The sequence below is a fragment of the Aythya ferina genome (assembly GCF_964211825.1).
Source record: "Aythya ferina genome assembly, chromosome: 14".
NCBI lineage: Eukaryota > Metazoa > Chordata > Aves > Anseriformes > Anatidae > Aythya > Aythya ferina.
In genome coordinates this window covers 18,730,820-18,986,135 of record NC_140312.1, presented here as the reverse complement: position 1 = coordinate 18,986,135, position 255,316 = coordinate 18,730,820, and the positions used below count along the sequence as shown (strand labels likewise).

Genomic DNA, 255,316 nt, shown 5'->3' with positions numbered 1-255,316 from the left:
GTGGATCTCGTGTGTCAGTGCAGCATGTCAGAACACAGGAAGATATGTGACTATGCAATCACCTCAATATAATTCAGGGTGTTTCTGTGCATTTCCCACTCACAAGCAATCATTCTAATAATGTTATATTTTCTTAGCATGCTTGCTACTTTTCTCCTATTGATAAGATGAAATATAAATACCTGTTGCTGTGACATAATCACTAAAGAAATATTAAACTGGAACTCATAATCTCATAGAATCATAGAATCATAGAATCATAGAATATCCTGAGTTGGAAGGGACCCTTAAGGATCATCAAGTCCAACTCTTGACACCGCACAGGTCTACCCAAAAGTTCAGACCATGTGCCTAAGTGCACAGTCCAATCTCTTCTTAAATTCAGACAGGCTCAGTGCAGTGACCACTTCCCTGGGGAGCCTGTTCCAGTGTGCAACCACCCTCTCTGTGAAGAACCCCCTCCTGACGTCCAGCCTAAATTTCCCCTGCCTCAGCTTAACCCCGTTCCCGCGGGTCCTGTCACTAGTGTTAATGGAGAAAAGGTCTCCTGCCTCTCGACACCCCCTTACGAGGAAGTTGTAGAGTGTGATGAGGTCTCCCCTCAGCCTCCTCTTCTCCAGGCTGAACAGGCCCAGTGACCTCAGCCGTTCCTCGTACGTCCTCCCCTCAAGGCCTTTCACCATCTTCGTAGCCCTCCTCTGGACACTTTCCAACAGTTTCATGTCCTTTTTATACTGTGGTGCCCAGAACTGCACACAGTACTCGAGGTGAGGCCGCACCAGCGCAGAGTAGAGCGGGACAATCACCTCCCTTGACCTACTAGCGATGCCGTGCTTGATGCACCCCAGGACATGATTGGCCCTCCTGGCTGCCAGGGCACACTGCTGGCTCATATTCAACTTGCTGTCTACCACGACCCCCAGATCCCTCTCTTCTAGGCTGCTCTCCAGCGTCTCATCGTCCAGTCTGTACATGCAGCCAGGGTTTCCCTGTCCCAGGTGCAGGACCCGGCACTTGCTCTTATTGAACTTCATGCGGTTGGTGATCGCCCAGCTCTCCAACCTGTCCAGATCCCTCTGTAAGGCCTTTCCACCCTCATTTGAGTCCACAACTCCTCCAAGTTTGGTGTCATCAGCAAACTTGCTCAAAATACCTTCTATTCCTACATCCAGATCGTTTATAAAAATATTGAAAAGTACTGGCCCTAAAATGGAGCCTTGAGGGACCTCACTGGTGACCGCCCGTCAGCCTGACGCAGCCCCATTTACCATAACCCTTTGGGCCCTGCCCGTTAGCCAATTGCTCACCCATCGTATGATGTTTTTATTTAGCTGTATGGTGGACATTTTGTCCAGTAGGATCCTATGGGAAACCGTGTCAAAAGCCTTGCTGAAGTCCAAAAAAATCACATCAGCTGGTTTCCCTTGGTCCACCATACAGGTGATCTTATCATAAAAGGAAATCAAGTTAGTTAGGCAGGACCTACCCTTCACAAACCCATGCTGGCTGGGACCAATGACTGCTTTGTCCCCCAGGTGTGCCTCAATAAGTTTGAGAACCAACTTCTCCATGATTTTACCAGGCACTGACGTGAGACTGACAGGCCTGTAATTGCTAGGGTCTTCTTTCTGACCCTTCTTGAAAATCGGCACAACATTTGCCAGCTTCCAGTCTACTGGGACCTCTCCAAATTCCCAGGATCGTTGAAAAATAATTGAGAGAGGTTCCGCGATGACGTCCGCCAGCTCTTTCAGCACCTGGGGATGAATCCCATCCGGACCCATGGACTTGTAGGGATCCAGGTGGAGTAGCAAATCCCGCACATGCTCAGGGTCAGTTGGGAGCTTGTCATCCCCACCGTCCCGGTCCTCCAGCTCAGGGCACCCTGGGTCCCAAAGCCCATCATCGGCATTGAAGACAGAGGCAAAGAAGGCGTTAAGCGTCTCTGCTTTGCCTATGTCATCGTCTGTGAGGAGACCTTCCCTATCAAGGAGCGGCCCTATGTATTCTTTAGTTCTCCTTTTTCCATTTACATATCTAAAAAAACCCTTTTTATTTTCTCTCACAGACACAGCCAGCTTCAACTCTAGCTGTGCTTTGGCCACTCGAACTTTCTCCCTACAAACACGAACAGCATCCCTGTATTCTTTCCATGACGCCTGGCCCTCCTTCCAGTAGCGAAACACTCTCTGTTTCCGCCTAATCTCCATTAGAATGTTCCTGGTCAGCCACGCCGGCCTCCTGCCCCGCCTGCCTGACTTGCGATATTTAGGAATTGCCTGATCTTGTGCTTCTAGGAGGCATCGCTTAAAGAGTGACCAGCACTGGTGGACATCGAGGCCTTCAAGAGCAGTTTCCCAGGGGACCTTGCTGACTAGTTCCCTGAGCAGCCTGAAGTCCGCTTTCCCCATATCTAGGGATGAGGTTTTGGTGGCACTTTTCCTCCTGTCACCATAAATTTTGAACTCAACCACTTCATGGTTGCTATGACCGAGGCAGCCACCAATCACCACATCTCCCACCAGACCCTCTCTGTTTTCTAGCAACAGGTCTAGGAGGGCACCTTTCCTAGTTGGCTCCGTTAGCACCTGCACCAAGAAGTTATCATCTAGGTGCTTCATGAACCTCCTGGACTTGCTCGTGTCAGCCGTGTGGCACTCCCAGTTAACGTCCGGCAAGTTGAAGTCCCCCATAAGGACAAGGGGAGTTAATCTCGAGGCCTCTCTTAGTTCTGTAAAGAATAATTTATCGGTGCTATCGTCCTGGTCAGGCGGTCTGTAATAGACTCCCACAACGACATCCCCTTTATTCGTTCGTCCCTTGATCCTTACCCAGAGGCTCTCAACTTTGCCATCGCCGACCTGAAGTTCCACACAGTCCAGCCCCTGCTTCACATACATCGCCACCCCACCACCTCGCCTACCCTGCCTGTCCCTCCTGAAGAGCCTGTAACCTATGTAATCTCATCAACCTATGGACTGTAAAGTAGTAATACAACAAATTGAAGTATTTTCCTCCAAAGTGAAGCCTTTTGGCTCCCAAGTGGAACCCTCCCAGCTTTGCTTCAGCATCACTTTTATCCACAGTTAGTGGATAAAAAAGTAGGAAATTGTACTTAATTGTGTCAGTGAAAGAGGGCTGAATTAAGAAAGGGATTTTTTTTTTTTTTTTGATGATAGGGATATTTTCTATTACAGATGGAAGGTGGAACTGAAAACTCTGGAAAGCCAGATCAAATGCCATACAGATAGATTCCCTCAGCGATTAATTAGGTTTTCAGGAAAAAAAATGAATCAAACTGTGTTTTTCACTGTTTCTTTTGCTAGATCCCATATTATGCTCTTGGCAATCCCAAGGGGAAGTCTCTGCTGCTGTCTGTCTCAATCTACTTTGTTCTCTTGCCCTCTGTTCAGTCTCAGGCTGCTTCTGCCTAACAAGAGTGCAAAGAGATGATAACAAAAAAACCTCACTGCCTATGGGGAACAGCTATCGTTATGGGACATGATCACTTTACCTTTTATTACACTCTGTACTGAGGCAACAAGACTATTGCTGTTCAGTTCTTTGCACTGCAATCTGCATTGTTCGGTGATGTTAGGACAAAATGAGTTACTCCTTCTCGCTCATTAAAAATATCTTGTGTCTGGAAGGGAGCTAGGAAAGAAGGGAGAGAGAGAAAGCGCCATTATGAGCATGAATAGCCTCTCTGATCTGGCTTGGTTTCACCCTAGCCTGTGGAGTAGAAAATGTTCTGACTGGCTGCAGCAGAGCCAGAATTCAATAGCTTTTAATTACCATCAGTCATTATACATGTTTGTTATATAGCCAGCATAAGAAAAACTCAATAAAATTCTTGTTTCATGAAGCTATGGGAACTCTGGAGCATAAATAAATGGTGTCGGACCTCATGGCACATGACATGTCTTCTTAAGGGGGAAACAATTCATATTTAACTACTGTAGCAGTAACAGTGCTTTTATTTTAGACACCTACTGCACACTGACACTAACCCACTGTGCAGACCTGACACGCAGAGCTGGCACATACCCGTGTGCCATCAAACCTGCCACACTGTGCTGGATGTGGTGTCTCAACTCTGCTCATCACTTGGTTGCAATGAGAAAGAGTGATCAAGACAGAAATGCAAATGATATAACACTCAGAGAATATACAATGTCTTCACTTATGTTTGTTTGAATGAATTTGGGAGTAAAATCTGCAAGAAGTGTAGTGCTGCTGGCCCTCCTGTAGAAGAAGGAATGGCGAGGCAGCCTGCTGGGTTTATGAAGGATGCACAAAGCCCTGTTTCCCCTGCACAGCAGGCTCAGGTGTGAAGCGTCACTGGCTTTTTTATGGCTCCACAAGCGGCTGTCGGGGGCAGCTTGCTCTGAGAAAGTCCTGCTGTGAGCTTGGGCTTGTGCTCCTGGCTGCATTCATGCTGCAGCTTTGCAACGCAGCATGCAACCAAGACATGGCATGTAAGTCTCTCACAGGAATCAGCTCCTCGGTCTGTTCTTTCTTTTTTCTGCCCTTCTTCCTGGTCCTGTCAGATGCACTCACCCCTGTGGGAGCTGGAGGAGCCCAGCACAATGAGTGCCTGAATGCTAGAGAAGAAACCATGAAATCTGACATTTATTTCAGGCTGCTGAGAGAGGGCTAGCTGTGCTGCCTGTTGTGATGTTTAACAAAATGTCTGTCTGTCTTGTGACAGCAAACACCAAAGGTAACCACCTGTCCCTCTGTCCTGGCTGAGCAGCCCAAGCCAGATATCCAGCCAGGTCTTAGGTCACCTAGCACCTCTGTTTTTCTTGGAGGCTGAAGAAACTACAGCCCTCCCAGAAGCAGAAGAAAGTCTCACTGCCTGACCTACATCATAGTCAGGCTTTCTGGCTGTTCCTGCTGGCAGTTCTGCCCAGGTAACTGGAAGCTTCTTCCTCTTACACTCAAAGGGAAAGGAAGGGAAAAAACTGACTGGGACATGTGCTTTATCAACATATAGAAAAGAAGTTGGTTGGTGCCAGGCTAGCCAGCAGACACTCATCCTGCCCCACAGATACACAATTGAGGTATCCATGAAGATCAAGAAACAAAATTTAAGAAAAAGTTAAGCTCTGCACTTGCCTGGTTTGTGACCCGTATATATGCACCGACCTGCCTGCCCTTTCCCTCTCTCCATGGCATCACCACCATACTGGGAAGGGAGCAGGGGGAGTTGTTTGCCCTGGTATCAACCAGAGATATGCCTCTGAAAAACAAGGCAGCAAGGACGTCACTTGTGTCTCCATTGGGTGCAAACAAGGGGTGCTGCTGGCCCCAGGGTGTGTGTGTGTGCGTATGTGTGTGTCTGTGTGTGTGTCTGTGTGTGTGTGTCTGTGTGTGTGTCTGTGTGTGTCTGTGTGTGTGTCTGTGTGTGTGTGTCTGTGTGTGTGTCTGTGTGTGTCTGTGTGTGTGTGCGTGCACGCGCTGCTCTCCAACAGCAACGCATCCAGCCTGCTGAAGCTCAGTTTTAAAACAGGTTAAGCCTAAGAATCATAGGAGATGAGGAAAAGAGAAATTAAAGGTTTGTGGGGTAGAACCATTACCAAATTTCTGTAAAATATTTTTTACCACTCTCACTGCTATTAAAGTCATTTTTTTCTTTAACACTCAAAGCAATTCCTCTTTTCCAGGCTTAGATTTGATTTAAAGTGCTGTTAGATCAGTTTTGGATTAGCTGGTTCAGACAAGCCTCCAGGCAGATCCCATTAGCACCCACTCTTCCCCCACCTTGTGAAGCCTTCATGTGACCTGCAGGGCTGGAGCTGAGACAGGCAGAGCCTGCAGCTGTGAGTACCCACGTGGGGCCCAATGGGCTCACCCACAGAGGCCATGTAGGTAAAGACAAAATACAAATGACTAGGCAGTGCACTGCATATGTGCCCCCTCATCACTTTTTCTAGGATGTTTACAACATCTATTTCCCTTACTTTTAGCAAATGTGACGATACATTACATGCCTGATAATCCTTTGAAAAGTTCCTCATCTACTTACTAACATTTTTCTTTCTTTGAAAGCTTGTAATGAGGGCAGCTGTGTCCTGGGGTGCATGAAGAATGGCATTGCTAGCCTGTTCAGGGAAGGGATTGTCCCATGCTGGTGCAGCCTCACCTCGAGTACTGTGTGCAGTTTTGGGCACCACAGCATAGAACTATAAAACTATTAGAGAGCATTCAAAGCTGGTGGGTCTGGAGGGGAAAGCATATGAGGAGCGGCTGAGGTCTCTTGATTTGTTTGGCCCAGAGCAGAGCAGGCTGAGGGGAGGCCTCATGGCGGCCTGCAGCTCCCTCACGAGGGGAGCAGAGGGGCAGGCGCTGAGCTCTGCTCTCTGGGGACAGCGACAGGACCCGAGGGAACAGCATGGAGCTGGGACAGGGGAGCGTCAGGCTGGATGTTAGAAAAAGCACTGAGAGGGTTGTCGGGCACTGGAACAGACTCCCTGTGGCTGTTGTCACAGCACCAAGCCTGCTGGACTTCAAGAACTGTTTGGACAGTGCTATCAGAAATCAGAAATATGGTTGATTTTTAGGTAGTGCTCTGTGGAGCCAAGAGTAGGACTCCATGATCCTTGTGGGTCCCTTCCAGCTTGGGATATTCTATTCTATGAAGTCAAATACAACCTAGAAACCCACTGCAAGGGACACTATTTTCAGCTGTGCCATGGAGGGCCTAGGCCTCCTTCTATGAGGTTAGACTGCTCAAGACTCTTCCTTATAAATTATTAGGTCTAATTTAGCTTTTATTATTTTGGTTTTTCCTAATTTTAATGTATACACCAAAGGCACTGGCTGATTGACATGATGCTGCCCACAGCCAATGTATTAGCTGAAATTAGACTAAGTTTTGCTGACCATCCTTCCTAATAATTCTGGTTAAGCTCTTCCATGTACAGAGAAAGATATGCTCCATCCAGGCACTTTGGCAGCAGTATTTCAATATGAAGTTACTGCATTTCAACACTAGAGAAATGGAGCTGTTTGTAGGAAGATGCATACTGCTGCTAGTGGCTACAGCTGGAATTAGGGACTGTGGTCAGCATTCACAGAAGTATAATGGAGTTTTGGTGTAGAATGATGGCAGAAAAAGAATGAAAGAGAAGTAGAATCCAGCTCCTCTAGCTGAATTGAGAGTTTATGGCAAAGCAGCTCAAATAGAAGGATATACTTTAATGTTTTTGTGACTGTCTTAACTCACAATACATCACACAGCTCTTGGGCGCAGGCAGTAGAGTCAGAATTAAGGCAGGCTATGGTGCACCATGCAGCTTCATGCCTCAGGCTACAGGTGGTCTGGCAGAGCAGGGCAGGTGAACTTACTGAAGAATAAGGAGTTGTACATACTAAGAAACATTAAATAGTATTGGTGAAACATAATATAGGAATCTTTCCTCTCTGTTAACGTAAAAAACTAGAAAAACATGGAACTTACCAAAAAGTATAATAATAGTATAATAGTATTAAAGTATAACATATACATAGATAAATATGTATAAATTCATACATATATGTATATTAATCTTACATGTATGTATGTATATATTCCAAAGCAAAGATAGTGGAAATGCAAACCATTGCTTCCACGGGTTACAGCATTTCGTGACAGCTTAAATCCTCGCAACATATAACAGACAGGATGAGAATTATTTTCCTCCTATATAGTGTTAATTTCTTAATGTCAAATATGATGCTTTTGACACTTATAAACAGTACTAATTTATAAATTAATTTATTTATAGACTTCTCTGTAGAGGTCAGCACCATCAAATCTAAATGCCTTTGAAAAGTTGCTAGGTGACAGTGTCATACCTCAGTCTGATGAAAAAATAAGAGCTTGTAATGTTGATGCAGCGACATTAACCAAACATTCTGCTTTCATTTTGATAGTTTTTTTTTTTTTTTTTTTTTTTTTAATCTTTGTAGGTTTGTTGTGAACTGCAAACAAGCTCAAATTACCCTTTTCACCAGTTATGACTTAGTTCATAACTAAATGGGTCCATAAAGTTAATGAAAATCTTTCCATGTTGTTTTTATAGAAATCAAAGCAAAGTCAAATATTTGCATAAGCACAATATTCATAGCCCATTCCAGAAAAAGCAAACAAACAAACAAGAATTCCACCAAAACAACAACAACAACAACAACAAAGTTTTCATACTACCTAACTTGAATTGCATTTATTGACAATGTTGCTAATTCCTTGTTTTCCTGTCTGCACGGGAAAAGTGGTACAAATGACCTGAAGAACATATCATCTTTGTAATGCTCATTCATGTTACAGAACCACAGAATCACAGATTGTCTAGATTGGAAGAGACCTCCAAGATCACCTAGTCCAACCTCTGACCTAACATTAACCAGTCCTCCACTAAACCATATCATTAAGCTGTACATCTAAACGTCTTTTAAAGACCTCCAGGGATGGTGACTCAACCACTTCCCTGGGCAGCCTATTCCAGCGCCTAACAACCCTTTCAGTAAATCCTAATATCCAACCTAAACCTCCCCTGGTGCAACTTTAGCCCCTTCCCTCTCATCCTGTCACCAGGCATGTGGGAGAATAAACCAACCCCCACCTTGCTACAGCCTCCTTTAAGGTACCTGTAGAGAGCAATAAGGTAGCCCCTGAGCCTCCTCTTCTCCAGGCTGAACAAGCCCAGCTCCCTCAGCTGCTCCTCTTAAGACTTGTTCTCCAGGCCCCTCACCAGCTTCGTTGCCCTTCTCTGGACTTGCTCGAGCACCTCGATGTCCTCGTTGTAACGAGGGGCCCAAAACTGAACACAGTACTCGAGGTGCGGCCTCACCAGAGCTGAGTACAGGAGGACGATCACCTCCCTAGCCCTGCTGGTCACACTGTTTCTTATACAAGCCAGGATGCCGTTGGCCTTCTTGGCCACCTGAGCACACTGCTGGCTCATATTCAGCCGACTATCAACCAATGCTCCCAGGTCCTTCTCTGCCAGGCAGCTTTCCAACCACTCATCTCCCAGCCTGTAGCTCTGCTTGGGGTTGTTGTGCCCCAGGTGCAGGACCCAGCACTTGGCCTTGTTGAACTTCATGCAGTTGACCTCAGCCCATCGGTCCAGCCTATCCAGATCCTCCTGCAGAGCCTTCCTACCCTCGAGCAGATCGACACACGCACCTAACTTGGTGTTGTCTGCAAACTTACTGAGGGTGCACTTGATCCCCTCATCCAGATCATTGATAAAGATATTAAAGAGGACCGGTCCTAGTACCGAGCCCTGGGGGATGCTAGTAGTGACCAGCCTCCAGCTGGATTTAACTCCATTCACCACAACTCTTTGGGCCTGGCATTTCTAACCCAGTGAAGCGTACGCCAGTCCAAGCCATGAGTTGCCAGTTTCTTGAGGAGAATGCTGTGGGAAACAGTGTCAAAAGCCTTGCTGAAATCAAGGTAGACCACATCCACAGCCTTTCCCTCATCCACCAAGGGCGTCACTTTGTCATAGGAGATCAGGTTCATCAAGCAGGACCTGCCTTTCATAAACCCAGACTGGGGTTGATTGCCTGGTTGCCCTGTAAGTGCTGTGTAAGCATGATGACACTCAGGATAATCTGCTCCATGAGCTTCCCTGGCACTGAGGTCAAACTGACAGGCCTATAGTTCCCTGGGACTACCCTCTGGCCCTTCTTGTAGATGGGCATCGTGTTTGCTAGCTGCCAGTCTACTGGGACCTCTCCTGATAGCCATGAGTGCTGATAAATGATGGAAAGCAGCTTGGCCAGCTCTTCTGCCAGTTCTCTCAGTATCCTTGGGTGTATCCCATCCAGCCTCATTGAGTTGCATACATCTAAGTTCTGTAGCAGGTCACCAACCATTTCCTCGTGGATTGTGAGGACCACATTCTGCCCCCCGATTCCCTTCCACCAGCTCAGGGTACTGGGTATCCAGAGAACAACTGGTGTTGCCACTAAAGACTGAGGCAAAGAAGGCATTAAGCACCTCAGTCTTTTCCTCATCCCTTGTAACTAAGTTTCCCCCACATCCAGTAAAGTATGGAGATTCTCCTTAGTCCTCCTTTTTGTGTTAATATATTTATAAAAACATTTTTTTTTATCTTCAATGGCAGTAGCCAGTTTGAGCTCCAGATGAGCTTTGGCCTTTCTAATTTTGTCCCTACACATCCTTACAACATCCTTATAATCCTTCTGAGTGGCCTGCCCTCTTTTCCAAAGATCATAAACCCTTTTTTCTTTCCTAAGCCATAGCTACAACTCTCTGTTCCGCCAGGCTGGTCTTCCACACCGGCTCGTCTTTGGGCACATGGGGACAGACCACTCCTGAGCTGTTAAGATTTCCTTCTTGAGGAGTGCCCAGCCTTCTTGGACTCCTCTGCCCTTCAGAACCACCTCCCAAAGGACTCTTCCAACCAGTGTCCTGAACAGCTCAGTCTGCCCTCAGTGTTGAGGAAGACTAGTTAAAGCAACAAGTACAGTCGACCCAAGGTCCTGCATGCAAAGCAGAGGCATATGTGTGCACTTATGTGCTTGTGAACACAGGCCTGGGGAGTCAACTCTGACATCACAGTTCCTTGATCAGACCAAGCATAATTTCTCCCAGCTCCTGGCAAGGAGCTGGGACCATAATAATAAATGGTACAGCTTTATGGTAGGCAAGAGGATGAAAACAGCCAACACCCTCTTATTTTTTCATATAATTTTCCTTCTTTTCGTTTGTTTTTTTTTTTCCTAAAACAAGCAAGCAAGCAAACAAAAAAACAATTTCCAGTTTCTTTCCTCCCTGTTTTGAAGTGATGCCACAGTGACTCGAAGTGTTCACAAGGTGTTTCCATTTACGTGGGATTGGTGAGAATTGTTTGTAACAATTTCACTGCAGGTAGAAACCTACCGAGCTGGGAAATGTCTCTCAGTGGGGCTTGTCTGCAGTGAAATTGTGAGTTTGAAAAGGGACTGTTGATGGGCATTCAAGGTTTTGGCTTGGCTCTCTCTAGCAATATTTTTGTGATCCAAATTGGCATTGATTCAAGATGTGTTCCTATGCAGGGTAAACAATAGCTTAAAGCAGCTGCTAATTAGCTCAGCTCTGTTCTGTTCTTGCCTTTCATGTCTAGATACCTCCTTCAGAAATAAGGAGCAGAAGGAAAACATCTAAGCAGAAGAATCAGAAAGCAAAGAAAAGGAAATGGATGGGGATTGCAACTGAAAAATTAATGAGGAGAGACCTCATTTCCCAAAGCTTATATAAAGTTGGACTGCATCTGTGTGAGGAACAGTGACCCAGAAAGAGACATCTGTAAAAATTCAGGGCAAGGTGCAAAAGTTGGTACTGTCTTTCCCTCTGAGGCACACCTACATTCCATTCACACAGGGATCCCTTGCTCACGGCCACTGCAAGCTCATCTGTGAAGTTCCTACCTCATCTTCCCCTATGACAGGTCCTGGCTTAGGAAGTAGCAGAGCTCGCTCTCAATACTCATTGGGGTTGTTGCTGAGTCTAGACTGACTTTTCTGTGGGCTCAGAAGGGCTAGGATTACTTTTATTTGGGGATATTAACCCCACATTATGTGGCTTTTTTTTTTTTTCTTTTTTTTTTTCTTTTTTTTTTTTTTTTCCCGTCCAAGCAGAATACATACATATTTGCCATTAGCTTCTGAACAAGATGAAACACTGCTTTTGCCTGGCTGGCTGCCTGACAAGAATTCCCTTTCTGGATTTATTTATTTATTTATTTTTCCCAAGTGAGCAGGTAAAAATCTCTGTTTGTGCATGTTAAGAGCTGCAGAAGTCTGCAGAAAGTCACTTGCTCTGAAAAAAATAAAATAAAAAAATGGCACGTAGATAGAACTAAAAAGAATGGGGAATAGCTCTCATTACTTTACAAACTAAACTCTCGATTAATGAGCATCTCCTTTCACAGCCAAACCCATCAGAAAACAACCTTTTCCACCCTGCATGCCAGGGCTGCGATTCTCACCCCAAACACTCGCTCCTTAATGCCTGAAAAATAGGACTCTTCAATGTTTCCCTGTAGGAGAGAGGGATGTCTCCAACTGTGCCAAATCAGCACGCTCATTTGAATTACACCTGTTGTTTGCTTGCCTATTGCCTTGAGTGGAAGCTCAGGAGAATTATTTAAAATGAAGACCGGTTTCTATATTAAGAACATCTCAGGTCATACCAAGTAGTTCACTCTCTGCTATTAATGGGTCTCCAGGTATTAACACAGCACTTCTCCCTCCTGCTAATTTCTCCTGTCAATCTTTGCCTTACAGTTCGAAAAAGCGATCAAGGCATCATCTGCTATCATATAGCATAAACTTTTTCTCTGAGCAGCATCATCTCTTCGCAGCCAGTCTAATTTGATTGTTTCCAAACCAGAAAGGACAGCTGTCACCCGCCTCCCCAGAACATACTCAAAGGCTATAATCAAGAAATCTTCTCCAAGAAGTTGTTCAAAGCTATGCTTATCACTCTTCAAAAGACTGTTAAGACAATAAATTAGTCAACTTATTCTAATGGACAGGTGCAATCTGAGCATTTAGTGTCTCATTAATATTGACTGGCAATACTTAAAAGAGTCTGAATGTCAGGGATGTCAGCTGCTAGACTGGCAGGACATGAAGCACTGATGATAAATATTTGTATTTCTATGGGAAGCTAATTCCAGTTGATTTTTTTGAGGTGTTAACTACCGAAATTGGTAGTTTAAAACCTACAATTTGTGAATATGCTCAGATTTCCCTTTCAAATGACCATTAGTTCTCACAAGGAGCCACCATACCATAGCAGGGACTTCTACTGAAAAAGCTCAGTTGTGTCCTCCCTACATCTGGCACCAAAATGTCCTGCTCCCTCCTGACTCCCCCACTTTTGCCAGCATCACAATGTAAAGCATTCTTACTCTCATGTCACTTGTGTGAGGTAGGGCAAAGGATTATGGTTTCCACTTACAGACTGGGTGTGCAGCCACAGAGGCTGCCCCACACATCCTTCAAGATGTTTGTCAGCAAGATGTTTGTCAGCATCCCCAAGCAGCACCCAAGCATCCCCAAGCAGCTGACAAACCCCAAAGCAATACATTTATTTTCTGGATTAAGAGCTTCCCAGGGGCAGAATCAGTTGGGAGGCAGCCTTACTCAGGCTGTTTATTTGTGTGTTTTGGTTTTGTTTAAGAATGCTGTTTCATACCGACAGCACGACAGGGTTATTGGTACCCTCCTTGGGCAGTAAGAATAAGGAAGGCTTTGGTTGCGTGCTTCAAGCAGTCTCACAAGGCCAAGGAACAGGTTGTCTGTCACCTCTTAAAGCAGAGGGGAGGGGCTGTTATACCCTCTGTTTCACAGCTAGGTCTGTAAAAATACACATTACCACATAGTCTATTTTCTTCCTGTTTTAGCAGCACATTGTCCATTTTGCTATTGGCTCCTGCATCATTCTGACCCAGGGAACTCTGCTTTAAGGGAAGACCATCCCTAGGGACTGGCTCAGGAAAGCCTGGGCAGCCAGAAAGTGCCTTCTTAACCTCAGGACAGTGATTAAAATATGCCCTTGAGTCAGCTCCAAGTCAGGTAACAAAACAAAAGGCCTCAAAAGGTCTGGGGAGGGATGCTCAGTAAATAAGAAAACCTCTATTAAGACCTTACTGTTGGTGGCAGGCAGGCAGTTTCCATATATAAAACTTAAGTCTTACTGAAACTTATTTAAAACCACTTAAGTACAATTTCTTTTTTTCAGAAATGCAGGGGAATTGTTTGGTTTCTTCTTCCCAAATATCTGATTATTTAGCAGAGTCGAACTATCACTAGCTTAACAAAGAACAAGTTGCAAGCTTATAACAGTATTTTTATAATAAATTTTATGTTTTGCCTATTGTGAGCTGAAAGAATCCTTTTGATGCTGACAGGCAATTGATTAGAGCTGGGTAAATACTATTAAGAAGACAAAATGTTTCTTATATCTGAGCATTTAGGGGATTCTGAATAATTTCCTATCCCTTCTCAACCTTTAAAAGGATTTTTATTCACTGAACAGCAGAGATGAAAAAAATAAATTGCGAAACAGTGGTTTGCCAGTAAGCCTTTGACTATCTGCTTTTTATCAAATACAACTAACCTGCACTTTTCCTGCTTTTCTTGGGTGACTATAGCTTTCCAGTATGAGAATAAAACATTATTATACGTAACAAGCAAAGCATAGCTAAAGACATACTTTCAACATAGTAGTTGAAATTAATAGTAGTGAAATTAATTAGAAAAATTGTGAAAAATCTCAGATGTTCCCAGTTCTTAGTACATGTTAAGACCTATCTCTTCGCCACTGAAGGCAGTAGGAGCTTTGCGATTGATCCCAGAGGAGCAAAGATCCCAGAGGATCAACCTCTCTGTTGTCTCTTCCAACCTGCAGTGTGAGCCTAGTATGTGCTAATAATATTGTTCTAATAAATTAGTGATTACCAATCCAAATATAAAAACATGACCCACATCAGCAAAAAGCAAAAATGAAGGGCCATATGAGGAAAAAATCCTGTATTTTCGGATGCTGTGGTTAAAGATCTCAGAAACACCTAATAAGTGTAAACCTGAGATGTCTCTTAAAGATGGCCTATAGCTGATTTCCCTGTACAGCTCGTCTTCTAGTTTCTTCTGTTGCTAAGATACTAGCAGCACTGCTTTTCACTACATCTTTGGGATTTGAAGATTTACATTCCCTTACCCCCTGTAAAAGTCTCCTCCATGTATTGCACCCATACCTTTAGCTGCACCTTTCTTTTCAAAAATATCAGGTGGCGAGTGTAGGTGAGCTTCTCCACTGATAGAAAGACACAGACACCCGGTTACTCCGTTGGAGTACTCCTACCTTACAACCACTTACAATCTGGCCTGGTGAATATAACAGCTTTATTTAGCACTTATGGCTTTGAGCTTGTGTCATACTAGGTAATGTAAACTCTTCTGTAAATGCAAATAACTTCACCTAAAGATGACAGAATTATTTTGTCTGAGAGTTCTGCTTTTCAAAGTTAACCTTAAAATTATATGCTCAAATACCTATTGGCCTCAGTCAAAATAATTTTGATGTCTAAGTGGTTTTGTATTTTAGTGCACTGCCATCAGCCTTGAGCCACCATGAAACCTCAAGGCTGGGGAAATTATCTTTAACATTTTATAAATGATGATGTCCATTTCCAGGAGAACTGAAGATGGAGTGATTTGAAAGAAATTTGTTCTTTAAAGTTCATCACTCTCACTAAGCATGATTAAACACTATATAATTTAACATTATTTGCTGATAGAAAATCAAAGCATTTGCCCCCAGCATGCTGACATTTACAACAGTGGAGAACATTTGCACATTTTATGCTTATAATAACAGATGAGGTATGAAATGGATTGTGATATTGCTTTGAACACCATGGAAGTCTTGTCATTTATCATAATGTGAGGTTGCTCTGGATCCCTATCCATTACTCTGTGATACATTTCTATACAGTAGAAATAACTAAAAGCTTTACTTTGATGACTGATGGTAGATGAATCTTCAAAAGTCCAGTGAGCAGGTTCTCTTCAAGGAAGCCCCATTGTAGTTTTAATCTAATTTCTTGCACTTAAAAAAAAATATTATTTAAATGAAGGCTTGGGTAGACAAATATGTGATGTAGATTGTCTACGCCTCCTTAGTGCAAAGAGATCAGGTTCTCTCTTGAGGTGCTCTCCTGTCCAACATTTCTGTGAAACTATGAAATATTACAACTAACCGGTTATGTGGAATAATCTCAAGAAGCTGCAAACCAGTCTGTTTTAAAAGTCAAATGTGCACCTGGTGCACAAGTTGCCTTCCAAATCAGTATTAGGATTCTAAACATTTATGTGGTGTGTGCTTTGAGCTGTACTTTTTTTTTTTTTTCCTTATTTAATCTAAGAGTTAAGATCTGCAAGCACAGTTGTGGCTCTGTGATGTTTTTTTGGGCTATATTCCCTGCTTACTGTAAAACTGTAAAAAATTCCCGTAATATATATGCTCAAAATTTTTGAGAGGTCATATTTCAACCTTTACATTATCTCTTCTCAAGACAAGATTAAAAGCAGAAACATTTTAGCCTACTACAAATTTGGGGTGATTCTTCACAGTCTTCCACACATCCCAAACATACACAGATGCATACTTTACACATTTTACTCGCAAGGTATGCTAGACAGACACTCAAGACATGAGAAACCTCTGAAAAATGCCTAAAAGTCGTTTAAGGACTTTGGAAGTCTCCTGAAGACCCTAGACATGTTCATGTTCCTCCTTTGTCACTAGGATGCATTCCTAATTTGGTACTTAGGAGCCCATCTCCTGCTCTGTCGAATGTGCTCTCCTCTTCAGATGTTCCTTTAGACCATGACATTGCTGGGCATAGGCTGCCTAAACATTGTGAAAGAGGAACCATTCAGATGAAGCACATATAGATGTTTATTTTTCCTGGTAAAAGTCCTTACAATTAAAGTATTAACAAAACAAGATGGTCTTTAATAAAACTGCAGTTGAATCCAGCTGATTTTAAGTGAGCTCTATTGACCTGTTTGCAGCCTACTGATTTGCATCTGTGCTTCCTTGAATAAAACTAATAAATATACAGGAGTTTCCAAGCTGGTCTGTCTGAGGTTAAACAGAATGATAATATAATATGGAGCAATATCAGCATACAAAAGGAAGGCACCAGCTGTGTCTGTATTCATCTTCCAATGTATCAGCTACTTTTTATTTTATTTTATTTTATTTTATTTTATTTTATTTTATTTTATTTTATTTTGTTTTGTTTTGTTTTGTTTTGTTTTGTTTTGTTTTATTTTATATTTCAGTGTTCTGAAACAGAAGAAAAGAACTTGTTTCCATTTGAGTTTCTGTTTCTGTGGATGTTGACAGGTGCTGCACCGGCAAGGGTAGAACTCAAGTAGGTATAGCCCATCAAGAAGGAGCTGCCTCTAGGGTGCTCTCACAGGGCAGAATTCACGGCTACATCACGACGAATTACTACACTGTGTAGGTTGACACATGTCCTACCATGACAGACTATGGCCTGGTGGTTTCACCCTTCACCCGATAAATTTTTTTGAAATATGAATGACAATGCAGACTCGGCACACAGAGATAAAGGGAGTGCATGAATGCAAGTGTTGTACAAACTCACGGATGGTGATATATGCTAGCAACTAATGGGAATGTGAGCTGAGCATGAGCTTATCACCAGCACCAAAGCTATGTTTAATTTGTTTGACAGGACTGACAACAGGGCATAAGGAAAGGCACAAAAGAAGCAGCCATGTATTCTTGGTGTGGACTCAGACTCACCATCAGCTGGCCAGCAGACCAACAACCCAGCCATCAGCAGTGATGCCCCTGGTACTAACTGCCAGGAAGATTACATTCAGCTCGAGGGTGGGGAAAACTTACCAGAGGGCTGGCTCGCTCACAGGAAATAGGAGCAAGTGATAATCCATGCACCGGTGTTATTAAGGTCTCAGAGACACTGAGGCCTTTAAGAATCAATTGTAAGGTCTTAAACAGTCAATCAATTGCAACTACTGATCCAAGCGCAGTAGAGAAGAATAGAACAATCCTTTTATCTTTGCTTTCCAAGTATACATTTTTTCCCCTTTCTTCCCTGTTTTTACTCAATTTACGTTTAAGAGTGATTACTTAATTAATCCTGGAATCTAAAAGAAATCTTGGATGCCCCCCCCAAACCACTGGTGTGTCACAGATGTCCACCATCACACACAAAGAATGATGCCCTTGAAGACTAAAATATCTGGTACAGACCATATGTATAGCAGCTATTAAACCAATACGTTCAACATCAGAGTCCAGCTTTGCTTTCTGGTTAGCTTCAAACTCTTGTAACTCCCCTTTAGGGACTGTATGCACAGAGAACAAGATCTGAACAGCTGAAAGCATAACTGAGGTCTCTGATTTAAGTTTCTTGTCAGGGTTATCTGAAGCAGTTGAAGAGATTGTTTGTGTTTGCTGTGCTGCCCTCATGATGAAAGCAATAAACTGCAGCAGTGAAATAGCACCCAGGGCTGAGAGCAATGGGGTGTTAAATTGCTGCTCCCAAATCCCGTAGAGATCTCAGATTTAGCTTTGTGGAGTTGAACCGATGGCAACAACAAAAAAGCAGCAAATAACTTGGTTTCTGTGAAGTCAACTGCACAACTCAGCTTCAGGGGAGCCCAAACTTGATCTTTTAGTTACAGTGATGACCATTTACAGAGCTCTGTTCACCTGTTTAAGTACAGAATAACCACACAAGATCTTTGGGCACTAATGTGGAAAGAAACCTACAAAGTATGCCTGCAGGTGGGAGTTTATTTCAGTAGCTGCACTGGGGAAGGTGGATAACCATCATCTTCAATGCCTTCAGACAGCAGACAGCTGCCCCTCCAGTGTTTTTGGAAAAATAACTATTCAGAATCTGTATTCAGTCTCAGTCTTGTTTATGTAGCTGAGAATTATCAGGTGTTACATTATAAGAGCCAGGCAGCAAGTTCTGTTCACAGTTGTCTCATGTCCTGATAATTGCAGCAAGTTCCAGTCACTGGCAATGTCAAAAGTACTTTACAGATCTTCAGTGTTATTTGGTCAGCTCTCTAAATCCCACCCTCTGTGATCATTATCTTCAAGTGTCTCTTGTTTCTGCGCTCAGCCTCATTCATCAGTGCTACTCACAAGTACCTAATCATGCCACGTCCTGCCTGCAGTCACCTTATGCCTAAAGTGAATAGCTCAGTACTTGCACACAACCTCAAACTGCAATCAAATGAATTTAAACAGTGTAGCATCAGCCAACAAAGTGGCAAAATATACATAATTCATCCTTGGGAAAAGATTTTTCTTTTTTTTTGTGCTGCAGCATTATGCACATCTGCCTCAGTGTTACAGAGTGTTAAAGGCTTTTTATTATTATTATTATTTTTTTTTTTGAGACATATAAGAGAACAAAATAGATCCACCCCCCTACTTCACCTGATTAATTCTTGATTTTAGACTGAAGATATTGTTGATGTCAAATGGATACCGGTTGTAACTGTCAAGGACCAAATATCCACCTTGCTGTGCTAAAACAGAAATGAACAAAGTGTAGAGACAGGTGTTCATTTCTTACTCCTTGTATTAAAACAAACAACTCACCTCTGTTGAGAACATGATGGATGACTCTACACTGAATCCCAGGCAAGCAGCCTGGGATTGCATGTTACTCCTGTTCACCTCTATAAGAGATGTCACCTTCAGTTTGTCATATAGGTATAGCTCTGTATAGCTCAAAGCACTGTTCAGCATCTTTATTATGATAATGTGATAGATCAAAATAAAAAAGTATGCACTGATTTCACAAAATACATTGATTTTAGTATTTTGAAGTCCAAGCATATGGAACATTGAATATCACCAGAACATGTATTAAAATGCAAGACACTTGTTCTATTGTGAAGCATTCACATTAAAACTAATGAAACATGTATCTTGACAGTAATACTAAATGCATCTGAAATAAAAAGCTATCTTGAAATAGATATTTAAACCAGTTAGGTCTAAATAACCCATTTAGTAAACACACTTCCTCTCTTGCAAACAAATACATTGGAGGACTTGGTTTCTCATAGTAGGCTTGCATTAATTGAAAAAAAAAATATAGTGTTTTATATCTAGATGCCACTCCCCAAAGGGAATGATAATCTCAGCTAATTTACCTCATGATCAAAGGGATGTGCCTGTTCACTCTCTTCCTAACACATGACAGTTCACCATCACTGCTTACCCAAAAGCGTAGGAGAGATCACACTATTTAGCAGTGAATACAGGTCTTGAACTACGGCAGTACCTGCTTCAGAGGAGGACTGGTAGCATTGTCACCCAGCAGATGTATTAGGTGAGAGCTTTACAAAGCTGCAGAACCAGATGGGATGCAGAGGCCAGGTCTTCCCTGATGCTGTCTTTGCTTCTGGTTGTTTCAGATTTCTCCCTCCTTGGGGATCAGGGATGTGTTTCCTCTGTGTTGCAAACTCTGCAGGTGAATGAATCTATTGGACCATTTTGTTATCATCAACCACACAACAGAAGTAAGAAGCTGTCCATCCATCTGTAAAACTACTTGAGGCATCTATTCAAATTTTGCTCCTTTCCATCTTTTGCCTGAAGTAAATATTTTTGCTTGTAGCCTAGAAGCTACTTAGAGGTGGACTATCTTCCACTTTGTTCATCACTTGAAAGAGCACAGACTCCATTGCTTAGGGCTTTCAGGGACTGTTCTGATGGAGACCACAAGCAATCCTTCCTTCCTTCCCCTTATTTCTAAAGAGGAAACACCCTCAGTTATACACTATTTCTGAATGTAAGACCAGCTGTTTAGGCAAAATGCATAGCAGAATAATTTTGCAGAAGCAGTGTTAAGAAAACATGAAATTAATTCTCAGCTTTGATTTCAGGAACCTCTACAGGTCTTCCAGATGTGATTAAACATAACCTGTCTGTCCATGGCCCCTTTCCATATATGTTCAGTCCTCTTGCTTTTTGATAAGCACCCCTACAGCATGGCCTAGTAGATAGAGGAGTCCTGATTGAAACATTGTCTTGCCACTTCTGGGTGACAAGAGGAAGACTACTTCTCTGCTTCTGTTTTAGTGTAAGTCTCACTCCCAACAACACACCAAGTCAAACCATGTTACATTTTATTATGATAAAAAACCTTCACATTTTGTAATAAAATATATAATAAGAAACAGGCATCTTCTTTAATTTCAGATGAAATGGACCATTTTATGTAAAAACATGGCTGCGAATCATAAAGACTTGATCTTAAGTCATGTCACCCAACGTTCATTACCAGCTAGTGAGCAAACATTTGAGCAATCTCACACCCCATTAACAATAATCTCAGCTATGCCTAATTCCCTTCATTTGTACATAATGCAAAAATCTTTTTCTAAATTGCTTTACAGCTGACAATTAATACTTTATCAATTATAGTTTTATGTGTAGCTCTGGCTACCAGAAATCCCAGTGGTGGATACGCTACACAGTCTTGCCTGAGTTGCTTTAAAGTAACATCTTGAGGACTCTAGTCACGGTATTGAAGCATACAGAAGGTAAATTAGTATTTGCTAAATAGGATATTAAACAAACTTCACACATTGTGATAGGTGGCAAATAGCTAAAATAACATACATATAAAAAGCTAAACACATACTTAAATCAGAACCAGTGGTAGACTCACAAAAGTACAGATGGCTTGAGTTTAAAACATGGCTAAGATTTTACCCCACATTGTGGAGAAAAACCTGGGATATGATCATAGCAGTCAACATTTCTATAAGAAATACTAAAGTCACCTTTAATAATTGCATTGCAATAGGTAGTGGTAAGGGTGACGTTTAATTTTTTTTTTTTATTTTTTTTGGAACCTTGTTGTCCTGTGATAATGAAAAGGATGAACATGTTATGCATATTTTGGTCATTCTACACCATGTACTTACTGCAATGCGATTAGTGAACCTTCATTAACTGCTTGTTAAAATAACTGTCATTGGGATCTCCATCAACTACTGATTGTAACTCATTGTGGGGAAGAGCATATTTATACTTGATTGAATGCAGCAGCACGTTCTAGATAATGTAGGAAATGAAACGAAGAAGCTGATTTCCAGATGAAAAATCAAGGAGAATTTTAGAAATCTGGAACATAAATACTCAAATCAGACTTGTTATATCTGTCTGCTTTTGAAGGTGAAGAATTAGACTCCACTTATCCTTAAGTTATCCTGCCAGTTCTTGTAGTCCTGTATTCGCATTCTATTTCATAAACTGCTTTCTCGTTTTCTTAAAAGTATTAGGTCAGAACACTGCCTGCATAAAAACACAGAGTTTAGTGTGCAGGGAAAGCAAACTATAGACATGATGTTGTTTGATATTGTTATGTGAATAAAGCCTATGTATTAAAAAATGGAACATTCTGTAGTCTCTTTCAGATGCTGTGATTCTGCAACTACCTGTAGCACCAGAAGACTTTTATTTTTTTTCTTGGCAGGATTGTAATTTTTAAATTAGCAGTATCATATTAAGACTTTGATATTAAAAGTTAGAGTAGGATGTGTTGCTCTAAGACTTGGCTTAATGTTGAATGGATTCTCTTTCTATTACCTCAATACCATAACAACATTGAAACATCACTAGTGCAATTATTCACTATTACTGTGAAAGAAAAATACTCCCGGATGAAAGAAAGTAATTGTGGATCTCTCAGCAATTCTATGAAGCTTAGGTATCTTTTCTCTAATGACACAAAACCAGGAAGATCAAAAAGTCATTGAATGACAAACCCCAACGATAGAAGTTGTATATTAGACATCTTATTGCACTACTCCAGCAGGTTTGTAAATCCAAATGCCTCTCTCCTTTTGTAGTGAGCATCATGATTAAGTATAAATGGATTTTTTGTTTTCCCTATGCTATCTTTCTCCATATGGGCTGCACAGCAGAGATACCATATCCAGAAAATGAACCACTTCTGAATGCTTTTTCAGAGTGTCACTGCACTCACAGAGCGTCGATGGCTTCCATGGTTATTTTTTTTACCTTTATCTTTAGTTGGTTTGCCACTGTCCTGTCCAGGAGATGTTACCCTACTGGGTACTAGGGGGCAATGACCAGAGAAAGGTCCTGCTGAAGATTCTGTAGCAGTGTCTTCTTCCTCTGCCCACCTATTAAAGAAATAGTAGCCTTCTTCAGGTGTCCATTTCTTGAGAGGATTCACTTCAGAGGTGGAAAGTCCCTGACTTTTTGTGTCCCTGGCAGATACAGTTGCTTCTGCTGGATGTAAAAATGGTGACAAACATAAGTGGCTGATGTTTTGGTCAAGATCATCGTTAGATGCTGGTGATGCTATAGGTGCATCAGAAGTTGTTTGTTTTCTTGACCTCAGTTTCTGGATTTCAAGATCCTGTTGCTCTTTCGGAAGCTTATCTATCTGCTGAGCTTTCAGTATCAGAGATGTTCCAAAGGTTCCTTGCAGAGCGAAAATAAAGAACCTAATGAAAGAGGGAGAGAATGGATTGTCTTAGCAGTGGGTTCCTCCTATAATCTGCATCATATGACACAAATCGTGTTGCTAATTTTCCAGTACTCTAAAGGCATCTGATAGATATGATATAGATACTTATTATAGATACTTATGGCTTGTAGGTGGAAGTTGGCTCTTGGATGTTAATGCAACATGTAACAACACACTTACCTTGACCTCATCGAGTCAACTACAAGCAAATAAATGCTAAATGAATGTTAATAGAACTATTTGATTGCTGATCAGTGCAGGAAAGATACATAGAAGCTCACTGAGAGGTTCTGTATTTGTGGAGATTGAGATTATACTGCTGGAACAGACTAAAGAAGGGACCTTAATTTGATAGAAAACACATACACAAAAAAATTAAAAACATTGTCTTTGCTCAAGAAGCATTAAAAAAATATGTCCAACTTGCCAATGCAGGACAGAGAACTTATATAACTACATATATTGTGCAGTGAGTGACTACAAACCTTCGCTCCATGTCATGTCTGTCTTATCTGAAAAGGAAAGCCTTTTTCAGGCACCATTTCTAATAGGGTTTGACCTTTACCTACATAGCCTTTATAAATATTTAAAACAAACATGAAATTTGTTTTAATTTCTCTCTGAAATTGCACTAATAAAGGTGTCATCTTCACATCTAGCTGCTAAATATATGCATAAATAAGCATGACAACATCAAAAACACTAATAAGCTATACTGAACACAGAATGGGCTTTTAAAGGAACGGACTTCTCAGGTCTACCTGTGTAAAGAGGAATGGAAAAACATATATTTACTGTGTCCATGCTCAGGCTGGTTGGACCCAGGACTGGGAGCTGTACTGTTGCTAGTTACAGCTGGGCAGCAGAGCACAACTACTGAGAACTCAAGGCCATCCACAGAGAAAGGAAGGAGAACTTCCCATAAACTTCCATCTTCCATCTCATAAACTGCTCTTGCTTGCTCCCACCCTTCCCTCAGCCTTGCAACCTGCTGGGACTCTGGGCATTCCTTGCAATGTTCAGATGCAGATGCACACTGCAAAGTGCTGCCAGACAGTGCCTCGGGACAAGCATGCATGTAGGCAGGGTGTAAACAAGCCACACGGGCACCTGCAGTGTCTCAGAAATGTCAGCTAGTGCAGGAGGCAGTTGTAAAAGGAAGAACTGAGGACAGCAAGGATTTTAACAAAACCTCTTAGAAAAAAAAAAAAAACAAACAGAATCTCAAGGCTCCAACTGCTTTCTAAGGGAAATGAGGAACAGGGAGTGTGGTGAGATGAACTAGCTGAAACCCAGTTTTAAGTGCAGGACTATATTTAACAAAGGGTGGTTTCACCATTGCTATCATATGCTGACACAGCCAGAAACTGTCAGCCAGACACAGTAGCAGAAACTGGAGGCTGGGTATTCTTTGAACGAAGGACTCAGCAGAAAATAATCTGAGTTACCTACATGGTGGAACAGCATTTCTCCAACTTTGAACATATCAAGATACAAATCTGTAAGCTCACTATCTTGTTGTGGCACCAACAATCTTCACCTTGATGAATTCCCAAGATGGAATTCTGAATTCTTAACCACATATTTGATGCAGCCCTGAGTAGAAAACTCAGGGTCAAAAATGACACTGGGAATGTGGGCTGAAAGGAAGAAAAAAATCTGGAAAAACAATGTTCTGCCTAGAAGACATGAGACCTCACTGAACCATGTGTTGTTTATTCTGACCTGAAGTTATATAATCTAACGTGAAATCACAAAGAAATCTCAACTGGGGCAATAAAAATAATTTGAAGAGAAATATTAGTTGGTCTTGAAAAATTACTTTTTAGACAAAGCTAAGGCTCAAATTACAATACTTAAAAGCATTTACAAAATCAGATGATGAAAATATTTTCCTGATTCTTTCAATGTCAGCATGCTGTACTACTTCATGACAATTAAGATGAGAATGAGACTAGCAAGTTAGTCAAACAGAATCATTTCTTTAATTGTTGAAGCAGAAATAAAATTTTAAATTTTTAAATTTAAATTTTAAAATTAGTGCAAGTCAGACAAAGCATACCTGCTGAAAGAATGAATGAGGTGTTAAGCACTGAAGTAGTGAGGTTACTACATACATATATGCGAACAGGATCATGTTTTTCAAACCAAATTTTCTCAGGAAGCTACCAGAACAATTATCTCTCCCCCAAATATCATTTAGTCTCAGTTAAAGTTATTATTAACATACCTGATTGATCACAAAGAGTAAAACCAAGACTCTAGATGTAGAAAAGTATTTGATATAGAGGTGTTCTTAAATTTGGCTTAATAATACACTATAATGTACTGAAGAAACAGAATATGTTTTGTAACTTTTAAATCATACAGGCGTATTTCAAAGACTAGCTTTCTGGTTTTGATCTGCTCTACTACATTGTGTTTTTCATAGCGAACATTTACATAAAGGATTTAAACTTTGAAACACCCCACAAAGAAAGTTTTTTTCTGATTGGAAAACAAAGGCAATATATGTATAGAGACTTAACTAGGGTTATACGACCAAATAAACTAATGATTCGTGAACAGGAAAATTGAACCCAGACTTCCAGCCTGATCTCTGCACAACATACATGTATGTGCCTGACATATCTGTGTGCAGTTCTGGGCACCACAGTACAAGAAGGACATTGAACTGTTGGAGAGTGTCCAGAGGAGGGCGACAAAGATGGTGAAGGGCCTAGAGGGGAAGACGTATGAGGAGTGGCTGAGGGCACTGGGCCTGTTCAGCCCAGGGAAGAGGAGGCTGAGGGGGGACCTCATCACAGTCTAAAACTTCCTCCTGAGGGGGAGTGGAGAGGCAGGTGACCTATTCTCTGTAATCACCAGTGATAGGACCTGCGGGAACGGTATTAAGCTGAGGCAGGGGAAGTTCAGGCTGGACACCAGGAAGAGGTCCTTCACCGAGCGGGTGGTTGCACATTGGAACAGGCTCCCCAGGGATGTAGTCACTGCACCAAGCCTGTCTGAATTTAAGAAGCGATTGGTCTGTGCACTTAGTCACATGGTCTAAACTTCTGGGTAGACCTGTGCGGTGTCAGGAGTTGGACTTGATGATCCTTATGGGTCCCTTCCAACTCGGGATATTCTATGATTCTATGATTCTATGATTGTTACTGTTATTTCCCTCAAACACCTACAAATTCCCCAAACAAAAACTGAGGAAAACAGTGCTTTGCACAAACCTTGGCAAGAGTGCGATGACTGGAGTAATAAGACAGAGTAAGTAGAAGGTGGGTTCTGAAAGCTGTTTCTCCATGATCCAGTAGGGGTTGGTGGGAGGGTTGCAGACCACGCAGGCAGCATTGTAGATCAGAGAGAAGACGAAATAAATCACCACACTCCCAATTATCGTGATCCAGTGGAACAATGTCTGTAAGCACCAAGAGTACAAAATGACTGAGGCCCTGACTCTGGGTGCAGGATAGAAAGAATAACTAGAAAGGAGGTATCCAATGGATCCATATTACTGAAGAGTGCAGCTGGAGAAATACCTGGAAATTAACTTACAAACCAACAGTGACAGTGAATACAGTTCTTGAGGTAATATGTTCTGCTCATATACTGAAGTATGTAAAAGTTGTGTACTGCCCAGTCCAAAGGCACAATAGGAGCAAATTTTGTTTCTGTGCTCATGAAGCTATTACCCTGAGGCTAATAATAAATTCTAACATATTGTGAAATCTCATTGCATGTACTACCCACAATTAAGGTAAATGATTCTGAAAGAAAACTCTATGGCTATATGGTATGTTATGTGCAGAAAAGAAAAAAGTTATGTGAATGGGACAGGCAAAACACATACCCATGTTTTCATTTCTAGAGCCTGGTGCAAGAGGATGGTCAGGAGGGAAACGGTATTGATGGGGTTTCCAAAGGAAAACACATCTATGTCGGAGTCCTTGTACATCTAGAAAACAGGCAGATAGACTGTGATGAACCTTGACTACTCAGAAGTGATTTTTTTTCTATTTTTTTAAAGAGGATTGGAGAATGAGAATATGAATGACCACCTTACTTACCAAATAGGGGACAAAGAAGCAAATAAGGCTCTGATAGAAGGCATCGAACATTGTAATAATGAACGTTGACAGCTTGTATATCTGTAGGAGTTTACAGATCACAGTCATTATGATGGCACACACATCTCTGATCTGTCCTACAGACATATTTGTTGTTTGTTTTTCTTCTGCTCAGACTACTCATTATAGCTAACTAGCCTCTCTTCATGAACAAAAGCCCCTTGAACAGCTGATTTAGAACACTTAACCCAGAATAGGCATGAGTTACCTAAAGACAGTAAGATTTCTGGGAAGATTAGCCCACTAGCTAGGGATTGTAAAGCTCAATGTCACAAATGCCTCTGTCCATACCCAAAGGACCTCATTCCTCAACTTCTTTTTCAAACACAGATCTTCCTGGGGCTAACAGGGTTGGGAAAAATTTATTTCTTTTAAGGTTCTTTTTTTTTTTTTTCAGTAAAAACAAACAAACAAATAAACAAAAAAACTTATCCAGAGACCTGTGATGCCACAGCTCTGGTGGAGGAGAAACATTACAGGAGTGACAGAAGGGTGGGCTCCTGTGGTTTCACTGTAGACATAATGCCAAAGCAGCAAAAATGACTTCGTCAAAATGATAAAGAACATATATGTGAGGTTCAAGAGCTCCTTGAACCTGTGAGGTTCAAGAAAAGGGATGGAAAGTCCTGCAGAGAATCCTCAAATTTTGCACTGCTTTGAATAGATTTTTCAAAACGTGACTAAACATGATGTGAACAAAAACAATTAAACCTTCTTTTTGTGGACATCAGCAAACTAGAAACCATAAATAGATCATTTGGTTTCAGGTGAGTCTGAAACTCTTCTCTTTCCTTCCTCCTCACAAACCCAAATACCGTGTGGTCTTACCAAGTGGTTACTTCAGCAGTCAAGACATACCTCTGAATTTTGCCCATTCTTGTACAACTCAGGCAAACCCAGAAGTGTTTCTGCAGAAACATCTCTATCCAGGATTCCAAAGACCAGAGGTGGCATTGAGGTGAAGAAAAGATTGAAAAAAATCATCTGCCAATAATCTATCATTGTGTTGCCTGAGAACCCACAGAAGAACTGGTACCAGAAGAGCAGGTTGACATAGCTCTGTGGGAGAAGCAAATACAAACATATTGCATGTTGTGTTACAGGCTGAACTGTTGTTCCCCATATGTGCAAAAGCACATCCCTCATGCTGATGTGATCTCTGTTTGGGTTGTGCAGGCTGTGGAGCCACACGTTTCCTGTGGCTTCTCCTTTATGTCCTCTTCCCTCCTTCACCACATCGTTCCCTATTATGAAAGCTGATGTGGACCCTTCAGTTTGGAATGCATAGATAGTTTGTGATTCCCTTAGTTTCATCTAATAAATTTCTGCAGTACATTGGTTATTAACACAGTTTCACAAGAATCCATTATTTTGGTTAAAGGTACTTTCAGTAGACATGTTGTTCCATAAAGCAGTATATCTTAAGGGACTGCTTCCCACTGATCTACTGTGATACAGCTGCATAAAAATTGTTAGGCTACTTTAAGAAAATATAACAGAATAAGTAAACAAATTGTTCACAGCTCTGAGCAGCAGATTTTTAAAATCCTTTTACAGGTTTGCTGTCAGTGTGGAATCAAAGGCCTCCTGCTCCCTAATGGTACCAGGGAGATAATAGAACAGCAGCATCCCAGTCTGGAGAGCTATTTCATACTGCAAATAAATATTCTTTGAACTCTGAAAGGATGCCGGTTAGTAAAAAGAAAAAGAAAAGTTTCAATTTCTATTACAAATGTTAACACGGATAAGATATAATCCTTATTCAAAATTATATAAAAATATAGAATACAGACACTTTGAATTCTAAGTAAATAGTCTTCCGTGCTCTGAGTATATTTCACGTCAAATTGACTTGTTTGCACAGTCTTGCAGACACTAGTGCTATCAGTTTTATCCACTTTATGCTATTCTTCAATGCATATGCTCATTTGCATATACATCACATTTTTAATACAAATGCCAGATATGACTGCATCGTTGATTGCAAGTGGCTCCTATCAAATTAAATGCAAAAAAGCAGGTTTCACTGACAACCATTTCTTTGTGTGGAGTCGTATTCTGTATTCTAGCACTAATATTCTGATGCTCCTAATGCAAATTTTATTTTGAGACTCATGGGTATTATTAACAAAGTTTCTAGAACTACCATATAAAAAGTTACTAAACCTTCAGTCCCTTTTCCCTCCAGGATAATGCTATTTCAAAAGATGTTTAGATCCCATATTTTCCTCAATGCTTTATGCAGTGCATTACTAAGGAGGTAGCAAACTTGCAAAGTGCAGAAACAGGAACTGCAGTTTCATAAAAAAGTAAGGAACAAAACTCAGGAAAAAAAAAAACAACTGTCCTGATTTTAGCTCTTGCTAGGATGAAAGCTTCCATAATTTTAATCATCTTACCACATTTTTGTAGAAAAAGTATATCACCATCTTTGCCAGGCGAGTGTAACACCAATGTCCATGGACGAGAAGTAGTTTTTTGAGATGCTTAAATCGGGATACTGCAAAGTCACTAGCCATCACAGCCTTCAGTAAAAAGAACACAAGTTACTTTACAATTTCTTTTTCCCCACTTAGTATGATGGAATTTGAACATGGACATTGAAGCAATTTTCTACTATTGCATATTGTAGGGAAAAAAAAAGAAACTTTCTACAGTGGACAGACATCTTTTTCCATACTTATGAGCAAACACTCATTTGTCCACGCATGCTAATTGATGGGTCAAACACTCCCTTTTGGCTGGTCCCCTAATTATGGACTGCATATTCTTTTATGACAGTAATGATGCCAACCGGCCTCTTTAAGTTGATACTCAGGCTATACAGCTGCTGTGAAACTTATAAAGCAGAAAGAAATCATGTGACAAAAGAGGAGTGGAACTAAACTGAAATGATACCTGCATGCCTTCTTGGCCAGATATTCCAATCCCAACATCAGCTGCTTGAATCATACTTACATCATTTGCACCATCACCTAGAAAGCATAAGACAGAAACGAACAATAAAGACGCAAGAAAGGGTGGTTAACATGCTTATACTAGAACTTAAAAAAATAAAAAGTATGCAGCTGTGCTGTTAAGCATGGGCTATTCTGCTGTACCATGCATCTCAGTTAGGGTAACTGATAGTCAGCATTGAACAACCATGACCTCTAGGCTCTGATTTTGATTGGAACATCCTCCTTCTCAGAAGACCTGGATCCACCACTAAGCCTGGCATTGGATCCAGTTGGCTGGTGGCATAGACACCCCGACACTATCCACATCTGCACTATTTTGTACATTTCTGCTTGGTCAACCTCGTATGCTCAACAACATGCTTTGCAGAATCCTACTTCACTGAACTCTCCGAATTATGTGATAAATTTTATTGCAATTGACAATGTAGCAATCCAATTTTAGGACTTATTCTGCTCCTTTCAACTTTTAGCAATATGTTGAATAAATAAAAAAATTTCCATGGAAAGAACCATCATGGTTGCCTGCAACATGGAGATTCTGAACTAGGTTAACTGGTAAAGCAAAACAAATGAAGCACAAGGCTGTGAGTTTATGTTTTCAACTCTGAGGCAAAGGAAGAAATTTAATGCATCAGACTCTTCCTTTTCTGATATGCCTTGTTTGGTCCACATAAACGTATTTTTTAGTTTTAAGTAACAAAAATCAATTCTGCAAGGATTTTACTGGGATCGCTTAACAACAGTGAGCTGGAAACTCAAAGCATTTCACAGTATTTGGAGGGAAAAAGCAAAGGAGCTGGTGCTTAATGCTACTCTGGGGATAACTCTGGTTCTACCCATTGGGAAAATCTGACAGGAAAAGGGCTTATGAAAACACAGAACAGTAACTACTATCGACTGCTTTCCTTCCCTAAGTGAGGGGATTCTAGAGGGAACATGTACATGTGTTTGTACTTGTGTGCTTGAAAGGGACTACTGGGAGATACTGAATGTGGAGCATCTTCATCTTATTTAAATGGGGGGGGCAGATTTGCTCACTGAAAGCTGAAGGAGGACTTTAATATGGTTGTTGGTTAGGAAAGACTATTCAATACTAGTTTTTCACTGTATGTATTTAAGAGGAGGTGTAATAAATAGCTCATACAATGTATATATTCCATACATTTTTAAAACTCACATTGAAAGAGCCTGCTGCCTATTTCTCCTGTAAAATTCAAAAGAGAGGTACCTATCGACAGGGTCATCACTTTTAGCTGCCTCCGAACGAGCTTGACCACCATGCTCTTCTGGAGGGGGGTGGAACGGCAGCACAGCACCGAGCGGCAGTGCCTCGTCAGCTCCAGGAATTTCTCCTCCAGGCCCCCCTGGAAGATGACACTCAGCGTCCTGCCATCAATCACCAGTCCAAACTCAGGACTGGGCACCTCAGAGGCTGGTAAAGATGTTGGGATAAAGTCAAAAAATTTCCTCCGTGGTTTTTCAACCTCGTAATTCTTTCTCACTTCTTCCAAGGTTAAATTCAAGAGTGATTCACAAGTTTCCTGTGAGAAAACAGAAGTGGTTCTAGAAATAGTTTTCTCCATCTCCCTTTACAGCACAGCACCTTTCAAAGCGTATGTTTGTATAATCATGCCAGTGGGTTGAAGCCTATCAGATGAACATTGGGGAAAACTGACTGAGAAAGGCACTAATTCGTCAGACTGGAGATTATTTCAATGACAACATCAAATCCTTCAGTGAAAACAACGCACATTTTATCAGCTAGTTAGCTGCATTAAGAAATTGTTTCAAAGGAAAAAAAAAAGCCTCACTTCAGGAGGATATACTTGTATTTGCAGTGCTAAAAGTTCAGAAGAAAAAAAAAAAACACAAAACTTTTTTTGCTAAAGTACATTAAAAAAACTACCTCTGGTATGAATGATGTGAGATATTACAGCCTTTGCTTCCCTTGGAAATAAATTACAGTAGAGAAACAAGAGGTTCAGATTTCCAAAATTAGTAACTTTGAGGGTTTGGCCTTTTCTAGGTCACAGATCAGGTGTGTGTCACAGGGACATAACTAAAGCTTCATATTGCCCAGCGCAGTGCTTCAAGCACACACTAAACCTTTCCTTATTAGCAAATTTGCCTCATTTTGGATGAAAGTAACCTTAATATCACACAGAGATTTGAGAGGGGCACTTTTACCTGTCCCATACAGATCTCCTAAATTGGCACACCACTATCAAACAAAACCCAGAATGATCTAAAAGCTATTTTGCTGCCTGTTCGTACTAAAAGTCCTCTTTCTGTAGCATGGCACTGAATACCTGAGGAGCTAATCATTCCTTTTTCTACCTTTTCTGTCAGCCTTATTGAGTGATGATTCAGTTCTGAAATGTTATTTTCACTTTATGTTGCATAAGGTACATGTGTAGGATGTTTGGAAGATTTAAATTACACTTCAGTGGGAGGTTCTGGAATCAAATGTACCTCTAACACCTAATAGAAAGCTGCATCAAGCCTGCACACTGAAAACCTCCAAAAAATATTGAAGCAGCAATATCTTTCTGTGAACAAAACAAAAATTGTATTGGAAATTCCAGGCTTGCATTTTTAAATAAATCCCTCCAGACTACCTACTTGTGTTGTCTCTTTCTGGAAGGTTCATGATTTCCAGCATTTCAATAAGCTGCTCTGCTCAGGAGTGGAAAGAGTCCTTTCCCACTGAAGCCAGCCACCATAGTTCCCTAACTGCTGCCCTTACAATTGTTTCCTCCTGTTTTTGAGCTTCATCTCCTCCTCAGCGCTGGAAGAGGTTGGGTAAAAATATTGGGGATGGAAGAAAAGATTGCGATTTCTTAATACGGTGCTGAAAATTGAGTTGGACAGCAAAACGAAAAACAGGTAAAGACACTAAAATATTTCAGTGACTTGAATTAAGAACTGTACCATGCTCAATACGTGGCCATGAGTGAAGATGAATAACTAACAGAAAGCAAACTTAACCATAGGTGCAAAGAAACACTGTGGTGTTTCCCACCTGGATCCACTTTGTTAGCTATTACCCTTTATTAACCCTCTGTCAAAGGCTTTATCCTTCAATGGATATTTAGTTTAAGAGTTAACTTTGTCAAAATTAATGGGCTTTTATGAAAGGAGAAACCCTTTGTATTATTTGTTTTCCCTCACTTCAGCCACTTGGGGACTCTTCACAACCAGCGTCCTTGGCTTCACCTTGAAAGGGAGGGAGCTAAACGGCATTGAAATATAAATCTAATGCCCACCAAATGACATGCATTCACAGAAGCACCTATATACATGCTGTGTGCACCTGAGTCCAGACTGACGGCCACATAGGGTGCTGTAGGTGAGCATGTATGCCTGTGTTTCCTGGAGTCAGGGTGGTCCTGCCTGTAGCATCACTTCTCTAACAGGAACCATCTTCTAATTTCCATCCTAAATATACTCATTCTGCCTCCCATTAAAGCAGATATGCGTATCAAATGAAATTACACATCGGAGCAAGGAACGTATTCCGTGCTGAATTCCATATCATCTTTGCATGTTTCCCTATTTCCCTATTAAAAGACAGAGACATTTGCATAGCATATTATTCCTGTTTGGAGAGCTACTAGCTGCAGACAAAAGAAGCTAGAAAGTAGGCCATCTGACTGCTCTATACCACTGCCTATTGAAAGAAAAACAGTCAGTATTTTAGCATTACTTAATTAATCCTCACAATAGTTTTATAGAGAAAGACAAGCTTGTAATGGGGAGAAAAATGGAGGCAACTGAGACAGGTGACTTGCCTAGTCCCAGAAAGAGGCCCAGCCTTCCCCCCTCAACCTCCCATCTACCTACAGAAAGGGCCTTCTCATGACAGCTCCCCCATTACTGCTGAGTACAGGTCACAAGTGTGCACTGCAAAAAGAGAACAGAGCAGCACCCTGGTGACCTCAGGGCCACTTGGGGCTGTACAGTAAGATGGCACTGACAACAAAACAAAAAAGAGGACAGCTCAGCTGACGTTTTGGACGTCAGGTATGTTGACTTCTTTCAAATGCATTGAGCTGTGATGCCCAAACTTGCACTGCCCTAAAACTGTCTCATAAAGTCATCTGTGCTACCAGGATGTCTGGAGCAATGCTACGTGAAGCAGTTTGCTACAGCGGACATTCCACTTTCTGAGAGCAAGGCATGGTTTCTCTGGCACCATGTTGCTTCACAATCTGCAAAAGCCGATGTTGCTTTTTTAAAGCTTTTTTGTCTTCGCCATCCTTAATGGCATTTACCTTCTTTGAAAGTTTGTTTCTCCCGTCTGTTCAGATGGTTTCAAGAATAGCCATGGATTACACCACAGATTGTTCACTGAATTTTGTGAGTCATAGGAGCTGACAAAGATGCCCCTCAAGTGATTATTTTCATTTTGGAGTATGTTTGCTTTATTTACCACCTGACCTTCTTGTTGCCTACAGAAATTCAGGGAATATCTGTGCACATCTACCACTATGTAGGCCACCATGGAGTGTCAAGAATGTGACTGCATTTTTAACGAGCCCACAGGAGCTATATTTAGGTTTCTGAGAAGGTGAAATGCTGCTTACACAAAACGACACCAGGTTAAATTGTTCACACTAATAAATTTCTGATTGAGCCTAATCCTATTTGGGAATGTGCAACTAGAAAGTTCTGAATTTAATTAAATCTACACCTGCATTTTATTCCAGACTGACTCATATAATACTTTCCAAATGTCTTCCTACAGATATCACCTGGATTTACAATACCATATCATACCAACTGAAATTTCCATTGCAAGTGAAAAAGCCAAATACCAATATTAATAAGGAATCAGGCATATAAATTGCATATTATCTTTTTGCTAAAGCTCACTAGTAAGGTCATTAAAAAAAAAAGTTTATTTTAACGTGGAAACTTGTATTCTAATTGAATAAAATTCTACATAACTGTCTTGTGTTCAAATTCATCCCGTTACATGTGGTCTAAAGAATTTACGGCCTGATGTTGCTATGTGGAAGTTTGGTTAGCTGTGTCTTGTGGTGAATACAGCCTAAAGCAAATCAGTGTCAAGCTAAAAGCTGTGAAGAAAGGGAAAGATGGAAGATTCTGTGCATCCCCCTGTACTCACCTTATTTTCTGTGTTTATGGTGAAGACAGTGTCCCTTTGGTTCAGGAGCTTACAGGAATATGCAATGTTAACTGCTGTTTCCTGTTTGTCTCCTGTCAACACCCAGATCTGTATCCCAGATTCTCGAAGAGCTGCAATAGTGTCAGGCACTCCATCTTGCAGCCGATCTTCAATCCCTGTTGCCCCTGGGTAAACAGGAAAAGACAATGTGAACTAGTTTTCTTTCATTTGGAAATATTTGGAAATAATCTTGCCAGCTTTATTTATTTATTTATTTTTTAAGAAAAGGTCTTTGACTTCCAGTCATGAGCTTATCAAGAATTGTGCCAAGGTATTGTCCAGCAGATAAACACACGGGCACAAAATCTGCATTTGGATTAAGACCGAAATCTGTTGTCAATCAAATTCTGACTCTTCGTTTTCCTTGATGCTAGAACAATGCATTTCATTTCTTCCTAATAATCTAAAATGACAATGTACTGGCAGAGGAATTATACCATATGCATTTTTAAAGTACTGCATCAAGTCCCATCAAAGCAACCAGAAAAGATGAACTTTGACTATTTAAATGAATGCTATCGTATTGCCAAGTTAGATGGTTGGCAAAACTCATCAAAAGGAGAAGAAAACATACAGGAAGCATTCTTTTTTAAAATGTGCCAACTTAAAAACAGATGGACGTAAGTCACCACCCGAATATTATAATACTCCTTATCTCTTCCACTAGAGGTCAGTTTGAAGATGCTGTAAATGTGGTACATTAGAGATAGATATTAATTTTAGCTAAAATAACAGTTTTTGTGAAATGAAGTGTGAATGCATGCAGTGCCTTAAGAGTTGGCAAAGATAACATTCTAACAAGATCTATGTTATTTCTTATATGCTTGTGCTTATGGTATTTACTGTTATTACTCTAATTTTTTAAATCATTCCATAGATTATGAGAAACCATAACGCTAATAGCTTGCAATCATAGAAATTCAGGATAACAAAATATGGTCACAGATTGTATTCACAGAAAGATGAGAACGGGATGAATCTGAGAAACAAAGTCTTAAATAGCAAAACATTTCCAAACAAAATAGAAAAGAAAGCACTGAAGCCCTCTGTAATTTAACAGAATAGTATTGTTAGATACTATGGTGATGGATGATGTGCAAATACCAAAGAGGTAAGTTTTAATATGAAATATCAACCTTTTACAAAATACAGAAAGCAAACATGACAGTGTAACAGGAGCAGGAATTCACTAGCAAGAAAGAGGACAACAATTGTAGTTACTGCTTTTTATAATACAGTTCTATAACAGAAATTCCCTTGGAATTTGTGCTCAAAATTGAAGTGAAAATATATTGTTTTATGGGTTTGTCTAAGGACACAGATATGTGACTGAATTATGGGAACTTCATTATCTACCATGTCAGCTGAGCTGCAGTTAACAGCTGATGCACATGTTCTTTGCTCATGGCACATGAAAGTTTTGATACACTTTTTCAAAGTTACTGCTGCTCAAAATGCACTATAAATTGTTTAAGCACCATCATTGGACTGTGTACACTTGCCCTGAGATTTTCAAACCTCAGAGGAAGCCTTTTTGATATAATTTAATATAAGGTGTTTATCTGATTGCCAAGAATATCACAGGAGAGCAAGTGATACTTCATGCAATGACAATTCTTATTTTAGCTACCCAGCAAGGTGAGTTTGGTCTCCAGATGCTGTGCCGTCTCCATTAACAGATCCTCTCTGTTGTCAATTGCAGCTTCTGCCTCTCGACGAAAATTGGCCCATTTTTGAAAGTCATCCTCATTCAAGACCTGCATAAAATAATTTTAAAAGAGCTCTTTTTAAATTTAAATAAGAGGAGAAGAATGCCAACATTCTGGATCACAGAGGCTTAACTCCTATCTGGATTGATAAAGTACTGTGATGCCTTTAAAACAACAGATCTTTTTCCATGAGAAGACTGTAGGAGCTGGTAGCAATGAGAAAAAAAAGATGTGCCTTCCTGTTTGTGGAGGCTGAGAATTAAAAACATGCCCTAGAGAAACTCAGTCCCACAGCCTTTAGCTGGGAGTGTGTACTGGAGCACAGTTTCTGAAAGTTGCTCTGCAGGGTGTCTCACCACTTCGGCACTAATGTATCAGGCTAAAATGCACTATCCCAGGCTGAAGGTAGGATTTTGAAAGCTGAATGCAAAGCAAAACAGAAAGTTGGCTTTCTATGTCTTTCCTGAAATCACTATAAAGAGAGTAAGCCAGAGCTGTCATTGGAAAAACAGAAATCAATATTTTGAGCTTGATGAAGAACCCATCATTTGTTCAAACTGAAAAACTGCAGAAAGAGAGGAGAAAAAGACTACAAAACAATCAAATAGAGGGACAGAAAGATGGTCTGTATCTGTCTTGTCCTCTGAAGTACAGGGTTTTATAACCATTGCATTGTTTCCAATAAATATATTGATATATATAGAGCAAAGCTGTAAACAACATTAGGATAGTGTCCTCCTACCTTCTTAGCTATGCACAGAGTTCGGAGGCCATCTCGGGCATAGTAGTCCAGATGTTTCTGTGTTCTGTCTTTTATTCTTTTCCTTCTCCTCTCTGCGTAAGTGTCAGCTATGAAATATAAGAGAAAGATTCCACATTTTATTCACAGATCATTTCAGACCTAATGACCTAAGATTAAAAAAGAATGGGCAACTGAGTGAAAATTGGATTCCATTGTAATAGCAATCCCTTTCAAAGTGTTCACTGTGTGTTGCATAAACTGAAGATTGGTAAAGGTTCTTGTTTCCTTTATGATGATATTACTTTTTCTTGTTGTTATTGTTGCTGTTGTATTTAAGGCTACAGCACTCTTGCTGACAAGCTGAAATACCATGGTCGGGCCCGTATGAAAGTATTACTGCAGAGTACACAACCCACGTGGGTTAGTGCTGTCAGTGAATTTTAATTAGCCCATTCCATATTCTCAGCACTACCCAAGTTAAACAAATACCTCAGTTCTGATCTGCAAGGATAACACTACAGAGAGCTTGTTCCTTATCTTTATACTCCTGATGCCTAGATATTATATTTCATGCAGAAGAGAGTACTGCAAACTTCTTGTGCCTCATTGTAGGAGACACAACAGGAATAGCTCATTGGCTTATTACCTTTGCCAGAGTCTTCCAGCAAGTCCATTATAACAGAGTCAGCTCCTTTTGTGTAGACAATGACCTCCTTGGTTAGAGGGTGTCTTACCACTACAGACATCCTTTTTCTTACTGAGTCAAATCCCAAAGTGTAGAGGATATCAAAAGTCAAGAGTGTGCCTTGTGGCAACTGTACAGTCACCTGCTCAGGAGTCCGGGACACTAAAGTAAAACTGTATGCCTGGGCAGCATAGACAAGTGCTGCCTCATCTGGGCTCTCAGCCTCGTAACAGAAGTCTGTTGGCAAAGAACCATGAGTAACAGACTTAAAAACTTCATCCAAGGAAGCACTGCCTATATCTGTGCTGCCCTTGTCCTGGAGCCCAGCGCCCCTATTGCTGTCACAGCAGTCATTGTCCTCGTCACAGCAATCCAACGCAGCAAGGTGCTCCCCGGTGTTCTTTGCACTGAAGCTAGCTCCTAGCTCTGAACTAGACTGAGATGATGAAAAAGACTGGCTGAGGCTTGCTAACTTCAGCCGATGAAATATCTGATGAATCTTCTCCAAAGTGATTCCTGAAGGTTTTATTGGTGGTGGGACTATAACCTAGAAATATGAGAAAACCTTGGGTTATGGTTAAAAATAAATGAATGTGAGCTACAAGATACTTTCCAAAGCCTCATTATTTTTCTTTTCTAAATGACAATAATAAAAAATGCAGCAATATTTTTTTTCTCTTTAACCATGTTAAGGGAATTCAGTAGAGGAGTCACTGGAAAATTGGCATCTGAATTTGATGGTGATTTGTGTCTCTGCTTCTGAAACACAGATGAAATCAAGGCCCTTGTAATTCTGAAAATGGCCTGAGAGATCAGAGAAAACCCCGTATATTCAACATATTTCTTACAGTAAATATATTATTAAATCTAAAAGGAAAAGCACAGATACTGCGGTAGCCCTATCTATTCATCAAACATAAAGAGCCTTGTTAGGTAGGGATATACACAGGCAGTGGAACAGTAGACATTACATAAAAGATAAAAGAACTAGAGGAGAGCTCTAGTACAAAACCATTTCTCACCACTTCAGGTTTCCCTGAACAGTGCTCTGTGTTGTTATTGTAAGCACAATCAATTTCCTTGAATACTTAGTTTAAACAAAATTAGATTACCCTCTGTCTTGGCTCAGTAGCTGTGGAGACCACGACTGTATTGCAGATGGCAAGGGCAAGAAAAAAGTCAGTAAGGGATGTGGCAGTCTGCATATGTATAAAAGGAGAGAGATTTTCAGTCTGGAGTGCAGCTTCTCTCACTCTTCTCAGCAGCCTGCTGTCTGGAGTCACATCCTTTTCCTATAAGAAAAATTAAGGAGAATTATTCCCATTTATAACTGTGCTCAAGGAAGAGCTCTCAACTCAATAGTCTTCTGTTGCGTCTTATTGAGTTCACACCTAGGATTATGTAAGATAAATGCCTTTTGTACTTTCAATCTGGGGAAAACAGATATATTTCTAAAGGCTGCATAACTAGATTATTAGGAAGAAACTTACCTTAAAATAGGAGGAGTTTTCAGAGTTTTATTTATTTTGAGATCTATCTCAAGAATAATCTATACTGTGTCCCCAAACTTTGAAACTGCTGACTAATGAATTAAAGGTCATTCCAGGTGGAAGTGGATTTGGGATCACCCATTTCAGTGATGGAGCAGCAATGCTATTTCAACAGAGAAGACAGCTTGTGTTTATAGTTTGGTTACAACAAAAAAGTGTTTTCAGAATCATTTTGCTTTGTACCTGAAAGAGAAGCTGTCTCAAATTGCTCTTCCTCAGCTTTACAATAAACAGGTAAATGCATACATTCTGCATTTGTTCCTGAAACAGTACTGTAATCTACTACCACAATTTCTCTAATCAAATCTAAATTCACAAGCCAAACTACTTAACAATGTTACTTATCTACAATTTAATCTAATGTAGGGCTACGGAAATATGACTTTTAATGGAAATTTCATGTTAGCAGAATTAGGTTTGGATTTAATTCAGGGCCATATTCAACTAGAGCTTCCCAATTTAAAAGACATCTTCTGCAAGCCAGCACTTTTGGATGCCTTCTTTAAGGAATTGCCAGTGAATTAGCTGCTTCTAGTTTATCTCAACCACTACACTCTCCTCCTTCAATTTGGCACAGTTTTCTTAAGTTCCCTAAATATGCAACAGCTATCAATTAACCACCTTCATGATTGTGCAGTGCTAAGCTGAATATGTTATGTTGTAACTCCTGCTTGCTAACATGAAAACTGGTCCTTAAATTATCCCAATAATTGAAAATAAATCTCTTGCTCATTCTGCAGCACAGAATTCAGCTGAGATTCAAAGACAGAACCAGATAATGCACTCTCTGCAAGAGGAGGTTCTGGTTCCTCTGGCTCAGTGTTTTCATTCTTTTTTTCTTTTGCATGTGGGCAAAAATTTTAAGTGCAGATGCAGTCCCTCCTCTAGCAAATCGACATATACTGAGGAAAAGCCTGATTTTCAGGTATCTTCTCAAGCCTCTTAAAAGGAATCAGACATTGAAAAATTAAAGTGCTCATTCTTTAGAAATCGTTTCACAATGTCTTGCTGCAGCAGCTGATAGGTACCTGTGTGCCTGTTGCCTACTGTGCTCACTACTTAGAGCAATCACAAATAGCTGAACTGGACAATTCCCATGTAGAACATATTATGTACAGACATAACTCTCAAAACAGTGATGTTGGGAATTATATTCAATTCAAAACATTAACAATTAGAAATTCTGTTTGCCCAGCTATTCATATAATTTCCTCATGCATTGCCACCATTAGAATGAACCTCACCAACCACAGATCATTACACATGGATCTCAACCTCTCCTATTCATCACCATCCCACTCAGTTTTGTTTGCACATATATATCCACAATATCTGCCTCTAACTTGTGCCAAAAATAACAACACACACGTAGGCATTCCATTTCAACTGAAACTTTCTGAACTAAAAAATTTCCTTTGGAAAAATGGAAAATTTTCAGGTCAACTGTGGCCTCAGAAACAAGTTTTAAATATAAAATTTATACAGAGATCAATATTTTTATCTCTTTTTCTTTTCACATTCAGTGAAAGCAGGGCTGACCTGAATTTCCCTATTTCTCTAGTTTCAGCCTTATGGAATACCAGCAGATAAAAGAATTCACACAAACAAGTCTGTTCATTGACCGGCCTGAATAAAACTGAATGAATAAAACAGAAAATGAAACAAAACAGCATTGATGATAATCAATTAAATTTACCATACTTTAAATGCTATGTTAGTAAAATGTTGATGTTGTAAAATGGCCACTGCAATTCAGTTGTTAAGATCTCTGTATTAGTTTGATAGCATTTCTTCTACTTGATGGCTCTAAAACCTGATGATAATAGGACAATTGAAATCTTCATGAAATATTTCTAATAGCAGGGCACTGTTTATTGCAATTATTAAATCTAGAAGAAAACGTGCTGTCAAGATCTTACTTCATAAGAACATCTACAGGTAGACAGAATAAATGCTAATGCCCTATCTTGTTCCAAATTTGATTATCATTTTATATTTTTCCTACTCTTTTAAATTTCCCTGAAGTCTTGCTGTCAACCATATCTCCATTGTTTATAGTACATTGTTTTAATTTTTCCTCTGAGAAGTTGCAGCAGCCACAACAAATCAAATTAATAAAGTCAACTGGCATTGTCTCATTTGAGGTACCCAAAGAAACCGGTAAGGTGGCCAATGCCACCTTCAAGGCTCTGAAGTGACCTGGTATCCTCTTTTTTGGCTGAAGGCTGTCCTCTAGAGGGCCAGACAGACAGGATAAAAATTGGTTTCCATTTTCATAAGAGGTGTGAAAGAACAGGTGAGTCTGTTCTTTTCCCAGTTGCATTAGCTGTATAGACATATCCTTCTCCCTCCAGATTTCTAATAAATGTTTATGAAAGGAATAAATCAGTCACTATATTTCTTTCTCAGACTTCTTCAGAGATTTCTGAAGTAAAGACTACACTGTTCTTCTGTCCTTTCCATTCCACAAAAAACCTAAAACATACACCTACATTACCCTTTTTTATGATACCAGCATAATACTGATATTATACCACATATGTGATACCACACATAATTGTCAACAGTTCTCAACTACAGACTTTGGTTATAGCGTGAATATGAGTTGAGATGGATTCGTCCAGCTCAGTCTTATTTTCTGAGTGTAACTGTTAATAGGTTGACTTCTATCTTTTTGTATTTGCATCTCAAGATAGCAAGATGAGTGCTAACAAAAGTTAGGAATTTGCTTTTCCATTGTCCAGGACCTTGTCATGCTCTTTCCCACTGAACAGACTTTAATACTGAATTTTAGGGGGCTGTAGCTGGACACAGGATTCATCTTATCTTATGAACTGCATAAATCACATACAAGGAGGCTCCCCAAACTCTCAGGGATCACAAGGACTAAGACAAAAATATTGGAGGGGATAAAAACAGAAAGTAAGTCCTAGGATTTAGGTTCTGCATAAAAGCTACACTATTTTTATTCCAGAAAAGAAAAGCAGAAAAGCAGTGCTATTTAGCTATTCTTGTAGGATCTGCAGTCTCCAGTTTAATTAACTTTATCAAATGCCATGAATTACACATCATCCTCATCTCAAGCTCAGAGATGCAGTAAGATGAACATGTTAATTAATAAAAGCTTTTTAAATTTCAGGAAAACACCAAAACTAGTTGAGCAGAGAATGCTCTCACAAGCAGGCAGGTTGAAATACATTTTGTAGCTGAGGAGCTTTCTAATTGCAGAACTGCTCAGAATACTGAAACCAAGTCTGAAACATGCTGATTTGCAGGCACAATCAATTACCACAGTACAAATGCACTTAAAATACCATATGCAACCTGGTTACCACTGATTTGCATAAGGTTGATTGACGAGAGAATTTTGTGATCATTGCACAGATAATGCTCTTTTAAAAACTGTTCATATATAAATTTGACATTAGTGAATGATTATTGTTTGTTTGGCATAGTTATTTTCCAATTAAATTCTACATTTTGTAGGATATTATTAAGGTAACAGCCCTCCTTCTTTAAAATGCTTTTCTTGGCAACAGTTCTGATATGCAGGTGCTCACAGAAGATGCTGTACTAACCCTTACCCAAAAATCACTGTCTTCTCAGCAGTGCAAAGTTCTTCTTTTTTTTTTTTTTAATTACCTGAGGCTACCAGTTTCCATGAGTAGCTTTCATCTAGCTAGTACATCAACCTTTGGAATCTCAGCATTTATTAAGAAAAAAGCCAACAACAACAAACTGTGTAATCCCAGATGCTGGCCTTTGAACTTTGTGTTGTTTATTGTAGAAAGCAGGGCATTATTTTCTCTTGTGTTTTGATGATGAGAAGAAGCTGAGTCTCACAATTTCATAGTGAGCATCACATTTGACAAGTGTTGACTGCCACTGAATACTTCAGTGCTTTTATTTAAACAGAGACATTCATCCAGAAGGGCTCTGCAAGCCTTAAATTAAGGAATATTAAATGTGTGAGCGAAGACACAAAAGATGGATTTTTAATGAGAAACTTTGACTACTGATATCCATTCAAGCCCACAATACTATCTGTATACCCATTGTTATACAGATGTTCCAGCTGTTCTTAGCAATGTACAAATGCATCAGACAAGGTGATATAAATTCCAAAGGACAGGAAACACAGAGAGACAGAAAATTTTACTATCCCTATTTCATAAAAAGGAAATTGGTTTGGTAAATAAAGATACCACTGTGCATCATTTGAAAAATATCAATATATGGGGCAACATACTGGGCAATAAATACCTAAGTGTCTTCATTTTTTCATTTGTCACAGAGGTTAAGCAATTTATTGGGATAGAGTGACAGCAGCTAAGGCGGTTTATTTTCAGGACAGCAGCTTAACCTCCTTCTAAAAAGCAGATGTTTCATACTAGTTCCTCAGATTATGCTTTTACAGAGGGGAAACAAGCAAACAAGCAAAAGAAAACATGGCATTTTATTTCTGAAAGAAACTGAAGAGGCTTGGCAGAAAAACTATCTGGAAACATATCTGGCAAGGAAGTCCTATATCACACTTCAAAAGTCAAGATCCATAGAACAGATATAAAGAAGTTCTCAATATTCCATGAGGACTGGGCTGGAAAATGTGAGGACAACTGACAATCCCCCATATTCCAAGAACAGGAGGAACACTGACCAATATCTACTACAAAACAGAGAAACTGAATGAGACAAGTAGAATCTTAGAATTAATCTAGGCTTACATCAACCAAAAACAGTCAGCAAGTCAAAAACTTTGCCAAGAAGAACAACTGCAGAAAATAAAGTTCTGAGAATCCTCTATTTATTAGAATTTGTTACAATGAAGATTTGGAAGGGCTTTTTAATTAATTTTAATTGTAATTCTGATTTTGAAAGTGTTTGACCTTCTCCTGGAGTGCATAAAAGCTTTTTCTGAAATGTCTCTTAACAAACTTTCAAGGATTAAAAAACAGACTGACCTTGATTAGGTTGTGTTAGATTTTGAGAAGTTTCAGATCTAAAATTGAGATGAGTTTAAGGCTTTTCTAGAAGTGCAATGAGGATGACTCGAACTTCCATGTTAGTACTTGAGGTGAGGCAGAGGCCACCGAGCTAATGAATTGGGACAAGGCTGTTCAGTATCTGTTCAACATCTCACAGGGTTTGAGAATGTAATCTGATAAACCTTTCTTGCTTCATTTACATGTATATTTTCTATGTAAAAAATGTTGGCATTTTTGTTTTTTATTTTTATCTCAAAGAAGTGCACCACTTAGCTTTTGCTAAGTCACAAATCACACAGAACTGGTCTGGAGAGCACAGCTTTTGCATTCGGCATGCACAGCTCATGGGTGGCTAAACTGTTTATCGGAGACAATATGTTGCAGTGCTGATAGCAAAAGTAGTTTATGGCATTCTGAACTGTGTTCAGACTCAGACTTCAATCCCATAACCTTTTCCAACCATCATCTTCCAGAAGGACCTATACTGCCCTTTTCTGCAAAGCCAGGCTCCAGGCTCCTATCTCTGCTCACAGCCCCAACTCCTCTCGGCACAACCCCAGCCAGAATCCCCATTGCAGTCTACCTCACTTTCCTGCCATGCCAGGGTACCAAAACAGTACAAAAAGCTCATTCTGTGCCAACTACATATCTTGTAGTTAAATGTGCCAGCTCGATCTGTTTGTACTCACAATGGTGCTGCTGAATGCCACTTGAGATCGGTTGCTGTCACGACGACCAAGTGACCTATTCCGTGTATGCCCCTGAAAATGAGCTCTAGCACTCTGGCACCTCCTTAAGGGTCTCATGGTCCTTTGATTATAAGTGCCTGGTCTTGCAGTGTTCATGGAAGGAAGTGTGAAGTGTTGAAGTTTTACAAAATCTGCGTAATCTAAATCCAACTCCTTATGGGTTTCCAGGCGCTTGGCTGTAAATAGAGAAAATTAACATTATCTTTTAAAAGATAATTAACATTGTATTTTATACTGTTCTTTGCATGGCTTAGGAGTTATTACTTGGTTAGTTACAAAATAGTTAGTTAGCTTCCCAACCTGGTACGCCCCTCTGACTATTATCCTCTTTTGATAGTCCAGGCGGGCAGTGATGACATTGAAGAGAGAAGCCTGAAGGCTATCAAAAGAGACTTTAGAGGGCTGGGTCGGTTAGTGGATGGAGCGGGAGTGCAGGTGGTGTTTTCATCCATCCCTACGGTGGCAGGGAGGGGTACAGAGAGGACACGGAAAGCCCACCTGTTAAACACGTGGCTCCGGGGCTGGTGCCAACGCAGAAATCTTGGGTTTTTCGATCATGGGGCACTTTACTCAGCACCTGGCCTGATGGCCGCAGACGGGTCCCTATCTTTTAGGGGAAAAAGGATCCTGGGCCAGGAGCTGGCAGGGCTCATTGAGAGGGCTTTAAACTAGGTAGGAAGGGGGATGGGGCTGAAGCTAGGATTGTTGGGGCTGTGCCAGGGGGAAAAATGGCAAGGCCGGAGGATAAGGCAATGGCCCAGCTGAAGTGCATCTACACCAATGCATGCAGCACGGGTAACAAACAGGAGGAGCTGGAAGGCATCGTGCAGCAGGCAGGCTACGACTTGGTTGCCATCACGGAGACGTGGTGGGACCAGTCTCATGACTGGAGTACTGCAATGCCTGGCTATAAGCTCTTTAGAAGGGACAGGCAGCACAGAAGGGGTGGTGGTGTGGCTCTCTATATTAGAGAGTCTTTCGAGGTTGTAGAACTCGAGGCTGGAAATGACAAGATTGAGTCCCTTTGGGTTAGGATCGGCAGGGACAACAAGTCTAGTGTCCTGGTCGGGGTCTGTTATAGACTGCCGAACCAGGATGAGGAGACAGATGAGGAATTCTACAGGCAGCTGACAGAAGTTGCGAAATCGTCAGCTCTTGTACTCGTGGGGGACTTCAACTTCCCTGACATATCCTGGAAGCACAACACAGCCCTGAGAAAGCAGTCTAGGAGGTTTCTGGAGAGCGTGGAAGATAGCTTCCTGACGCAGCTGGTTAGTGAGCCTACCAGGGGTGGTGCCCCGCTAGACCTTCTCTTCACAAACAGAGAAGGACTGGTGGAGGATGTGATTGTCGGGAGCTGTCTTGGGCAGAGTGACCACGAAATGGTGGAGTTCACTATACTTGGCGAGGCCAGGAAGGGGACCAGTAAAACCGCTGTATTGGACTTTCGGAGGGCTGACTTTGAGCTGCTCAGGACACTGGTTGGTGGAGTCCCTTGGGAGGCGGTTCTGAAGGGCAGAGGGGTCCAGGAAGGCTGGGCGCTCTTCAAGAGGGAAATCTTAATGGCGCAGGAACGGTCTGTCCCCACGTGCCCAAAGACGAGCTGGCAGGGAAGAAGACCAGCCTGGCTCAACAGAGAATTGTGGCTTGATCTTAGGAGAAAAAACAGGGTTTATAATCTTTGGAAAAGTGGGCAGGCCACTAGGGAGGACTTTAAGGATGTAGCGAGGCTGTGCAGGGACAAAATTAGGAAGGCCAAAGCTCATCTGGAGCTCAATCTGGCTACTGCCGTTAAAGATAACAAAAAACATTTCTATAAATACATCAACACAAAAAGGAGGACTAAGGAGAATCTCCATCCTTTACTGGATGCAGGGGGAAACTTAGTTACAAGAGATGAGGAAAAGGCGGAGGTGCTCAATGCCTTCTTTGCCTCAGTCTTTAGCGGCAATACCAGTTGTTCTCTGGATACTCAGTACCCTGAGCTGGTGGAAGGGGATGGGGAGCAGGATGTGGCGCTCACTATCCACGAAGAAATGGTTGGTGACCTGGTACAGCACTTGGATGTGCACAAGTCGATGGGGCCGGATGGGATCCACCCAAGGGTACTGAGAGAACTGGCAGAGGAGCTGGCCAAGCCACTGTCCATCATTTATCAGCAGTCCTGGCTATCAGGGGAGGTCCCAGTTGACTGGCAGCTAGCAAATGTGACGCCCATCTAAAAAAAGGGCCGGAGGGCAGACCCGGGAAACTACAGGCCTGTCAGTTTGACCTCAGTACCAGGGAAGCTCATGGAGCAGATCCTCCTGAGAGTCATGCAGCACTTGCAGGGCAAGCAGGCGATCAGGCCCAGTCAGCATGGGTTTATGAAAGGCAGGTCCTGCTTGACGAACCTGATCTCCTTCTATGACAAAGTGACGCGCTGGGTGGACGAGGGAAAGGCTGTGGATGTGGTCTACCTTGACTTCAGCAAGGCTTTTGACACCGTCTCCCACAGCATTCTCCTCAAGAAACTGGCTGCTCTTGGCTTGGACTGGCGCTCGTTTCGTTGGGTTAGAAACTGGCTGGATAGCCGGGCCCAAAGAGTCGTGGTAAATGGAGTCAAGTCCAGTTGGAGGCCAGTCACTAGTGGCGTCCCCCAGGGCTCGGTGCTGGGGCCGGTCCTCTTTAATTATCTTCATCGATGATCTGGACGAGGGCATCGAGTGCACCCTCAGTAAGTTCGCAGATGACACCAAGTTAGGTGCGTGTGTCAATCTGCTTGAGGGTAGGAAAGCTCTGCAGAAGGATCTGGATAGGCTGCACTGATGGGCTGAGGTCAACTGCATGAAGTTCAACAAGGCCAAGTTCTGGGTCCTGCACCTGGGGCGCAATAACCCCAAGCAGAGCTACAGGCTGGGAGAGGAATGGTTGGAGAGCTGCCTGGCAGAGAAGGACCTGGGAGCATTGGTTGATAGTCGGCTGAATATGAGCCAGCAGTGTGCTCAGGTGGCCAAGAAGGCCAACAGCATCCTGGCTTGTATCAGAAACAGTGTGACCAGCAGGGCTAGGGAGGTGATCGTCCCCCTGTACTCAGCTCTGGTGAGGCCGCACCTCGAGTACTGTGTTCAGTTTTGTGCCCCTCGCTACAAGAAGGACATCGAGGTGCTTGAGCGGGTGCAGAGGAGGGCGACGAAGCTGGTGAGGGGCCTGGAGAACAAGTCTACGAGGAGCGGCTGAGGGAGCTGGGCTTGTTCAGCCTGGAGAAGAGGAGGCTCAGGGGCGACCTTATCGCTCTCTATAGGTACCTCAAGGGAGGCTGTAGCGAGGTGGGGGTCGGTCTGTTCTCTCACGTGCCTGGTGACAGGACGAGGGGGAATGGGCTTAAGTTGAGCCAGGGGAGTTTTAGGTTAGATGTTAGGAAGAACTTCTTTACTGAAAGGGTTGTGAGGCATTGGAACAGGCTGCCCAGGGAAGTGGTGGAGTCACCATCCCTGGAAGTCTTCAAAAGACGTTTAGATGTAGAGCTTAGGGATATGGTTTAGTGAGGACTGCTAGCGTTAGGTCAGAGGTTGGACTCGATGATCTTGAGGTCTCTTCCAACCTAGAAATTCTGTGTGATTCTGTGTGAAAAAAACTGAAATAAACTAACCCAAAGCTAAAACAACTCAAAAGCCATCATCAGAAAAACCTTCACGATCCACTTTATTTTCTGGCAACTCACTCTCTGCAATGCTTACTATCATATGAAATCAAAAATGCATTTCAAAGTGATCAGTTGTTTTTAAAGATTTCTCCTAAATGCTAAGGGTTGCATTTTGTAGTTGTCTGGAATACGAGAAAGAAAGAAGGTAATTCACAAATTTGTTAATGCGCTCTGTCACAAAGCACAAACATCTTTACAGCAGCTTCTTGCTTGCTAAATTAAATCCTTTGTGCTATGTAGACAGAGAAAGTAGCAACCAAGAAGGGGTCTGAGTAAAAATGTCCAGATTTGGCGCTGAATGCTAAAAGACTTCAGATACAGACTGCAGCTAAGGTTGACTCTAGAAGATGTAGATGCACCTTCTTTCATATCACACAGAAGTCTATGGCAATTACTTTTGGACCCACTGAGTTTGATTAATAACTATTTTCAGTTTGTGAGCCTATAGAAGATTGCCTGGCATTTATTTAGAAATGAAAATGCTCTTTTTGCACAAGAGGGTATTCAAGAGGGTATTCAATGCAAGGCAATGCCTGAGATGTATTCAGAAGGAAACAGAAAACCTTTCCTATCTGCCCTCCAAATCAGTTAAAACTTCACTTTAGGAATCTCCATAACAGGAGTCCCTCACAAAATGGAGACAAAACCATAAATTCAGTCAGAAGGCTCAGTAGGTTTAAATGTTATTATTTAAATTAATAAGATTTACTAGCTCAGAGAAAAAAAAAAACGAAAGTTTAAAAAAGTATCTCCTACCATTTTCCTGATGTGAAAACTCATGTCCATCAACTGTACAGCGTCGGAATACCATTTTGTTTTCTGTTAGTGTCCCAGTTTTGTCTGAGAAAATATACTGAATTTGTCCAAGATCTTCAGTAATATTTAGGGCTCTGCACTGAATGGGCAAATCTGCTTCTTCATCATAGAGGTCAATGTCATTGTGAATTAAGAAGACTTGGCCCAACTTGACCAACTCAATAGACACATAAAGAGAAATGGGGATTAAAACCTGAAAGAGAGATGAAAATCTCAGTGAGGTGTTAGACAAGTCTTATTGCTTTCTGTCAGAAGTTTCCTGGCACAAGTATACTAACATTTTCAGAAAAAAAGTTCTTCCTAGAGATGTATTGTAGGACCAAATAATAACATTTAAAAACAAACAAACAAACAAAAAATCTGCACACAATAGCAACGGATAGCTAGGGACAATAAGTCATGAATTTAAGACAAAATTATTTGAACCAAATCCAAAGATGAGCTGATGAGTCTGAAATTGGATTCTTGACTCTCTTACAAAGCACATGTTTTTGTCCAAGTTTCATCAAGGTTCATCAAAGTCAAGGTATGCAGTTCTTCCTTCCTGAAACTCTGAGATGATGCACTAGCAAAGGCTAACTCTTAATGTAAAAAAGTTTCCAAAGCAATGACTTTGCATGCAACACTTCCCATCCACTAACTTCCCTGTCATGAAATAATCCTGAATTCTTAAGGTGCACAAATGTTCTGTTTAAGTAATAAAGGATAAATCTGTAACAAATCTCTAAGCAACTCAGAAAGTTATTTTCATATTTCATTCATATTAAAGAAATTCTGTTCACTTAAATCTCAGCAGATAAATCAAGAAATCAGAAAAGCGTGATTTTTTCCCCTACACCATAAACTGTTCTTCATGATTAGGTTTAATCAGACTCATATACGAGTATCCTACTTTTAATTTATCTTATTTACTAAACCAGCAGAGCCATACCTAGCTATTATTCCCCACCGGCGAAACATTTTTTTTTTTTTTCACTGTCTTTCTGAGATATTAAGTGGCATTCCTATTCAGGAATGATGGGCATAGGCAGAAGAAAAACCCAACAACTGATATTTCGATGTAAGCATCTTCTTTAGTGCATATCCTAGAGATTCTGGAGCTATTTAAAGATATAATACATGTCCTTCTTATCTATATTCCTGTGACGTTTCAACACCACCAAAAAAAAAAGTGTTTTGAAAGAAAAAAAAGTAATATATGTCACACTTCAATGTTTTGAAATGCTCCTTACAATATTTTCAAATAGGATTAAGAAGGTACTGCACAGCTATTATTTGATACTAATTTTTCATTGTTGACTGTAGTCAGTTATGAATAGCTTCTTCCTTGAAGGTAACAGAGAAGTGTTTGTCTTTTACCTGCAGTAGGATTATCATGGTCAAGAACAGGTAGAAACCAGCAAGAACTGGAGACAGAAAATTGCCATTCTCATCTGGGACATCATAAGGTGGATGTTCTGAGAAGCTTCCAGCCCAGATGCCATGACCTGTTGGAATACGTATTATGTTGAAATACACTGAGCAGGAAGGTGATTATTTTCATCCACCTGTCCCACAAGACTCTTAGCTCTGTATACATCTCTTCTCACTCTACCTCTTGCTGCTGCAGGATTCCATCTCTGCCACCTAGCTTTAAAAGTCCTTAGTGTTGAAGACTCCCATTCCACTTTCTAACAGAAAGTATGATAACTTTCATAGAGAGAAGCTGAAATCTTTTTCATCCTTCCCGACCATTCTCAATTTCCACCTCTCTTTGTTAGCACATGCTTCCTATAACTCAAGCTAAGCAGCTTATTTTTACATTTCCTCCATTTCCCATCAGTTAGGTCACACCCCCAAACTGCTTCTTCCCCTGTATATTAAATATCAGTAGATTTCATTGCACTACTACAGCAAAGTTTCCAGTTTAGGACTTACCAACATCCCACCTGGGCTACTTTACCAGCTTTCATATTGCTCTTACTGACATAAACTTTGCTTAGGAATGTTACTAAATGTACATATTCAGAAACGACACCTAGCTAGCACAAACAACCCACAGTGCATCATTGCTCCCAATGCCTTTTTCCTGCCAAAAACCTCCACTTTGCATACCCAGTTCTGATAAAACTTCAGTTAGCACCAATTAAACTAGTGGTTGTTCTGCGACATCTGCCTACTAATATGCTGCCAAAGGAATTAAGATTATTTCAGCAATATCTTATGGCTAGAGACCTTAATCACAACGGAGGAAGGACAACTGTAGTTGACAAGTCACTTCTTACACCCATTTTTCACTCTACACAAGAAAAATACTGATTGATCCACGAGAAACATTTCTTCTTGTATAAGAGCCTTATGTTCAGACAATATTGCAAAGCAAGAACTCATGACAGAGCTATGGGACCATTTCATTTTTTTAACCTGAGCATATAAACTGTTTTCTTTAAATGCCGGCTTTTTCATCTGAGACTCCCTTAGATTTTAAGTTAAAGGACTTTATTACTCAAGGGCCCCTACAAAGAAGAAAAAGACAAGTTTCTAAATCGACATGACAGCAGCCAGGGAACAATGAAAATAAAGTCTCTCTCTCTCCCTCGCATAGAGCTTAGTTGTCAAACTGAAATCCCATTTCTGTGCCAAGAAAGCCCACTGCAACATGAAGCAGCAAAATTAAAAAAGTGATTAAGTCAGTTCTATCATTCATCTTTTTGAATGGCCCTTATTTCTAACGGTGTTACAGTGATGACTGGCTAGTGGGTCACATCACAGGCCTTTGGGGAAGGTTCACGAGAACTTGACAGGGGCACCAGATTTGACTTTGTCTCTACAAAACTAAATGAAAGCAGTAACACTAAGTAAGTTATCACTGAGATTAAATCGATTAAAAAAAAAGGGGGGCTTTGAACACAAATTGCTCATGGGAGCCTCTGTTATGTCTTTAAAGCAGTGACCCATTCAAAACTCAGCGGGTTTAAGTTCTGGCCCTTTTCCTCAGGGTTAAGAAATCCCATTAATTCTGACCTGCCTGGGACAGACTGCAGAGTTGGAGGGCAAGAGGGTGCTTACCTGCAATGAAAACAATGTTTTTCAGATCTACAATGTAGTAAACTACTGTCAGATAACCCCAGCCCACCCAGTTACCATATTCAAGTGTGCTCACATGAAAAGAGGCACTGTAAAGCCCCCAGAAAAATGCAGACAGTTCCTAACTAAACACTTAATTCATCTCAGCCTTCTAAAGGGACCTTTGGGTAAGAAGGTAGCTGTGGAGATTGTAAACTGAATGAATTACCCATGTGCAGCTCACAGATTGAAAATTGGATACCTCTGGCTAATATCACCCTGAATGTATTAGAGGAGAATGTTACTAAAATGAAAGTAAAGCTACATCATTTTACTTCTGTAGTTACACATGGAGAACAAACATCCATTCAGGAAGCATATCTCAATTTGTTAGCACCGATTCCTATAATGCATTAACCCAACGGCTTTCACTTCCTTGCTTTACACAAATTCTACCACAGTGGAGACAAGTCTTATGTGAAATATTTATAGCCATGGCCAACTTTCCTTCCATCTGAATTGTTCAGATTTGACATTTTAACTTGTATATTGGAAGACAAAAGAGCCTAAAGACTCCAAAAGCGTTGGGCCTTCAGCTCTAGATCTGATCTCGCTCATATAAGATCAGTTTTAATCACCATATAGAAAAAAACAATCAAATAGAAAGAAGATTTTTATCAGTGCTTCATACCTATGGCTCCAACAAGGCACATTGTGAACAGGAGTCCCACACATAAGAAAATATCCATATTCATCCGTCGCTCTATCTTGCTGCGCTTATAACGAGGACCATTGTTATTTAGCATGGCCTTAGTTTCGTGACCTTCAAAACACAAATAGATATATTTATGTAATATATATATTTTAAAGCATTTCACAATGTGGGAGCAGGATGCTCACAACTAATGCTAATTTAACTCTGGTTTCATTCAGTAATTTTATTGACCATCTTCTCATTTGACTGTACATCAGAACATATGATAGACTAAATCAAGGGGGTTACAGAAGACCTCCATTATATTACAGCTTTCAGCTGTAACATACATTTTACTTCCCAAAAGACAGCAGATTCAACAAGAACAAAAGGTTTGTATCAATATTCAAATCTTCTGAGACTCAAAAGCACAGATGTGCTTCTACATAATAGCCAAGTCTCCCTGAGAATAGAAGGAAAAACAGCAATAATATTGAATTTTGGTATTTTACAATCAACATGATTAAGTGCTATACTGATTCCCAACACCTATAATTGAAAAACATTTAAAATATTTTTCATCAGCTATTTAGAAGCCACTAGACATATTTCCTACATTAACTTAAACAGTATCTGACATTAGATCCAGCAGTGAAAGATACTAACATTGCTTAGTTTTAAATCGTGTGGATGTTAAGTGCTAACAAAACAGTAGGACAAGAAATAATAATAAAAAAGCACACCCAAATCATAAAACTTACTGAATTAAAATTGAGTTGGTATATTTTGTAATGGAAAAAGAGGAGTTCTTTAAGAAGCTAACAAGCAAAAATTTTCTACATTTCTACATTTTCTACATGTATTTTATTAATATTATCTAAACCGTGGCTCCACAATTAGCATATTTAGATACCATCTGTTGCTATATTAAATAGTATATTTTATGTTAAATAGTATATTTTATGTTTATTCCTATAGCCCTTTCCCTGGAAAATACAGGCTATACAGACTTGTATTTTACTATTATTTTTTGTGTGTGTGTGTTTTATATGTGTGTTTAGCATGTGAGAGGTACTGTTTGCCATCTAACTTTTGGCTTTTCCTAGAGAATTTTAACTGAAAGCTGAGAGTAAGGTATGATTTAATCACTCCTATTGGATTAATTCCAGCTTTACATCAAAAGTTATTAACTGAGAGAGACCACAAGACAGAAAATTACCCTCCAGCCTTATGTTCAGGACATTCACCCAAGAGCTGGGACTCTTGGCTTCCTATTTCAATGAACATTCAATTATTTACACAACCCGGAGCTATGTCAGTGGGACCAGTTTATACCATCAGTGCTCCTCTCTTTCTAACTCATGTATAACCTGCTTATTCCACAGATATTCAGAATACAACTTGCGAAGCAGGAGGTGTGTGTTCAGTCCCATGTAGGCAGAACTGAGAATGAAAGCCAAGTCTTCCCTTCAGTGAACAAATGCTCTAGCCACCAAGTTACACAGAAGTGGAGAGTACTACTGCCTGCACTTCTGTTCCTCCAGCAGCTGTGCGAACCTTGTTCCTCACTTTTCTTTTACAGCATGTTTAATAGAGTTTTTTGTGTTGAAAAAAGCGAACAAAAAACATGACAAAGCCAGCTAGTCCATGCAGAAGCCCTCAAACAAATATTGATGGATTTGTTTCAGCAAGAAAATGTGAGGAGCTTTATTTCCAAATTTCACTTCTGTTATTCCCTTCCACTTCAGCTGACCAACAGGAAACGGAGTGTTCTGCACACCTCTAATAAGTATATCACTTTGCAAGAAATGTAATATCTGAAATACGAGAATTTTTTTTTTTTTTTCTCCTAGAGTCCTCATGGTTTTGTATGCCGTGTAAGGCAGCACCTCACCTATCACCCCACCGGTACATGATCTCTCAATTTCTGGATGCTAATAGGCTCATCTAAAACCTTTTTTTCATTCTGGTACTTTAGTACTTGAAAAGCATATAATTCTTGCTGCTGTCCTTATTGCAATGAGAAAACTATGTTGGCTGTTGGTCTGTAATTAGGTTTTGGTGCATTAGCACTATTGCTTTGTGTAGAACCATTTGGGTAACCATGAAAAGCAAAATCATACTTGGATCAGATGAGAACTACACAGGCTAAACAATCACATCAAGTGATGGCTTGGCTCTTCACAAAGACTTCCATTAGATAGTAAGTTTGAGGAATAATAGGGTTATAAAAATAGAGAACATGCCATGTTGTAATGTGACTGATCTTGGATACTCAGAAAAGGTCAGAGACCATGATTAAAAGCCAGAATATAATAAATGTCAAAGAAACCAAGAAATGAAGCAGGTACTGGCTCAAATGAGTCTAATTTTAGAAGAAAAGAGATAAACTTTTATACTGACATTAACAATAAGATGACAACTGGAAATTGAGTTGAAGACTTACTCAGACCAATGAAACCACATCTTGAGAATCACTTTAAAACTCCCAGCTTTTGCTGCTGGCAGCTTAAGCAACATTAACAGAGACCCACATTGGAATCTGTGCTGATGTTGAAAGGAGCATACTGAAAAATGACTTGACCAAAGAGAAGAAAAATAGAAATCCTTACAGAAGAAAGGACCTGTTGATATGGGTCAAGAAGATGGCCATGGAAATGAACAGAGGGTTTGAACACCTCTCCCAGCAAGAAAAGTTGTGAGAGCTGGTGTTAAGCTTGGAGAAGAGAAGACTCCAGGGAGATGTTATAGTATATAACAATATAAATATGTAAAAAAATTAAAATATATGTATTGCTATATATATAATACATATTAAATAGATATATGCATATATATATATTTTATATATTGCATGTATAACATGTATATTGCATGTTATACATGCAATATATAAAGAGAGCTTATTAGAAGATAGAGGAAGACTTTTTACCTGGGCCTGAAGTGACAGGACAAGGGGCAATAGTTTTAAACTGAAAGAGGTTGGATTTTGATTGGATGCAAGGAAGAACATTTTTTATTGTGAGGGTGGTGAGACAGAGAAGTTATGTCCCAGAAGTATTCAAAGTTGGGTCAGATAGGACTTTGAGTATCTTGATCTAGTGAAAGATTTCCCTGCCCATGGCAGGGGGGCTGGACTAGATGATATTTAAAGGTCCCTTCTAACTCAGACCATTCTTTGAATCTGTGAAGTTACTCCCATTCTACAGGGTATGTTTCCTATAGAGAATTTATATAGTAGCTCCAAAAAAATGAGTGATAGGTTTGGAATCCTCCTCTGTCTGGCACTCCTCCTTTAGTCTGGTAGGTACCATCCTCACTTGTGATGTTCAGAAAGACAGGCGTTGAAAGACCTACAAGGTGAAGGCTATTTTGGAAATATCTGGGAGCTATAGCCATTTAAAGTCCACTTCTATAGCAATGACATAAAATGGCTGATTGTTAGGTAAAATATTATGAATTGTGGAGGTCAACGTAAGGTAAATGACTCTTGCAAAAATGGTGACTTATTTCTCTTAGGTAGCTCAGCCTTGAGGCCTCCCAGGCTGCTGGTTAGACATACAACAGGTGACATGACTTCCAGAAAGGTAAAAATAACCAATGGTGATGTTAATCATTGTTTTTAACCTGATTTTATTTCATCAACAAATAAAGAGGGTATAAAGAGTTGATACACTGGTAGTTGATAGGCTGCTTCTGAAGCAGAAGAGGGCACAGACATCAAAGTCAATGATAAATCATGCTCACTGAATAGAAGTGGTGGTAACATTCCAAAGGCAAAAGAAGCTGAGAAAAAAATGAGCTGACCCACTGCTGAACCTGGCACTGCTGCGCTTGATCTGAGCACTGACACCATCTTGCGCGGTTCATGTAGATTACTGCATGAAATACTGCAAGGACACACACCGTCTGTGTCAGCACAAACCTGTGGGGCTGCCACCTCTTCTGTAACCTCCAGCTGCTTTTCTACTGCTTTCCATGTGCTGGCACTGGCACTAGTTGGCTTTATGATGAAAACTAACCTTTTTTTTTTTTTTTTTTTTTTTGCTGGGTGGTTCTTAAACTGCATCAGTTTCTGCCCTGAGGAGCCAATGAGACACCTCTAAGGACAGCAGTATAGATTTTATAACCAATGAAATTATCATTATAATCAGAGCTACAGAGCTGAGAGTTAAACTCACCTTATCAAATTTGACTTGACCAGACATTTTGGCATAAATGTAGCAAGATACTTGATATACACAAGGATACTGTCACTTGCCAGAGACCCAGTGCAGGACTTGTTGCCTTTGGAGATGGATGAGTAACACCTTTACTTCAAAAGGTTATGTATTCTTCCCTCTGTACTATCAGTTCTTAAAATGTTAAATTGTGGTGTGATGCTAGACTACGCATATTTACTTAAGGATATTTACAAGGAAATTCTACGAATACTATAGGAAGAACTTTTTACAACTTTTTACCTGCATATATAACAATTCCTACTGCAACCTCAGTGTTTCTGATTGTACATCCACGAAGCAAAAGGCTTTCAATGTTAAAACCAATCCGTTCGTTATTTGGCTTTTCCCTAGGAAAAAAAAAAAAAAAAAAAAAAGTAAAATAAAGCTATGTCATTTTCTGTTCTGAAACAGTATTAAACAAAATTTCTGCATGCATGTCTAATTCAAGTTGAAAACAAGGAACTGCGAAAGCCCTGTATTGCTTGTATTTCACGCAGCTTCAATAATGACTCCAGTAAGATGTTATAGAGAAGTTTAAGTATCTCTAAAAGCCCATTGACATTTTGTATGTATTACGATATCAATAGGAAGAAATTTGGCTTTCACCTAGTACCTTATGTGATGAATTCAGTATCTCATAAATGAAGCCAAGATATATTGTACAACCTAATTCAGTTTGAATTCTTTCAGAAAGTGGAGCAGTTTTTGCCTGCTGGTAAAAGTTCAGATGAATGTATCAGCAGCCTGCAAGAGCCTCTGTCTCTCTATCTACTACTGCAGGGCTTCTCATCTTTGAACCTCAGTTCACTTCAAGAGTATCTAGGCTGAGACTTTCTTCCTCATTCTCGTGCTGTTTCATCCTGGCTGAAGATGTCCCATTACACACCAGATCCTTCTGCTAGTAGAAGAGACAAATGAAAACTTGATGGAAATTGTAAGGCCAGCACCCCATCAGGCAGGCAACTTGTTACTTGCCTCTGAAAATGAAAGATACTTATCACAGTTTTTTGTTTATGCATTCTGGTAGGCTTCTCCTGAGATCTCTACCAAAACAGATTTTTCAGTTCGGTCACTCCAACTGGTTTTGTTATTTAAGTACCAGCATAAGAAAATATTTATTTCAGAATATGTATCTTTTCCTACTTTCTATTGGATATTTAGCATTGCATTTACTAGTAAACTGCAGTGTTACTTAAATGGGGGTAAGGTGCTTTCTCAGGGCTATGTACAGTCCTATGTCTACCTGCAGCTGCACGTGACTACTAGACATAAAATAAGAGGAGTAAAAAGGTTGAGGTGCCAAATAACTACAAGCTGGTAGAATAATAGGTTTGCTTAAAAAGTCTGCAGAGGAAGATTGTAAGGCAGCTCTGGCTTGTAGTGGTAAAGCAGGAGAAGGTCACTGCTGTAAACTGGAGTGGAAGTGTATGATTTCCAAAGCACCTTCAAATTACAGATGCTTGGTTGTCTTCACTGGCATTTGAACACAATGGGAGTGATTATAGAGTATTTTGTGTATATGAAACCCAGGCTTTGGTGCAATGAGATTTAAGTACCCTATATGTGTATATGTGTACCCTAGTAGTTAATATATTAGTTAATAAATATTAATTCAATTGTCTTTGTTAACACATTTTAAGAAATAATGCCAGAAACATCTTTCTCTGGAAATCTAGATTTAGCTTTCGTGAAATCACTTAACAGAAGTCTTTCTGAATCCCCTTGAGCAGAATTTGCTGTGGCCAGGACATGTCAGATGGACATCATTAAGTTCTTACCATTTTTAGCAGAGAGAGTTCTGTACTGCTACAGGCTTATAGCAGGGAGGCAGATGATCAATAATTTATTAAAACAGACCAAAGAAAAAAAATACATTTTCCATGGAAAATTCTTTCATCTATCCCCGAATCAGGGAGAGAAAGGTCCTCTATTGCACCAAGCAGGTGAGATAATACACATTTCCAAAAGAGTTTTCTGTTACAGGCTTTCAACAGAGATTTGAAGAGTTTGAAGCTAGTCCTTGGTCCTAAGGGTGTGTTTTTGTGTGTTTTCTTGTGACATATTGCCTACATTTATATAATCTCAGTGCTCTTGTGCTGTATTACAGCAGGCTAATTGGAAGGATTGCTTCAATTTAGATTATGCCCAGCGGTTCTCAAAGCCAGCAACTACAGCTAGCAATCAATACAAACTTGACCTGTTTTTACATTTTAAGATATCATAGCAGAGGGGAATGACATTGCTATTAGACACATCATTCTGACAGGGCATAAATTCTCAAGACCAGGTTAGGAACAGTCAGGGCTAATGTGTGAGGATCTGCTGGTTTACTGATGTCAGAGGATCTGGCCATTTGCAGCTATGCCAGGTGCAACACTCTCTACATTGTCCTGGCAGACATTAACTATTAGTTTAGCTACTAGTAAACCTAAAAAAGTCAGAGTGTGGACAGGCATGCTGATACATTCATACAAGTTAAATTCTTTAAATTTGTTGCATGATGTGGAACATGCATTTGGTCTGGGGCAGCAACTTATTTCAGACAATTCCCTGGTGTGGGAATCAGCATGGATCAAGGACTATTCTGGAGAGGCCCTTGGGAAACAGCTGCCCTGTAATCGAAAGTAAGAGAACTTTAGGACATGAGCCAAATTGACCTTGTAGCCTAGGAAACATCTGCTGAATTTGATTGTGTAGATTTCCCCATTATGCCTATCCCAAATTATTTAACGAAAGAAAGAACATGAGGAACAGAGGATGCAGCTTTTTCCTCACACAATTATGTTTACATTCAAAAAAAAGCACTTTTTTTTTTTAGATTAATGCATTGGCTCATTAGGATTTTTTGGTGATGTCTTTTGTGTTCCATCCAGAAGAAAATCTGGTTTGTTTGTTAGATCCTGGATAGCTTTTCCCTGTGGCCACAAATATGAAGACATCAGAACCATGCAGCCGGATATCTTTAAACATAAAGAAGGATTTAGATTTAACATCTAGCTTAGCCTAATCCTCAGGTCATATAAATGCACTTATATCTGAATTCTGAAAAGAGATGAAGCCTTGTGAGAACAATTTTTATAAAACAACTGCAAATTCAATGTCAAGCCTCTGTCCTGCCTTGCCTTAAAACCTGGATTCCAGTCTACATTTTATATTGACTTCTGAGTTAAGGAATAGATAACAGTGTTGTCAATCAATTTCTGCAAAATATGTTGCTTCCTTCCATATCTCCCCCAAGTAAAATATTAAAGCTGAGGCACAAAATGAACTTGTGGGTTACAGATACTTACATGTACCCTTTGAATTTATTGAGATCATTGTTAGGCATTTCACAGATGATGGTGTTTTGGAAAAATTCTGGTTCAAATAAAGTATTCTGCAAAAGAAAACACACTGGGAGTGAGCATTAAATACAAAAAGTATTTGAAATGCTAAACACTAACACAGATGGGCTTGTAAATGCACTTCACAAAAAAAAATTTAAAAAATAAAAAAATAAATAAAAAAGGGTAAAACCCTGCCCTTGGATTCATACACAGCCAGATGGTGCAGCCAAGAGCAATAGCTGCCTATATTTTTAATTTTTAAATTCTCAAATAGCACACAAATAAATTCTTTTTTTTTTTTTTTTTTCAACAAAAATCTATTTTAGCATAAGCAAACTTAATTTTGAAAAATAATGTAATTATTATTATTATTATTATTTCAGAATGGCATTATCACACTATAGCAGATCTCCTTTGCTGGATTAACAAATCATTAAATTAAATTTAAAACTACTGTGTATTGGACAAGAAAACACAGATGCTGGTTAGTGAATACACCTGTCTTCATTTAAGGTAAATGTAACAAAGTTCAAATTCTTTATGAAACAAAACAGTCTTCAACCAAAAGCAAGATCAGCTGAAAATAATTTCAATGTTAATACGGATTTTGAAATATATTAGAAAAGTTGCTTTACTGGTAAGGAATACATGATCACAAATAAGAGCTCGCATACTTGAATAATTTGAATATAGTCAAATAAATAAAACTAAAACAGACTAACAGCAAAACAAACAAACAAACAAACAAACAAAAAAAAAAAAAAAAAAAAAAAAGAAGGAAGAGGGTAGAAAGAGTCCTATGTACCAGGAGAGCTGGGAGCTGAAGTAAGACACACACTTTTGCTTGATTTCCCCCTTATTCAAGGAAACAGGCTTGCTTTTTGGCTGCGTGAAGCAGTCCAGAAAGCTGACAACAGGAAAGGTACATGATTGCCATAACTTTTTCTTTCTCAGCTGAAAAGATACAGAAGACTTTGATTTTAGATCAAGAACATGTAATAAAAATGGGATGCAAAAAACATGAAAGAGGATCATTATTGCTGTGTAATAAAAAAGTTAAGATAATTAAAAACAACTTGAATCTAAACTCCTCCCATTAGGATATTCAGAAATGGAAATCAGGTCTGCTGCTGGGCTTCCCTATCTTTTTCTAAAGTAAGAGGGAATTCCAGAAGTTAGACTCCTTCAGAAAATCAAATCTTAAGAACCCTTCACTGAAATTCATAAAAGCTTTGCTGGACTGCAAGAGCAATTCCTCACAGTGCTAGTCCACAAGTCTCTCTCTCTCTCTCTCTTTCTCTCTATTTTTTTTTTTAATGTGCTCTAATTCTTAAATTATTTTCTCTCTCCTGCTCTTCTTTTTCTGAGCAATACATAGATTTTATACATATACATACAAAATAAAACGTAAGTATAAACAAATAGAGAATCTGATCCAAAAAATAATTTTTGGAGGAAAAGTAAAAACTTGATGAATATCAGGGCATTTTGTATGCCTTCTGCCCCACATAGTTGAATATTTTTACCACCTCTTTTAAGATCATTGCTGAATCTTATTCAACTCAGTAAAGTCAAGAGAAAAATCAATGCTTATTTGGTTATCCTATAAATATTTCTACAACAGGAGAATGGCAAGATGCAAAAAGAATATGGAGAGCTCATTACTCATTGAACAACCTAATAGGTTTCTAGCTAGAAAGGGGTAGAGAAAGATGATTCTTCTCAACACATTTTCTTCTGATGACAAGAATTTTACTATTGAAAATTCAAGTTAGAAAATCGCTTAAAAGAAATGAAAAAAACAACAAAACAGCTTCCTTCCTCTCAATCTTTCAAAGGCATGTGAATTCAGTATTCCTAAGCATATCCTAAACCAAAGAACTAACCTCAGTTCATACATGTTTCATTACTCCTTAAAGAGTCACACTCTATAGATGTAATTAAATCTGATAAGTTTTATGGAGCACTTAAATGACAAGATTAAACAAAGCTCAAAGAACAAGGAAGTAGTAGTAGACAGGAACACTAAAACCAGTTCATATGCTATTTAGCACACTGTTTTTTTTTTGTTTTGTTTTGTTTTTTTAAACATTCTGTTTAAACATACTGTTTACATTAATAATTTAAAATAACAGGGTAATAGAAATGATTATTTGAGCTCTGACCTTCCTGAGCACTGGATATCACCATGGTCAGAAATGCATTCCACATTGCCTATGTAACAAGACTTCATACGTATAAACACTTCTGGGCACACAGTTTATCTAAATAATGACTCCAAAACTTAAAAACAAACAAACAAAAAACAATATAAAAACCAAACATGAACAGTTGGTCTGAATACAGCACATGGGTGTTTTCTGATTTGAAAGACTTCTTTATATTATAAATGACAGGCAAAAGTTTGTATTTTGTGTAACAGCACAGCCTCTAAAAGAAAAAAATGGAAAACCTCATATGTAAAGAATGCCCAGGTGAGATTGGTGCAGTAGCCAGCTGAACAATCAGCCTGTTGAACAGCCAGAACAATTCCTAGCTGTAAGTGTACCTGCCTGGTGAAAGAGCAATAATACATCAGCTGCAACAGAGAAGCAAAATCCATAAAGAAGCACACAGCCAGTCTGGAAGGGGTGTGCAAGCTGTCTTCCAATTTCTATGCAGAAATAATTCACTCAATAGTAGCAGCTTTTCTATGGGATGTGCTCTGACTACTTGCAGGGTGTGGATGGCTTATGCATAGGAAAGACTTGCTTCAGTAGCAAACCTGAGTACTGTGTATTGTCTCTTAAAAATCCATTGATGCAGTTTCCTGCAGGCAACTACTGTCTGAGATAATTTTCCTTTTTATACAGCTATCCCTGTCTAAGAATAACAGAGAGCTTTTGGGACAAACTGCTGCCTTCTGCCCAGGGTATTAGCAGTAACAGCAAAAAATTTTTGCAGGTGTATTGAAGAAACCACCCCATCGAAACTGCTGCACTTTGTGGCTGCAGCTGTGGTGCAGATGGGCTCAGACCAACCCTTGTCTGCATGGGCTGCATTTTCAGTAGACTTACCTGGCCAGAGAACCCCATCACGACTCGTCGTTGTTTAAGGTTTGTCTCCCCATCAAGGTTCACTGTTTCCAAATGGCAGATCCCATTTTGATCAGAGGAGTACAGCAAGAGAATATCAGCTGGGATGGTCTCATTACACTGCAGCTGCACAAAATCCCCCACTTGTACATCTTTCCAACACTTCTCAACATAGGCACGGTCCTTCCTGTTGGATTAAAGAAACATCATGGGTAAATGCTTATGTTAGGAAGGCAGGCCCCTTGGTTAACAGGGCTTCAATAAAAGAAAATAGGCCAGTGGTGGCACACTGTTGTAATTTTTTAAAAGAGACAGCAAAACACCTAGAAATTACTGCTTTAGACAGTTTCATAGTACTACTTTACCATATCTCTCATTCAAAATAAAATATCTACTTGAAATAATAATAATAATAACAACAACAAAAAACTACAACAAAATTTCTTGTTCTAGTTTTAGGCCTACATTCTCCACAGTAAAACTTGAAAGGTGCTCAGACTAAGAGGTATTTTAAAGTATCTTAATACAAGAAATTCAGACATTTCACCAACAGTATTCATTGGTTTTGACTGTGACTATGTCTAGGATATTTTCCAACATCAACATATAGACCCTGAAAGAAATAATCCAGTATCACAGCTATATTTGCTTCAGGTCTCTTCAATTTGTAATTCTCAAAAGCTAATTTCGAGTCTTGAGCTTAGGACATAGAATAATCTTCAAAAGGTAGAACAGCATGCAAATGCTCCTTAATATTAAGAGGAAAAAAAAAAAACAACGAACAAAAGAACTGGAATTCAAGTTTAATGGCAAATGTAAGGGCAAGAAACAAACAACATCAACAAACCACTGTTCAATGGTTTGGGATATAGCATTTTTTGACATTACCTTTTCAATAATTAATCTTTCAACTGCTCTTCATCAACTAAGCAAACTGAGAACTGCACAATAAGCTTTACAATTAGTTAATGAGTAAACTGCACAGGCAACCACAGCTCAGTTACTCTAAACTTTTGAGAGTAAATTATTTTTTAATACAAATAATTGAATCATCTTAGGTCTTCCCTCTGTAAGACCGAAAATGCTTATAACACAAATGCCCAAGATGCACAGTAAGAGGCTTTTTGTAATGACTCAGTCTCATTTTTACTTGTTTTGAATCATCCTCATTTATTGCCTGAAGAATACTGTCTTTCAATTAAGTGTTTGTTTCATGAGCATTGATACAGAAGATAAAATGTTTTGCTCCAATTCAAAGGCACACATCCAAGCATTGCTTCAGAGTCAGGCCAATACTTCCTGCTAACCTACTTTCCAGGTCTTCTGTAAAGGGGAGCCAGACCTAATGCTGTCAGGCAATCCCTTGCAATTGGCTGACATCCTTATCTGTAAAGCAACATGAAATAACAACTTCCTGCAAAGGTTATGTGTACAGTTAAATTCTGTGCATTTCCCAGTGGTGGAAAAAACAAACATTAAAAAAAAAAAAAAAAACAAAACTAATTGTATAAATTGATTTAGTGGTAGATGTGAGAGGCACTTAAATATTGCTAAGCAATATTGTAACAAATACTTTTTCTTTTTTACATTAATTTTTCATTAGTGAATTGTTCATTCTTCTGCCTTTATTTATATGCATGTCATTGTTTCTTTTGCTCAACAACAGACATAAAAAGATCACACTGAGAAACAGAAGTCTGCTGTAAGCTAATTTAATGTTGCTGCTCTTTCAAAAAAAATAAAAATAAAAATTCCAGACCAGTTTCTATTTCAAAGATATTTAAGCAGGTACATGTTGAATATTTATTGCTCTACAAAGTGGACAATAATGTTAATATAGTAAACCCACTGAGCAACTAGGAATCCTTTCCATATCAAATGATTTTCCAGGAGAACTTAATTTGCTTGTTTAAAACATAAAACACTCTGAGATTACAGGAGCAGTTTAGTACAAGCAGATGGGTTGCCTTGCTACCCTAGACATATGGATGTCACGTACAGTTTACATGTACTGTTTGCTAGAACTTCTGCAGGGCAATCCTACTTCTCTCTACGTCAACTCTTGCACAATTCTGATATTTATGGAACACGCTTTTAATTTTTTCTGCTCACTGCTTTTTGCTATAGAAAGGTCTTGCCTAGCTGACTATCTTATACATCAACCTAAAAAAAAACAAACAACACCAAAAAACAGGTTAATAAAAATAATCCACAGAAACCATATATTTGTAATATTTTTTCAATAATCCCCTATGAACCTAACATTATGCACACAGCTTCAGGTTCTGTCCATTCACTAATTACAGAGGAGACAATGAGTCAGAAAAGCCAAGTGACTTCTTTCAGATTAGAGAAGAAGTTTTATTTAGCACAGGGAATAAAGTTCAGGAATTGCTAGTATTACATTCTTGTATTCAGGTGAACAGCACCCCTCTCTCCTAAGGAACATCAAATTCAGTAAAGAAGCACAGTTTCTTTGCAGAGAGCTATATTTCCTGAAAGAACTATTTAGCTGGAACTGTGAGAGTAAATTTCCTACATTATAAAGGTATTCTTAAACTTTGCCAAGAATTACCAATGAATAAAAGAACAAAAAGTACTTCACAAGGAATCTCTCACACCCCACAGCAACATTGGCCCAGTTGCCTAGAAAGATTTTTCAAATGAAGCAGTTTCCTTGCAGCAACTCCTGTAACTGGGAACTCTGCCCATTTCTCTGTTCTTTGATTAAAGTTCATAGCACATGCTTCAGTTGCTAAATAAACAGAAGAGCTTCATAAATCTAAGATGGTCTGACGAGAATCATATAAAAGACAAACACATTTATGCAATAAACCAAACAAAACGTGGTGATTTTCTATAGGTGGAGAGCTGAAAGCCTGAATCTTATTGCACGTGGCATCAGGGCTGTGGGACGTCAGATTTATGATCTAGGATGAAAGTTTCTCATTACCTTCTTTCCTTTACCAGGCAATTTATCAACCACACACTTAAAAATGGTTCCCTTGCTTCCTGGTATAATGGGTAGCATGACAATATCCCTCACAGGCTAATGCAGACAAAAAGAGAAAGCCTTGAATAGTCACTGCAGTCTGCCAGAATTTGGTGTCGGACTCATCACGTATGACCAGTAGGACTGAACTGAGTGGACTTTATGAAAGCATTTTTGGGAAGAAAGGATCATATAAGAAAGTCTGATGTAGTTAGATACTGCGGGGGAACATGAATAAATTATTGACTTTGTGTCAAAAATATCATTTCACCTTCTTGAATTCAATAAAAATGAACTTCAAACAAAAACTGGGTCAAGCAGGATGGTGAATAGGAGGAAATAAAGAAATATGGTTCTGCTCTGCAGAGGAGATTAAATAAAGGTATTTTTTGATGTGCATCCCACAGGATGTCTATGAGTCCTAGATTGTCTGAGAGAAAGATCTTCAGAAAGCTTTATTATGCATAACTATCATATCATCGAATTAGTTCAGTAAGTTTTATTTCCTTGAACTCCTAAAAGTTGCATGTGAGTTTCTTTTGCAGTTTGAAGCAAAGACATTGTTTGCTCTACCTTTCACCCTGTAAATTGCCACTAGATTATAACATCAGCCACTCCGAAAAAAAAATTACTGTCACATATAGACAAAGCCAATTGTATGTTTGCAATTGCATGTAAATTCTCAAGAATTGTATTTATTGCATGTAAATTCTCTAGAATGTTATATTCTCAAGTATCATTTTATCAAAAAATGCTAATGCTCTCATGTTCTCAATGTTACACAGTAAACAGAATTACACAGAAATTTATACTTTACAGATTATTTTTACAAATAGAAATTGAACACACTATCAAAGATTTCAACAGCTTTTATATGGGAATCCCCACAACATGCTTTCTAGCACCACTTTATGGCCATGATCTCAAGGCTAGGAGCTACTGCCATAAAACTTTGAAAAAAGGACAACAAAGGAGCAGATTTGGGACTTGAGCAAGGCACTAGACTGGAGGGAAACTGATTCTGAAACCTGCCCTTAGGCCAGAGTACAGCACAGCTTGAATTAATAACTCCAGCTGAGGAATACTATATCTGAGCAGAAGTATTGTTTTGTCCATGCAGATTCATCACTGTCTTCTGCCATGTTACTATCATTTATGGTAGATAGAAAGGCTGATTTTGTGATGTGGACATCAGCCTAGCAGCATCAATGAATCATCATTTAGCAGCAGTCAGTCCTGTAACAAGACCTAGCAATCTGTAATAACCTTTCCTCTCCATAGCTGTGCAACACTCCCTCAGGATTCCGGTAATGCAGTAAGATAGCAATGAGCATCTTTTAGAGATAATGGGAATTAAATTTTTCTAAAGTCTAAAAAAATACATTTTTTAATTACACCAGCTTGGTGTTACGAATTCCTATATGCTAGCAACAGATACTAACTTTTTCATGTTAAAGCTGTTGATAGCATCCTACTATGGATGTTATTATCTCAATGATAAAAGAAGTCAATATTCAACTTCTGTAATCATTCCAAGTTATATGGAATGCTAAAGTAAAGCAAACTGAACTAAGTGCCAGAAACTTAGAAATGTATTACATGCTCATACGCAATGCTCTGGCTTTCTTTTAACTTACTTTTTTTCCATCTCTATCTCGATTTTATAATGACATACACCGAATGAAGAAATACAATAAAGTAGAAGTCAAAAGTATTTTGAGAACACATTTGCTTAGACTACTACATTATTTTACTAATCTATTGATTAATGTATTTAGGAAAATCTATTTTTTTTTTCTTTTTGAATATTTCCTACAGCAAAATGCTGTTACTACAATTCTGTAGGCACTAGCTGGATTGAATAGGTAAAACCAAGATCTGTTACTTAAAATCCAGTAATCACTGGCATTGGTTTCTGAGGACTCCTTTTACCTTACCAAGTTTCTGGAAACCATAGCCTAAATCAGCTTTTCCAATAGACATCTCCTTACATAACCATGGAGCATCTTTAAATCACATGGTGGGAGCCAGCTTCTCTCCAGGATTTAATTGTGTTTTAAAAATTAAGATAGGTAGGATAAGACTTAATGCTACAATCTCATGGTTCTGCAGGTATCTGAGCCAAAACAACAGATTCTTGTTTATTTCTGCTTTGTCTTTAGTAATTACCTTCAGCTGCTTTTGGTTAAACCATTGAGCATCTTTTCTGTGAAGCACCTTTAAATGCCTTGACCTCAAAAAAAGCTCTGATAAAGCAATATACAAACCTGTGGTAACATTAGTTACATATTTATGGATTTTCTTCCATAAAGCCCATGGATCCTCACTGTAGCAATATGCAGTGACTGATAAGAACCACTAGCTCACTGCTCTTTGACCAGTTACTTAAAGACTGCTAATCACTAGCATTAGTTTCTGAGGAAACTTTTATCTTAGTCTTGGAAACTAGATATTTTTATTTTGCATTTTGTCAGCTTGTTACATCGCACATCTCTTCACTACACAATCACCATGCTCAACATAAGACAAACTCATGTTTTAAGTATTTCTTACAATTTTGGTACCACTGTTTTCAAGCAGTTGCATGGTGGCATATAACAAACTGGAGCATCCTCTTAGTTGAGATCAGTTTCTCAGGTCACTGGAAGCTGAGAAATGCCTCAGCCTGCACAAACAAAAGGCACTGTTTTTACCTTCAGTAACACCCGCTGTTAATTCAGGTATCCACTGTTAAACTAGATACAAAAATCCCATACTACTTGGAGTACACATAGAAGCTACATGGATGACAGAACACAGAATGAACGCCTGCTGCCAGTGATGGTCCTCCTCCCCCCAGAATGATATGCTCATTTTTGGCATTAAGCAAATGAATGGCATTGGATCTTTGCTGAAGGAAAGTTAGTTGCAGTAATATAGCAGATAGTCATCCTGCAGTTATTGTAACTTATTTATATTTCTACTTTTATATGAAAAAAAAAAAGTTTAAATTGATCAAGTTCTTGCTGTGTTGCTGTCTTAGGAATGCATCTTCAGCCATGCGGAAGATGGGATATGAAGTCAAATCTTCAGCTTCCAGTTGATTATATTCATCCAACATTCAGAGGAGGCACCACTGAGGTATAGAAGCCTTGATGTTGCTGTGCCCAAGAAAATCAATTGAAATTTTGCCTGAGGGAAGGTGATAGGACTTCAAGCAGACCACAGGCTTGAGACTCTCTTTTTTTGGTGTATAAAATGAACCGACTAAAGCCTCCAGCAGGCTCCTAGTCTTTAAAGTTATGCTTTGTTAGAAAACAAAAATAATAAAACATAAAGAAAAGGTTCTTTAACAAGTGAAAAGTCAGTGCTGCTGAACAAGACTTTAAATGAAAGTGTTGGCAACAAACCTCTTTTTGCTTACTGTACCCTTGGCAGGATGGTGTTTTCCTTTCATCATGCTTTCTTCTCAAAAAACTTTTGGGTTCACCCTGGGTTGAATGAGCTGCATATGATGTTTCCTGGGTCCAGAGAAAAGTTGCCATTTTTTATTTCACTTCTGGGACTTGACAGCAGGTCTATTGCTGTTTGCAAGCACATTCCCTACCATTCTCCGCTATCTCCCAGACCATACTTACGCTTGCAGACCTCTGTGTTGTTGCTTCCCTGGCCAACCTCAGCTTCTTTCCCGACATGGGTAGCATTCAGGAAAGGTGCTATCTCTGCTCCTTTCAGGTCAGGTTGATCTGACCATATGAAGGAGGTTGAAGGCAGCCTTCCTCTTTACTACTCAGTTACCCCAAATTTAAGAAAATATAAAGTATACTATATGTATTGTAACTGGTAGACAAGCAGGTCTTCAGTGCTGTCAGAGGCTTCCTATACAATGAATCAAACATTTGCCTTATAAATTACCATACTGAGTTATAAAACTTAAATCAATTGCAGTATTTTAACTCTCTTTAAAACTGATGAATCTAGCTCAAGTCATTTTCAGCTTTCCAGTTGTTGGCCTTTCTGACTTTGTTTAGTTTTCCATAAGCGTGAAATCAGTTTACAATCCTGTCTGGATGCTATGAATAATTTGGAAATTATTACGGCTTAATCCTAGAGGTATATCACCCCCAGATTATAGGTTAATTATATATCAAGTAGATTCTTGAACATTATAGAACTTTGAAAGGATAAAATAATAGCTTTTAGTAACTGTTGGCTTTTAGTCACTTACAGGCTTGTATACTACATTAAGTGCTGGTCCCTACTGTTAGTTAATAACAAACTGGAGAGAATTCAGAGAAAAGTAACCAAAGTAGGTTTGGAGGGACTGACTGACAAAATGAAAAGAGTGATCTATATACATATCTTACCTAAAAAGTGTCTGGGTGTAACAAAGCGAACATGTTAAAAATTACACATATATTAAGACTATAATTGTTATGGATGAAGAATAATTAGGGTTGCATGAAGACAGGTCACTCGAGGAATTTTAAAGCAATTAAAGAGGAATAACAAAGCAGAATATCATAGAAGATGCTTTGACAATCACATTTCATAATAGTGGAAACCTCATTGCTAGGAAAATTTAAAAGTAGACCAACTATATTTTAAAGGATACCAGAAGAAAGGAAACAATTAAATGTAAGTCTGTACCATCCACAATTGTATTTTTAGTTCTCTTCTTTTGGTATTGTGTGATTTATTTTGGCAGCACAACAGTTTATACACAATTATTATGCTTCCAAAAACCTTTGATTCAGAAAGTCCACAATCAAACACTAGATCTAAGTTACTGTATCTCCCTAAGACACTTTAATATCACTGTCTCCACTTTTTTTAATTAAACGTTCTTTAAATATGCTACTTGAAATGTCTTTTCCTTCATTTAACTAGCAGGCTAGATTACCCATTCCAGCTGATCTCCGTGAAAAGAAAATGAGAAGTAATGTGTTTACAGGGCAGTCTACTTGAATTCAATTTTCTTTTCTCTGTGCTGAAGAAAGCCAAGTTACTGCATTTCCTCCAGTCTTCAAGAAATTTTTGGAGAACATGCAGTCTTCAGAAAAGAGAGCTCTCCCTTTGTATTTCTTTTGAAATAGGAACCAGAGCTTGTTACTGAAATATACTCTGCAAGACTTCAAATCTAATTAATTTTCCATCTTAGGATGGAAGATTAGTTGTTTTATTAAAAAGAATTTTTAGCTGCCACAAGATTAACAAGATTCACAGTGCTTTGAAACAGACTTTCACCTGTGTTAAAAAATTACCTACAGCAGATGATTCACATGGAAGAAAATTAGAAGACGTCATACTTTTCCATGACTTTGCAGCTAGCAAGAAGAACAAGAAATATCAGCTTCCCAAAGCACTATAGAAGCCTGATTAAAATTATTCATGATATAATAAGCTGTAACTACAGATGTGATGGCAACTGCAATTATCCACAATTTTTCCAGACAGCATAAATGGTACAGTCTGAAGCCCTCCTTATTTTCCTTTCCCTTACAGCACTGGTTTTGACTGTAAAACTGGTTAAAATGCAAGATACTAAACAATATTTCTTCACAGATCAAAGTCCTTTTTATGGAATCAGATGATCAGTTTTAAGATGGGCCATGTCAAGTTTCTGCATATGAAAGTATGCATGGCTACAACTTGAATCTGGATCTGTATGTACATTGTAAATTCATAATAGGCATTTTTCTCTTATATTAATATATTTTTTATCATATTCCCCACTTCTCACATTCCTATGGTAAAAATCTTTTAGATATAAATGAACATGGCTGCTTTATGTCAAGAGGGCCTAATTCTATCAATATAACACAGAACAATATCTGCACAATCAATAAGAATCCCATGCAGATCCATTCATTAGTACCTACTGTACCACCTACTATTCTCTGTCATACTGGTCTTAATAAGAAAATGTTAACAAATAATCCATTGCCTCATGAATTAATGAAACACTGGAAAGATTAAAAATTGCAGATAATAGCAAACTGAAATATAGGACAAAGAGGTAATTTTAGCACCCAAAGAGCAAGAATTATTGGTAGTTTTCATGGTAGAACAGAAAAGAAATCGTAGATGAACAATATTTAGAAACTTGGAGAATGTCTGCTTTTCCAGACTAGTTTGCAAAAAGAGGAGAGACTTTGTTTCTGACAAATTCTGTGAAATCATTATCGATATGTGGGGATAAGTTTAGCCACTGAACAAACAAATCCATTATTTCCCTGTTTAACCAGAAGGGTATTAGGTTGGATATTAGGAAGAACTTCTTTACTGAGAGGGTTGTGAGGCATTGGAATGGGCTGTCCAGGGAAGTGGTGGAGTCACCATCCCTGGAGGTCTTTAAAAGAAGTTTAGATGTTGAACTTAGCGATATGGTTTAGTGGAGGACTTGTTAGTGTTAGGCCAGAGGTTGGACTGGATGATCTTGAGTTCTCTTCCAACCTAGACAATTCTGTGATTCTGTGATTCTGTATAAAACCAAAAAAACCCTAGCAAACACATGCAAGAGAAACAAACAGTAATGACAGAAGTAGGTGACATAAAGCCAGAGTTCTGCAAGATACTGCTTGTAAGAATGTACATTATATAAAATGCTGATGATTAATGTGAGGGATGACAAGCAACATTCAGGGAAATGGAAAGTTTTGCTCTTCTGAAAAACTGTTGTGATATTTTAACAGGAAGAAGTAATTTTCTACTTTGCAGAGAGAACAGTTGATACATTAAAACATATTTTTCAAACTCCTTCATGTCCTAAAAGAAAGAGGTCACGAAACATTTTGAAGACGGAGGCACAGATGCTTAAAGATAATTATTTTAGAGATGACCAGAGTCATATATTACTATCTCCTGTTTTTAAACTGTGTTTATATGCAATTTTTATTTTCATACAACCTAATAAATGAAATACACCTGAAAGCAAGCCTACAATTTGAAGTATAAAATCCAAAGTAGCTCAAAGGGCTACAGTTTTCAAAAGTTTCTTGGCATATAAGGATGCAAATAAGGACACACTGGCATGGCAGATCTTGTTCTTTGCTACTGTTGTGTGCTACATTGATTTTGCTTTGTGCTATATTGATTGTGCAGATCTTGTTCTGTGTTATATTGATAGAATTAAGCCCTCTTGAAAATTTCTTAGAAATCCAGGGCTTGGTAGTTATTTAAGCACTGTTTTCATTGCACACTATGTCTAAGAGGCCAATAGCCACTCCAATACCATGCAACTCAAGTTTTCCTTCCCAGTCTGGACACCCAGTTTAAAGAAAACAGAAATATCTTTCCCTGTATGAAATATCAGGTGTTATCTAGTTACTAAGACTTTTCTCCATTTTCTTAATCACTGTGATTTTATAGCAGGCATTTATTAATCGTCTGAAACAACAAAAAAATCACTATTGATAAAAGATCTTAAGCCAACGTTTTTCACAATAAAAGCTGTATAAAACTCACCTGCTGTAAATGTAACAGCCCATATGATTGATTTCTTTGTCTAGTTTATACCGCCGAAAGTCCTCCCAAGCATCTTTAATGGCTGTCATGGCCATTATAACACAAATCGGGATCATAGAAACTTCTGGTTGGAAAGCATTCACCACCGGCACAAAATTCAGCAGCGCAATGACCACAAAATAAATATTGGCAAAGCGGTGAAACTGCTCATAGATGTTTTTAGGGAAGAAAGTCAAGATGGTATACTTTGTTGTCTTGATTTTATTGGAGTCATAATACCTGTTTGGATTTTCCTTCCACTTTGTACTTCCAAAGGACAAATTAGAGATGATCACACGTTTGTTTTCATTTTTCTTCTTTCTTTTCTTTAATTTTCCTCTCTTCTCCAGCCCTTCATTTTGGATTTCTGTGTCTGAAGCAGCACATTGGCAGCATGTTTCCTTGAAAAAGTGTTTTTTCCATATTATCCTAGAGAAGCAGCCTGGAAAACTTTTCCTCGACATCTTGTTTTCCTCTCAAAAAGCAGCCTCAAGTTAAATACCAAAAAAGTTAGAAGAGTTCAATAGCGCAGATAAAGTCCAAAATGGCAGAGAGAAGAGTCAAGCTGTCTGGAGCCCAGGGCTGCCTCTCACTCAGCTCCAACCTCCACCTGCCCAGGGACAGGTATCATCCTGACCCAGCTACACTGGGTCCTAGAGCCTGCCGGGAAGCATGCACGTCATACACGACAAAAGCATCCTGAATGTTTTGTTATTCCTGTTACAATATGCCTGGAGGCTCCATTCAGAGCATTTCCCTGGCATCATGTGTCTGCTCACATGAAGTGTCTCTGTTTTAACACAGAACAGGGATGAGCCTAATTGTACATACAATTTTCACGGTTCACTCCAAGCGTTTCTGAATCACTTTGTAAGCCTGTGAGCTGCCAGGAAGTTCAAAGGTAATGAGCAGAGCTCTGCCTTCAGAAGTCAACAGAAGCCAACTATAAGCCTCTGTACAGACAGTATTCCTCTCTTCCACCTACTCTATCTACTATTTGTTTTGACACCCATAATATGGATTATTAAAACAAACACATTCCCCCCCTCGACCAATCAAACCTACTTGTGAGAATTATAAGTATACATAAGCGATGTAAGGGCAGTTTACCTAGATTGCCCCACAGCCTTATCCTTCTCCTACAGACCCACCTCTGGACTTCCAAGAGTCCCTTTCTCACCCAGTAAACCCTTCCAGCCTCTCATTTCTTTTTCCCCATTGGACTCATTGGACTCTATGCCACTGCCACATTAAGTGGTCAGCCTAGATGAGATTTAATTTCCAAGAGAGCTAATAAATGTGTACTAGCCATAGTAATTTTTCTCCTATGGTTTGAGCTTAAGTGAAAAAAGGAAGACACACAAATATCTAAACTTCTTTTAAAGCAAAGTACTATTGCATATGTAGTGGCAAGCTAGGCAGTCTCATGTGAAGTTATTACTTGGACAAGAAACTCTGATGAAATCAAAATGTTGCAATAAGAATTGCGCATGAAAATATTTCTTCCTTCTGAGTCAGTACTGGGCAAACCTCATAGTTTATTGCAAGTGGGTGTTGTACCATCTCCAGAGCGAAAATGTGTTGTATTGATCGCCTGTGTTTACTGGAAATGCTATAAATTTTTTTCAGTTCCTGGTTATGCTTCACCTTGAATGCAGTTGATTATTAATTTTTGTATTAATGATTTTAGCAGGAAACTTCTGAAAGACATTTTTTCAATGTGTTAAACAGCCCCAGAGATCCTTTCCAGACTTGGATATGTATCATATTTCCTCCAGATCCTTCTGCAACCTGGAGAGGATGTTGTGTGTGTTGGCAGACTGGTTTGGAAACTTGGAATGAAAACCTGTGTATTGCACACAGTACTGTGATATGAAACAAAACTTCAGTGATATCAGGATGACTCTGATTGAGTTAAACGAGGCACTTTCAAAAGCAGAAACACTTCTGTAACACCTTTTCCAAAATTACTGTACTCCGAAGAGTCAGTAAGGGAACTGCTGCAAAATCAAGACGAGCATTTTCCACCACATCAAAAACAAGGAAAATAGTTGGTGTAGTATACTTACTTGTCATAGACCTTGGTTTTAGAGGAGTTTATCAGTTTATCAAATTGGTATTTTCCATAGTTTTCAATAGCATCCTTAATCACACTGGCAAGCAGCACCACAATCAGAGGCAGCATAGTAATCTCCCTGTGGAAGACTTCTGTTTGTGGGAACCAGTTTACAACCAATAGGAAGAGGAAATAAAGATTAGCTAGCCTGAAAAGATACCAAAGAAATTAAAGTGGTCAGAAATGAGAAGTTGTATTTTTCTTAATGCAATTCCCCCATTTTTTGTCAGAGGAACATTAATCATTTCACATCTCTAACCTCCTCATCCTTTATCAGAATGGATTAATCAGTTATTTAACTTAGATGCTTATTTTTTCTTTAGAAAAGGCTGTTATATATTTTCATAATATTATACATATATCCAAATTTCTATGCATTATAAACACTTTTATTTTAAATATTTTGAAACACGTTTCAAAAATGTGTTTCAAAATATTTAAATATTTAAACATTTTGAAATGTTTATTTTGAAAATAAACACATATTCAAAAGCTAGTTAAAAAGAGATAATTAAAAAACTCCCCCCCCCCCACAAAAACACAACAATACAAAACAACAACAACAACAACAACAACAACAACAACAACAACAAAAAACACACACAAAAAACCCACCACCAACAATGTAAAAGGATGGGTATAGAAAACACATTCAAAATTGTGGAACATCCTGCATCAGGAATCCATGAAGGATTCCACATGTGGAAAATGGAAAGATCAAATTATGAAGGTATAAATCTAATACAAAGATTTTAAAAATTAGAGATGGATATGACACTACCATTTATCTTGAAATGAAACTTGAAATGTTTACAGAAAAAATGTTTACAGATTTACTGTATTTAAGCAGTAAATCTGTCCACAGCACAGGTTAGGGCACCTAGCATTTGTTTGCTTTAAATCTTCATTTCAGTATAAATCAGGTGACATTTGTTTCCAAAGAATCACCACCTAAATTTTAAAAATAAGGCACCTACAAAAGCAGCCCTTCTCTGTCATGCTCAAATATCACTGTTTCAGAGACAACTCTTATATGCCATGCATCCTTGAATGATTATTATTTTTATTTTTTTTACCTGTGAAATTGCTCAAAAAGATTTTTAGGCAAAAAAGTAAACCAGGTGTATTTTGTTGTCTGTATCTTGTTTCGAGAATAAAACCTGGAAGCTTGGTCCCAGTCTCTCTGCTGTCTCCCGTTGTTGGGAAACACAACCCTCCACTTGTTAAAGCTGACTTTTGATCTATCTCTAGCAGAAAATAGCAGTGGGGTTGATTCTGGTACAGTCTGGGAGAGACTTCTGGCTCCTAGTCGCTGCCAACGGTACAAAGCCGAGTCCACAGACAAAGCCATTTGCAGCAGGGATGTCAGTCTGAAAGACAAATACATGACAATGACTGAAAACCAATTCAATTCTAGTGGAAAATTCACTTTGTGTCTTACTAGCAGAGGTTTAAAGCAGCAAATGGTACTACTGTTCAGTCCATTACAAGTTCAGTCTTTGAACTCCTCACTTTCTACAGAGAATGCATAGAATAAGACACAATAAACTCTTCAGTAAGGAAAAATCTATTTCTATCTCTGGGAAGAAAAAAAAAAGCGCCCACCTCTATTTTTTTATTATTTTTTTTTTTATAACTACAAACTAATATAGATAAAGCCAATTTAACGGATGTGAACAATGGCTTTTCTACCACAAAGTCTGTATCATTTTCTTCAGTCATAAACTGCCACCAAATCTATTTGGGCATTTTTCTTCTAAAGTCTCAGACTTTCTTATATTGCTTTTTCTGTTCACACTTACTTACAAAGGGACTGGCTCAGGTGTTGAATCAGATAATAAAGAACTCAGATAATAAAGAACTGCAACATCAGTTTAATCTCATTTACATTCCCATAACAGTTTCCTAGAGTCTCCATAGAATTCTGATTTAAATGAAAAAAATGCCAAATACCACCAAAAAAATGGGTGTTTTATTGGGTCATAAGATAAAGGAGCTCAGCCTCCTAATATTAATTCTATTGTTGAACACATCTTCTGACTTGTTCACACATTCACAACTGCAATTGCAATCCAGTGTCCAGGACACTCAGGCTCCAGCAGCACAGGTGTGTAAGTTATTATGTTCAATTTTAAACACCATAAAATCCCAATTCAAAAGCAGGAACTTGTGAACCAGAAGATGCCATATAAAGGTGAGGCAGCAAATATGACAGAGCAAATACACTGACCTTGTGCAACTTCAAAGTTCCCCTAAACAAAACTCATGAACTGAACCTACTTCACCCAGGCTGTGCAGCTAACATTTTTTTTTTTTAATTTAAGCTTGGACAATGGACATTTAGATTAATTCACTAAAGAATTGGTTTAAACTTCATTTGATAGCAACCATGTTTGAAGCAGATTGAGAAGATCTGTAGACATTTGTGCAAGGCTAAATGAAGCCATCTCAAACATGTACTTTGAAATGGTTTACACCTTTATTATAGGTGGGTCCTTTTCTTTTTGCTGTCAGCTTCCTCTTCCTCTTCCTCTTTTTACTGTATGCAGTATGTGATTTCTTTTGAAAAACAAACCATATTTAAAAAGATGTATGCAGTTTAGTCACAGAAGGGGAAAAAGTAGACTAATGAATTTCACTAACACACTTGAAGTGCACTGTTTTAGCAGCAAGAAACAAGCAAGGTTTATGCACTATCACTAGCTGCTCAGAAAACCAATGCAGAGTACAGCTTGCTCAGCAGTGCCTTAGGATCCAGATAAGAGGAGAAAGGTTAATTGCCATCTATCAAAACTTGGATGCACTGGCTTAATTACTTCAAATACTCAATGAATCCAGACTTAATACCATGTTAGGTATTATATAGGGAATAATACCTATAGGGAATGATGAAAACACCTAATAGGGAATGATGGATATTAGGAATAGAAAATACCTAATAGGGAACGATGAAACTACGAATTACTGGAAAGATGCAAGGGAGGGTAAATTTCAGAACAAGCAAGGGAAAGGAGTTTTTAACAGAACTCGCTGTGTATCACATACTGGAAGGACCTTCAGCCCTTCCTTGATTTTAGATGACTTCACTGTATTTGCAGTAACTGTAGTCATCTGTGAAAAGATTAGCTGCTGAACAGGAAAGCAGCTGCCACTGTGATAATGAGATCGGAACAGTGGATGGTAAAGTGGTGGCTCAGATACACACAGTACTACATGTTTTTAACCACATAATATATATACACTAAGACTTATATAACAGTGGCATATATGAGCTACACATAACCTGCCAGAGCACCAAATTATTTCTGTACCTGTGATACATCAAAGTGGGTTAAAACGCATTTCAAATTACAAATTAAAAATGCAATAGTTTCAGGCATATTACTAAAAGTAAAAGGAGATTAATTGAGGTAGCTTTACGCATAAAAAGTAGCATGTCTTCCACAACTTCCCCTGGAAAACTTTTTCTACAGCTTCACAAATCACATTCATAACGCGATCCACACAAAATTAAGGAACCGTTATATGAGGGTATATTCTGTAGCTGGATTCCTGAGCAAAACAGCAAGTCGATGGCTTTCTTGACATGAGTTTCAGTGCTGGCAATGAAAAAGTAGGAGAATCAAACATAATACTTAGAATTTTGGATCAGTAAGAACATAAAGGAGCCTGAAATTGCCATCAATGTTAGGCTGTGACCCAGCAGGAAAGAAGTAAAAAGACGCATTCTGTAAAACAACAGCTTTCTTACCTCAGCCAGGTGCTTACAAGAATCTTGCAACTTAATGGCACTTTGATGTTTTATACCAGGTACTTTCTGTATGGTAGGAAATCCATTAAAAATATTGCATTCTCCTGGCAATATATCTAATGTATCTGTCCCAACACTTTCTAAATGAGCTTCATAAAATCCCTTCTCTAGAACAGAATCTTTTCTAGAATTATTAAGTATTTTAGAAGTGCACACCCATTTGATATATGTTTTTCAGCTGTCACTGAAAGAATCTGTGAAGTGCGGATTTTTTCAACATATATTTACTGAAACAACTTGTTTTCTTCCATCTAGGTAGTGAAGCCTGAGTACTGCAACACACATCCCAAAAGATCAAGGTGATGTAGACATTTCCATCACCATTACGTTTGGGATTTGGCATCTACTCCACTCCAGCATAGCAATTACAAGAAATGATAACTCCAGTGCTGGCATCTGACAGCTATTACTGTTTTGCTGAAACTTTTTTTTTTTTTTTTTTTTTTTTTTTTTTTTTTGTCAGCCACTTCAGAAATAGTTGCCTTTAAAAAGGAATTAGCAAATTCCAGTGGCCAGCTTCATTTCCAAATGGCATTTTTCAACAGATAGAGATCAGAAATGCCAGGGAAGCACAGGCCACAGCTGCAGAATTTTGCATTATGCTCAGTTATGCTGCAGTTGCTCAAGGTGTAACATGATGACAAATACAAGGAAAAAGGAAAGTACATGGCTTTGCTTCAGCTCAGTTCTTATCAGACTTTGAAATGAGGGGACTTAAAGAATCCCACCATGCCCTTAAATTCCCAAAGCTAGAGCCTGGAGAAATGGTTCAGGAATACAGAGGAATGTCCATGACAGATTGCCTTTATTGCTATATAATCACAGCAGCATAAGGTTTTAGTGTCTCATCATCCAGACTTTTCTGAACTTGCCGTCTGCTAATACTGTTACCACCATTCCTGTGGAGGCCTAAGAAGCTGTTTTCCCTCTTCCTTTTCATTCCATTATTCATAGTGTCAGTGGGCAGCTCTCAATGGGGCAAACACATTTTCACCCTGATAACTCCCAAACAGTTTTCCAGGGGAAACATTGGGCAATCTAGCCAGGGACAAATCCGCTCCCTCCTTGTGTACATACCATTCAAGGTTCCCACAGCTACAGGCATACATTCATTATATGAAATTATAATGAATTGTTACCTATCTTATTCTTCCTTTTAGGAATGGCACTCCTTCCCACAGTCCGAACTATTGCCACTCTGACCTTCACATGGAGAAATTATGGTCTCAAAAGACATGCAAAAAGTTAATGCATATTTAGATATCTCTGTTTCTGAGTTCCTGCATTTGGAAAAAAAAAAACAAAAACAAAAACAAGGCAGAAAGCAATACATAAGTGATTACACTAAAATCTTTTTACAGCAAAGGTAACAACCGTACAGAAATGTGTCAATCAGACAACAAGTTACATTCAGGTGTGAGATGAGAAATGCGTAGCTGGTGCTAACATAGGAGGTTAGACACAGTGGTCACAGTATTTCACAGCCCTGCTTCAAAGTTTCTGAAACATGTAAAGCACTAAGCAAAGCATGAAAGCCTTTGCACATCTCCTATAAAAAAATGATAGAATGTAAGTTTGAGAAAGTTTCTTATGTTCGATGAAAGACTGAAGTGAACAATACCCCGTAAATTGAAATGGTATCATTCACACTGTCATCAGGACTTCTTTTTTCTTTGAAAAAAATCAGAACTTCTTTGCTACAAAAGGAAAACTGAAATAATAATCTTTCTGCAGTATGTGGTGTAATTTGATAACATTATCAGGTGATTCAAAGGGACAATGTCATTAAATATTTTTTCCTTGCCATTTGGAACATAGATTAAAATATCCAACTTCTAGTAATTAAAAAGAGTGCTCCACAGTATTCATGGAAAAGAAACGTATTTTGCCTAACAGCTTTGTAATGGTACTCTGAAGAAGATACTATTTGTGAAATGCTATTGACTGCTACTGCTATTTACTATTTCTGCCTCAGAAGGAGCATTTTACATATGCTGTAAACACTACAGCGATGTATTTATTACAATAAGCAGCCATTAATTATATCTCATACATCCTAAGGCTACTCTTCATGTTTTGAAAGGCTCATTTATTTTATTGCTGCATTTCATCAGTGAATGAACCTGTCCCCATTGCTAAGACTAGTGCTATGTTTCTGTCCTAAACAAATTCTGGGAAGTCAAAGAGTGCTCACAATTTAGCCTATATTGTGGTAAGCATTGAGAGACAGCCCTTGCTTGTATCTAGCTTGTCTTATATTTAACATCTTGTATCTAGAATGTAAGGTATCCAGGGATCTGAAAGTATTTCAAAATATAATTATGTTTTCAAAATATAATTATGTTTTTTTTTTTTTTGTTATGTTTTATTGGGTGGAATGAAGACCTGAAATTTGTCCTGGGAAGGCAGATACCGAAGGATTGCTGCTGAGTCCTTTCAAAGTGCATAGTTCAACATGTTCAAATGATTCAGTGTACCTGAGATGAACTACCATTTACTTATCTATATCAAGCCCTCTCAGGCAGACCTATGCTTATTTTTTTAAATATAGTATACTACGGTGGGAATATGTAGGCATTCTTATATCAGAGGTGAATTTTCCCACGAAAAGACGTATCTAAAACAAGAAAGAAACAAGATGGAAGATGGCACTCCAACATCCAGCACACAGTTGGTAGAATTTGGCATTTTTCCTCCATGTTTCAAGTCTATCTTCTATTTGAGAGGGCTGCAATTGCAGCCAGCAAAAACATTCGGGAAATATTTCCCTTTACCAGAAAAGAGATGCTACAGCCCACAGATGGCAGGTGTTCTCCTCTTGTATCCTTTTGCTGACAATGGGAAAATTGCCCTTGGTTTTTCATAGACAGCCTATATTACTAGCAACCTCTCTGTTATTGCTTAAACTCATTCTATCTTTATAGGATAGAAACAGACTGCATTAGAGAGCCATGCCAATGCACTTAATGGATTATCTGTGACATGGTTTAGTAGTATTCTTTTAAATGTTATTTCACCTGAAGATTTGTGTAGATAGAAAAAAAAAAAAAAAAAAAGTGTTGTTGACTAGAAGAGAAAGCTCATCAGAAAGTCAGCAATAAAAAACCAACTTTTTCTCTTTTGAAGTTACCTCATTCCTGCCAAGTGACAGGTTTAGCTACAGACTTCTGAAGCTGGAGACAGGAATCCTGTCTTTCCGGCCTATGCACAGAAAACTTTTACACAATCTCACCTTGCATAATTTATATTAAAGGAGATGATAGATCCATAAAAAAAAAAATTATATATATATCTTACTTGTAGGCATATGTGAAAAAATACCTTCAGAAGTTATCAATACAAAGCAGCAACTTGCAGAACTATCAAAGCAAGATGAGGTCTATACCTTGTTTTCAAAAGTTGGTTGTGTATTTCTGAAAATTTGACTTCAGCACAAAATTTAAGACAGGGTAGAGCTTATTTCTGAAAAACAGCATTGTGAGAAAATGTAGTGGTAGCACTTACATGCAGATATGTGCCCTATCAAGAACTACAACTAAGAAAATGTCCTTCCAAATTTTCACCTGAAATTTTCATTTTGACATTGCCTGCCAGGCAAAGAGGCATCAAATAACACAAATCCCCTCTAATATTTAATTATTTAATTCTGTTATTATAAAACTTTTTTTTTTTTTTTTTTTTTTTTTTTTTTTTTTTTTTTTCCCCTAATTGAAAGCAGCAAGCAGGAATTTTTCTCCTTGATGTCCTATATGGACAATGTGGAATTCACTGATTCACTGAAAAGAGCCATTCCAGGGAAGGTTTGACTGGGGAGATTAACATTACAAAGTAAACTGAGTATTATGGAAATCTCAGTCACAAAGTTCGTTATCTGCTTTGTAATTATCTGCCAGGAAGTTTTTTTGTTTGTTTGTTTGTTTGTTTTTTAATGGTGATACTGTACAGAAATTCCAGCTCAGTCACATCAGTTCAGAGAAAATATTTTGTGGTTAACATGGATGGAAAAAGGAAAGGAGACGGGGAGGAACAAGGAAGGCAATTACATTGATTAGCAGGATATAGGCCACAGCCTAAAATTATGCTGTAACATTTTATATCAGAGAAATAATGCTTGCAGTATGAAAGAAAGTTGCCAGAAATGGAAAAAAGAACCATAAAGACCTGTTTCATCCAAAAAATGCTATTTACTGCAGACCACTCTTTCAACTGACAAGATAAACGTATTATGGATTAACAGTTATATAATGTTTTTGAGAGCAAGTTTGTGTTTGTATTGGATAAACAGAAAAGAGCTTTTCATAAATCTAATGCATCACTGGACCACAGAGCTTCACTATTCTATTATTATATTAGATTGACACGTTTTTCATGTCTCAACTAGATTCTCTTTCCTTAGGGAAGAAATCCAAAAATCTTGCAATAATAGGTTAATTATGACTCTTTCCCCAGGTCAGACTAGATTTTACTGCTTGCTGGAGAACTTCCCTTTAGCTTGAGCAGTGCAGAGGCATGTTCAGGCAGCACAATCTTCTCCAGGGCTGCAGCTGTGTTATTTAGACTGGTTTCAAAATAGATGTGCTCTCTGCATATGCTGACATACAGGTCACATAGGCAAGGATGATTATCAGATGTTATTCAAGAAGGAATTTGCCAACTTGCAAATAGTGATGCTGGATGCTGTGTTTAGTTTCACTCCATGAGTAAGCAGTTTGCTTTGGTCCCCCATATTACATGCTCATTTAAATGAAGAATTAGACTGAAATTATCTGTCTAACTGGAACAACGAGCATTGCTGCCAGCATGCCGAAACACTACAGTGATCTACTTTTATTACTTTTGGGCCCACTGCACTTTCCATGAGTGTACGCAGAGGTAGATTCTGCATCTTTACCACCTTCTAATTAAGTTTGCCCTGTTCACTCACACTTTCAGATTAGGACGTACTGGAAAGAGACACCTGCACATATTTTTTTTTATATATCAAGTTCCTAATGTCTAACTTGGACACAACAGATTGAAAGGGCAGGTCTGTGGTTTTCATGACTTCAGAGATGTTCTGGAGGTTTCCCTTACAAGTTGGTGCCCAGATATGGGCAGTGAATACCATTATATCTCCCAGAAATGTTTTAGGTGCATGTATTTACTTGCTTGAAAAGCATGAGACACAAATCTGCAAGCTTCAGCCCAGTGCTGAAGTGAAAGTGGTTAGAAGTACACATCTTAGCATGTATGTAGTTTTTAAGGATACACATGAAGGTACCATATCAAATACAGATGCTCTCTGAAATCAGAAAATATCTTTTCTTTATTCTTCTTATCCAGAAATTACGAAAAACAGAGTCTACAAAGTCTTACTCGAGACTACAGTTCACTTTAAATAATAGAAAAAAAAAAGATTCTATACCATATGACCATACATTGGCATAAACAGAACTATATGCAAAACAAAGTAAACAAAGATATGTGCCCATACCACTGTCCTTTGGACGCAGCCTCTATGTAAGTTCTTACATACTTACTTGCATACTGCTTTATTTATCTATAAAAACACTCAACTATGTCCTAATATGATACCAGTAATCAGATAAATCAGCAGCAACCTGTTATCACCTACAATTCTGACTGCCCATGGTGGGGAAAAGTTTGTCTTCAAGGATTTAAAAAGTACTGAAGAATCCTGTGCCCTGTTACTCATTTTCTTGTTGGGCCCACAGCAGTTAGTAATAAAAAAGTATTGGAGTAATGGACCTGACCTCTCCATGTGACAGCAATAAGACCTCTAAAACATAAAATTAAGCATGACTACAGAAACTCTGCTAGCAAAGTAACTTCCATGGCACACACGACCCAGGTGGCACTTGGCATAGCCAGAGCAGCTTTCCTGGAGAAAAATAAAGTGTTGGGCAAAAATGCACTTAAAATATGAATGGGCAACAAGAGATGTGTATGCTAGGTCTAGGATGCAAGTCAAGGTTAGGGTAAGGTAAGGTGAGGCAAATTTTACACCCACTAGAAGCTCACTTGATCAGAAAAGGCTTATTTGGTAAACTTCAAATATTCACATCTACACTTGTCAGGGGGGCTTTTTGCATAGCTGTCTCTTCTTTTTCTGAATATATCACATGAGAAACATTCTAATTGTCCCAAACTGGGGAAATTCTCTCTTATAGTCTCACTCACCTAATTCAGAAATCTTTTGCAGTTGCAAAAGAGTCTGCTATGTGTTTCAATCCTCTGTATGCCTCTACGGCTAGCTCTTCGAGTGGTTCTGCATACTACTTAATTAGAAGACTATGCATTTCAAACCCTGGCAATGGCAGAATTCACTTGCATTTTAGCCCAGAAATGAGGACATTGAAATTAGAGCAATTGTCTGAATAACATATATTTTTTTGTTTGTTCCACTTAATATTCAAAATCAAAGTGAATTGGCCTTTAAAAAACAATCTAATATTTATAGCATATATGATTATACAGCACTTATGATCAAAATTATGTTGCAGATGTTCATGTGGGAACTCAGCAATGCTGAAAAAGTCCAAAAAAAAAGCAGAAAAAAATAAAGATAAACTGGAAACTGACCAGAAGATCCTTTATATGTAAAAACCTTTTATGCAACTATGTTTTTGTCAGAATGTGCTGACTCTAATTTCAGTTTTCCAAATCCGAATATTAAACTAAAGTGTCCCAAAGAGAATAGTTACTTATTTATACAAAATGGAAAGAAAAAACAGAAAGCCTAAACCAACTGCCAATGCAGTAGGGCACAGCTCCACGTCAATCAAAGAACAAGGGAAAGCTTAACCAGGATCTAATCACACAGGATTGTTCAAGGAATGTCCAGTGGCACCTGGCTAGTGAATCAGGTGTGTACGCAGGATAAAGTTGTTCATTTTCAGTTATGAATAATGCTTTTCAGGACTTTTTTTTTGGACAGAAAATTGTGAAAATGCACTCAGTCTAAAAAAGTAATCCTGGCAGTAGTGCACCATGTCAAGAGCATCAGGAGAACTGAGGGAACCATGCCAGCTAGTGGAGGATGGCACTGTGTTATGATGCAGGAAATCGATCTCCCTTTCCTGCTCAGGCACAGCTTTCCTTGGCCTCAAACAAGAATGAATTTCCATACAAGAATCTGAGCATAATAGGCATTACTCATTCTGAAATGCTCCTTGGAAACATTAATTCCTTTTCTTAAAACAGCACTAAAATTCCTTTCAGTCTTCTCTCTCTCTCTGTTTTTTTTTTTTTTTTTTTTTTTTTTTTTTCCCTATTCTCTTTCATCTTCCCCCAGACTAAGGTAGCTGATACGTACAACTTACGTTTAATTAAACTAGGTAGAATAGGATAATACAATGACTTTTATAAGACCACAACAAAGTATTGTACAAAAGTTAACTTTATGGGGTATTTCCCTTCAACCTTGTGTTAATAAAATCTAAAAGACCAAAATTTACAATATGTCAAGTCAAGGCTATTTTTACTAAATAACAGTATCTTTTTAGCAAACCACGATGTTTTATCTACAGTTCGTTTCCTCTGTGATTTTTCTTTTCCTCTTCCTGCCAGGTTACAGTGATATAACATCAACCTTGGGAAATGCCCCCTTGTCCCAAAGAAAATGAGTCACTTCTGATAGGCAACAGTGATGAGGGAAAATGGTGGAGAACAGGGTAAGGAATAACCACTGTTGCACTGCCAATGCTATTTATTCCAGGTGCCTAAAATGAGTTAAATTATTCTGGTTCTTTCCAAAGCAAGAAATCAGGAAGCAATGGCCTACAGGCAATGTTCCATGGAGACGAAAGAAGATTACATTTGTACTGTGACTCAAGCAAGACCTTTTGCAAGGGAACAATCATTAAGCAATCTTGGGAAAGTTTACATTGTACTCCTGCAGAAAAATACATACCCATAGCAAGAGAAAAGAACCCAGTCACTTCAGAAACATTTACAGCATATCAGATGTACTGTAGTGAGATAGCACAAATAGAGATTCAAATGTACATAAAAGTGAAGTCTTGAAAAATTAAAGAAAATGAATTTTATTCCATTTACTTAGGAGACATATAAAGAAAATGATGATTATATTTAAATATTAACACTATTAAGCAGAACTGTGATGAGCCCCATGAAGCAACTGTTTGCTTTTCTGCAGTGCAGTTTTTGAAAATTAGGCAAGGCAAAGACTTGTCAAGAAAAATGGGCTGACAGGAAATGTAAAGCCATAATAGTCCATGCAGTGACTACTTTGGGCCTAACTGAGGCAAGCATCCTGACTGAGCATCTGTTCTTGCTGGGGTACAGGTACTTCCTAGCCAAAACCTCTCAGGAGCACAGACATAGAATACAAACGTTCTTTCCCAATATACATTCAAGTGCTATGCTTCTAGGAAGGTTGAACACAAAATCTGGTATAAAGAAATAAACAGTAGACTGTGGAAAACTCTGAAACCTCATGTGAAACCTCAATGAAAAAAACATTCATCCTGAAGATTTCTGGGGTTTGCTTTTTTGTCGCTTTGCATCTTCTGCAAAATCATTATGATAATGAGCAATCAGTTGACTGATTCCAAAAAAATAAGAGGCAGAGCAGGATACAAATGATGTCAGAACAGCAAGTGTGAAGACTGAAACCACAAGAAATTTAAGAAAACTAATTCCAAAGGTGAACTTCACTCCTTGTAAAACCTTTCTGCTACCAATTGCAACATCAGACACTAAGTTATATTCACCTGTGCTCCTAATTACTACTTAACTGAGGAAATTTTATTTCTGCTGAAGATTGCCTAAGTCTGAAATGTACCTGTAAAGCAGAATGTTATGTATCAGACTGTGACATCCTGGAGAAATGCCTTAAATGACTTATTTTTCCCATTATTACTGATTTATTTTCTCCAAGAAACTGTTATCCAAGAAACTGTTAAAATCTAAATTGTAACACATGAAAGGCTGTTTTGTTCACCTGTCCTGAGGGCTATTTGATTGTTGTATGTAAGAACTTTATACAATCATAAATACTGGCATAAAATTCAGGTTGATGAAACTATGTAATTAAAAAACAGAACATGAAGTATACAGTCATTGCGATGATTTATAGCCAAAGTAAAAAAAGTTTTTTCCTTGCCTTTAAAGTATGACTGTGGCTGATTTCTGATGTAAATTGAAAGACTGGTTATTCAAAGCACTCCATTTATTTCATTATAACCCAAAGTAGATGACATTTAAAGTCAAACACAACAAAAAGTGTTAGTAAGCATAAAGGCTGTTTGAATCTGATGTATAAATGACTTCACTTCTTGACTTTTTACATACAATAATTTCCACTGAAATTGCGTTAGATCATGAGTCTGTTTTTGAGTCAGAGGTCAAAAAGTTTTTACCTTCCTCCTCTTGCTACACTGTTGGCTCAACAGAGACTTGCAAACAACTCTTAACAAAAATTGAAATGTTACAACTGTCAGCAGAGTGTGTGAAAGAGCTTCTCCACTGCATCCAGAGACTGTTTTTGTCAAAGCAGTCAGCTTGCTCATTAGTGATTTCAAGCTGACTTTTTCTGCTTTTAAAAGCATCTGAATGAAATTTATATCTTCACTCTGAAGTTGATTACAACCTGTTGTTACACATGGTACTTGACTCAGACATCTTTCTCCAGTTATTAACTGAGCTACTTTTAGTTCTAATGTGGATGATAGAAACTGGAATTGTTTATCAGCTTAGCTTTGAACACACAATACTACCAGCCCATGAAGTAGTCAGTCTATCTTCCTGGAATCTTGCTCATTTATTAATTATCTTCCATAAGCCCAGCTGGTCTACTGCTGAAATCAATGGAAAATATTTTCTTCCAAATTCAGAGAGACAGATTCAAAGTTGTGTTTCTTCTTATTTTCTATTTCTTAAGTATTTTCTATATCTTGAGTGTCACGCATGTAGATCCTGTCTTTTATTACATCAGCATATGGTGAAGTTTTAAATATCATAGGATGCTGGAAGTTGCATTTCCTAGAATAAAGGTGTGACATTCACAGGCTGCACGTAGTTACTTTAATTGACACCATTGCTTGAATGGATGAAGGTTATAACATAACCACTGCAATCTGTGGATACATTGTCCTAAACCAGAAGCTACTGCAGAGCAAGTTTACCATTTTCCTTAGCAGTTACAAGACAAATTCTTTTGGCAAAACCATATATTTCTGAAGTTAGCATATAATCTCACTCATCAATGTACTTCAGTGCTTCAAGACATAGCGTGTTAGGTATTGTTTGCATTTGATAAAAGATTTTCAGGAATAAACTGCCCTTGGCCAAAACGCACAGGTCAAATTGATCAATCTTGCCATTATACAACAGACTAACCTGTAACATTTCAGCACATTTTTAAGGGAATACTAATATGAAAGACAATTTATATACATCAGGAAGCTTTATGAGGAGCTGTATCTCCCTTGGTAAGAGAAAAGTGAGTTGTTTTTAAAATAAAGTGTCAAAGTTTCCAGTTTTGAAACTATCTGAGCCATAAGATTACATAGCCTGATTTTCTATTAATATTGGCCAATACTTTTATTGAGTTGTTCCTGTATTGAGTAAAATTCAGTGTTTAATGCAATTCTGGATTTGATAACACCAATAAATAATGTTTTTCCCAAAAAACATATTTTTTATGTTTTTAATTTCATAAAATATGGGTATATAACACAAATAATGGGATACATTCTGGAAGATTTCCTACAGTAATTTGAAAAAAACAAACACAATTTTAAGACCACTATGTAGGAAGCTCCACCTTTTGCAGACAACAAATGAAGAGCATTGCCAGCTGGTGGCGGTGGCTCTTGGGAGTAGTCATGCAACATGAGGCAGTTCTCCTCAAGATATCTGTCACAAGAGAAGCAGTGATTTTGGGTACCTGATCAAATGAAGCCTCTGAGAGCCTGTTACTGGATTAGAATTATGAGTCCACAATTAAACTGGTAACTAGTGACAGTTCCAACAAACAGGCAGAGTAGTCAAATCTTCAACAGTGCCATAGACAATGCATTCTGGCTCTGATCAACAGAAGAACAGAATAAGAAATAGTTTACTACTTATTTTAAAGCCCTCCGTCTATTTTGCAATCATTAACTAGGTAGCCGTTGTAAAGATTTGATGATGTAAATGAGATACCCATTTTGTAAATAGGAAAATGGCTGTTAGTGTCACGGCAAGAACAAAACTTCAGGAACAACATCCCAACAGGACTTAACTGTAAACAGACAGATGCAAAGCAATTGCCTGTATAAATGTAGAATTACGTAGAATACATTGGGTTAACTCACATCAGCTAGATTACAGAGAACTGCAAATTCAGGGCTGCGTTCCTAAAAGGCACTATGTTTTAAAGGCAAATAGAACACAGAGAATGTGAATTCAAGGTTCTATTCCCTATAATATATTTTTTCAGTGTGCATAGATTTTAGCTGTTCAGGCCATTCCCTTTTTAAAAGAGAGATTAATATATTATTTTGTCCCAGTCACAAAGATAACAGCATTAAATAAGGTCGGTGCCATTTATTAGAAACAAATAAGTGATTTAGTTCAAACATCTTCCCCCCCCGGTAAAAAAAAAAAAAAAAAAAAAAAAAAAGCCATAGGTTTTGAACATAAATTTATTAACATCTTTCCTTTTTTCCTAATTGAACTGTCAGGAGCCCTTCCTGAACTATAGAAGAACAAAACAAAACAAATTTCCTGACCTGTAATGTGTTGAGACAAATGAAAAATAGTAAGAATTTTTCCTTTTATACAGCATGTCAGAGAATTAGAATTAGATACATCTTTGATGAATTTATTAGTTGCTCAAAGCCCAGATTCATTTTTTTATTATGCAGCACTGTAGAAGTTAACGGAACAGGCAAAAAAGGAGTAGATGGCTGACATGGCACATAAAAGAAAAGCAGAAGAAATGTCTAAGTAAAAGCTCCCAGATACCTGCACTGAAAATATTTCCACTCAGTCTGTATCAGGCAGCAAGTGAGGTATAAACTGAACAAAGACAACTTTCTAAGTAGTGATGTATTTATTTTACAACCTGACCACCCTGCCTGCCTGCTCCCTCTATTAGAGCACTTTGCTGTACACATGAAGAGCTCTCCTGGAGGCAGTTACATTTATGAACTGTTTGCTCTCTGCTCACCTTGCAGCCAGAAGCAGCACAACCATCATTCACTCAGAGGAAAAGAAAACCAGGTGAAGAAAAACAACTCTTCCTGAGTGTGTCCTCATAAATTTACACTGAAAAATAACCACACAGTACTACCCCAAACCTTTAGTTTTATTAATGACAGGATGGAAGTATTTCCATGCAGTAAAGCTCCTTGGCTTCACCTATGGGTCAAAATGGAAGATGCACAATTTTGGCCCCTTCTGCTAACTTTGTTATTACAGTTCCTGCAAAATATTAAATCATACAATCCGGTTCACCAAACAGCCTGCCAGCAGAAATACACTCTCAGAGAACAGATAAGTAACGTGGAAGATTGAACACCACTACTTCTCCCCATGTTCAAGTACAACTCCAATGGCCCTAAGGAGGGCAATAGGATAAACAAGTGAAAAAATAAAAGAAATCTGAATGTAACCTAAATGAAACCTAAAGTAGAGTCGGTTATAATTAAATGACAGCAGTGTTGAAGCACTGGACCAGAATTCATATCTCGATAATACATATGGACTGAATGGGCAGTGTACTGTACACTGTTCCTTTTTGATGTATAATTTTCCCCATCATATTTAATAACATATTACTATTAATAATATTTATAATTCCATAACTGTGCTTTGAGGCTAGCAATATAAGAAGAGTCAGATGATCTAAGTATTATATGAACAAGAACAATAACAAACTGGCAGTTATTCGCTTGTAGCCCAGATGGCTTCACAGCAACTGATTCATCACTAGGGGAAATTAGCTGAACTGTCCAGATTTAAAAATAAATAAGTCACTTGGCAGCTGGACCACAGCACTAACTGTAGAGCTGAAAGAGATATCTCAGCCTTATGAGAGAATGTGTGTTGTTCCTAGCATGCTTGTTTTGCAGATATGAAATGACTGACGTGAACTGCTCCCTGTGCCAGGAATCAGGGAGAGCACTGCCACTCACTGCCTTTTTCAGTTTGTCTGAAGAAAAAAGAACATACCATATTTAAACCAAAGTTCAACAAATTAATGAGTCAAGAACAAAATATTTTAGATTATATAAAATATAACAGAGTAGCTTATCAAAGATGAGTGTAGATATTGTAGTGATTTTTCATCTCTTTCAACACTGCATCTTCCTGGACTTCCAGTCTAAAGCAAAGGCAGTTGCACCTTTGGACTAAATCACACTCTAAAGGGGACAGGGACAAACAGTAGAAATGGGACTCCTCATAACAAACATAGGAATGCACAAGAATGGCAATGCAGTTCAACTTTGAAAGATTATGGTATAGGCACCATGTTTCTTTCAGTCTGAATGCAAAGGGAAGCATATGCAATTATGATGTCTATCATTTCTTTTTTCCTTACCTGGCAAGAACATTTGGATCAGCTAAGTTCAAATTCAAAGACATCAATGCCCCACAGCTTTTGCAAAAACAACCAGCCAGACTACAGAGAGACCCAAGATAGCCTCCCCTGAATGAAAGGCTGCCATGCACATGTGGTCATGTTACTCACGGGAGCACAGAATGGTTGGGGTTGGAAGAGACCTCTGGAGATCATTTAGTCCAACCCGCCTGCTCAATCATCCCATCTGCCCCCCACCTACAGCACATTGCACAGTATCATTTCCAGATGCACAGGAAGATTTTGAATCTCTCCAGAGAAGGAGACTCTGCAACCTCCCTGGGCAACCTGTTCCAGTTCTCTGTCACCCTCACAGTTTTTCCCCACACTGAGATGGAACTTCCTGTGTTTCAGTTTGTCCCTGTTGCTTCTTGTACCATCACTGGTACCACCAAAAAGAGCCTGGCCTCATCATCTTGACACCCTCATTTCAGGTACTTATACACATAGATCGGAACCCCGCTGAGACTTCTCTCCTCCAGGCTGAACAGGCCCAGCTCACTCAGCCTCTCCTCATGTGAGAGAACCTCCCATGCCAACATGAGGCTGCCCTCTGCTGGACTCTCCCCAGGAGCTCCACGTCCCCTCACACTGGAGGCACTAAAGCTTGGTACCACACTCCAAGCGAGGCCTCAGCAGGGCTGCCTGGTGGGGTAGGATCGCCTCCATGACCCGATGGCCATGCTTTTCCTAACACAGCCTTGGATACCAGCAGCCTTCTTGACCACAAGGGCCCAGTGCTGGCTCGTGGTCAGCTTGGTGTCCACCAGGAGCCCAGGTCCTTCTCCACAGTGGCTGATAAAACCAGCAGACTTATTCTTTTGCAAACTAGGCTTTAAAAGTTACACTGCTCAAGCAAAGACTTGTTTGTTTTTACAAAGCCTTCAGAGTGTAAACACTATGTAGGTATTATCCAGGTTACTGAAATGTGGTGTTATTAGCAGGAACATTACATTTTTATTTTATTTTTTTTTTCTCTCCCAGCTACAGATCCATAAGTGGGAGGCTCATTATGGTGTTTTCAAAAGGTGAGAACAAGTCTGCAACTCTTCAGTGTGCTCCACAGGCTTTGTTCCACTTTCTTTTCTTTGCCAGTGAGCAACACATTCTCCTAAATGGAGTTTTTTGTTGTTGTTGTTGTTGTTTGTTTGTTTTCTTTTCATTTTAGAGGAGGCTTCAGGAAAAATGATGGAAATGGCATCTAAACACATAGAGTTTAAAAATCTATGCAACAATAATATAATATCTACCTTGCACAGCTTAACATTTTTAGTTCCCTGTGCATACCTTAAGTGAAAAATAAAGTTAGCATAGTGAGTGATGGCAAGTGTAAAAAAGCACAAACTCGAGGAGTGGATGCTCAAGTAGTCTGTTTAATTACAGTTAAATATAGGAGAACATGTATAATTCAGCCTTCACTACCTGCACCTGGCACTAGCCACTTCAGAGATTCCTCTGATAAGCACTCTGAGCATCAGCTTTCAAATGGCCCTGGAAATGTCATTCACACATAATGCAGAAGGCACAGCCACTGAGTTAATAACATCCCCTACAATATGAGAGATCCTGATACCGTCTACCTACTTCTGTACCTCTTCCTCATGTCTGATTAGATGGTACAATTCAGTACTATGTTCAAATTCTGGATGCGTGGTAACTTCTCCAGGGGGTCTGCAGCTCTTGAATCACCTCTTCTCATTGCTGAGTTTCAGGTCACTTTAACCACAAGGGACATAGGTCAGTGATGCCTTGTGCACAGTGAAATAATAATAATAACAACAATAATAACAACAATAATAATAATAATAATAATAATAATAAAGTAACAGAATTATTTCCCAAAGTAACTGTATGGTAGTAAATCTCTGATAAGGGGATATTTCTAGGTAAACTGGAGGTGAGTACAAGTACTCTTTGCAGAAACGTATCATTGGAGAGAGAGCAGCTGGGATGAGGGGTGCGTGAAAAAATACATTTTTTCCACATAGATTTATGATGGGGAAACTGCAGTACATAGCAGGTCACCTCACTTGTCAGTGAAATACTGTCTCCTGTAGAGTAGAAAGTAGTCACCAATTAAGAGCCAATAGCAACATTGTAATAACAGCTTTGAGCAAGGGATTTTGAGAAGTCATAAGGGGGGTTTTAGGTAGGCAGAATGTAATTATCCATTTGGAATTCAGCCAGATACACACAAGTCTCTAAACTCTGCATTTGCTGCCAATCTCAGTAACACTGCATCACCACAATTTACAACAGCAGTAATTGCTAGGCCGATCACAGATAAACCACTAGGTACCTCATGAGCTATTTGTAGGATGGTTATAGCAAACCCTGCTGTCTGGGAAGAAGAAAGACAGAGAAGCATCAGGCATCGTGACAAACTCTCTGCTACTTTGAAGTCAAGGGCAAAACCTTTTTCACACATTAGATATGTAAAAAGTTATTTGGCATATCAACCTTCTTGCAAGCAACTGTAGCCATCTGGCTTCCTTTCAAGCCTCCCGCCCAGACAGCTCCTTTATTTATATAGCCCCTGGGGAACCTCACACAGCTCCAGCAGACCGACAGGGTACCTTCCCCTCTCTATTCTGAGCCTATATCTGTGCTTTGGCTCACAGTAGCTTTCTGTTTCCAGACATGCTGCTGAAGCTGGAAACAAGTGCCAACTGAATTGGATCTTTTCAACAAGACACACTTGAAGCTACATTCTCTGCACTTAACGGGCCATCTACAGTCCTCTGGGCACATGCTCACATTCTGTTTTCCTGCTACTACCGGATTTTCCATGCTGCTATTCACTTCAGAAGACAAGCATATTATCCATACTAGCATGATGAGTTGGAAAGAAGCCCTTAGAGTCCATCCAGATCACTTCATCTAGTTAGTGTTGTACTCAGTGATGTTCTTTTCACCCAGTCTGTTCAAGCACTATTTTGAAGAGAACAACATAGTAGAAAGTGCAGCAAGTAAAACCCTCCCCAGGTCCTGAACTATTTTCCCTACTGACTTACTAGACACAGTATAAGTGATTTCTGCTGCTTTCTCAATATCTTATCTTTCAAGGAATGGTTAGAGTTTGAAGACTGCTCTGTGAAAAACAGAGATTCATAAGAGAAAAGGTACAATACACTTGGAACACTTTTCTTATGACTAAATGAGATTCCTAATCACTTCCTTTATAAAAATATAAGATCTGTATGATTCGTTCTGTATGTCCTTGATTTTCATGGGATGAGCTGGGTCTGAATTGAGAGAGTAAAATTTTGGAATCTCTTGCAAGGTTTTGCTGTCACTTTTAGACTCATGGAATAATTTAGATTGGACAGGACCCCTGAAGGTCCAAACCCCACACTGAAGAGCAGGGCCAACTTCAGAGTTAAATCAGGTTACTCAGGGCCTCGTCCACACAAGCTCTGCATATTTCCAAGGACAGAGGCTGTACTTACATTTAAGACATTCAAAGACTTGCAAACCTGAGATCTGACAAGGATAGTGATTCTTGTCTGTGACTGTAATAGCTCTAGGGAGATACAGCCAAAATACCTAAACTCAGATTCTAATCTTCCTTTAGCTAAAAGGAAAGGTGAGAGTTCTGCAAAGGCTGATTTGAGAGAATCTATACAAGAAGCCTTTCTCTTCTAATTATGTAAGCTGTCTAGGGAAATAAGCCTACCAGCAAAATGTTTTAAATTAAGTGTATGTTTAGGAAGTGCAAATGTACAAAAGACAAAAAACAATTTCTTAAATATTAAGAAAACCTTGGAAAAGTAGCACCCTTGACTATCACTGTAGCACTATAAATGTCCGGAGATGACACTGATGAACATATTTAGAAATGTCCCCAACAACACATTGCCCTCTCTGCCTCAAACAACAAAGCTAGTCACACACAACATAAACTGCAAAATATGGCTGATCTGGGAGAGGTGGGCATGAACTGAAAGTTATCCTCTTATAGGCACTTTTACTAGAGTGAAAGAAAATTGGACAAAGTAGAAGAAAAAGTAGATGAGGAAAAATAAGGTACTTTTCTCTCTGCATTGAGAATCCATTCCATGCTTCAGAGAAGCACAGATTACAGGGCAAACATTTCTGTAGCCAGATTGCAACATGACTCTAGTTTATTATGGGTAGGGTGCTCTGCTTTTTAATTATCAGTGCAACACACATTTTAGGCCTGTCAACCTTGACAGAATGTCTTTAATTAGCTACCGCATCAGAAATGGAACACCTAGGTTATTTCCAACACAAAGTAGTTAAGCTATAGCATAATGATTCAGCACAGTTTAGTTGGATTCAAGGATTTATGCAGTAAAAAATTAACAACCAGGAAAGTATATTTCTTTTCATTCAGAAATTAGCTGCAGAAATGTCTTTAGTGCAACTCATTTGACACCATTTTCATTTTAATTAACTAAAAAGATTCTGCTTTTTGCAGGAGACTGCTAAATTTTTAATTCTGAGTTTAATCTAAAGCTCAGGTAATGGATACAACAGATCTCAAACTATATACTCAGATCAGGATACAATCAGAATCAGATTGACGTAGAGTGCAGGTCTGACAAAACTGGAAAAAAATCAGTCAGAAAAGTCAAGACTACATTTTGAGGCTGAACCTTCTTCTGTTGTACCACATTTTTGTGGTCCTGTAATGATGACTGATGAGTCCAGGCCTGATGAGAGAAGATTAGAGGAGTTCCAGTCACACCAACGGCATCCACCTTTAGCAGAGAGCTTTGGGTAAGTGTTGCAAGAGAGATGCCAAAGCTCTAAGGGGAGCTTGAGGGGAGCCTTACAGCATAAGTGCTCTAAGCTGTATTACAGTTGTGAGCTGTTCCTATGAGATCATAGTAAGGATAAGGATTAAAAATGAAGTACCCTCCCCATCCCTCTCCCCCATAAGTGCACAGTAAATAGTTTTAAGTTTTTTAAGCTGTTATTTGACTGTCAGCAAACAAGAACCACAGATTCATTCATGAATATTAGATAAATTATTTGAACTACAGCAGCAGTACATTTGTCATTTTCTGGCAGAAATCTTTTCCCTTGCTCCTTGGACAATTCCAGCTAGTTGAGCAGAAACCAGGCACCACCATCTCCTCACTGCCCACCATCTCTCTGATTGAAATGATTTATTTTATTCTTTGAAGGAAGCCCACATTTGAAAACTATGAGGGCAGACCAAGTTTAAAGACAGCAAAACATCATAAAGCAGTTATGTTACGTTGTTTGCCTGGAAGGACTGCTATCAAGTCCACTAATACCAGCAGTGTCCATGCCACTGAAAGAAAAAAATAAAAATACATGTAGAAAACTTTCTTATGTGGTTTTCTGTATCAATCATCCCATCTGTCATTTATTATTAGATTTTATTTAAAGGACAGGCTAAGTGGAAGGAAGCAAAACATTATATGATATTTTCATTTTTCAGACTTCTGATTGCAAAGTAATATATTCATTTAGCAGCCAAGACTGTCACAGAAGTCAGGCTAAACATTTTAGATTTTTTCTATGGGCTTTCAAATGGAAAGAAGGGCTTGCAGCCAAGCAATGTGTTTGAAACACAACAAAGGATTGCTGGTAGCAATACAAGATAAACTTTCCAGTTATTTCTGGTTTTGGTTTGCAGCTTTTTCTTTTTTTTTTTTTTTTTTTTTCTTCCTCTCCCTTCCCCCCCCCCCGCCCATCAATGCCCCTGGACAAAACGCTATATTAGCACTTGCTATCTAGAGCCCTAGGGGTCAAATATTGCTTAGGTCACTCAGTAAGCATGACTGCACAGAAGCTCTTGTTTACAAACCTAGGGAACTGGGTCACCAAATGGCAGCATCATTTGGCACGGACGGAAGTCTGTGCTGGGGATGAGCTCCAGATGTCATAGGTCAGCCTCACAGCTGCTTGAGAAGCTCACAGGGCATCTCAAGGCCTATCTTTGGCTGCTGTACTGGTTGTAGTGAATCAGGTTTCAGCAGAGCCAGGCATTTGAGGAGACCAGCAACCTATAGCTGAGGCTGTGTTTTCAAGTGTTCTTGGCAACATGTCACTCTTGCTGAGAAACCAGGCAGATTTTCAAAAGAGCCCAGAATGGAGTCTAAAACAAGTTCCTGACAGTCTGTTAGCTTCCCAAGGAAGAGAGTTTTTCTGAAAAGATTTGTAATCCCTTAGTCAGTCACCACCATCCACCAGAGATCAGCACAAATATGCTTAGAAAAAAGTTAAAGGAAAGAGGTTGGGTTCCAGAAGTTTTTCCAGGTTACACTCAGCAGAGAACTGATGACCTGTTAGGGATTATTCATAATTTACTCCTTTCTGTTTTCTCCAATGATTTCAGAAACCAGCAGATATGAGAAACTAACATACAGAATGGCAACAGCTTTCCTGACCTTTTCCTATTTTCTCTGTGAAATCTGTGCTCCCTAGTAGTTCCTTTAGTACTCAAGCTCTCCAGATGCAGATCAGAGGAAAAAGGTACTTCAGATCAATAAAAGCAAACTTGCAAACAGGATAGCCTTCCAAGCGGTTGCCACTTCATTTTTGTGGTCATCTGTTGATGTATTCATCTGTGCTCCTGTGTTGCACATACACACATATATATATTCATCTGAAATGTGTTAATACAAGGCTCACTAACAGCCTTTTTTTTTTTTAAGCAAAAACCCCATTGCATGTTCTTAGGTAGGAAGGAAGATGACAGCAGTGATGCTCCTTTGTTTTTCTGACATGAAGATTTGTGTCTCAGTAGATTTATGTCATATGGACACTGTTCATCCTCCTGCAAAAAATACATTTTTTTTCTTGTTATCTGGCACGACTGTCCTCAAGCTCCCTCACTAAAATAATCTGAAAAACACAATCACAGTTTTACAGATGCAGCTAGAAAAAGGCACTTAACAAAAAAATAACAGGTTAAAAGACAGACTGATCAGTTTAGAGAGGCTGCAAATAAGGATGTTTCAGAGTTACAGTTTGTTGTATTTGTTTAGAGAAAAGGGATCTTATTCTTAAGCAGCAGATTTAAAACTCGTGGCTTAAATCAGAAGAAAAGTCTCAGGCTCTGTGTTCATCCCTTGCACCATTTAAAAGATTAAGTATTTTAAAATCCATTTTATATTCTTAATCTTTAGACCACTTCAAAACATCCCACAGCAGAAAGAGGCAGCAATAACTTCAGGATTTCTGTGTCTATTTGGCAGCAAGGGAGATTTACTCTTCAAGCTGTAGCAGCATACCTATTCCACCATTAATTACATAATTTTCCTGTGAATGCTATCCCACAGGAAAAACAGCATGTTTATAATTATTAATACTCTACCCTTAATTTTAGACAAAATTATCAAAAAAGGAACAAGCTAAAGTTTACCTTACTGTTTCTTACAATTGTTAGCCATATTTTCTGCCTCCTGCTAAAAGGTGGATTTTTTGATAATCCATCCTCTGCACGTTCTAACTCCAGTTACAAGTACCTCTCTTTTGTATTTATACAAGCCTTAAGCAATATATCTCAGCATCAGGGATTGAATTTGCCTTCCTATTTACCACACCTAGGAGGTACTGCTGTACCACCTTCCCATTTTCACCTTCAAACCTTCTCCCTTTTTCAAACCTCCAGATAAATCAACCTTGCAGCATGCTCCAAAGGCCGCTAAACTTTGGTTCCAACAATTTTGCTGTAGCAGTAGGAGGAATGTAGTCTCCAAGGTTACAGGGACACAAGTAATTTAGGAATTTCAGGCAGCTCATTGAATTGCACAGAGATGATATGTTCCCTGCAGGAAGCAGCACTGTGAAAGCAGACAGACATTGTCTGCATTAACTGAAATCTTTGAGTGCTCTGCAGAGTCAGCCCCATTCAGCAACGCAGGCTGATGGCCATGAAAGCCTGGGTTCCCACTGTGGGGTCTATGGACCTTTTGACTTGTGTAGATGGGAGAAAAAACATGTTGCCATCCCCGTCTTTGGGGTTCACAACTGCTTCTGAAAATCCAGACTCTGTTCAGACACCCACAATGCTGTAACTTGTTTCTGTCCTTGCAGGGCAGAATTTGCAATTAGATACAGAAGCAAAGGGAACTAGCTGCTTGCTATTCCAGTCACACACAGGTCTCCTGTGTAAGGGATCAATAGCTTGATCATTTTCTCTGATGCATGCACTAGGGGCATGTTTAAAGATATATTTTTGACCTTATCTCCATAAAATAGGGTGGAAACCAAATATCAGAATTAGTGTATATTCCTCCACAGAATGATCCAGGTAAAGGTCTGGTCGTGGTTACCCAGGCAACTGCCAACAGCACAGCGTGCCTCAAGCTCATTAGAAATACTTTCTTTCTTTCTTTCTTTTTTTTTATTTTTTATTTTTAAATAAAAAAATAAAAAAGCATTCTGTCCTAGAGTCTGCAGTGCTTCCAAGCAATTATATTCATATGGTGTATATATGCTGCAAAAATAGCTTCTTCATTTTCTGCCAGCCAAACTAACCATGAGAACAGACCAGTTTAAGAATGTAATTATTACAGACTAATTTGGCAAACTATGCAGTATTACCTCAACCTGAGCAGTCCAATCTCCTGGGATTTCACTAGCCTGAGGCTTATTACAAAGAGCAGGACAGATGAGAGCATGTACAAGGCAGGGAGGCAGGAAGAGTTCCTATGGAAGGAGCTTTTCTTTGATTTTCATTTTTTGCAGACACTATTGTAACCCTTCATCAAAAGCTCAGCAAATTTTCTGTATTGGGAAGGGGAAAGGATAATCACCCTCACAACTGGGAATAGGGAGTAAATATCAACAGGGCTTAAACAACTAGTTGATCCAGATCCCCACCTGAGTGACATTTTTGAGGAGAAGGACTCTATTAACATAAAATAGTACAGTCAGTGAATGCAAGGTATGACACACAGGTAACCATGTGAGGAAAAAAAACAATTATATTTGCTGTTCTGGACCCTCAAATATTTAAGATGGAGCAACTTCCATAGTCTATTGTTTAGACAGATCATATGAGGGTACATCACTCGCATTTTGGTCATGCTGGGCAGGGAGCAGTTCTGGTAGATGCCATCAGCACAAACCAGAGCTACATTCCTCTCCTGCAGCACAATTATTTCAGGACCACTGCTGAGAGGCCTCCCAAAGGATCATGGAGAACAGGCTACCTTGTTGCCTCATTCCTCATCAGGGTATCTGACAACTTCTTGAGACTGAGCAGCAAAGGCAAAACTAGAATGACATTGGCAATGACAAAGGCAAAGAATGACATTGGCCAAAGGTCGCAGACCATGGTTAGGCTACCCCAGGTGCAGGAGGGGATAAAACAGAAGCAAGGGAGGTGCAACAGAAGCCTTTGGAGAGAGTGAGATTTAGTGCTTCTGCCCTGGAGCATCAGCAGAAGAATAATAAATTTCAGCTAATTTCAGTTCCTCTACCATAAAAAGAAGTAATAAACTTTAAGGCGGAGAGAGACCTAAGAACATGAAGCTATTCTTCAGATGAGGCTTGGAAGACAACAACATCGAAAACTATCAAAACTATTGTTGGGTGGCCCAAAGATAAAGACAAGTATGGATTTCAGCTAGTAGGAGTGAAAAAAGGACACCTCAAGAAAAATATAACATCCCAGAAAAAAAGAATAGGCACAGCAGACAGGAAAGGTGAACAATAGCTGTAAGGACTGTTAACTAGGGCACTGCCAGCTATTTCTCCACTTTTTGTGTGTGTCACCTGGAGTGACTGTCACAGAAGTTGGTCACTGTTATCTTGACTAAAGACTCTTTCTCTATAGGAGATTTATCAAGGTGGACATTTTTATGAAATACCTTGAGAAAGAAACAAAAAAGATCTGTTTTATTATTTTTCACAAAGTGATGATAACTTGACAAGAACCTTTCAAAGTGTCTGACAGCGTATTCTGATATAACACACATATTACCTCTAAAACCTTTAATACAAGACAGATCTGTTAAAAGACATTAGTATAAATCCATACGAAAAACTTCATATTCTTTTTGGGAAAGAAGCTGTTGTTTCCTGTTGAATGTTCTCAGTTGGTAATTATTGTTATATTTTTTGCCTTTCATGTATTATGAGCTAGGTGGAAAAAAAGTCTCTTACATCAAAGAACAAATATAAAAACAGGTTTTAAAAGCCTTGTAAAGAGAATGCTTTGCAAAGCACATAAGATACCATTCTGATATCTGAGTGAAGTAGAATTTATTAAACCACATCTACAGTTACAAAAGAATGGTTCACTCTACAGGAAAAAGGTGAAAGCCCACTAGCTGTTAACAAAGACAGTAAATAGCTGTTGTCACCTGTATGTATATGAACAGCTACAAATGAATGGCTGTTGTAACTCCTATGCTCTGGCTAAATGTGCACACCTTGTTATTTTTTGTTCTCTTTTTCCCGTCAGCTTCTCAATGTTTTTTTTTTTTTTTTCAGTTATGTTCTTCCCACAGACTATTTTGCACAGAACATACCTGGGTAATGCTTGGTTCTGAGGTAGAACTTAAATGGCTCAGAGAAGATCACAGAATTGTCTAGGTTGGAAGAGACCTCCAAGATCACCAAGTCCAACCTCTGACCTAACACTAACCAGTCCTCCACTAAACCATATCACTAAGCTCTACATGTAAACATCTTTTAAAGTCCTCCAGGGATGGTGACTCCACCACTTCCCTGGGCAGCCCATTCTAATGCCTAACAACCCTTTCGGTAAAGAAATTTTTCCTAATATCCAACCTAAACCTCCCCTGGTGCAACTTTAGCCCATTCCCCCTTGTCCTGTCGCCAGGCACATGGGAGAACAGACCAATCCTCACCTTGCTACAGCCTCCTTTAATGCACCTATAGAGAATAATAAGGTTGCCCCTGAGCCTCCTTTTCTCCTGGCTGAACAATCCCAGCTCCCTCAGCCGCTCCTCATTCCTTGTAAGACTTCTGCCTCTACGGAAAGCTGTTGCACATTTCTTTTCATGTCATGGCTGCACCCTCCCTCAGGCCAATTCCACTCACTTTGGAGGTGGTTTAGGTCTGCAACTTAACATCCTTGTGAACACGGAGGGTGAAGTTCAACTGCCTTTCTGCAAAGCAGAAGGCTTTTATCATCTGGTGCACTGTTGTTTTTTTTTTTTGTCTTTAGATCAGACACATGAATCAGGCCATTTGTTTATGCATTTACTTCTGCTTGCACTTCAGCCATTACTGCCTGATCAAAATATGAAGAAATAATTGATTGGTGGGGTCAGCTGAGAAATTATTTCATCAGCAGAAGTGTTTTATAGTATAAAGACATTTGGGCCAATTCAAGAACAAGTACAAGAAGAGTGAGAACACAGGGAGGATGTGACTCTCTCTACCTTTATAACTGTATACAACATTACCCATTTTACCATAACCTAATGACATTTTTAATCAGTCCAGAAACATGCATTGAACTATATTGATATCTAGAATTTTCAGCCTTTTAAAGGCAAGTTGCACAGCACACAGAACCATTAAAATTATGTCTTTATCTATGTCTCTTCAAGGCCTGAAGTCAGGTTCTTTAGTCAAAAAAGCTACACTACAATTTTCATGAGATCTTTATTTATTAATTAAATCCTTCAAGTCAATTTAAGGCTCCACAAAATAAAAGCCCACTGAACATTCCATTTATTATTACAGCCTAGCTCTGACCCATCCCTTCATTTGACAGAAGTGATTCACCTTGTCAAAGCCCCCATTTAGAGGTTATGACAGTTTGCACAGGACATGATAGGACTTGTAATGTCATCACTGACAAGGCTACAACCTTCACTTGTAGACATCTTATCAAATAGTCTCATTCTTGTTCAAATCGTGGCCTGAGTTACTTAAAATGACATTTCTCCATTGACAGTGACTGAGTCAACCAGTAATTGCTGCCTAAAATAATACAAAATCATAAAATTAAATGATAGGAAATAGTTATTTTTAATGTTTGACTTGGTTCCTGAAATATCACTCAGTGACACAGAAGGATAACTCATACAAAGGGTGAACTACCTAGAAAGCAGGAGTGGATTGACTCACGGGATCAACAGTACAGCAAGAAAAAACACGGGAGGCTTTGCCGCCTTTTCCCTCGTTCCCACTGCTGTGCTCAGCTTTAAAAAGGACCTGTACAAACACACGTTATGCAGGCCATTTGCCTGCCAAAGTATGCCAAACTGATGGAGGCCTTGAACTACTTGGTGAGGGAGACAGGAGACGAGATGGCACATTTCTGGGGTAAATCATGTCAGTTTCCATTTGCCCACCTGACCAGGATTTTAAAGGGAGGAGAAGGAGTTAAACATTTTAACTGTTAAGCATCTTTTCTCCAAAGCACAAATTTGCAGCTACTGACACAGGTATACACTTAACAGTACTCTGACGTAGCACACAATAAAGTTAGACAAGGTGGATTTCTATCTCACAAGGACCATAAATCCCAAGTCAAACCCAGGTTTACAGCTACACAAAGTACATTATGTTAGCCAATTACATAAATGAACTTTTCATTACTGGTAGCCAGAGGCTTCGCATGTTCTCACAGTAGCATACACCATAGGTCAATGCTTCTGTGGAGAAATCACTGACCTGCAGGCACTCAGCTGACCAGCCAGTTATTTTATAGCAACCATGACCCTTCAGAGCTACTGCTAACCCAGAAGGTGAAAAAAGTGCAGTATTACAGAAGCTGAAGGAAACCAGAGACTATCAAAGCTGCTAGTGATGCTGAAGCTGACATTAGCTACAAGCCTGCATTTAGGCTCGGAAAGGCAGACTCCCTCAGGGGAGGCAGAGCGACACAGGAGGTACAAGTCTAGTCTTTGAAATGAAATGCTAAACACATTAATAAAGTTGCTGTGCAGAACTGATCATTGGGAATAGGAAGATTGACAAAAAGAAAAGAAAAAAAGAGATCTGAAAAATAAAGACACAAAAGAGCAGCAAGAATTTACTTGGTTTCTTCTCACAGCCATTGACTATAACATCATTTTTAAACTCTGGGTTCCCATTGCCAGCCTATTTATTTTCCTGATATAGTTCCAGTTCAATGGGAGGGAGAAGCAATGCATTTGTAATTAGGTTTTTATTAATACACTTGAAAAATATAATTAAGTTTATAAGATTTATAGATAAGTATAGGTTTCCTTTGTCTTTTCTGTTCCCAAGGGGGTAATCTAATCATGAAAACATGCATCTTTTTTGTTACTGGCATCTTGTTCTCATGCATACCTCCTGGCAGCAGTGGGAAAGTCAGTGTAAAATGGACGTCTTCACTGGGTTCAGTCTAGGAGACCTTTTCTAGGTTTCGTTCTGCCACAGGCTTGTGACATGACCTGCATCCTTTTGTCATGTTTTTAAAGATATCCATCTAGATTGTAAGATCTAGGCATGACTTACTATTCCAAGTATGCCAACAGGGACTAATAACAAATACACTTACTGCAACCCTTCCCTTAAAATTCTAGAATTAAAAAAATAAAAAACAATTTAGCTAGTCATTAACTGCTGAACATCTGTTCTAAGTTTATCATGAATTATAACAAGATTCCTCCTTTTTTGCTCTTCTTCCATGTACCAATGAGCATTGCATTTTTTGTTTGACAACTCTCCTATTAAAATGAGAGGTTTTCTGGATTATAGCTCTTGTTCTCTACTGCTTTGAACATTTATCTAGCATGTTGCAGGGCAGCTCTGCTCTGATTACATCTCCCTTCTGAAGTTACACGGATGTTTATGAAACTGGTTTAACCATGCTTTACATTTGGTCCGCTCTCTATATTGGAAGACTTCACCTATGCTAACATACTCTACTGAATCAATATTTTTGGTGGAAAGATTTTTGTCATGAACCAGATCAGCCCCTTAGCTGAAACTTTTATATTTGTTTAACCCTTTCTTATGTCACTATACTGTTAAATTATGAATTTGAGATCCCTAGAAGTTCCAAGATAAGGCAAAAGGAGACACTACTATACCTTTTATTACCAAGGAATATATAGAAATAGCATTTCACTTCAGCCACATAGAGTTATTTTCTCTTAGCTTCATACAGTACTCACCTACTTCAATGCTGGTTCTGTGTTCTCTGATCTCTCATTACTAAGATCAACGTCTTCTATGTATCCATAGTCATATTCTATTCTGATATTCTATTCTATTCTGAACATATTCTGTATTCAGCTCAGACAGGAGAACTTGACAAAAGAAACTAAGTGGTGTTCAAGCACTTTTGGCTATTCAAAAAGCATTTTTTCAGGTTCTCATGAGCCATGATGAACAGGTGTTAAGGTGCCCATTCGTTTTTGTATCCTGTACTTACAAATGAGCAAAACTAATAACATTAAATGATGAGACAAGACTATCCTTGTGGCCATACCATATGGTAGTCTATCTGACAAAAGATATGCCTTGCTTTGTACAAGAAGGAGACTGTATACAAGATGAATAAAACTGTTTCTGCCCTTTTTGGATGTCTGAGATGCAAATTTGTCGTCTCATTCATGGCACAGCAAATCATTCTGAATCCCTTCAGTGCCAACTGGAAATGAAAAGACAATTTTTTCTGATAAGCAGTTGCTGTCCATGATTCCACCATCATTTAATTAATATTGTGTTATCACAGACAGCAATATCCAGAGATCACAGAGGGCTTCCTTTTTTATCAGTAGCTCGTTACTTGCTTTTGCAACAGGATACTGCATTTCTCTTAGTTATTCAAATGGGTATGTTTCTTCATTAATCAGTTATTTAACCCATAAGTGTGTGATATGCCAGGAAGGAGTTACAACTGAAAGACAGATGAATTTTGTACAATTGGTTCTGAAATGCTGCTTTGCTTGTACATGTGTGGCTCTAGCTTACAGCACTTGGTTTGACAGAAACTGAAACCCAATTATACAATAACAAACAATAAATCAAGGGCTAAACTCAACAAAATCAGATATATACCAGCTTGCACTCCTACATCTACCTCTACTCTTCCCAGGCAGATCTACAGAACAAGTTGACTGACCTTGTTAAAACTGCTCAATTAGCTGACCAAATTTCAGGGTATTGAAGAAAGTGAAAAAGAGCAATGTTCTTGGAAGGAAGCTGTCAGGGCCTCTGCTGGGGGTAGGGAGGATCATCCTACCTATGATGAGACAAGGCCTAAGTTCCCAATCTTGTTACACTTCCTTCCTGCAGATATAGGTTATATAACAAGGAGGTCAAAAGACTAATAGTGATAGGTGTGTTATTTTCCTATGGATGAGGCGATTTGTATCAATACTCAAAGGAGAAAGCCCAACACTTCTTTCTGATGCTATTATAAAATACAGTAGCTGGGAAACAAAAATAAAACCAGAGTTTATATTAATTCTTTTTTCCACATTTTTCATTGACAAAAATACTAATTTTCTCAGCAGTATACTTAAAAGCATTGTTTGCCAAATGACAATCTGTTAGGAAACAGGAAACAGTTTCCTTCTGTGTTAGGAAAACAAGCACTTTTACATTTCATTTCCCATTATTATACTCAAGGACATATAGTTGTCACAAAGATAGCAGAGGGCAATCATATGAAAATGAAGAAATGATAGTCATATAATTTGAATAAGGAGAATGGACTGAATTCTGTTATGCTGATTTCCTTTGACAGCAGTTCTACAAAGGCAGCAGAACACAGTGGACTTGCAGAATACAAAGCAAAGCCTCTCTCAGCACATCAGCCAAGTAAAGCCTTCTTACTTGATTACTGCAACCGTTTCAGTAGTCTTCAAAATTTCCAGGGGAAAAAATATTCTGAAAATCTTGATCATGACACATTAATTAATTAATTCAATGTAACTGGAGAATCTAACACTATTGAAGAAAGGGTAAGAAACTGAAAGGAAGTATTTACCATTCATAAACATGTAGGCAAAGAAAATGAAACAGAAAGAATTCACCAATGATATAGCATTTGCATGTATGATTAACTGTAGATCATATCTGCTGGGATGGTAATTCTTCATCTCGGAACATGCTGCCATGACTAGGGTCCCTCCAAATCTTTCTTTTTTTTTTTTTTTTTTTTTTTTTTTTTTTTTTTTTTTTACTATTGCAGTCCCACTCTTGTCTCTCCTACCTGTATCAACTTCTCTAATGCTGATGCTAATTTTATTTCAAGATTCCAATCATTTATTCAGCCATATTACTTCACGGTAACAAACTCATGACACTATTGCAATGTGTGCTATATTTTTTTTTCTTCAATCAAATGAGTCTGTAAGTAAAATGGATTTTTCTTGATAAAGAAGCTAAAAGCAAGTGAACTAGAGACCGGGTATAAGTCCTTCCAGATGATACAAAGCTAGAAAACAGGTTATACATTTGAACTGCAGATATATAGGTTGTTGCTCTGCAAATCCAAAAAATCAGATGCCCATGGGTGAGTAAATAAACATGCAAAGTCCATACCAGATACAGAGGACTAAGACTCCAAGGTAAAAGTGCTTCAGGCTCCCTCCGAGCAGCAAAGTATCAGATTTTGCACAGGGTATGTACACACCAGGAGGGAAAGGGTCTTGCAGTGTGACACAGCTCCAGTAGTCACTGCTGCTTACACAGAGCTCCCTCTTCATGCACGGCTGCAGTAGCTGAAGGAGAAGCACCAGTGACTACATGCTTGAGATTAGTGGGTGCAACAAGGAAGTTTTAAAAAAAACTTATAACAAAGTCCTTTATGAGGACAATGAATACCCCTTGCCACTTAAGTTGTAGCATTTCTGGGAGAAAGTAACTTTTTATTCTTCTTCCTAGTACATAATTGTCTCACATTTCAAGTTTCAGATTTTTCCTCTACCTAAAAGCAATACAACAATGAGAAAAATGAGAACACGTGTGACTTAAGACAGAAGAAGCCACTAACAAAAGGCAGAAGTCTTGTTCCTGGTCCTCATTTCTCAGGAGAGAAATTTTCTGATACGGGAGTGTGGTACAGAATGACACTGAATCACACATTCTGGAATATTGCTAGAGCAAACTGGTAATGCAATCCTTAACTTCATGATTCTGTAATCCTTTCATTCAGTATTTAAAAGTAGGCTAAAACAGTATTTTGCCAAGGCATGGGAATTCTTTTTAATTTAAAGTCTGCACATTAAACTGAACTCCAGAACAAACAAGGTCATTATAATAATTATGAATGTTAAGTGAACTTCTCTATCCTTAGGCCGTTTGATGTGAGATTCCTCACGTATACCTTAGGCATGCTGTACAATATATTTGCTTCATAGGTAACCATTTCAGTCCTCTCTAAGTCTAAAATGTTATTATAAATCAAGGTGGGTTTCAATAAAACTTTTTCCACTCTCCAAGATTTTAATATTGCCAGGCTTACCCCTTTACTTTTCAGTCAATTATGAAAATCAGCAGGAGGAGGAAAGCGTTGTTTATGTAATGAACTGCTTTTAGGAACACAGAACCTATGTGGCATACAAATATTACAATACTTACAAATTCAATACATTCTGCACACAATTGCTATATTAAATTAAATCACTAAACTCCATCTAGAGTCAAATTCTCTGGATACTTTGGGTCTCATCATATCAAATAGCCTGCATGTGTACAAATAAGTGTTCATAGTCCATACCAGGTGTCAATGTCTAATTACAATACATAATTTTAAAGGGTATGCTCTTGATGCTATTTGCATTTTGACAAATGGACTGCCACTGTCTGTACAGCACATTGCTGCTTTTCATTATCAGTACGCAACAAAAAGATTTATTGACAGAAACTAATGAAAAAATATTAAACTACTAAAATAACTTCTACACATAAATATAATGTAAGGACTAAATTAGATCCAAAGATTGCCACTACTTTTTCAAATATCAAAAGGAGCTATGAGTTGTTGCTGTCTCCATCCTCCTTGGATATGAAAAATGCAAGACCAAATAGTACTTAAGTCATGCACATGATTATCATGAACAGTGGGAAAAGGAAACACATCAGTCATGCTCTATGTCTGATATGATAGTCCTGTATGAAAATTCCAGTATTTAAAAGACTGAAAGCACTAAATTTTTTTTATTTTTTTTTTAAAGAGAGTTGGTTTAACACAACATCAGTTAACTCAGAACAGGACAAGCACTGTTAACTGTTTTTAGACAATGATGAGCAAACAGTGTAGCATACCCAAGAAATATACTATGATAGAAGAGTTCTCCATTCTTGATACAGGGAACCTAGCTACTGCCCCCGGCAACATTTTAGATTTCACTCATAATTTATTCTTGCAAACAAAACAAAACAACCTTAGAAATATAAAGGCCTTTGAGAAAGCATTGAACACTGAAACGTATAACAACTCTGGAAATACCCCTCTTTTTTCATCTTGCAGAAAGACACCCTTGTTCCTACAATCTACATGCTAATGAAAACTGCATTTGGAAATCAGGAGGACTATAGCCTCAAGTGTCAATGTCGATATCAAAGACAAAACTAAATCTAAGATCCTGTCTCTGCAGCACAAGTAACTGACAAAAACATGTGCATGACTAACTGAATGTAGGTTGAACACTGAGGGTGCTGAAGAGGAGCTATTCCATAAAGCAACAAGGCCTTGTGGGACAGGGTATTCTATTTTCTCCCCTTCTATTTTGCAAGTTTCAATCAGGATTTTCTATGTTTTTATTCAATCATTTTAGCCAGTTATAGGGATCAGTGGAAACAAATACATAAAGCAACACAAACCTGATTTTTTTTTCAATTATTTTAGAGTTCAGACAATTTAACTACCTTTATTTTCAGAGCTTAATTCTGTCACGGTGCTGAGACTCATGCATTCACATTCAATGGAGGAGGACTTGGATTGACATAAATACATCTTTTCTGCCTGTATCAACACCTTTGTTTTAATCCACAATATGTTTCTCCTGGCGAGAAGAAACTCTTGTAACCTGTCTTAGATGTTTATCACGGGGGACAGCACAGGAATTGAGTGGTTTGAAAACATCCCCCAAATCTGCGTAGTTCCAGGAAAAAAAAAAAAAAAGCCCCACAACTAATGAAAAATCATTACAAAACTGTGAAATGTCATTAGGAAAAAAAAAAAAGACAAGCACCAATCCTTATCCATTTATTTATTTATTTTGACATGGAGGCTGTTTAAAAGTTGGCTCCAGTTGAAAAAAACACAATCAACAACATATTGATGAGGCAGATTCAATACAAAATGCAGTTATGGTGTTAAGTTCTGTATAGCAGCTGCTCCTTTGTGCAGTAAAAACAATTACAATATCAAGACGAATGAATAATGTTTACACTAGTAAGACTAAAAGCAATTAATCAAAAGGCAATATGGTGGCATAGAATGGATTCTGGCTTCTTGCCACCATGAGCAATAATGGAGTTCATCCAAATGCTAATAATAATTGTACAGAATTTTTTTCACTGGAGTGGAACTTTCCATCCCCTATTAACACATCAAGAATTGGGTCAATGAGCATTTGAAAAAAGTCATCTTTTTTTCCTTTTTGAAAACATGCATGCACGTACACAACTAAAGGATGCGTTTTGCATGAGCCAGAAATGAATACAAGCATTTCTGCACTCCTGTTTATGGGGCTAATAATTCTTGGCATTGTATTTCTACTGCATAAATGAATAAATAGTGACAAGTGGTATCAGAACATGCCATCACGATGTGACTGGTAGAAGGTCTATGAAGGCAAATCTAAAGACTGCTCTGCAGATTGCCTTTTTCAAAAACTAATGCCTTGCTTATAAATTAGAACCATGGGTCATTAAGCTTTCTGCACTAAACATAATGCTACACAACTAGTCAACCAAGGCAATGAGCCATGAAGGACAAACTGCATTATATATTTCGCCAATTTCAGTCTGGAAAACAAGAGAAACCTTCCTGACTAGCAGTGATTTTGTTTTGCACTGATCTGCAGTCATGTAATCCAGCTATGACATTGAAGGGAATGCACGCTTCGTTGGGTTAGAAACTGGCTGGATAGCCGGGCCCAAAGAGTTGTGGTAAATGGAGTCAAGTCCAGTTGGAGGCCAGTCACTAGTGGCATCCCCCAGGGCTCGGTGCCGGGGCCGGTCCTCTTTAATATCTTCATCGATGATCTGGACGAGGGCATTGAGTGCACCCTCAGTAAGTTCGCAGATGACACCAAGCTAGGTGCGTGTGTCGATCTGCTCAAGGGTAGGAAGGCTCTGCAGGAGGATCTGGATATGCTGCACCGATGGGCTGAGGTCAACTGCATGAAGCTTAACAAGGCCAAGTGCCGGGTCCTGCACCTGGGACGCAATAACCCCAAGCAGAGCTACAGGCTGGGAGAGGAATGGTTGGAGAGCTGCCTGGCAGAGAAGGACCTGGGAGTGATGGTGGATAGTTGGCTGAATATGAGCCAGCAGTGTGCTCAGGTGGCCAAGAAGGCCAACAGCATCCTGGCTTGTATCAGAAACAGTGTGACCAGCAGGGCTAGGGAGGTGATCGTCCCCCTGTACTCAGCTCTGGTGAGGCCGCACCTCGAGTACTGTGTTCAGTTTTGGGCCCCTCGCTACAAGAAGGACATCGAGGTGCTTGAGCGGGTGCAGAGAAGGGTGATGAAGCTGGTGAGGGGCCTGGAGAACAAGTCTACGAGGAGCGGCTGAGGGAGCTGGGCTTGTTCAGCCTGGAGAAGAGGAGGCTCAGGGGCGACCTTATTGCTCTCTACAGGTACCTCAAAGGAGGCTGTAGCGAGGTGGGGGTTGGCCTGTTCTCCCACGTGCCTGGTGACAGAACGAGGGGGAATGGGCTTAAGTTGTGCCAGGGGAGTTTTAGGCTGGATGTTAGGAAGAACTTCTTTACCAAAAGGGTTGTTAGACATTGGAACAGGCTGCCCAGGGAAGTGGTGGAGTCACCATCCCTGGAAGTCTTCGAAAGATGTTTAGATGTAGAGCTTAGGGATATGGTTTAGTGGGGATTGTTAGTGTTAGGTCAGAGGTTGGACTCGATGATCTTGAGGTCTCTTCCAACCTAGAAATTCTGTGATTTTGTGATTCCTTGTTACTTGAAAAAGGAAAATCTTCACATTTTCTGTGCAGATAACCTTACATCCATTTTACCCTGTCCTCATTTCATCATGGACTTATGTGCATTATTGAATGTACTCGTTTCAGCTGAGATAGAGTTAATTTTCTTCCCAGTAGCTAGATATGGTGCTGTGTTTTGGATTTAGGATGAGAGTAATCCTGATAACACACCAATGTTTAAGCTGTTGCAAAAAGCTGAGAATATTTCAGCTCCTCTGCTGCCCTGTCAGCAAGGAGGCTGGGAGTACACCAGGAGCTGGGAGGGGACAGGACCAGGACAGCTGGCCCAGGCTGCCCACAGGGACATCCCATACCATGCAGGACAGTAAAACTGGGGGGAGCTGGGGTGAGGCAGTGGCTGCTGCTCAGGGTCTGACTGGGCATCAGTCAGTGAGAAGTGAGCAATTGCTTTGTGCATTGCCTGGTTTGTATTTTCATTTGTCATAATTATTATTTTCCCTTATTTTTCTGTCCTATTGAACTGTCTTTATCTCAACTTATGAGTTTTACCTTTTTTTTGGGTCTTGATTCTCTCTTCCACCCTACTGTGTGGGGAAGGGAGTGACTGAAGGGTTGCATGGTGCTTAGCTGCCTGCTAGGTTAAATCACAGCACTGAAGTACCATGTGCCCATCTGAAGGACTGCAAACAGTCCAGGAAACTGAATGTGTAATGATAAGAAAGATTTTGTAGCCTTTTTTGAACCTCTTTGCAACCCTGCGTCTCTTCCTTTTCAGAATATATTCTAACTCTTACACTGCCTACAACAGTCCTGAACTTCCTTTCTATGTAACCTTTTGCTAAGTCAAGCTTTGCTTGCAGCTTTTCAATAGTTACTCAGGCATTTTCATTTTCTTTTAACTGCTTTCCTCACCATGACATGACAACCTCACTCCTACCTCTTTACCCAAGGGACATGCCCAAGGTGTCTATTATGGAGACTTGAGTTCTGTTCCATACTGTGCTAAACATCTCTTTACTGTCAGGTGATGGATAAAACACACTTTGTATTTTTCAAAAATCCTGTATCCATCATCACTTTCTGTAAACTGAATTATTTATTAAAGTAGAACAACATGAACGCTATGACAAGTTTTTTGAGGAACTAGGTTAACTATAAATTTTTAGTATGCCTGAGGACTTCCCAACTTTTTTTTTTTTTTAGGGGTCAGCATAATTATTTTCCTTTTTTTTTCCTCCCAACAGCAATATATTCATCTACATTTAAACTTTCTACATTTATATTAATATATTTAATATATTTAATATATTTTAATATATTTTAATATTTTACAGTACTCATTTTTAGAGGCCATTCTGAGCACATTCAATTATAACATTTCAAGTCCTACTTTGTTAGATTTTTATTTTTTTTTAAATGAAGACATCTTGACATAGTATACAAATTACAGGCTTGTCTAGTCTCCATCCTTCATCAAGTTATGTTGAAAAAGACAATAAATCCTTAAAAAAGTTCCCACACAAACTGTGATAAAGGGCAGAAGAAGAAATTGCTTGCTGTGCTAATTTACTTGAACAGGAGAGTGAATAAAGTTTTGTTTCAGACAGCGTTTCTGTGTACTAGGTGTTCCAAAGTGAATTATGAATTACTGGGTTATAAAGCAGCCTGACAGAGGAGATACTGTGAACTGAAAGATGCATTACAAAGGCTCCAGAATGTTTCGAAAACTAGACGTGGGAAGCTAGCTGCAAAATTGGAAATGCTCAGCTTGAAAGGGAAAATGAGGAAAAATTGTGGAAAGGATTAGTGAAGAACTACAACAGGGCTTGTTGGATGAAGGGTCATCTAAATGTCACTGTAGGAATGGAAGAGGAACTTCTAGTTTTAATATTTGCCTAATTACCCCATTATGTTGACTGATATACCGTATTCAATTGAACCACCAGACCTTGAATAAATATCATCAGGTTTATAACATTTGCCTTGAAGTAATGCCAAGGGATTCATCAGTCTTGGGCTGTCATGGGAGACCATAGGGCAACTGCTTACTCCAACCTGACTGCAGAGAAATGGATTAAGTAACACTTACTGAAGTCTGTGGCTAACCTCAGGTAGCTTACTTTTGCCAGAAAATAATCAATATATATATTGATAATAATAGTAGCATATTGTCAATCAAAACTGAGGTCCCTTAGAATTCAGAAGGCTACAGAAACTTGTTTTGTTTTTTGTTTTTCCTTCTGGAAAGAAAAAGCAGTACATTAATGTATGTCAGTATACACATGCAATCTCTCACACTATTTTAACCTGTATTCACACATTTGAGATGTGACTATGTACTGCAGCTCCAAACTGAAAGTATCTCTGTCTTTTTTTGAATAACCAGTCCCAGTGATCTCACCACATCAAAATCAGCTCTCATCTCCCTGATCATGCAGTAATAGGCATGAAGAAGAAACAAGAACTGCCTCCTACTCAGCAACAAGAATCCCCCACCACAAACACAAATCTTTCCCCACTGCCTTTCCCAAGCTCCCATGGTAGGGCCAAAGCAGCAGCCAAGCACACCTTTCAGTTTGTGGTCTGGAGTATTGGACTTGAAGTGTAAGGTCTGCCTGCCTAGCCAGCTCCACAATGCGTGAAGACTATGTCATGAAAACAGAGGCTGAAAAATCATTAACAAAAGAGATATCACATGGCAACAGATTTAAGTAGTTCTGAAAGTTAATTTAGTCCATTTTTAGAGGCACAAACGCATGTTAAGCTAGAAAGAAAAAATGCACTAAAATAAAAAAGAATCTTATTTAATAAGAAAATGTGATGAAACAGATAAAAAAATATTCATCAGAGTTTGTTTTTATAAAGGAAGAAGAATTTCCATCTCAGCTTCCATGAACTGGACTTTGAGTATTTAAAAACCTTTCTTTGCTTATAACAAAGACATACAATAAGACTGTAAATGGAAAACTTCTTGCAGGAGGGGAACTTTTCTTTCTGTCTGATCCAAGCGGTTGAAACAGTGATTAAAAACTGCAAGGTTTTATAGCTGTAACTGAAACAAGCTGTCAAATGTGAAGGCTATTTTATAGAGATTAATTAATAACCTAAATGGTGCATGGGGTCTTTCACTACCCTATCTTTGTCATAAGAAATCAGAAATGCAAAGAGTATCCCTCATATCTTTTGTTGCAAAGTACTGTGCCCTTTGAAAAAAGCATTTTATAAAATAAGTACAGATATTTTATCAAGCACCCAAAGAAGAATGAGTAAGTCGACCCGAAAAAAAAAGTCTCTGCAATACAAGGAGGAGCTAGCTGAGAACACTGCATTGCAACAAATTTTTCCTTAAAAAAAAAAAATTGATCTAGAAATGCTTCTGTCAAAATACCACAGTTTTGTTTTCAAGAGTAAAGTTTTGGTAAGTGAAGTGAAGTGAAGTTTGGTAAGAAACATTTAAAACATCATCTGACTGGCTTTTATTTACAGAAATTAAATGTCAATTGCAAAGTGCATTCTTTGTTTTTAAAAATCACAATAGTCACCATTCCAGAGACAATAAAAGCTGATGTTCCCCTGCTGAATCCCACTGCCAAACACTGAATGAAAATATTTCAATTTCCTTAAAAAAAAAAAGTGTATTGTTCATAGTTAAGTCCACAGAAACAAACAGGACAATGAACTCAGAGTGGAAATATAAGAGAAGAAATTTTACTGTTAAGCACAATTTCCCGCCTTCAACTTCCAAACGTTACTGGAGAAGGGATTTAAAAACTTGCAAAGTCTAAGAGCTTGCTAGTGTCTTTTAAGTTTTTCTAGCTGGGATCTTACTATTATGGTTTCAGACAATCAATATTTTGGGAACAGTTTTCTGGTTAAAAAGCTGAGAATCACCCGCATGTTCTTTAAAGTTGTCTAGGGTGATTTAAGTAGTCTTTAGTCCTAGGACATACAAAAAAAAAGCTCCAAAAATAATTGTCTCACTTTAAGAATCAATATTTGCTTAAATAGATAACAGCAGTGAACTATCAGACTTGGTAACTTTTTCTTACTGAAGTCATCAGAGCATCATAGTCTCAAAGATGAATGTTGTCAGACATGCCAATGTGGCTCTGTGGTTTGCCTACTTACTATTTTATCTGCAGACAGAAGTTCACTCAACCCATATTTTGAGCTGACTAGATGTGAATCAACTCCAAAGCAGAAAGCTGTGCATCTGTGGTTAGAAGTACCAAGCCTGAGCTAATGAGCCCCTTTGAGACACAAGATTTAATGGCCTGGACTCAGTGCCTGCTAACATGGCTGTGATGCAGCCTCCGTCTCAGACAGGACTCATGTTGAGTTGTATGCCAGCCAAGGCATACCAGCAACCTCTTATGAACCTGTGCCATTGATTTCACAGAGAAAAAGTCCCAAATTACAATAGGTACTTTAATAATTTTACTCACATATCTTAGCTGAAGACTGATTGAAAACTGGCATATCTTGCAGTCGTGATTCAGCAGGTCACATCCCTGAGCTCTCTGCCTAGCTCTTCTGCCAGAGGCCACCTCTCCTCATCACCAAACACAAGCCTGTGCCCACACCTCCAGTGCCTTGGGGCACCAGCTTAGGGCTTGGCTCCAACCAGAAAACTGCTCTGGGGCAGCATCAGTGAGCCTCCCTTCTGACTCCTTTACCCTCCAGTGACCCAGAGCTGAGGTTAGCAGCTTTTAAAACTTATGTAACAAGAATCACTAGCACTCATCTATCAAGAATGACTGCACGATCGTGTACAGTAGCAGGATAAATAGGTTGGGTGTTTAAATTATGTATGGCTTACTTGTTTGCTGTGGATAGCACTGAGATTTCAACTGTGTTCAGGAACTGGACCTTCAGAAACCACCCCACTCCTTGAAGAGATTCACAGGTAGCAAAGGCAGAAACTAGGGACAAACAGACTGTACTTTAAAACAAATAAGTAAATAAATATCTTTTCACATCAAGCGTGAATGCCCTCAGCTACCAAAAGCTTCATTTACAGAGAGGCAGAAAGCTTGGCTGAGAGGATGTTCAGGTAGCTCCAAGTTAAAACTGGTGGTAGCTTGCGTTATAGTCTTAATTGGCTTGTGAGAGACCAGTGTTACTGCAGGGGTCTGGGACAGCTTTTCCTGCTCCCTTCTTCTGCTTCTCTTGTCTTTGTCTGGTTGGTTTTGCTTCTGCAGTGCGGGATGAAAGAGGGTATCTCCAGTATTAAAGAAAGGGTTTTAATAATATTTAGATAGTCTGAAGAAGATATTGGCTCTATTACCAGAGAAGGCAAACTCTTTTCTCCTTTATACTGCAAAATGATTATTTAGCAACTGTCACGGAATTTAAGGTGAAAAGTCACAGATCAGTTCTAGGGCGGTAGGAATCGATAAACCTTTGCTTGGGAGTTGTATTCTCTCTCTCTCAGCGCTACCATATAAACCAGAAACAAAAACCTTCTGATCTCATTGAATTGATTTTATTGCGCTTTTAACTGTGAATCAGAATGTAAGGAAAAAATCCAACTGTAAGGAGACAGTTCGAAAGTGCTTTTGCAGGAAACTATTTCATGACTTTTACTAAGCATATGAAATGCAGAATTTTCTCAGAAGACCCTCTTACCTCACTTATTAAGACCAAAAAAGCTAGGAAGAGTAATTCTTGAATATTATTTTCTCTGACAAGCTTTTTTATAAGAAATTATCTTCTCTTTCTTCCTGTTGACTACTTCACAGTGTTGGAAACAGTTAACCAACAGCAAGTGCAACACAGGCACTATTTCAACCTATCATGCTTGGAGCCCCTGGGCACAAACCACGGCAGTTTCAATAGTAATGTTGCCCTAAGACAGTACTGAGCCAAAAATATTTTTTTCTCCCATTAACAGGAAATGATATTCACAAGTTGCTGCTAACCAAAATAGCAAAGCAAATAAAACACACCGTACAAGAACTTTAGGTATTTGTCATTTTATTTAGTCTTTGGGGTACAAAAAACATTAAACAACTCAAAATAGTATAGCCTATGAGTACAGAACATGAAGGATGCTCTTCTAGAAAACTCAGTCCTCAGGGTCAGATTGCACTACCAAAGACTTCTTAAATATTTTATTAAACTCATCGTTAACCTGACTGTTTTGTCTCCTATTGTTTTGATCACTCTTAACAACATGCTCACAATAAGCAGTAACAAAATACTCAGACTAGACTTCTGCTACAACACTGCTATTCTTCATAAATATAGTCAAAACATTAAGTTTTTTTTTTTTTTTTTTTTTTTTTTTTCTTACAGATCCTGTGTCTCATGAGATTATATTACAAAGTGAGGGAAAATACTCCTCTTTTTTTTTTTTTTTTTTTTTTTTTTCCTGGCACCATCATACCACTTGTGGGAGTAACATAGCTGTCGCATCACCTACGTTTTCTCTCAGGTCAGGGAAAAATGGTGTCCAAATTGCCAGCTGCTAGCCAACCACAGCAGATGCAAGAGAAGGAGAATGAAGAAAAAGGGACCACTGCAGAGAAGACCTACATGTTCCCATTTCTCTCCCAGACAGGCCTGACACAGGAATATGGAAAAGATACAACCCCAAAAAATGTCAAAGAGGAGCAGTTTTAAGGCACATACAGTAACCTGATCTTCCAACAAGAATAAGCTTATGTTTGATAGGAAATCGTGTTAATTTCTTTCCTGCTTACTTTCATTTTTCAACAAAACAAATTTAATTCCACATACCTTGAAAAAGGTGAATAGTTTAATTAATGTTTGCGAATGATTGAGAGCTTCTGACAAGACACCATGCAAGTACATAGAGCAAATGCACAACTGTAAGTCAAATAATAAAGGCTGTGATCCTGCAAAACTACAATAAGAACACCTTCAGCTTCTGTACCTATTTGATTTATGTACTTTAACAACTATTTAAGGTCAGATTTCCAGCTGTGAGTAATACGTCTTTTCCCCAAAGGTGGCTAAAAGTAGTGATTCATGTCCTTCAAGTGCTTTGATACAAGCTTATTCAATGTGCCAAAAGGCTAAATTAAGAAAGAAGAGGTGCATGTACTTAATAGGATATTTGGCCTTCATATTTGCAACTCTTGCCAACTCACATCTTTAAAATCAGAAAAAAAAAATTCTGACTAGAAATCAGAGAGGAGTTTGGCCTGAAACCATGTACGCTAACACACACAGATGCCCAGATTCTACTGGCCACGCTGCTCAGAAAGCTGCAGAACTCCCCAAACCTCTGTCTGGCTAATTAAATTCCAGACAAGGTAGAAAATTACTGTATTATCTCTCTACTCTCTGCACTGGCTGCTTTTATAAGCAATTCCTAGTAGAATTACCTAGCAGCCTTTTGGCAAAGTAACATATTAAGTTGGTAAAAAGGAATAATGAGGATCACACACCTAGGCACATTTTACTTTACAAACAACAACCTGTACATGTCACATGGAAAGAGCACTTCTTAAGATAGCAATAAATCATCTTCCTAATCATGCTAATGAAGAAATGATTCACTGCACATGGAGGGAGGACAAGATGCAGAACGACAAAACACAGGAACTATGGCTTGGGAAAAAGACTCCATCCTTACCTGTTCCTTAATATCTCTTCAGTAAGTGTTAGCAGTTTGCTGTCTAATCTGGAATAGCCTATTTACAAGTTTCCTGCAGGACTCAAACCCACAAATTAATTTTAAATAAGAGGCTGTAAAATTGTTTCAGTGTGACAGCAACATTAACACTACCCAGTCTATGCAAGTATTATCTACATGAATTTCTGCTTTTTAAATGTATTTTTAACTATTCCAGGCTAAAATATGTATGCTGCATGCTCAGGCAAACCTCCAGCTGCATAGAAATGAAATATTACTGAAAGAGGTTGTTTACAGGAGCTGTCTGGAGCAGCTAATACATATTATAATACACTAAGCTCTGATAGTCCCACATCAGTTGCAATTACTTAAAAATGCAGTAGCTTTGAGATTGAGGCAAATTAAATTCTCTTTATCCATGAAGTAACTAAAACAATGGGCAGGGAAATAAAAGAATACCTGTGGTAAAAGGTAACAACTGGTAACAGGCAGATTGCAGGCAGCAAAATATACTTGTTGACAGTGCCCCAGAGAATGCTTAAGAAAACACCCAGTTTTGTTTAATTGTTTCTTAATTACATTGTTTCATCGAGGCACATAAACTCTATTAAACCAATAAAAACAGTCTCCTTTGGTTTACTCGTTACATAAAGTTTATTTCTAAATGAGACTCTGGGTACCTAGCAAAGGCTCTAAACTTGCCTAAAGAATGTCTCTGAGAACTGAATAGACAAGCACAAACCCAACATGCACGAGTGGAGAGAGAGGTGCAGCTCTGCACCTCTGAACAACTGGGACTACTCAATCTGGCTGTCTACACAAATAACTAAAATGCTTACCAAAAGCAAGAATTGAGAAGAAAAATGGTGTTGATTGGTTTGTTCGCAGTGATGCTGCACAGAACTCAAGGCAGGAATAAATGCATCACCTCCCAAGAACAAACAGCATTTGTCGTTCTGCAAATTTAAGGCTTGTAATCTCTGCTTATGTATGTAGAGTACCAGCAAATGTATGTAGAGTATCACCTTTGTTAGCCCTTGCAAGTGGCTAACAAAAACAAGTAGAAAAAAAAAAAAAAAAAAAAAAAAAAGCTGGATTACTTTCAATTTTGTAATTGGAGGAAAAACTACTCAAAGCATGCTCCCAGAGTTATTGAGACCACTCAGAATTAGATAACCTCAAATTAGGGCAGTTGTACGGAGAGACTTGTCTGCAAAGTTTCAGAGAAAAACCTGCCAAAGTACAGAATAACTCAAAGGTCTTTGCAGTCAGAGGTGTGGGAGGGCAGGAGATTGAGCACTTGCTGCAGAACCTGAGGTTGGCACAAGCCGAAGAAATGAGAAGAGGCAATTCCCAAAATAACATTATCTCAATGTTGGCACATCTCTGAAATAGGAAGAAAAAGCTTTTCAGCAGAAAACGTGTATGCTTATTAACGAACAAACCAAACCTCACTCAACAGAGCCCAGAGGTCTCCATTATAAAATATAATAGCAGCAATCTGACAAGATTAGCTTTGATTCAGAACAGTGATGGGTGCAGAGACCATGGGGTATAAGGTCTTGGTCTGTGAAATACAGGGGACATAGAGACTTAGAAAAAAGACAGAAAAAGGATATGGCTATTAGTAACATTAAATAATTTAGAAAATGGTTCTTGGGGTCAGGAAGCTTTGTAGCCCCTACCCTACTGCTTCACTATCTGCATTAACCAGTGCTCAATGGCTCAGAAAACCCATACAAGATTTGCAAGGAACAAAATGTGGGAAGAACAATCAGCTGTGCTAGTGGTCAATTTTAGTTCTCAGAAATGCAACAATATTCAAATATGGGTACAGGTTCCTAGTCCACACCACACAAATCCTCCTGAAACTACCATATAAATAAAGTGTCACTGTGGATTTAGCCAGTGATCACCTGCAGGTAAACCTCATTACCGGTTACATTAATAGGAAGATTGTAAAGAGATAAGAGAAACAAATAGCAAATAGAGTCTCTCATGATACTATAAAACAGTATTTAAAATGAACCTTTCAGAAATCTTAATAATATTATTGCAGAGATGGACAAAATATAGCATTAACGTACTTATCTTTCTGAAGCAAATTACCATTAGCCATCACAACCACTCCTCCACCCCACAACCTATACCCACAGACAAGCCTGACAGAGATTGATTTTTCAACATGTCTAATTGGCCCGAGGGTATAGGAAATTAACTAGATCCTTCTCTGCCTGAGCTAGCAGCTTTTTGTTTTGCGAGAAACAGAAAGCAAGTAAGATTGCATATTACTTATTGTTATATCAATTTTCTTGCTAGAAGAGATTAGAGATAGCTTTCTTTGCTGGGTAATTATTTCCTCTGCAGAGACACTTAACAGTTTTTGTTTTGTTTGATTGATACAGTTTGCTTTATTTATTTAATTTCTAAAAGCAATTTATTTAAATTTTTTAAAATTTAAATAATTTTTTTAAATTATTTAAATTTTTTTATTTATTTAGATTTTAAATTATTTTTTTAATTTAATTTCTAAAAGAAATTTCTAAAAGAAATTAAATTAAAAAAATAATTTAAAAAAAAAAAGACTAGTGTTAAGGATATTATTCCTCTGGAATGGGGAATGGCAAAGAATGATTAGAATGATTCAACATGCTCACAGAGGTAAATGCAAACACATCACTGCTCTTCTCAAAGTTGACACAATAGCCCTGCAATGAAATAGCTGAGAGCAAAAGAATATGCAGAGTGCTGACGCACCAGCATTACTAACATACCGTGCATTCTTTTGAACTCTTTTTTTTAGACTTGGCAAAAAGTCCATCTCTGCATTATTTTTTTCTCTAAAAATTAATCTTTCAGTTCTTAAACCAGAATAAGGAGACAACCTCTGTGAAACACTGCTCTGAGCGACCCCACCATAAGGCTCTTTCCTGTGGCTGCCTCCCAGTTACACTTGGTGCCTAACACAGGGACTGAATGTACCCTGCAGCCTTTGCATCAGTGGGGTCTCTTACTCTCCACCTTCCAACCACATCCCCCTCCATCAGGAAAAAAAAAAAAAAAAAAAAAAAGAGAAACTATATTTATGTGAAGCTATTTTAGATGATACTGGAATATGAACAGGACAACAGCCAATGCACACAAATGCATGAGCTCCCCTCCTTAACTACTTCCCAAACCAGATTTTCTTTAAAATATGAACCAGATATAAAGTTCACAAAAATTCCCAGTGCAGTATTCTCTTTTTTTTTTTTTTTTTTTTTTAACAAAAAGATTAAATTTCTTTTCATGCCTCTATGAGAATTCTATCATTTTCATATTTAAACTTCTATATTGCCTTTCTGAATCTCCCTGGAAAGAGCTCTTCTACCATCTTTCATGAAGTACTACCAATATTAGTATTCTGCTAATTCAGTTCCTCTGCTTCAGAGTCACACAGCAGAGTACCTTAACATAACCGTATTGCCTGCTATCTACAGCAATAAAGATGATCTTTTCTGAACCCCGTCGCATATTGGCAGTCTGTGGTTTAACGGATTACTCTTCAGAGAAGTCTAAGTATGCATCTTAAATGTAAAACAGAAACATTAGCCTCAAAAGTCATCAAGGCAAGTTTTCTGTATTAAAACTGAAAGTTTATACTTCTTTATATTTCTTTCCAATGTGTCACTCAAAAAGACTCTATTCTGTCTCTTCAATAACCTGGGTGATTTTGAAGACCCTAGAAATATTAAGAAGTCAAAGCAGCAATGCTTATTAATGTTGCTTTTTGTATTTCTGAATTCTGCAGTAATGTTTACTGTTTCAAAGGGAGTTTATAATTATGCAAATTGCTAAGCAGTCTGCATAATGTACAACATGTTTGGGTTCACTGACTAGAAGCTGAAATACATTACTTTAATGCTGCCTGTATGCTATGCAATTCAGTTTGCATTTCTTACGCTCCACTGCTCTGTACCTGTCTCCAGCAGTATCCCTTGTGTTTCAGAATTTATATGCAACCTCAGTACCTTTGCAGACATTTGGCTCAGAAATTATCTAAATAATTTAGGTATGCCAACTTAACATTTTGCAAAGCAAAGCTACATTTTGATAGCCCTGTGGTTGCTGAATCCTAGTGAAGACTTCCACCTTTTCATTATAATCTTAGTTGTTATCATAGTTATAACTTAAACATTGTGAAAGCTGTTCTAAGCTGTGCATGACATTTAATAAAAACAAAAACAAAAAACCCCCACAATGTTGTTAAATGTACTCTACTACTTTAAATACAGCATACCTCTTTCATATCATAAACATCATGTCTGCAGTCAGTAATAGGCTGTTTACTGATCCTGTTTTCAAAGGTGTCCATCATTCTGACCTTGCTTGTGCAGGACACTTCTGAACGGATGTGTGCATGCTGCTCCTAGTGTCTGATCATAGTAACTGCTGCCAGAACAGTCACAGAATATTTAAAACTGAGGTGTGCTGAAAGGCCCCCAGACCTCCATCATCCTGTTGAAATATTCTACTCTATGTGAAAGGTTGATCCACTTGATCACCTTCTTAAAATACCATCTAGGGCCCATGAAAGCCAAACTAAAGTGACTAAGTACCCCTACAGACAAGTGCAGGCAGTTATCAAGCTCTTGTGGTATTCCCAGCTATGACTGGCTGTCACAACCTTATGAATCCTCCATCCCACATGTATAGTGTTGCTCATGAGTCAGGTTCCCTTGGCTTTGAGACAAAGATCAGGTTTCAGCTGTAGACCAAGACCCAGCTAAATACTCCAGATTCACATTGTCATCCCTGCTCCAGCATTAAACTTCTCACCATACCCCAGGGTCACCTCAAAGGAAGGGGCCAGGGAATAAAAAGACAGAAGTAGCATCAAGTTAAGCATGGAAACAGTTGGAAAATTTTACTCCATTCAACATCTGCTGCTTGTTGCAGAGGCCAAACAGTGCTTGCTCTCTCTCAGGGTTTGCCAGTGCTGGCCAGCAAAGCAGGGTTTCCTATTATAATTTTAATAGCAGCCTCTCAGGATCGGAGTCAAACACTGGTTTGTGCCCTGTCTGCTTATATTCCCCCCTGCCCCATGCCATAACTGGACAGTTTTAGTAGGTGATTAATTAGACCAATTATTAACTGTGGCCCAGCCTCAGGGTATGAACTATGCTATGCAAACTGATAGGCTCAAAACCACAGAAGGTCTTTGACTCAACTCTGGTTATGCTTTTATATGGTCTCTGTGGGACAGCAATGCTCAATTAACTTATATTACTGTCTATAAACTTAATAGAGTTTTTATAGCTGGAAGAAATCTGTGTTTTTTTTTTTTTGTTTGTTTGTTTGTTTTTTTTTTTTTTTTTTTTTTTAAAGCTCTCATGTTTCAGATTAGCTGAAAAGGGTTTTTGTCCTGCTGGTACAAGTCTACAGCAGGTTACACCAAGTAAGTGTAGTTCTAGGCATGGGAGAGGCCATGCAATGCCTGTCTTATTTTCCAAATTGTTCTCAGCAGTCAGTATGAAACCCAGTCTTATGAACTGTTTCTGAAAGAGAGTATTCAGTCCACACCCACACTTTCAAATAAAAGCAGCAAATAAAAAAAAAAAAGCAGATTTTTTTTTTCCACCTTGTATCTGCTTTCCACATTAGTTATTTTTCATCTACTGTTCAACAGAAAAAGGATTTTATAATTTTCTTATATCCACTTATTTAAAAAAAGGTATTTCTTTCAGCAATTTCTAAGCTCCCTTGTGTAATTACATGAGGAATACAAACCATTCTTCCTTCAGGGAATAAGCCAGCTCATGCAGTTAAGAAGAAATTTTCCTTAGAGACTGGTAATTTCATAATTAGTCACTACAGGATTTCTTGAAGCTTCCAGCTATTATGGGAGAAAAGATACTCAAGCATCCTGAGTCACTGGCCTCAAAGAACATCACTGTCACTGTGTTCTGATAGAAGTGGAGTCAACAAACTCTGGTTAAAACAAAACCCAAACTAACAAAAAAGACCTCCAACAACAAAACTAGACTGCTGATGCCAGCAATGCCTTCATTTTATATATATATATATGTATATAATATGCACACACACATTCACAACTAGTGTATACATACACGTGCACACACACTACTGCTACTACTACTACAACTACCTCAAAGGAGGTTGTAGTGAGGTGGTGAGTCAGTCTCTTCTCCCAGGCAACAAACAATAGGACAATAGGAAATATCCTTAAGTCAGGTCAAGGGAGATTTAGGTTGGATATTAGGAAAATTTCTTCACAGAAAAGTTTGTGAAGTATTGGCAGAGGCTGCCCAGGGAAGTCGTCATCCCTGGAGGTCTTTGAAAGACATGCAGATGTGGAGCTTAGGAACATGGTTTAGTGGTTATCGGTTGGACTTGATGCTCTTAGAGGTCTTTTCCAACCTAAAAGATTCTATGATTCTCTCTATATATCTTTTTCTTTTGATTTTTAATTGCAGTAAATTTTAGTTTGCCTACCAAGTTTATGTTTAATAAACAGAACATAATTTGTATTGGTTTGGTCAGAACATGAACCTTTTACATTTACTTATTTTCTGAAAGACCATTCATCTGCCATATTAGATGACACTTTTGCCATGCATTTTGAAAGTCCAATGCTGAACATGCATGTGCAAGATTCAATGACATAATGGTGTGTGGTTAAGCCAGTTGTTTCTTTGCAAGGAACTACATCAATCAGATCTTTCTTGTGTCAAGACGTGTAACTTATGAAAATAAGAAAAAGTTAGTGTTTGAGTGTCTAAACAATTTCACTGAACAAAATAATAGCAATAATGGAGTAAGAAAAAAGGATATAGAAGGATAGTGAGGAAATTACTTCTCCAGTGCTATAAGAGGCTTATCCCCAAGCCAAGTTTGTCAACAGCAGATCACTTTTATTCCTCTTTCTGAAGGTGCTCATTTTCATTGAAGAACAAGAACCATTTCCCAGCTATATGACAGGTATTGCAATGAAATAGGTGGTTTAAAGCTTATTAACATCATGGCTTGGACTTCACTGATCACTGTCGCTAAACCAGATATTTAATCTCCATTACATTACAACTGTACAGTACATTAAATATCTTTCAGCCACTGCTTCCCTTTTAAGAAAGTTCAGATCAGTCATATCCTTTAAAATGCCATTCAGATGATTGGTGCCCAGTCAACTGATAAGCAAACAGTGCTTAACTAGTCACATCAGTGAATCTGGACAGCAAGAAAGCTTGAAAGAACACTTTGGATAAGAATAAATGACAACGTTACATCTGCATTCCAGACTGAGGAGTAACAATCAAAGAATAGCTCAAAGGCTGAGAAGATGAAACACAATGATGGATGGATGTAAGGAGAAGGAAAAGCTATGACCTGAAACAGATGGAAGAGAACCATAATTTAAATATATTATTTTTAATTCAAGTTATTTCCCTGATGCCTTCTTTTTTCTTTGTTTTGTACATACATGGTCTGTTCTGAAAGTAGTAGGACTCATCTAAAAAAAAAAAAAAAAAAATCATTCATGAGAATAGAACAAACAATTTTTTCAAAGTAGCACCCTTCCGTGTCTACACACTGCTGCCATCGAATTTTCCAGTTTTCGAATGCCTGGACCGGAATGCTGTTTAGCTCCCTCATCACGGCCTCTTGAAGCGTCTCTACCGATGTGTGATGCTTCCCCTTGAGTGTTGATTTTATTCTCGGGAATAGAAAAAAGTCTGGCGGGGCCAAGTCGGGGCTGTAGGGGGGCTGAGGCAGCGTTGCCACCTTGTGCTGGGCAAGATACTCCACTATGTGGTACGCTGTGTGGCTTGGTGCGTTGTCATGGTGCAGCTGCCAATTGTTGACGATGGCTGGGCGGACACGAGCAATGTGTTTTCACAGTCTTGTGAGGACTTCCATGTAAAAAACTGCATTAACTGTTTGTCCGGGTGGTACAAACTCATTGTGGATGACTCCATGTCGATCAAAAAAGCAAATGAGCATGGACTTTTGCTTGGATTTGCTCATTCGTGCTTTCTGGGGGCGTGGGGAAGCAGGGGTGTGCCATTCTGTGCTCTGCCACTTACTCTCCGTGTCGTATTCAAACACCCACGTCTTGTCACCGGTCACTACATTGTCCAAAAAGTCGGGCTCCTCATTCACATGATGAAGAAGATACTGGCAGATTGTTTTCCGGTTGGCCTTTTGCTCCTCTGACAACACTCGCGGCACAAACTTCACGCACACTTTCCTCATGGCTAAGTTTTCTTTCACCATCTCAAAAACTTGGGTTTGAGGAATGCTCAAGTCATCAGCAATCATTCTGATACTCATCCTGCGAACATGGTTCAGTACATTTTTCACTCGTGACACATTTTCGTTGGTCTTGCTGGTCAAAGGGCGTCCGGAGCGGTCGTCGTCTTCCACTCTTTCCCTACCTTCTTGGAAAAGCTTGTGCCACTCAAAAACACATGATCTACCCATGGCAGCATCACCGTAGGCCTCCTGAATCACGTCGTGTGTCTCTTTGCCCGTTTTACCAAGCTTTACACAAAATTTGATCGTGTATCGCTGCTCCAGTAAACGCTCCATGATTCTCCATGACGAGGCGTCATGGAGACTAGGCGTTTCGACAGGTGTTCACAGTACAAGCAACCTGCTCTCTTCAACGGCCAACAGCCGACTGCCGATTTTTCCCAGAGTTCCCAATATCCCCCTCCACCGATCCTGTGCACACAGACCGCCTCTCGTCTGCCCATTCGCCCAGAAAAAAGCCAGTCCTACTACTTTCAGAACAGACCTTTCTCTCCTCATACAAGCAGGGATCTGCTTTGCTTCTTCATCTGCTTGGTATCATCTCCCTAATGAGGCTCAGTTGCTGTGAGAGGGGAGCATAAGCTCCTCATTTGGCAGGAGCTTGTATCTTGGCCAGAATTGACTCTTGAGCTCCTTGGTCACGGCCTTTACCTCCCTGCAGAACCTGGACTGTTCACCCTCTATGGCCTTGATATCTAACAGCACCATAAACACACAAATTAATGTAAACCAATACCCTTATAATCTTCAACACAACTTTAACACACATTTCCCTGCTGTGGAAGTGAATCAGACTACCTATTGTCTACCAGTTCAGGAAAAGTTTTAAGTTTAAGTGATCAAATAGCTTTAAATATAAATCTCTCATTGGGACTACACTCATATTGTCTATTAGTTATTATCATAGAATCATAGAATATCCCGAGTTGGTAGGGACTCATAAGGATCATCAAGTCCAATTCCTGGCACCACAAAGGTCTGCCCAAAAGTTTAGACCATGTGCCTAAGTGCACAGTCCAATTGCTTCTTAAATTCAGACAGGCCTGGTGCAGTGACTACGTCCCTGGGGAGCCTGTTCCAATGTGCAACCACCCGCTCGGTGAAGGACCTCTTCCTGGTATCCAGCCTGAACTTCCCCTGCCTCAGCTTAATACCGTTCCCGCGGGTCCTATCACTGGTGTTTACAGAGAATAGGTCACCTGCCTCTCCACTCCCCCTCAGGAGGAAGTTTTAGACTGTGATGAGGTCCCCCCTCAGCCTCCTCTTCCCTAGGCTGCACAGGCCCAGTACCCTCAGCCACTCCTCATACGTCTTCCCCTCTAGGCCCTTCAACATCTTTTGTTGCCCTCCTCTGGACACTCTCCAACAGTTCAATGTCCTTTTTGTACTGTGGTGCCCAGAACTGCACACAATGCTCAAGGTGAGGCCACACCAGTGCGGAGCAGAGCGGGACAATCACCTCTCTCGACCGACTAGCAATGCCGTGCTTGATGCATCCCAGGAAACGGTTGGCCCTCCTGGCAACCAGGGCACACAGCTGGCTCATATTCAACTTGCTGTCAACCACAACCCCCAGATCCCTCCCTGCCCGGCTGCTCTCCAGCATCTTGTCACCTAGTCTGTACGTAAAGCCAGGGCTGCCCCATTCCAGGTGCAGGACCTGGTACTTGCTTTTGTTAAACTTCATATGGTTGATGATCGCCCAGCTCTCCAATCTGTCCAGATCTCTCTGCAAGGCCTTTCCACCCTCATCCAAGTCCACAACTCCTCCCATTTGGTGTCATCAGCAAATTTGCTCAGAACACCTTCTAGTCCTACATCCAAATCATTTATGAAAACATTGAAGAGGACTGGCCCTATAATGGAGCCTTGAGGAACCCCACTACTGACCATATTAGTGACCACCATAATAGTGGCCTAGAGCCATAGTACATTTATATTTGAAAAGACTCCTCAAGAAATGAACACAAACCAGTTTGATTAAGCAACACAAGTGTTTTAGGTCTGTACTCCAAAAAGGAAGCTTCCCAAGCTTCCCAAGGAAAACAAAGACTTAGAAGGCAGCCACACAGAAATCCTATCAAGGACCTTATCTCAGATAAGGTTGTCAAATTGGCAAGCAGATGAAAATGAAAGATTGGGTTTTAATTTATATAAGAGAAATACTACAACCTCAGTATTTCCAAGCAGAAAATGATTCCCTAAATGACTGATTACTATGGCTTAGAATTTGTAGACTCTCACAGTACAGTGGTACCTATACTAACACAGTTGCACCTTATGGCACCTTATTTATTTGTATAGAAGTCTGTAACTGTTATTTCTGATGGAAGTCTACAAATTAAAAAGAATAAAGTTTGCGAGAGGCCTACTGGGAATTCTGCTTTTTACTAAACTAAGAAACAGAAATATTCAAAAAATGGGGCAAGACCACTTTAGGACTAGAAACACAGTGGTTTATGGGTAAGAAAAGCAATTCCCTTGGTAAAAGGAGCACCAGCCTGACAATGTATGGTAATGTGCTAGCTTGAAATGGGATGAGGACATATGCAACGGTAACAAACAACTTAAGTGAGTAGTTATCATTTAATAATACCATGATTTTCACTAATGTAAGTGCAACTGTCTGAAAAACTAAACTTATTCAGAAGTTATTGTGAAGGACCTGGTCAAGAAAAATAGCTTACAAAGACATATGTAAACTGGACATATTAACTGATGAAAATAACATGACTGAAAGTTCAGTTAAAACATTGAGATCTCATGCATTTGCAGTCCTTTTTCCTCAACTTCAGAAACAGGTAACTGATAATATTTTACTTTTCTAGAATGTTATTCAGAGTTAACAACATACAGTGTCAACTTATATTTATTTTTTTTTCTGTTGTGAAAGAGTAAAAGAGTGGTAGTAATTTTTACATGACTATAAAATAATGAGGCTCAATAAATAACAAATATTTAACTTACTTATTTTTAATAGCATAGCCAGATGCTCATTCCTCATATGGCACTAACATTTGCTTCCTAGAGGCTTATTATTTTTGAACACCTGTACTTATGTTAAAATAGCTTTAGAATGTTTTTGTTTTGTTTCCATTTCAGAAATAATGAAAAAAAAAATCTCTACTGTCATGTAGGAAGCTTTTTTTTTTTTTTTGAGACATGAAATATGACAAGCAAAAAGAAAATAAAACAGTATGAGTTGTTTAATAAGTAATTCTAAATTAGGACAAATTATATAAAAGGAAGTTTGGCATACAATATTTTTTTTTTGGGGGGGGGGGAACAGATTCTAAACAGAGATACTTCTGTGACCAACTTGTAACAGATATTTACAAAACATCTAATCTTTTTTTTTTTTTTTTTTTAGTATAAACTATAGTGTTCAGATTTTTCATCATAAAGAACCCTGAGAAATAGATCAAGTCTAACCACAAAAGTAACAGATGTTTTTCACTAAACGTAGACAATGCAGTATCTGCTTTATCTCTGTATATCTTTCTATATTAGGTTTTGATTGCTTGATGATATTCAAAATGATTTGCAATTCTAATATCACTTTGTTTGGGATGAGAAACTGTAGCAATTTCAAGAGGTGAAGGGCTAATTCACATGCTATTTATTGTGTCTTTGAGTGCACCAAAATAGGAAGGACTAAGCTCCATTACATATGGATTATCAAACAATGCTGCTGAGATGATTGCTTTTGGTTTACTGACACATCTTGTGACAGTACCTGGTTATGCATGTTAGAGTGCTACTTACTACCCAAGTTGTCTCAGTGTCTTTAGAGGACTATTTTCATATCTTGGTATTCCTGAGAGCCTGGCAGAACACAGACATGGCTGACCAGCTGTTTCCTTGCTCTCTATGAGTATTACTTGAAGTGGACAGCACTTGCCTGAAATAAAGCTTCCTTCCAGTTATGGTAGCATGAAGTAAAGTCCATTTAGATTAGTCACAAGAAACAATGGAAACTCCAGTTTCGACAGCTGAACTCCATTGCCGTAATATTTCTCTGAACTCTGATACAAAGGATCTGCTGGCTGATTTCACCCATCTGATACACGTGTCTTCTTCCACATGAAATTTGAGCCACTGAGCCCAGGGAACCTTTCTGTCCTTTTAAAACCTATGACAGATATATGTATGTATGGATGACAAGCTTTATCTGAGTTCACAGCACAAGCCTGTTTAAACAACTTTAAGCCTGACATTAAGGACCTTGGAAAACTTTTACTTCCGGAGGGATAGATTCACCCCTCTAGTGTTAAAATGAGAAAAATAGAATTTTTGAGAAAATTAGAAAAATAGAATTTTAACACCTGCTGTTAAAACGAGAAAAATAGAATAGTTCTCCATAGCATGAGGCATAGGTATTTGAAGCAACTTACAGTACAGAGGAATGTAAAGACTTAATACAAGATATTAGTATGTTAAAGGAAGCCAACAATAAAATATTGCTTATCAACAGAAGTTGCTTCCAATTCAGTTAAACCCAATATGTACTTTCTATGCCAAATAAACATATTTTCCTTGCAAATCAGATTTTCAAGATTAATTTTTTCCAATTAATAGCAATTAAATATCGTAGCAATGAGATATTTGAGCAATTTTTAGCTAAAATATTTAATTTAAAATATTTTAGCAATTAAATATTGTAGCAATGAGAACCTACAAAATGATACATACTTAGAAAAAGTTTCATTATCTTTCACTGAACATAAAACAAACAAATGGGGAAAAAAGGAAAACAAACAAACAAAAAACACACAAACAAACAAACAAAAAGAACCCACAAACCAAACCAGAATTGCATTTGTAATGCAAGTAAATCTTTCAACGTGATTTAGCAATTCTGAGTATCTTTAGGAATTGTATCATTTCATTAAGCAGGAATATAAACTAGAAACAAAACCCAGAGGTGCACTGTATAAACAAGACAGTAAACATAAAATATTAATTGGAGCAATTTATAAGTGTTCAAAAATCTGTAGAGAAATCTGTAGAGAAGTGAAGTTTCTCTTAATTGAAGAAATGCACAGGCCTAAAGGCACATTAACCAAACCTGCCCAATTTATTTCCTCATCTCACAGCCACACAGTTTAAAATTCTTACAGAAATTTTCAAAGACTAAGAATGTATAAAACACTGACAGCCACCTGCCAACTTTTTTATTTATTTTGTTAAGGGGAATCCCAGAAGGCTTTTTGGACATCTCTTGACCTATGCTTGTGTCAAGATTCAGAAAGTCTCCCAAACATTAAGAAATATTAAGAAGTATTAAGGTGTCTCCTAAAAATATAGGCAAAATACATTTCGCTATAGCTCAGCTTCAGAAAAAATAAAGTTACACCAACCACCTATGATCACATTGCAGATCATGACTGTGAGGTCTTCTACAGTTTTCTGAAACACTGTAGTAATTGGGGTCTGACCTCCACACTTACTACCACACCAAGCTCTGCTGAAGCCCTGCAATGGGTGGACATGGGAGCAAGAGGGAGGGAGGCTGAGCTAAAAGTTCCTGTCTGGCTGGCACAGGCTGCACAGACAGACCATAAAGAAATGCTCTTCAAAAGTGAAGGTGGTTAAGGTTCCTTGGCTCAGAAGGAAATTCATTGCATTTGTGTTTGAAGAGAGGATAAAAGAGATCGATAGCGGGAAAGCGTGCAAGGGAGTAAATCATGGGGGTGCAATGGAGCAGTAGATAAACATGCACTCTGACAGTCTGCTTGGAGCTATCAAGCTGCAATTTTGAAAGAAGCTTTCTGCGTGACAGTTCATTTTACTTAAGAAGTGGATAGACCTAAAATCAATGTATCTTTCAAAAAGGTACATCATTATATACTCTTAAGTGATGTTACAAGCACCTAGACTAGGAATGGTAGTACACTTAGCCTGCTTATTCTGCCACCCCACATGCAAGACACAAACACAGAGCCGTGGACAACCAGCTTTCTGCAAGCTCTCAGGGTTTACTATTAAGAAATGGACTTCCCCAAGAAGATACAACTCTTCTTTTTATTCAGGAGAGAGTTCATAACACAGCCTGTGGGTAGCTGGAGCTGCTAGACAGTTTTCATATTTTCCCATTTCCCCCTGCAATGACATGACTTGCATTTCAATGTATCTACATCATATTGAAACTGTTATCTTCTAACAGCACTTTTGCATAAAGATAGAAATTTATTCTTCTCAGTGTCCTGGACATGTTTCTTAAAATTCAAACAAACAAACAAACAAACAAAAAAACACCAAACCAACCAGCTAAATAGAACCCCACAACCAACACAAAAAACAGAGCAGTAACAACATGTTTTCTTGAACTGCTGGGATATCTTGTCCAGTTTTTACAAGCTGAGCTAGACCTATGGTAAGACCTTCATTTGGATCAACCCAAGCTGTCTTCAGCAGCTCCTAGCAGAACAGAGAGAGGGACTGCATGAATAGAGTTTTGAGCTTCCTATCACTTTTCATAGTACTGATCACAATCCTTCTGAAATTGCACAAAAGCTCACATTCTTAACATCAACACAAAACACTTGATATTGGTATGATGTTAGGCAAAAAAAGTTATTCTTCTGAGAAAAAAAAAAAAAAAGACTAAAATGGAAATACTGGAAACGAACAATGTTTTTATCAATTAAGCATCTCCAGAGTTATAAATGATATTTTCCCCCACTATTATCAGAAAGGCTATTATCTGGTACCACTGGATTTTAAAAGTTCATATAGTCCAGTATTCGGACACTAGATGGCAATGTTCGATTTTATTTAGTCATGTGATTGAAACAATGATTATATGGGATCTTCTAAAAAAAGAAAACCATTTTTGGGGGGTTAAAAAGGAGGAAAGGAGCGTTTAATCTAGCTAAATAAGAATAAGGATCTAAATCTTAATAAATAATCTGTCTAAAATCGTGGAAAAATCAACAAAATAGAAATAACCTGGATACAGCCATCAAGTAGATTAAGAAAAAAAGCACATATTTTGGTAAAAGCACAACATTCAGTAAAACCATAAGGTTTTATTATGTCTCAAAAAAACATTTTATGATATATTTTCAGTACTTCAAAGTAAATTATGATCAAAATAAATGTAGATTTAACAGTCCTTTGGCAAATTCTTCTCTTATCTGTATCGAGAGGCAATAGAGAGAGACAACTGAGTGTTGAGACAGAGGACGACAAGTTTCCTACAGTTGCCATAAATGTCTGCTTGAATTCCTTTACAACTCTGGACAGCCAGGTCTGCTTTAGTAAGGAATGGTAGTATTCATATTTGGAATATAAAACTTCAAGGAAGAAATTATTTTCCTGAGACAAATGATGACAGAAGATGAAGAGGAGCTGACAATACATTTTCAGGATATGCAGAAAACCCAGACTTTCTGGAGAACAAGTCCTGCGAGGAGCAGCTGAGGGAGCTGGGCTTGTTCAGCCTGGAGAAGAGGAGGCTCAGGGGCGACCTTATTGCTCTCTATAGGTACCTCAAGGGAGGCTGTAGCGAGGTGGGGGTTGGTTTGTTCTCTCACGTGCCTGGTGACAGGACGAGGGGGAATGGGCTTAAGTTGAGCCAGGGGAGTTTTAGGTTAGATGTTAGGAAGAACTTCTTTACTGAAAGGGTTGTGAGGCATTGGAACAGGCTGCCCAGGGAAGTGGTGGAGTCACCATCCCTGGAAGTCTTCAAAAGACGTTTAGATGTAGAGCTTAGGGATATGGTTTAGTGGGGACTGCTAGCGTTAGGTCAGAGGTTGGACTCGATGATCTTGAGGTCTCTTCCAACCTAGAAATTCTATGTGATTCTGTGTGTGATTTTCCCAGACTATCTTTTAAAATACGATCTGTTTCACAGACATAAAGCTTGAGTCTTTCTTGCTACAGAAAATAAAATAAATAAAATAGAGGTAATCTCTTATTTCATCAGATTAACTACAGTACCATTTCCTGTTTGCCTTTATTTCAGAGAAGACCAAGAGTCAGGCAAAAATCCTGAGATCATACCCATTTCTGTTTCACCAGCTGTTTCATCTGCTCCTGCTGCAAAGCACCCTGTTAATCAAACCTATTTCCTGCTGAATGATCAAAAGGCTTAGTCTTGAGACTAATCAACATTAACAATCATTATAATAATTCTGACATGAGAGATGATTTTTTTTTCAGAGAAAACCAAGCCTAAGGTTACATCATTTCAAAAGGAGGTCAGGAGTAGTGATTTAAATTTTACAAGTTTTCCATTCTTCTTGTCTTAGGGTCTGCTGCTCTCTAACCTAAGAATCATAAGCAAATCCAATCTGTTCGGTATGATGCTATGCTACTGCCTTTCCAAAGCCACAGGGACAAAAATGCTTGGATGTTAATCTAATTGTCTTGTTGAAACACTTTAGATGGTGTGGTTAAAAAAGAAAAACACAGCAGGAGATACAATTGCTCTACTGAAACCCATCACAGATGTTTTTCTACCTGTCTTGGCCAAATTCATCTGTCATGTCTCATTCCAGCAGCTCTGTGATGGTTCAGATTTTGACTCATTCCCCTAAGTACAACCACACAGTAAACACAACAAAGAGAAGGAGGAAATAGAAAAGCTTAAATTTTATTTTTATATTATGTTTTAGATTCCATGAATTACAGATGAACATTCAGAGGCCAAGTTCAGAGCAACTTGGCCTTGGAAATGCAAATAAGTCACAGAACCTGCAGACTAAAATATTCCCTATATATTGGTTAAAGGAAATGAATAAAGCTGAAAAGAACTTTTCTATTAGTGGTTATGAGGCATAATTCTCTCTCCTCTGTTTGTTTGTTATTTATTCCTGGTGCAGCAATGCCTTGAGGTCTCAATAAAGTTGAGGCTTCCTAATACAAGACGACATAATTCTTGTCCTAATAGAGACAAACCAAGTGATGAAGAAAGTGTAGAAACAAAGGGCTGACAAAGCTAAAGGACTCTCCTAAATGATAAAGAAAGAAAAATAGATTGAGGTTTCTGGTGCCCTAGTCTAGTGCACTGACCTCAGGGCCTAGTCTCAAAGCTTGTCACCATCATTTTGTTCACTTCGGAAGTAACACATTCTGCCTACCCCAGGCTTCTGTCTCTCCATTAAAATCTCTATGTTTAGTGAACTAGTGCTTTACAGTTGAGTTAGCTGGGCTGGCAATGGACATAGATCCAAAAATCAACCATGGGCAAAACTACAACTAGAGAAGTGGGTGATAGTGCAGTTCATCGTTTACATCAGTTCAAATGAAAGTTCTTCGTGAATGACTAATACAATTGTTCTGTGAAACCAGTGTAAAGCTCTGAAGCATGGCTCACTTGAGATAAATGAGCTTGAAAATAATTCAGGTATATTAAATTAAACAAGCTTGCGTAGCAAGGACAATTGCTTAGTTTCACTAAGAGGAGGACAACTCCTGATGCTGGTTGCCATTCTCTTTTTCCAATGTGTTTGTTCCGTATAGAGAATGAGTGAAGGGATCAGGCAAAGTATTCCTGGAGGAGCTACTTTTAGCCATTGCAAAGGGGCCTCAGACTTAGCATGGATTTCCTCAGGACTTGATGCTGCCGTTTTTGGCTAGACAGAGCTCTGTGGTGGGTGCAACCTTTAGGTCTAAAAAGGCAGCAAGCTCAAACTCTTAAATCTGCACAAATAGAAAGATGTTGCTTTGTTGCAATACTGAATGATAATAGCAAGAAGTATGAAAAAATCTACAGCCTGCATTAAAGAAAGTTACTTTTTTCTACATGTAAAGACTCTAGATGTCACAATACTAGAAGCATGTACCTAACCATCATGTAGGTTTTCCTAATATATCCCATAACCACCTGAAGAGTTGCAAGAACTCTTCCACTTTCAGGATTCCCTGAGACTGAAGTGAAATCCATAAAGCCCCAAAGCACGCATTAGTGCATCTTTGCTCTGTAATAAACTGTAGAGCTTATTCTATGAACTGAAGGTCTCTCCAAAACATTATTTTTAAAATACATGATTAGCTTTAAAAAAAAAAAAAAAAAAAAAAAAAAGAGAGAGAATAAAATATATATTTATTTTTTTTAGATTGGAAAAAAACAGATTGACAATGCCAATTTTTGAAACATTTTCAAGATGCAAAGAAAGTATATCAGGATATAGATAGTTCTGAATCCACAAGAGTTCTGAATTTATGTTGTTCATTCAGGTGAATAACACAGTTACATCAAAGATCAATAGGAAGAGAAAAGCGAAATATCCCAAATACCGCCTGTTGTTGTTTTGTAGGGATGTCTTTGCTCTGGGCAGTCTGGAATACCAAGAAATATCAACAGATTTTGTCAAATATAAAGACTGCATTATAAAACATCTATATAGCCTTTCTACTTAAATGTGTGTATTTTGCCTCCAAGGACTCGTTCTCTCTGAAGTTCAAGGACAGTACCACATCATGCACAGCTGGATGTACATTAGAGGGTATTTTGGCTTCACCTCTGGAAGTCTCTCAAGTTTCTAACAAAATCTTCTTCTTGGATTTTTCATTCTAGCTGACAAGCTAAAAAAGAAAAAAAAAAAAAAGGCCATAGTGATTTTAAAGAGTTCAAAGTAAAAACCACAAAACAGAGCAAAGACCAAAGAATGGAGTCTTTCCTTTCCACTCTGACTCAAGTCACAAGCCTTTGAGCCTTTTTTTTTTTTTTTTTAAATGAAGGAAAGGTTTTAATCAAAACAAACAAAACCAGAACACAATCAACTGGTTTTGATATTCCACTAATAAAGGCTACATCATTTCTAAGACAAACACCTCATATTCTTTCCCTAAAAGATCTAGTACTTACATTAAAACTATAGTTCCAGTGCTCATGTAGCTTTCATGATTTAAGTGTGTAAATGAGGACATATTTATAGGGAGTTACACTTTTTAATCAGACTAACTGATGGAGTGTGGGGGAAAATAGATAAAAACGTACACAAAAAAAGAAAATCTTTCAGGCAGATGTAAACTGAAGAAGTCCCTTTGTTACTTAGAACATAACTAGTGAAGAATGCTATAAGATTGTGTTATTACTGATAATCGAAATAGGGTAATATTTATTAGCTTCTTTTTCTCTTTACATAGTGCATTCTTGTTTTTATTGTTAATCAGAGGATTAAATCTGGATACCCAAATACTTTCATATGTTAGTTTTACTTGACCAATGAAAAGAATTTTCTGGGACACTTAATAATGAGAGGTTAGAAGTAAAGTAACACTGAAAAAAATCCTGGGAAGAACACCAGGGCCACAGGGAACAGACAGTCTTCATAACAATTGCCGCAGATCTTGGAGAACGCTCTAGAGGCTCCTTCTATTCCCGCTCTGCATTGCATCCAAAAGCTAATACCTGAAGCATATGCATTAAGAGACATCAAGGCACCTGCTAGGTCAGAGCTCCTAAAGGGCATCTAAGTAACACAGCTGTATGATGAGGCACTTAACATTCAAGGGCTAGCCATTCAATGGAGTCTTGTGAGAAGAGCTCAAGTGTGTTTGTTTTTGGTTTTGTTTTTTTTTTTTCTGATTACTGAGATAGTTCAGTTAAAGGGACTGCAGGGATAGGATGCTTTTCATGGTAAGAGAGCAGAGGAAGACAATGAAAAGGTAAGTATGCCGGATGTTTCAGTGGATGTAACAGCTTTTTGAGTTGGAGATTTGTGTTGCTCTGCAAATACAAAAATACATGTTGTTGTCCACATTGTGGTACAGACACAAAGTACAGTGTCATTCTTTTTTGAGTTGAAATATCCAGTTAATCAAAACAAGAGCTTTATAGGCACTGGGACTTCAGATCAATGTATTTGTAAGATGTACTGAAATACTAAACTGCACCATTATTCAGAATTTAAGATATCAGTGCCTTATTAATGCTCCCTGACAACTTTGTGTATAGACAAAGAACATTTCTGAAAAGCTCTGAGCCATCACGAAGCTAACACAGCAAACAACAGCTAGCAAAGAAGTGGTACATTAAACACCATTTGTTGAAAACAAGCAATTCATACTCCAAGTAGTAACATTCCAAGAAAAATAGATAAATTCCAAAAATGCAGAAAACAAGCCAAGTTTAGTAAGTCTCATGGCTACTCCATTACAATAACCTTTCTTAGAGTCATGGCTTTCTTGGTGACAGCAGTTTCAAATGCAGTGTTAAAAGGCAGCAATGAAGGTACCAGACCTTGGGCTAAGCTGAATTACATTCAGGATAGAGCCAAAGGAAGAATGAAAGTTAGTCACCCTTTCTCTGAGTGATGACTGGTCTCTTTGAAACATAGGCATGCCTAAGACATAAAGCAGTCTTTAAAATCCACTTCACTGAATTTCTGAAGTTTTGCTCTACAACTCTTGCAGGCTTGGCTTAGGTCTAGAACAGATGGAGCAGATATAACACACAGCTCAGAACTGCATGCTTTTATTTGCATTTTGAGATTAAAAATATTATTATGCTAAATATGAATTGATTATCCAAACCATTAATTCACGATTAAGGAATATTAAAAACACACATCATGCATAACCACTAATCAGCAAAAAATCCAAAGTTAATAAACTGGTATTTAATTGTATCTTGTTAACTTTAACATTTTTCTTAATCATAATTTAAAGCAGTTCCAAGATGCAATTTAAATCATTACCAAAAACTCTTGCCAGTCCATTTCAAAAACAAAAATTATCTGAAGTTACTCTTGACTTTTTTCCTTCTCCAAACTGACTATAGTAATTTATACGCAACCTTGCATCCACCCCAGTAACTATGATTAACCCACATCATCCACAGCCAGAAAGCTGTCCAAAGTGACAGCCAAGACAGACAGAACAATAAAAATATAACTACACTACCAACAGCAACAAATTGCTTTGCTTCACCATACTGATTTCTTTGGAGTCTCACATGGCCAGCAGCAGGAAAGTCCTTTGCAAGATTATAAGGGGACTACAGAAAAAATGGGCTACATTTGTGCATGAACGTACAATGCTCTTATAGGTTACTGTGTAAAACCAAAACACTACAAAATGAGGCCTGTAACTCAGAGAAGTCAGATGTAACAAAGGGAACAAGGATCTTGGATTCATACATCCTAGTGAGATGAAGGATGGCAAAGCCCAGGTATGTTCTGCCAGCTGGATTTGGGTAGCAGGAAGCTTGTATTTTTTCTGTTGTCTTTCCTTCAGAAATGGGGAAGAAATTTTCAGGCAACATACACAGTGCACCAACACCTGGATGCTTTCCCTTGTCCCCAGGAATGGTCTGAACATAACCCACACATCTACATGAGAAGAGGGGAAGAGGCTGCCTGTAAATCGTGCACATAGGCATGGCTGAGGACAGAGCTGAGAACTGCTACCAGAGACCATGAGGAGGGTCCACTTTTGGGATCCAAATTCCATGGCAGCAGAGGCTGAATAGACTAGTCTCATATCTCCTGTATATCCAGCAGCACTGGCAAAAGTGGCCATGCTTATGTAATCCACCTTGAAGTTTTTTGGACACACAGTATACAACTGGATGGGCAGCAATTCGTAATGCATTTACATTATATCTGTAGCTAGGAGAAATAGAGCTACAGTGAATTAGTGTGATAGAGACATACTTTAATTCATCTGTAGATACAGTTTGAATACAGTGGGGAAAAAACAAAACAAAACAGCACAACACGTGTCTTTACCAGAGCCACTTGGATGTCCAGAACCACTGCCTGCTATGCAGGCATCCTAAACTTTATGATCAGTTACACCATTGCCCGTTTTTGTCCTAAAAATGCATTAACTTTGCCAAAAAGTACAATACCTGGAAAAAAAAATAAATTGCTCTTTTATTTTAAATCTGGTAATTCAAAATGTCACCTTTCTCGGTGTAACTGTGTTCCTACTGGTGGAGAATTGATCGTCACACAGTTTTCACCACTGAATCACCCCAAGTGTTTTTACTGTTTTGGAACTTTAAAATCTGTGGTTACAATTGCCTCACAATTCAGTTGACTTATACAATAAAATAGATGCAGAAAAAGGATTAAGAATAACCCTCCGTGGCCCAACTAATCAAGTATATATATATGGAAAACAAAAAATTGGTGCTACTTACGTGAATTGGCAAGTTTGTGGGTAACAATATAAGTAAAGATGTGTTTTCTGCTTGCTCTTTGCATTCTCCTATGTGGGCTGTAGAAATTACAGCCCTGGAGTTTTATTCTTTTACAGTTTAAATAAACTTTTTCTCTTTTGAGCACTTTGCCTGTATGCTCTATCATGGTATACATCTGTCTGCATTAAAGCTCATTTTATACACCTGTGCTAACACTTCAGTTTGGAATCCTTTTAAGTCTCCCTTACTATTTGTTCCACAGCCTCTGCTGCTCCAAATTTAGTTTCATCAGCAGCTAACTACTTCACTTTCCCTGTCAGTCATGTATATAGATCAGGCACCGTCTATGTTCAAGGACACTATGTTCCCTTTGGGAACCCTTCTTAATACTTCTCACTAATTTAGAAGAGCTTGTATGACAAGCAATTGCTTGTTTGATTTTTTTTTTTAGCTACTCTTTATCCTCTGTATCCACTCATTTACTCCCTTGGCTAGATGCAGCTTTCAGCTTAAGCAGGAGTCTGTGAAGTGGACCTTTTGCAAAGACTTTCCTCCAAATCCATAAATTAAAGCCATATATTGTGCACTATGAAGGCTACTGCTGCACCTTCAGAAGAAACAGCAAGAAAACTTGGTTTGGTAGGACCCACACTGCTCCTGCAATGTTGCTTCTGCAATCATACTGGCTAGTTCCTCTGAGATTAACATAAAAGATGAATGTTTCATCATGCATTTCATTCTAACGTGTCGAGGGAGATTCTGCTCTGGGTTGCATCAAATTATCCCTAGAGTAACTTTACAGATTTCAAAGGTTTAATGTGTCCTGCCCCTTTCCCATAGTGTAGCTGTCAAAACTCAACATCTGGTGTTACAGATTCTAGCATTTAGCACAGTTACAAACTAATATGCCTCCTAACCAATTCAGTGAGACTTCCGTGAAAACGAAAAACAATCAAAACAACTCTGAGATTGATGCAGTTCCTATGTATGGATCAAGGGCATGACATGTTTGATATTTGTTCTGTGGACAGCAGTTCAAATTGAGGATATTGCCCTTAGGGCCAGCTACTATCCCTAATCTCTGCCTACAGCTTCCACTATCATTACTGTAAGTATGAAGCAGTTAGATTTTTAATAAGCCTGCATCCAGCCAACCTTCATGGCTATTTAAAGACTCCATAAGGACTCTCTTATGATTTGTAACCAGAACATCTGCCATCTCTTGTTCAGTTGTACATCTTTTCTACAGCCTCAGAGAGCATCCTTATTCTTTGCAAATACTGGTCCTACACGCATTTGAAAAGATGCTGAAAATTGTTCCCCAAACTACTAAACACTTAACTCACTCCTCTCTCTGGGCATCTTAATGGAGTTGCAAGAACTAGCAATATATTTGCTAGTATTTTGCCCAGAAGCCCATTGACATGGAAGTAATAATCTAACACAGCCAATGCATGAGCATTTAGGAAAGTTGTTTCAGCACACTTTCACTACACTGGGAGATGATGTAAAGTCCTTCCCCTTGTGTCAAACCCCGTATCATTCAGAAGCCAATACAAATATGTACAAGAGTGAAATGAAGGAAAGAATAGGAACAAAACTGATCTGGAAGTATAAAGTAATTCTTCCTTGCTTCTCTTTTTGGACCTCCTAATGCAATCACATTTCTTTGAAGAAGAATGGAAACCGGATACAAGGAATAGATACCATACCATGTATTCTGAAAAATCAGGCATGCATATTACAAGCTAGGGTGCCCTATCTTATCTGTTCAGTAAGAATTCTCTCTCTTCTTTCAAAAAAACTTTCCTGCAGAATCCACCCATATCCAAACAATTAATCCCCTTAATTTTTTGTTCAGCCAGTTTCCTGGCAGTTGAACAGGAAAGAAAATATAAATCAGTAAGAGGTCTCTGCTATTGACAGGTTTGTTGCAACCCTGGGGCTGAGATGAAGGACCGTGCACAGATGTCCAGCCTAGGGCTGGAATATCCCCTTCATTATAACATGTTTGAAAATAAAAGTTGAAACTACACCTTCTGTTACAGTAAACAGCAAATAGTAAATATTCATTACTGTTGCTAGCAAGGACACGGGAAAGGTGGACTGCCACTAGAGCTGCTAGACTTTCCAGGTAGACTGACTGAGATCAAGGGTCCTAGCCATGCTAGGGACCCCTGCTACAAGTTATGAACTGAATAGAAAATGGCAGCCTACCAGACATCGTGCAGAGATGTTAGAAAAACCTCTCTAAAAAGTTTGAGGCTGAAATAAAATGTCAGAAGCTTTTTCTGAAGCCATTCGTAAACCCTGTTCCAAATTCTCCAATGAAGATTCAGTACAAGTTTCATTTCATACTTCCAATACAGTTTGTCATTCCAATTTTCAAGCTACCCTATTACTTTACTTCAGTAACATATGAGCATACATATCATTACTAAAAACTCTGCTTAAATGACCTAACTAATAGAAAACTCCTACTGTGCCATGCATCATAAAGCAGATCATTTTTGAAAAGAAATCACAGCAGAAATAGGTAGCTGTTAACTTTATTATAGAAACAGAGGTAAAATTGAACCTTTTGTCCCAAATTCCATATTTGAAATACTGACAGAAATCAAATTTGCTTTGTCTAAATACTGTTCTTGTGCCCTCCCTCAGAAAGCCAATTTTTTTTTCTTAATTTTACTACCCTCTTTCATACATTTCCAACAGCAAATGAGCTCATGTTTATTTCTTTCATAAGGTTCTAGATATGAAGCTTGAATAATATTTAGTCTAAAATCCTGAATGAAATGTGAAACATAATTTCTTCATCAAGCCAGTAATTGGTGGTGAAAGGAGATTTACTGTTTTGGTTTAACAGCTACAAGCAATTAGCTGACTATTCCAGTAACTGCAGTTTCAGTTTTTCCCATCTCTTAGATTCTCCCACTCCTTTGCCTGCTAAATATAAAAGACACTTCCAAAACTCACTGCTCTGCCTTCTAACCCAGGATTATCTCCAATAAAATTTATTTCAGCCTTTCAATAAACATCTTCCATATCTCCAATTATTCCTGCATCATTTTTCAAAACCCTTCTCAAAATTTTCAGTGTCCTGTTTGCACTATAGGACAAAGGTAGCTGCTTCTGATAGGAGGAATAAGCTCTGTACAGGTATGAAGTCAAGTGAATGCTAGGTACATTGCCCATGAGAAGATAAGCAGTTCTGTAGTGTTCTTCTAAACCTATGGATAGGCTTCAAATTATCACCAATAGCTAAATTATTTTTGTGAGGTTCAATAAATGAACAACAAAAAATACAACTACATCATTGGATTTCCTTCATTTAATGCTTTGAACAGATTGTATTTATGCCAGCACCAAGTAATTATTTTCCTTATGTAACCACCAATGGAACTCTCATGATTCAGTGAAGAATCTATTGCATGGCAAACAGTATCTGACATTTATTCAGTGAGTTGCTTACTTCTGTTTCTCATACCCATCACTTCTGTATGCACTGCTTATACCCAGGTGTTACATGGCTCAGTTCTTGGCCTCCATCAGTGCCCCTGAGCCAGTTTGCTATAAACACTGTCTTTTCCTTTTCAGATTTATGATCAGTTATCACAGAGATCACTAGTGACTCAGCATTTAGCTGCTGCTATATTGCAGAAACCTTGTTGGACCATGAGCACAAAGAGGAGTAACTAGTGAAATTTTGCAAGATAGATTAAGAAAAGCTGCAATATTTTGAAAACTTTTTTCCTATTAGTAAGAAAAACAGTAAGCTCAAGGCACTCAAAAAAAGTCCAAAACTCACTAAACAGTAGGTGCAAGCCTTCCTTGGAAAGAACAAACAGTTTTAGTAAGAAGACAGGATCTAAGGAGCCTGGCTGTATTTACCTGCTTTTCTAGACAGTCAGAAATCTGTAAGTGAAATTGCTTGGTGTGGCTAGATATGCCATGCTGGACAGCTGCCACTGTAAAGAGTACAGAGAAGTGCATCTTCCTGGGAAAATGGAATAGAAAAGGAGGAAAATAAGCATGAAAAATAAAATAAAATACAATTTAAAATAACAAATATACAGCTGAAGTATTCATGAAAAGACTACTTATGAGCATTTATAGCTGAAGAGAGCAGGAAGTGTTGGAACAAAAGCTCTCCACTACTCCTGACATGGTACAGCTACAATGAATGATTGCTCGGGACTGACAAAGTTGTGGCTGTGCAGTCCTGTAATGGATCAGTCACCTTTGCCAACAGAAAAGAGGTTAGTGAAAGATGATATTTTAATGGAAAAGGAAATGTTTATAGTTTCTTCCAGTTGTTTTTCTGGCAGGTAGCAATCACCGGTCTACTTAGGCCAAATCATTACCACTAAATTCAGTGACAGTTGGTAGAAGAGTAAGCTTGGAGCTAACTAGGGAGAGCAGTCTACAAATGAAGCAGTATGTTTGCATCTTGTTTATTACCAGCAACAGGCATGTGGACTGCCAGATGCCAGCAATGACACACAGATGCTAAAAGTGAGATCTTGTCTCACTTTACTCCCTTTACTCCCTTGAGAATCTGAAGAAATCAGTTGTATTCACAAAATATAGTGACAAATGTGTTCTCCCACTCCCCCCCCCCCCTTTTTTTTTTTCAAACCAGGCTCCAAAGGATTTAGTACAGTAGATGACAGAATCTCTTATAACATATGTTGTCAAAAGAATTAATAAAAACAAAGAAAGAACTAGAGCTGCACACTAGACAGCAAGCCCCTTAAGACAAACACATCATGTCACTGGGAAATGAAACTCTAATAATGTGAAATTTGTATTACCCTTGCAGAAAGCAGTTGTTTAACACAGCTGTTGCTTTAGACATGGACTTTGGCTGTTGTTTTTTTTTTTTCCTCATCAGAAAACCTATCACATCTAACACTATGATGCCCTTTGTGGTGGACTATTCTGTCTCTCCAGTGAAAATGCCTGCCTTTATCCCCTCACTCCTCCCCCCATGTTTTAAAACGCTGTTCAGGATGTCCCCAACAGTGGAATACACATTCAATATCCCAAGAGATATAAAATTAATGGAAAAGTAAAAGGTTTAGGAACCACAATTTGATGACGCTACAGATAGCAAAATAAGAAATATTTACAAATTAGAATCAAAGCCAGAATTTACATGAGTTCCTATACATAAAGAGGAAAAAAGGGCCACAAATTCAAATGAAATGAAACATTCAACAGATGTTATTATGGGTAATTACGATAACATTCAGAAAAGAAAAACAAAACACCTGATTTGCCTGATTAGTAACTTAATACAAATTCATTTATTAAGAATCTAGAATCACCTGTTAATCCTGGCTGCATAAATTCTAGACTTCAAAAAAGTGGAAGATTAAACAGAACTTTGTGAGTCCAACCTTCCTCTCATCTGCATATAAACCTCAGCTTTCTTACATCTAAAAAGATCATATTTACAATTTCAGAGGGAAATCTCCACTTTAAGTTTGTAATGATGAGCCAGATAATAGCTTCAAATAGATCCAAGTAAATTCTAGCAAATGATGTATAAAAGCCCACAAAAATGTGGATTTTTAAAATGGCTTGGACTACACATTCTCTCATAGTGCAATGCCCCTACTATCAGATACAGATGGGATGTAATTCATTTGTTGCTGTACATATGTAATTCTAAACACAATTTACTATCTGCAAGGGAGCATTAATATAATAGCAGCTTGCCAACTGTGTACTACAGCATCAAAAAGGAAGGAAATGCTAGAACTATTCTATCACAGGGTACTCGCCTCCCACCTGAGGAATCAAAATGAAACTTCAACAGAATATGTCATAATATCACCATACCTGTCAAACACAATGCAGAGAAAAGTGGAGACTCCAGGCAAATTGTGTGAACCCTAATTCACCTTGCTTTATTAAAATGCAAAAAGCTGGGCTAAGAATACGTTTAAGAGCATAGAAATCACTTTTATCCTGCGTGCATCTTTTCCTTTTCTTGCCTCTGAAAACTTGGAGACTTGTCCATCATCTCCCTTGCCTACATTTCATGTCTTTAATCCAACACCAAGCTAACATTTTTGTGGCTTAAGTTGATCCTACAAGGATCAACCGAGACTCCAGAAGGGAGATTGCTCTAAAATAATAAAAACAGGTAGCAGAGACATACGGGTTAAACAAACATGGTATTATTACCAGTATGCAGACTGGCTGAAACAATAGCTATAAGAAAAATGGAATTTGTCAAGATGTGTTTGACTATGAAGTCAGTCAACTTTAAGCTAAATTTTCCACTACTGCATAAAGCACTGAGAAGATACAGGTTTTAAAAAGTCACAGACACTTGAAAATATTTTAAATTCCTACACAGACCACAAACTGCAAGTTGTTATTGTAATGTACAAATTACTGCAGCGGGGGATGTATACCACAGGCAGAGTTACAGAATCAACTTGTGAGCAGCCTGCCTTCAAGCCCCTTTTTTGTACTTTGCCTGTTATGAAGCAAGAGCTAAACTGCTATAGCACAACAGATCCTATGTGAAGAATTGCCAAAAGTCTTATTTTGCTTATGTGGTTGTAAAAATGCAGAGTAATCATTTTTCTGCAGTGGTAAGGACAGAAAGTGGAAAAAGAATTAAATTTCTTCATGCTTCAAAAAGGGTCTAGATCATGCCATTCATGTCACTGCTTCCCCCGCATTATCTTTGGTTTAGGATTATTGAAATGCATTTATTACTTTGTGGTATGGAAACCAATTCAGTAGCTATGTCTTAAGGACATTTCAGCTTAAAAGTAAAAGCTTTTCAAACTGATTTTTATGTGCATATTGGCTATTACACTGTGACCACGTTCTATAAATCTCTTAGTTGAAAGAATAATAGCTCTTATTGATTACTGTTTGATCATGCAAGATAAGGCAAGTGGGAATAATAAATTATCTTTAAGGATTATTTGTGTACATCAGCAAACGAGACTAAATGCATGTTTCATATGTTTGCTGATGAATCCGATTTGTATGTAACTAAGGATGTTTCCATGTATAACCTGTTAATGAACGGTCACATAGAAATGGAAGAAACATTTTTAGTCATTTCATAGCATCAGTCATCTCTCTTGAGCAAACACACTGCGAGAGCAGCACTGGGAAATACTGGCACATAAATCTCCTTATCACTGATTCTAAAAACACAGCATTACATTAAGATAATCAAATGTCTGCATGGAACCACCACAGAAATTCGCTAAATGGAGGTAGATATGCTGGGAAAATTATGTATGCCTACTGTAATCATGCAGACAACAGCTGTTCCTTGGTACTCATAGGAATTAAACCCTTAAATTACAGTGACTCTATAATTTAACTAGATTATCTGAGTCACTCAGCAGATATCTGCTACTTGTTAGGAAGAGCAGCTCACCGCTGGATTCTCCAGTCTTGAAAATTATGTCGAGATACTCTGATTTTATTTATTTATTACAAAGATAACCACTTAGGTACTTTTAATTCCATGAATAAACAGATTGTACAAATCCCAGAAAAAGAAGACACAAAAAATCCTCCTCACTCCTAAACTAAACTATCCCATTACTCTTGAAGTTAAAAGATAAACTATATTTGCAACAAACTTTCATAGGTGATTAGCTGAAATTCAGAATTTTGGTGAAATGCAAGAGAGTACATAACACAATAACCTTAAATCTAATAAATTTGGCATTTTCCTTCCCTGGTTTTCCCAAACTGACCTCCCATTCATTAATGCCAGCTCTAACACTGGTTTCTCTCTTACTTTTGGATCTCTACTTTTCTGCCTCCGTTCTTGCTTTTTCTTCCTTTGCTCACCTGCTTCATTAAAAAAATGAAACATGGAGTTTTACTTAGCCTGTGCTCATTATAAGCAAACATAACTCAACTCCTTAGTCTTTAGTAAAAAACAACTATTAGGTATTGCACGGGGAAAAAAAATAAAATAAAAATATCAGATTTAAGTCCTCAGTTATAGGATTTGTAAGAATGCTAGTCTGGGTAAGCAAATATGCTTTATTAAACTTGTCAGTATTGGTCAAAGGATCTTGAAATGCTTTAATAAAATCATAGAATGGATTAGATTTGAAAGGACACTGAAGACCATATAATTTCAACCCGCTGCCATGGGCAGGAACACCTCCTGCTACACCAGGTTGCTCAAAGCCCCATCCAGCCTGGCCTTAGACACTCCCAGTGATGGGGCACCCACAGCTTCTCTGGGCAGCCTGAGTCACCTCATAGTAAGTATTTTCTTCCTAATATCTAAATATCCTCTCTTTTTAGTTAAAACCCATTACTACTTGTCCTATCACCACACTCCCTGACAAAGAGTCCCTCCCCAGCTCTCCTGCAGGCCTCCTTTAGGTAACGAAAGGCTGCTGAAACATCTCTCTGGAGCCTTCTCTTCTCCAGGCTGAACAACCCCAACTCCCTCAGCCTGTCTTCATAGGAGAGATGCTCCAGCCCTCTGATCATCCTTGCAGCCATCCTCTGGACTCTCTCCAGCATGTTTGTGTCCTTCTTATGCTGGGGTCCCCAGAGCTGAATGCAGGGCTTCAGGTGGGGTCTCATGAGAGTGGAGCAGAGGGGAGAATTCCCTCCCTCACCCTGCTGGCCACACTGCTTTTGGGGCAGCCCAGGGTACAGTTGGCCGTATGGGCTTCAAGAGCACATTGCCAGTTATTTTGTTATTAGTTATCACAATATTCAGTGTGCCAGAGGATTGTTTCTCCCATTTTACAACCTGAAGCTGAGGCACAATGCACACAAGCAGTTACGTAGCTGAATTCACTTCTTCTAGCCACATGCCATTTATTATGGAGTGGCAATAATTGCTTTATCTACTAGTGGAACAAAGTGTCATCTCAAGGAGAGTTGGCTACACAATAAGATTATGTGGAGTGAGAAGGTTACATTCCCATTACATTACAGATTTCAGACTGCAATTACATTACTATGGTAAAGTCATGCTGGACAGAACACTAAAACTGTGTTATAACTGGGACACAAAGTTAAACAGACAACATAGCAGGAGGTAGCAAAAGAGAAGAACTGAACAGTCATCCCCTGCCTGACAGTCAAAAGCTAGTTTCTACAGAAGAGAGAGAATAAGGTATATATGAACAGTAATCCAGAAATATGCCAGATGTAAACTAAATCATGTCATGTTCCTAATTCTAACCAGGACCTCTCAGACCAATGCTTAGGTCAAAATGCCATTTTATCAAGGCACTGAAAAGGTAGACTTAAACAAAACAAAAAACAAAACACACTGTCAAAACAGGATCTTCGATGTTTAGAAAGAACAGCACGTTCAATAATTTTTAACTGATAAAAACCAATTTCCTTTCTACACAGTAATGACATTGAAACTCAACTTTGGAATCCTTGAATTTCAAAGCAAGTATGATAGAGCATTGGTAAAAGTCATTAGACAGTTGTAAGGAAAAGCCTGTAACCTCTAAAATAACAATTAATTCAAATCAATATAGAAATTAGAAGGAAAAATTAGAAACTGTTGAAATTTACCCAGTGAGAATGAATTTTTATTACTAGCAAAATGAATCCCAATACATCCTCAAGTGAAGCTTCAGTTAAGATTCAAGCTGATGTTAGCAAGAAATGCAGCCATCACTATAGTTTGTAATAAACAGCTGTAAAGTTTTGGGATGTGGGCAGCTCAAAGCCTATAAAAAGAAATTAAAGTTTGGCAAAGCACACAAATAGACAAGGTAAGATTATTTAAGAGATCTAAGCTGCCTTTTTTTTCTTCTTCTTCTTTTTCCCTGTAAAATATGCAACCTAAAGACTGTAAGACTGTACTGTGATATTTAAACCTGACAGAAGAGTCAGTCACGGTGTGTTGGAAAGAATCATTTTCAGTGATCACTGAAAAGACAGACTGGTCTTACACATGCTGCAGCGACCAGCTCTCTGTGTAGGCACAGGTGTGGAGGACATGGTCACTGCCTTGCTACCCAAGTGCCACACATTTTGACATTTTGGTTCCAGTTCACCATACATGCATGCATTGAGCCACCATTCATTCAAACAGAAACAGTACACTGTAAAATGTAATACAAGACTTGAAAGCAATTTTCCCTCTGAATGTCTACCAACAAATTCTTATTATGTATCAAGGCTGACAGGCAAAGCTTTGCAACATTCTGGATAATTATCTGGACTTTCCCCTCAACAAATCAAATAAATAATGACTCCCTACTCATGTCGCAGTCCTCCTCCTTCATTCATTTTCTCCTCATTTGACAACAAAAGAACATTTTGATTATTTTTTTTTTTTGAAAACCAGCAAGCAATGATTTTGAGTAATGATCATAAAGCATTTTTCCTACATTTTTTTTCCCCTCCAGGGGACAACAGTACTTACTGAATAGGGTTTCTTGCCTTTCCACTCACCTCATTTGCCTAAAGCACCACAACAGTGAATTAACGAAAGTCACACTTATACCAGAGGTGATAGAAGTCATTGTGGAAAGCACACTTTTGTCACACCTGCAGCCTTCTGGAAAGAAAAGTCCTGAGGGAAGCGTGCCACTTTTCATTTCTACATGTCTGAACAACACCAATAGGTCTGCTATGACAAAAACAAGGGAAAATGGAATTTCTGGTAGAAGACTGCTTGTGGACCCCACCTCCTAATTCTGTACATTTCATTAAGAGAAATGAGGCATTTTCATTACCCTTCATTAAGGGTATCTGAAAGATAAGTGCCTATACATCATCAGCCTGTGACATGAAGAGGAAGGACACCACGTTCAGGTCAGGCTCTTCAAATGGCTTCATGGCACTTGAGAAGCCATCTGCTTCCAACAAATGCATTTGTACAGACACTGATGTTAAGCTGGTCAAGCCTTTTGTAGAACCATATGTTAACTGAGACACACAGCATAGGAAAGATGCCTGCAGGAAAACAGCTTGTGCCACCTCATGGCACAAAGACCAGAGTCACACAGCAGGAGGCTGGCATAGCTGAGATTACTTGGAGGCAAGAAGCATTACAGGTGATCCTAAAAAGAAGCACTTTCAGCTCATTAGCCTGCAAAACCATTACAATACAAACACCTTCGGATTGCTCAGTTCTCACTCGTGTATGATGCACAGAGCCACTGCCATCTCCCCCTGGAACAGAGATTGTCATGTGTCATGTATCCTAGCCCAGAGAGGATCCCACAAGGACGCACTTGCCTCACTTTTGCTGGCCCTTCCCCATCACAGAGGTCCCTGCCAGCTGCACACTTCTGCACAGGGACCTGGCCTGTCCCTGACCAGATACCCATCTACACTTTCCAGTCTGAGAGGTGCCAGCTTGTACAGTAGCACAGTTCAAACCCTGGGGTTGAAAGGATTCTCTAGGTCCTAGGTAAAAGCAAAAAAGAGTTTGCATGCCATCATCTGGCGCAGGTAAAGGGCCCGTGTTGTAGTACCCAGTGAATTACTCAGCTTTGTGGATAAAACCCTTCAGGACATGAGAAAGAGCAGAGTAGGAATGTGGGTCCTAACAGCCTTACTGTGCACCTATGTTTTATTTTTCGTGGCCCCTTTGGAGGTCACTAAACTCAGTGAAAGAGCCTTCTGTTTCTGAGGGAAAACAAGGGGAGGAATAGTCAGAAGTATTGGCCAGATCTTTCAGGATAGATCTTTTCAAGACCAGCTACTGCTAAGCTCATCACCTGTCTCCCTGCTGCTGCTTTTTCAAGTAAAACCTTGATCCTATCAGCTCAGACGACTTGTCTGATGATTGTTGAACACATCCATGGAGAGGAGGGAGGGGAATTAATCAGCAGCCACATGAAGCATGCAGGGGGGATATATAGCTAAGATAAATAAAGATTAGGGTAGAGTGGGATGCAGGTGAAGGGAAGAGGATGAAGCCATACAGACTGCAGAAATCTGGTCAAGAACCAAAGGCAGAGCATAACCTTCCTGCTGTGTTTTTCAACCTGTATTTGTGCATCCAGCAGGACCTTCTGATGAACAACAATACTGGAAGTTATTTAGCAAGCAATTATAAGGTGTCTTTATTTTCCATATGACTAAGTCACTGCAGCTGAACTCCAGCCAGAAATGCATCAACTCACATTTCATAACCCACAAAAATACCATTCCAGCCAGTATAACACAGGTTATAACCCAAAGCACCCATGTTTCCTTGCACAGGAAGAAAATAAGTGAGTCTATGGACTGTCACATGAAAACTTTAAACATCCTCCTCTTCCAATAAAGTTTTCTGTGACATGGAAGTTGCCCAGTACTATGAGCCTTAACAATGCCCACCACATCTGCATAGTAGCATTTGAACAGAGAACAACAAGATGTTTTCCTTTCTCTTTTAGGCCTATCTCTAATTAATGACCTCTTCAAAGGACTTCCCTTTTCTCACTCTTGCAACTTTCATTAAATCTGGCAGACTGGTTTCTTGTGCTGTAACTCATGGGAACTGGACTGCATTTAAAAGTGGAAAAACATGGTCAGCATATTAAGCCCTGAGCTAGACTTGCTTTTCAGTCAGCAGCTGGAGATCTTATTAAGCCCTCTATAGCAAACTTTCTAGAAATTAATGAAAAGCTGCAGATATACTTTGGTGTTAGAAACTCAGTGAGGAGGATGGGACAGAGAGTATCATCACGATGGTTGTGCAACTACTAAACATGCAGTGGTGTTAGTAATCCTACCATTTAATAAGTATTGAACAATATTATATATTACACACATATTTAAGTTTTATTCCAATATTTAAGTAACTTTTAATGTAAACTACACAAAATCAATTTTAATCTTTCTGCATGTCAGAAAGACTACATCATCTTAGGCACGGTGCAATGAAAGGCACTGAAGACATTCATTTTCATTAGTATTTTATCATATACGTTCAATTTCTAGCTTGTCCCTTTTCCAAGGAAAAAGGAAACTAGCTACAGGACTTTTTAATATGAAGATTGCATTGCTAACATATTTCCAGGCCTTCTGCACCTTATCTTGCCCTGATTGTGATAACTAGCAATCTGCTGTTATGAAATGGCCTCAGCAACAATTGTAAAACCACATAACCCATGAGCCAACAGCATCCAAAAAACATGGATGTGACCCTCTTGATCAGTAAAGAACACATTGTAGGCTGAAGGTACTGGGCACTTCTGTACCAACTGTGTGTTCACAAAATTCTACAAGCCTCTGTCCTACAGTCTTCAAGATTTAAAAGCCTCAAAGAGAAAAGGGAAACTACAAAAACAGGAAAAGTCTTGATGCCAGGTACAACTGATGAATCATGTTAAAAGACATCTAAGACATTAGTCACTGCCTCATTTGTCATTATATTTTTTTTTTGTCTTTTAATTTCTCAATAGCTGTCAGTATTTAAATATTCAAAACTTCAATATTTCACATAGCCTCACAAAGGACAAAAACTTTCACAACAGATGACATCTAAAAATCAACAGAACAAAACAATAAAATCTGCTAACAAAACAGCTTTATAAAAGAATGGAGGACTGCAGAAAAGTAGTAAGTTAAATAATTATAATAGTAAATATAATATATCAGATGGAGATGTAAAAAACAAACAATAACATTTATGAGCACTCATTAGGCAAATTTAAGACCAAAGGGATTGAGCAGGACTGAAAGTGTTTTACATTTTTGCACTGATTTTACTACTTTCATCTGGAACCTCAAGAGATTAGCAGCAGTCACGAGAAATGGAAGATATAAGATTTCAAGAGATGACATGTGAAATGTTGCTTGAACTTGAAAAGCTAGAAAATGTGCTACCTGCTTATGTTGTGCTTTATGCAGAACTTATGGAACAGTTTTGATGCAAGTTTTGAAAACAGAAGAAATTTTGCTTTTATTTAACTGTAAAAGCCCCTTTCAAATCTAAACAGGAAGATTTGCTAACACCTGCCTATTTGGATTCCCATCTTTGCCAAATTGGAACCAGGCAGACTTGTGGAAGATAGCCACCTGAAGACAGCTTGAGTAGTGTCAAAGCATCAACTATGTCAATTGCAGCAAGTGACCTCTATTGAAATAAGGCAAAGAAGCCAGAGTAGATGTGAGCATGCCATCATAAATATGCTAGGAGCAGTACTTAATTAGAAGATAAGGAAAATGTATTAGTACAGGAAAAATAATGAGCTCGTAAAATTAAGTACATTTGACAAAGAAGGATACTGGGGAGAATACCAAAGGTTACAGGAGGAGCAACAGCAATTTCCAGCCTGAACAATATCTAAGCTTAAGATTTTAATAGAGTTTTAAAGTTCCTTTACTTTAAACTTTAAACTTAAACTTTAAAACAAAAGGCTTCTTAAGAAGTGCAAGCTATTTTGCTATTCTTGACATGTGCACTTTGGTTCTTTCTGTTCATGCTTTGCTAACAACTCTAACCCTGACTGTCTCTGTTCAAAATTAAAACTCTACCTCTGAAACACACATTCGCTCCTTAAATTCTTTCCCCACCTTGTCACAAAGACACTTCTTGGCTTTGGTGTTTACTACTTGGAGTATTGGAGTATGGGTACTTTATAAAATTGAGCAGCTCAACACAGGACAACTACAATCCACAAAGTCAAGAGAAAACTGAAAATTCAAGTATATTATTAACCACTGGAATTGGTAATAAATATTTTTAATTATTACAAATATTATTTATTATACTTCTATTCCCAGAAAGGCGGAAGACGGGTGAGATCTGACAACATTGATAGTTAAATATTTATATGTTGCCATGCTTTAAAGCATTTCATTTTTAGTCTTTGGTTGAAAATGCTAACAAATCTATAATATTTTATAGGAATTTTATTCCTCAAAATGGAGGCACTCTTAGGAAGTCAGAAACCATCGTTAGTGTATGACATTAGTTAGCTAAGTGCCTACTACATCATGATGACAACAACAAAAAAGGTTGATAACATTTTCAGAAACATTTTTCTGGTCATGCTCACAAGGCCCACCTTTTTGCCTATATTTTTGGAAGGAGTGGGAGACCTCTGAAAATTACTTACTTGTTAACTTTTGTTGACATAAGCAGTCATTTGTTATCACATATAATTATACTGTCTGTCAACACCACTCAGAGTCGGCAAGAAGCAAGAGGTATTTCTCACAGGGAGGTGCAAGTATTGAATGTAAAGAATTCACCAAGAAAAATATTAAAACAATAGGAAATACATATTTATTTAGAAAAGAAAGCAGAGCCAGACTGTTTCAGCACTGAATTCTGAAAGAACCTTAAAGTGTGTCCAAAACCCTCAGGATGTCAATGAGATTTGGGAAGCAATATCCCTTCTGTATTCGTGAAAATTTCCAGCTTATAAAGCATTGGCTATAAGTCATAATGATCTTGGTGAATTGGATGTCTTTTGCTTTGATCTTTTGGGCCAATCCAAATGCAGAACTGAAGCCAAATGTGTGGCTTGGGAACCAGCAACTAGCAGAAACAGTAGACAGTTTACAAATCCCTGTAAAGAGATTAGTAAAGCCTGTACTTGGCTCTAATCAGAGAGGAAACGCTAAGCCATGATATAAATTACATAGACCAATGGCTTTGGTTAGAAAAAGAGAAAAATAACCCCTGGATATTTTCTATGAAGGTGTTGCAACCAGTGTGCTCTTTGAAGTTAAGTGAAAAGCAAAACTTTTAATCAAAAACTCATACAGCATACCGTAATCAAGATACCGCAAACTTGGTCATGCCTGTGCTTTTTGGCTACACAATCTTTGTCCATTGACATAATGTGAATCTCAACAGTTTGCTGTCAGAAAAAGAACACAGAACCAAACCAGTACCTCGTTATCACACTCACATAATTACCCACCAGCATTTTGAAAGCACCTGCTTGCCCTCCTGTACAAGCCAGCTTCCTAGCTAGCCTGAGCAGCATGCTCTGCCCAAAGCTCTCCCAACACTGAAAGGACAAACACACTTCAAAAACACTTTCAAAATTCCCAACGGTATTTCTGCTTGACTCCTTGTATGACAGAATTATATCCTTATTTTGCCATGGCCAACATCCATATAAACTGCTAACAGCAAATCACAGAAAAAGTAATTTTTACATCTGCACTTCCTGCCTTTAATTTTTTACAGTATTACAGAACAGTGACATTAATTTTTAACAGTAAGCACTTTTAATGGCACATTATAGAAAGAGACAGTGTCCAACAGAATCCTTTGCTGCAAAACGTCTGAATAAGAGCTCAGAAGTAAATTTGCCAACTGCAAACTAAGACCATGATTTTATTTTCCTTCAGCTATTATTAGCAGATTAAAAAAAGCCACCATACACCTCCCTCCCAAGAAACCAACCAACAAACCCCCACAACCTTCCACCCTCAAACCTAACACATTGAATTCCATATTTCAGGATCAGTTACATTGAAAAATTTGGCAAGTGCTCCACAAAAAACAGTAACTAAATTAAATATCCGTACTATGCTTGAAAGTATTTATTTTATAACAACCCATCTGTTTCAGTTATGTTATTATGGAGTAAGGTGTCGCTAAACATGTGCAGAGTAGCAAGACAAATCCAATATTTGTTTAGAATTTCCATCAGACCTGAAGCCTGCAAATGTTTTATTCAGGTAGTTCTCAAGGTGTGTTCAGATAAATGGCTAGTGGAATTGTAACCATCCATTACATGGCTCACTCTTTTGGAAATTTCCTTCTCTAGAAAGCAGTAGTTTGAACCACAGGGAGACTGAAAGAGTAAGGGCATCTCTAAGAGGAGCTTGATCTTTCTGTATCTTAGAGAGGGAAATCTCAAGTTGCTACACTGCAAGAACAGCATCAGCCAGTTGCCTCCAAACATAGGTGCATGCCTAATTGTGCCACTGTTGCAGCTTTGTTTTTTCCCAAAACCTTTCATTTTGTTATCTTTTAAAAACAACAACAACAAAAAAAAAAAAACACACCACAAAAACAAAACATCAGTCACAGCAGGCAGATCTGTGTTAGTTTCAAGTCTGTTTAAAAAAAGAATAAAATAAAAATCACATCTTGTCTATGGCCTGCCTGCTTGCCAAATTGATCTTCAGTTTTATGGCTGTCCATTCAGCATCTTGCATGTTTGTAAGCAGCAGAGGAATGGCTCCTCAGCAGATCCCTAGCTGCATGACTCAGTGACAGCTAGTAACAGGGAGGAAAGAGAACAGGACTTCTGTGAAAGGTTCCTTAAAAAGATGAATTCAGCCCAGGGTGAGCTCTCTGCAAAACTCACTTGTAGAGAAAACAAATACTCCATGCAAGGAAGGCTGTGAAAAGCTCATTAGCTAAGCCGAGCACAGCATCAGCACTTGCAGGCATTCACTGCTCCAGCCGCTCTAATCACTGAGGCTTCACACATTTGCACATAGGAAGCCAATTTAAATTCCACCAAGAGTTGAACCAAAAATCAGATATCAAACCTGACTATGGAGCTATCACACTTTGCAGGCAGCACTTACTTTTTCAACAGTATAAACAGCAGATTAATGAAGATAACTGGTGCAGGTGAATCCAGGCCCTGACACAACAGACTGGAAGTTGCTCGTGTCTCTGCTTTTTCACTCAGACCATTAAGCAGGGCAGGGGGCATCTTATGAGAGGCATTTTCTTATGTGAAAATTTCAGAGGTTCTTAGAGACTGCCGAACTTAATGCATTAGATCCATCCTCAACACTGGGAAACCTTTAAATAGCAAGTTCACCAAACAATGCAAACACCGCACTGTGAACACCGCAGTTCCCTCTACCAGTTCATACTCTGAAATTATATAAGTGATCTGGATTAAACAAGAAGCACAACCCTTGGGAACATTTTCCAACAGCACTAATGAGAGCACATTGAGTTCTTTATGTCCAGAAACTGTCACCGTTTGCAGCAGTATTTAGAGCACATCTTGATGCTGACTTGCAGATGCCATCATATTATATCACCTTTCAGTGGTTCAGTTAAGTCAGCTATAAAGTTCAGCATCTGCTTCCCATTTGGGGGTTTACTTATATAGAACGTCTACTTATATTCTACACATAGGAGATGAACTGTAAAGATACAAAGGACTAATGACTAAATGGAGCATTAATGCTGATACAGAGGAACACATTCAGCTATATACATAGGACCTGGTCCAAGGAAAAAAAAAAAAAAGGATACAGATGATTTGAAAGGTTTACTCAGGTGTTTCAAGTTATGATTTTCAGGAGCCAGAATACATAAGTGGTTAAATTACCCAGGACAGTCACAGGGAAGATACATCCCTTATTCCTTAAATCAGTTGTAAGTTTTTAAGGTGCCCGTAAAAGTTTGTCTTATTTGCTGAATATTTTCAATGGATAAGTAAAATTGAAATACTCTGGTATTAGCACTCTCTTTAAAGGGGACAGTGAATGACCTGACGTGAAACTGTACTATTATCTCTAATTCTCACCAAAAGATTACAAAGTTTAAAAAAAAGACTTATTAACAGACAACATTAATCATGCTCAAGTGTAGCTCCCCCCCACCCCAGTAGGAAGCAATGTTTCCTGTTTCTTGTCACTGTGCATATAAAGATAAGAAATTAGGTTGGTTCTGGTCCATCAGAGCATTCACTGTTGCAACAGGCTATGAAAAACAGTCTATACAACATTATACCTTAATAATAGTAATAATAATAAAGAATGTTAAAAATTGCCTTTTGGCATCCTTCATTTTCCTATGCTCACAACATCTGTTCCCCAACAATTTGTATTTGATCTTCAATTTTGCTAGAGACAAAGCTCTGTTCTTGCTATATTTTTCTAAAATAGTTTCAAACTGCAAACCCCAGCTCTCAGACCAACCTATATGCCATTCTCTCGTGTCAAAGCTAAGCCCCAGAGAGTGAGTAGGCCTTTAAACTTTGCATATTTATAACTGTAAGTATGCTGATTTCAACACAGCACCTTGGGATAGATTTAAAGGTTTAATTATTTATTTATTTTTTCTTCACTTCTCCACCAGCTGTGATGTGATGGATATTTCAGACATTTGCCACCAGAGGGAGATGACAAAATCCCACAAATACAAAGGATGGAAATTGACTAGGACTGGTAAAAATGTTCCTCTCCTGCCCCCAGTGGCTGGAAATCAACTACATTTCACAGTATAAACTAAACTCAATGTGCATGCCATATTTGATGAGACTATATACAGTCTCAATAAGAAGGGTACTGGAATAATCAAGTATAAAGTCAAACATAAAGCCTACCTACGCTAGCTTACAAATTTCTTCCATCCTGGCTTGAAACACCAAAAGGGAAACGGATTGTATTGTGGATTTAAAATCTAAATTTTGATGGCAAAAAGCAGCTGATGGGATTCTCTTCACAGGAGAGGTCTCAAAGCAAAGTCCAGCTCAGCTTTTGGACCACAGCACACAAACGTTCCTTTGATCAGTTTATATTTAGCGCAAGACTCGCATGCAACACTGCCTTCCCCAGGATCTCCAACATTTTTGCTTCTACAAAGATCTGAGCTTGAGGAACCTATTTTGTATATGGGTAAAAAATGATCTTTCCAAAAAGCTTTGCTTATTATAAAGAGATATAATAGTAGGATAAATCTGTTCTGATTTTAAGTTTGCTTTTCTATTCTAAGGGATTTCATAACCTCTCTTTCCAAGCTGTAGGATTTATTCTGAATACATATATATATATATTTTAATCTTTTGTAGCTAGAGGTCATATCTGTAAAATGCTCTCTTCTCATACACTGCTCTTGCCACTTCTCCAGATTACTAATGCTCCTAGTTTCTGAAGTTACATTTGGCAATTGCTGGACTAGAGTTATACCTGCTGGTGCATGTGCCTGGAGGGGAACCTACTTGGCCCAATGGCTCCTCACAGCTGTGGCAGGAAACCTGCAGCCCCTTGCTGTATGGCACAGTGGAGCTCAAGACTCTTTATATGCAAACAGTGCTGTGCTGTAGGGGCAGAGTGACCCTGCCCATGGGCCTGGCTCACTGAGGATCCTGGCCCACGCAGCTACAGTCCTAGGGCAGAAGCAGAAAGGAACATTGAAAGAGTGATGACAGTCAAACCAAGAGCAAGGGGCAGCTTCTGGGGTTTCTTCTAAACATCTCTTCTCATATTGTTAATATTCAAAACTGTTTGAGAGGGATTAGTATCACCTTAGAGAGAAATTGAAGGAGGCATATGAAAAAAATTATATTATGTGCAGGTTGGCTTAGACAGGTGAAGCAGCCAGCATAATCAGAACTAACTGCTTGGAGTTGTACCAAAGAAGCTTCCTCGAGACTGCTAGCTTTAAAAGAATTAGATGGACCTTTCCCCAAGTAGGATTTTTCTACTGGCTTCCCTTAAAATAATTAGCTTGTGACATACGGATATCACAGACATTTCTGGCATTTGTTGCAGTATGATACACAACAAACTTTAAGACTCCAGGTGCTTGTCAGGCAGGGTGAAATACTGGACAGAGAGGTAGGTACTTGATGCAGTCATGCTTGTTCTAGAGTATGCACCATAGGGCATAGTAGGAGGCAAATTATCAGACTGAAGGGATCGATGGTACACTCTGGTTTTCAACAGTTATCTTTCTAATAAGCAGGGCCAAATTTTTAACAGAATTCTCCTTTTAATTAGCTCCACTATTTTTAATTTTTTTTTTTTTTTTAAGTCTAATCAAGTAACAAGACAACAAAGAGCATTGTGCTGTAGTTTCTTGTGCACGGAGAACAATGATAAGAATGGTTCAAATGCCTTCAAACAAATGTGTTAACTAAGGCATTTTTTTCAGCACTTTTCACTTCTGAAATATTTCTTTCCCTTCAAGAGAGAAACTAAAACCCCTCTACTTATGTTATTAACCAAAATTTCTCAGTCACCAGACAAAGTTTTTGTTTGAGTATACGGAGTAAAAATGCACACCATATACTTTAACAATAGCAAAGCTCTCTTTTGAAGTCTCTACCATCACCTGGGACCCTTATTGATCCTATTTAGGATTCACATGAAAATATCTTCTGAAAGGAATCCAAACACATCTTGAGCTGTGTTTTGTCAGAGTTGCACCAAAGTCTCCGGTTGTAAGTCAGGAGCATTCCTACTTTTCCTAGCTATTCCAAGGAGCACTACCAACAAACATACCTGGCTTCAAAGTTTGTGCTCTAGAACTACCTGTGGCAGACAGAAGAACAAAAAGCTCCAAAGGACTGTTTCACGGAAGAAGCTGATTAGCCTATCCTTCAGATTACCCAGTAAAACCACTTCCAGTTTGTTCCTTTCAGCAAAACACTGTTTTTGGAGTATGGTTATTAGAAAACAACTTATCATTTGCCTTTTTTTTTTTTTTTTTATTCCACTGAAAAAGAAATTTTATTTCACGGGAGGCAAAATTTAAACTCCCTAACAGTCTTATTTTCCTCTCAAGAATTGCAGAGTTGTTTCAGTGCAGGAAAATTAATGAGAAAATTATAGAAAAAACACTAAGTTAATTCCAAGCCAAGCTAATTCCAAGCCCTGCTTACCAGAGAAGTGTAACTGGGTGAACAGTGTTCAAGCAGCCAGGGAGCTGTAGGAAGGATGGGTGAGATCACACCATATGAGCAAGGCCGGCTGGATCCCTTGGCTCAACAGGCTTCAGCTGGAGGATTGGCTTGGCCCAAAGCAGCAGAGACTCTCACCCACAGGTTCTCACCATGCCCCAGAAACCCCCAGCCCTGATGTGCTCTAGGGTATAGCCTCCAACAGAGGCAATTAAGAGCAAAGGTTCACCTCCTGCCCCAGGGCTACATTTCTAATTACATGTTGTTCACAGTCAGCAACTTTCCAACAACACCCTCTATTATACTCAGTGACTGCCATTAAAATAGTGCTTGCTAACTATTAGGGTGTTAATCATGACTTCATTAATGCATTTTTTTCCTGTATAAAATAAATTTATAGGCACTGGAATAAGAGATGGAACATGATTGAACTTGTAAATAAATCCACAGTGATTCACTTCAAGCAAAGACAGCAATCTGTTAATGACTTGCAATTCTATGCTATGGAGTGAGAATAACCTCTAAGTTTATGCATAACTATATAATAACTGAGAAGAAAAGTTAGCTGCTTTTAACTCTATAGCCAAATGCCTATTGATAGACATAACCCAACTTTTGACAATGTCTTGAAACCTGCCTTCTTAGGAATATTGTTAGTTATTTTTTTTAGTAAACTGAGGTTGCAATTAAAGAAAAAAAGAACAAAATATCTACAGCTTGCATTACAGAATAGCATTCCAAACAAGTCAGATATTTGTTTTAAAAAAGAAAACTGCGCTATGGCTGTTTGTTACATCAACTAATAAGTCACCGCATCACATCCAGTTAATTACCAATTGTTCATTTTCCAAAGCTAAGTTTGAATTCGTTATCAGAACTCTCATTAAACAGTGTCTGTCACATCAGACATCACATTAAAAATTATACAGCAGCAGGAAGGGATACACTATCAGTGGATCAAGTGGACAACAAGTTGGGGAGAACAGACCTCTCCCAGTGCACCACAGGATAGAGGCAGCATAAGTCAAAAACTCCAAAATAAAAAGCAGATCATTTCATAGTTTCAAATAGTATAGATTTTCAATTGTGCTCATAAACCTTTTATGTCGTAACCTGTGTGAAACAATTTCTCTCTCACTGAAAAATGTAATTTTGAGGTCTGTAGAGCAAGATGATAATATTTAAACAGAAGATTTTAAAATAAATACAACACAGTTACAGTTGATAAAATAAATACCTATTTTATATATTTATTGTTATAATGTTACAAATATATGAAAGAACTCCTGCCACTAGAGCTGCTTGGATATTTTCTGCTATTTTTTGAATTACTACTCAGAAATCAAGTTTGTTTTTCAGACAAACTGGTAAGATCAGTTGTGATAAGCTTTCAAGTTCAATATGACTACAAAGACAAAGTTCTAGGTAGCATAATACGATATAGAACTTATTTAAATTATAAATTTCAATTTTTAACAACACTTTGCAATTTAAATTAAAACATACTTTGAAGGTACAGCAGAAATGTCTAAAAAAAACATTTTAGTTAAGCCTATGCAAGTTTACAAGGTTTTTAGTTTATTATTTCTAATAATTTTCTGCCCTACTTGAGGATGAGGTAAATTTTCACCTTGTGATGCTAAGCCAGGTAGTCCCAAAGTAACCTTTAGATGATAAGCACTACTCTAAAGCTCCTCCTTTGTTCAAGGTGAGAAAACTGGAAAGAAGCATTTTGGCAAGATGAACTGCCGAAACAGCTTGAGGCAGTGGCAGCTGCTCAACAGAACACAGCCGTATTCATTTCTGCTCGCTGCCAAATATACCAGCAGAAATAAAGAAAGATAACAGGACAGAATGAGTAGATGGAAACAAACAGACTTACCCCACTCTAAACACTCTTCAGCTTCCCTCGACAGTGTTTTAAAAATTAAATATACAGAAGTCATACAAGCAAGATAGTAAGTAGCACTGTCACACTAATAGACACTGGTGCGGGCAAAGAGGAGATAGAGGTGATGGTTTGATTTAGATATTCTTGGTGTAGAAACTTGAACAAATCAGTATTAGAAATACCGAGTAAGCTAGAGTAGGTTTATTTATTAGTTATTAATCAGTTAAGTTGCTTGCTAGTATGCACTCAGAAAACTTAACTTTGGCAAAAGGTATTTGGAATACAAAACACCTCTCCCCAAAGCATGTTGAATGAAAATAGTTCTTGGATTGAGGAAAATCTCAATCTCTCTCCCCAAAGAGCAAAAAAATCTCTCTCCCCAAAGAGCAAAAAACAAACAAACAAACAAACAAAAAATGTTAAAACCATTCAGTGTTATGATCTGCTCTATATATCTCTGAATTGTTTAAAAGAAACCTACTTTTAATTTTGGCTGAAATTCTTCAGATTTTTAATTTTAAGGATTTAATATCAGTGGCAGATTCAGCAATAACGCAGGAAACAATTTCAGATGAACATAATGAACTGCAGACTCTAAACAGATATTAGAAATTGAGGACCTTATTATCAGAAAGGTTAAGCCCAAATCAATGTAAGACACAGCTACATATACAGAAAGAACTCTTATACCCTCGTAATGAAAATTTTGTTACAAGACAACTTGTCATGCAACTTTAAGCACCGCCTCCCAAATATAGCTCAATGAGCCTGAGAAGTGTGTATCATATCATTGTGCTGCCAGAGAATAATACAGGAGGAAAACCTCAACACCATCATAAACATTAAAATAGGCCATATTTGTATACTTGATCATACAGGGGTCCAAGTCAGACTGTAATTTTGATACCCACCGGTCAAAATCAAAACTGGTGTGCTACTCTGTAACAGTATAATATAGTTCAGTCTACACAACAAACTGCATATAGACAATTACCAGGAGTTTGATGGCAGAATAAAACTGAGACTCAAAAAGAAAGTGACAGCCAAGTCACTGATGAGAGAAAAGTGGAAATGGAAGCCAAAGATCTGAACTTTCAGATCTTCTTTAGAGACATTTTACCTTCAGATAAACTTAGGGTCAAATTATTACCAATTTTATTTGTAAGCACAAAAACTGAAAAAAAAATTATCAAGTTGTCTTGGATAAAGCTCAGCTCTGAATCTTCCTGAAATTTGGAAACTCTCTAAGGGGACTTTATAGTTTCCTGCTCAATTCATCTTTTTGGATTTTAATGAGCTTTGATATGCACAAAAGTAAGCATATGCTTTTTTGTAACACCAACTGCAATAACTACAAATACAGCCTTTTGTCAATAAGCCAATTTAAATCATTGCATAAATATAGTCTAGTTGTTGGGCTTCATTTAGCTTCCCACTTCTATTGAAATAACTGCCATGCCTCCTTCAAGGAGGCAATTTGCACCAATTTACACTGAAGGCTGCTAAGGAGACTTCATCATCCCTCTAACTGACTTGCCAACTCTGTCAGAGTAAACACCATTTTTCTATTCTGCAAACGTAGAAGAGCACAAAGAATAATTTGTTCTGAGAAACAATTCTCCAGGACATTCCAAGAATGTCTTGTTTGATATAAAATAATTTGTGCCCAAAGCAGCAGAGGGTAAATGTCTTTCCATTCAATATTTTTAAAACAAGGTTTTCTCTGTGAAACATATCATTGGTGGCAGCAAATGTAACTCATATTTTCCTCAATCCAAGAACTATTTTCATTCAACTACCTCTATTCTACCTAAATATCATATTAATATAGATCAAACTAAGAAACATCGTATGTTAAAATCTGGAGAGGAAGCAGTTTACTATTCAGTGCCGCTGTGAGTTTCTTTGTACAAAGAGCTCAAATAGAGCTTAATTTTTTTTTATATTCCCTGTAATGTAAAAAAAAAAAAAAAAAAAAAAAAAAAAAAAAAGTGATGTCCATAAAGAGAAAGATGAAAAAGAATAAGAGTGAATAAATGACTTATTTAGAACACTACTCATGTTTTTCCATTCAGTTAAGCACAGTTTTGGAAAGAGTCCAGCGACCCAGGTTTTCGTCTTTTAGTCATGACCGCTTTGAAGACCTCCCAAACAGAAGAAAAATCCTTATACCTCAGAAAATGTGGACATTATCAGAGGATGAGTGAAAAGAGGCATGGGAGGAAACCAGAGCTAGGGACTGTACTGGATCTGGCTGGGATGTTAACTTTCAGCCCATACAGTGCTGTGCAGACACTTGTAGCTAGAACAGTAGTGGTATCACACCTGTATTGTGTCTGTTGCTGAGCAGTGCTGGCACAGCATCAGGACTCTCTCTAACCCTCCTAGGGAGTGGGCAAAAAAAAGTGAGAAAAGAAACATCACCAGGGCAGCTGACCTAAACCCACCAAAGGGATATTCCATACCATCTGATGTCACACTCAGCAATAAAAGGTGGAAAAAGGAAGAAGAGAGGAGGGGTGGGCTCTCATTATGAAAATCTTGGTCCTCCTCCAGAATACCGGCTATGTGCATTGAGGCCCTGCTTCAAGGACATGTTATCGCTCATTTGTGGGAAGCAGAGTAATTTCTATCCTCTGCACTTCCACATGGCATTTATTCATTCATTCATTCATTCATTTATTCATTTATTTATTTATTTATTTCCCTTTCCCCCTCACTTTTCCCCTTTCCTTTTTTTCTCCCCTTTAGTTAAATTGTTTAGTTAATAATAATCTTTCCTTAATAATTATTATAGTATTTCTTTTCCTTTAATTAAATTATCCTTATCTCAACCCATGAGTTGTTCTTTACTTCTCCCCCTCCTCATCTAAGGATGGGGAGTGAGAGAGTGGCTGTGGTGTTTAGCTGCCTAGCACGGTAAAACCACCACATACTGACAGACAAGAAGAGAGGCAAGAGCCCTGTCAGAGTAAATGCACCATACTATATGTGTGTTTATGATGACATGTAGCCTCTGAACAGGGCTGTTGAATGAGCGTGGAGTAAGGAGTGGTGTTTAAAAAGCAATAATCCTGAATTGTGTGTGTGAGGTCCTATAATCAAGGCAAGTTCTCCCTGAAGACAATATACCCCATAAACATTAACAGTTTGGAAGAACTGGATTCTAACTTTTTGGAGTGGCTCAGCATGAAGCCGTAACTGCTAAGCATGACATTGTTTGGAAGGATCTCTCTCATATGAACGCAACTCACAATCTTTGATTTTTCCATCACAAAGCAGTTAAATTACATTGGAATAAACATGTTAGTCTGTGAATTTGAAAGCTTGAGCCACACACTAAAATTTAGAGAAAGAAGCAAAAATATTTGTTTTGAAAGCGTGACTCAAAAATTCATTTCCCCAAACTGGAATCCACACTGAGTACCTGAATTTGATATTTCAGCACTCCCATGTTGCCTCAGCATTTTTTCCCTGCTAATCACTAGTATTAATATAGAAATAGAAATAATAGAAATATAAATAATTTTTAATAGATTTTTTCCTTTGTAACAATAAACCTATCCATTTAATGTGTCAGTGCTAAGACTCACAGAAATCTTTTTTACCAGATAAGTTAAAAAATTAATTAGAATATACTTGACTGTCTTTCAATTATTTTCTTTCAAATTTGCTTTCAATTATTTTGTCCTTTTCTTCTCAATTTTTTTGTTTGTTTGTTTGTTTGTTTTTTCATCTAATCACTTAAAATCAGGCAAATAAGATCTATAAAATCAGTTCTCAATATAAACATGCCTCAGCTATTTAATTCAGGTTGGACAAAATCATTGTTGCAAATGTTCCCTCCTGAAGTCATACAGATTGTGGGCATTGCAGGGGTCAAGCAGACAGGAAAGCTATACTGGCCATCCATCCCTGGGAATACAGAAGGTAGAGTCTAAGCACTTTGTAAAAAGGTTTGCCTATTAATGTTTGTAGCTTAGCCCCTGTATAGTCCATTGATGTTGTCACTTCTGTACCTATGCAGTGTGTACACAGAGCAAGACAAATTGCAGTTTGGCTGTGGCTTCATCTGGGATGGAAACAAATTGGATCTCTCTCACACTAGTGAGTTGCTGACAACAAAGCCTTCACAGTCAAAGAGACCTGACTGTTTATATAACAAACATATTGATATAAATGTAGGCACCAAAGTAAGCCAGAATAAATCATTCATCCATGAAATAATGCATCAGAAACACAATAACAACTAACCAAAATAAATATTGAGAGAAGATTTCTATATTTAAAGAACATGAAAGATGAATATTTCAATTAGATTAAAACCAGGAACTATTACTCAATTTATCGTATACATTGACTACTTAGAGCATGAATGGATGAGATAAAGGACTGATCTTAAAGATAGAGTCATTTAAAGCTTATCTGTTTTTAGGCAGATAGTGAAGGGAATATGCTATTTTCTAGAAATCATTTTAAGGTCAATTAATTCTGGCCATATTTTTCCCAAGAGTAAATGCTCTTTTCACTAGAAGTGCACCAGAACTGAATTTGGCCTACAGGGCCCACTGATGAAAATAAGACTATTTCAACCTGACTTAGGTGGGCATTATTGAAAACCACTTTTTTTATATACACAGTGGAGAGCTTCAGAGAACTTAATCCCCATGGAAATTACATAGACATAGTTTATTGTTATAGAAGGTGCTTCCCTCCTGCCCCCCCCCCAAAAAAAAAAATCTTCCAAAAATCAATTACAGCCATTGAAAAATAAAAGTGTAATAAATGAAGTCTCAACTCAACCTGAATTTAGTAATATTCATAAAAGAATATTTATAAAAGGTATAAAAGGCAAATAAACAGCGCTGGGTGTGCGGGGAGTCTACGCTCCACCAACACACACACACGAACATCAAACATTGTAAACATATAGAACTTCGCTTTTACATACTAAAACTGAGTATGTCTATACATACGTACAATCAGGAAAGGTAACAATCCTTTAAGTTCCATAACTTACTAAACTCGAGTACGCCTATACGTATGTACAATAAGAAAAGGTAACAAACAATCCTTTAGGTTCCATGACTTAACAGTCTCCATTTTCCATTCCTTTTGAACAATATGTCTCACTTTAAGTTGTCAAGCAACTCAGTCTTCAGGCCTTATGTATCTCGTTCTTGCCAAATCAAGGAAAAGCATATCCATCTCCTTTTCAAGGCCAATAGGGTTCAGGTCAACAGGGGGCGTAGCACCAAAAGACTTCGATGGCTGTAGCAGCAGAGGGGCCCATGGCATAGCAGTCAGATCAGTAAAGGAGCCCGCAGCTCCCTCACTGTCTGGTAAACCACACGTTTGACTGTGGTCCCACACGGCTCTTTAAGGCCTCAGAGACTGCTCGCCAGGTGCCAAGCAATCCCACCACAACCTCGTCGTTTTTAGTTGCAGAGTCCCACACCTTGACCTCAATTTGGTCCCATATTTCAGGCTCATAAACTGTCGGATTGTTAATAAGGAGAATAAGCTGTAATGTTAGCAGGACAGTCTTCGTTTCTAAGGATGTATGATTCCCCATAATGCACAACTGCTTACCAGCTTCTTCCCAGCTCTGGTGCGCCTATTTCCAGTGACTTTCTGTATGAGCTTCTCTGAGCGGTTTGCTGAGTTTTGGCCGAATCTATCTTCATGAGGCAATCAATGTGCCTGTTCCTGTCCTGGTCTCTGTTCCACTAGCCTGTTCCTTTTCATTCCTTCTTTATTGATGACATAACTACATCACATCGTGTTGCTTCTTCTGATCTCCTTCTATGACAGAGTGACGCGCTGGGTGGATGAGGGAAAGGCTGTGGATGTGGTCTACCTCGACTTCAGCAAGGCTTTTGACACCGTCTCCCACAGCATTCTCCTCAAGAAACTGGCTGCTCTTGGCTTGGACTGGCGCACGCTTCGTTGGGTTAGAAACTGGCTGGATAGCCGGGCCCAAAGAGTCGTGGTGAATGGAGCCAAGTCCAGTTGGAGGCCAGTCACTAGTGGCGTCCCCCAGGGCTCGGTGCTGGGGCCGGTCCTCTTTAATATCTTCATCGATGATCTGGACGAGGGCATCGAGTGCACCCTCAGTAAGTTCGCACATGACACCAAGTTAGGTGCGTGTGTCGATCTGCTTGAGGGTAGGAAAGCTCTGCAGGAGGATCTGGATAGGCTGCACCGATGGGCTGAGGTCAACTGCATGAAGTTCAACAAGGCCAAGTGCCGGGTCCTGCACCTGGGGCGCAACAACCCCAAGCAGAGCTACAGGCTGGGAGAGGAATGGTTGGAGAGCTGCCAGGCAGAGGAGGACCTGGGAGTGATGGTGGATAGTCGGCTGAATATGAGCCAGCAGTGTGCTCAGGTGGCCAAGAAGGCCAACGGCATCCTGGCTTGTATCAGGAACGGTGTGACCAGCAGGGCTAAGGAGGTGATCGTCCCCCTGTACTCAGCTCTGGTGAGGCCGCACCTCGAGTACTGTGTTCAGTTTTGGGCCCCTCGCTACAAGAAGGACATCAAGGTGCTTGAGCGGGTGCAGAGAAGGGCAACAAAGCTGGTGAGGGGTCTGGAGAACAAGTCCTACGAGGGGCGGCTGAGGGAGCTGGGCTTGTTCAGCCTGGAGAAAAGGAGGCTCAGGGGCGACCTTATCGCCCTCTATAGGTACCTCAAGGGAGGCTGTAGCAAGGTGGGGGTTGGCCTGTTCTCCCACGTGCCTGGTGACAGGACGAGGGGGAATGGGCTTAAGTTGAGCCAGGGGAGTTTTAGGTTAGATGTTAGGGAGAACTTCTTCACTGAAAGGGTTGTGAGGCACTGGAACAGGCTGCCCAGGGAAGTGGTGGAGTCACCATCCCTGGAGGTCTTTAAAAGACGTTTAGATGTAGAGCTTAGGGAAATGGTTTAGTGGGGACTGTTAGCGTTAGGTCAGAGGTTGGACTCGATGACCTTGAGGTCTCTTCCAACCTAGAAAATTCTGTGATTCTGTGATTCTTTTTTAACCTGAGGACAGGCTCCCCTCTTATACCCTTCACCCCATAGCAGTTCTTTTCAAAACAACTTTTCATTGGTCAAACAACTTTGCTTATAACAACAATAGCAAACACACAAAAACTTCCATGCCTTAACAGCTGGAGAACAAGAAACCCAAGACTGCATGGAGTCTCCTGAATCACCCTTCGTTGTTCCCTGTAAACTCTTTTATATTCCTGATGGCCTTATTGTTAAGAGTCTAATGTTATCTCAACCACGGGGCTTTCCGACCCCCATGGCCACACTCCCACATCTCCCCCTTCTTTATTAATATCAACCATTTTCTCAACACGAATTACCACTCCATATATAACAAAAGTACAAAATTCTCATGTGAAACAAGCCTGGAGAAGTTTATCCCTCTAAAATTGTTAGGCATCCCTTTTGTTTCCATACAACCTTAAGTTTGAAACCATTCCAGTGAGCCACTACGGAAATTTGGAGTTAAGGAATTTAACAGAACATCACCAAAATGAATATCTTAGAGGCCCAAATATCGTAGAGGCCCAACCTACAATGTGTTTTACAGATAGTTGTATCCTTTCCACATCATTCTATCTAAAGAACTTAAGAAAAACAGAAAGACTAGTCTGTAAAAATTTAGAGAAACTAAGGGAGTAATTTCTATAAAATTAACAGATTACTCAATGGAGACTTTATGCTCATGGCAGAGAATAATCAAAATCTGACATAACTATCCAGTATATAATAAACCCATCACATTTTCTGAATGAGTCTGAATGACCGGAACCATTCATGACTAGTGTGTTGTCAGTAGGCTATAATGTTTTTGGTTCCAGGTGAAAGGTTCCCAAAACAGATTTTTATTTTATTTTTTAATATTGTCTAACCACAATCTTATTTTATGTCTTGTATACTTTTTTTTTTTTTTTTTTAATATACTTGACTTTAGCCAGGAGGACTCCTACAGGAAAGATTCCTCTTCTTTTCTGGATAATCTTTTCCATTACTTACACAGACAGGGTAAATGAGACGTGAACATAATAGTCTTGGTTTGCCACACATTTAAGGTAAGTTCTCAATAAACTAACTTGCACTAATGTCCCTGACTCACTGGCTAGGCCATTTCTAGAATCAGAGATACATCAGATATTTCTACACTACTTTGTCTCCACAGATACAAAACAAATAAACCTGAAATCTAGTCCTTAAATTATGTATTTCTACTTTTCTTATGGGAGGACCTCAGATGGGGGGACTGCAAGAATGCCTTAAGATCGCACACAAACCACCAGGCCTGCTACAGTATAATTCATTATTGTTATCTTATTAGAAGCATAATCACAATTTCCCAGTAAAATCTCTTCTCTGGTTTCTGCTCAAAGTGTCATTGTCATCACTGGCAATCTTTATAGGTTCTTGCCAAGGGTGAATCACAGATTCACGGTGACAGACACTTTGCAGTGTTTTGTCTTAGACACTGCAAAACCACAAAGGCTACCATTGGGCATTAAGGCAAAATGCTACCTGACAACAAGCACTGACCTAAACAAAAGGTGAAAGGCGATTTGTGATGAGTATAGCTTGGTGCTGCTAATACATACAACACTGTTTGTGAAGCAGTTTCAATGGTAAGTTTCAACTGGTGGCTAAAACAATTTGGAGACTGGAATCGTGGCACCAAATTCAGAGACACTGTAATGCATGTCAAAGGCAAGTGGTTTGTGCTGTTTGGATTCACACTGAAAGCAGCAGAAATTGTACACTTGTGCTCATTTGTGTACAAATGCACCCCATGATCCTATATCTAATCACTATGTTAAAATTAAGGGGAAAGTTACCACTGAGAACAGAGCATAAAGAAAATGAGTCACATGGGAAGTTTAATTCCAGTAGGGTCTCCACGTGCAAGACAAACAGGAGACTGCTCTGAGCCAGATCAGCTGTGAGAAACAAGTGATTAAAGGAACATATTGAATGTCTATTTAAGGTATCATAACGAACTCCCAGCTGAGAAATGATCAGACTTACACTGAACAGAAACTAGTTGTCAGCATGAAATGAAACAAAATGATGACTATAGTATTGAAGAGATGCACATCCTACTAGGAATGTCTGAACGTGGGGAAGTGAGTGTGAATATCAAACCCCTGTTCAGAAAGGAAGTCGGGCAATGGGTCCATTTCCATTCTGTCAAGTCCAATCAGCTACCACTATACTGTCAGCATCCAAAAGGTTTTAGCCTTGAAAGAAAATAATGTGCATATCAAGTAGTAAGCTTATCAAGAAAAAATCCCTGTGTTCAAATATGGAAGAATAAAGGAATGTGCATAAATACTGAAACACAAACAGGAACTTTGTCTTTAAGATGTAATTAAAAACTCTTAATCAGGCTCCCCAATGTTGCTCAGCTATTTTCCCCTTTTTGTCAGAAAACGCTCTTGATCACCTACTTATCCCATAATTTAAAAGCCCAAGGATCTGTGACAGAAAGAAAACTTACCACTTCTTCTGGAAACCTAGCTTTAAATATCCTTTAACTAATTTACAGAAAAGGTAAAATACCTACTAATAAATAGTATAAGTATATTCTTGGAACCACTGAAAGAAGTAATTACTTCAGCTGTATTTCAGAGATACTGATTACTACTTCAGCAGACTGTACAGATTGCTGAAGATGAAAATATCAAGGTACAATTTCTTGCTTAGCCATTGCAATGGAAAGTACCTTACTTCATTGCTCAATTAAAATCAAGATTTCTGACATTTTCTTTTGCTGAAAGGTATCATTTCTCAATTGCAAGTATTATGAAATATATCACATTAAAACCTCCTAGTTCTGTCTTCAAAATACAGCCAATTATTCTTGTGCTTGTGCATATACTGTTTCACTGCTCATGAACATTTTCATACTCAGGTGACTATTGACACCTAATGAGTATTTCTAAAACAGGTTACTTGGAAAGAAGCAAGTTTACCTATGTAAGCAGCAATGTTGTATTCTCCTTTTCAGAATTATATGGAGTAATAAAAATGCACTAAACAAAAAGCAATGTCTTAAATGCTAGGTGATGGTATTTATAAGCTATAACATCTGCAAGCTATATCATCTTCCTTCCATTTTCATGTTGCTTCTACTGCATAAAAATCTTTCCTGTACTATGTATTTATGCGTACTCTCAGTTTTCAGTTGGAAAATCAACTTCTTCCTATAACATTGAAACAAAAAGTAGCTGTCATTACTTCTATTTACTCTCAGCTGAATGTCTTTGCCCCACTGTATTTCTTTTTTCTTTTTTTCTTCTTTATTATTTCTCTAAGGTAATAACTGAAGAAAAAATCAGTAAATTATGTCATGTAATGGTATGCATCAATAAAGACACTTTTGAAACAGACTAAATTATATTTCTGTTTGTTATTTGATAATTTGGATTTATTAAAAAGTTACTTAGTTACTACAACCTGTGCCACGTAGCCAAGATGAGATGTGTTCCGTGTACCTCACTACTTACTGAAAATAATTTTTGTTATCAGAAGTGGTTCAGTGTACAGGTAATTGCTTATAGGCCTGGAAGCCCATCTATAGGGCATACTTTTTGTAACCATTTTTCAGGTTACAACTTATAAAGCTGCATTTTAAATATCAAGCTTCTAATCTATGAATAGTGAGTGAATTGCCTCTGCTCTCACCTGTAAGATTTTCATCTTTAATAGTGGAAATGCTAAAGGCAAGCAAGTATGCCAGATATAACCGGCAGAATCAGGGATCTTCAGTCCTCAGCCTTAAGCAGATTTTCAGGTAAGGGTTTTTACATCTTAATCCATTTATTCAAATCCAATTGAATTCAAAATGCAGAGTTAATACCAGCAAGCTGAATGCTAGATGTGTCCTGAAATGCATATAAATGTACTTTGGATGACAAAAATGAAATTCATGAATCTTACCTGTCCCTGGAGGGGGAGAAAAAAAGCCAAACCAGATTATTTACCATCTAATAAATACTAGTTGGAGAAATCTAAAGAAAGCTTCTACAAAATAATTTCTAAGCATTAATCAGCTAATTGTTTAATGACAAGATACGCAAAAGCTCCCCTTGGAGATAAACACTAGCATCACTGAAAGAAGCTGTAAGACCGTAGAGAGGCAGACTGCCAACATTGAGAGGCAAAAGTACTATACATTTAATTCAGAACTCATACATATGAAGCCACCCTGAAAAAACTTTCTAAAGATGGCAAGCTGCAGAGATTTCAATAAAGCTACAGTAACTAGAAGTGTGTATACTCCAGTTTTAGGCCTACCACAGAACTGGAAAGTTGGACAGCTTCTTATGCTGCACTGTAAGGTGGGGTACTTACTCATCTACTTTGGGGAGAAATCTGTGATCATTGTTTTTGTGGGTATAATGCTCTTCAGAGCAGACAGCATTTATGCATGCCCTAAAGATGAAAGATTTTTTTTTCCCATCATTTCCAGAGTTGCCTGAAATCAAGATTATTTAAAAAGAGCCTCAGACTTTTTGAGATTGAGAATGGAAAGCATTCAGACTTGTGGCTAGCAGTGAGATATGGCTGTGGTCAACAGCACTACCCTTCTACGTCATTGTAAGAGACATTAAGGACCAGGTTTATGAAAACATCATGCTGAGATGTAAAAATCTACAAAAGAAAACTTGAGAGAAATAATTTCCACCATAAAAAAGAATACATTGCATTTTTTTTCTTACTTTGCACGACAATTTCTTAATGATCCTGAAAGTCATTAAGCTCAGTTATTGTTAGAGAACCCTGTAAACTGGGAGAACCTCAAGCCAGGCAGCGTGCTTTGACGTGTGCTGAGTCTAGACTTGTTATATTTCTCCATATATCTAAGCAGCAGAGATTCTGCTTTTCATTGGCACAGTCCCCCTAGTACATTATGCCAAGTAGACTTACAGTGCTGTACCATTAATAATAACGTTTCTGTAGTAGGCACTTATGCTTCTCAGTACACCTACCATTGGGACATACGGTCTATTGCATCAGTCTTATTAGGTTCCAACGTTTACCTACCAGGAAAATATGTACTTCTTGTGAATCCACTGATCACAATTTTCCTGTCATTTTTCCACAAGTAATTGCCTGAAACACCACAAAGTACAGTTATGTATCAGTGTAAATCATCCAATGGGCAAACTGAAGGAGAAAAGTGGTCCATCTCCTGGCCTTGTCCTGAAGCACAGAACACTCAATACCAGGTGTTTGTTGATAAGAATCAGCATCAGATTTCCCTCAGTCCCTTCCACTTTAGTATCATGCAGTCAACTTTCTAAAATTGACCTAAGACTTCAGGCTTGTGACCATTGCCGTGTTATATTGCTACCACAATTATTTCCTCTGTTGTTTCTTCTCACTGCATTTAAAAGTGCATTCAAAAAGAACAATAAGAATGATCCTACAAAATAAGAGGTCATAGAAAAGTGTAGCTTCACTTCTATCAGTATTTCTTCCTGAAATTCTTTTCCTATTGAGATATTCATTTACCAGTTACAAACACAGGCTTAGTCCTCTGACAACAACCCAGTTCTGATCAGAAGAGGCATTTGAAACAGCTCAGAATACGATGCAGAAAGCAGCCAGTTGAATACAGTTGAATCCATTATACATATATATATTTTTTTAATATGAACCCTATATAAGAACAGAACTCAGTACAGCCTTAATCCTTGTCATGAAGCACTTACATATCCATCTCTTTACTTGATTTCTTTCTGTTAAATCCTTTAAGATATTGATTTCTATCTGAAAGTACAATGCAAACGGGTGGTCCCAAAACAGTGAGAGCTATACGGTCAGGGAAACAATTTTATTACGGCGGAATTGTCACAGCCCTGTGTTTTCATTATTTGAACAACAATGTCAGTTGGAGATACAAAAATAGCAAGCATTGTTTAAGTTTTGATGATTTATTTATTTTTAAATTACAAGAGTATGTTAAAATTGGACTATGGACACTTAAAAAATGGAGAAGTCTGAAATAATGCAGAATTTTAGTTGGAATACGTTGGGTTATTTTTAATACAAAAATGTGTCAGACTAATAATATCTTTATTTTATTTCATCTTTTAAATAGTTTAATTTCACCAGAGAATATATTTAGGAAGTTATGAAAAAAACCACCACCATGCAAAACACAAACAAACAAAAATACACCCAACCAAATAAATCTTCCTGCTTTCCTACAAACAATTGCAGGTTTCCAGGAATAATTAAAAATAAACAAAAAAAAAGTAAAAAAAAATTTGCAATATCATCTTAGTGCTGTACTTTATTTGAACTTTAATATAAACTTTTTTTTTTTTTTTTTTTTTTAAAAAGAATACTTATTTTGTGCCATCAGTCCAAATGCTTATATGCCTGGGGAGGAATTGTTAAAAATCTTTTAATCCTTTTATTAATATATGTGCATATACATATATGTAAATATATGAATATATAAAATATATAAATATATAAAATATAAATATAAATACAAAAATATAAATACAAAAATATGTACACATAAGTTTTATGTATACTAATATATGTATAAATTAGTATATGAACATATGTACATGCACACACTACTACAACCAATTTTAAAATTTGAAGTTAAAGAGACGCTTTCATAAGCTGAGTTAAATCCAGACCTGCTGGTTGGGTCATGTTCTCAGGTAACAATATCCTTGAATGAGGGAAGCTCTCACATACTCTGATCTGTAAAAATCTTCTATTTTAAGTAATGTTAGATTTGCTTTAACAAATAATTAAACTTTTTTGATGAAAGCACCCTTTCCCTTTTTTAAAGGAATCTGTATAACTTGTATAACAAGTTCCAACAAAGCATCGCTATTAATAGCAAGGTGGAATATCTGTCCATATAGAAAGAAGCTGCTGTGACACACTATCTTGTTTGCCTTTCACCACTGAGAAAATTCATCTATGCAGTCCCCGATGGGGTAAAGATTTATGGTTTCTTGGGTTTTGGAAACAGTTAATTAAGCAGCTACACTGAGTTGCACGGAAAGTAAGTCCAGGACACTTTGTAAAATGCAAAGTAAAGCCCCTTGATAAACTTTCTGGTTCTAAGTGGAACAACTAGAGCAGCCTGGAAGGAAAAGAAGCCCTTTTCTGGACATGAAATGATCCGTATATTTCACAGTCTGATGTGCTGGCACTTTCATAGTTAAATATTAGGACAAACAGAAGTAAGACTGGAACAAAAGAAATTTCTTACCTCCTTGGAGAATGAGCTTGGAAATGAAAGATTCTGCTTGGAGAGGAAACCTTGACCTGCAATTAGCAAGGGCAGGTGAGCTAGATTCAGAGCTTTTTTTTTTTTCCCCCCCGATTTGTTGACTATTGGAATCCAGGAAGAAAGTGGGATTGGAGAGGGCTTCACTGTCTGTTCAGAGGTAAGAGGAGATCTTGTGTTCTGCTGAGAGGTTCAGAAGTAACTGTTGGGCTAAAGATGAGGCTGTGGATACTTTGCAAATGCCCTTTGTTTATAAACTAGTGGTGTATGGTGTCTGTGAAGGGAGGAGGTAGGAAGTTTGATATCTTTAACTTCTTTTCTTGCTTTGTTTGGTAGCTAATAGATCAAGGCTGCTAAACGGACTGAAGTCCATGCTTATGACTATAAAAAAGGCCACTGCTGGAATTCCCCATTATCCTGCAAATAAGCTCAGAAGTCTCTTTACAGTTTCATCTCTCTGGATACTTGGCCCCAGGTAAAGAGACAAAGGAGGTGATGAACTGCATGGCTTGTTAAAACCCCAGCAAAAGGGCTGACTGTGCTGTCCTAGATGTCAGAAAGGGATGAGTTAATATGTGCGTTTTGGCAGGAATGTTGCACAGACAAAGGCTTTTTTTTTTTTTTTTTTTTTTTTTTTTTTTTCTCCAGATATGATACTCAAGTTTTCAGTCCAAAGCTTGTAGGTGGAAGCAAATACCTTAGTGACAGTTGGCCTCCTCACATTAACTTGTTAATGTTAGCTGAGAGCCTTGAGTAACTTACACTTTTACACAGCAACACCCTGTTAATCCTGTAACACTCAAACAAGCTCCTACTCCTTGATATTAAATGATATTTTATAGACTTAACAGTATATGATATTTTATAGACTTAACAGTATTGCATAAAAAAATAATGAAAAAGTAGTATTATTTCTAAATAAGAAGACAGTTTGGGGTTTCTATAAAAACTCTTCAGTTTTCACTGTTTTAGGTTCCACTGGCAGTTTGTAAAGCTACCTGTACTGTAGACTAATCAGTTTGATTCTCAAAATTCAGAAAAATAAAATAATAATAATAAAAAGCACTTTACTCCTCTTTCTTCTCCCTTCTTCTCTCCTAATTACTACACTAAGGGGGCTCTGTTTTTATTTTGATGCTGGTGTTACAGAAAAACTCCTGTACTGTGGGATCAAGTATTTGCCTCCAAGACAAACTAATTTCTTCATTTGATCCATATAGCTGAGGAATGTAATCAGTGCATTTGACTTATCTGCACCTATTTCATTTCTCCATTTTCTACTGTCATTAAATTGGATTAGAGGAATGGCAATTCTGTTCCAGCGGAGTTACTGAAGGACTCCACCACAGAAGAGGCATCTCCTCCTTGTGTAAGCTGTGGTTCTGCTCCCTCCAGCTGCCGTTTGCTGCCTCTCAGCTCCCTTTCCACTCCTTCCTAGGAGGACCTGGACCATTGCCCTCTTCCCATCTACAGTTCTCCCTTTTCTCCAATACAAAATGGCGCTCTGCTGTTCTAAATATCTTTCTTCTCACCAGAGACATTCAGGGAGGTATATTATTGCAATACCAAGGGCACAGAGCTTGGTATTTATTAGCAAAATAAGGCTGGCTAGATGATATTTTTTCTAATTCTGCTGCAGTTTAAAACTTTGTCCACGGCTTTCATATCTATGAATGACTGAGGGTGAGCAGGAAATCTATAGTACACCTGAAACACTCAGAATGGTTTTCATCTTTTTCAGATCTGCAATTAGTTCAAGACTTGCTATGGAACATATACAAAAAGGATTTTATATATAAATTCCATGTAAAAAGTAAGTATGTAAATACACACACACACATATATACATAAAGATGCTCAAATGATTTTCCTTTACTAACTAAACAAGCATTTTTAGCTGTGGTCTCCACGTCAGAGTTCAATAAATACATTCACATAAATGCTGACTGAATTTTGAAAAGCCTTCTATGCATAGCTTATGTGTGAGTAAGGCTGACTGTTTGGATCAGTCAATTTAGTTAATCATACGTGAATACTGTGTTTGTACTGTGTCTGAGGAAGCAAATCCTTTGTAATAGACACAGAACATTGCATAGTTTTTATAGATGGTTTACAGAACCTAAAAGTCTAAAAGTCATTAAAGTCATTTAAAGGTATTTAAGGACTGTAAATACCTTTAAAACAGGTCATGGTTTTAATAGCCAAGCAGCTTGAGAGTCAGTGGAGTTTTCTTACCACCAAAAGAGGGCTGGAAAGCAGAATTTTCTATTTTCAAAAATTTGCTATATATCTTTTTGAAAGCTATGGCATACAAAAAAGATTTCCAGATAATTACTCATAACTCTTCTGATTTGATGTGGCCTTAATTAATATGCTCATTTCCCTAGCCCAAGTAATATTCAGGAGACAAAACCCAACACATTTTCTCCTAAGAAAGACATTCTATCCTAAGATAAGCAGAGACTAGCACTTCAAGAATTTATTTCCTGTAGTATCAAAAAATGACAGTTCCTTACTGTTCTCTAACAGCTTCTTCTTGATGAATTCAAAGTTATCTACAAACATTAATTTATCAATTTTCATAACAACTCTGTAAAGAAAGGAAACTGTCCCTGTTCCACAAAGGAACAGTGATGTTTGCCCCAGAACAGTTAAAGAACAATTTTTAAAGAAGAATTTGCTATGAAAGCAAATTAAATTTCAAATATGCTATGACAGGAGATTATACAGTTAAAACTTTCACTAGAATATAATGATAAATTAGAGAAAAGTGGTGTGTTTTTTTTTTTTTTCCTTGCTTTTTACAATCTCTGCAGTCTTCCATGAGCATAACTTTAGCTTTAATTATATAAAGGAAGTACCTTAAGCTGAGCACTGACAAAAAACATGAAGATCATCAATTCTGCTAGCCCCTACAAGATATACTTAGCAAATCTGTTTTGCAAATAGTGTCTATCAAACCCTGAATCCACTGCAGTTCCCCGGTGCAGTGCCATGGTGCATTGTAGGCAATGCAGAAAATACAGTCCAACAAGGAAAGCTGTCATCTGAAAAGAACACAGACACAATACATCCTCACATCATTTATGCAATGTCCAAACAATGTCTTTCATATAGGATCATAAGGGTTGGAAGACCTCCAATATCATCTGGTCCAACCATCACGTTACTACCAACGTCACCCACTAAATCTTGCAAGTGTTGAGGAAGGGAAGCTATTACTATGACTCTTGCTCAGGTTAGGAACCTACCACTGTTAATCACTATATTATTAAATCAGCTTGAGTAATATCTTATTTGTGTATTCACTCTTAATCTGTGTATTTATTTCATCAGCCTTGAGCAAGTAAACATTTAAGATAAAAATTCTCAGTGAAACAATGGCTAGTTATCTACAGACGATCAAAAATGTTTCACATTTGCTACAGGACTTCAGCATATGCCTAAGTGCTTTGCTGGAGCAGGGCCCAAATATGTAAAAAATTTTGTTAACCCTCTGATGCATCTTGGCTGGAAGTCATCAAGAGGGCTTTCAGAGCATTTACTTTGCATTCTGGCATGAGTTAAAGGTTGAAGCATCTGATGCTAATTTTAGTCGTACTTCTGACTTCCCTGGGTTTCGTAGGGTTGAGTCAGAACTGCAATGCTATCTCAGGATAGATTCTTCGTAGCAGAATTCAGCTTTTTCTGTTTTATACAGAGGAAAATGTTTAGTGTAGAACTACTGTTTTTATGTGGTGAGTGGTAATCCCATTTAACAAAACTTGTGTCAAACACACAAATCATGAATATGTCTTAGGCTATGGATAACAAAGAGGCTTTAGTGGCACCTTTTCAGTTGCAATGCAAGTGGCAGAGAAAAGTGTGAGAGCTCCTAACCCAACAAATGCAAGAGAACATCCATCCATGTACCATCGCTCTCAAATTAACTGTTCTCAAGCTATGCTTTATTTAAATAAATGTCTAGGAGCAAAACTACAAACGAATACCTGTTGCAATATCTGAAGTACTGTGTTTGATATATGGGAGAGAATGTTTTATCCTTGCTTTCCCCTCTCAACACTTTGTTTTTCCTTTCTCTTTACAGATCAGGGAAAAATACCAAAATTTTGAAGTTTTAACTAATGCATCTGAAACTAAATCCATGTTCCACTTGGACAGGTGCTGACCTGACTAGCTCTTTAATTAAAACATTTCTCACAAGGGTTCCTAGATACAGAAGAAAAATAATAAAGCACACATTTAATTTCATTCAAGTTCTTCATTGAATTTCAAATTTATACAATCTGGTTTATCTCAGTGAAGGAAAGGAGCTTGAGCAACAACTCTTGCATGTTACAAATACCCCATAGGGTAGTCTGATAACCAAGAAAAGACTATCAAAATTATATTGCTTTTATTATTTAAAAATATTCCATAACACAATGTAATGCAATATCATTTTAGCAAAACAGCTAACGCCTTGGGAAGCAGAACAGTTATATTATAACAAGCATTTTAACAAGCATCTTAACATAAGCAAGGACTACAAGACTGTGCATCTAAGCCTTTAAGCCACAGAGTCTGCATTGCCTTCTGAAATATTGGCTCTGGCAGAAGGTACAACAAAATACCATCACAGTTCATGTACTGGACATTTTTTCTCTGTATTTAGGATAAGATATTGGCACTTTATTACTAAATGTATTTTAAAGGAGGGAGTAAACTGTGTGTGGGAAAAAAAAAGATTTCTTAGATAATAATTTAGAAAAATGGTGGTGAGTTCATATGTTATGTTCAATGTTTCAGAAATAATATAATTTCTGACCAACTTTTACAGAGTTTTAAACAATTTTCACAGGATTCTGCAACATTTCTATTAACTATGTTGGTTATATATATTTTTTCTAAATACTATCTGAGCAACAGTTCCTCATGATACCTATTGGTGTAGTGTTATTTTTAATGCCTCTTACTTATGATTACTGAAGTGAATGGGTAAAATCTTATGCATAGTATTGTTGCTGTGTCACACAAACACTTCCGTGTCAGCTAATCAAGTAATATTGGTGTAAAACAAAGATTTTTTTTGAACTACTCTTTGCTTCACAGTTGCTATATAGTAAGGTAGACACCCCAGAATTGTTTAATCCAAATTGGATTTTTTCTGCGTTAGTGACATATTTAAAAAATCTTAGCTTCTTAATGACATTTTCTGTAGAGGTTCTATAATTACCTCTTGATTTTGTGAAGTATATAATACTTTTATAATCCTAATTTCTATAATCTCATAGAGATTAAATTGTGCAATGTTGCAATTAACATTAAACTGACAGGTAGAATCATATCGTAAGATATAACACAGACATAAAAGTGTTTCATTTCCATGACATCTTTTGTTGGGTTGGGGAAACATTGCTTAGTGGTTTGAACACTTGTGAAAAGAAAATATGAAAGGGCCAGTAAAACAGTCAGGTGACATGACTTAAAAAACAAATTACTATTAATGAAAAATGTTTTATGATGCATTTTATTTCAGGTGACCTGAAGTGTTTCAAAATCATTATGTACATAATATATAAAGAAGTGAAGTACACCTGGCTTTGTTCATTAGGAGATGGAAATGAACTCCTGAAAGACCTGTATGTACTCAGCTACTAAGAAAGTTATCCCAAGTATCTGCAGTGAAGCGAGTCTCTTAGATCAGGATTCCCTGTCCTCCTCCAAATGGGGTTGTATAACAAAGTTCGCTTGCAATGCACCACCATTCTCAGGATAGCCATTAAGAGACTTATTGCAAAGTAGCCTTTGTGGGGCCCTGACCTGTACAGTATGGCACAGATCTTGGGCAGGATCATTTTTTTTCTGCACTAAGCTCCCTGATGCTATGGCTAGACTGATGCTAATAGCTGAGCTGCTGTGCCACAACACTCTGGAATCTGCAATGAACACCTGTTTGGTGTATTGCAAATCTTTTTTTTTTACCATCACTGCTTGTGTGATTGTCTTGGACATCTGAATCAAGGATGTAAAATGTAACATCTCAATATCCAAATTGTTTCTGGTAATATATCTAAAAAACTAATATGAAAATCACATTGCTAATAAATATTTCTATATGCCGGGGAGAAAGATAAAGTCCTTTTGGAGTCCATGTGCAATTTTCTTTTCTAGTACCCAGCTACACACTGGAAATTCAACAGCAGTGCCATTCAGCACTCTTGCGAAGTAGTGACAAATAACACCTGCAATGGAAATGGCAGGGAAAATTAGACAGAATGTAATTACTTGCATTGGAATATGGCCAAGATATTCAAATTAGCAACAGGATGATGAGAAAAATCTTGTAACTAAGTCTGAAGCCAAATAACACCTGGAGTGCTCTTTTTGTTAGGCAGATGCAATATCAAACACTGGAGGATGGTAGCAGCAGTCAGAAAGTTAAACAAGACTGTGATTGGAACACAGACAGACACCACTTGCAAAAACACACACAGCATATCTGCCTGAAGAATGTGGCAAATCTCCTTAAGGTGTTCCTGAGTGAACAGGAGAAGAATCCAATTCTGGACAAAATGATTGGAACCCACTGGAAACTGGCCAGTGACCTCTGTTCCAGGAAGCAGAGGCAAAAATTGTCAAGTGTGTAATAATTTGAGTAGGGTTTTCTTGATGCATTAAGATCCATGGTTTTCAGGAGAGATTAAATAACCACAAAAACTAGCTTGTTCACTATGACTTAATGACATTTATTTTAATATTCAACCTGTAAATTAGTTCTGTAGAAGCAAAAAGAAAACAAATCAGATGCTCTGAAAACTAAACACTTTTCAGGAAGTCCTCTATTATAACAAGAAAAGGAAGTGTCTGGAGCTATATTGCCTGCAGAGGATGTGAGTTTGCTGGCATAACAACACGTAAGTGTTTAAAAAGATTTGAATTTTATTCTAGAAACCATCTATTTTCCCTTTTTCAACCCCTCCTCACTGTAAAGTGGGTAAAAAAAAGTTTTTTCATACAGAGAAATAAAGTTATAAGAATGGTTTGTGATTAAAGACAACACTGAAAGATGGGGCCAGAATTCATTGTCCATGACTCAGAAGCTGTGTGGTTAAGGGATAGCCCTAGGATGCAGAGAGGTGCTTACAGGATTCCCCCTGCCTGAAGCTCCTTCCTATTCAATGAAGATAACAAGGTTTGTTTGCCTCCTGGAGAAAGCAAAAGATAAAAATAATTGGTGTCAGTAACTGATGTGTGCAAGATGTTATGTTCTCTTATATAAGAGAACATAATCAAGAAAACTTGTTTGAATCAAGAAAATGAAGATGGAAAAATAAAATCTAAATTTGGGTTTAGATTTTCTAGAAGACCAGAGTGTGAGACTCCTAATTGCTACTGATTTTTGCCATCTTTGGGACTTCTGGGAAAAATGGAACCACATTTAAAAAAACAACAGCACAAAAGGAGCGCCCCCCCCACCCCCCACCCCCCAGTTGAAATGACAAATACAGTAGAAAAGAAAAAGTTTAACTTTCTACTAATCTGCTAAGAATTCTACTTAGCAGATTCCATATGATTCATCACTAGAGCTAAGGAAATGCTCACTGTGATGGAGCATAGACAGCGCTCTCTTTTCTTCCTCTGAATGTGCTGGTACATGCTCTCGTTGGAGCTCCTTAGCACTGATGAAATAACAGTTTAGTTTTTGGTCTTGAAGATAACATAGCTGGCAGAAGCTTGGAAACCCTAAAGTATGTTTCATAGAGATGGATGCTGCTAAAGGAGAGGAGAAACACAACCTGTAAAAGAAGTTCCCAAATCTGGGTGTAGTGACTTCAAAAGTGCTGGGCAGTTCTTTAGTACCACCAGAAAGCAGAAGAAGAAAAAGAAAGGACAGAGTTTCACGCAACTACTTACTGTAACTACTTACTGTAAAAGAAAGAAAAAACTGCTGAGCTATAAATTGCAATGAGAATCACAACAGTCAGTTCTAAAATAACCTCAAATCACCTTATTTCTGTGAAACGTTGAGGGGCTTTTCATGAGACCCTGCACTATACCATGTCTATTCACTCCAGCTGTTAAAAATTGGTTTCAGCTTATTACCTGTCATATGTTTTCCCACAAATTAGTATTTATATATTTTTTTCTAAATCATGCTCCCACACTTTTGAATAGTAAATTTTTATTTCTTTAACTTGCAGGCAAGACAACATCAGAACTAGCAAACAAATACAGATCATAGTCAGAGAAGCAAGGAAAATGCAGTAAAGCTTTGAAAGGGCTTTTAATGTTAGGAAAAATTGGCAATAACTAAAGTTCATAGTATTTTCTGAAAGCAATGTTCTAGGCCTGAAGCAGCCTAGAACAGAACAGGCTAAAAATAGCCTCAAAGATTAATGCTGCTCAGATGTCACCAGCAGCATGAAACAGCCCACAAGAAAGGTACACAAGGTACAGCCTCTTGAGCATGCTTCTGATTTACAGTCAGCAGGACAAGTATTATTGTGTCATCCAGATGAGACAGTTTGATATTTTGATATACATCCCCAAAATACCTAGCATATTCCTTACAAAGTAAACGAAGAGTACAGATAACTCAGCAAACTGGCTTCAAATCATTAGAGTCCATATGTTTTCTAATGCCTGGTTGTATACTGTATTGTTACTGTTACAGAGCCAACTGAACTCTTTATATCCCTGACTGAGGGCCAAAAACTGCAGCCAGGTTCCCTGTGCAAATGGATTATACTGGGCAAGAGTGCCATGAGGTCCACAAGGCAGACAGTCTCCACAAAGAGCAATAGCTGCCTGCCAGCTACCTAATTGTAGAGTTGGTGTCTGCTGGGAAGCCAGCTGCCTTCCCAGCCTTCCAGATGGAAGTGAGAATGTACAAGAAAGTTGACAATGAAAGGTACTTAGAAATCAAATAAACACAATTTGTACTACAACTGTGATCTGCTTTGACCAGCCCTCTTTTATGAAAAGCACTTCAGGGTTTTTCTATTTCTGCAATAAAAAAAAAAAATAATAATAAAAATTAAAAAAAAAAAAGTGAGTACAGAAGAAAGCAATGATGCAGAGGACCTAGACAATCTCTTACATTCGTAGCAGCTGTCTTCAATATCCAAGTACACAAGCACATTTAGCAGCTATGAGTGAAAAGTTCAGAGGTTTATTTTCGGTTACCAGAGCTTAGAGTTTTACATGAATCTTGCCTAAATCCTTTCAGCCTGCAATCTGAAACAACTGGTTTGTATTTCCTCCTCTGGCTGTTTCCATTCAGGGCAGTAATGCTAACACTTTCTTGAAGTCCTAATCAATCAGAACAAGAGACAGCAGCTTTCTGGAGGCCCAGAAGAAGTGGGTAGGTAACTTCTTGCTCATACTACACTTAGATGATGCCTGAGATAAGATGAATGCATCAGAACAAGCTTCCTTATACAGAATATTAGCAGAGCATTTTCGGTAGAGCTCCAGCTGGTCCACTGATGTCAGTGATAAGATATTTATTTCAGTGGGGCATATTTATTCTTAATTACATAATCAACCATTTTCAACACTGTGAAATAAATATAAAATTAACACTTGTGTCCCTATTTCTAGTGCACAGTTATGACCATCAAGCTACCGCTGAAGAAGTCTGCGGAAATCCAGTGAGGTCAATGCTAGACCAGTAAATCACTGAAACACCATTACTGGCAAGTCCACCCAAAAAAATAGAGAATCCTCTCAGAGCATTTGGCTATCATTGTGAAGAGAATATAAAAAGAAAACTACATACTTCTGCTTAAATGAAAGCAGTGCCAAAGTAGAATGAGAGCCACTTCAGTTAATACCTCAGAGCGTTTTTAGATTTTTATAAAGATACATGAATTTCATTACACAGAACAAAAAAGAGTGCAGATGGGATCTAAACAAATCAGGATACAAACAATGAAAAAGGGCAGAATTCTCACCTGTCTCTTTTCTTGAGCTAGAAATATTTTGCAGAGATGTAAAAGTAATTTTTATGTTTCACTGATTTTTTTTATTCTTTTTTTTTTTTTTATTTTTCACACAGAATCACAGAATCATCTAGGTTGGAAGAGACCTCCAAGATCATCTAGTCCAACCTCTGACCTAACACTAACCAGTCCTTCACTAAACCATATCACTAAGCTCTACATCTAAACATAGATGGAAAATTCCCCATGGAAACAGCCCCATCAATTTTTATTTGCCAGAAAGACTATCTGAATATGTATTTCTACATTCACATCAGTTTTCATATGAAGCAGTCAGTTCATTTCAAGTAGAATAACTAGGTGATGTACGTTTTTATAGAAACAAATTTTCAATACTTTACCGTAAGTCTAGCCAACTAATTTAAGTAAATGCATGGTCAAGATTGGAAAGGAAAAGCATATTTTCAAGTTTCTAAACCCACCAAGGTTTCTAAATCTATCAAGTACAATGTACAAACAGCAAACTGACAAATTTAAGGAAAAAAAAAAAAACAGTTCAAGAAAAACAAAACAAAACAAACAAAAAAAACCCGTATCTATGTTATAATGAAAACAGTTGTGGCAAACTTTAAGAGATTTCTGGATTGCTAAGCTTTCATCTTTATCTGTCAAGGTGATAAATTTTCTGTACTGATCATCTGTTGCTTCTGTACTGAGCTCCTCAACTATAATACATGATAGAGAGGATAATGGTATAGTGGAACTTCCTCTGGTATATCTTTTTAGACAATAAAAGAAATATTAAGCTAGTAATGTTGGTAAATATGGAGTGTTACAGTTTTACCTTTCTAGTTGTGTTGGTTCCAAAAGTATATCCTAAATAAATATTTTCCTAAAATCCTACCAGGACATCAATTGCCTTCCAAAGCATAAGATGTAGAGAGAGCCAAAAGCCATTCTAAATATAAGTTTTTCATATTACTGTTCATATTACCTTCTTGGATGTCTTGGATGTCTTGGATGTCTTCTTAACATACATGGTAGCTGGAATAAATCCAGACCCCTAGAATTATATTGCATCCTGATCAAAATTAACATTCATTAAAAAATGAGTTTTCTTACTACCTTTTTATGGCTGACTTGTGGGTCCTTTCCATAGATACAGATTTGTCAGTAAAAGAAGCTTTGAACCAGGTTCAAAATGGATGGAAATAATTTAAATGTAGTTCAGAGTTGGTATGAATTAGCAGAGCCCAGCTGACCTCATTCTAATTTGATAGCTTCTATCACTACAAATTTGCTTTTAGAAATTAAACTCATCAAGATAAATTCCAAATACTTTCAAATCCTCTCCAGTCAGAGTTCATGAGAAGTTCATGTTCTTTGGCCTTTCAAATGTAATTATCAGTCAGAAAAATACTCAACTTAATGAATATCTCCCTCTTGCCATCTTCTCTCTTCTTCTGGTCTGCTTTACAACACCCCCCATTCCCCCCCCCCATTCTGTGTTTCCCTCCTCCTTTTGTTTCCAGAGTTAATCTTCTTCCTCTGGTACTGTTACTGAATTTAATTAGTTGATTTTACCATTAGATGAATTTACTATTAAAACTATGCAAAATTTTCCTTTGTCTAGTTTCATACATAGCTCAGTTCTGTAAGATATCCAGCCTCCTTTGTTCATAAGAGGGGATGTGACATTACAAAGCATTTCACAAAAACAAGCATGTAAGTACGGCAAGCCAAAAAATTTTTTCATAGATCACTTCCTAAGCAAATACAAAACTTGCTCACTTGCTCAGAGTAGCAACAGACAAAAAGACACTAACTATATTTTTTGAGGATGCCCACTTGATGACAAAAGACTTAAACAGGCAGTCTTGTGGCTAAATCAATTTGTAGAATGACAAATCTGCCAGGACTATGGCTGTGTCATCAACGAGTGGATGCCAACCTAAAGCCCCCAGAGATTCACAGGCCTTAGAATTCCTACAAATACTGTTAGGTAGCTTAGAACAATCAGTTTATATTGCTGGAGTTAACCTCAATTGTCAACATACATGCAGCTGTCCCTGGACCACGAAGAAGCTGAAGTTTCTTAATAAGAAGTTTCTTATTCCCTCTGTGTTTATTCAGAACTATTTGTATTTCCTTTTGACATTATAGGAGTTCCTTTATTTCTTTCCCATCAAACTGATATTTATCAGGAAACCATTTTGGCACCTAAGACTTGCACAGCATCTTTGCTTTCTGTTTTTATCAAATCTATGACCTTAGAAAGCCTCCTGTAGCTTTTCCACCTGACTCTGTTGTAGCTATATGCCAGGTATCTCCAGGTATAACAGATGGCAGAGGAACTGTCTGTATTTTCACTTCAGAGTCAATCTTTTCAACAGGTTATGACAGTTTATGCCACTATCTTTCTTCTTTATGCTTTTCCTGACTTAAAAACAAACAAACAAAAAAAGAAAAAAAAAACACCCTACGTTGTGCAGTCAGTGTGGGCAGTTGGAATGAGGATAGTGTTTGGTGGTATAGGATTAATTACAGTTTTGAGTTGTGGGTAGATATGAAGTAGTTCATATTATCAGGATAGAGAAGATCTATTACTTTAAGCATCTTTGTAAAATGATCTATAAAGATGGCTGTTCATCACAGTTTCTGGCCTTAAAAGCCTTCTGTCATTTCAGCGCATGGGAGAGAGAGGGGAGGGGCAGAAATCCAACTCTATTTAGCATCTCTATTGCTTCTTAATGATCTCTTCAGCATCTCAAACGATCATTTAATATCTTCTGTCATCATTTTTCAGAGTCCCACACAATCCTCAGCATTACTGTCTGTTTTCATGGCTCTTAGCTCTCTAGCATTGCAAGGCGTCAGCAAGCTTTTACTCCAGTCTAAACTGGCTAGGATAATAGTCATATCCATCATAACTTCGATTCAGTGACAATTCATTGTGCTCGTCCTAAACATCCTCATGCACTTCATCATTTGCAGTCCATAAAGCCTGTTTTTCCTCTACTCAGTGTCCTGTTCTATTTCCTTTCAGTCCATTGTCCCTTATATGTGGAATATCAAGTGCTGTATATTCCAGCTCACTTACATCAGTGCCTGTGAAAAGCTACTGCTTCTCATTTGGGCCCCCATCTACCTTTAAAAAGTCCATTATTATTTTTAATGTCTGGTACATTCTATTGTCTTTCATTTTGTGGTATTCAAGAAATGTAAATGATTTTCATTTAATTCTTCTTTAAAAATTTATACCATCTCCTTAGTACCCTGTATTCTTGAATCATTTCCTAGACTCTCACTAAAATTTTGATGTGTACTCCTGATAATATTTTTACTATTATATCTCCATTATACTCATCCATTCTGGCTTTCAAACATCTATTCTACAGCTATTTTTAGCATTAATATAGAATTTATTGGTATTTAATTTGGCTAGAAACACCTTGAATGTATTTTTTATGTTAACCTGTATTTCTTCTTGCTTCTCATACTGCATGACAGGTACTTTTTAGAAAGCTATGAATTATTTCTTTTATTTCCCAGAGAGTTCCAAGAAATCGTAGTGTCTAGTTAGATTTTTATAAATATGTTTATTAGTATGTTTGCAAAATCTGGCAAAGTAAAAACCGATTTATCAAAACCAGTGTTTTATTTCATCATTTATATCCTCTCAAAAACAGAAAGCATACACGAGCACTGGAGAAACAGGCAAAAATTTTCTGCAAGTTCAAATTACAAACAAATGTATAAATAAGTAACTAAGAGTAAATGAGTAACACCCATCTTAGTAGCATTGTAAATACATAATTCTATATAAAACTGTAAATGCACATAGATATCTTTAAGCTTAGAAGCCCAGTATTGACAGTCTGAAAAAACATGAAATGCAAACATTCTTCTGAGTCTCCCTGAAGGTGCATTTTTTGCGTGCCTGTCAGGAGTGCTACACACTCCTAGATTGCTGAGGCAGTTTGAGAAAAGCAAGCATTGTTCTGGGTCTTTTCTCATTTAACTTTTTATTTCCAAACAAGTTTTTCAGATTTAGAGTTGAGAGAGAAAAACAACAATTCCATATGGAGATGTGTTCAAACTGAAGTAAATGTGTGACTTTTTATTTACAGTGGCCATGAGACAGGCTTCCTCAAGACGAGGAAAGTTTAATACTGAATAACATTTTTTTTCCTAATGTGAGTTTCTTTCTACTACATATATATATATATATATATGACTATTATGACTATTCAGGAAGTTAAAAGGAAAAAGGAAAGGCAAAAGTATGTCAATTCTGCTTTCCTATCCCTTAAAAAATTTTGATTTAGAAAATTTCAGAACCTCAGAAATCATCAACATGGATAAAAAAAAAGTGTTGAAAATGTTTATTTTTCAAATGGACAGAATAATCCAATGTTACTTTTTCCTTCAGAATGCTAATAGAGTAAGTGCATTTGAATGTACTCATCTGGGGAGACTTGTGCTGATCTCTCATTCCAGGAGGATTCTTAGGGCAGACAATGCTCTGCAGAGATTGCAGAATCTTTTCCCCTGCTTTTTGTGGGCAGACTAGTCCTTATACACAAACCAGAACTGCTTTTTTACTGCTTTTTTTTTTTTTTTTTTTTTTTTTTAATCTTTTTAGAACAGTACAAATAAATTCTCTACTGTATGAATTTCTTGTGTTTGCTCCCCATTGCTCTTTCACTCCTTACATCAGGAAAAAGGCAGGAAGTATTCAAGGGCAACAGAACTGGGACTTGGGATGAAAGATATTGATAGGCAATGGGTGATGGGGGAAAAAGTGTCCAAAGGGAGTAAAGAAACATGGACCTTGAAGATTTTGAAAATCTTCTACCATTTTCTTTTGCAAGAGAAAGATCGAGGACAAATACTAAACACTGCTCTGAAGTCTAGAGACTCAGCTGAATTCCCCAGTTTTATGCCTACCCAGATTAATGTACCAAAACATAACAAAATGGAAGGGCTTTCTCCCCTTCTCTAAAAGAAATAAAGTTTACAGCAACGCTGGCAAAATATAAAAGGTAGCTTTGGCACAAACTAAATGCAAAGCTATGTAGAAAAAAGAACTCAAAGCTCAAACCTACCATCATCTTCATTAGGAGGAAGTAAACAGATCAATACATCCACCCCTCCACAGGAAATTTAGCATTTGGCTAAATTTATTGATTGGAAAGCCTTTATTCTCCTATTTTTCTCACCACTGGGGGGCAGAGGAGTTGGAAAGTGCTCAATTTTGTAGCAGAGGACAGCATTACTAGAAGAGAAGAATTAGTTGACAACTGGGCTCAGAGGCACAATTCTTTAGCTGGAATACTTTTAAAGCTTTGGATTGAAAAGTGGGGTAGGGGTGAGAGAGAAGATTTAAAAAGCAGCCTTTGGAAAGAGTTAGAGGGCAGGGCAGGAAAAGCAGCAAGGTCAGCAATATATATAGATTTCTAGGATCCTTTGTGTTTCCTGAATAGGAAGCTTATCAAAAAAGAGCATAAAGCTGGTCTGACAAGATAACACAGTCAATGGAAATGGAAAAAAAAAATCTGTTAAAGAACCTTACACATTTTTTTGTGTTACATCATGAATGCCCAAGCATACATATTAAGTGACACAAGGCACACCTCCCGAGGAGTGGTTGGAAGTTTAGATGGATGGTCTCAGAGCACATGAAAAATGCTCAAGGAGGAGTTGTTTACAGAAAGCTAAAACTTTTCAAATGGTGAGATATTGACAGGAAATTCATTGCATGTCAGAAATATCAAAGTAGTTTTTAGGAACTTGTAAGGAAACTTATCTCCTGTCATTATTAGTTTTCTATCTGTGACTCTCAGCTTTTTAGTAGTCTTTAGTTCTATTTGAGCCTGGGAAACAGCAAAAACAATTTACGTGCTCCATCTGCCCAGTGTAAATAATGTTTAACATCTTGACTCCCTTGAAATAGGACTCCTCTTTTGAAATCTAGGTTGGATTATTGTTGCCTTGGGGTTTTTATCCACATTTGTTTCATTTAATAGAACTGCCAGCATCTTCTGCTAGTACTGGATATTGGGCATGGAGTTCTTATTCACACAGGCTTGAGAACCCAGGTTATGATGAAAAAGTATCATGTTATTTTTTTAAACTAGTATTGATCTCCAAAGATAGGTAAGGACTAATAGAGCCATAAATATTTATCTTGCTGTAAACAATTAAAGAATCATCAGGTATTCCTGCAGGCTTCTCCAAGAATGTTACAATTAAAAAATTCAGCCTACATTCATTTGAATTTTGTTGAATTTTGAAGTGAAGAGATAAGTTACTTGGAGCAAAAGGATACAAGATAAAATCTGAAACAGGTCCAATACTAGTCTCTCCTGTAAAGGAGAGCATGTGCAAATATATATATGTGTGTATGTGTATTTATAGGCTCTCATCCAAAGTTAGGCAGGTAAGAAAGATTTCACAGTTCACCTTATGAGAAATTAAAACCCATACTCTTTCAGGAGAATATAAGGAATGCCCTATGGAGAAAGACATCATACAGCCTAGCCTGATAATCTTCTCTGGACAGTGGCATAAAACACACTTTTAATGAGAACAAATAAGCTTTGCCCTTTTCTACCTTGTTGTTTCCGTGCACCCACCATTACAGTACTAGTAGTCCTAGAGCATACATCACTGCCGATTCCCTTTAACAAGTAGTCACCTTGGTCATATCCCCTGCTTCTGCCTCTTCTTCTTCAGACCAGAGTCCTAGATTTTTTAGTCTCCTTACAGGGATGTGCACAGTCTTAGGCATTGCAGTTGCCATTCTCTGCACATTTTCTAACCCTATTACATTCTTCTTGAGATGCAGAAAACAAAATTACCAACAGAACTCAACACAAGGGAAATCCAAGGCTTCATTTAGTCACAAAATATCACCATTCCTTCTGTTCCCATGTCTCTCCCTGACTGTACCCTGAATTTTGCTGCCTTTTTTGGACTACCCTTTTTGACTTTTTTTTTCCATCACAAGTGATGCACTTTTACCCCATTCATTACTTCCTCTCCTTTAACTAGCTGGAAGGTCAATGGACATCATAATGTATGATAACTCCCCTTGTCCTTATGGGGGACTTCAACTTGCCAGACGTTAACTGGGAGTGCCACACGGCTTACATGAGCAAGTCCAGGAGGTTCATGAAGCACCTAGATGATAACTTCTTGGTGCAGGTGCTAACGGAGCCAACTAGGAAAGGTGCCCTCCTAGACCTGTTGCTAGAAAACAGAGAGGGTCTGGTGGGAGATGTGGTGATTGGTGGCCGCCTTGGTCATAGCGACCATGAAGTGGTTGAGTTCAAAATTTACGGTGACAGAAGGAAAAGTGCCACCAAAACCTCATCCCTAGATATGGGGAAAGCGGACTTCAGGCTGCTCAGGGAACTAGTCAGCAAGGTCCCCTGGGAAACTGCTCTTGAAGGCCTCGATGTCCACCAGTGCTGGTCATTCTTTAAGCGATGCCTCCTAGAAGCACAAGATCAGGCAATTCCTAAATATCGCAAGTCAGGCAGGCGGGGCAGGAGGCCGGCGTGGCTGACCAGGAACATTCTAATGGAGATTAGGCGGAAACAGAGAGTGTTTCGCTACTGGAAGGAGGGCCAGGTGTCATGGAAAGAATACAGGGATGCTGTTCGTGTTTGTAGGGAGAAAATTCGTGTGGCCAAAGCACACCTAGAGTTGAAGCTGGCTGTGTCTGTGAGAGAAAATAAAAAGGTTTTTTTTAGATATGTGAATGGAAAAAGGAGAACTAAAGAATACATAGGGCCGCTCCTTGATAGGGAAGGTCTCCTCACAGACGATGACATAGGCAAAGCAGAGACGCTTAACGCCTTCTTTGCCTCTGTCTTCAATGCCGATGATGGGCTTCGGGACCCAGGGTGCCCTGAGCTGGAGGACCGGGACGGTGGGGATGACAAACTCCCAACCGACCCTGAACGTGTGCAGGATTTGCTACTCCACCCGGATCCCTACAAGTCCATGGGTCCGGATGGGATTCATCCCCGGGTGCTGAAAGAGCTGGCGGACGTCATCGCGGAACCTCTCTCAATTATTTTTCAACGATCCTGGGAATTTGGAGAGGTCCCAGTAGACTGGAAGCTGGCAAATGTTGTGCCGATTTTCAAGAAGGGTCAGAAAGAAGACCCTAGCAATTACAGGCCTGTCAGTCTCACATCAGTGCCTGGTAAAATAATGGAGAAGATGGTTCTCGAACTTATTGAGGCACACCTGGGGGACAAAGCAGTCATTGGTCCCAGCCAGCATGGGTTTGTGAAGGGTAGGTCCTGCCTAACTAACCTGATTTCCTTTTATGATAAGATCACCTGTATGGTGGACCAAGGGAAACCAGCTGATGTGATTTTTTTGGACTTCAGCAAGGCTTTTGACACGGTTTCCCATAGGATCCTACTGGACAAAATGTCCACCATACAGCTAAATAAAAACATCATACGACGGGTGAGCAATTGGCTAACGGGCAGGGCCCAAAGGGTTATGGTAAATGGAGCTGCGTCAGGCTGGCGGGCGGTCACCAGTGGGGTCCCTGAAGGCTCCCTTTTAGGGCCGGTACTTTTCAATATTTTTATAAACGATCTGGATGTAGGAATAGAAGGTATTTTGAGCAAGTTTACTGATGACACCAAACTTGGAGGAGTTGTGGACTCGAATGAGGGTGGAAAGGCCTTGTAGAGGGATCTGGATAGGTTGGAGAGCTGGGCGATCACCAACCGCATGAAGTTCAATAAGAGCAAGTGCCGGGTCCTGCACCTGGGACGGGGAAACCCTGGCTGCATGTACAGACTGGGCGATGAGACGCTGGAGAGCAGCCTAAAAGAGAGGGATCTGGGGGTCGTGGTAGACAGCAAGTTGAATATGAGCCAGCAGTGTGCCCTGGCAGCCAGGAGGGCCAACCGTGTCCTGGGGTGCATCAAGCACGGCATCGCTAGTAGGTCAAGGGAGGTGATTGTCCCGCTCTACTCTGCGCTGGTGCAGCCTCACCTCGAGTACTGTGTGCAGTTCTGGGCACCACAGTATAAAAAGGACATGAAACTGTTGGAAAGTGTCCAGAGGAGGGCTACGAAGATGGTGAAAGGCCTTGAGGGGAAGACGTACGAAGAACGGCTGAGGTCACTGGGCCTGTTCAGCCTGGAGAAGAGGAGGCTGAGGGGAGACCTCATCACAGTCTACAACTTCCTCGTAAGGGGGTGTTGAGAGGCAGGAGACCTTTTCTCCATTAACACTAGTGACAGGACCCGCGGGAACGGGGTTAAGCTGAGGCAGGGGAAATTTAGGCTTGACATCAGGAGGGGGTTCTTCACAGAGAGGGTGGTTGCACACTGGAACAGGCTCCCCAGGGAAGTGGTCACTGCACCGAGCCTGTCTGAATTTAAGAAGAGATTGGACTGTGCACTTAGTCACGTGGTCTGAACTTTTGGGTAGACCTGTGCGGTGTCAAGAGTTGGACTTGATGATCCTTATGGGTCCCTTCCAACTCGGGATATTCTATGATTCTATGATTCTATGTAATAAAATGGAAAAACAAAAGGGTGAACATAGCATAAAATGCAACTAACACTCTCTTTGAGTCCTTCTTGAGGAAAGGTGCATATACAAAACTATACCAATTGGGCCAGGCTCCCTGCTTCCAAGGGAGAATCACTGCAGTATAATCAATAGCAGAAATAAGATCATGGTTTGTAAACTGGTCCTTATCATCCAGCATATATGTTATGCCTGTCTAGCTAATAGTGTTTCCTCTGAAGTTTAACAGAGATTAAAGCTGAAATGAACAGGAAAGCTCTTCCCGGTTAATTAAGACCTGTCAATTACCATCTTTACATCAGTATGTTACCAAAGAGCTTTTTTTTGCAGAAGACACTTGCAGACTTCCAGGTTCACACACACACAAAGGATTAAAACACACACACACAAAAACAACCAAACAAAAACCCAATGCAGCTGAAACATTAAATCAAAGTATTTTAAATAGTTCAAATTCTAATGAACAACTGTTGAAGATCAACAGATCTTTTTTCTCTGAATGCTGAAATAACTTGTAGAGTTAGCAAGACCCCTAACCCATCATGACATTTTTCCCTTCAGATCTTGTACTGGGTCTGGCTAGAATGTTAACTTTCCCTGCAGCAGCCCATACAGTGCTGTACTCTGCACTTGTAGCTGGAACAGCAGTGGTATCACACCAGTGTTGAGTCTACTGCTGAGCAGCACTGGCACAGCATCGGGCTTCTCTCTAACCCTCCTAGGGAGTGGGCAAAAAGTGAGAAGAGAAACATCACTAGGGCAGCTGACCTAAACCAACTAAAGGGATATTCCATACCATGTGATGTCACACTCAGCAATAAAAGGTGGAAACAGGAAGAAGAGGCGAGGGGTGGGCTCTCGTTGTGAAAACGTAGGTCCTCCTCCTGAACACCGGCTACGTGCGTTGAGGCCCTGCTTCAAGGACGTGGTCAATCATCGCTCATTTGTGGGAAGTAGAGAGTAATTTCTTTCCTCTGCACTTCCACATAGCCTTCATTTATTTTATTTGTTTGTTTTCCCCCCTTCTTTTTATTTTCCCTTTCTCCCTCCCTCTTCTCCTTTCCCTTTTTATTTCCCTTTAGTTAAATTGTTTAGTTCATAATAATCTTTATTTAATTATTATTATTATTTCCCTTTAATTAAATTATCCTTATCTTAACCTGTGAGTTGTTCTTTGCTTTACTTCTCCCCCTCCTCATCTAAAAAGAGGGGGAGTGAGAGAGCGGTTGTGGGGTTTAGCTGCCCAGCACGGTAAAACCACCACAGATGTCATACAGAAATATAATCCCCACTTGAATTTTGAGAGAATTTTAAAGACAATCATTTCTAATACATTGTTTCAATTACCCGCACACAAACATAATACTCACTCTACCTGATTTAAAAAAAAAAAAAAAAGAAAAAGAAAAGAAAATCATATGCAAACTTGTTTAAGACTTTGTTCTTTTCCTCACTTAAGCAAAGGCTTGTTTATTTTTTCAATACTATGAAGCTTTTCTAGCTAGCTCCTGTCATACTGAGAGGAAAGCATGCTTCATCCATTACTTTCTCTTCAAACCTCCTAAGGAGATAATTAGGCGTTGCAATTGATTGCAATTTATTAATCAGACAGTCTCTTATACATTAAAAAACAAAACAAAACAAAACAACAAAACTTTATAGTTAAAGAAAAAGGTGTAGAAATCCAGCTAGATTTCTGTAACTGAGATTCATTCCAAATCATTCTCATTTTCTTTTATCCATTACATCTTGCCCAAGACTTTAAATGGAAAGTGTTTAGTTATACAGTTATGGCACACAAATTTATTTCATATCAGAAAACAGATAACATTTGATCCACACATAGCATACCACCAATTTTCTGGCTCACTGTTTTCTTGTAACCACCACTACAAATCTGTATTGTTTATGACTGATTAAAAAAGGATGCTCTCTCAATATTCATACCTTACCATTACTTCAGTCATCTGCAGCAGGTTGGAGTATAATGTTCCAGCTGTTACCCAAATAAATGCTTTTTTGGAAATAAGTGTAATTTAGCCATATATAATTTCCTGAGGGAAATACACATTTGGAAACAAACACATGAAAACACTGTTCACCAATGCTTTAATTTCTTTTGTTCTATTGATATGTGTAGTAGCATTGCTGAAGAATTTTCATGACATCTTTAATGGTTACAATGAGGACACACTACATCAACATTGTATGTGTAGTGTTCCTAATGACATTCTAAAATCAAATGTTGATTTTGATCTCTCAGACCAGAAGCCCCCAGAAATATAAGTATGAGTTTTTAACGGCTTTTGATTTTTTATTTTATTTTTATTGTTTCTCAGGAAAGATGAAAAAAGACTGTAAATATACTAAAACATCACCGAGCTGTTAAGAGTTCTGCCATCTTTATTTTATGTTTTGCATTAATATTAACTCCACTTTCAAAATCTGTTGAACCAAGAAGACTATAAGCTCTCCTTTTTCTCTTACTTCATAACCAAACACGTCTCAAGATTAAAAGATAGTACATAATGAATGACCCATCCTGAAACGGAGGCTTTGAAGCGTAGCTGTAGACTCAAAAGGAACATTGTGCTAGACCTGAAACTTTTCAGGACAGGTAAACTGAAAGCATCATATTTTATTTGTCTCAAGTTACAGTTTTCCCCTTTTTTCACATGATGCACAAAACAGCCATTGTTTCATTGTTTCTTAACAGTATTATTTCTTGCCAGCTCTCTTTGGAGTCAGCAAACTTAGTTTACCCCTTCGTGTTTTCACTTGATTGGCAAAATTGTTGACATCCAGATTATCAAAATTGGGGAAAAAACAAAACAAAACAAAACAAAAACAAAACAAAACTTTAAAAAAAAAAAAAAAAAAAAAAAACACTACAAAATACCCCCCCAGTGCTCCCCACCCCAAACAAAACAAAACAAAACAAACAAAAACAAACCAAACCAAAAACCACAATAAAAACCACAACACACACAACTAGAGCAATAGATTTTCATTTAGTTCTGCTTTGGCATCTCCCAGATGAAGGAATGACAAAAATGAGAGCAAAAAAACTAGTGCAGCAAGATATGACTGGCCCAGGCTAAGAATCAACACTCAATACGGAAGGACTCCTACCTGAGACTTTGCACAGAACAATGGATAACTATTTTATCGACAAAACAAAAATACATTGGCTCCCTACCCCAGCCCCTCATAACCACTATCTCTAAACAGAGAAACCTGGCAAAATTTTACCTCAGAAAAAAAGCTAAAGTCACACAGCTAAAATCACAGCTAAATCACAATAGACAGCAAGTGACTGGAAAATAGATGTCATTGCTTATCTGACTATGTATAAACCTCTGATATGTTTTATTTTTGTAGAGTGTCTCAGTCTAAGAACAGACACATTTGTGACAAAGCGGAGATGCAGAAGAGAAGATGAGCATACATACATGTACTTGGGATGGTCATTGTATCCATTCTCCTACCGTTTTGCTTTTATTTCATGAGACTGTTGAAAGCTGGAGTTCATGCTTGTGAAATATTCTCTATCCTCTACAGAAACATGCATTATCCTCTGTAAGTTTTGTTGTCAGCACAGTTGCTGCAAGAAACTGTACAAATTTCTTGTTAAAAAAACCACTTTAGTTAGGAAAAAGCATGAATATGCCAGATAGCCATGTAAAAATATTATCAAATTAGGTGAAGTCTGTAATGTCCTGAAGCAAGATTGCCATTCTCACACTATTCCTTATTATAGTGTGGGATGGATTTCTAAGATCTAAGCAATAATCCCAGCTTGAAAATACGGGAAATAAAATCTTCAATTTGGATGAAAGGACATGCTAATAAGACCTTATTTACAGGAAAAATAAATAAATAAATAAATAAAAATAAATAAAAAATAAATAAAAAATTCCCAGCTCTAGAAATGCAATGATGTGACTGGTACTCACAGACTAATTTTGCCTGCCTGCCAGCATCTTTGCCATGAAGAGTTAGACAAGTCAGTAATTTACATGCAGCAGCCTAGCCCCAGGGAAGTAGTGCCAGTAGGAGCAATTACTTTTCATTACTTTTCAGAAGTAAAAAAAATAATAAATAAAATTCTTAGAGTCTGCATTGGTGAAGTGTCTATGCCCAGAATATTTGACGCAGAATCTTGAAGCCTAAACTGATTAGTGCTCTTTGTTCAGTTAATACAAGTAACAATATTCAAATGAAGTGTAGCACTCTGACAAAAACGAGCCATTTCTAAAGTACAAACCATAATTCCCCTCTGTGATTTCTCTCATACACAGAAAACCAAATTATAGCTTCCTTGATAGTACAGTTAAATACTTCTAGTTCTGTCCTAATGGACCCAGAACCCAGTTTTTTTTTCTGATCATGAAGAATTTTGTTTAACATTTGTAAGCTCATCAGGCTGGCTGTCCCATTATACACAGCATAGTGGAAAAAAAGGTTTTCACTTGCTCTCCCATGGGTTACCACAATACTAAATATGTTTAAAGGCAATGATTCTCTAAAATTAAGCAGTTTCTTAAATGAGATTGCCCAGGTTATCTTTAGTAGATGATTTTAAAAGTCGTAATCTGAAACAGTGTTAAAAAAGAAGAACTCAGTTTTAAACTACATATCCCTCATTAGTGACATCTCAAAATTGAACCAAAGAAGTTAAGGAAAAAGCTTGAAAGCAAGGAGAATATGTAACTGGGATACTCAATTATAGTTATCAGCATAAAGGAAAGAAACTGTTGCAATCCGTTCTGGATTTTACTTGTTCTCCTTCCCCATCTCTCTTAGAGAGTGACAGTAATTACTGCATAAGACAGATTTTGGGCACAGTACATAAAAGTGAGGAAGAGAAGGTAAGATTAGAAGCCTAAATCTAGCAAACCATTCAACCCATTTGCTAGAGTTCTGGCATTTAAGAGGATCAGGTTCAGTCAACTGGTTCAATTATCAACAACTTGAAATCAAGGTGTTGTGATGACAGTGGAATATATATTCATTCTATGAAGAATCCACAAGAGTTCCAGTGACCTCACAAAATACTCACAGGTGTAATCTTCTAGCAGAATGTGACTTTATATAATGAAATCAGACTGTGTATGAAGAAGTTAAAAAATGGAATCTCATTAAAACCTTACTGAAAACCCAAGTTTTACCTCCATGAATGCCTACATGCAAGAAATAACACTGAACCTGGTGAGCAAAATCAACTTGTGGTAGATGCCTTTGATGTTAGCATACGTTTATGCCATTAAAAACAAACAAACAAACAAACAAACAAACAAAACAAACCCTTTGTTGGGAGAATGAGTCATGTTTTTATTCTCTGTTAACATGAAGAAATTATTCATCAGCATTAATCACATAACATTCTTTGGATGTGGCTCCCTCCAGAGCTATGAAAAAGATCAAAACTAACTTTTTGCTGTACCTCAGCTGGAATTTAGGAGAATCCATTTAAGAACACCAACAAAAAGGCATCATTAATAAGTGTATGATTTGTAAACATATTTTCTGTGTTTGCAGTGTTAGGGTTTAATGGAGGACTTGTTAGTGTTAGGTCAGAGGTTGGACTAGATGATCTTGGAGGTCTCTTCTAACCTGGATGATTCTGTGATTTTGTTATGTAATGGAAATGACTGTGTACATCTGGATAAACCCAAATTTACATTCAGGCTGTTGAATGTTTTTTCTAGGAGTCTACATACTCAACCTCTGAGAGCAGGGAAAAAAGCTACAAAATGACAGTTGCTCATGGGCAACAGATAGAAAAAATTTGACAATAAAGTGATAAAAGTTGCTAATTCTTCTTCTACCAGTTGACATTGGCAAAAAAGTAGAGAAATTACAGTGCACTTGGACTGCTTGCTCCATTCCATGCTACTCACTTAAGCTTACTGTACAGTGTTTAAACAGAAATTTGGCTGCTAACAGGCAGTGAAGATCTGTCTTCCTTTCATCTCCCTCTCTCCCCCAATTTTCTCATCCAAAATATTGTGTAAACACTGTCAAAATTCTCAGCATAGCAAGGTTATGCATTTTGTTTATTCTTCATTTTCTGTATTATTCCTGTAGCTTTTCTCAATATATTATCACAACTTGGTTATCTTCCCTTGTTTTCTTTCCTTTTTTTTTTCTTTTTTTTTTTTTTCTATGAGTCAAATAAATAGAGTTTCTTTATATGTGAAAGCAATAAAATGGAAGAAACCTCTAGTTCTGAATTCACAAGAACTCTGTAAATAGCATTTTTTAACTATTTCTCTTCTGCACACTCATCTTTGCAGACTGCATAAAATCTGTTTATCTAGATGTATTGAATTCTGACTTGTATTAGGATAAGAAAGAATAAATACAAGGGATAAAATGTCTCCTATGCTCCATTTTACTGCTGGATAACACTGCTATTTTTCAGTGGGATGCATTGCATTTTAAGAAGCTTACATATCACTTAAAGCCTAGTTCAGAAGTCTCTGTTGCATGGCAATGAGGCTTACATTTGGAAAATTCAGACCCAGCAATGTAGTTTCTGGTTTTGTCCACATTGTGCTGTCCTCTTCATCTTCCTCAATCCTTTAGTAAAGACAGTAGAGATTTACAGATTTATTCTCCTCTGGCTCTGATACCCTCAGAGCACATGACACAGAGCAGCATATTCTACTTTGCTGCTGACCCAGGACAGGGTGAAAGATGCAGCAGAAGCCTGTAGTGAAGTGTGCATGTTGCAGTGGTAGGCTCAGAAGGAAGTCTCCAAACCAGCTCACCACTCTCTTGATAGTGACCATGACTCGCTTTCTCCAAAACTTAACCCTGCGGTTGGCTGATAAGCCATACACAAATCTGGAGCAGGAGGTTTGATTGCGCTCTCTCTACTGAGGAGTGTTCTCACTCAGACTGCTTGTTCCTATGATTAAAATGTGCAGACAAGAATCTGATGTCTGCACTAAAAGCCAAGTTATGTACTTAGTAAATTTATGTCATGATTGCTAGTCCTAACACCTCCATTTACAATTTTTTTTTTTTCCAGTCTGAATGCATGAGCACCACTAATGAATGGTGATTAGACAATTAAGTTCTCAACAGACATTCTTCTCCACCATCAGCTTCCAAGTATAACAAGTCCTTTGGAAACAGTACCTCTTGTAGAACATACCTGTGTCATTTTTGTATTTCATGTCATGTCTACATTTAAGAGGCTTTTGTAATGCACAGATGAGATATCAGGGACTGAGCAACATGCAGTTAATTCAGTCAGGCAAAAACACAGAAGATCAGCAGTACCTAAACAATGATAACTTGTTTATCATATCAGGGCAAAACCCACTGAATGCCATACTAAATGATGCAGATGGTGAAGCTATTAAAATTTATTGCTTGATATCCAGCCAATTTCTTCTACCCTGAATGTAAATTGACATGATAATCAAATGCCATAAACAAAATTAGAGTGCGATGCAATACAGCATAATATATTAAAATTTCATATCAGATACCATATAAAAGTTACTGCTTTACAAGTTCAAAACTTTTTTAAAAAGTTATTTATTGGTAGACATTATGCAAAGTATTACCTAGATACCTTGAAATCAAAACAAACAAAATACACACAAAAACTGAAAATGCAAACACCCTACAATGCAGATTATTATTTTTATGAGCACAAAAACAACAGCAGACTTATTTTCTTTAAACTTTGAACCATAAAAACTCAGGCTTTCCCTGTCTAATATATTGTCAATACGTAACTGATCTGGTTTAATTTGGCTTAAATTAAATGACTGCAAAAGCAGTCAGAGATCATGGAATGACCACGACCCTCCGCCTGAATACACTGCTTACAGAGTGCTAAGCATGTTTTATAGGATAAAAATCATGATCATGACTAAATTCTCTTTCGTCCTTTCTCAAGGAAATTTTGTGTACATAAAGAGTGGAAGGTCTATTTCAAAATACATTTATCACACCTCAGAAACATCTCCTGTCCTTTCACAATTCCCATTATATTAATCTTTTTATGTGCAGAGCTAATCCTGATAGATGTGTAGCATGCTAGAGATGAGGTTAAACGTGACAAATTTGTTATTGTAATAGTAAACATGATTTGGACTGACTCAGATACTGAGCTCTTCTTTCTAGGGTAGAAAATCATTCTAGTCATCAGAATTTAGCACATGCTTTAATCTGCCACTGTCTACTTTTAAAATCGTTTTCTATTGTTTCTATTTTCTATTTCGTGTTTCTATTGTGCACCAACATGCACACACAACCGTCGAACTTTCTAAATATACAGAACATTGCTTTTACATATTCATAAGAAACCCGAGTACGCCTATACATATGAACAATCAGAAAAGGTATGGCAAAGTTTTCCGAATTCTGGCAAGTGCTTAACAAACAATCCTTTAAGTCTATTACTATTAATGTCCATGACTGGGGGAGCATAGCTGGAGTTTGGAATCCTGGTTCAAGTGCTCCCCTATCTTCCATGACTTCATTAATTTTTCTCAGATCATATAACAGTCTCCATTTTCCATTCAGTTTCTTGATTACAAACACCAGAGAATTCCAGGGCTCAGTCGTGGGAACAATACATGGGAACAATACATCTCGCTTTAAGTTGTTAAGCAACTCGGCCTTTGGGCCTTATGTACCCTTTCAAGGCCAATAAGGCCTGGGCCAAAAGGCACGTCCAGGTCATCAGGGGGCGTAATAGCAATGGCATGCGATGGCAGCAGTGGTGTGGGGGCTGATGGTGTAGCAGAAGGATTGGTGGATGAGTGCAGCTCCCTCACTGTCTGGCAAACAACATGTTTCTGACTTTTTTTTTTTTTTTTTTTAACCTTGAGGGCAGGCTCCCCTCTTATACCCTTTTCCCCACAGCAGTTCTTTTCAAAACAACTTTTCATTGGACAAACAACTTTGAATATAACAACAACAGCAAACACCCAGAAACATCCATGCCTTAATGGCTGGAGAACAAGGAACCAGAGACTGCATGGAGTCTCCTGAATCACCCTTCTTTGTTCCCTCTAAACTCTTTTACATTCCTGATGGCCTCATCATTAAGAGTCTAATATTATCATCAACCACGGGGCTTTCCAACCCCCATGGCCACACTCCCACATCTCCCTCTTCTTTATTAATATCAACCATTTTCTCGACACAAATTACCACTCCATATATAACAATTCGGTCTCAAATCCTGTATTTTTGTGTTAGATACATGCAGAGCATCAGAATACACACATTGGACAGTCTGCATTCAGGAAAAAGCTGAAAAATACATGTTTCTAGATCTTAAAATTAAGTCATTGTCCCCTTTAAACAGGGCTATGAGTGCTTATCAGAGTTAGAGGAAGAATATTCTATTAGAGGATTTGTGAGAATAGCATTATTTTGTACCTTAAAAGTAAACCATGAATCATCCAGCCAGGTGAGCTGGCAGCCATCATGTGAGAGTGCACTGCCAACAGTTCTAAGACAGGTCCTACAACTTTTTCTTTTTTTTTTTTTTTTTAGGGGTGCGGGGGGGGGGGGGGAAATCAATCACTGCCAATGGAGATAAGCAAGCAGTTTGGGATGTGGATTGGTACAAGTGAAAAAAGTATCTTCTACCAGAGACTTGCAAACACTATCAGATGACTCAAGAAACACACCCTCTTGGGGGAAGGCCCATTCTTTACTCTTCTGATCTACAGCCTGCTGCAATTGCCCAGAGGGTTCTAGATGCTGGGTACACCTCTGAGCAACCTCATGGTATAGAAATATAGAAGCTGCTGAGAATGCTATGGTAGAGATTAAGTGTAAGCAACAGTATCACAAATAAGAGTATGTACTTTTTAATGCATTTTAACTATACTCTAGTGAAAGTCACTAAAACCCCCAATTATTTCACAATATCTGTCAGTCTACAGGGTCCTGATCTTCACCACAGTCTAGGAAAAAGCTGATGTCAGAAATAGCTGCAGTCCAGCTGAAGTTGTTCAGAGTATCATAACCTGTCCTCATTAAGGGAAGGGAATGTTTCTCAACCAAGCTAGTGGCTCATAAACTAACTAGGATCTGAATGCAGATCTTAAATGCGTAGAAGACAGAAAGGTTATTAATGAAAAACACTGGGACTCCATAACTTTCTAGACCAAAAGTGGGTAAAACATTCACAACAAAAACGCTTAAGTCAAAAATCAACTTTCACAATGCGTTTAATAGGGTCAGGAGCACTCTTCCCTTTCACTGTGAGTAGATTAACATTTTCTTTAACCTAACCAATTGTGTGCTGTTTGCTTCACTGATAGCCTTGCATGCTCATCAGCACAGAATTGATTCTCTGTTCTGGCCTGTTATTCAATCACTTGTCTGTGTTATCTCAAGAGAACAGGTAATCGTTGTGGCTGAAGGGTCAAGTCTGCATGCCTGACATATTTAAACAAGCCCCTTGAAAGTACTGTCTTCAAGAATACACAGCTTTGAAGTGTTCTGTCTGAGATACTAGATTGTCTCAGGATTATCATTACAATGGCCTTCCTCACAATCTGGTGGTAAATTCTGCTTTTGTATTGAAGTTATAGGCGGAAAAAACAAACAAACAACAAAATAACATGTAAATCTGTGTTTGGGCCAAAGTTTTTTGGGGGTCTTTTTGTTCTCCTCCCACTCGCAAATAATTTGATCAACAAGGCTGTCCACACACAGACCTCATTGAAGGCTGCTCCACCAAAGTCATATGGTATTTGGGATAGAAAGGGGATAGAAAACAAGGTTTCTTCTCCACAGAGCACCTTAATTTCTGCAACATGGCTTTTCTAGCTGACTGCAAGGATGAAGAACAACAATATTTTTAACTTCTAAAGAGGGAAGAAGAAAGTTTAACAACTATAATTATTACACAATTAATAAATGTCATTTTCAGTTTGACATCGGCAATTTAATTATGTGCCAGAAGTTGCATAAAATTCTAACTTTTTAAGAAGCTTATTTTGTTTCTGTTTCAACCTTGAGTAAGAAGAGGGTTATGCACAGGCAACCCATAGTTTATAATTGGAAAACTGCAGAGCATGCCAACCACCAGTTTCCCTGCCTGTACCAACACCACAAAAAACCACTCTGTACCCCTCAACACCTCATTATCCTCCTTAAACCCAGATGTGAGATGCTACCTTGTTTTATTTATTGCCTGGATACATACATTTCCATGAGGCTGGCAGAAAGGGATTAATCATTTGTCATTCTTGATGTTTCCACAAAGAATAATAATTAAAAACCAAAGTCACAGGAACAAGGAAAAACCCACCACATACATACACAAACAGAAAAAAAGAAGCTAATGCAAATGATGAACTGTGCAAAAGGCAGAATGTGAACCCACAGTAAATCTAATTTGAAGTATTCATAAATTTACTCCTATGGATTGTTTCAAATCAACAGAACTTTTCCCCACTAATTCCAAAGTTCTTTGAAGGATAAGAAGTCATGTCCTTTACTTTACCAATTCTATATCAATTTATTGTTTCAGTTTTTCCCCTTCAAAAAGTTATCAGAACATATAATCTTTATGCATTAAAAGAATCAATTTCAGATGTCATTTCCCTCAATACCCTTTTAATCATATTCTTATCACTTCAATCCTCATATGAATAGGATTATATAATTATATAATAGGATAGGTAAACACAACAATTAGCAAACACTGTGCATAGTGCTCAGACATTTTGGCTGCTTAAATTTGTCCTTCAGTAATTAAATCTTAACACCTTAGTTAAAAGAAAGAATATATTCACTCTCCAGGAACAATTTAATATTACACAGAGGATTTTCATTTCAAAGAATTTGTTGTCCTTCACTAACTAAACAAGATATTTGAGCTATTCCAACCAGATCCACAGAACAAAAACAATGTCCATTACACATAGGTTGTTTTACAGAAAACAAATTTTATGGAACAAGTTACATGAGACAGCTGACCAGATCTGACAGCTCACTGATATATTGATGGGGAAGACTCATTGTCCCTGACCCTGCTAGCTACATCTTATCCCAGCCATGTAGTCCTGCCTCTTCCTCATGGTCACGATGTCTTACAACTGAGCTGATCTAGCTCATTAATCCAGAAGAAACTTCTCTAATTTGTTTTGCTGGTTTAGTAAGCCATTTCAGATCATGGAAAGATCCGATGAATACCTGAGCTGGCAGAACAGGCACTTGAGGTTTTGAAAAAGACAGTTATCAATCATCCAAAAACAAACAACCCAAAAACATTTCCTAATAAATCATGGTGTTATAAATGAAGTCTCAACTCAATATGAATTTTTTAATATTTATAAAAAGTATAAAAGGTATAAAAGGTATAAAAGGCAAATAAACAGCACTGGGTGTGAGGGGAGTCTACACTCCACCAACATGCACACACTAACATCAAACATTCTAAATATACAGAACTTTGCTTTACATACTAAAACCGAGTATGCCTATACAATCAGAAAAGGTAACAAACAATCCTCCAAGTTCCACGACTCAACAGTCTCCATTTTCCATTCCTTTTCTTGACTACTAACAAGTCTCCATTTTCCATTCCCTTTGAACAATATGTCTTGCTTTAAGTTGTCAAGCAACTCGGTCTTCAAGCCTTATGTATCCTGTTCTTCCCAGATTGAAGAAAAAAATATCCACCTCATTTTCAAGGCCAATGAGGCCTGGCCCAAAAGGGACGTCCAGGTCGCGAGGGGGCACAGCAGGAAAAGACTTCGATGGCTGCAGCAGCAGAGGGGCCCATGGCGTAGCAGTCGGATCAGTAAAGGAGCCCGCAGCTCCCTCACTGTCTGGTAAACCACACGTTTCTGATTGTGGCTCCACATGGCTCTTTAAGGCCTCAGAGACTGCTCGCCAGGTGATGAGCAATCCCACTGCAACCTTGTCGTTTCTAGTTGCAGAGTCCCACACCTTGACCTCAGTTTGGTCCCATATTTCAGGCTCATAAACTGTCCGATTGTTAATAAGGAGAATAAGCTGTAAGGTTAGCAGGACAGTCTTTGTTCCTAAGGACGTATGATTCCCCATAATGCGCAACTGCTGACCAGCGAGAGGAAGTGTGCATGGGTCTGCTTCTCTCAGCTCGAGCTTCTCTCCAGCTCCAGTGCGCCTATTTCCAGTGACTTTCTGTACGAGCTTCTCTGAGCAGTTTGCTGAGTTTGGCCGAACCTATCTTCATGAGGCAATCAAAGTGCCTGTTCCCGTCCTGGTCTCCATTCTCCCAACCTGTTCCTCTTCACTTCTTTTTCCTGCTTCTTTATTGATGTAACTTCATCTTGCTGCCTTTTTTTTACCTTGAGGGCAGGCTCCCCTCTTATACCCTTCTCTCCACAGCAGTTCTTTTCAAAACGACTTTTCATTGGTCAAACGACTTTGAATGTAACAACAACAGCAAACGACCAGAAACATCCATGCCTTAATGGCTGGAGAACAAGGAACCATCTGGAGAACAAGAAACCCTGAGACTGCATGGAGTCTCCTGAATCACCCTTCTTTGTTCCCTCTAAACTCTTTTATATTCCCGATGGCCTCATCGTTAAGAGTCTAATGTTACCTCAACCATGGGGCTTTCCAACCCCCATGGCCACACTCCCACATCTCCCTCTTCTTTATTAATATCAACCATTTTCTCGACACAAATTACCAGTCCATATATAACAATGGCATATTCATCAATAGGTAGAGAAAAATAAAAAACTGTTGTTTTTTAATTTTATGCATACATATTCTATTTTATTCAGTAACATAGCTCAAAAAATTTACAGCTATTTATAACAATGTGGATAATTATAGAAAAGCATCATTATAGCTATCTCATGGAGAACAACAAGTAATAACATTTTGGAAAGAACATACTAAATGTTTTCCTTAACAACAAATACTTAAAGTATTCCAAGGGTAATCTGGTCAAAGTAGAAATTTCTCCTATATAGTACAAGTGTAAGCAGATGCTTTCAAGACAGATATGTAAAGTTAATAAACAGAGTAACATCTGGGCAGCAGAATCAATTCACAGCCATGTGTGGACATTACTACTGAGCTGAAATATGGCAGTTTTTATTATGAGGGTGGGAACTTCAGATGAAGCTTACTTTGAAGTTTTAGGTAGTATGAAGCATGGTTGTTGCAACCTCTACAATATTTATTGGATAAACCATTTGGAACTCCCTAATCATCAACACTACCTGAATTAAACAGCTGATCTACAGAATAGTACATCTTGAACCATAACTCTATATTTGTAGAGTCCTAAACCCACACAGAAGCTAGTCACTTCATAGAGATAGGATTTTTAACCCTACAGCAGAGCTTGTTCTTCTAAAAATCGTGGTTTAAATGCAATCCTCATTAGCTTCTGAGAAGTGACAAGACCTTAGGCTGGAAGTGTAGCTAACATTATCAGAGGCATCTTGAAATCCTGGTGAGCCTCATGCAGTCATCTATTTCTGCCTGAAAGATTAGTATGGGGAAAAACTCAGTCCATCGAATCATGCAGCCCTTTGCTTTACAGGCAAGTTTAATCAGAGATGATCCTAAAGAAACATTTCAGAATGTTATTTATGTTGAATATTCTACAGTTAGATCTTGGAGATAATAGGGCAAGCAACACATTTAAAGCTTTGTAAATTGTTTCTGTCACCCAGATTAATTTATTTGGACAAGAAAGCCCTTTCAGTGTTAGTCTTCAACATCAAAGGGGCTAAAACACATCACTGAAGCCTTTGGTGTAAAGTCTGAGCCTCAAAGCCAGATTATATCACTGTACAGTTATCACTCAGCTCTGATATTTCTGTCATGGATCATTAACCAGGTGCTAAGGAGACAAATGGCAGCATTTGTCACTTGATAGCTTGCACAGTTTTTGTGCAAAGAGCTTATTTTATCAAGGGTTCACATTCTAAATGTTTATGACGATTCTGTAAACACATTAAAGTACAAAGTTTTAGTGGAGAAGAAATGACTATGCACAATTATCTCCAAGTTTAAAACCCTAATGGCAATTTATTTGCTATATTAGCAGTTTCCAGGTGTAATTTACTTTCCTTCAACCTCATGTTTTCCTTTTCATTATACTAATTCACTCTTTTCAGAAGAGCAGTGTTTTGCAGCGTAGCCAAACATTTTAAAGTAATAGCTGCTGCCAGTTTTCAGTGGCTGCACCAAAGTGCCTTCAAAGCACTGGATGACAGCATGCAAGTCAATGCCCAATTCTTTTCACTGCACAGCCATCACAAACAAGTGGAGTTAAACAGGCTCGAAGAGAAAGAACTAGATTGGTTTAGAATGGTCCAACACAGTGCATACTTCCAGGGGCATTACATTGTTACACTGTTGCACAAGAGAACTGCATCTACATTCAGAAGATATTGGAACAATGTAATTTTTGCCTGAATTACTTGAATGCTTTACAACTAGGAGAAAACTGATCTAAGTTGTTTATTTATTTTTTCTTCCAATTTTTTTAATACCCAAGATCATGATGGATTTTAGTTATACTTTTGCTTTATATATATTGCTTGTGTTTCACTAGAAGAGAAACATCTCCCTTCTCTTCAAGTGAATAGGACAAGACTTCAAAAACAACGAACCAAACCCCAAATGTTTTATTGTGATTAAAGTAGCTAACAGCTAGCCAGATTAAACCAAAATATTTGAAGAAATTAATGTAATTGATTACTCAGAATCAGAAGACAGTAAATAATTACTCAACAGGTTCCAAAGGTGAACATAATTTGAATAATTAACTATGTCAGGCAATAAATTATTCTGCTCAGCACAGGTCCAATAAAATAAAGAATCTTTAAACAATGACTAGCAAGAAAATGACTTGTTCCAAGTATTTTCCAAGGCCTGGACTATAGGAATGCAATATATGAAAATGTTTTTTTTTTTAAGCTTTTTTTTTTTTTTTTTTTTTTTTTCCAGGAGGTTACAATATAACCTGAGAAATAAGTGGTTGCAACCCATGAGGATTTGAATAATTAGTTTAGGTCAGCCTATGTATTTGTAACAAGCTTAACAACTTTCCTTTGAACAATCTCAGATTCATTAGTTAAAAGTGAATTTCTGGGATTCAATACAGAAAAACATATACTACAATGGAAAAAAGAAAAGGGCAAACACATTCACTAAGGGGTTGACACATTTTTAATAGAGTCTTAAATAAGGTGACTTAGAATGGTGCTCTACATAGGCACTGTATCGAGCAAATGCAGTGAAAATTAGCCTCTGTTTGAGCAGGAGTTAGTTACTGAAGATGTAGGCACATAGCAGTTGCCCATAAGTTAGCAAAGACTGCCAGAATTTTGAGGTGCACTCTGCTGTTCCCTCTGCATTCTTTGTGGTAAGCACTACATGAAACAGCAAATAAATGGGAAGGTTGACATAAATTTACCAAACAGTAAACCTAATGTAAAGAAGCTGCAGTATGGTATGGTTATGATATCAGGCAATCTGTAATTTAACATATAATTTATGACTATATATTGAGATAATGAAATCACGTTTGTCTTGGGGTTTTCCTGTTGTTAAGTTAAAGGGTACACCAGCAAGATTTAGTACAACAGGTGTTGTTTAACTTGAGATCATAAGCACTTGGAAAGTTTTTTCATAAAATAGCAGACCTACCTACCCCCAAAAAAGGATCTCATCTCCCTCCCAGGCCAGATGGGTAAGAAACCTTGCCCTTCCACTATATTTTCTATAGCTGCTGATGCTCTGAATACACACAAGACCAGGTTGCATAGAGAACCATCCTAACAATCCCACTTTTTCTATACATCTCCAAGGTCCTGTTCCTCTCCCTCCCTAAGAGAATATTGCACATAATTTAAATAAAAAGTTGGGAAATGGCAAGGTACTTGTCTAAAACATACTCAGTAAACCCTCAGATGGAGAGGAATATTATTTGCATGAATTGATTTTAGCAGTCACAATGTAACTTTGACATTCCCCATGGGGAGATTGGGTTTTGCAAAATATGTGAGCTTTCATTCTCCAGTTAAAGTGGAGGTCTAATCTAAATAATATAATAACGACTTCATTTATATTGATTTGAACTTTCCTTACTGTGACTTGAATACATTAATTAGGCAATAATAGAAGCAGGAAAACCAAAATGAAACAAACAAACAAAAAAAACACACTGTAAAATATAAATCAAAAGTTTCCTCAGTGATCTAATGTGGACAATGCTTGCAAGGGAACAAAGTTAACAATCAGAAAACATCAAATGAATGAGTTCATACAGTGTATTTTTGTCTTGAAATACTATTTTTGGCAAGACAGCTCTGTCAGGGTCTGTAACAGCTTTACAGTACATCGAAGACACAAATGTTTCCCAACAAAAACATGATCCCAATACCAGTAATACTGAGTATAAAAGGGGCATCTGGACTTTCGCTGGTGTATCAGGGTGTATAGTAAACATTACACACTTATAGCACATTACACCCACCCTGAATAGAAAGCCTGGATCAATCTCTTAAAATCAGGATAGCCAGTTTTGTAAGTAATGAGATCAGAGAAAAGGAAAGCTCACAAAACAAGATGTTTTCAGTTTTCCAAAATCTATCTTGCTAAAAATAAAAACAAATAAAATTCTTGACTTCTACCCATATCAGGAAGAAAACCCCATTATTAAGAAAATGAAAACATTTTTGGCTAACAGAAAATAAAGCTTGAATTCAAGAGTTGTTTAAACAGTTATTCTTCCAGAATACACTGATTGAAATAATCCAGTTAGGGGTCCACATACTCAGATATTTTGCAGGTATTTAGCAGATTCAAAGAGGCAGCAGGAGACACAAAATTGGTGCATTATGAACTTACACTGTTGAATTTAATATTTTATCCTGCTGAGTGCATTGGCAAGACAAGTCAATTGTTCAACTACCAGACAATAACAGGATGAAGTTAACATGAGATCTTGTGGAAATATTTATTGATTACAATAATTTGAAACTATTAATGAAGAGACTACACTGCAATATACTTCACTTCATAGTAATACCAGGCTAACTTATGACTCTACTTACTGTAGTATGGACAACCAAAATCTGACAGCATTTTACTGCAACTTTTTGAACCAGTAACCTCATATTTTACACACATACATAATTCAGCAAATTAGTAACATAATTCCCTCCATTGTGATCACCTAGATTTTCAAAAACAGGAGTACATATGGACATTTTCTGACAAGCTTTTGAGCAAAAGTAGTTTTGCTTTTAGGTTTGACCAAGATCAGCCTGGTATCAATTATTCATGATATTCCTGGAAGACAAACTGGGTAACTGTGATTTGTCAGAGAAGTCCCATATTTTGACTGTTTTCTTCCCTAACTGGTTGTTCCTGTGCAACCAATGCTCAATTGTATAATGTGAACTATCCTGCTTTTCTCAGGAAGATTCTTTTCTTTTAAATTTTATTAATGTTATTATGTTGAACTACACAAAGAGACAAGCTGCAGATGATCAGACAAGATTCAGGAGAGTGACTTTGTTGTGCAAACCATGATTGTGTGAGGAAGATGTGAGGAAGAACAGGAGACAACTGACTGTCTAGTAAAAAATAAGCACAACCTACAAAGAATCATTATTAGCTGGCCTATATAGTAACCTCTGAAAACAAGAGACAAAAACCTGAGATAGCCATTCTACTGAATGAATGATCTGCCTTTTTCTTGATTGAATCCTACTAATAAAGAATGATTAATCTAATACTGAAAACATAGAGTGAATATCTACCTAGTTATCAAAAATAAACTTTATCTCATAAATTCTAAGTATCTGCAACAAATTGCTTTAATTTGAAGATAGAACTATTAGGTGAAGGCTTTGTCAATCAGGTTTTAGAAAAAAAAAATCATACATTTTTTCCATCATTTTTGCAGGTGAATTGTCTGTTAATTTTGTTACTTCAACAGTTAGCTGGAACTCTTTTATGTGCCACCTTAGCAGATAAAAAGGAAAAGAGCCTGCTTCAAAAATCAGAGATCAATTTACTTAAAATAATGAAATTCTCATTTGGAGGCAGTGTTCAGCACAATTCACTGTATGGGAAATCATACTGGTGCATAGGGACATCATTCAAATGTCTTCACTAACTGACTGGAATGCTAGGGGAGAACTAGGGGAGAAGGATACTTACATGGATTAACCTGTTACCTGATTTCCTTAGGTTATCTCTAACTGCATTGTGAAAAAAAATTAGCTTCTTTAGGGAAAAAAATCAGAATTACTAAACTCTAGTAGAAGGAAGAGGGGAAGAGGGTGGTGGGGATAGCTTCACTAGAAAAGCATTAGAATTGGCTTTTGCAAAATCTCACCCTGTGGTTTCAACATTGCTAGTACTGTGCAAAACAAATACTCCAGTGCCTTTTTTGAGTACTTGGTTTCTCAAGGAAGCTAAAGAATCCTTTTGTGAACAATTGGAAGAATTTGAAAAATTCAAGTAACAGAAATGATTTGTTACTGTTCTGAAAGTGAAAAAAAAAAAAAAGTACATGCTCACAATATGTAAAAGAAACAAATACTAAAAGATTGCCAAACATTTTGAGCAATACCACATATAGATTAAAAAAAAATCCATTATTTGTGTGGTGGAGCAGTATTTTTGATATAGGTTGTAACATTTTGTTTTGTCTGAATATTTTTCCCAAACAGTTTGAACCTTCATTTGTCATCTGTTATTACATTGCTACCACCAGTGAGCATTTTAACTGAAATATTCCAGCTTAAGTAAAAAAGTTCAGGACAAACACTTATCCCAAACTATCAGTTCACAGCCATATTTCTTATTTTTTTCAGTTAAATATTTGTCCCATATGTTTTTTTCCATTTTATTTTATTTTATTTTATTTTATTTTATTTTATTTTATTTTATTTTATTTTATTTTATTTTTTTGCCATTATAATGACAAAGATTATCTATAGAGTATAGTTTGCACAACAGCTTGCACAGTGCTCTCTTACTAGTACGTAAGTGGATTTCATGGTAATGTAAAAATATCATGTTGTTGTGCAACAAAGCATGCCGACCTTCAACTCTCGTTGTGTTTGCACTGAGCAATGAGGCTCTTTAAAGGAGTGGCTTTTCTCTAATTCCTGACAAAACCTGCTGAAGTTACCAAAATGCCATGCCCTATGAGAGGCATTCAATTTGACAATCTAATTTTCAGGTCAACTGGTAAGTTTCTCTAACCTTCCTTGAATTGTAATGACCTTCCATGACAACCATCCTGTAAGGATTGCCATAAACTAATCCTAGTTTGGGCTTGCATAATTGGATGTTCATTCAAAAAAGGGAGAGTGTGCTTTGCACATAGATGATATTTGAAAAAAAAGAAAAGGTGTGAATATACATAAAACAAATTCAGTTTTGAACAGCACTATGATGAATGGAGGGTAGAAAAGGTCCAGGGCAATTGAACAAAAACGTATTGGTTGTCATGGTGAATAAAGTCCTATAGTAAGCAAAACATACTTCATTTTATTTAAACTTTTATTCAGAAAACAATGATTTTTTTTTCTTTTGGAAAAAGAAAAACAGACCATAAAAAATAATTTTGTTGACAAGAATACATATGGTGTAACATAAATATCTTCTACCTTAAGGTAGAATATTTATCACAGCATTAAAATAAACTTAGGTAGAATGCCACCAATAGAGACTGCTGGCTCAGTACGTTAACTACAGTTAAATACAGCATGAGAGTCTTCTATATCCTAGGTATCAACTATTAAGCCTGAAGCCATAATATTGTGCCATTCAAGTTGTTAGCAAAGAGCATCAAGCAAACCGTTTGTCTGACAGGTCTTTTGAAACAACACTATTAAATGTGAATACCATATTCAATGTTCTGAACTGTATATTATTTTACAGAGGATAATGTCATAAGTGCAACTACATGATGCAGCACAACTGCATTCCATATGCCCATAGGAGAGCTAAAGCAGTTTCCACACACTCTTAGTCCTGCGCTAAGATAATTCTTGCTGCAATTCCTCGCTCAACTTTACTTTTTAGTTCAAAGTGTCCAACAATAAAAATATTTATCTTCGACAATCCTAGAAGCCAAACCAATTTTTAAAGCACTACAAGAGTATCTTATTCTCTGCACCATTTTGTACTTTAGCTTCGTGCCTTTGTAGTCAAGAATACCTGTTGCACAAATGCCTCACTTTCTTGCAGCTGCCACTTCCCAGACAGGAGCATATCAGACACAGTGAATGGCCACATATAGAATACTTAACTAAATCTTTATGCAAGTAACATGCGTTGCATGAAGTCATTAATTCCCAGTATATGACAGCCATAAGCTTGCTGTTATTTTATACTGCAGCCAGGAATTGACTGTGCAGAACATTAATTTATTCGAGTTCACATTCAGATAGTTACCATAACTATGGACGATGTTCCAGTTCCTGGTGAAAAGCAATGCCTTGCAGGGGACTGGATAACAGGCTGTGTTTTAATCCAAGTTTTGGGAGCAGAGTAGGAAATACAAATAAATGACTTAAACCAAAGACATCTGGAAGGAAAGTTCTGAACCACCATGCCCGGTTATCTGGCAGTGCTAGTTTTCAGTCATGTTGTATGAGCACACCAAATTACTTACTTTTACTTTGGAAGAAACTTATGAAAATGTCTGTCTGTATGCAGTTATGGCAGAACTTTCAAAGAAAAGTCCTTATTTTTACCCTCCTTTGATCTGAGTTAGTTCTCTTTCACACTGCTAATTAATTGTAAGCTTTTACTTTTTCCTCTGGTCTTATTCACTTTAGATTAGATTTAAAAAAGACTTGCAAAAGTGCTGTGCAATACTAGTGGTGAGCACGTATTGTAAAAACAGACCAGTAACAGGAGATGCACATGTGCTCTGCCAGTGAAATGCACATGTGCTCTGCCACTGTAATGCAGCAACAGGAACTTCATTGGTTGAAGACCAATGACGGTAAAGCCAATGACAGTAGAGCCAAAAATACAAAGAGTGAACAGCAGTCAGATATTCAGCCAGAAAGGAGGATGTAACAAACACTGCTGGAGACATTTTTTATGCTGAGGGGATCATGAAGGCAATCATGGTACAAACAAGAAATAGAAACTACTGCTAAATCCAAGAGCAACACTAAGATTGAATAGTGTTTCTCCCTCTAAGTTTTGCAAATCCAGATATTAGACTTGAACATCTTTCAAATAAATTAAAATACTTTTTCTCTTTCTTTGTCACTTTAAGGGGTGTAGCCAATTAACTGTTATGGGTCCGGTCGGATTCAGGGTACTGAACTATCACAACCACAGATTCACCAATATTGCATTAACCGATATGGGTCTGGTTGGATTCAGAGCACTGAACTACCATGGTCACGGATTCACCAATAATGTATAACCACCCTTATTCTAGTCGCGTTTAATGAGAATTGTCATGACTAGGAACAATGCAATCAAGTGCAATTTATTACAGCAACAGGTACACAGGTTCTTTAGATTGCCGGTGATAGCTACTGTCTGCAAAAGCAAGCTAGCATGCATGAAATACACAGGTGACAGAGGTATGCAGCCTGGCAATTAACGTGTTAAGAGGCACAAAGACTCAAGAGAGATTTATAATGATTCAAAGATCGAAGCCGAAATTCCTTTAAGTGGTATATTCTTTATTGCAGCACTGGATGCACGGGGGATCTCTCCACCTATCGTGCATACCCAAAGCAAAAAGCAGTCTTGAATTTATACAATCAATCTATCAATATTCTACAAGCACCTATACATATGCATTACCTATCCCCGCCTTCCCTCGCTTCTCATGCTAATTAGCCTTTTGGCACCTTGCGCCTGCGTAGAGCCTTCCAAGAATTGTGGGCAGGGGTCTTTGGGACGTGGGCAGGGGTCTTTGGGAGGAAGACCCCGAGTCTTCCTCACAGTGTACTTTTCACCTTTGGTCAGGAATTTGCTGAATTGGCAGGTTTCTTAATTGCAAGAGCTGGTTGTTGCTAATTCTTCCGTTTGTTGTATCTTTATAATGAATTCCAATGTCCAGTTTTGAGATTTATAGTCCTTACGTTTGTTTCTCTGTCCGTCTGCTGCTTCCTTATCATGAGTTTCAGTGTCTTGTTTCGAGATATACAGTCCATGTCTGGGGATTGTCCTTGCCTCCCCAATGCCTCCCCAATACCTCCTTAATCAATAACCAAGTGTTCAAATCTCACCCAAAGGTGTCCCAATATGTGTGTGGGGGGAGAGAGGCTCATCCCGTCGACTGATCCCAGGAGTCAGGATGTCCTCAGGATAGTATCTCTCCTGACAGTGGTATCTCCCCTGACATCCCCTCTCTCTTAGGCCAATTTATATTATTTTCTATCTTTTAGGTGGAGCTTGAGTGGCTCTAGTCAAGCATATCTTAGTTATGATTGGTGTAAAGTTTTCCCGCCTCCGTTTAAAGTAATAAGTTCCGAGAAATTCAGAGCACGTGCTCAGTGAGGGGTGGTCACAACTTCAAGGTGGGTAGCTTTTGGGATGGAGGTGTGTTTTGGTATTATAATGAGCAGAAGTACACTAGAGTACAGCATTTGTCAAAACATGACAGGTCGTTGGCTCAGGGTAACAAAAAGTGCAGCTTATCGGTCTTGGTGTGCACAAGAACAATTGAGTCCCCACCTGGTCACAGAGCCTAGCCGTGGTGTCTCCACTCCACTCCACGCTCTGTACTATTCCTTAGAGTCAGCACAGCAGGTTCCCCCAGCTCGATAGCATCTAAGGTTGAAAAGCCTACTGTTATATATGGAGTGGTAACTCCTGTCGAGAAAATGGTTGATATTAATAAAGAAGAGGGAGATGTGGGAATGTGGCCATGGGGTTTGGAAAGCCCCGTGGTTGAGATAACATTAGACTCTTAACGATGAGGCCATCGGGAATATAAAAGAGTTTAGAGGGAACAAAGAAGGGTGATGCAGGAGACTCCATGCAGTCTCAGGGTTTCTTGTTCTCCAGCCATTAAGGCATGGATGTTTCTGGTCGTTTGCTGTTGTTGTTACATTCAAAGTCGTTTGACCAATGAAAAGTCGTTTTGAAAAGAACTGCTGTGGAGAGAAGGGTATAAGAGGGGAGCCTGCCCTCAAGGTAAAAAAAAGGCAGCAAGATGAAGTTACATCAATAAAGAAGCAGGAAAAAGAAGTGAAGAGGAACAGGTTGGGAGAATGGAGACCAGGACGGGAACAGGCACTTTGATTGCCTCATGAAGATAGGTTCGGCCAAACTCAGCAAACTGCTCAGAGAAGCTCGTACAGAAAGTCACTGGAAATAGGCGCACTGGAGCTGGAGAGAAGCTCGAGCTGAGAGAAGCAGACCCATGCACACTTCCTCTCGCTGGTCAGCAGTTGCGCGTTATGGGGAATCATACGTCCTTAGGAACAAAGACTGTCCTGCTAACCTTACAGCTTGTTCTCCTTATTAACAATTTATGAGCCTGAAATATGGGACCAAACTGAGGTCAAGGTGTGGGACTCTGCAACTAGAAATGACAAGGTCGCAGTGGGATTGCTTGGCACCTGGTGAGCATTCTCTGAGGCCTTAAAGAGCCATGTGGAGCCACAATCAGAAACGTGTGGTTTACCAGACAGTGAGGGAGCTGCGGGCTCCTTTACTGATCCGACTGCTACTCCATGGGCCCCTCTGCTGCTGCAGCCATCGAAGTCTTTTCCTGCTGTTCCCCCTGTTGACCTGAATGTGCCTTTCGACCGAGGCACATTGGCCTTGAAAAGGAAATGGATATGCTTTTCTTCGATCTGGGAAGAGCGGGATAATAGAAAATGGAGACTTGTCTGTAATCAAGAAAAGGAATGCAAAAATTGAGACTGTTAAGTCATGGAACTTAAAGGATTGTTTGTTACCTTTCCTGATTGTACATATGTATAGGCATACTCTGGTTTAGTATGTAAAGCAATGTTCTGTATATTTAGAAAGTTTGATGTTTGTGTGTGCGTGTTGGCAGTGCATAGACTCCCCGCGCACCCAGCACTGTTTACTTGCCTTTTATACCTTTTATAGCTTTTATAGCTTTTATACCTTTTAGAAATATTTGTTTTATAAATATTACAAAATTCAGATTGACTTGAGACCTCATTTATAACACTAGGGAACACTCAGGTAATGCAGCTACGCCCTACCCTGAAAGCCTCTTCAATGACGTACATTTTCTTTAAAATGTGAATGTTAGTTTTATTTTCCTAGTTACTTTAGGCAATTTTACCACATTCTTTTAAGGAAGAAGACTCTCTGGCTGCCTCTTTCCTTTAAAAAGAAAGGGCCACCCCAAACTGCCTGGGAAACATATTTCACAGAATCACAGAATCACAGAATTTCTAGGTTGGAAGAGACCTCAAGATCATCGAGTCCAACCTCTGACCTAACGCTAACAGTCCCCAATAAACCATTTCCCTAAGCTCTACATCTAAACGTCTTTTGAAGACTTCCAGGGATGGTGACTACACCACTTCCCTGGGCAGCATGTTCCAATGCCTAACAACCCCTTCGGTAAAGAAGTTCTTCCTAACATCCAACCTAAAACTCCCCTGGCTCAACTTTAGCCCATTCCCCCTCGTCCTGTCACCAGGCACGTGGGAGAACAGGCCAACCCCCACCTCGCTACAGCCTCCCTTGAGGTACCTATAGAGAGCGATAAGGTCGCCCCTGCGCCTCCTTTTCTCCAGGCTGAACAAGCCCAGCTCCCTCAGCCGCTCCTCGTAGGACTTGTTCTCCAGACTCCTCACCAGCTTTGTCGCCCTTCTCTGCACCCGCTCAAGCACCTTGATGTCCTTCTTGTAGCGAGGGGCCCAAAACTGAACACAGTACTCGAGGTGCGGCCTCACCAGAGCTGAGTACAGGGGGACGATCACCTCCCTAGCCCTGCTGGCCACACTGTTTCTGATACAAGCCAGGATGCCGTTGGCCTTCTTGGCCACCTGAGCACACTGCTGGCTCATATTCAGCCGACTATCCACCATCACTCCCAGGTCCTCCTCTGCCTGGCAGCTCTCCAACCATTCCTCTCCCAGCCTGTAGCTCTGCTTGGGGTTGTTGCGCCCCAGGTGCAGGACCCGGCACTTGACCTTGTTGAACTTCATGCAGTTGACCTCAGCCCATCGGTGCAGCCTATCCAGATCCTCCTGCAGAGCTTTCCTATCCTCGAGCAGATCGACACACGCACCTATCTTGGTGTCATCTGCGAACTTACTGAGGGTGCACTCGATGCCCTCGTCCAGATCATCGATGAAGATATTAAAGAGGACTGGCCCCAGTACTGAGCCCTGGGGGACGCCACTAGTGACTGGCCTCCAACTGGACTTGACTCCATTTACCACGACTCTTTGGGCCCGGCTATCCAGCCAGTTTCTAACCCAACGAAACGTGCGCCAGTCTAAGCCAAGAGCAGCCAATTTCTTGAGGAGAATGCTGTGGGAGACGGTGTCAAAAGCCTTGCTGTAGTTAAGGTAGACCACATCCACAGTCTTTCCCTCGTCCACCTAGCGCGTCACTTTGTCATAGAAGGAGATCAGGTTTCTGATCTTAATATCTTTCAAAACAAGCTGCTGAACAAAGAGCACTATCTACTTCTTTCTCTGAGTTGCACTATAGTAGCTCACCAGATTCTCAGATATCCTCCTCACACCTGTGTATAACATCCCTAACTCTGTACAAAAAAAATCAGAGTTTGGAAACCAACACCATAACTTAGGGCCTGCCTAATGAATGGTTAAAGTACTTTTCTGCTGCTACCTTAATTTCATTTTGTGGAAAAAGTGAAATTATCATATTTATTCTCAATATTGGAACACATATCAGTATATTTGCATGTTATTAATTTAAGAACTATTTTAAGCAATATAAAGCAGTGTCAGAGTGAATGAAAACCTTTAAGGTGGTATAGAAATGGTAGAATTTATCCAATGCTGGACCTGCTAAGATCCCCAGGCTTGGTTTGGATTTGCTCCTTTTTAAAAATCACAGCTATTTTTTTCCCTATTCCAGTTATGTGCCAAAAACAAAACAAAACAAACATCATCAACAACAAAAAAGGTATTTGCTTCCAGGTAAAAAGTTTAAAAAAAAAAAAAAAAAAAAAAACTTTTTTTGCAGGGCAAAGTTTTGACTCTCCCATCCTCAGAAAATTGGTTTCTAATTTCTGTTTAAAAAAATGAGAAAGAAAAACAAGCGACATAGAAAACACTATTTTTGTCATTAAATATTTAAAATTCAGTCATTTTTTTTTTTTAATAATCTACTGTCAATTATGACTTGGTGGAAAACATGCACATGCATCTTGACCAAAGTGCTATCCTTTTTAGCAAGCTGCACTTTAGTCAAAGGGTCAGCTCTCCTGAATGAAGGCTGTGTCTGAGAAGTGATCATCTTCATAATCCTATAATCCTATAGACAAATGAGAAGCCATCACTTAGCAGGTGACAAGCAAAGCTTATTGAAACACAGCAGGCTTTGGCCACCACCAGTCATAGATTATGTATACATAAAAATATACATGAAAATACAGTACCGAGAAGGACAAAGCTACTGAACAACCTTGACAACAAGTGCATATATTAATACCCACATCTCAGAGCACTTTTCAGTGATTAGCTTCGTTTTTCAGAGCAGTGCAGATTAACCTAACCTAAACTTTAGCTTCTATTGAGGAGAATGTCTTTTTACTTTTACAAGTAGAATTCTATGCTCCATAAAATAAATAAATAAATAAATAAAATCATGTATATATACAGTACATTTAAAGCACATAAATTGGAAAAGATAATTGACTTCTGTCATGTGTTTTCTTGGGCCTTCAGGTGACTAATCCAAATTGTATGTTGCTAAAAGATTAGGTAACTAAGAATTCCTAAGAATTCCCCCCTACAGCTTCTCTTGCTGTTCTGGTAAATTCTGCAAACAACTGTGTTTTCTTCACCAGAAATACACCATTATTCTAGTCGTGGGATAACTTACAGCTTCTGCCAACTGTAAACTCATTGAGGTACCTGTTAGAGATGATTGAAAAACATTTTGAAGAACTGACGCCATACAAAAGAATTCAGGGAGACAGCACAAACAAGCTAGTCTGATGAATTGAAGTGTTACCTGTGGAAAAAGATGTGCAGAAAAGAACATAAGTCCAGGTTTAGTTGGTCACTCAGGCTCTGAAAAACCCATATGCTCAAAGCAAAGCAAGGCAACCTCCAAAGAAAAGAATTACAAAACAAATGAAAACTTTTAAGTATTAATCTGAATTAACACCATCTTTCTGGTTACTGATAAGCTTGAGAACATGTCTTATATGTGAGCTAAAGACTTTAAAGCACATTACAAATTAGGGTTGGGATTTGCTCATCCTGAACCCATTTGGAAAGACTGTTTCCAGTTTTCTACAACATATATTCTCTTTGGTTTTATCTGTTCACATTTCATTTTTGAAAACACATACAGTTTAAGTCTTGAGGCATTCTTTTCATGCTCAAGGACAAAGAGAATGAAATTTTATTCTTAGAGAAATGTACAGCCACGCCAGTTGAAGTATACTAGCCCTCATGCATCCAGCCCATGGTCTAGGGCAAAAATGCCTTCAAAGGAAACTGCGTGCATTTGCCAAACAGAAACAGCTAATGCCAGGAATTAGAGATGGAAATTCAAAGCTATAGATCTTCATCCAAAAGTAAGTAGGAAAACCAAATGTTGTCTTAGTTAAATGATTCCACCAAGAATGTGTGCAAGTGTTAAACTTCAATAAAATTAAGTTATTCAGAATAGGATATGCAGTACTTTTATCAAGTATGGATTTTAAGGGTTGGATTTCAAAAGTTCTGTGAAGGAATGTAATAGCCACAGTAGGATAAAGGCTTGAGATTTTACAATAATATAACATCACTGTTAGATTAATCCATTGATAAAGCTCTTTTTACAAGAGGTTTCTGACTCAAGATCTTACTTTTCATCTTTCTGTATCTCTCTGATGCACAAAAACTTGCTTGTTAGCTTGTTAATAGAGACAGCAAATAAATACCCAGGACTACATAGTAGTCCACAACATACTAGAGGCTTGCACTTGTCCTACCAAATGCTGAACTCAGGCTCAGCTCAAAGGGTGCACACCAAGCCTTGCTATAGGACGCTCAGCTGGCCTAAGAGTCTGAGAAAATGCTGATCAACTGCACCTATTAGGCAAGACCACATTATCGAAAAGAGGGGAGGAAATGGTAGAATTTTATATATATATATATATACATACATATATATATATATATTATATTTTTTTTTTTTTGAAGAGGGCTTACATTTAAGGCTTGGTCTAAAGGAGATCAATCTTGATATTCAATATTCAGCTTTCTTTTGGATCATTGCAATAACACAACAGGACGTATGTATTTTTAAACTATTATCTGAAAACAAAACAGTTCAAAGAGACCACAGTCCGCATAAGTGTGGACCATAGCTCTCATTGAAACATACATAGGAATAGTACTTAAAAACTTCGCAAATAATAAACATTGTTCTAATAAGTTAAAATGGAGGAAAGAGACTTTCTTCAGCAATAAAGACAACAAGAAGGACCTCTATAGACTATAATCAAGGCCTACAAGATAGTACACAATTAATAAAAAAAAGGAAAACATAACCAGAACAAGCCATTTCCCACAGGTTATGCATCTGCTAAAGAAGATATTTATCCTTTGCACCACTGCCACAAAATACGGTTCAGTTATTAAAATACATACAAAAACAAATCACCCAGATATTTCTGATACAAACATATTGTTAAAATGGTAACCAAAAGCCCAGTAAGTTAAGATCTAGAGGTTGCAGTTAGCAAACAGTACAAATAAAAGCGTACAATAATGGGGCCTGCCTTTCTCTGTATTCCACCGAGTATTCCATTGAGCAAAGTGAACAAAATGCTCAGCTTGTTGCATATTTAAGAAGTGGGGAAATATAGTAAGTGCACAGAACTTAGGAACCTACTTCCCTCCTGCATCCACCCCTCACTTGCAGCTTGAGCAAAACATTTAAGCTAGTCTATGAATTATTTTCCTAACCAAAACAAAAGAGATCTTCCCTAGAACAAGATAACCTGAACAACTCTATCTGAACATTTACAAGCAGTTTGCACCAACCATTTGCCGAGGCGATCGGCTCCGGGGCAGACGGGTTCTGCAGCGGAGCGGGGGATCGGGCCAGGCAGGGCTAATTTTTTCCGGCATCGAGCCTACTTGAGGGAGCCGCCAGGACCCGGCAGCCCTCGTGAGGGAGGCTGTCGAGGCGAAGGCGGAGCCAGCAGCGCCCCCTCCCCAGCCGTTCAAAAGCTGCCCCTAGGGAGCGCGAGCGACCGGGAGCGCGGCGACCAGGGCGTGGCGCGTCAGAAGGGAGTGGCGCGGCAGTTCGCGCAGGCAGGGCGCGCAGGCAGGGCGCGCAGGCAGGGCGCGCAGGCAGGGCGCGCAGGCAGGGCAGAGCGCTCCCCCTACACACAAACAACACCTCGTTAACAACAGCCGTAACTAGGCGATAATGGTCGCCACCAGGCACGGCGCGCTCTCCAGAAAGTCGGTGCACACGCAGACCGACTACCCGTTAAAAAATGCCGCAGTTCAGGTCACCGGATGCAGGGAGTGTCTGAGCCTGTTGCTGCCATCGGCGGGAGGCAGAGAAACTGCGTGTGTGAGGTGCGAGCAGGTGGATGACCTGGTCCGCATGGTGGCGGAGCTCAAGGAGGAGGTGGAGAGGTTGAGGGCCATCAGGGAGTGTGAGCGGGAGATAGACTTCTGGAGTAACTCCCTGCAGGGCCTCAAGGGGAGGTGCCGAGGTGAGACTCCTCAAATGGGGGTGGACCCCCTGCCCTGTAGCCGTCGGGCAGAGGGAGGGGATCTGGGAGCTGAGGAGGAATGGAAACAGGTCCCTGCTCGACATCGCAGGCGATGCTCTCCCTTTCCGGCCCCACCTTCCCAGGTGCCCTTACGCAACAGGTTTGAGGCCCTAGAGATTGAGAGGCCGGTGTGTGAGGAAGAGGTAGCAAATGTTCCCAGGAGGATGCCTGGGGCGAGGAGGTCAACTCCGCGCCTCAGGACTGCCTCCACCAAGAAAGACAGGAGGGTTATTGTTGTTGGTGACTCGATTCTTAGGGGAACAGAGGGCCCTATTTGTCGGCCTGACCCTACCCATAGGGAAGTCTGCTGTCTCCCTGGGGCCAGGGTCAGGGACGTTGCCAGGAAGCTTCCTAACCTGGTACGCCCCTCTGACTATTACCCCCTTTTGATAGTCCAGGCGGGCAGTGATAACATTGAAGAGAGAAGCCTCAAGGCTATCAAAAGGGACTTTAGGGGACTGGGTCGGTTAGTGGATGGAGCGGGAGTGCAGGTGGTGTTTTCGTCCATCCCTACGGTGGCAGGGAGGGGTTCAGAGAGGACACGGAAAGCCCACCTGTTAAACACGTGGCTCCGGGACTGGTGCCAACGCAGAAATCTTGGGTTTTTTGATCATGGGGCACTTTACTCAGCACCTGGCCTGATGGCCGCAGATGGGTCCCTATCTTTTAGGGGAAAAAGGATCCTGGGCCAGGAGCTGGCAGGGCTCATTGAGAGGGCTTTAAACTAGGTAGGAAGGGGGATGGGGCTGAGGCTAGGATTGTTGGGGCTGTGCCAGGGGGAACAACGGCAAGGCCGGAGGATAAGGCAATGGCCCAGCTGAAGTGCATCTACACCAATGCACGCAGCATGGGTAACAAACAGGAGGAGCTGGAAGCCATCGTGCGGCAGGCAGGCTACGACTTGGTTGCCATCACGGAGACGTGGTGGGACCAGTCTCATGACTGGAGTACTGCAATGCCTGGCTATAAGCTCTATAGAAGGGACAGGCAGCATAGAAGGGGTGGTGGTGTGGCTCTCTGTATTAGAGAGTCTTTCGAGGTTGTAGAACTCGAGGTTGGGAATGACAAGATTGAGTCCCTTTGGGTTAGGATCGGCAGGGACAACAAGGCTAGTGTCCTGGTCGGGGTCTGCTATAGACCGCCGAACCAGGATGAGGAGACGGATGAGGAATTCTACAGGCAGCTGACAGAGGTTGCAAAATCATCAGCTCTTGTACTCGTGGGGGACTTCAACTTCCCTGACATATCCTGGAAGCACAACACAGCCCTGAGAAAGCAGTCTAGGAGGTTTCTGGAGAGCGTGGAAGATAGCTTCCTGACGCAGCTGGTTAGTGAGCCTACCAGGGGTGGTGCCCCGCTAGACCTTCTCTTCACAAACAGAGAAGGACTGGTGGAGGACGTGATCGTCGGGAGCTGTCTTGGGCAGAGTGACCACGCAATGGTGGAGTTCACTATTCTTGGCGAGGCCAGGAAGGGGACCAGTAAAACCGCTGTATTGGACTTTCGGAGGGCTGACTTTGAGCTGCTCAGGACACTGGTTGGTGGAGTCCCTTGGGAGGCGGTTCTGAAGGGCAGAGGGGTCCAGGAAGGCTGGGCGCTCTTCAAGAGGGAAGTCTTAATGGCGCAGGAACGGTCTGTCCCCACGTGCCCAAAGACGAGCTGGCGGGGAAGAAGACCGGCCTGGCTCAACAGAGAATTGTGGCTTGATCTTAGGAGGAAAAGGAGGGTTTATAATCTTTGGAAAAGTGGGCAGGCCACTAAGGAGGACTTTAAAGAAGTAGCGAGGCTGTGCAGGGACAAAATTAGGAAGGTCAAAGCTCATCTGGAGCTCAATCTGGCTACTGCCGTTAAAGATAACAAAAAACGTTTCTATAAATACATCAACACAAAAAGGAGGACTAAGGAGAATCTCCATCCTTTACTGGATGCGGGGGGAAGCTTAGTTACAAGAGATGAGGAAAAGGCGGAGGTGCTCAATGCCTTCTTCGCCTCAGTCTTTAGCGGCAATACCGGTTGTTCTCTGGATACTCAGTACCCTGAGCTGGTGGAAGGGGATGGGGAGCAGGATGTGGCCCTCATTATCCATGAAGAACTGGTTGGTGACCTGCTACGGCACTTAGATGTGCACAAGTCGATGGGGCCGGATGGGATCCACCCAAGGGTACTGAGGGAACTGGCAGAGGAGCTGGCCAAGCCACTGTCCATCATTTATCAGCAGTCCTGGCTATCGGGGGAGGTCCCAATCGACTGGCGGCTAGCAAATGTGACGCCCATCTACAAGAAGGGCCGGAGGGCAGACCCGGGAAACTACAGGCCTGTCAGTTTGACCTCAGTGCCAGGAAAGCTCATGGAGCAGATCCTCCTGAGAGTCATCATGCAGCACTTGCAGGGGAAGCAGGCGATCAGGCCCAGTCAGCATGGGTTTATGAAAGGCAGGTCATGCCTGACGAACCTGATCTCCTTCTATGACAGAGTGACGCGCTGGGTGGATGAGGGAAAGACTGTGGATGTGGTCTACCTTGACTTCAGCAAGGCTTTTGACACCGTCTCCCACAGCATTCTCCTCAAGAAACTGGCTGCTCTTGGCTTGGACTGGCGCACGCTTCGTTGGGTTAGAAACTGGCTGGATAGCCGGGCCCAAAGAGTCGTGGTGAACGGAGCCAAGTCCAGTTGGAGGCCAGTCACTAGTGGCGTCCCCCAGGGCTCGGTGCTGGGGCCGGTCCTCTTTAATATCTTCATCGATGATCTGGACGAGGGCATCGAGTGCACCCTCAGTAAGTTCGCAGATGACACCAAGTTAGGTGCGTGCGTCGATCTGCTTGAGGGTAGGAAGGCTCTGCAGGAGGATCTGGATAGGCTGCACCGATGGGCTGAGGTCAACTGCATGAAGTTCAACAAGGCCAAGTGCCGGGTCCTGCACCTGGGGCGCAATAACCCCAAGCAGAGCTACAGGCTGGGAGAGGAATGGTTGGAGAGCTGCCTGGCAGAGAAGGACCTGGGAGTGATGGTGGATAGTCGGCTGAATATGAGCCAGCAGTGTGCTCAGGTGGCCAAGAAGGCCAATGGCATCCTGGCTTGTATCAGGAACAGCGTGACCAGCAGGGCTAGGGAGGTGATCGTCCCCCTGTACTCAGCTCTGGTGAGGCCGCACCTCGAGTACTGTGTTCAGTTTTGGGCCCCTCACTACAAGAAGGACATCGAGGTGCTTGAGTGGGTGCAGAGAAAGGCGACGAAGCTGGTGAGGGGCCTGGAGAACAAGTCCTACGAGGAGCGGCTTAGGGAGCTGGGCTTGTTCAGCCTGGAGAAGAGGAGGCTCAGGGGCGACCTTATTGCTCTCTATAGGTACCTCAAGGGAGGCTGTAGTGAGGTGGGGGTTGGCCTGTTCTCCCACGTGCCTGGTGACAGGACGAGGGGGAATGGGCTTAAGTTGAGCCAGGGGAGTTTTAGGTTAGATGTTAGGAAGAACTTCTTCACTGAAAGGGTTGTGAGGCACTGGAACAGGCTGCCCAGGGAAGTGGTGGAGTCACCATCCCTGGAGGTCTTTAAAAGACGTTTAGATGTAAAGCTTAGGGAAATGGTTTATTGGGGACTGTTAGCGTTAGGTCAGAGGTTGGACTCGATGACCTTGAGTTCTCTTCCAACCGAGAAAATTCTGTGATTCGGTGAACCTACAGTTCAGGGTAATCAAGATGCTCTAATCATTGCACCATGAACAGAAGCCGGGGGGGGGGGGGGGGGGCGGGAAAAAGTAGCTTTTGACAGCCTGTGTCAAAATTTCTCAGAAAACATTGCCTGAGTCTTCTTATCTCTCCAGCAGATCATGTACCTTCTATAAAGACAAAATTCAGACTACATATAGCTCCTGTTAAGCTGGACTTCTGCCCAATAATATTAATCTTTCTGGTTGTTTGGTTGGTTTTGGTCTTTACCAAGTACAGCTTTCTCTCTAAAATACACCATCTTCATATTTTTCCTTCTCTCCTACTTCTCATGAATGTTCTAAACTAAGGGCTATGTTGCTTTTTAAAAGCCCAGGACCCTCCCATTTCTTACTCTGGAAAAATTAATGGTTAGCATGAGCCACCTGCTTGAATTGTCCACTCTCATTTCCTGTGTCAGGTGTGTGAAACCCAAAGCAAAGAGCTTAAGGCATGGAAATAACCATGGTTATTCCAATATTCATATCCACTTCCGTAATAAAACACGTGACTCATAAGGTAGGAAGGAAAAGATCATCTTTTTAGTTTTCTGTATGAATCAAAAGATGTCAATGTCAATATAAAGACAATTTGATTGAGATCTTGAAATTTGGTTGATTATTTGTCTATCACTTCAATTAAAAGCATTCTAGATACATACATACATTTTACTACACTTTGCCAATATCAGACAGTGCAAAATCTATCCTGTTTTTGTTATGTGTATTACAAACTCCAAACAACTTGCAATGAACAGTCTTTTACTTGCTTTTTAAACTTGGAATTCTTTTAAGTGTTTCAAATTTAATTTTATTATTATTATTATTTTTTGACAATAAACTCAATGAGTTCAGTTGTTCGATCTGCAATTGTGCATTTATATCACTGGATTTCAACTGAAATCAACATTAAACTCAATAAAACAATGAATACATATATGAAGAACAAAAGTAATTTAAAATCACTGAGTGTGAAAATAGAATAATTAATTCCCTGCTAAGAAAAATAGAGAGAGGTATTCTACAAAATACAGTGTACAAAACAAAAAATGAAATGTTTCACAAAATAACTATTGTACAAATGCAGAGTGAATATCAAGTTAAAGAACTCCATGGAACTGTGAGTATTATTTGGCTCCATCATATTTCATCATCAAGAACAAAAGCAAAGAAAAAAAAAAAAAGCCCAGCATCTTTTTGAGATGCTTTTTGCCTAATCAAACAATGAGAAGTCTTCTTTTTCCTCTTTATAGAGAAAAGACTGACCTAGTCTGGCAACAATTAGGCTGACATAAGTGAAAATTATGTCCTTATTTAGAGCCAAATAAGTAATTAATTGAATTGGATCCACATTGCCTATTGTACCTCATTCATTCTGAGTGGAAGAGTGCACTCAGTCATTAATTTGGATAGCTATTTATATACTACCATATACTTAAAAATGTAATGTATTCAATACACCATCCTCTGAGCCAGGCAGCTACTTTGTGTTTAGCTCAAAGCAGGCTATCATCATTTGGAAATACTGTAGCTAACATTCCCCAAAGCACTTGGCATGTCTCAGTGGAACCAAATTTTCAATAGACATAAGTCTGCTGTGAGAGAGGGAATACTGTAAAGCTGCTCATACACACAGTCCAGCTGGGAGATACTGTATCTAAATTCATACTCCACATTTGGTATCTAAATGGAAACTCATTTACTTTGAAAAGTTGGTCCCAAAGGGGAAATAAAGATGCTAAAACAAAACCTAGAGCTGCCTTGAATATCTGCTCTAACCTTTTATTTTCAAAGAGCTTTGACTCTCTTTTAAAAAATGTTTTTTAAAAAAAAAAGAAAATAAAGGACACTGAACCAAACCGTGTTTTCAGTTTTGGCATGTTAGAGATTGGTGGTTGTTACAACAATCATTTAAGAGCTAAGTCTTTTACCAGAGTCCCCTGACTCCATGAAATACTTGGAGATTGTAGTTTGGCAAATTATCTTTTGGTGACGTTGCCTCACTCACACTCTTTTCCATTCATCCAGTCCCAGTCACCACTTCAGCCAGAAAAGCTACAAGTGGAACAGCGTGATGATCCAGACCATGAGAAATAGCTTGTACAAAAGAAGAAGTGAATTAGCTTCACAAGTTTCACTATGAAATCTCACAGAAAGCTGTACTGAAGCTCTACTAAAATTGAAGAAATTAAAATTGTCAGTGTAAGAAGGGGTTGTTGAGGGCTGCTCATCAGCTGGGATCCACAGCTTTGTGATCAGGCCTTGGATATTCATGCCAAAAGTTGGAGCTAATATTCTCTCGTACTGGATGCTTACAATAATGTTAATATGATAGGAATGATAACTGGACAGTGAAGTTGAACAAATAAAGGGGAAAAATTGGCAGTCCATTATCAGACATGCAAATGGATCACAGCTGCTAAAAGAGAAATGGTCAGTTACACTCTCCATTCCTTTCTTCCCACTTCCTTTTGGTGGATATGGTACTCTTTTAACATACAACTCACTAACCCATCAGAAAATGTACCCCATGAAAAAATATGAACTTTTCTGTCAGGTTAATGAATCAAGTAGACACAGCAAAGGGTCAAGCAACCACACTGGGGCAGGAAATGGAAGAGAGAGGGTGTTTGTCCAGGAACAGGTAGGGAAGAAAGGAAGAAGTGAAATGCTCCTGTTGGCAGTAGGAATTTGCTTTGTCTGGCCAGCCTCTGTATCTTCTCTAGTAGTAGATAACAAAGAGACTACAAAGCGAGAACAACTAGATCCTATTTTACCAAGTCAGAAAAAAGGAAGAGGAAAAAAAAAAAAAAAAAAGAAACATCTGGAGACATAATTTGCTTTTTGCATAAGAAAGTAGAAAAAATCATTAGGGTAAAAGCCTAGTTAGTGAGCCCTTCGCATTTCCATCCACTATAAACAAAAGATAGGAAACATAAAATGTTCCTAGTAAGAGAGTTAAACTGAATTTATACTCAAAGTAGGAAAAAAAAATACTTCTGGTTACTTGTATACTGTTAACAAGTTTTTTTTCCTCAAAAATGTGGCATGGTGGATCATTTAATTGTTGACAACAACCTCATCCTTGACATTGAAAAATTGACTAAGACTGAAAGAAATTGAAGAACACCCAACACATTCTTGTCTACCCTTTTCCACATGTCCAACTTCAGAAATTAGTACAGACTGCATGTTGTCTAGAGTGATACAAATATTTTTTGATTAAACAGATTGTCAGGAGAGGGTGATGAGGCACCTGTTCTGACATGCTTTAAATGATGTCATATTAGTCAATGTGTCTTTAAAAAAAATGCTCCAGGTTGCATTCTTCCACTAAGTCTCAGGTTCTTGGCACCTTTGTCTACCTCAGATTCCATGTTCTCACTAATTCTCCTGTTTCTTATTACCATCTACTCTTGTTTTGTTCAATGCCTATTTCTAATTTAAGAACAACCAGTCTGTTCATTATCAAAAGATGCTGAGAAGATACAGAGAACACTTTTAACAAAATCAGTGGGTTTTCTTAGGCAAACAGGCTTCAAGAATGGTTAATATAGTTGAAACAAAAATCTATACGGTCTCTGGAGTAATATCTTTCTGTATTGTTTAGACTTCGAATCTGATCCTCAGAGACGATAATCATATCACACAGTGATCCAAGGCTCTATAAATAATAATGTATTTTCACCATACCCAACACCAGCCCTCACAGTATCATCTTGTCTGTGTATCCAGGAATGCTTCTTCACAGCTGGTTTCAGCAACAATTTTGTGTTATTGTATATAGAAAGCTACACTGAAGTTGAAGATTTTGTCAGATTTATTTTATTTTATTTTATTTATTTTATTTTATTTTATTTTATTTTATTTTATTTTATTTTATTTTATTATTTTATTTTATTTTAATTTAATTTTTGGCTAAAAGCAGATTCTTATGAGAACTGTTACAAGAAATGCAAAATTCTCAAACTCTTAAGGACCTCTCAAGGTCTTGAGCGAGTTCCCGTACTTATTGCAAATATATGCTATACTGAAAAACTGGATAGTGTAGTGGCATCCTGCAGCAGAAAAGTAGTGTGACTGCATTGTAACCAGGGGAATGGACGTTATGTCTGTTAAACAATAAATTTTTCCTTAGTCAACAGCTCTCAAGACATGCAAGTTGCATTGTGACTAAACAAGTGTGCAGTGAGTGCCAAACTGGATTTTGTAAATATAAATCCGCATCAATGCTAAATTCAATAGGTACATTAATTTAGCTAATGAAAATTTATCCCATAGATTAGGGAGGGCAATGAATCTGATCAAATGCATATTGCACAACTAAATCAGATATTTTGTCACACTTCCAGTAAAATTTACAGGTTGGGTGGTAAAAATACCTTTTAAAATTATCATCACTTCAGAAAGGAAGTTTTTTTGCTCAGTCTCTCTCTATACTATTAACACAAAACTTTTCATAAACGAATATCTTGTAAAAAGAAAATAAACTGAACTTATGTGCTTTTCTAATATTAAGATTAATAAACTCAGCAGAGCTTAGAGTATACTGACATCTCAGTTTTAAACTAATAATGTTACTAATAATTCTTATATAACTATCTATTTTTATTAGCTTGGCTTTCAGTGATGATTGATACTGAAGTCAGTTCAGTAATCAATGACTTCCAGGAGAAGGCTATGGAAGTCCTGACCTGACACCTGAGGAATACCAGCTGTCAACCTCCTACAGGCTAATGGCTATGATAGTATGTAGGTATTTAATTGCAGTCATTCTGTTGTCCACATTCATTTTTATCGATAACTTTAAATAACTAGTCTCTGAAAAAAGTGACACATTGTGACACTATATTTTGACAATATTTTGACACTTATTGTTGAAAGAAATGATTTCTCAGCAGTTCAGAAGAAATCAGCAGTACATTCTAATGCAACACAGTTATTACTGTGAGTGGAAAAAGGGAAACATCACAGCCACTTTTAAAAAGGGTTGAAAGGAAGATCCTGAGAGCTATAGACTGGTCAGCTTCACTTCTGTGCCATGGAACAGATCCTCCTGGAAGCTATGGCAAGGCTTATGGAAGACAGGGTGATTTGAGGCAGTTGATATAGTTTCACCAAGCTTAAAAGTAATGAAGGACAGAGAGACAGATGTAAATTACATCTCTGGCCTTTTCCAACTCATTATTAATTAATTCATGACTATTTCAAAGACATTAAAATCTCCAAGTTCTATTGAACTACAAACAAGCAAGACTATGTAACAAATACTTTTCTATTCATCTATTCAGAATCAGAGCTACTTGGGTTTTCTGACAGATGGAAAATGTTATTGCTATTTGGACTGTTAGGCCAACACAGCTCCAGTGAGGGAAATGGAATTGTGTTCTCTAATCCACAAAGATGTTATCAATTATACAAGGTGGATATGTTTTACTCTGAAAGAAATATTGCCAGGAATCATATATTCTAGGGGTTTTGTCCTCCAATAGGATTAAATTAGGATTAATAATTTTTTATTATAAATAATGAAGTAAAAAATCTTGATCTGAAACAATGCAGCAGGAAAGATTTTGCTTATACATTTAGAGCTATTTGCAGTACATTTTAGTGGCAGTGTTTGTCCCAGCTGTTAAACTCTGAAAGCCTGTTTCCCAGACTAGTGTTGCATGTACTATTTGCATATACAGTACATTTTCATCAATGTCAAATTCAAAACCAGCCTCCAGAATATATTTTGTACTTTGTATTCTAGGGGGCTTTAAATCTTTGTTTAAAGACTTCTGTCTGTTCTTTTTATTTTGGGATTTAATTTAGTCATGGAAGGTTAATTAGTCTTCAGATTTATAATTAGAGCAGTGAGTCAGCTCTTCCTCACCACTCTTCCTGTCCTGTGGTTTATCCAATTTTATACTAGAGTCTCAAAAGAAGAGAATTCAGTTCATAATTTTATGCAAATATACTATCAACTTTAAAGGAAATGGAGATGGAAATCTTTTAAGTTCTTGTCTGTGCAAGAATTTTACTCCAACAGATTTCATTAGAAGCACTAGAAAAATATAAAGGAAGAAAGAGGCCCTTGTTGAAATGTAACATCCATTTATAGTGAACTATTCATATTAGAGGGGACTTTACTGAAGAGAGAGTGAGGCTTTGTTTTTTAACCAAACTGCTGTACATCAGGAAGGGTTGATTACACAAACCTGAATCTTTTCTAGGAACACGTAAACTTCATCAGCACATGGTAAAGCCTTATGCCAAAGCTTTCCTTCAACCAGCATTTGTATGCAACTAATAATGAAGAGTTTCAATGTTTATTTTGCAGGAAATATTTTTGTAATTTACGTAGAAAGGAAATTGGCCTATTGTCAGAATTGTTCAAATTGAAATTCAAGATTCAGTCAGTTCAAGATATTCAGCTACCAACTCTAAAAAAGAAAAATCCTTAACTATGTTTATTTGCTATAGTCTGGTTTATATTATAAGTTGCCTATGTGGCTTAGCAAAAAATTGTATCATCTACAGACAATGGATTGCTTTGGCTAGTTGTGCAACATATCAAATGGCACATATTCCTCATTGAGAATAGACCAACAAAGTAAGTAATATTATGGCTGTAATGAATAAATTCCTTTGTTAGATGCAATGTTATGAAAGTAAAGGAAACTATTTGTACAAAGATGGTTCATTTTTTCTCTATATGGGGGGAAACATCTTTGGTTATCCCATTATTGTTAAAGACATCTGAGAATGTCTAAAGTAAAAAGACAGAAAAAAAAATGGAGAAGGATTTGACAAGTTTCAGTCATTGTATGCATGATGTATGTGTTCAGATTGGTAAAACTGTATTGCATTTTTATTATTTCCTGTAATAAACTTTCTGCCACATCACTGTCCTATACATTAAACAAAATAAAAATAGAGTAAGGATACTAATTTCTAAGCTGATCACCATAAGTGCCCTCACTTGGAAAGAAATAAGTGCTTTCAGGGGTTGTCTAATTTAATTCCAAGCTAGTATGCAAGAGACACAGAACAGACTGCTTTTTAAGGTTCTTTATTCTCCCCATTGATTCTAGTGGGAGCCTAAACTAGATGCCTTATTTTTGTATGTCTAGAAGAAACATTGAGAAAATGCAAACATATATTAAAAATTATTTAGGAACTGAATTTAGCTAGTTCTAATTGACAATGGCTAAGTGTTAATGAGAGTTCTGAAGCTAAAGACACAATCTTGGAGATTATGTTATTTAAGCTTGTTCATATTTCCTTTTCTTTTCCCTGCTCCTTAAACTCGAAAATAAGTCCCTCATTCAAAGTATTTGTCGGAAAAAACAACAAACAAGGCAATGCCAGCTGGCTTTTAGATATCATATAATATTTCTTTAGATAACTCAATACGAAATGGCAAAAAAAACAACCTACCTCATTAAAAAGTGGTTTGAAAAATATGAATTCAATTGTAAAAAGATTTTTCTGAGCCTATGTGAATAAATACAGACAAGAGTTAAGTCATTATAGCATTAATATGGAGGAAGAGATACCTGTAAAGTTTTGCACTTCCGTGCAAAATTTCTCTAAAATTTTACTCTAAAATTAGATGAAAAATTATGACTGCTGAAGACACTGCTGCTGCACAAAGGTGACCATAGCACTACTGGACCCTTATGAAGGTAAAGTTTCATTGTGTTATGCTTCCATATTCAATGAAACAGTGATGGAAATGTTATACCTTCCAACAATCTACACATTGCTTGCTGACAATATTCTGTTTTAAGATACTGAAGAGCATCATAAAACTTGATCCTGGCATTCAAGAATTAGACATTTTGGGCAGAACACAGAAGAGTCTGCATTCCACCTTATGGTAATTCCATAAGGGGTTAACACCACATTCCTGTATCACAGCTGTGATCAGAGAGGAAGCTTGAAAACTTCTGTATGAAAACTTGTGCATTCCTTTAAAATGGAACTTCCTTTAAGTGCCTCAAGCTACCCCATCTTACCTCTTACACAAGATGTTTGATCCATGGATTTTATAGTACAGTTGCTGGAAATACGTGCTCTAGGCGATTTTAAAGACCCATATAGTACATAAAAAACTGATGGGAAGACGAAAAAAGTATTTTCAGTTTTAAAACATGTTTCAATTTTTGCCCATCTCTTCCTTTTTTTGCACGTCTCTTTCATTGAAATCTTTATTTCTTCTCTAAGCAAAAGAATTAATTGGGGAAAAATATAATATAATTAGATAGAATGGGCTGTTTGTGGAATAAATTGTGAATTTGTTGAATAGATCTGCACATTTGTAGAAGATGTTTTAGAAAGAGCAGTGATTTTCCTTAACTATCAAATTGCATCCTTTATGCCACACTGACAATGGCCACATTTAAATGATTTAATGATTTTTTCCAGTCCCCTTTGTCTTATCTACACCAACAGTAGATTTAAAGTTTTGAGCAGTGTCGTATATGGACACTTTAATGCCCCAAAGCTTTTTTCTATTCTATATAACTTACAGAAAGGGTTCCTACTAGAAAGAGAATAAAAGAACAATAGTGAGAACTGTTCAAAGTATGGGTATGTTTAAGCAGTGCACTAGTCATCTACTGTATCTACGAAGGATCACAACAATTCACAGGATGAGTACCTTCATTAAAGTGGAAATGTAAATGGAAATACATTATCTGGATTAGTCATTCAGAAAGAATTAGAAAATGTTGAAAATGCTCCTATACAAGGAAACTTTAGTAACAAAGTGATGATGTTTTCTTCACTAGTGACAAGTTTTACATTTAAATGCAGTATTAAAGGGCATACAAATGAAAGGCTCTAAAGTTGCAAGGTAGTTTCCAAAAGATTCAAGATAATAATGTCAAAAGCAATGCCATTCTGCATTTTTAAGTGTTCAACTCCAGAATACCTAATGTTTCACTGATGGAAACCAAGTTCTTGCTTCTTCTGTTCCTCATGACAGTGGAAGAAGAAAATAGCATGTTTGAAATGGACACCTGCAGACAAAATTCACTTTGCTGACTTCAGGCAAAATAAATACCCAATAAGTATGTTAAAAGTTTTGAATAACAGTAATCATTGCTGTTTAGCAAAGACCTGATCTTTCCCAGGCCCTAGCTGTAATGTGTAAAGGATTTCCTAGAGGCATTTTTACAGCAGATTTTTCAATGTGCTCACAGATAAGTGTGAAGATCTTCACAGAGTCTCATTATTACTAGACAAAATTTGAGGAACAACACCACACAAATAAATTTATCAAACTGGCAGCTTGTTGCTGAGAAATGACCACTTCAAGGACATACTTAATTTATCTACTATTGAAAGACTAACAACTCCCCTTCAGAACCTAAAATAATAGATTATCAAATAATGTGCTACAATCTGCATATAAGATGGAATGAAATATATTCATAAAGATGATTATTGCTTTTGTTACTCAGTGACGTTTGTTCCCTGTGGTTTTTGAAATATAAATTATTTAAATTAATTGAGAGTAGCATGGTTTAAACATTAGATATAATCTAAATATTCACAGTACAAAAGCATTCCTGTTGCTTAGAGTGTTTAATAAATGACATTATTTGCCATAAAGAGTCTACAAGAGGCAACAAAACTATTAACTTCACATCTCTTTAGCTTAATATCATTCCTGCTTACTGCACAGAACACTAATAGACAATAAATCCTCACATTAAAAGCACTTGAATTTACAGAATAACTTACATCATAAGTCATGTAATCAACCCTTTTATTGTTTCACCTCTAACATTTTTTGGGGGATTTATCATCTAAATAAGTTTTAAGTAGTTTTTATAATTCTGTGCTTTGGTCATAGTTTTCTAAATGATAGTCAATTATTTATTAATGAATTCAAGCATGGTTTATGGGTGAAAACACTCTGGCATATCAACAGATAATCATGCATGCACATTAAAAAAAGACTAAATACAGCTCAACAATAAAACAAAACAAACAAAAACAAAAACAAACAAAAAACAGAAAATATAAAGTCTCTAAGGGGGTATATATTTTGATGTGCTGTGCTTTTAGTCACATTACCTATCCAGCCTGTGACTAAGATAAATTTGTCCTGTTCTGCTTCTAAGAAATGACGAATGGAGTAATCCTTTTCTAATCGCTTTGTGGAACTGACATCAATGGTACGCCTGCTCTCATCTCTGCATAAACAAGAGCTAAAGTTGTCCACTTTTTTTCAGAACTGTTGTAAAATGGACTTACAACAGTACATCAATATATGAACCGCAACTTTCAGAAGCTATTGTGTTAAAAAAATTGCATGAGTCAAATACACTAAGCATCCTTTGCCTACCACAGCCTGAATAGAGAAATTTGAAGCTGTAACTTGAATATCAATCAGACTTGGACTCTTTGTTTTGGTCTTACCACAAAACAGTTTCTGAAACAAAGAGCTGGTGTTCTACTAAAATAGAACAGCTGCTTTAACTCTACAAAGCCATAGAACCTACAAAATGACTAACATCTGGCTGTACTACCAAACATTTGATTATCTTTTACATTATAAAGATGTTATCGGTGGCATAATTGTGATTCAAGTTCTTTGTAATTATTGTAAAGCTCATGAATCCCTTCTTGCATGTTTAAATTGACTGAATAGGTATTTTGTAACTGCTATATTGAATTTAATCTCTTCTAATTCTATTTTATTTCCTTCACCAGAACAAGCCTCTGCAAAAACTCTAATTATTTTTCTTTGGGAACGAGTTTTGGGCACCCCTTCACTTTTAAATTTCCTTTGTGTAATTTTGGATAATGATATTCATCCAAGAAGCAAATTGTACTAAAAAAAAAAGTAAGTATTATTTTAGTCCAGAGAATTTTCACAAAATGATGACTTTCTCTGCTGGGTTTTCTTTATCATGTCCTGTTATTATCTGCAAAACAGAAGATTATTTTATTTTATTTTATTTTATTTTATTTTATTTTATTTTATTTTATTTTATTTTATTTTATTTTATTTTATTTTTTTCCCCTCAGAATTACTAGCATAGTTGGAGTAAATAGAGAAGGGAACTACAGAGACAGTACATTTTCAAATTTGTAAACACTAGAAATGAGAAATAACTACCATAAAATGATGCATTCAATTCCTGCACAAATTTCAAGCAACATAATGTGAAAATGTATTCATCTTTACAGAGACCATTTGTCTTGCAATATGTGATTTTCCTTTCATCGTTTCCAGCCAAAGCAACTAACCTCTGTTGCTGAGGATGTTTGTGGATTATTTCCAGTTGCCCACTGGACTGACTGAATAGGAAAGGAAGGACTGTCCAGAGGTTAGAGTGTGTATGTAAATTAAAGACTTTCCTTCTGACTTTAGACTGAATGTTTAGGCTGAGATTCTGCTCCCACCTAACCCTAACTATTTCAAAGTCCTTGCACTTCTTACTGTCTACCACTGGCTAATTTTAAGGGCATATCATTCATCTGAATTAAGTGACTTTTGGCTTTAACCTCACAGAATCTCATTTTAGTATCTGGAATTAACACCATTATTGAATCTTAGAGGTTGCTGTGGGAATAAAGATTACAGATGATGCTATGTTTGAATATTTGGAATGAGAAAATAATCTAATAGCAACTAGAAAATTTTAGTCTGTAATCTTCTAAAATTATGTACTGTAAGTTATGCTGAGAAGTTAAAAATAGTCTACAAAGTGCACATCTCCAATCACGTTAGGATTTACAGGTGTGAGGAAGACAAAGTCATGGTGTTTTAAACCCTATCTCACTACAAAAGCTTTTTTTTCGTTTTCTTTTTTTTTTTTTTTTCTCATGTATTGTTACAGTCAAAGGGAAAATGAAGGAACAAAAGGGAACACATGGGATAATGAAGGCAAAAAGGCTTAAGCCACAGCAGCATGAGGCTGTGCTGTTATGTCCGGAAGATGGCAGATGGTCTTAAAACCAGGCTTCAAGCCTGGCTATGGTAGTCAGCACCAAGGACAGCATGTTGCCCTGGGATGGGTTTGTATAACCTACAGGTTATACAAAACCATATTTCCCCCATATTCATATCAAGGCTTTCTTCACCTCTACATCTTGTAGCAGGGATCAAAAAGGACAGCTGAAATTGTGATCAAAATCTTAATTAGGAAGGAAAGCCAAACTGATTTGCAGTTCTCTGTACTTTTTTTTTTTTTTTTTTCCTTCTTCTTAAATAATAAACAGTGAAGTGGCATTTCCTGAAGATTCTGCCTGTGGCATTCAGGCATCCTGACATTTGAAAAAGGACCTGTACTGAAGAACACTAAGGCAACACAGCATCTCCCTGGAACAGTATGGTCTGGTCATTTTATTATTTATCCTTCACTAGAAGCAGTGGATAAAAATAGCCCTAATCAGAGGAAAAAAAAAAAGAGATTGCTTATGAAGATCTGATTATCTTCTCTTTATTTCTTCTTCACAAGCACATAGTATACCCTAGCAAATCTATTAAGCATGGCTTTTTAAAGCTTGGATTCCACACCACAAAGCAGGCTAGGGGGAGGAGCATGAGACACGCAGTCCCACAGGCCACGTTAGTTTTCAAGAACCCAAGCGTTATTAAATCATGAAAGAAAGATAAATAGACAATCTCAGTAATCAGTAATATGGTGACTGGGTAAATAAGTGTCACAAGACCCCTTAGGGAAAAAAAAAAAAAAAAAAAGTACAGTTGAAAAAATGTCACTTCTTTCTAGAACTCCTTAAAATCTTGTTTTCCAACAGATGGACACACAGTACTCCAAAGCAATCTACTGGAAATCACATGACCTTCATTTTAAAACTTATTTCACAAAGTGTACACCCTAATGATGTAAGGAAAGCGAGTGTAGCTCTATAAAACAGTTCCTCGTTAAAATCAGAAAGGAAAAAAAGTCAGCTTTTTATTTAAGAAGTCTATCCCCACTTCATTAAATTCAGACTTAAGTAAAAAAAGATATACAATAGTCTATTTGCATTTCTGCATTATCCTCATTTTCTAAAACAATAAAAGAGTGAATTTAATGATATCTGAAGATAAAAGATTTGGAACATTTAAGATAAAAAATAAAAAAAAGAATCACCACTGCATAGTACAAAGATCTAGGGTAGCTTTTAAATTCTGTGCAAGTACATCCTTATCAGCTATGCTAGATTTCAGAGTCTAGTGCTGTCATTTTAAAAAGGAATAAAGTACATTCTTTTTTCCTCATTATGAATCATCAATTTTCATGAGAAGCGAAGAGGAGAGGAGAGGAGAGGAGAGGAGAGGAGAGGAGAGGAGAGGAGAGGGGAGGGGAGGGGAGGGGAGGGGAGGGGAGGGGAGGGGAGGGGAGGGGAGGGGAGGGGAGGGGAGGGGAGGGGAGGGGAGGGGAGGGGAGGGGAGGGGAGGGGAGGGGAGGGGAGGGGAGGGGAGGGGAGGGGAGGGGAGGGGAGGGGAGGGGAGGGGAGGGGAGGGGAGGGGAGGGGAGGGGAGGGGAGGGGAGGGGAGGGGAGGGGAGGGGAGGGGAGGGGAGGGGAGGGGAGGGGAGAGGAGGGGAGAGGAGAGGAGAGGAGAGGAGAGGAGAGGAGAGGAGAGGAGAGGAGAGGAGAGGAGAGGAGAGGAGAGGAGAGGAGAGGAGAGGAGAGGAGAGGAGAGGAGAGGAGAGGAGAGGAGAGGAGAGGAGAGGAGAGGAGAGGAGAGGAGAGGAGAGGAGAGGAGAGGAGAGGAGAGGAGAGGAGAGGAGAGGAGAGGAGAGGAGAGGAGAGGAGAGGAGAGAGAAAGGCAAGGGAAGGCAAGGGAGGAGAAGAGAAGAGAAGAGAAGAGAAGAGAAGAGAAGAGAAGAGAAGAGAAGAGAAGAGAAGAGAAGAGAAGAGAAGAGAAGAGAAGAGAAGAGAAGAGAAGAGAAGAGAAGAGAAGAGAAGAGAAGAGAAGAGAAGAGAAGAGAAGAGAAGAGAAGAGAAGAGAAGAGAAGAGAAGAGAAAGAGAAGAGAAGAGAAGAGAAGAGAAGAGAAGAGAAGAGAAGAGAAGAGAAGAGAAGAGAAGAGAAGAGAAGAGAAGAGAAGAGAAGAGAAGAGAAGAGAAGAGAAGAGAAGAGAAGAGAAGAGAAGAGAAGAGAAGAGAAGAGAAGAGAAGAGAAGAGAAGAGAAGAGAAGAGAAGAAAAAAGACAGCATCAGGAGATGGGGGTAGGGAAGGAGTTGGAACCAGCAGAGAGCTTAGGGCATAGAATGAAAGGGGGGCCATGGGGTGGGGAAAAGGATGCTTGAAACATCCAAAAGTATCTTTGATCTTTGCTGTGAATTGATCCTATGATTTTGAATCTCCTAAGAACAGTATCTTTTTTTATTCACTTCAATGGACTTGTATCAGACTCTGAAAGTCTTGTCAGCTAATTAATTCCCTACAAGGCAGCTAGTGAAACTTTTGAGCGATATTACTATTTTTACCTTAATTTCTTTTTTCAGCTGAAATAAAAGCAGATCACTGACTAGATTATTAAATCTTATACATACAAACAGAAGAACATATTTTAGTAGATTTTTTTTTCCGCCCCAAATTTCTATGGGTTGGTACACAGTACTTTCTGTAAAAGTTATGTTCTTTCTAGAAAAGATTCAAAGTCAGGAAGCCAAAAATATACACACAGCCTGATGGATCTTGTTTCTGAAAATCAGGTGAAATTTAGGCTGAAAAATTTTATTTTCTTTCTTACCATGGGAATTATTATGAAGAGGTAGATTGTATATATATATAGTATATATAACTACAAACTATATATAACTATAAATTATAAACTATATAAACTATATATAGCTATAAATTATATAAATATATAGTATATATTAAGTATATATAGCATATATTAAGTATATATACTAAATATATATCATATATTACATAATATATAAATTAAAGTATATGTTACTTATTTGTAAGGTAGTTAGAAGGCTTAATATAGACTTTTAGTGAAAATATAAATCTAAGTGTCTCATTTCAAGTACTTAGATTTTGTTATTATAAAGTAAAATGGAAAAAGTACATTTCCTGCTTCCTAGTGTTTTTAATATTTCTAACTGTTACATGATCAGCTAACTTAATAAGTCTCTCATTTTTTTTTTATTTGGCTCTTGTGAGTCCAAGTATTTTAATACTTTTTTTTTTTTTTTTTGACTAACATTTACTATACCCTAATCCCCAAAATTTATTTACTTATTGCCCAAACTTTAGTACTAGTTCTGTATGTTCTCCAATACAAATTAGTACTAGAATATATTTTAGGACTCCAGAGAGGTAGGATACTGCATCAGCTCAGAAAAGAGAGATAAGTTTACTGGACACAACATTAATCACAGAATCACAGAATCACAGAATTTCTAGGTTGGAAGAGACCTCAAGATCATCGAGTCCAACCTCTGACCTAATACTAACAGTCCTCCACTAAACCATATTCCTAAGCTCTACACCTAAATGTCTTTTGAAGACTTCCAGGGATGGTGACTACACCACTTCCCTGGGCAGCCTGTTCCAATGTCTAACAACCCTTTCGGTAAAGAAGTTCTTCCTAACATCCAACCTAAAACTCCCCTGGCGCAACTTTAGCCCATTCCCCCTCATCCTGTCACCAGGCACATGGGAGAACAGACCAACCCCAACCTCACTACAGCCTCCCTTGAGGTACCTGTAGAGAGCGATAAAGTCGCCCCTGAGCCTCCTCTTCTCCAGGCTGAACAAGCCCAGCTCCCTCAGCCGCTCCTCGTAGGACTTGTTCTCCAGACTCCTCACCAGCTTTGTCGCCCTTCTCTGGACCCGCTCAAGCACCTCCATGTCCTTCTTGTAGCGAGGGGCCCAAAACTGAACACAGTAATGAGAAGGGGAAAAGGGAAAACATACAGAAAGATTACTTGCAGAACCTCAAAGATATAATGAGGAGGGACCTGTTCTAAATGAAGAGAGGATGAGAATGTGTATAATGAGAACTGTCTCTTATCTGACATGGGGCAGCTTCTGGGCTCTTCCCACAGAGACCACCCCTGCAGCCACCCTGCTATCAAACCCTTGCCAGATAAAACCCACACACAAATAGACAACCTTTGAGTCATTCAAAGTTCCTCAGCAGTATAATCAATTTTAAATAACTTCAAAGTAGGTCACGGTTGAGATTACAATATTTTGTGATTAATCAAGTATAAGTTAGTTCTTTCATTAGTGCATGCTAAGCATCACAGGTTACTCTGTGAGCACAAAACCAGAAAAACAAAAAACATAACAGGTAGAGTTTGTGCTGGTATGTAGACCACGTATACATGTAAGATACAAGGTAGACAAACCAAAGCTAATGTGCAATCACATATCATCAGAATGTATGCAAAGCAAACGATATGTAACCAGTATGAACCAGAAGGTTGAAAATGGATTTTTGGGAGCACAATCTCACAAGATAAACAGTACCTAGGCAACCGTGTAAGTAACACCACAGAACATGAACATTACCTAGGTAACAATATCAGATATATCAGTTGTGAGATTTAGCAAAACTAGGATTAACAGGAACAAATAGTTGGGAAATAATGATAGTATCTCTATAAGAAAAAATAACAAAACAGCTTTAACAAAAGTCAAAAGCAAGGCTAGTAACATTATAAAAAACAGCAACATTTCATTAGCTTTGTGATCCTGAGTTATGCCATGAGAGGACCTTGTCTGGACAAACAGTTTGTCTGGACAAACACACACATACAGAAGGAAAACATGCTAACTAAAAGAGTAGCAGAGAAGTACCACTTGCAACAACTATGGGCAAAACAATTGTATTGGCCAGCTGCTTCTCTAGCAGATTTTAAAGGACTAGTTTCAAAAGAGCACACTGGGAAAGGTTCCTCTGAAACAAAATAGCTCCATAGCATCTGGCTAGTTCAGCAGAACTCTTCTATACTGGATTATGTAATAGATTTCTTAACAACGGTATAAATACAATTTATGTTAGGAAAAGTGATAGATCAGTCTCAGTGGTAACCTGGTCATGAAGAGAAGTAGCATAGGAATTGAACTAAAGATTTGTGAATTTGAACCTAGTGAACCAATTTCCTTGTTGCCTCCTATCATCTCTTTCTGAGTTCAAACAAATTTTCACTTTTGTTTAAAGTGCTGGTTTATACCTTATTTTAGAAAGAATGCTTCACTTCATCAGAGAAACTTCTTGTTTCCAAAACTTTCTAACTGCTGAACAGGCTTGCAGCACACTAGGATGTACATATGCATCCCACAGCTCAGCCAGTAATCATTCTGGGGAGTGCTAATCTCAATGGGAATAACTTTTATGTTTCTCCTTCTGTTAAAGCAAACAGCACTGGTGTGTGACATTGCACTGAAAGTGAATGCACGTTCCATGCATTAAAAACATCCATGAAATGCATGCATATTGAGTCTCATTTTCAGTATAACTTAAGACCAACAAACTTGCAAAGATATACAATGTTCCTAGGTGCTTGAGGCAGTTTTCATTATTTTGGTAGTTCTGAGCTTTTTTTCTATTTAATTTTATAAAAGAACAGATAAGAAGCAAAACAGAAGGATGCACTGAATAATGTTCCACAAGTGTATGTAACATAATTTCATGTTATCCTGGCAGATGAAATAAAGATTAGGTTTATTAAATTTGCAGACTAGTATTAGTACTTTGCCAGTATGCTGAGAACTCATATTGATCTTGACAAATGGGAGATTTGATCTGGAAAAAAAGGATG

At 38.5% G+C, this 255,316-nt stretch overlaps 1 protein-coding gene and 1 long non-coding RNA gene across 5 annotated transcripts; one reads left to right on the top strand and one right to left on the bottom strand.

Annotated features, from left to right (window-relative positions):
* Positions 1–20,710: 20,710 nt before the first annotated feature.
* ATP10B (ATPase phospholipid transporting 10B (putative)) lies at positions 20,711–233,259 on the bottom strand. Of its 4 annotated transcripts, XM_084535382.1 has the most exons (24): positions 233,128–233,259; positions 231,001–231,100; positions 78,330–78,623; positions 77,207–77,401; positions 64,643–64,847; positions 61,551–61,636; positions 58,501–58,607; positions 54,035–54,166; positions 51,658–51,785; positions 50,239–50,491; positions 45,738–45,973; positions 39,626–39,805; positions 38,475–39,060; positions 37,829–37,935; positions 37,008–37,134; positions 35,318–35,502; positions 31,415–31,727; positions 30,125–30,201; positions 29,626–29,751; positions 28,085–28,285; positions 27,167–27,247; positions 26,950–27,054; positions 26,330–26,517; positions 20,711–23,082 (listed from the first exon to the last, which is right to left on the bottom strand). In XM_084535382.1, the coding sequence occupies exons 3-24, from the start codon at positions 78,602–78,604 to the stop codon at positions 22,575–22,577; spliced, it is 4,401 nt and encodes a 1,466-aa protein (XP_084391508.1). In that variant the 5' UTR covers positions 78,605–78,623; positions 231,001–231,100; positions 233,128–233,259; the 3' UTR covers positions 20,711–22,574. The 4 variants fall into 4 exon arrangements, with proteins under 4 accessions (XP_084391508.1, XP_084391507.1, XP_084391506.1 ...); XM_084535381.1 differs by lacking the exons at positions 77,207–77,401; positions 78,330–78,623; positions 231,001–231,100; positions 233,128–233,259 and adding an exon at positions 75,099–76,028 and having other exon boundaries at positions 29,629–29,751; XM_084535380.1 differs by lacking the exons at positions 77,207–77,401; positions 78,330–78,623; positions 231,001–231,100; positions 233,128–233,259 and adding an exon at positions 75,099–76,027.
* Positions 183,556–189,445, top strand: LOC311444295. Its single transcript, XR_014697801.1, has 3 exons — positions 183,556–183,597; positions 185,179–185,250; positions 188,956–189,445. It is a non-coding gene; the product is annotated as an uncharacterized lncRNA (long non-coding RNA).
* Positions 233,260–255,316: the final 22,057 nt, after the last annotated feature.

What these genes read in the sequence shown, in the direction of transcription:
- ATP10B (XM_084535380.1), bottom strand. Translation starts at nt 75,601, where the DNA reads ATGTCGAGGAAAAGTTTTCCAGGCTGCTTCTCTAGGATAATATGGAAA. An exon ending in GTTTTCACATCAGGAAAATG is followed by an intron (nt 45,974 to 50,238) that starts GTAGGAGATACT and finishes CTCTATTTACAG; the next exon opens with CCAAGCGCCTGGAAACCCAT. An exon ending in TGGCATTCAGCAGCACCATT is followed by an intron (nt 39,806 to 45,737) that starts GTGAGTACAAAC and finishes TTTTTCTTATAG; the next exon opens with GAAAAGGATGTGACTCCAGA.